This window comes from Pipistrellus kuhlii, unplaced genomic scaffold, assembly GCF_014108245.1.
Source record: "Pipistrellus kuhlii isolate mPipKuh1 unplaced genomic scaffold, mPipKuh1.p scaffold_m20_p_10, whole genome shotgun sequence".
NCBI classification, from domain to species: domain Eukaryota; kingdom Metazoa; phylum Chordata; class Mammalia; order Chiroptera; family Vespertilionidae; genus Pipistrellus; species Pipistrellus kuhlii.
This window is the reverse complement of record NW_023425405.1, coordinates 37,261,135-37,549,492: the sequence shown is the minus strand read 5'-3', so window position 1 is coordinate 37,549,492 and position 288,358 is coordinate 37,261,135. Positions and strand designations below refer to the sequence as shown.

The following is a 288,358-nucleotide window of genomic DNA, read 5'->3' as shown; positions in this document are numbered from 1 at the left end:
GACTTCATCAGCCCTGAGTTGTAATCATTGGGGCAATAACACTTAGCTTTCTCAAAGAGTTTATGTATAACCTTCAGAACACATTTTCCACTGTAAGCTTAAATAGAGTTTGAGTCAACAAAAAGGAATGAAAATTGTCTTTCTTTGCTGTTATAAATACTGTAAATAAAGAACAATTAATAGTCTTTCAGAATGTTCTCTTGAACCAAGGAGAATCAAGAAAAGAAGCAATGAGTTAACATACATATTACAGAGAGAGCAAAAAAGGATTTGAAGGGTTTGGGGTTTGTTTTTTGTTTGTTTTTTTGTTTGTTTATTTGTTTTTCGATAAAAGAAGAATAAAGAAAAGGAGTTATTATTTTCTTAACTGGCCTCTCCCACTTTTTTCATCTTGTCCTGCTCACATTTCTTCTCCATGATGTTAAGTTTAGATAGATCTCAGGTTTACCCGTTTCTCAGTACTAAATCACCTGGAAGACTATTAAAACACAGATTGCTACGAACCCAAAGAGTTTCACATTCAGTAGATCTGAGAAGGGCATGTGATTTGTATTTTTAACAGGTTCAAAGGTGATGCTGGTATCACTGGTCCAGGGACCACACATTGAGAACTGAACCACTCACCTAGAAGAAACTATTAACTTTTCTGAGCCTAAATTTCTCCACTATAAAATATAACTAATATTCAGGCTGTTATAAAGATTAAATATTGTAAAATATTCCAGACAAATGCTTAATGCCATTTTAATGTAAAGAAAAGAGCAAGAGACTGGGAATCAGGAGTTGCCAGGTATATCATAAGCTACTTTATTACCTCTCTAGGCATGTTGACTCATTTATGAAATGTATTACTTCATGCAACTAAAACTGAGTACCTGCTATGTGCCTGACACTGGCCAGAATTCAGAAATATGATAGGAAAACAAACTCAGATTCCACACATTTCTAATTATGATTTGGATGACATCTAAATGGTCTTCTAACTCTAAAATTTTGTGACTTAAAATTAATAAAATTAGCATTTTTTAATTCTTCAATCATTTCATTCTTCATAACTCTGACTCAATTAAATAAAATCTTTATGTGATATCAAAAAAGAATTATTCTATATTGGGTGAGTTGGATAAAATATGTTCACATATTATTCAAGTAAACTTCATTTGTTAATTGCCACTCTCACCTATCAATCAAAAGAAAAATTTAAGTCTGTGGGTTAAAGGGTAAACCATCAATGAAAAAAATATCCAGAATTTACAGTTAAGTTCTATAGTCTCCAGTTGTGTCATCCCAAATCAATATTCATTTATTGAGTAGATACTTGTTAAATATCTACTACTCAGCAGGCACTATGCCCAGATCTAGGGTTGGAAGTGTGAATAACGTAGGCATAGTCTCTGCTGTTAAAGACCTCACATTCAATTGAAGTCAGTCAATGAGCAATTAGCTCCTTTAATTAATTCATCAATTATCATGTGATAGATCCTAGATATTAGGAGTACAAGGTACTTTGAAAATGTACAATAGGTGAACTTGTCCCATTCTAGGAAGCCTAGGAAGCCTCAGACAAATCACTTCATCTCTCAAAGCCTCAGGCTTTTGCTTATAAAATTGGGGAAAATAAAATAAAATAATAAAGTCTAGATAATTGTTGGAGGTTTGAGGTAATTTATGTAAAATTTTTGGCACAGTGCTCAGTACGCTATATAATAGGTAGTTATGATGTCACATTAACTAACTAAAGGATTGTTCATGCAAGTAGAGAATGCCAAAGGTCAAAATCAAATTTTAAATCCTAAAGAATTCATCAGTAATACCATTAACTTAATTTTCTAAGTTTTTTTAAAAAGATGAAATATAAATTATATAATTCTAAATACGGTATCACATACAATTAGATCTTTATAATTCTTCTTCTATAATAATTAATGTAGGAACCAAAGAGTATGTTTCTTGATTCAATTTAATAAATGAGTCCATCAATAACTAACACCCAGAATCTTTTTTGCAACTGAGGTAAAGTCTTCTTATGTCTTCAAGTCACTTGAAAAGAATTGAAAAAATATGAGCCTGGAAACCAAGCCAACCAACCTTCTAATAAGTCAGAATGAACTTTGGAATGCATCCGCATTCCATTGCTTAAAAATTTAAGGATGGGTTTGGAACAAGCTGAAGAAATGTAATCAGCATCTTCTCAAATAAAAAGGTGCACTTAATTTAAAGCTGGAATTTGTGTACCCTCATAGATTCCCTCTGAAATATGGACAATTGACTATGGAATAGTCAATAACAAGATACCACAAAACAATTATAGCCATCTATTCAGTGTGAGTACAAGAATACTCAAGTGGTTATTTCATATTTCTAAACTTGAAAAATGGGGCACTAAATCCCAAATTAATTCTCCCAGATTCAACTGGGATCCATAAGCTATTAGATAAGTAGATTCTGGACCTCCAAAAAAAAAATTTGATCATTCACTACCAAGTTAAAAGAAAAGGTTGCAAGCACTTAAGTGTTCCTTGTTTCAATACTTAAAAGCAAATGAGGAGGAGAATATCGAAGGAAACCTCAAGGTGAACATTTCAATGGAAGTCTTTAAAATGGGGTATGATTAAACATCTGCTTTCAATTATCTCATTTAACAGGCAAAATTCTCTTCCTTATTAACCTCAACATCATCCTTACATGATACCCCAGCTTTTTCTTGACTTCTGTTATACAGTCGTGTGCCAGAAACCAAAGTGTTGGCCCACCACTGATGGTATGCACAATGGTGGTCCCATAAGATTACAATGAAAACTAGATCTGGGGTGATAAGCACACAACGGAGTATATTGATATTGAATAATATTGGTAAACATTTGAAATTTATATATCATTAACCAATGTTACCTGAATAAGTTCTATTTTTTTATAAAAAGGCTATAATGGAGCTAAAAATTCCTATCACCTTGTGATGTACAATAGCTGTTACAACACTGTAGTGCAATGCATGACTTAGCGAGTTTATGGTGATGTGTGTGTAAACAAACCGATTGTGCTTCCAGTTGTATAAAAGTATAGCACCTGCAATTACAGTGGCGCTGTACCACCTACTAGTAGATTTGCATAAGTGCACTCTATGATGTTCACACAACCATGAAATCACCTACGGCATTTCTCAGATGTGTTTATTACCTCGCTTCTCCACTTCCTCTCAGCTGAATTCCATCCCATCGAAACCATCCTCATTAGGGTCACCAGTGACCTCCACAGTGCTAATTTATGTAACCTTTTTAGCCTTCTCTGAAACACAAACTTTTCAGCGCCCAAAAAACTATGCTCTCCTTCCACAGACAACCTTTATCTTGCCCTAATAATGGAGACACTGGTTTCCTTCCATGCTCATGTCACTGTTGCTTCTTAGGCACCTTTATATTTTCTTCTTCTGTTCATAGATGACTTGATGGAGCATTTCAAGGTTTTATTCTGGGTTTCAGTATTGTCCATTTCCATACACACATACAACCTGAAATGTTTCCTCCACTCCAATGACTTCAGTTATCTGATGACTTCTTATCCATAAATCTAGGCCAAGTATATTCATTTTGGGCTTCAAGCTTAAATATCTAATCATCTGCAAAACTTGTCCATTTAATGGTCTACCGACACCCCAGACTCAACATACCCAGATTTGACTTTATTTTCCTCCTCTCTTGTACTCCCTCAAATGTTTCCCACCTTGATGGACAATAACACCTGCGGGCAGCCGGTTGCTATGGCCAGAAACCTGGCGATGCTCCTCAAGTCTTCTTTCTCCCTCAGTCGCCACAAACAAACTTCAGAGTCTTTTTCTTCTACTTCTGAAATATTTCTAAAGCCCACCAATGTCTTTCCAACCCCACCAAACACTACCCCACTTCAGACCACCATGCCATCATTGTTTTCCTTCAGAATTACTGCTCCTAACTGGTTTCTGTCTCTGCTGTGTTCCCCTTCTAATTATTTCTCGACACTGAAGCCACAGTCATCTTTCTAAAAGCACTCTTTCATTACATAATTTCTGTGCTTAACATCATGCAAACACTCCCCATAACATAGTTAAGAAAACACAGGCCCAGAATATAGTTTAAAAGGTGCTATTTGATTTAATCCCTGCTAAACCCACCAAGCTCATTTCTAGTTCCTTCCTCTGTTCTCCCCCTTCCCTCCACAATCTCCCGTGCTGAGACTTTCATTCCTAAGACCTGCCAAATAGTTTCATACCTCTGTTCCTGGATTTGTCTCCATCTCTTCTAAATCCTGTTCACATGTAAGGCTTGAGCTTGTGGCACCTTCCAGGAAGCCCTCCTTGATCCCAGCCACCTAAATCTAGATTAGCTGTTCATCTTAAATTCTCTCATGAATACATAAGCTCCCTGTACTCCCATCGTAGTACTCCCCACACTTTTTTTCTACCCTCCAACAGAGTAGAAGCCTTGTGAGGGCAATGATCACATCTTTCTGTTCCACAGTCATACACCCAGTAATTGGCACACTAAATATTATTTAAATGGACCATATTTACATAAAGAAATATAATATGGTCTCAGTTAAATAATCAGCAAGAACTGAATAACCCAACTGCCATGATGTAGGAATTTCCATGTGGTTTTTTTTTTAAGAAATATCACACAGCCCTCAAAACTTTTCAGATACCATCTTAATTGCTAATATCTACTCAGCAATTGTTTGACAACCAAATTAGCTAAGAGCTGGAACTAGAATGAGATAGTGTGTGGTATTAATGCTTTCCACAGAGTGGATCCTTAATGAGTGTTTGAAAGGAGACGTCAGTCAGATGCGTACTTTGATCAAAGAAAGGAACGGAAGTATAAAACAATATGGCTTTTGCAGGCTGTTCTGCATTCCTTTAGTAGTCAAGTTCCCAGCCATTCTCTTGTCATACTTTAAGGTGTGCCCCAGTTTGTCATCTTAGGTCCTAGAGAGCTGAAGAGGCCATCTTTTCTGCAACAGAGAATCACCTGGCAATAGGAACCCAGGTGTGAACTGTCTAGCAGCTTCCCTTCTTCCATCCCCCCCTCTCAATCTCTATCCTCCTCTATCCACTGTCCTTACTGCTTGCTTCTCCTACTCAGTCTCCAACCTCCCTGTGCCCCAACACTCTCACCCCTGCCCCTAATCACCAAGCTTCCCCTATGCTCACACACACCATCACAGCCATCTCTAGGACACTCACTTTAGGCATGGGGGTCAGCTCTCTTCCCAGATCCACCCCTAGCCATCCAAAAGCCCCTGGCTGTTTGGAGACAGGCAGTATTAAAGGGATCTGAAATTAAGCATTAAAGAATTCCTCCTAGAGCACAAACACTTGATTAACTATCTTTCCCATTGACTGATGAGGAAGAGAAAGTACGGGTCAAAATAACATGTGGAAACTACTAGAAGTGGAATCTGCCTCCCACTTTAAAAGGAAAAATTCCCCTTCAGTTTTCTCCATTTTCATTGTTCCTTTTAGAGCAAGCGCCTCCCACCAATCACGGAGGACCCGCCTGCTTCAAGCCCTGCCACATCAGCAGGGAGGGAGCCGGCACATTTGGTGTTTGCATCAGTTTCCAGGAATGCTTTTCCAGTTCTCAGTTTACTGTGCAGAGGCGGCGGTTTTCCTTTACGTTTATAACTTGTGTGCTTGAATTCCTAGTTCTCCTAGGCTCAAAAACTGAGCATTTTTATTCTACCCGGGAAATCACAATTCCACTTCCCAAAACTATTCTAAAATGTAAATGTTCCGATTGAGTGTGGCTTCTTTCTACGCTGCCATCACCTTCCTAGAAGGGACCTGACACCCTTTCAAATTCCTTTACTCCAAGTTATTTCAAAAAGTCTTCCATGCTTGTCTCCCAAGTCACTGCCCTTGCTTAGAAGAAAAGAAGAATGCATTCTAGTTTTCAGTTGTTCTCTTTTATTTGCTTATTCTCTTTTTTGCTTGTGAGTTTTTAAGTTTAGAGGAAGCAACCCATTTAAGAATATTCAGTCGCCTGTTTTATAATAGCTGCTGATGAGTTAAACAGAAATTCTTCCTTAGAGTCCCTCCCCCTCAAAAAAAAAAAAAAAGCGTGGGGAGAGGGAAGAGATGGGGAGGGGAAGAAAGGAAGAAAGATTAATAAAGAACTATGATTTCTCTTTGATAGAGATGGAATTGACCTAAAGATGCCCCTTGAGCATTGACTCCTGGGGAGACAATGGCACTGTAAGCCAGGGCTGCCTCCCAGGGGTGCTGGGCCAGCAGAGCACAGCCCCAGATGTATGGCCTATCCTCTGGGCCTGAAATGACAGGTCAAGAGGGCAGGGAACGCGACAGCCATGGAAGTTGACTGCACTCAGCATTTCACAGTTCTCAGGAGCTCCGGCCTCCCATCCCCAGTGTCTCAAGGTCAAGGCCCCAGCTCCTCCTCTCCCTGGTGGAGAATGTAGAGTGGGAAGGGAATAGAGTTAACATCCATGTTGCTGGGTCACTGCTGAGGGTGTTATCAGAGAAAACTGCCCATATCTCAAACTCGAATTAGAAGCCCCTCAAGATGGGCTAGGTGGTTTCCTCGTCCCTGGAAGGAGCTGGGAAGAAGGCAGGAAGATGCTTGGGGTCCGTGAATGGGCAGCGAGGTCAAGAGGGATTGGGGGGCTCACTAGAGGGTTATCCGAGTCCAGGCTCAGGATGAGGCTAGTGAGTGCACACACAGAGTCTGTGAAGAAGAGGAGGTGGGGGTTCTACTGAAGAGAGGTGTCCTAGCCCATCTGTGGCAGTCACGTGCAGGCCAGACTCCCTAAGTCAGCAGGGGGAAGCGAGGGGGAACGATCCCCCAAAAACTCGTCTAGTCTGGTGTGCGCAAAGCATGTGCACAAAGCATAATCTCCCCAGATGCTGGGTGCCACGCTGCCGCCCTAACCTGCTCCCCACCCCCCAACAGTGGGCATCCTGGGACTCCTGCCTAACTCTCCAGAGACAGAACCCCCCTATCACCACCCTCTCTTCCTCTCCGGAGCCAGGAGAGAGAGAGAGAGAGAGAGAGAGAGAGAGAGAGAGAGAGAGAGAGAGAGAGAGAGAGAGAGAGAGAGAGAGAGAGAGAGAGAGGCTGACTGCTGGAAAAGTGGGCGCACACCCTCCAGAGTGGGAGAAAAGCTAGGCGGGGGCTGGGGAGGGGCGGGGGGCAGGCTGGGGAGGAGGGTGGGGCGGGGGAGGGGGGAGAAGGAGGGTGGCCAGGGCTGCGCCACGTCGTCGGGTCCTGACTCCCCTCTCCCCTGCCCCCAAGGCGCCCGCCAGCGCGCCCTCTCCACTCCGCCGGTGGCCCGCAGGGCACAAGGTGAGGCCCGGCTAGACAGCTCCTGCTTTGATCTGCCCGCTCCCGTCCCCTCCACCGCCACCCCGCTGCCCCCGAGGTCTGCACACCCTGCCCACGTCTGCCGAGCGCTCCTCCGACGTGTCCACCAGAGTTTCCAAACTTGGAAAAGGCGGGGGAGGGCGGGGGGATGGGGAGGGAGGGAGGGAGGGAGGGAGGGCGGAGGTATGCAGACAGCGAGTCAGAGTTTCCCCTTGCAAGCCTCAAAAGTGTCCACGTCCTCAAAAAGAATGGAACCAATTTAAGAAGCCAGCCCCTTGGCCACGTCCCTCCCCCCCGCCCCCCCCCCTCTGCACCCCCGCAGTCAGTCTCCTCCCCGCGGTGGCTGCCCGGGCCCCCAGCCCCAGCCCTCCCATTGGTGGAAGCGCGTTCGGAGGCACCCTCGGGCCAGGGAAAGTTGGGCCGTATAAATAGGGCAGATCCGGGCTTTATTATTTTAGCACCCAGGCGGCAGGAGGTTTGGGCTCCGTTGGAGGTACAGGCCACGACTGCATGCCTGCGCCCGCCAGGTGATCCCTCCGCCGCCGCCGGTGACCCAGGGCTCTGCGACCCAAGGAGTCTGCATGTCTGAGTGGTAGACATGCTCAGCTTTGTGGATACGCGGACTTTGTTGCTGCTTGCAGTAACGTCGTGCCTAGCAACATGCCAATGTAAGTGCCTTCAGCTTGTTTGGGTCAGCAGCCGGGGGAGAGAGAGAGAGTTTAGACGGTTGGGGCAGAAAGGAAGAAGGAAAGTCGTCTTAAGGTCGCGGTGCAGCTTGGAGGGGAAGGGCGCTCTGGCATGTCCACAGGACACATGTAACTTGTCTGAGAAATGAAACCATAGAAGCCCTGACTCGCCCAAACGTGAGGGAACTTTTCTCTGAGCTCTTGATCTGTTCAGGCTAGTCTAGGATTGGATTATAACAATTGATGGGAGGAAGGCCCTACCAGGCCCCATAACTGCCCTGATGCCCACCGTGTAGAACTGGAGACCTGCTGTGGAAACCCCTCTGGTTTTGTAATATGAAACTAACCCTCCCCCCGCCCCCCCAAGGGTTTTTCTCTTCTGCGTGATTTAAGACTTGTCTGGATGGTGGTGGTGGTGGTGGTGATGATGATGATGATGATGATGATGATGATGATGCGCCCTCTGCAGGAAGGACCATGAAAGTGCAGGGGACCAGGCCTTAAGCTAATGGAAGACTCAGGTTTACACAGAGAGGTGGTCTGCCTGTCTGAGGAAAGCAATTCTCAGTAGCTGGTCAGCGTATTCTGGGGAGGGAAATGGATGCTACTTGGAATGGACATAATTATGAAAAGTAATATTAGCTTCTCAATTCATTACCTGATCATGGAAATAGTAACATTTTTTTAACCACTATCTTCCCTGTCTTTTGTTGAGCCTGAGAGTTCAAGCCTGAGTTTCCAACAACAGCAGATATTCTGAACACAATAAGTTAGGACATATCAACATTGATCTGAGACCCAAGAGATTGTTTTTTTTTTTTCTCATGACTTTGCCACTAATTCAGCATGTGACCTTGGGCAAATCAAGCTGACCCTTTCCTAAAATGCAGGATAGAGATTAGGTGGACCCCAAGGCCTCTTCCCAGCCATAGGTTTTATGACCAGACTGCCACATCAAGATACTGTGAAGAAAACCAGTCCGCTTTTGTGTTGAAAATGGCTGCCTAATTACCAGACAAAGATAGTGGTTTGATGGAGTTGGAGCTCTGTCTGGCCACACCCAACACTCCAAAACGTTTGCTCCACCCACATACCACAGTGTCTACAATTGCATCATTACCATTGCAGTTTTTTGTGTGTGTGTGTGTGTGTGTTTTCTTCCTTCATCCACTTAGAGCATACATACTGTGGATACTAAGGAGTAACGGCATCGAACAAATTCACATTGCCAAGTTCTTTCTTTATGAGATCAGAGGGTGGAAGGAAAGAGCTGGCTCCCAGAGAAAAGATGAAACAGACCTACGAAAGTTTGAAGGCAACTAACTCACCTTCTGATCCGCAGCCAGTTATGGTCTGGAATGAATATTACCAAATACACATTCTTTAAAATGGCTCAGTTCTGAGTAACTAAAAGTCAAATATCCAAAATCATAAGGACTTCCGTTAATCAAGTCCATGCCCAATTATTTTTTTCCTGCTGGTGGACAAAATGAAGTAAACATATCATTTTCTTAATTTAAAAGTAATTTTCATAAATTGCCCTTAAATGTCAGTGCTGGATGTGGTCCACCCTCCTGAATTGTGACTATTGCAACAGATGTTCTCACTCCTAATGACACACTTCTTGGCCACCTAATGAAAGGAATTTTGGAGGAGATTCATCTTATTGCCAGCTTGGCCACACTTATATCCTGTGTTAACCTATAATTTTTATACCATAGGAGAGGAATTCAGTCTTAAGGAGGGGATATAGCAAAGGAGGGGATATTACTTTAGTGTATTTTCCCCGTTATTTTTCAAGATTTTTAATCCAGTTTTTCCATTTATACAGAGCAATTCCTTCTAAGGGGAAAAAGTAATACATATTAAAATAAGCTAACCTATTTAAGTGAACCAATTTAAAGCAAAATTTCAGATGTCTAAATGAATCCATTTTCATAGTGACTAATTTGCCAATTAGACTTTTTGTGGGGGAAAATAACATTAAGATTGGTACAAACTCAGTGAAGTACTAAGTAACTTTAAGGCTTTATAAAAAAAACAAAGTCTACTTTAGGTAACATACTTTCCTAAATTTTCCCTTTTTTCATAGTTAGATTAAAAATTATCTAAACCATAAGTTTTTTCTTCATCAACCTACTGGTCTTGATAGCTGTATACTTTACCAGCTTCATTTCTAATCATTCAAAATATCCTCCAGACATATTAATATTTCACAGATTTATAAAATAATAAATAATTAACTATTCAAATCAAAATAGTTCCATGTTAATATTTCATGCAAATCACCTTGCTGATTCCCTGCCATACTTTTGACCTTCATAATTTCCAAGTCATTAGAATATCCTTAATTTAAAAAAAGCAATTGGTTCTTTAATTAGGTAAGTTAATTTATAGACTAATATATCTATTTGATAATCACTGATATTGGTCACTGAAATAATACTAATAACTATTTTCTATTTTCCCATTTCTTCTACAGCTTTAAAACAGGTGAGTAAAATTATTTTGATAATTTTTTAATATACTTCGATTGCCTTGTTCACAGTAATGTCCTCTTTGGGGAAGGCTACCTTGGTTTTGACCAAACTGGATTCCCAAGAAAATCATCAAGAGTTATGTTTCTGGCTGCCTTAGAGAGTACCCACCCCCATTTCTAAAATGGGCGGGGCTACTGAGTAAAACCAATCTCATAAGAACACCCATAAGAAATTGAGAGTAAATAAACCAGTGGGTTTTAGCATCAGCTACCATAGAGCAGAAGACCTCACAGCTAGAGAATCTTGTCATTCCCCTGGAATTATTTGCAAGTATTATGAACACTTAGTCCCTGAATTGAATTTGAGGCATAATTACAGATAAGTATATATTTTGGTTCTATACATATTTTATTTTATTTATTTATGTAACTTAAACTTATATTTTGAAATGTAAAGGTAATATTAATGCACAGTATATATACTTTGTAACTATATTTGTATACTACATGAAAATGAGATTCATTTAAAGATACATGTATACAATTTTCCTCATAATAATCTTTCACTTATTCTTTTCTAGGAAACTGCAAGAAAGGTAAGAGTCTAATACTTCACCATAGTAACTGAAATTATCAGCGATGACTTTTAATTCTACTAAATTTATAGTAGACTATAGAAGAAAAAGACTTTGCCAAGATTTGCCCACAAAACTATGCATTAGCTACCCCATAAGATAAAGTAGCTTTGATATTTAAGATAAAGTTTTATCTTCCAGAATCATCTCTAATTATACTTATAAAAAGTGGTGATCTACCTAAAGACAAAAAGAAAGACTCATTTTTATTCTGAAGATGAAATGACTATTATGTTAATTATACGTAATAGATGGAAGATTATTTTAAAGGGCTTTGACTATATAAATATGATGTTAACGATGTAACAAAATGGTAATTTTACCCACAGACACCATCTTTCTAAAAATAGTAGTTATAAAGTAGCCTAATGACTGGGGACTAGAGTCTCCAATCTCCCAGTTTAAAAATATTACATGTAATTATAATAAAAACAATGCACTCTTGTACTCTGTTATTTTTTATAGCTGTTATCTAATAACATTGTAGATAAATCAGTCTCACCAACTAATTTCTATTAAGAATGCTGTGCTTGTTCACTGGAAATCGCTTAGACGTTTAGAAGTGTGCTGTTTGTATCTTCCTCGTAGGGCCCAACTGGAGATAGAGGACCACGTGGAGAAAGGGTATGTAATTTTTGAACTATCAGAGGGCTTTGGCCCATAATTGAATAATTACACACTAGAAACTACCGAAGACTGACAATTTATAGGAATATTATATATCCAGGTAATTGTGCCACTTTTAAGCAGATAATGCCCTACTACAGAAGAAGCAAATGAGCATTATTATATATAATCAATATTCTTTTCAAGTTAAGATTAGCCTTCAAAAAGAGCAAAACTATTACAGTGAGCCATATTCTTTGCATGGTCTTTCTTTCTTTGTTTTTGGATGACCTGTCCAACGCATACATAATGGAAATCTATCTATCTCCCTACCACCACATAGTCCTTATCTTTTTAGTACATTTGTTTGCTTTTCAATTGAGATGTCTTATGTAGCTGGGAATAATAGTGAAATTTCAGTCAACCTGTCATAAATGTGCAAATTAGGCTTTCATTATTCATAATATACTTAGATTCTGTGCTATGTTTATTTGGCATATATGGTTTTGCATTATATGATGCTTTTGCCAATACATAAATACCTGTATCTTACATCTTTTGGAAAGTGCAGACTTAAACGTATTCTGCTCAAATGAACCATTAGAGGTGGCATTATGTCGGTAAATTACTTTAACGACATAAGTAGTGTTAATGGTAGGAAATCTGCAGGGTTTTCTACCCTGTGATAAAACTGCTTTATTAATTATCACATTAATTAATCCGCTATTCATACATAACATACCAAAACAATGGAATAAGTTCATCATAGTTGGAAACTGACAATCAATATGCATAGCTCATCACTTTGAACTGTTACTCACATGAAGTTTATGGTATCATACATTTTAGCTATAATTTCTGCCTTTATTTGATTGCTGGAGCTCCATTATGAATTAATATTCAATGGCTGAAATAGCCCTGCTCACAGAGAAACTACCTTGCCTTGTGTCTTCTTCATATATCAGTTACTCCTTCTAAAATAGACTCTTGTCATAAGTCAGTTTTAATCAGAGACAACTATGGATATTAAATTTCCATACCACTTGCACATTGAAAGGTCTAAACAACTAATTTTACCACATGTATTCTTTTTCTTGTATTCTTTTACCACAGATATTCTTTTTCTTGTATAAATCCCTATGGGATCTGTCTAACCCTGACCTAAGTTGCTTTTTACATGACAGGGTCCACCAGGCCCACCAGGCAAAGATGGTGTTGATGGTATCCCAGGCCTTCCTGGCCCACCTGGTCCTCCTGGCCCCCCTGGTCTTGGCGGGGTAAGTGTCTTCTGTATTTTTAACATTTATCTAACTTCAGCTTCTTATACCTCTATTGGAAGAAGACTCATTGTACAATTTATTTTTAGCATTTAAGTTTGCTATGTGAATATTAGTATATTTTATTTCATTTATTTGCCCATCTCCTTATGAGCTCTTGCCAGTGACAGGACTGGTCTTTGTATGCACTGAAGGTGGCTGCAGCCCTCACGACCATTTTTTAATTTGAGACTTTAATATCTTTCATCAGTAGGGCACAAAGAAGAGGTGTTGCATTATTAAAGAGTTTGATTAGGTTGAATTATAACTGAAATCCTTGCTCTTCAGCAATTGCGCAAACATTCTACGCTTTTTGTTCTCCTTGGCTTGAAGTCTGCTGAACCAACATTCAAGCAGTTTAGTTTTAATTTGCTTGAAACTAATTTGAGAAAAGTACATTTCCCTTTTTCATTAATATCTTCTTTCTCGCTTTATGTCCTTAACAATGGCATGAGTGCCAAATGGCCTCACTGCAGGAAGGAAAACATATTTGTTTAATTGGTTAGCACTATGAATCAGAAGTCTCCTTCCAATACTCAACTGTATGCCAGTCAAATAAAACCTTTCTCCCCTGAAGATCTTATTATGATTGCTTATCTACTGGTTGCATTAAAAGGCACCTTCTTTAATAGATCTACCCCTATAAGAGAGATCTTTAACGATCAAGTTATTACTGTGAACTATTTTTTAAAAATTTAATCTTCTAAGGCGCATTTTAATTTAATTTCCCTCTAAACTTGAAAACTCCTTATATCTTTTTTTAAACTCCTGCAAGAAAAAGGCCTCTTGGTCATTTTGTATAGTTCTGGAGGAGTGAGGCAACAGGTGGACATGCAGAGTTGGTCTCAGCTTAATTATCAGAGGCCTTCAGTGACTTTTAAAGTTTAGAAAACTCCCTTTCCTCAGTGGAGCAGTCAGGAATGGGAGTGGAAGGAGAGGATGAACATTGCATGAAAGGGCTTGAAAATTAAGGCAGGGAAGCTCCCCACTTCCAATCAGGGATGGATTAAATTTAAAATGTGTGTATTTCCCTGACTTTTTAGGAATTTAGCTTGATATGGAATTCTAACGTAATATTTATATCAAAAGCATTGCTCCCTTTTAAAGAACAACAGAAATATCTTTACAAGTAGCATAAGAAAATGAACTACATGGCTGGTAATTATTATACTTAAGTTTAATATATACATATGCTTGTTTATTTTATCCTCCTCTAGAACTTCGCTGCCCAGTTCGATGGAAAAGGAGTTGGACTTGGCCCTGGACCAATGGTATGCTTATCTCTTTTTACCGTAGCCAAAAAAATTACTGAACAGAGAATCTCTTTTATGTTAAATTTCACATTGCCATTTATTTTGATAGACTTCAATACTTGGATCAGATAAAAGCGGCAACTTTTTTTTTTTTTTTTTGGTATTCAAATACATTTTAAAAAATCTAAGCCTAGTTTAAGGGAGTTCAATTTTCTCTACAAACATGCCTCCTTAGAATAAATCAGATGTTTATATCAAAGAAATAATCTCTGGACACAGTAATCATAACTTAGATAAATCAATTTGGTTCAAAAGAGTGACTACTCTGATTAAATTTTTTACACCCTTTGATATTGTTTCAAATGTTAAGCATCGTTAGAGACACAGAAGTATTTCGTTTTATAAACTTGTTGGAAAGGATCAGCAAGTTCTAGTCCAGACCATTCATTTTATAACTAGAGAGTTTAAGCCCTTTCCCGAGGTCATGCAGGTGGCTGATGAAAGACTAGATATCTGATATTGGATGGCATTGTGCATCTAGTGCTTGAATAAAATACTAATTTATTCAGCAAGTATTTCTCAGGTCTTCAATGAACCCCAAATTGTAATATGCATTGGGGATATAATAGTAAATATGATAGATTCTCAACCTCCCTCAAAAAGTTGGAAATGTAGGAAATGTTTCTTTTTATTCATTTTGATTAAAATTCTTTTTTTAGTCTGTTAACTACAAATTAATAGAAGAGAATGTGAGTAAAATTTAGCACTTATGTTGCTCAGCACAAATATTCATCAATATATGCTATAATTTGAGTGACATTTAGAAAAGTTTTCTATATGATTATGACAATGATGATATATCTTTAATAAGTGAATCTCTTAACATGCATTAGTGAGAGCTGTTAAGGAAAAAAAAACAGATATGAGCATGCAATAGTATATATTATGTATAAAATAGAGGGGAAATAAGTTGAAGTTAAAACTTTAAGTTGATTAATGCACACATAAAATTTAGGGATTTTAATTAATTGTTTCCAAACAAAGGCATTTATCTGCCCAAAGCTAACATGGTCCTTGGAAAATAAATTTCACCTGGATAATGTATTCAGTACTCTATCTTCAAAAGAAGATGTTTGGCTGGAGTTAATGGACCACAATAAACTAATACACTATAAGGGCAAGATAATATTTCCTGTAAATTAAAACTCTCATTTGAAAGTTATGTGCCTTTAATTGATGATTTGCAATTTCCTGACTTTTCCTGGTAATTTAAAACCTTCATGTAGGAATTAAGAATTAGAGATTTCTTTTTGGCTTTGTTTACATTGGATATTTGAAGTTAGCCATTTCAACTAAAAGCTAATTTCAACTAAGCAGTACTTATATTTCAAGAAGTTAAAGGAGAAAAAAACAAATCACTAAAAAAAAAAAAAAAAAAAAAAAAAAAAAAAAAAACTTACATAACCCCAGAAAATTAATATGGATTTCAGATTCCCCTGACTTTGAAACACTTCTCTGGGGGGCCTTGACAGAGTGCTTTACTTTTAAATATCAATAAAGTATTATTTAAGCTTGCACATCCACACACATTCACGGACATATGTAATCAACAGCTATATGTTTCACAAATAGGAAATAAAGGCAGCAATAAAGCATTAAAATAATTTTCCATGTTCAAAAATCAATAACTATAAAACCCTAGAGGGTTCTTCCCTGAATTAATGAGTAATCATTGTCTCACAGCCTCCACAAAATAAACTCCTTTTTATGTAAATGAACATGTGGCAAATACATGGAAAAATGAATAAATATAATTAAAAATTCATGCTGTCAACGGAAATTATTTCTTAATGTAACCTAAAAAGATATTTGGATTGAAAAGTGACAGTTTCTTTGAATGTCGAGGCAATTTCCAAGACCAAATAAATAATTCTTATAATTAAGTTGATGTGCCTTTTCATAAAATTCATATTATTTCACTCTTGGCATTAACACAGTGGGGCAGGCTTGACAGCAGAGTCCCTGTGTGTCATGAACAAATTACCGGAGACTTGTCTGTGTGATATTTTCAGCAATAGCGGAATGGCCCCTTGCATGGGCATTGATTAATGCAAAGGGGAATCAAGAATGGATGTTTACCTTGCAAACTAGTAGCACTGTTTTACTCTACTTAGGCGCTACAGAATAAAGAACAAAGGGAAGAGCCATCGGTTTCCTATCAGGCCATATTTTCAATAATAATATTATACAATAAACTCATCCAGTCCAATGTTTCAATAATATTTTACTTCTCCTTTTCCCCTCATTACATCCAATTTTGTGTGACATTTTCATCAGTCACCGACAGCCCTTGGAGGAGCTATTAGGTTATAACAAACCTCCCTCTAGTCATTAAGAAGGATTCTTTTATCCTTTTTAATGTATGCCCCTGGGGCAATAAAAATATCCATTTCTTAGCGAGGGATGACATGGGAGATGACGTATGATCAAGGGAATCCAAATGAAAATGCTTCGTCAGCTGCATAGAAGGCAGGCACATATTCTGAACTATGCAAGACTGATCTCAGCATGTCCACTGTGCACAATTTTAAGGGCCCTGTGGCCCTCCCATCTAATTTGCATTGAGTTCTACTGACTTGGGTTAGCAAAGAAGGAAAGGCAAAGGCAGAGTGATAGTGGAGGAAACTTGGGTCCTTAAATGCTTCTTTGGAGAAGGGCAAAAACAATGACATAAAACCATGGCCATTCTGATCAGCTGTCCATTACAAAACATCTATGGTAATGGCTTTAACCCTACCCAAAGCCATGACCACTGCCAGTGCTAACTCTGTCTGTCCTGTTTCCAGGGTCTGATGGGACCCAGAGGCCCTCCTGGAGCAGCTGGAGCCCCTGTAAGTACAAAAAGCCAGTGGAAGAGAGGGGGCGGGGGGAAGCCTTTATGTAAAAAGCTCTTATGGAAAATTCTTTCCATAGAATTAAATAAAGGCTTGAAGTATGGCGTATTGTTTTCTCTTAGGGCCCTCAAGGTTTCCAAGGACCTGCTGGTGAGCCTGGTGAACCTGGTCAAACTGTAAGTACACTCATCTCCTTTGTGATAAATACCTTTTTTTTCTTTTTTCTTTTTTAAGAAATGTATTAATATATCCTAACACCATGATGGGTCTCCCATTCTCTAGGGTCCTGCGGGTTCTCGTGGTCCAGCTGGCCCTCCTGGCAAGGCCGGTGAGGATGTAAGTATTTACCCTTAAGCATTTCCAAGTGCCATTTAAATCCTCCTGCCTCAATGAGAGTTCCTAGCTTCAAATGAAGTATTCTGCCAAGAACCAACTATGCCCAATAGAACTGTCCCCATATGGAAAGGAGTATGTTAATGAAATATTCATTAATTGGATTGTATTTAAGAAAATATAATTGTTAATTAAATATATACTTAATTTTTATGTGATGCCATTTTTTCCCTATTGTGAACACCAAGATCCCCCACTTCCACTGGAGAGTTTGCCAGGGAAAGGTTAACCCTATACCGCTTTTGTGTTTCAGGGTCACCCTGGAAAACCCGGCCGACCTGGTGAGAGAGGAGTTGTTGGGCCACAGGTAAGGCTTTGTACAGCAGTGGATGGTCCCAACATCGGAAGCATCTCACATATAAGATTGTTGCTAAAACTAAAGTCTAAATAACAACCTAGAGGTCTGCATACGTATTGTATAACTCTTACTGAAGGCATCTGACAAACAAGAATGTGGACCCAGTTTTTATTAATGCAAATAATGTAATATCGATTACAGCAAACATACTATGAACAGCCAACACAGTGTTTTCTACAAACACCACAGTAGTTGTTACTCAAATAGAGCAAGTTAATGTACCATTCTGTGCTTAAAATATATTAGTCTTTGATTCCAAGCTGGAATTTTGATAAGAAGAAATTTTTTGGAGAGAATAAATAATTGACCTTTTTTTTTGGAACAAAAACTTCATGTGTCTTCTTGTGTGTGTGTGTTTTAGGGTGCTCGTGGTTTCCCTGGGACTCCTGGACTTCCTGGCTTCAAGGGCATTAGGGTGAGCACATTATTTTCCCCATGAGAAAAAAATGTTGATTATTTTTAGGAAAAAAATCTCAACTATATTTAAAATTCTCGGTGGTATATTTGCATCCAAAGTCCTGGAGTTTGCCAGAGTGAAGAGAGTCAAGGAGGGAAGGATTGCTGGGAAGTAGCTTCTTTCCATCTGTTCCTAGTTGCCAAGGAGCAGGAATCTCTACGGAGAAAATTGTATAAATGGCTCAAGAGGTATTTACAGCTTCTAAAGATAGGAAGATGATTAACGTTGGAGAGGACTAAAGAGAGCAACTAGTCTATATCCTTCCATTTCCCGCGCAGGGAGCTTGCCTAGGGAAAGGGGGGGAGGGGTGGCTCGCGTTTGCCAGGTGCTGAAGCTCTGGGGGTGCATTCTACCAAAGCCTTCACAGGAATTAGCCAGGAGAGAGTAAGGGCAGAGACAGATGTTTGATTTGACCGAGCGCTGGGATGGCACAACCTTTTAATAATAAGGATTTGCCTTTCAGGGACACAATGGTCTGGATGGATTGAAGGGACAACCTGGTGCTCCAGGTATTAAGGTAAAATACTGAATCAGAAACGTTCTTTTTAAAACAATTGCTGTCATTTCCCATCGCCACCAGAAAGTGTATTTTGACCAAAAGCTACTCATAGTCTAAAGAGTGTCTTATTCTCTCTTCCATACTTCAAATCCCTCAATGGTGGGAGCCATGGGGTTCTGTGACAAAAGGCCAATTCATAATAATATTTATTTAATTCAGTGTCTGTTATACAGTTGAGATTCAATGTCAATAATTTTTTTCCCTTCATCTCCTTTCTTCCTATAATTTCAGTTGATCTCTGCAGCCAAAATAAAAATAAACAGACACAGTCATATTTTAGGCCACTATATGTTATTTTAAACTGTAATTCTTCTTTGCTTTGCACTAATTAGATAGATACATTCATGTCACAATACACTTTTCAGCCTCTTTACTGTGATTTATCTATTCACACTCAAAAAAAATTTTTAATTAGGTAATTAAAGTCTCAGAAGTGTGTTATCTCTTGGCTAGGCTCTTCTCTGACAGCGTTTTCAACTCTAAAATGTTCTCTCTTCTATTAAGGAGATAATGTGATATTAAAGCGAATACCAACGTAATTACAAATTAATGAGTAACGAATACTAGCGGGACCAGAAATGAACATGAATATGGAGAATCTGTCCTAACTTTCCAGCTGCCACACAAATGGATAAGGTCAAACACGTTCTCTCTAGAGCCTAATGTAATAGCTCAGACTACTAATCAAAGCATCATGAAATGGTAAAGCTTGTAAGAAGCTCTGGGGACTTCCTCTTTTTTGCATCTGAGGGAAACTGAGGCTTAAAGAGAACGAGTGACTTGTCCAAAGTCACACTTAGTGGTTAGAAGCACACAGGCTAGAATTCCTTTCTCCCATTCTAGTGCCTGTTCCCAAAAACTACACATCATATAGAATCCTACTGATGAAGGCTCCTTAACTGATCTCTCAAATCCTGTGTCTTCTATGCCTAAGTCAGATTATCTTGAAGGAAAGTTCTTTTTACCTGTGCCATGGCATCAAATTAAACCACCACTACCCTCACCAGCATGTTTTTTACTCAAGCATATAGATTGGAAATAAAGAACGGCTCCAAACATTATTACTAAGTTCAAATGTTCATGTATATTTTACAAAAATAAAAATAACAAGTGTTAAAATAAAGAAGGTAAAATATGTTAATATTAAAAGCAAATTTATCTTCTGTTTTTTTCTTTTTCTGTGATCATTTCTAATATATAAGCCTAGTCTGAGTGATAGCCAAAGAAAAGGGGGGAATTGGAGTGGGGGTACCATTCAACCACATCTCTCTAGTGCTGTGAAAGTTGGTATTATCCAAATAAAATCCGTATTTTAGAACATTTTAAAATATATGTATCATAATTAACAGTCTATATGTGTAAGAAATATTACAAAATATATGAATGGTTCAAATGGAAATAATAGGGCAAAAATTACCCAATCAGAAAAAAGTGTGAGTGTGCGTGTGTGTGTGTGTGTGTGTGTGTGTGTGTGTGAGAGAGAGAGAGAGAGAGAGAGAGAGAGAGAGAGAGAGAGAATAACAAAACCTCAATTGTTTTCCATGTAGGGTGAACCTGGTGCCCCTGGTGAAAATGGAACTCCTGGTCAAACAGTAAGTAATAATTACTTTATTGCAAACCTACATGTGTACACTCCTTGCAAGCTGGAACTTCTTTCATGATTTTTGCTCATTAATATTTCCCTCAGCATTGTATTCTTTGGTATCTTTCTAATGGCCTTCTGCATACTTCATTGAAATCTATTACCTTTTAGTTGGAATTCGAATAAGACCCATTTGCTTCTAGTGGATTCTCATGCATGTTAGAAAATGGACAGAGTAGCCAAAACTGGTTTGGCTCAGTTGTAGAGCGTTGGTCTGCGGACCTGAAAGGTCCCAGGTTCGATTCCGGTCAAGGGCATGTACCTTGGTTGGGGGCACATCCCTTGTAGGGGGTGTGCAAGAGGCAGCTGGTCGATGTTTCTCTCTCATCAACATTTCTAGCTCTCTATCTCCCTCCTTTCTTCTCTCTGTAAAAAATCAATAAAATATACTTTAAAAAAAGAAAGAAAATGGATAGAGTAAATGATGCCTGTGACTTTTTTAAAGTTTGCGTTCTGCGTTTCACTGAAAATATTTCTGCTTTTAGGGAGCCCGTGGGCTGCCTGGTGAGCGGGGACGCGTTGGTGCCCCTGGCCCAGCTGTGAGTGCTTCTGTTTTTTATTCATTTTTTCATCCTTTTGGGAGATCCCCTAGTCACTGCTATTGAACTTCCCACTTGACGTTTCCTCTCTATGTTCTCCGCAGGGTGCCCGAGGCAGTGATGGCAGCGTGGGTCCTGTGGGTCCTGCTGTAAGTGTTGACCCTGAAGAGAGGGTGGTGGGAGCGATCTCCTTTATTAACTTCCTATGAAATAGCCCCATGTTAGACAGCAGTGGGGCCTTTTGAAGGGTCTAATCATACGTACTACCCCTGGGGCTTTTGAATGATGGATTAAGTAAAATCTACTCTACCTTGGATACCCTGAATGTCTCCCCTTTGCTAAGATACCAATGGCAGCAGACCAGCTGTTGGTTTCTTCTCTGTCAATATTAAATAAGACCAAGCCCCTCTAAGCCTTGCAATATTCTGTGGTTATTATGTTGCTGATTTACTGGGAGGAAATGTCTCACCATGTTCTTTTTTGATTTCAGGGTCCCCTTGGGTCTGCTGGCCCTCCAGGCTTCCCAGGTGCCCCTGGTCCCAAGGTAAAAACCCGGTGACAACTGTCATCATATTGGTAAACTTCTATGGGGATGAGAAAGATAGAGACTGAGTTTGCAGGTAGATAATTTCAGAACAGATACCTTGGTGAGTACAGGATGTCCAGTTTTCCCTCTCCAAGCTTGAAATACTTCACCTCTCTGCACTCGGGCACTATGAGTATAGATAGAGATGGCAACATAGAAATGATCCTGTGGGTATCCTCCCAAACTAGTGGGGATTGGCTAGCTGAGAACCATAGGGACACAGAGAGAGATGAAGCTAGCAGTGGTAGCCAGGACAGTAGGATGAGGATGGTAGCTAGGAAAATAAGATCCCAAAACCAAATCTTGTGGTACCAGACTAGATAAGGGAAATGACTGCAATTCTGAAGAAATTTCATAAAATCGGTGTCCTGCCGAAACCGGTTTGGCTCAATGGATAGAGCGTGGGCTTGGGGACTGAAAGGTCCCGAGTTCGATTCCGGTCAAGGGCATGTACCTTGGTTGCAGGCATATCCCCAGTAGGGGGTGTGCAAGAGGCAGCTGATCGATGACTCTCTCATCGATGTTTCTAACTCTCTATCTCTCTTCTTTCCTCTCTGTACAAAATCAATAAAACTATATTTAAAAATAATAATAATAAAATCGGTGTCCTAAAAATGGAGCTATGCTATTTCATTACTTGCTGCCTAATGCCCCAGGGCCATTCCCTCTTTTAGGGTGAAATTGGACCTGTTGGTAACCCTGGTCCTTCTGGTCCTGCCGGTCCCCGTGGTGAAGTGGGTCTTCCTGGTCTCTCTGGCCCCGTCGGACCGCCTGTAAGTAGCCACTGTCATTAACCCCACTTTGTGGAAGGAGGAAAGAAAGAGCGAAGCTGGTGTCAAGGAAGAAGACAAATATTTCTATTACCTGATATCTTTCTCCCTTCCTTTTTTTTCTGTAGGGAAACCCTGGAGCCAATGGCCTGGCTGGTGCTAAGGGTGCTGCTGTGAGTATGCGCTGGGGATGGAGGCAGGGAGGATGTCGGAAGGGGGCCATAGCTCAGATTTGCTGCTGTGGTTTTAATGGCACTGAATGAGTGCTGCCTCTGGGTCCGTGGCTTCAGGATTGACCACACTGCATTCTCCTTCACAGGGCCTGCCCGGCGTTGCTGGGGCCCCTGGCCTCCCTGGACCCCGAGGCATTCCCGGCCCTCCTGGTGCTGCTGGTGCCGCTGGTCCCAGAGGACTCGTTGTGAGTGTCAGGGCTGTAACTTCCATCATCCAGAAACCCCGCCTCTACCACCCTTTCATTACCATCTAGACTTCCTCTGGAAGTTTCAAGATTATCACTTTTTCCTTCCTTAGCATTTTGACTGGTATTTCTTCTATAAGTGCATGTATATGTACATGTAGGTACAGTCTCTCCCCCTTGCTATCCCAGACTATCATCCAGAGGTCAGCGAGGCACATGTCAACACTACCAGTCTTGTCCTTTCCACCAACACTATTCCCCTGTGAGACGTTTCCACGTGAACTGGGCACATTTCTTAGAGAACTTGAGTTTCTCTCTACCTTGATCTATAAACATTCCAAAGTGTACATCTGCAAGAAAGTTGTGACAAATGTCTGTCATTTGACCACTGTGTTGTCTTCAACCCTAGGGTGAGCCTGGTCCAGCTGGTTCCAAAGGAGAGACTGGAAACAAGGGTGAGCCTGTAAGTAGTTCTATTATCATAATTTTATGAAGTTATTACCTTTTTAATCCCAAAAGTAATGCTTTAACTTTTTTTTTTTTTTAAGTTATCACTTTTTCTGCACCCGGATATGACATCGAAATGATTTTTTCTATTCCCTCTTCTTCTAATTCTTCTTTTTTTTTTTTTTTAATTAAACAGGGCTCTGCTGGAGCTCAAGGTCCTCCTGGTCCCAGTGGGGAAGAAGGAAAGAGAGGCTCCGCTGGTGAAGCTGGCCCCGCTGGGCCCCCAGGACCTGCTGGGCTGAGAGTAGGTTCCAAACGCTCTTGACCAGACACACCAGAGACAGATGATAACACCCTCTCCCTGGGTGTTAATTGGTCGGAATTATTGAGTGCATTTTCTAGACGGAGGAAGCATCTGCTTTCCATCTGCTTTATTAAATCGGTGACTCACGTTTCGGCATGCTATAAAATAGATCTGGAAACGATGATGACCCACTTTTGCAAAATGCTTCCTCCAAACATTCCTTTGGTGTCCGGGTAAAAGCTTGCAACTCGATTTGCGTTCGTATCTCCCCCTTAAGGGAATCAAGATTGCTTGCATCATGCCGTGTTTCAATAAACTCTGCCCCACCTGGTTCAAGGGCCATCTCCAATGCTCTTCATGTACTTTCTTACAGGGAAATCCTGGCTCTCGTGGTCTTCCTGGAGCTGATGGCAGAGCTGGTGTCATGGTAGGTTGCCTATTACTCATCTCCTGGGAAGGAGCTTGAGGCTTCTGGTGGTTGCTGTGTCATTCACTCCAGCCCTGCCCCTCCCCGTCTCTTTAACAGGGCCCCGCTGGTCCACGTGGTGCCACTGGTCCTGCTGGTGCTCGAGGTCCCCATGGAGATGCTGGTCGCCCTGGAGAGCCTGGTCTCATGGGACCCCGAGTAAGTTTCCGATTGATTCTGAGCAAGTAACACATGTCACTGTTCCCTTTTTTTAAAAAGATGAATATTATTTGAAGGCAACAATATAATAACTAAAAGTAAATGTGTTAGCAGGCTTGATGATGGTTGCCTTTTTAAATTTAGCTTCATCAAAGCCTAGTAGAGATTTCTTACCCATTTGGTTAGTTCATAAATTTCCTATTTATTACTTGATACAATGGCTATGAGGTTTGGGGAAGAATGGATTTATTTTCATATGTCCAAATTAGGTTAGTTCTATCAGCATGAATCTTTTATCACAATTGGTGAGTTTTATATAAGGTATTCGTGAATCGTATTAGGGCTATACATTATCAGTTTATTAGATTCATAGTGAAATCATTTTTCCAGCAATCACAAAGTGCTGTAATGTATTCAGCATCACACTTGCTATGGAGAAATGACCTTGAGGCCCACAGACACCCTATTCCACAGCAATAGAGTAATTTGTTTTTGCCTCTGTTATCTCTTATGGGTGGATATCAACTGTAACTGTACCATAAACAACTGATAAAGACATGAAACATAGCAATAAAAAAAATCCACTTTGGAAAATTGCTTGCTAAAAGTATTTGTTTTCCTATGATGAGTAAATAACATGATATATTTTGCCCATATAGCATGTTGCTCAACAGTTTCTTGAGATAACTATAAACAGACCAGCTGTAAAAGGAAAAGCACAAAGCAAATAGAAAAGATTTCAGGATTCTGGCTAATACTCCCGATGATTTACCCCAGGCAATGAACAAAAAAAGTAGGGGAGAGTGCTTTTGTGAGATTTCAATTAATTGGTGCCTCGTGAACATACTAATTGCAGTATGTGCATGAAAGTGCCAATATGAAAGCATCTTCATTTGCTTTATAGGGTTTTCCCGGTTCCCCTGGAAATGTTGGCCCAGCTGGTAAAGAAGGTCCCGTGGTAAGTATTGTTCCTTTTCCATTATATTTTCAAGGACACTTATTGCACCCTTATCAAGTCTATTTTGTGGCTTATTTATACATGAACACATTGGAAATAAATATCAGCCATGTACATCATCTAGAAATGCAAAATAATGGGTTGCAATTATGGAGTCCAAAAGAATACAGGACTGAAAGGAGAAAAGGGAAAAGAAAGAGAAAAAAAAAGAAAAAAAAAAACCTGACAGGGAACCTTGGAGAGGGTGACAGGGTATGAAAAGAGAGGGAGAGAGGGGATTGTGTACCTATGAAATGGTGAAATGGCCTGGCTGTGTGTGTAACAACATGCTCCTTAGAAAAGGAAAATGGATTCATGATTCATAATGGAGATGCTGGACCACAAGCCTGAGGTCGTGAGACCGCGTGGATGCTAGGTAACGTTTCAATCAACTCTGGTTTCAGGGTCTCCCTGGGATTGACGGCCGGCCCGGACCCATCGGCCCCGCCGGAGCAAGAGGAGAGCCTGGCAACATCGGATTCCCTGGGCCCAAAGGCCCCACTGTAAGAATCACCTCAACCTCCTTTCCCTTAGCACTTTCATTTTTTGGCCACATTTCACCAAAACTCTGGCATTTCTCTCTTGCCTCAGTTTGCCCTATTTCAAAGGTGCTCCTCTCAACATGGAAAAATTGCAAGTCACTTACCATATTATAAATTGGAGTCCAGGGTGTCACCTGCTGAAAATCCACCTCCTGAGTCTTGCTTCTGCAGACACAGGTGAACCTTGTTGTATATAGAACTGCAGGGCGATGGATCAAACCTTCGAGTCTAAGGCTTAGATAACCAAATTCAAAGACTGGGAATCTAAAAACAGAAGCAGGAAATGAACATTTCAAAATTGTGATGGCTAATTTGCCATTGAATGTGTAACATTTTTTAATGTTTATTATAGGGTGATGCTGGCAAACCTGGGGAAAAAGGTCACGCTGGTCTTGCTGGTGCCAGGGTAGGTGCTAATTTCTGTGTAGATCTATCTGCATGGTATTCATCCAGGACACACTTCCTGTGAGGTCACCTGACATCATTCCATCATGTTCTTTCCAAGATGACATCCCCTGGGGTTCTTTTACTATTAAAAATGTTCTGTTTGTTTTTGTTGTTTTTTTTTAAACCACACTTATCAGGAAGTGAGCTGTAACCAAACAGAATATATGTCAAGTTAGAATGATTTATGGATGCATTCGGATTTTATTTAATTCATTCTCTGACCTTCATTAATTGCCTTCTATCAATGGACTTCCAGTGAACCATATCAAAAGTTGGTAGATGGTATTTGGGCCTTAGCAGGAGACCCAGAATGAGTTTAATTCATGCCAAAATGACAAGCTTTGTTTTTGAGCAAGTAATGCCTGACTCTCGGTGACCCTGAGATTTTTCTGTTAAACATCTTAGGGTGCCCCAGGTCCTGATGGAAACAATGGTGCTCAGGGACCTCCTGGACCCCAGGTGAGTATTTCTCCCACTCTTGTTCTTTTCCGCCCTAAAATAAATGTAGTTCAGCGAAATGACCATCTTTTTTTTTTTCCTGTCCAAAAGTGATGTCACTAGATAGTAATGGTGCCATCTACCATTCCTTATGCTGTCTTTTCTATCACTTTCAGGGTGTCCAAGGTGGAAAAGGTGAACAAGGTCCCGCTGGACCTCCAGGCTTCCAGGTAAGTCGTGTAAAATAAACAGAATAGTGCCTTTGGGCAGACTACTCATCTGCAAATCACCATACCACTCATCACCACCATAGAGAACAGACTTTCAGAACTGAAGCAAAGAAGGTGCATTTTTTTCAAGACAAACTTTTGTGTAATGCTTCACTAACACACAATAGTTAGTGATCATGTTGACATTAGAGAGTTCCCCCAAAAACCCAATTATTAGCAAACTGCCTGAGTATAGCCATAAGATTGAGATTGGTATTTTCTTTCATCTAGGGACTGCCTGGCCCCGCAGGTACAGCTGGTGAAGCTGGCAAACCAGGAGAAAGGGTGAGTGAAACAAATTATAATAAACTCACCTAAACTTGAGACTTTCCTTGTTTAATACTCTACTGCAGTGTAATGATAACATGCTAAAGGAAACTTCATGTTTAATATGTTAATGTTAGTGTTCTATAAAATGTTGGTACTGATGGAGAGAATGAGCCAAGTTACCCCATTTTATTTAAATTACTTTGTTTTGAGAGTTGAATGAAACATCACACCATGGAAGTAAAATAAATCAATGAGCATTCCACTTAGCCTTATTTTTTGTATTGCTCTTGATAATGTTAAAACATAAATCATGTTCTTCTTCGTAGTGAAAAAAGTAAATGCACTGATTCTTCATCAAACTAGACCATGAAAAATTAGTTTTAATGTTTTTCTTGGCATTCATACATGATACTGTGGTCCACAATCAGAGCATGAGTTCTGAGTCATTTTCTCTGTAATTGTGATGAATGTTTCTCAATTCAGTTACATTATGTGGCCCGGTCTCCTCTGTCAACAGACAGACATATTGAGGAGACAGCTGGTCAGTAATAAAGGAGATATAGTTGGGTAGACATTTTAACTAGGTAATGTGCATAATATGATCATTTCTATTTTAAAAAATAGTCTGTTAATGTAACTAAAAATAAGTAATGTCCAATAGTGTTCATCATTTTTTATCATATTATCAAAGGAGATAGTCTGTTTGGTCACTTTTCAAAAAACAATACACTAAATAATAGGAAACTTACATTTCCTGATAACAGGTTCTAGGATAGATAAAGCATGGTTCAAAAGGATTCTCAAATCTTGTATCTTTCCATACACCAATAAAAGTTCTCTTGTTCCTAATATCCCCTGTAAGGAGGGCCTATCTGACTTTATTTATCTCTTTTAAAGCTTTTCTAAACATGAATTTGTAAGTAGATTTAAAGAACATACATAAATTTCATGCTTCATTTATATGATGTTTTGCTTAGGGTCTCCCTGGTGAATTCGGTCTCCCTGGTCCCGCTGGTCCAAGAGTAAGTGTTACTTAACTAACTTTCATAAACTTCTTATATACTCTGGTTTCTCTTCAGATCGCATAAATCTTTCGCCTTTTTAACTTTCATAAACTTCTGTGTATGTGTTTTTAAAACAAGGAATGTTTCCTCCCAAAACTCTTTGTTTTTTAAATAGATTTTTACTGATTTCAGAGAGGAAGGGAGATGGAGAGAGAGATAGAAACATCAGTGATGAGAGAGAGTCATTGATTGCCTGCCTCCTACACGACCCCTACAGGGGATCGAGCCTGAAACCCAGGCATGTGCCCTGACTGGGAATTGAACCATGGCCTCCTGGTTCATAGGTCACCTCTCAACCCCTGAGCCATGCTGGCCAGGTTCTCCTAAAAACTCTTGATAACCTTGTGACAAGTTCCTGACATTCTTCTGTAGTCAAACATCATCTGTAGAGAGCATTTGAATTTCTAATTAATAATAAACTTACTTATTTGCTCATATTTCTTATTTAAAAATCATATGGTTATAAGAAACATAAATATTTTTATTATATTTGTGATTTATATAGACAAGCATGATATACTTATGGCAGTGACTCAACCTTAGTCAAGAAAAATTAATATCTTTCTAAGTTTTAAAGTTAATTTTTGCAATGTATGCTGATGAATTTTTAAAGTCTAAATCCAAAATCAAGCATCTACTCATAGGAAAAATAAATGAATATATATATTTAGTTTGTCTGTAGTCATTAGAATAGCTAGGGTGATTCGCTTACCCCTAAAGTGTCCTATTCTGTGGCTAGTTATCATATTTCTAAGATGCCCAAGCAAATTTAGTATCACCAAACTGCAGTATCATAGGACCAAGTTAAAACAAGGGACTTTGAAACAGTAGCAATGTGGACTTATTTGTTAAATATTCTGGGCCATAGAATGTTATGGCAAAATATTTACATGCAAATTGGAAGGTATTTTAATAGACACAAAAATACATATAATATAGACATATAGATATATTTCCTCTGGTAAATATTGTCACTGTTGCATAATTATTGCATGCAATTATGAAATGGAAACATAGAAATGATATCTAATCTTATTATCACCTGTCATTGCTATCTACCTAAAATGACACACTATTTCCCTTTCAAAAACTAGAATCTCTTTTTACCTGTGAATCTATCATCAAAAAAAAGGAAATTAATTCCAAAGGCTGAATATTATACTCTAGGAGCAACAAATTTTGGAGTTGTAGCCATAGGATATTAGAGCTGAATGAGATTTTAGAGATCATCTCATCCCACCCCTTCACCTTACTGGTAGAGAATTAAGAAACAATAATTATAATTTGCTAATTGGTAGCAGAACCAGGATTCAAAAGCTTAACAAATATGAACTCTGATGTGTAAAACAGTATCTCTGAAAGTCATGAACACTGTAACCCTTCTGCCAATCCCTTTCTTACAGGGGGAGCGTGGTCCCCCAGGTGAAAGTGGTGCTGTTGGTCCGTCTGGTCCTATTGGAAGCCGAGGTCCCTCTGGACCCCCCGGGCCTGATGGAAACAAGGTAAAATTTCATGTGATACATGCTGGTTTGGCTCATTAGCCTCTAAAATATGTAGATCCTTGACAATAGTGAATTCATTGTTTTTCATATTATGTATTTATTTCCAGTTCTATGATGGTGGCCATCTCAGTAAATAATAATCCAATTCCAATTAACCTGAATTATTTCCAAAAAGGGGGAATCCCAGTCTTCTACACACATAAAAAAATTAGTATGGGTTTTCACTATTTTCTCATCATACTGGTCTCTTTCTGATCCTGTCTGGGTTAAGAGTCTGTTTTAATCTCCAGGTATATTTAGATACTATATTTAGAGAACATACTTTTATCTTCTCAATATGCTCCTTCATAGGGTAAAATTTCAAATAAGTAGTCTAAATTTTAATAAGAGACTTTTTAATGATAAAAAATTTAACTGGATAGTACCTTCACCCCAAAAACATAAGCCTGAAAATCTTATTTCAAAATGGAATCTAGGGCTTCCAATTTTAAAATAAGTAAAATTATTTCTGAAAAACTTTAATGAAAATAAAGAGAAGACACCTGATAATACTTTTGATTCTTATCTTTAAGAGAAAAAAGGTAAAGATTAGCTGCAGAAAGCTATTCTAGCACTAGCATGTGGAAGAATATTGGGGGGAGTGATAAAAACAAGATAAGAGAGAAAGTGGGGAGGGGTATAGGATGGGAATGGGGGAATAGGACAAATATGTGATATCTTAATCAATAAAGAAATTTAAAGAAAATGAGGGTTGAAAGCAGATTTTTTTTTACAAAAAAAAAAAGAGAAAGTGGAAATCAGAAAGTAAATAAGGCTCATCTCAGAAGCTAGTAGACAGGTGTCAAGTATGTGGAACTGTAGAGCTTGATATAGAAATGGAAGCTATAATCCCCGCTCTTAAGGAGATTAAGGTGTAAACATTGCCTCAATCAGTAAGGTCTCTTTCTGTTCCTGTCTGAGCTAAGAGCCTTATTCTTGAGAAATGTTGTTTGGCAAGTCTTTTTCACTCTCTGCCTCCTATTATCCAATCCTATCCTTTTCTTTCCCTGCCTGCCTCTCTCTGAGGAGGATGGGGAGCAGGTTATAGAAAAATCACAGCACCAATCCCCACTCCCCTCTTCTCTTCAGTCACTGTCATAATAGCATCTTCCTCCATTTCATTCTCCCTCCTTTCATAGCCCTCCTTTGTGACTCTAAGTAGGCAAGGATGCTCTCCATTAAATGTTTCAATTGGATTCCTTCAAGAGTTTGAATTTTCTTTTCTTTTTTTTCTTTTTTTTCTTTTTTTGTCACTGAAATAATTGATTTCACGTATGTTTGATCCAAGGGTGAACCTGGAAACGTTGGTGCTCCAGGCAGTGCTGGTGCTAATGGTCCTGGCGGACTCCCTGGAGAGAGGGGTGCTGCTGGCATCCCCGGAGGCAAGGGAGACAAGGTACCCGCTTAGTGCTGAACTTGAAAACATATTGGTGGTGAACTCTAGCGAGAAGGCTGCACGAGGTTGCCCAGTTTTTTACAATTCTTGGCAGGTGGTCTTAGTAGCATTTTGATATCTACGCATGTATGTTTCCCCCAGCCACCTAGCACCTAAGCATTTCTAAACTCACTAATCTGGCAAAATTCCTTGCTACCATGGAATTTCACACAAACAGATGGTGTTGAGTAATACATGAGGCTCATTTTAATGCCACTAACAATAATGCCTCATCCTGCCCTAATTAATGGCAAAAAGCTATATTGAACAGCTGTCAACCGTGCTGCTGCATTAGTTATGCCATAGGAGGGATCGGGCACTGAAGCCTGCTGTGACGTTACCTTATAATTCTGTCCACATGAGTTATGCTTGATTATGCTTCAGGAGGGTCATGGAAATTAGAAAAGACTATTTAGCAATCATCTGGAAAGGTCTTTGATTATTTTCCTTTAAAAAAAAAAACCCTCCTTCCATACAGGTAGAATGGTAGGGAATCAAGGCATGACTAAGATTTTTCAATGACTGGGATATTCTCGTTTGTTCTGTGAAAACACTTCAGCATTATCTTGATTAAAAACTTCGGTCAGAAAACAAAACACGGCTCCTGCTTTATATTTCAGGGTGAACCTGGCCTCCGAGGTGAAATGGGTACCACAGGCAGAGATGGTGCTCGGGTGAGTAAGATTTTGCCTGTTGTTTGTGCTTAGATTATGTTTGGGGTGAAAAGCTCACTCAGTTTGGGGTGAGAAGCTTTCCAAAAAGAGAACTGACAAATGAAGATTTGAGTTTAATCTAGTAGTCTCCTATCCCTTCCTGGGTCCACGGCTAATGATACCATATTATACGTTCCAAAAGCAAAAGTCAGGAGGACTCACCACTTTGAAAATCACAGCCTGAATTGTCTACCTTCCTCATTGTTAACTGAACAAAAGTGAAAACTACTAAACCAAAAGGGTTACTGGAACTTTAAAGGATTGCTGAAGTCATTAGAGGGCTTTAGAAAACAAACAAACAAACAACAACAAAAAAAAAACACACTAACTCCTACATTTTAAGAAGCCAGAACCTCCTAACCAAATCCTGTTAATGCCATGGAGATGCCAAAGATAATCTCATAATAGCCATACCACAGCTCTTCAAAGCCACAAATGACCTTGGTTTCCTCTTCTCATCTCTCTCTTGGAGCTGATATCTCCCTATGGCACATTCATAGTACCTAGTCCTTTCTCTGAATCACAAAGTCCTTTCAGTTCCAAACAAGGCCACCCATGAGCTATTCTCCAGGGAATTGGATAAGATCAGGGAGGCCAGATCTCCCCGATTCCTAACCTGCCCTTGACTTACACAGTTCCAAAGCACTCTCCTCCTGAAAGTGGCTTCCAACAGTATTGATAATTAGAACTGAAATGCATCAAAGGCTTTCTTGATGTCCACCTAGAGCGTGCAGTGAAAGTGGTCTTTCTGTCCCTGGATCAGCACAGTGGGGGAAGCGGGGAGGAGGGGGGAGGGGATGTCAGGGGTCACTGTGGATGGTATGGGAGGTTATTATAAGATCTGTTTCCTTTTTGGTACTAGGGCGCTCCTGGTGCCATGGGTGCCCCTGGTCCTTCTGGAGCCTCTGGTGACCGGGTAAGCATGCATTTTCTCTGAGTTGCACCTTTCCCCGCCAATAGCAGTAGCTAAAATGTCCTGCTTGCCTTAGCTCCCAGAAGCCACAGTAATTCATTTTTACAGGTTGGTTTTAAACCCACTTATTTAAAAACCTGTGTTTTGTGATGGGGTGGCAGAAACCAAACACTGTGTGTTTGAAGTTCTCTTCCCCTTCCTACATCTATGCCAGCTATGTAATCTACACTTCAATCCTTGTCACTTGTTTTAAAGTCTTACTCTGCTGCTCATTAAAAATATCCTAATGCACTGAATCTTCTTAAAGCCTCCAATTGTAGAAAAAGAAAAAAGAAAGAAAGAAATCAATAAAATACATAGTGTGCTCATTTCACACTGAACACTGAAAATAGGCCTCATTTATTGTACTGCACAGATTGCAGGAAATAGATCAGCCCTGTATTCATCTAAAAATTAGAATGTCCTCTTGCCGGTATTGTAGGCATTGGTTTATAGAGTTTTTGCAAGTGTATGGCCAATACCACTTCAGCCCCCAAATTGAATACAAACATTAAGCAGAGTCAGAACCACTTTATTTTACTCTATAGATGGGCATTAGTTATCTCTCCCAATGCATCTGCAAACTATGACAGGGGACAACTGTCTAGCACTGTTACCTCTCCTTCCAATGCTATGAGCATTTGTGTACGGCACATTAATAAGCTCATCTTTGGCCCCATCTTAGGGTGAAGCTGGTGCTGCTGGCCCTGCTGGTCCCGCTGGTCCTCGTGGTAGCCCTGTAAGTAGGAGCCTGGGTCATTGTGGACACTCATAACTTTTAGACATTGATGAACCTAAGATGCTAAGACATAAAAATCCCTTCTCTCACCTAGGGCGAACGTGGTGAAGTTGGTCCCGCTGGTCCCAATGGATTTGCTGGTCCTGCCGTGAGTATCATGTAATGAAGGTTAATCTGAAAACATCCCCAAGTTGGTAAGTGAGTCAATTTGGACTACCTGAACCATAAAACTGTTTCTTTCCAATAGGGTGCCGCTGGTCAACCTGGTGCTAAAGGAGAGAAAGGAACCAGAGGGCCCAAGGGTGAAAATGGTGTTGTTGGTCCTGCAGGCCCTGTAGGAGCTGCTGGACCATCTGTAAGTTGAATGCACTGGTGCTCAACAGCTACCTATGAAATCTTAGAACTACACATCAATTAAATTCTTACTATACACACAGAGAATATGCCAGATAGAAGATTCTTTTTTAAAATAAGAATTAATATTTGCATCCTGCTTTATGATTTGTAAAAGTCTCATTTATATTGCCTTACTTTTTCAATAATCTCATAGGGTGGTAATATTGAAGTATTGAAGTAAGAACATTTATTTTATTTTGTATGACACAGATAATTTTCTAATTTTTATATTTGCTTCTAAGAGATATGAGAATGATTCCTTTGAATAAAAGAATAACAACGGAAAGAATTATTTTGTAATTTGATCCCATCTTCTTTTGTTTCCATTTAGGGTCCCAATGGCCCCCCAGGTCCTGCTGGAACTCGTGGTGATGGCGGTCCCCCTGTGAGTATTTAAAATGGACTCATAACTTTTCTTTCTCTAAAATCTAAGAGGAACATATTTACACCATAGAATTCTATGCAGCTGCAAAAAAGAAGGAGCTCTTACACTTAGAGACTGCATGAAGGGACCTGGAGAGTATGATGCTAAGTTAAATAAGCCATTCAGAGAAAGACAAGTATCACATGATCTCCCTTATATGTGGAATCTAATGAACAAAACAAACTGATCAACAAAAGAAATCCAAAGACATGGAAGCATGGGACATGATTAATCTTAGAGGGAAGGGGAAGAGAGGAACCAAAGAATTTATATTCATTATCCATGAACACAGATAATAGTGTGGTAGATATGGGTGGTGGTGGCAGGTGCAGGGTAGAGGTAGATAGTTATTAAGGTATACACAACAAGGTGTAATAATGGTATAGTGTCTTATCTTCTTGCTCTTACAACCTCCAGTAATATGTTAACATTTCTAAAAGGACCATCAGAGTTTTAATGCAAAATATGGGTGTTACGAGTGGAGGAATGCTGGTGAGGAAGATGGTAGAGATGGAGGATCTTGATGATAGAGATGGGATCCTGATTTCATAATACTCTATATGAGGCTGCCAGTACCTACTCTTTGGTTCAACCCTTTGTCACATAGTATTGAGGATTTTGTTAGAATTTTCCATTTTATCTGAATCTTTGAAGTTGGTGCTGATTGTAGAATTTTAATATAAAATTTTATTGTGCTTGCTTCTAGGGCATGACTGGATTCCCTGGTGCTGCTGGACGTACTGGTCCTCCTGGACCCAGTGTAAGTACATCACTACAAAAATATGTCTTCATACACTCTAGCCAAAAGACCTGGCCTCTGGTGAGAAACTGGTAAGAAACTCTGAGAAAATATGCTACTAATATTTAGCTATCACTTTCCTAGTCTGAAATCAGTTTTTCTGAACCGTTAAGGCAAATGCATCACAAATTATATCTTATAATATCAATTTAAGAGGATTTTATTCATGTGAACACAAGTTCCCTTTTAGGGGCATCGTCTTTTTGTTCAAAATAAAAAACAGAACCGTTTTAGTCACATATCAGATATTTCTATATCTAATTGCCCTTTATAGCCAACATTCTGTCCCGTTGTTAAGGTATAATTGTTCCTGAATGTAAAGGTAGTTCGGCCTCTAATTTAATTCTGATTCAGACTCTTCTGTCAGGACTCAAGAGAATTTAATTAATTACAAAGGATTAAGTCTTTTGGTTAAGGTTTCAGGGGGGGGGGGAAATAGCAAAGTTGTTGATTTCTTGGAATCCTTTTACAGGTTCATAACAGAAAAATCTTCATTCCCTGTAGGCATTTAATTAAAGCTAGTTGAGAGCATATGTGATTCCTCCTTTATGAACAAAATGCCAGTATTGGCTTTCTTCAAAAAATAAATGACTAGAGTCCCCCAAAACCCACTCACTTATAACCAACTTTATAACTTTGCCTAGTTCCAATATGCCAGGTTACTAGTACGACAGCATTGCTTCCCCTCACAGATATTTGCCGTAGCTTCTACCGCCGTTCACTTTATTACAGCCTCCAGAGAAGGAAGATGGGAGTTGCTTCTTTCTATAAGAAAGAATGTTTAAAAAGCTAAACGTTTCTCCCAAATGGCCAGGGTACTATTTTGTCATTTTCCCTGCATCTTAATATCAAATACCTCAGCTGCTCTCTTCCAGGTCCATGATGACTAACAGAAAGTAAACAACCTTGTACATTTGCCCACAGGGTATCACTGGCCCTCCTGGTCCCCCTGGTGCTTCTGGCAAAGAAGGAATCCGTGGGCCTCGTGGTGACCAAGGTCCAGTTGGTCGAACTGGAGAAACAGGTGCCAGCGGGCCTCCTGGCTTTGTTGGTGAAAAGGGTCCGAATGGAGAGCCTGGTACTGCTGTAAGTGATTTCAAACTCCTCTTTCCTAATCCCTTGTGTGGAATCAAAATCAACCCCTTACACAGATCTTCCAATGCTGTGTGATTGTTGATGAGCATTGCAGGCTCTTGAGTAGAGCTCAGTTTAGCCAGGAAATCTGTCAAATGGATATTGAGGGTCATCCCTTCGGCGGATGCTCAAAAGGCACTCGATGGGAATAACAATGAATGAGAAAACTCACTGTTTTACCAAGACAGCCCTTGAAGTTCTTGAGGGCACCTTACTGATACTGGGATTAGAACAAAATCCCAGTGCAGTGGTCATCCTACCATCTATTAGTTGATCTCAGTGAGCTACCAATTCCTTAAACGCGCATTGTCCAATGTGATTCCTACTCTGAAATGTGCTTTTGTTAGACCTGGTTCCATTAGAGGGCAAGGTCAAGATTTGCTTGCCGGCATAGATTCTATAAAAACTCTACTCCATAACCTGGATAAGCTAAACTCGTTCATTTCAACCACATTATTTTTAATGTTGTTCCACTGGTTTCAAGAAGGGACCAGGTACAAAAATATACATGCCAAGATGGAAACTCATTGTCATCACTAAACAAAAGACATCCAAGGATATGTCCTGCTAACTGCACTGTTTCTAAACTGAGGATAGCTCATTCTCATCACCCTCAAGCCAACCTGTCATCAGCTATGTTTTTACAGTAACACTCAGTATTCTTCATCTTGTTCAGGGACCTCCTGGCACCCCGGGTCCTCAGGGTCTTCTTGGTGCTCCTGGCATTCTGGGTCTCCCAGGCTCCAGAGGTGAACGTGGTCTGCCAGGTGTTTCCGGATCTGTGGTGAGTGTTTGACACCGTTCTTATTCTCATTAACATAATAAAAGATTTTTTTAAAGCTGCCACTTCACATGTGACAGGTTGATCACTGAATAACTCCACTTAAGATATTTTATTCATGGCATTTCCTTTATTCAGATCACATGTCACTTCTCCAAGAAGCTTTAATACCACCTTACTTAGACACATGCAATAAAGACACAGCTTAACATTATGCAGAATGATTTTTGTTCTTTTTTACATGCTAAAGAATGACATAAGCTCTAATTGCATTCACTCCCCCTGCAATATGAAATGCTAGCATCATTTATCCTGTGGGAAGAATGAAACTCTGAAAGTTCTGAATCATCCCATTAAACCTTAGACGTTGACAGCAACTAGCAACCATCTCATCTCCATAAACTCTCTCAACTTTATGAATTCACTTCATCTGGGCTAGCAGATGAAATGAGGCTCACCATATACAGTGGACATTCCAAAACTACACAGAGCAGGGCAGCTTAAGTGTGTAGAGGAATGGGGAGGGTGACAGTTCTGACCATTTTGTAGCCTATTCATTTTCATTCTTTCTTCAAGCTGAAAACTCCTGGCTAGGGTTGTTCTGGGAAGGTGAGATTGGCACTCTGTTCAGTGAGAGAAATGCTGTTTTGTCTCCTCTGCCTTTTTAGGGTGAGCCTGGTCCTCTTGGCATTGCCGGTCCCCCTGGGGCCCGTGGTCCCCCTGGTGCTGTGGGTAATCCTGGAGTTAACGGTGCTCCTGGAGAAGCCGGCCGTGATGTGAGTCCAACACTTGGTTTGTAAAGTAAAACCTGGCAATATTTCATTGTGTGCAGCTTTATAACCTGCGGTGAGGTTCACTTGTTCCAAGTGTCTAAACATGGGGTCAATAATACCTCCATATACTGACCATTCCTAGTATTGAAAATAAGAAGAATTACTTGGGATGCTGGGTAGGTCTTTAGTATACTTCAAAGCTGACCAAAGTATTAAGAAACACTTCTAAAAAAAATCTAGGTTGGCAAGGTGTTGTTCTTATTTTTAACAGTCTGAAGGGGGTCTCACTATTGAGTTCTGCAAGTGATGAAGGCAGAACAGCGGAACTAAAGGGGCTGGTGGGTTACAAAGCTCATTAAGTGCCTGTGTTGGTGTGGTGTCTTCACAGGGCAACCCTGGGAGTGATGGTCCCCCAGGCCGTGATGGTCAACCTGGACACAAGGTTGGTATACCTGTTCATCTTCCTCTAATTTAAAAGATACTAAGCTACAGGCAAGATGCTAAGCTTCATTTTGCCTTTGGTAGGGAGACCGTGGTTACCCTGGCAACGCTGGTCCTGTTGGCACTGTGGGTGCACCTGGACCTCATGGCCCTGTGGGTCCCACTGGAAAGCACGGAAACCGTGGTGAACCTGTAAGTTGTGAATACCAGTTCCTTAATGCTGTCATCCTCATCCTGACTGCCCCACACTTGGGAACCTGTGAGGGCCTGGGAGGACAACCTTGGGCATGCGGATAACTTGTGTTTTTCTTTTCCAATTCACAGGGTCCTGCTGGTGTTGTTGGTCCCACCGGTGCTGCTGGTCCAAGAGGTCCTAGTGTATGTACATGGTGAAGATTTCTTTACATATGAACATTTAGGAGAAACCTAGACTGTCCATTAAGAAAGATAAATCATATATAGGCTAGACTCTATTGTTGTTGTTTTAATTTAGTCCCTGTTGAGAACTGTTACAAATAGCTTCCCAATCACAATTTCAAATCTCTTCTGCTTATTGGTATTAAGTAATCATGAAGATCGAGCCAACATTATGGACAGCTCAACTAAAGCAGATTGAGATGGGAGGAGCATGCACATGGCTCTTAGACCTTTGTGTGTCTTGAATTGCCTTTGTAAAGAAATTTAACAACAATTGTTGAGAAGTGAGTGTCATTTTTCTAAGAAGGTAAATGTCCTATATGCCCTACTATTTCTCTGCAGGGCGCACAAGGTATTCGAGGTGATAAGGGAGAGCCTGGTGAGAAGGGGCCCAGAGGTCTGCCTGGCTTAAAGGGACACAATGGATTGCAAGGTCTTCCCGGTCTTGCTGTAAGTAAAATGAGGACATCCAGCATATATGCAGATTTTTAAAGGCCTTCAACCTAAAATGGTCTTCCTTAGATTTTCACTGGTATTATTCTAAAATGTCCTGCCTCATATTCATTTACCATTCTCTGGCTAACTTCATCTCTCAGAGATAATACTGTTTCATCCCACCATGAAGAGGTGAGGGTTAAGGGAGATAAAAATACACATATATTAAAATCTCCTGGCAACAATGTCCTTCAACCTCACTTAAAGTAAATGTAATTAGAGGAATGACTAATATTGCACTGCTGAAATAGCTTGCAGGGGGAAAAAAATTGAATATAATAGACATAATGGGAGAAAAGAGCCCTATTTTACATTTTCAATTTTCTCCATCCAGAGTTCATTTGAACTAAAGTTTTCCATTCAGTTTTTAAAAATCTATTTATTGACATGGGTTCTGAAAATGTGATTTTCCTGTTCTCTCTTTAAAGGGTCATCATGGTGATCAAGGTGCTCCTGGCACTGTGGGTCCTGCTGGCCCTCGGGTAGGTCACTCTAAGAGACATCTGTCTCTGAAATAGAGCCTACAGAAGGTAGGGGGCCCCAGGCCTTTGCTCCCTTAGGGGGTTTACACTGGCTCACAAAGTCCTTCTTCCCTAGGGCCCTGCCGGTCCTTCTGGCCCTCCTGGCAAAGATGGTCGCAATGGACATCCTGGTGTGGTCGGACCTGCTGGCCTTCGCGGCACTCAGGGTAGCCAAGGTCCTGCTGTAAGTATTATTTGGGAAAAGAGTAAAGAGCCTCACTGGCCTAAAGAGTAAACCAAGATAATTATGTCAACACATTAAAGTAGTCCCCCAGTTCCATGTTTTCTAAAACATCTAAAAGTTGTCTATATGTAATGAGTGTTTAAGTCCATCCCTGCATGTATGCACAAGAGCAGGTTGTTTATTTACATAAACTTGATTTTTTTTATTTTATTTTTTCTTATTAAAACACGCTTTTGTGTGATGCCTATCTGAAAACCTGCCATCATTGATGTCTCTCAGTGTAGCCAAATACCAAGCCTCTTCTTTCTCACTTTCACCTTTGCAGGGTCCTCCTGGTCCCCCTGGCCCTCCCGGGCCTCCCGGCATAAGCGGTGGTGGTTATGACTTTGGTTTTGATGGAGACTTCTACAGGGCTGACCAGCCTCGTTCACCACCTTCTCTCAGACCCAAGGATTATGAAGTTGATGCCACTCTGAAATCTCTCAACAACCAGATTGAGACCCTTCTTACTCCCGAAGGCTCTAGGAAGAACCCAGCTCGCACATGCCGTGACTTGAGACTCAGTCACCCAGAGTGGAGCAGTGGTAGGTCAAGATGCCCAAGGCAGAATGTCCCTTCTCACAAGCTGGGCTTTTCAAAATCAGTTCCCACTGATACTTAGAATGAAAAGTAAAACCCCAGTGAGAGGTTTTATGGCCCGGATCTTTTCTTAAAGGTTACTACTGGATTGACCCTAACCAGGGATGTACTATGGATGCTATCAAAGTATACTGCGATTTCTCTACTGGTGAAACCTGTATCCGGGCTCAACCTGAGAACATCCCAGTCAAGAATGAGTACAGAAGTCCCAAGGCCAAGAAGCACGTCTGGTTAGGAGAAACTATCAATGGTGGAACCCAGGTGAGGAGTCCCACAAACATTCCTTCCCTTGCCAAACAACATTTTGTTAGGGTTGTTTGTTTTATAATCCTTTACTGGAATGGGCTTACCAAAAGAACATGCTCTTTTGGGGATTCCAGTTCTATCTTGAGTTACACATTAAAGACATATTGATTGAACATACAAATCAAAGTTATTACTCAAATTTGACTTAACAGATAATCACTGGAGAAACTAATGTCATTTAATATGAAGGTGTAGTGACCATGCATATGTATTTTCAGCATATGTGCTTATCTAAATTTTTAATTAACCTTTTCACTGATTTTATTGAATGCTTACTGGTGGGAATCACAGAAAAAAAAAAAATCCAAATATCGATCTCTGCTCTTTTATTCTAAATAAGAAACATACACAAAAAGGCTTGTCTGAAAGAGGTACCTTTCTGAGCTGACCTAACTTCAGCTTGGTTATTCCCAAGGCCCTTCTAGGTAACTAATACTTCAAAGATAAGTGCATTCTGTTTCCTTTAATGCCAGTGGGAGAAAAGAGGGGACATATGTAACTCTTTCAACAATAAATATTTTTTAAATGATAAAGTAAAATTTCCTTATTCTTAAAGTTCAAATCTGACTTCCTTGTTTTTCCCTATACCAGACTATTTTTCCCCCAAATCAACTCTTAGTATCTGAGACCTTCTCCACTTAATTGGAATTTCCATCTTATTCTCTGTAGTTTGAATACAATGTTGAAGGAGTGACTACCAAGGAAATGGCTACCCAGCTTGCCTTCATGCGCCTGCTGGCCAACCATGCCTCTCAAAACATCACCTACCACTGCAAGAACAGCATTGCATACATGGATGATGAGACTGGCAACCTGAAGAAGTCTGTCATTCTGCAAGGCTCCAATGATGTTGAACTTGTTTCCGAGGGCAACAGCAGGTTCACTTACACTGTTCTTGTAGACGGCTGCTCTGTAAGTAAAAGTGAAATATGGGAATAGTGAATAGCACTTACCTGAGGGGCTGGGGGGTCCTAGTTTAGAAATATTCACAAAATGAACAGATAAGTGAGTGGCCTAACTTATTTAACCATTTTACATGAATTTATTTATTTAAATTCAGATGTTAAATCCAGAATATTCTTATCAGATCTTTCTTGCTCCTTCTAAAATTCTCTGAAATAACTGAAATTTATACTATGTCCATATATTAGTTGTTTTTCTTTTGTATTAGTTTCTTCTTTCCTTAAATGATAATTTATGCCCATAACTTAAAATTACTTGAGGTTTAAAGGACCCAAGCTATAATTTATAGTTACATGTATGTTATTTTACTTGCTAGCATGGCCTACATTTAAATTTTTTTTATGCTTTCTCTACAATCCTAAATAATAAAAGGCTAATATGCAAATCAACCAAACAGCAGAATGACCAGTTGCTATGACACACACTGATCACCAGGGGCAGACACTCTATATAGAAGCTGTCCCCTGGTGGTGCGCTCCCACAGGGGAACAGTGCTCAGCCAGAAGCTGTGGCAAGCGCAGTGGAGATGGTGGGAGCCTCTCCTGCCTTCGTGGCAGCACTAAAGATGTCCAACTGCTGGCTTAATCAGTCAGACATCCTCCAAGGGTTCCCAGACTGCTAGAAGGCACAGGCCAGGCTGAGGAATGCCCCCTTCCCTGGTGCACAAATTTTGTGCACAGGGCCTCTAGTATACTATAAATGGAAGAAAAATTTAAATATACGGATAGCAATACTCCGCAACTCCCCATTTCCCCCCCGCAGACACACACACATCCTAAAAATGATGATGTAGACATAAATCACTTGGAATATATATTGCAATGTTGTTGTTGTTTTAATTAGACTAGTAGGAAGTCTCTCCCCCTAAAGACACCCCCTGATGCTTCTGTTTCAAAGATGAATGTGTTGATCTGAGACACATGTCTTTAGAATGACACAAGTGAAAATGCAGTTCTTTTATCTAAGAGTTAGATGATATTAGATTCCAAAATATTGCTGCTTTATGTATATATTTTCTTCTCTCTCTCTCTCTCTTTTTTTTTTAACAGAAAAAGACAAACGAATGGGGAAAGACAATCATTGAATACAAAACAAATAAGCCATCTCGCCTGCCTTTCCTTGATATTGCAATTTTGGACATCGGAGGTGCTGGCCAAGAAATCAGTTTGGACATTGGCCCAGTCTGTTTCAAATAGTTGGACTCAACCTAAATTAAAAGAAAGGAAATCTAAAATAACAACTTTCTCTCTTTGCCACTTCTTTTTCTTCCTTTTTCTCTAAAAGCTGAATCCTTCCATTTCCTCTGCACATCTACTTGCTTAAATTGTGGGCAAAAGAGAAGGAGGATTGATCAGAGCATTGTGCAATACGATTTCATTAATCCCCTCTCCCTCTCCACTCCCCAAAAGATTTGGATTTTTTTTTTTTCTCAACACTCTTACACCTGTTGTGGACAATGTCAATCTTTGTAAGAAAACCAAAATAAAAATTGAAAAATAAAAACCATGAACATGTGCACCACTTGTGGCTTTTGAATATCTTCCACAGAGGGAAGTTTAAAACCCAAACTTCCGATGGTTTAAACTACCTCAAAACACTTTCCTGTGAGTGTGATCCATACCATTAGGTGCTGGCCCAGACAGAGATGAGCTGAGGTACTTGTTTTGTTTTGTTCAAAAACACAAAGGTGCTAATTAATAGTATTTCAGATACTTGAAAAATGTTGATGGTGCTAGAAGAATTTCAGAAAATACTCCTCTGTACTGAGTTGTATTGTGTTTCTTTCCATTTGATTTTGCATCACTAATTTACATCTTATCCCTGAATAAAAGTATGCAGATCATTTGCCCAACATTGTCCTCTTCTTTAAATTCAGCATTTGTTCTTTGCCAGTCTCGTTTTCATCCTCTCCCATGGTTCCAAAGAAGCCTTGCTTCTCAGACAAACAGAAAAAATTAAATTGTACCTATTTTGTATATGTGAGATGTTTAAATAAATTGTGAAAAAAAATGAAATAAAGCATGTTTGGTTTTCCAAAAGAAAACATTGAGTAAAATTCCTTGCTTCAATGCTCTTTGCAATATAAGTAGGGATTCTGACATCTCTATCAGCCATTAGACCGAGTGTTTCTTGCTGGATAGAAACTATGCAGAAGGGCAGTTTGGTTTGGTAGAAAGAGCAGAGAACAAGGGCCCAGGGGATCTGAGCCCCAGTTCTGGCTGATTGGCCTTGAGCACTTCACCTTTTTGCGTTTCAGTTTCTATATCTATAATATGGGGAAGATTCCTTCTCTGGATGATTATGCATTTGTCCTACTCAAAATTCATGATACCATGGCATTGTTGACCTAAGTTTATTCTAAGCAGAGGACCACAGAACCTTTTGGGGTATTATCCATTAAGCATTTTGAAACAGTAGCTGAAAGTTGGTCTATGCACAATTAATTCTATCAACTAAAATAGTTTCACATATTCATAAAAAAAAAAGCCATATAGTTCAATCTGATGCAACTGAATACAATGCCTGTTAAGAGGCAATGTGTGTGCTGTCAATCAACATAGACAATTGTGGATAACAGTACCATGAACACCTACCTGCCAAATCAAATTCATTTTTCTTCCCTGAACCTTTCAATGACATCTTAAATACACTTAAATATAGGAATGTGTCAAGTAAAATGTTAAAATTCATTTAGTGCTTATTTCCTGTTGCAGAACATAATTGCGATTATAATATTTGCCTCCTGTTATAAGTCATCTCAAGATTCAATTAGTTTTTAAAGCAACTGAACTTTATGGAAATCTAACATTAACTCTAAAAACTTAGCAAAGTCTACTAACTAAATTGTAACTTCAAATCATGGTCCTTCTGCTACCTGAATCAAATACTGGAATGTACAGTACAAAGCAGGTTCGCAGTCCTTAATCCACCAAATTAAGACTCATAAGGAATCAGTATTCTGAAAGCACCTTGCAAATTCTTATGTGCACTAATTGGGAAACCTTTGGCTAAGGTGATTTCCAAAATTCTTTATAGCTATAATATTTTATGTCTAGCAGAATGAATCAATATACCTGGCCAGACAATATAAAGAAAGCTAAACCTCTGGGTCACAATACTAGTAACTCCCCACAAATTAGTAATTGCAAATAGTCAAGCAAACTTTCATGATAATCAGTTAGAAATCTCTGGATTAAACATATGCTATGTCCCCAGGCTTACAATACAAGATATAACAATAAGGATAGTATAAAGAGTGGAGAGAGATAAGAAGGAAGAAAGCCAACTTTTATTGAGTACCAACTATGAGCCAAATACTATGCTAAATGATAAGAATAATGGTATTTGTTGAATTGACTCCAACTAGGTAGATATCTTAAGCCAACAGTTACCTAGCAATTATTTAATCACTGGTTGAGACTACAAGAAAATAGTTAAATAAACAATGGTATTTCTGATAGATAACAAAGAGGAAACAAGTGATAGTATACCTGATAAGTATTATATACCAATTATGAATAAATAATGATATATCTAATAGATAACAGGAAAAGAGTGAAATACATTTTGGTATCCCAATAACATTTATGCAAAAGAAAAACATTTATAATGGAATGTTATCATCTTTAAAATGTAATATTCAAGTACACTTTCAGAAACAATTAAAATACATATAAAATGCCAAAGAGTAGGTGCATTCAACTAGTAATGATAAGAATAATTTTTATCCCTAAATTTTCCAAATAAGCTATAATACAATTATTTTAATAATTTACAACAAACTTTCTCTTAAAATGTTATGAAAAGAAATAAGCAGTCAACAAATGAAAAAAATCCTGGTTGGGGAATAGCTCCAGGTAATGGCTCATCACCCTCCCACCCACCTGTTTTCTAAAAGGAAATGAAATATTGCAATTGATTAAGAGTCATCATTACCATGTCCCAGCCACTCGGGGGACCCTGGGGAGAGGGGGCACAAAGCCATACCACCTCAGGGGCAGCAGCATCCTCAGGGATCTCGCAGTTCAGAGATCCCTGAGAGAGAGAATAAAATAATGTGTGCACACAATTTTAAACCAAGTGTTCTCTGAAGATAGCAGTGGACACTGTTAATGAATGAGAGGAAATCTCAGGAAATTAACCTGAGCATCATGCAGTAACAGTGATATTTGGATTGAGCTGGCCAGTTCTTGCCAGATATCTTGTTTTACCTTCAAGCCCTCTGTCTGTCTAAACGCCTTTCCTCTGGAAGCCATATGGTAAAAATCTGGTGCTTACCAAGCCAGGAGGTCCACTGTAAGTATTCTCAGGGCCTGGGCCAGATGCTGAAGGCTTGGCCCTTGCATAGCCTCTTTAGAGGGACCCTCCTCACCTCTTCCTGACCTTTGGTCCTGTGAAGGTCAGCTGTCTCTAGCTTGTGCCCATGTGAAGTGGAAGAACATCACACGTGAGAGAGGGAAGGAGCAAGGTAGCCAAAATGAAAGAAGGCGATATTAATCAAGTCTGGTAAAAGGGTCACTTAAAATTCTAAAATCAATATAGCTAATGCACTGGCAAAGAGCAAAGACACCTGAGCAAGGCCGAACACATTTATTATCTTTAATGCCAAAAGCCTTTTTTATGCTATTCCACTTAATATCGCCGAAAAGGAAGTTCAGAAATTGGATTATGTATAAGGAAAGTTGGAAATGTCGTTTTGGGTCAGCACAACAATCCATCTGGATGAGTGCTGCGCCTTTGACAGTGGCACCAGGGGAAATTTGGGAGAAAGCAGTGGTTGGCACTTCCCGGGAAGTCAGCCTCAAAACTCCCATTTAATAGCCCATTATAAATCTTTTCTGTACATAGATGTATCTAAACCCTTCCAGACCTTTCTATCTGTTTTGAAATATATCTGGTATTACAGTACCAACAGCAGCGAGTAAATGCTGAATTGTTAGCTCAGCCTCCTGGCCCTCTGCTCACGTAGGGAAAATATGTGTTCTGTCCTTGTGCCTAGATCAGCCAGGAGGGATTCAACAACTCAGTGTCTTCGGGGAGCACCAGTAACTGCAGCAAAGGGGCCACAGACAGCCCATCGTGATTGACTCCCCCCGTGGTTCAGTGGAATGAGCACATCATGTGTGGTCAGCAGCCAAGGGTATGAGCACGAGCTCCACCCCGAGCTCCACCCCTGGCTAGCCAAAGACCCTTGGGAAAGTGTCTTAAGTTGTCTGAGAATTTGGTTAACATACCATTGCCATTAGCACACCTACCCCACGTATCTCACAGGGGGAGGATTAAATGGGGCAGGTGTTAAAGTGCCTTGTGAGGTGTGGTTGAATGTTGCCTGTCATCATTAGGTCAAAAACTCTGTCAACGGGCTGAAACCGGTTTGGCTCAGGGGCAGAGCGTTGGTCTGCGGACTGTAAGGTCCTGGTTTGATTCTGGTCAGGGGCATGTACATTGGTTGCGGGCACATCCCCGGTAGGGGGTGTGCAAGAGGCAGCTGGTCGTTGTTTCTCTCTCATCGACGTTTCTAGCTCTCTATCTCTCTCCCTTCTGTAAAAAATCAATAAAATATATTTTTTTAAAGAAAGAAAGAAAAGAAAAAAAACCTCTGTCAACAAGAGTCATCTCTTTTTTTAAAATATATTCTTTTTAAAAAATATATTTTATCAATTTTTTTTTACAGAGAGGAAGAGAGAGGGATAGAGAGCTAGAAACATCGATGAGAGAGAATCATCGACCAGCTGCCTCTTGCACACCCCCCACTGGGGATGTGCCCACAACCAGGGTACATGCCCTTGACCGGAATTGAACCCGGGACCTTTCAGTCCGCAGGCCGACGCTCTATCTACTGAGTCAAACGGGTTCCGGCAAGGGAATCATCTCTTAATGAACTCTCCTGTCCTTGGCCCACCAACTTAGGAGGAGAAGAGACTATCATTTAAATTTAATTAGCATCACTCTCTTTAATTAGTATTCTATCAATATTTTCATGCTGCCCAATCAGTAAAAACGTGAGCTCTTACAAGTAGTTTTGTTGAACTATTTACATACAAATGTTATAGGTATACTATGGTACTAATATACTATGTGCTATATAAAACCTATGTGGAATAAAAAAAAACTTCACAGAAGTAAATAAAAAGAGAAAATTCCATACTCCGCTGGATCATTTTGCACCCACCTTGGGGTGCATACACCTCCCCACCCCACATTTTAGAGATTATTGCTTTAAACAAGGATTCGTGAGGGACTTCTGCACAGGGCGTCTTGAAATAGAGTGCCAAGTTCTTGTTTATGTGCATTTTTCTTGAAATACGTTATGAACTGATAACCTAAAGAAGTATGTCACTCACTTCATTAAACTCTGGACCTTTCTGAAATATTGACTTTCATATCTCATCTGAACGGCTGTTTCTCCGGCTCTGAGACCTGAGAGAACAAGCCAGCACTGGCTCAAATTATAATAAAATAATAAAATAGAGGTTAGTCTTTCATTCTTTCGCATCCCTGCTGTGGGTCCTCTGTCCCAATCTTTACCAAGGCTTGGCAGATGCTTTATAAACCAGTCTGTACTTTGCAAAATCAAAATGCACCTGTTCATTGACCTTTTCCAAATAAGAAAAAGCAATTGTGGAGATCGACTAATGAGTTGGTCCTTTAAGGTAAAATTTGCATATTTTAGTTGTTTGTTGTTGTTGTTTTGTTTTGTTTTGTTTTGTTTTGTCTTGTCTTGTTTTGTCTTTAAGAAGCCCTAACCTAAAGGATTGCAATTCCTGGCACCATATAAGTGTCTAAGGACAAACATGGAACGTGTTTTTCAGGGGCCCTCAAACTACCCCATAGAACCAAATGTCTCCTCCTCATCTAACTGCCTCTGAGCAGAGCCCAAGAATTAACCATTCTAATGGATTCTAGAAAGATATCCTTAAAACTGCAATTCACTACATATTTAAATAAATTCATAAACACAGAGTGTATTTTACCACTAACGTGAATAATTTTTCCTAGTGCAGCGTTGCTCTTGGCGTTCAATGTCTTAATTGACCATAAACAGAATGAAAAAAGAGAAATAATTTTTAATGGAATTTATTAATGCCAGGCAGGACAAGAACACCGCACTCATAAACCACTGTGCTGAGTGGATAGCCTTTCTCTCCTTAGGGGATGTCGCTTCAAGTTCACTGCTCCCCCTGCTGACTGGATAATAGAACACCCCAGACCTTCAAAAGGGCCACATGCACCCGTCAGAGAATGGAAGTTCAATGTTAGGAGGAGAAAATAGAACAACAGCTTCCTATGCTTATTGCCTGTCTGCCCCAGACACACAGCCTTCTCTTCAGCTTCCATGGTGGCCTACCTTCACGTCGCCAATGCTCCCTGTTGTTCTTACCCTCTCTAATCTAGCCTGGATATCTTTCTAGTAAGTAGAAGTCACAAGGAGGCAAACATAAATCCAAAAGGAGAATGGACTTTAGGGTGGGTAGAGCTGCCCAATGCTACAAATGTTGCCCCAAAATTCTGAGAGTTGCCCCTCAGGATTTAAGCAAGGGGTTTTAGGGATTATAAGAAACAGAGACAACAGATGACAGAAAGAACAGAGGCTTAGGGATCAGAGCTATCTGGATTTGAATCCTGCATCCACTGTTTCCTCATCTATAAAAATGGGGATGATGATGTCAAGACCCACAGGATTGTCAGGATCAGAATTTGGCAGAGAGTAGGTACCCAGCACCATTGCTATCATTATCCTCACAAGGCTAGATCGCCTCTGACAGCCATTAACTCCACAGCTAAGGAAAGCTTTCACCTTTCTAGGAGAACTACTACATTCTCTGACAACAGTGACCTACCATTCCATTCCATTTCATTTCAATTCCATTATACTTCAATTTCTCCCACAACAAATAGGATCCAGCAAAGGTCCACATTTTGGTGAGTCTTCCATAATCCAATAAAAAGGCTCTGAGCTTTTATTAAAAGTTTGAAAACCTTTTCTTTTTTTTCTTTCTTTTTTTACAAAAATAATGTCCAACAATTTCACTTTAACAGTTAAAAAAAAATAATAATAAAGTAAAGCTTCTGACCAAAAAGAAAAAATTTACATTTAACTGGTCTCTGCCCTGTGCCATGGGGTGCATCCAATTTTGGAGAGAAATCTTTCTGAGCTTAGAAACGGTCCTTTTGCTTATTTGGAAGCCAGTTCTACACAAATAGACCGTAACTCATACATATTAAATTAGCCAAACTTCTGACACTTAATGTTCACAATTTGATTTTCTAAAACTTTGTCTCTGGTAGTGAAAATCCTCACCCAAGAATTATCAGCACAAGAAATGATCATAATTATTAAATTCATGTCCTCTGGGAAATGTCTCGGCCTATTATATTTACTCAGGGTTTTAAATATCATTAAATAACCTCTTATTGGCAGTGCTTTGAATGTCTATATGAATAATATTATAAATGAATCCACTTCAAAGAGACATGGAAGAAGGTTTGATTATAGTTATTTCCAACATAGTTTTTCTGTTACTGATTATCGGTTTCCTTCTCCCTCTAATATAGAAGTCTAAAATAATTTCAAAAACTTTTATCAATATGATGTAAAGTTTCCATGTTCTATTTTGCACATTATGATATATATGTTCCTAATCAAAAGATTAAAAAAAAAAAACCTCAGATAACATCTATAAAATTGCCCAGGTAACCATTTCTCTATATTATCCATAATGAATATTTACTTTCGGTTATTGTTCAGCATGCTACTATAATACAGGGAACTTATGGTCAATTTGAAGCTCCCCAGGTTTTCTTAGATTTTCTTCAACTAAAATGTCATAATAAACACTCACCTTGCCACCATAAATTATAAAGAGAGCATTGCTTTTCTGCTCTCAAGCTTGAGAGAGCTATCTAGCAAGCAGAGTACAAAGTCCATGAAATCCTTTGAACCTTTGCATAGAGAAAGACAAATCAATGCCAAAAATTATGTGCCTTCTCACCAATACATAACTTAAACCGTGTATGTTAAAGGAGTTATAGGGTAACTGGACTTCTTTTTTATTATCACTTTGGCTAGGTTTCTGCCAAGTGAGTCTAATTCAGTAAAATGGGGAAAATCTCTAGTCTCCATTCTGGGTTGGGGAGAATAACACCCAAACAGATTAGTCACCCTCTACCACATATATTATGGTTTAATTGGTCTGAAGTATTGTTTCAGAACTCCCTTGTGATTGTAATATGACTGCAGTCAGTCTTGAATAAAATTGTACTAGGCTGAAGCCATAGGTTATGAAATCCTCCCTTAAAGCTGGAAGTATAGATGCTTCTTCTAGGCAGACAGTGTGCAATACTTCTTCAAGTTTCCAAGACCCTACACCATGTCTACCTAAACAGGATTGCTGAGGATGAAGAATACTCTGAGGTGATTCTTATGTACTCCCAAAGTTGGGGAACTCTCACTTACTGCTGTGATCCTCTTATTTGCATATTCTTGGATGATTCTGTGCTCTTCTCCCCAAAATGTTTAGGACTACAGCTCTAAAATCCTGGGTTCTCTAAGCTGCTTAAATAAAACATGTAATGGCTCATTGATCACGTAAGCAATTAATTTGGGAACAGTTTCAGTATTATAAATGTGATTACTTATTGCAAACCTAATTAATCCAGTCAGGAGGAATGTTAATTACAAAGGAATATGAAAATTAGCATGAGTGCATGACTAAATGCCTAAATTCTAACCTATTATGTTATCTTTCTGGTAATTTAATTTTAAAATACTTCCGTGGAAAGTCTCATGTAAGATGTGTGTGTGTGAGTAATAAGATAACATGAGTCCACACTTGAGGGCTGATTAAGTAATCCTGGAAATATGCCTTAAAGGTATTTAAAGAGCATTAAATTGAAATCTATAGGAGAGGATATGTTAATTAGCATAAAATATGCTAAAAATAAAATTTTATTGTTGAAACTATGGTCTTGAAGATATATTACTAGCCAATAAGTATTTGATATTAACAAAACTTAGGCTAAACCTTACTCTACTTTGTAGATACCACTTAATAGTAAAATTGACTATAAGAAACATATAGTCCAATCTATTTTCAATCACCAGAGGCTAGCTATTGACCTAAAACTCTTGACTCACTAAATTGGCTTAGATCAATTCACAAAATGACTCCAAAAAAAATTTTTTTTGAGAAATGTCAGAAGATGGCCAAAAAAAAAATGACATACAAAGTAAAACTATATTTAATTGATTTTTTAAAAGACATGGAATAATGCTGAAAACAATAACTGCATTACTTTTCTGAGCAATGGACTACCTATCAAACAAATCCAGATATAGTGAAAAACAGTTAAGGTTTTCAAAGCTCCTAAGAATCTCTCCTAATTTGGGAACAGGCAAGATTTATGAGGTCTGTGCATTCATGATCCTTCCTTGTTGGGAATCATGAAAAACTAGAGGCAGAGAGAATTTAAAAGTTGGAGTGGAGAATGACAGAGACTAGGATCCACTGAACTTGCAATGACACTCTTGAAACCACTCTCAATTTCTGATAAGATCCCAGAAGAGTACTATGTTTTTGGTTGTTCTTTGAATTATGTAATAATCCAATATTTTTCCATTAACTTTCTTTTTTTGCTTAAGTTAGATGAAGTTGGTTTCTGTTACACAAAACAAAACAAACAAAAAAAAGCTTTTAACTATACCTCTATAAACAGGATAGGGCAAAAATAAAGGAATATGGGTACATCTTAGAGTAAGTAGGTACTTAGGGTTGGCAGAAATAAGAACCAAAAGGTTGAATGGTTCAACAAAAAGTACCCAGAGAAAGAATATTGTGGGACACAATTCTCCATGGGTCTTTGGCTTTCTGAAAAATCTCCTGCAAATAAAGGCACTGAAGACCTTTGCTTTGGACTGCCTTTTTGAGGATGTTCATAGTGATAGTGAAGAGAAGCCTTGAGAGAGAGAGTAGGTGTATGTGTCGCTGCAGAGTGGAGGGCAGGTTACTGCCCAGTATAATAAAGTTAGTTTCCTGACAGGACAAATGTCAAGCAGGTTTTCCTTTAGACCACTGTAAAAGACCTGGGCTCCCTTTGCTTGGGGCTCCTTTGTTATGACATGTCCACCTGAGATGCTCTGCATTGCCACCATGGGCAAGGGTATCAGAAGCAAACATAAAACTTACGTTGCTTGCCTCGTTGTGAGTAATAACACCCTTTGTCTCTGATTCAGAAGTCACATGTCTTCTGCCAGCATCTATTAAATTTTGACAGGCTAACAGCTTTAGAGAAAATTTCAGACCCTTCACAGTCCTTGACAAACATTTCAAAGAATTCATATCAGAATGAAGCTGCATCCGTTCTGTATTCTTGTCTTTCAAGTTGCCTAGCAACTGGTTGGTCACCATTGATCTGACAATCTGCAGTAATGAAAGACCATGCTATGTAGAAAAAGTGTGTTTGAACTATACGCGTCTAAGATGACAGAGATTGTCTGATTCATCACCGATTTCCTTTACCGCCCTAGCCCAATTCCTAATATAGACTGTACGCTCAATAATTTTATGTTGAAGAAATTGCTAAAAGAAAGAATTAACGATAAATATGACTGATGGGAAATGTATAGAATCGTAATAACTCAGATAGTTTTAAATATGAATCACAGGTATTTTTTTTTCAGAGTCATCCTTTTAAAATGTGAATAACAGAGACACACTCAAGGGAGCTCAAGAAACAGGGATATTCATAGAGGAAGAAGAGTGGGAAAGGCAAACAGCTTTGCTGAAATGGAGCTGGAATGTGGCTCTCTATTGAAGGTGGTTTTAGAGTTCTCAGGAGCAGGAATTTGGGATGCTTTTTACTCTATAGTTCCACCACAAATCTGATTCATTCATATTCTGTATGTTTGTCCTTTCAGATCTGATATTAATTGGCAATCGTTTTTTTTTCTACTTACTATTCTAATTCTTCAGGGAGAGATCTGATGTAGTCCATCAATTCCTTGGCAGCCTATTAACTGGTGATCTTTGAGTAGATATCCCATCAACTATGATCATTAAAGTCATGTGGTATAACACGTGGCCATCTAGGCACCACAAACCATGAGTAGGGCAATTTTGAAAGGGGTAAAGGTGGGAAAGGCCATGAATAACATCTTTACCTAAATGTCTGCTGTCTATCTGTCCTTCTCACACTATTCCTATTCCTACTTGCTCTTGAAAATTGTGCATCTTATTACACATGGTTTGAGTATTTTGTCTTTAGATAAGAACACAAAATACAAAGAGTTCTCAGACATAAATTAAAACAAAAATGCCTATAAACAAAAATTGTGGGAGGTGAGGATGAAGAACATAAATAAAAACACAAAAGACAACACCAAAACCAGTTTGGCTCAGTGGACAGAGCATCGGCCTTTGGACTGAAGGGTCCCGGGTTTGATCCTGGTCAGGGGCATGTACCTTGGTTGCGGGCACATCCCTGCTGGGAGGTGTGCAGGAGGCAGCTGATCAATGTTTCTCTCTCATTGATGTTTCTCCCTCTCTCTCTCTCTCCCTTCTTCTCTAAAATAAATAAAAATATATTTAAAAAAAAAAACAAAAACAAAAAACTGAGACTGATTGGAAAAAAAGCAAATTCCAATCCTCCATCTCATGCTTATTGCAGGATATATCCTCATGAACACATTGAAGGGGAAATTTTAAAAATCTATTTAAATTGTTGTCTCTCTCACACAGAGAATAAATTCATGTCTGTTAAATATATGTGGTGATTTTCTGTATAAATCATTAAATATATATAATATCAATCCAATTTTCTTTAAAGTTTTTCATTTTATGCAAGATACATTTAAAAAATCCAGAAAGAGCTGAAACTGGTTTGGCTCAGTGGTAGAGCGTGAGTCTGCGGACTGAAAGGTCCCAGATTCGATTCCGGTCAAGGGCATGTATTATTACATTGGTTGCGGACACATCCCCGGTTAGGGGGTGTGCAAGAGGCAGCTGGTTGATGTTTCTCTCTCATTGACATTTCTAGCTCTCTATGTCTCTCCCTTCCTCTCTGTAAAAAATCAATAAAATATATATATTTTTTTAAATCCAGAAAGAATGTATGCAAAAATTTCCATAACCATCATCTCTAATGAGAGTATGGGTATTAATTTTTCTTTTTAATCTTTTTGTACTTTTCAAAATTTTTAAATGAACTTTTTTATTTTAATTATCAGGAAAAAAATGCAATTATTTTTACAATAAATAGCATTCACAATACATAGAATATATCTTTAAAATGAAGCCTTATTTGATGACAAATGTCTTACAATTATAGTCTTGGTATGCAACTTCTGTATTAAAAAATAAGCATTTGGTTAAACTACTGGTAAACAAGACAGAAACATGAGAACATATCTACAATGCAGGAAGTTTCAAACAACTTCCTGCATTATAGAAATCCATTACTCTACTTTGCTACAAGCAGTGCTATTAGGGACTGTTGGACATGGAAACAGCCTCATTCTACCGAAACTGTACATTAAAAAGTACTTTTCAAAAGAAAAATAATAAGGTTCTATCTAGATGTGTATTATACACACATGCAAAGTCTATAGTAAATTACCTTAGAAGGTGCCTTCTGAGCTTCCATGAATTCCTACACTATATGCACTTTCCTAAAATATTATTAAAACACCTATTATGGCAGTACTTCTCCATTTCATTCATAAAAGGTGCATAGACATATTCATGCAATAAAGGTAATTTCGTACTGAAAGACATATATCCCTCTAGCAAGTGTTTTAGTGATTGAAAAAAAAGAAATGTCTCATATGAGAATGATTTAAAAGACAGGTCAGTTAAAATAGTTCTTCGATTATGTAAAAAAAAATTACTGTTGGTTGAGCCACTGTGTCAGATGTGAAATGAGATAAAACTGTCAGAACAACTTTTAAATTCTCAGCATTAAACTGAATTAATAAATTGAGCAAAGACATGGTTCAAGTAGGATTGAAAGGTTCTGCTAAAACCAGAGTATTTAGATCCATTAGCAACACAGCTACAAGAAAGACTATCTTGTCAAAAAGAAGCATAGGCTGTGGAAAATTAATAAAAAAATGCTAGACCCAATCTTGGGGTAGAATTACATGGAAGGGATTAGGAAGTGAGGGGAAGGTAATTAAGTAGAAAGAACAGCCGGAAAGAACTGAAAAGCAAAAGATCAGATGGTCTGAGGTTGAGCCCCTCACCATCTGTTGGCAATCATCAAAAATTTATTTGATCTTATTGTGTAGTTACTTTGTAAGAAGAAAAAAAGACCCTCATTCTAATGACTGAGTAGGTAAGACACAAGGTGAATGCCCATTATTAACAGGGCTTATTATTTTGGCAAGTAAAATCACTCCCATTGCAACATAACAAATACAATTAATGCAATCTAATTGTTCCATCTTCCTAAAAAGGTTCTTGGGTTTTCTGGCCTTTCGTGATTTAGCTGGAGGGCTTTGTAATTTTCTTGTCATTGTTTGTTGTGTACCAGCCCATATAATTTGCTCTTGTAAAAATTTCTGAATGATAAAATAGAAACAGACTCATAAATACAGAGAACAGACTGACAGCTATCGGAGGGGTTGGGGGTGAGTGGGTTGGGGCACTGGGTGGAAAAGGTGAAGGAAGTAAGAAAAATGAATAAATAAAATAAAACAAAACTCATAGCCACAGACAACAGTATAGTAATTACCAGAGGGAAAGGGGCTAGAGTTGGGAGGTAGAAAAGGATAAAGGGGGGAAATGACTTGGGGTGGTGAGCATACTATACAATATATAGATGATGTATTGTAATATTATAGAATCACACACCCGAAACCTATATAATCCTATTAATAATATCATCCCAATAAAGTCAATAAAAATTTTTTTAAACTTCTTAGTGACTGCTTGTCTCCATTAGGAAAGTAGGTCAACCAGCCTCTTATGTATCCCCTTCCGATGGCCATCAGCACCCGTGATTTCATTATCAGTTAAGAGTGCTACTATCTACCCAGCTGTATAATGAAGAGAACTCAATTCCTCCCTCTGGCACCCATAATTCACTCAACTGTCAAATCCTTCTAGATGTTTTTCTTACATGTTTTACCTTTTATTTTATTTTATTTTTGAATTTTAATAATACATATTTTTACCTTTATAGTTGAAAGTATTACATATGTCCCTTCCCTCTCTCCCCCGCAGGGAAGCAGGGAAGGGTGGGTGAGAGACCAACCAAAGAACTTGTATGCATCTATGTATAACCCACGGACAGATAATAGGTGGTGAAGGTCTGGGGTCTGTGTGGGGCAGGGGGCTAGAATAGGTCAATGGGGGAATAAAAGGGACATATGTTTTACCTTTTACATACTTTAGTCCTTCCTTCCCCCTTTTTCCCTTGTACTGCAACTTTTCACTTCGGGCTTTCATAGTCTTTCACCTTCACTACTATCTGCCTCTTGTCCCATTCCCCTCAAACCCACCTTCCATCACACAGAGAAAATACAAATCTGGCCTTTCCATCTCCTGTGACAAGATCTCTGTTTTCACAGCACTGACAAGGATACAGTCGAATGGCATCTGCGTCGTGTGTGAAACCCTTAACCACAATGTCCCCTGACAATTTCACCTCTTTAGCTCTTCTCTCCCATCTCACAGCTTATGTCCTTCAGCAAAACCAGAGTAATTTATAAAGTAACTATTAATAAATAATTAAGCAAATTCTATTATAACCAACTCAAGACATGCCTCGGGGAGGAGCGTACTCACTCGTTCTTCAGGCCTGTGCCATGCATTACTATGTTTGAATTAGCTGCTTGGGTTTTGGTGTGCCACTCTAGAGAGTTGGGCAGAGCAGACTACACAGCCAGCTGTCACACAGCAGCCTTTGCACAAAAGGTCTCGACACATACAGCTCAAGACTAACAGAGAGATCATCGTACCTCTGGATATGTATTAGCATTGCCTGCCAGTCAGGCAGGGTGAAGCTACACAGGAGAGCAATATATTTATCTTTATTAAATATGATTAAGACAGTGTCATCCTTTGCCTGCTACCATCACTCACATAGCCAGCCACATACTTTTAATATACTGGCCATTTAAAAGCTTCATCAGGAAATGCTGCCTGCCTCAAATCTGGGATTTTATTTAATTTAGCTCTGAAGTTGCTTGAGGAAAATAAATTGATGTCACTTTTTTTTTCATTTTAAAGTCACATTTGCATTGCACATGTACTATTTAACAGTTCACATGATCAGTAAAACGACTGCCGAAGCCAAGGATGTGTTAATGAGAGATTCTACTATCCGAGTAAGTGGTTTCCTTCTGAAAAGCTGGATTGTGTTGGCTTGTTTATGTTTTTTATCATAAGAAGTCATCTTTTTTTGATTAAAAAAAAAATAGCTGAATGTTTTCACAAAGTAGTAGGCTCATTGTACATGATGCTAAATTCCTTTTAGGAACTAACATATCTTCATAAGTGGGAATATTCTGCACCACTCCTTCCACCTTCCTACTCCAAACTCGTATAAACTGGCTTGAAGTGCTGATTCATTACTGTGCCAAATGCCAGTGATGAAATATTTTTAAATGTTTTCCACATATCTACAAATGGAATAAAATAACATTGAGGTAGTAAAAAATTCAGACTGCATTTTTCATCGATTTTTAGAGAAAGGGAGGGAGAAAAACAGTGATTGGTTACCTCCTTCACGCACCCCAACCAGGGACCGAACCTGCAACCTGGGTATGTGTCCTGACCAGGCTCAAAACCGCCATCTTTTGGTGCATAGGACAATGCCCCAACCAACTGAGCCACACCAGCCAGTGCCATGCTGCATGTTTAAATATTTATGTTTCCTTTTAGAAAGCAAAGATGAGATTTTTTTGTTTGTCTATTTGATAGCACACTTTTATACTATATATTTTAATAGCTTTATTGATGAAATAATCAACACAAAATAAGTTGCTTGTATTTAAAGCATACTTGATGTAAATATTTGATATATATATACATTCTAATATATATATATATATATATATATATATATATATATATACACACATACACACACACACACACACACACACACACACACTAGAAGCTGGTTCATGAAATTCATGCACAAGGGGTGTGTCCCTCAGCCCAGTCTGCACCCTCTCTAATCTGGGACCTCTTGGGGGATATCTGGCTGCCTGCAGTCAGACATCCCTCTCACAATCCTGGACCACTGGCTCCTAATTGCTCATCTTCCTACCGGTCAGGTCACTCCTAACTGCCCCCCCCCCCCCGCCAGCCTGATTGCCCCTCACAGCCCCCCATTGCCAGCCAGGTCACACCCAACTGCCCCCTCCCTGTCATCCTGGTCGCCCCCAACTGCCCTCTCTGCCAGCCTAATCACCCCCAACTACCCCATTGCTGACCTGGTCACCCCTAACTGCCCCCCCTGCTAGCCTGGTCACTCCATGCAGCCTGTTTGTTCAGTCATTTGATTGTCCCTCACTAACCCCCCTGCTGGCCTGGTCATAGGCAGTCATCTTATAAGGGTTGTGAGGGTTAATTTGTATATAACATCTTAATTATGCAGGATATGGACTTCACTGTTTCTAATTAAAAACTTCAAAATGAATAAAGAAGGAAAATATCAGCTATATCCATAGTACTACAGGTAATCACAATGAAAACTTTTGAGCATGCCCTTCCAAATTTTTTAAATCATGTATGAATAAAATAGATATATGCATTCACTCTGATCAAATTGTGAACAAACTGCATAGCACTGCACATATTTTCCCTTTTTTTAAATTAGTTTTCATAAATAATTTTCCACCGCATTATCTTTCTAAAGATAATTTTAATATATATCATGTAAATTTTTACTTATCATTAGTAAAATTATTTTAAAATGAATGTGGAAGAAGATATCTATAACCATAGAAATAACCATACAAAACCACTATTAAAATTCTAAAATAATTTAATCTACATATATGAATTATAAATATAGATAAGTGTATACACATATGCTTTTATTTACAGTATAGTAAAATAATAATCAAACTATATGTATTATTATATACCCTCATTTTAAAATATTTTAAGGAGTACTTAAGTTTCTGCTTTCCAAAGGTTAAAAAATACAGAAGTGAATGCAGAGGGAAATTTATCACCAATAATTCTAGTTACACAGATAATCACTATTAACACTTTAGAAGAATATCCTTCTGGAGTGACAAATATAGATAAAAATATATTGTTACTTAAATCCTATTTGTAATCTAACTTTGATATGAGCATTTTCCATGTTCTTCTAAAGAAATAATTTCAAATAACAGAATAGTTCTATTAATATAATATGGAGTACTTTTGACATTGAGTATAATAAAGTTTTATGAATCGTGGCCAACCTTATAGCTGAATTTTTTGTTGTTTTTTTAAAATGTATAATCCTTTGGTTAGTAATAGGTTAAGCCTTTCTAGTTTCTCAAATGCTTACAGGCTTCTTTAAAAAGTGTTTTATTTATTTCATCATTTCTGTGTGCTATACGTATTTTTTCCAGCTTATTATTTGCTGTTTGGTGATATTCATACTCAGAAGTTTCCAATATACCTTTTCTTTAGCAATTTTGCTTAGCCTAAATATCCGCAGATATATTTTTAATTCATTTCATTTTGTACTTTTAATTTTTCACATCTGGAGTTTATTTGGTAAATGATGTGAGGTAACCAAGCATCCTTGCACGTGAATTTGAAGTGGCATCTTTATCACATAATAAATTCTTATGTATGCATTTGAATTTAAAATCTGTGCGAGCAGAGTGATGAAAGCTGCAGTTCAATCTCTGGGCTTTTGTTCCTTTTGTGTCTGTTTAGTTAAATATGGCATTGATTTGGGACGGTGCTTTGTTTTAGCACTCCATAAAATGCTGGTATTGAAGACTTACATTTCAATTATATACACACATATAGTTATTGTTCCTCTTCAGACTTATGTTTTCTTTTAAAGCAATACAAGCTTTCAATTCAAAAAAGTAACTAAATAGAAAATATAAAGAAGCAACAAAAATCATTTTAATCCCTCTTAACTTTTAGTACTCAACAGCAACCACTGATCACACTTTGGCATATTTAATTCCAAGATTTTTTTTTTTAATCCCTTCTCCCCTTCAAAGAAGCACCAAGAGATAAAAGTAAAGGTTTTTCAAGGGTTTCATAATAATGATTTAAAAAAAATTTCAGTGCAGCTTTTACTATTTCATAATAATGGAATTATTTATTCTTTTAAGGAGGTTAGAAATATATATTTTTGAAGCTAAACATATCAATTCATACTCAAACATATACATTCAAACAGAAAACAAGCATGTTTTTTTTAAGGACTCATTAACATGGAAATTCTCTATCTTACCAGCGGGTGGCAATCTCAACATATACACAGCCTGGTATTTTCAACAGACCTCGTTCATACAAAAAGGAAAACGACCTAAAATGTCTGACAACCGTTACTCAGCAGCTGTTAGTTGCCCTTTGGTTGCTGTGATTTAAAAGAAAGAAAGGAAGGAAGGAAGGTAGGAAGAAAACAGGAAACCTGCAGGAATAATCGCAATTGAAAATATTTCACCACATGGGACAAAATTACCATGGCTTAATGTGAGCTCTGTGAACAGAAAGCTATGTGGTAAAATATTATTCCTCGTGTGCTCCCAGAGAACAACACAGTGTCTTAAACATTTCCAGAAAGGACTGAGTTCACCTCAACCCAATGTCATATTGTTACATGACAGACACTTATTGCTAAACAAAACATTGAACAAAAAAAAGTAACGGTGGATATAATTGTGATGGGAAAATGGCAAGTTTGGATTGTTAGCAAGACATCCAAAACACATAGCTGAGCCACCATGACAGTGAAAGGCAGGCAGGATAGCAGAAGGCTTGTAAGGGCAGAAGAATCCACATGGAGAATCCACTTGCAAATAATAGTCTGCAATTGCACTTAGCTCCAATTTCTAATTTTAGAAACAAACAAAAAAAGAATAGCTTTTTAAGGGCAAATTTTCATATATATATATATATATATATTAATTGGTTTCGTAGAGGAAGGGAGAAGGAGAGAGAAATAGAAGCATCAATAATAGGAGAGAATCATCGATCAGCTGCCTCCTGCACAACCCTCTATGGATCAAGCCCGAAACCCAGGCATGTGCCCTGACTGGGAATCAAATCATAACTTCCTGGTTCATAGTTTGAGGCTCAACCATGAGCCACACCAGCCGAGCTAGTGCAATTTTCAATAATCCCAAACATCAGGTCATGAAAGAGAGCAGTCTGGAAGCCTTCATGGATAGGTTGGCCTACACATTTATATAGTATCTTGCAACCAAAGATACTATATGTGTGGCAATTCTTTTTATTTTGTAGAAAAAACGTACACCTTTTCGCACTGGGAATTTTAAAGAAACTAAATAGCAAAATCCCTTGAGAGAGAGAGAACAAAGCCTCAAAGTATTACACAGTATAAAATTGAGATGAGGGGGGGAGGCATTGGTTCATACCCTGTTTCCCCAAAAATAAGACAGTGTCTTATATTAATTTTTGCTCCCAAGGATGCGCTAGGTCTTATTTTCAGGGGATGTCTTATTTTTCCATGAAGAAGAATACGGTACACATTTATTTGTTAAATGAAAATAAAGGAAATTTATTACCTATATATGGTACGGTAGTACGGTAGTTGTCAATACAAACCAGACAAACTGGGAATCCTACAGTATCAAGAATTTACTCATTTATTCAGTGACAATCGTGTAATTATCTTCTGGAACATCATCATAACAAACCAATTTCTGAATTTCCTGGTGAATTTCTTATGACTCCATTTCTTTCAGAATCAGTGGACCAAATCTCTCATGTTTAGCCTAGGGGGGGGCCTTATTTTCAGGGGGATGCCTTATATGTCACTCAGAAGGAAACCTGTAAGTAGGTCTTATTTTCGGAGAATGTCTTATTTTCGGGGAAACACGGTAGAAACAAAGTTGTGGAATTTCTTCAAACCAAGTGCAGCTCTGAGACAGAGAGAGTTCTCAGGTACTGACCACGAACCCTGGGCCCTTGGCTATCTACAGTTGGTTAGTTCCAATTTCTGACCTATTCCTGTTCCACTGGTCAAGCACCTACTGAGCCCACAGGATCAGGGCATAATGAGAGTTTGATTTAGGATTCAACAATGCTGAGAGCTTCTTGGAAACCGGTAGGCACTCCCTCAAGAAATTCGTAAAGATTGAAGAGGCTATAGCCAAAACTGGTTTGGCCCAGTGGATAGAGCATCGGCCTATGGACTGAAAGGTCCCAGGTTTGATTCCGGTCAAGGGCATGTACCTTGGTTGCGGGCACATCCCCAGTAGGGGGTGTGCAGGAGGCAGCTGATTGATGTTTCTCTCTCATCAATGTTTCTAACTTTCTATATCTCTCCCTTCCTAGAGAGAGAAAGAGAGGAAGGATGAAAGGAAAGAAGGAAGGAAGGAAGGAAAATAAATGGCAAGGACAAGACAGCATACTTAGAAACAAAGCCAAAGTAGCTGCAAGAGTAAGGGCTTCCAAAGTAAATATGATGACTCTTGATGGTGAGTATCCCAGGTTCAGCCTTAAGGACTGCTATTACGAATAGAGTGTGAATGTAAATAGAAACCTAAACACTGCAAGCTTCCCCAACAGCAATAGCACCGAAGGAAGAGACCTTCTCAGCACCACCCAGACCTCTGAGCCATGTCTCAGATAGAGCGAGGTTTCTGGAAACCTCCTCCACTTGCTTCTTTTCAGTGGTATTCTCAGGGTGTAGGTGCGCATAATTAAGCCCAATAATTCTAGCAATGAGAAATAAAACCGCTGCTCTAAGCTAGACACCTTTTCTCCATTAACAGAGCACGGCAGTCCTTCAGCTTTTTTTTTTTTTTAGTATTGAACTGGAGCTTTGAGTAAATATTTATCGGAGGTCAGTTTCATGTAAACAGCACTAAAATAAGCAATCTGTTGTCCTAACCACCCTGTGAGCCACATTCAGCCATCTGAGGAGGATTAAAACCACCTCAGGTAGATGGCACTGGATGAATTAATGCAGGAGTGAATGCCAGTACGAGCACTGCAGATTCCAAGAGCTTTAATAGTTCAGAGCCAAGGAGAAGTCGTGGCAGGCAGGACTTCACAGCTTACCCTCACTGTGTTCATTTGGTGCCAGGCTCTGTCCCATGTCCCCTTAGTAGCATGATTTCATTTAATCCTCACACCAACCATGTGAGTTAGATACTACCATGTTTCCCCAAAAATAAGGCCTACTTACAGGTTTCCTTCTGAGTGAAATATAAGGCATCCCCCGAAAATAAGCCCCGCCCCCCTAGGCTAAACATGAGAGATTTGGTCCACTGATTCTGAAAGAAATGGAGTCACAAGAAATTCACAAGGAAATTCAGGAATTGGATTGTTATGATGATGTTCCAGAAGATGATGACATGGTTGTCATTGAATAAATGAGTAAATTCTTGATACTGTAGGATTCCCAGTTTGTCTGGTTTGTGTTGACAACTACCGTACTGCTGTACCGTATACAGGTAATAAATTTCCTTTATTTTCATTTAACAATAAATGTGTACCGTATTCTTCTTCATGGAAAAATAAGACATCCCCTGAAAATAAGACCTAGAGCATCTTTGGGAACAAAAATTAATATAACACACTGTCTTATTTTCGGGAAAATGGTATTCTTTTTTTTTTTTTTTTTTTTAAATATATTTTATTGATTTTGTACAGAGAGGAAGGGAGAGAGATAGAAAGCCAGAAACATCGATGAGAGAGAGTCATCAATCAGCTGCCTCTTGCACATCCCCTACTGGGGATATGCCCGCAACCAAGGTACATGCCCTTGACCGGAATCGAACCCGGGTCCCTTCAGTCCCCAAGCCGACGCTCTATCCATTGAGCCAAACCGGTCTCGGCAAGGGAAAATGGTATTCTTACCTCCCTTTTCTAAGCAGGGAAACGGAGGCTGAGAGTTGCTAAATCACTTCTCCGAAGTTAGCAATTGGGAAGCTCTGGTTTTGAATCTAGAGAGCCCGACTCCTTCTGCTCTGCATTCTCCCTACACAGCTGTGGCACCGTTGCTTCTCAGTCACGCCCGCGAAAACCAGAGGTGTCTCGTTTAGCTTAGTTCACAGCGGCTGCTTTCTAATCTTCAGGGACTGCCACTTCTGGGCTCTCCTTGTTATGTGAAACCAGGCAAAATGGCCATAATGAAATGGCCTGAAGCTTTGTCACATCGGAGTCTGCTGCATTCATAGGGATCCAGCCCACATTGGCAGGTTAGGGCTCCGTAGAAAATGAGCAGCATAAACATCCAAATAACCCATAATAGAAGAGGTAGGGAAAGAGTTGACATTTTTGATTCAGAGGACAGCAGCACAGATTCAAAACTATTTACATCTTATTCACTCAAAGAACAAGCAAGGCAATACATATTGTGTGCAAGGTCCTGCAACACATACTATTGGTATTCACTGCAGGGCTTGGGGAGTGTTAATGGATCTTCAGATATGTTTCTTGTGATTTTTCTTTGTAACTTGAGTTTTTCATGCTAAGCACATAAAGTTACAGTGAGCATGGAAAGCACTACATAATACCAAAAGGAGATATGCCAAAAGAATAAAGCCTCTCCGGAAAATTAGTTGAGACTATTAATATTAATTGAAAAACCAAGAGTTGCGATCATATCAAGCCTCAAGAAAACAGTGCTATGAATAATCACAAGGTAGAAAGAATCCCTTCCACAGTCACACAGTACTTGGCCTTTTCATATGGTTCTTGGTAAGGCAGCAAAACAACAAAAATGCCAACCAACATATGAATAATCCCTATCAGACTAATGAAAGGGGGTGGGGGGAGAGAGACCAAAATAAAGTAATTTTATGTCCTTTGTGAAACAACTTAAACATTTTTCTAAACAAGTATTATATTTGAGGAGCCAAATTGTGCCTCAAAGGGAACCAGCTGGCCATGAAATATAATCTCCTCTGCTGGGCGAAGGATAAACAAAGTTTAGTCCTTCGTGCAGAACATGCAGTGAAGATGGAAAGCACGTTGCCCTGGGATTTGTCCGGAGCAGGTGTCAGCAGCCTCTGTGAGATGGCTGTCAAGTCTTTATTTATTTGCTCTCTCAAGAACTGGAAGAGGGAGAGAGTCTAGTGTCTTTAGGTCACTCACAAAACACATGCCGGAGTGGATGCACTCTGAGGCAGGTAGGTTAAATCTTTAAGCAGAAACACTGAGAGAAACACCTGGTTCCCATTTGCTGCTCCACTGAAAAGGTCAGGGGAGGGCATCACCCCCGGTGAACCTCTCTTCCCACAATTCCAGGCACGGCGACCTGGGCCTCTTTCAAGTCCCCAGGAATTTCTTCTTATCGTGCAAATATTCTTTGGATAGACCACATCTCATTCTTAGTATTGCAAAAGCCTCATGAAGCCGAAACACAGATAACACTTGAGCGTCATTGCAATCTTACGATCAGAGAGGAGGACAGTTTGGCTCCGGGTGTCTCTCTGGTCTCAGTGGGGAGGGGGTGGGAGGCAGCGACAGGAAAAGGCGATGAGGGCTGTTGGTTAAGAAATGGAGTTGCTGTTTATTTTGCTGCTGTTCTATTTCCATCTGTGTTAGGATCTCAAAGGAAGGTGAGATGGATCAGCTTTGCGGCTAGAATACAATCATATTTTACATATATTTGTGCTACCAGATGGGTTAGTAAACAAGAATAATTGAGTTCTGACCTGAAGCAGCACACTGTATCTGGGATTTGGTGGAACAGCAAACACTACAGCTTGTTTTACCCCTAGATTGCTAGCAAACAGATTTTTTTTTTTTTTTTTTTTTTTTTTACTGCTGTTTATCTATGCACCAGAACCAATGGAGCAATGCGATGAAAGTCTTCCAGGTCATCGCAATAAATACATAAAGAGAATTGTACATACAGTTGGTTCAGTTAAGAAAGCATTTGCTTTTTCCATTTAATCCTATGTATTTCTTTTTGAAAAGTTTGACCCTAAGTCAATTTTCTTTAGTCTATACATAAGAATAGAAATGCTCTGTAAGATGGATGATGGAATATTAATTAAAGACTTTTACAAATCTTTATAATTTGATAAATTCTGTAATGAAGTGGAAACTTGTGGCCACCTCCAGATTCTCTGCACTGGGTGGTTTTTAGCCTGTTTTCTCCGTATCTTCCACATGTAACCATTATCTGTAAGACATTGTGTTGTTCTTCTTGATTACCAATATTCATCTCCTGCTTTTTTCAATTAAATTGCATAGTTTTCCTTGACAATCTATTTCCCTGCCTCCTAACTCTCAATCTGTGTATTTTACACCATGCTAGCCTGGCCAGTCAGAGCAACAGAACCAGTAGAATGGGTCAGGAACCACATGACCCAAGTTATCCCCATCGCAGTGGCTTTAAAGATTTGTGTGGCAACTGCCAGAAAGACACTTTCTCCCTGTTCTTCTGTACTTAAACGTTGGAGAAGCCAGGCCTCGTGCTTGCCTGAGAATGAAGCCAACACAGGAGATAGCAAAGTAAGGAGAAATGTTATTTGAGTCCCGTATCAAACCCTAGATGTTCTGCTACATGGGACAATATGTTCTTTTCCTTAAGCTATTTGGAGTTAACATCCCTTCCTCAAGCAACCAAGGGAGACCTATGTAATACAGAGGCCAATTTAATTGCTTCTTTTGAACCTTCTGACTACTATGTCCTTTCCGTTTCTATTCTTTAATTCATTATAATAGCTATTTAACAAAACACCTTATTTCCTTAACTAAATCATACTTTTCTTTCACACTTTGGGCCCAAAGAAACTTTGGGAGTAAGCTGTGATATAACTGGCATTGCCCACATGTAGACAAACTTACCAAAGTAAAACTAGAAGTCAAGCAATGCAATTAAGAACAATAGATTCCAGGAGATGGCAGTGGACCCAGAAGCGGAATATCCTATGAACAAAATGGCCTGTATTTTTTTAAATTCTTAAGATGATAAAAGATAGAGACAAACCCTAGTCAGGTTAGCTCAGTGTATAGAGTGTCAGCTTGTAGACTCAAAGGTCTAGGGTTCGATTCTGATCAAGTGCACATGCTCAGGTTGCGTGCTCAGTCCCCAGTGGAGTGCATGCAGGAGGCAGCCAATCAATGATTACCCTCATCATTAATGTTTCTATCTCTCTCTCCCTCTCCCTTTCTCTCTGAAATTAATAAAAATATATTTTTTAAAAAGATAAACACAATGAGAACTGCTCCAGATTGAAGGGGACTAAAATCACATGGCAAGTAAATACATTCAATCCTGGACAAGAAAGGGAAAAAAATGCAAACACATATACATACCTCTGGGCCATTTGGCAAAATTTTAATAAAATCTGTGCAGTAGAGTGTAATCTCTATGCCAGTTTCTGCTTTGGATTATGATATTGTCATTATGTTAAAGGGTGTATTTGTTTTGAGTAAATATACATTTACATATTTAGATGTGATGGAACATCATGTCTGTAAATTGGTTTCAAATTATATAGACAAAATAATGACAATGAATACTTGATAAAAAGAGATAGAGAGAAAACAAATATTAACAATGGAGAATCTGGGTAAATAAGCTATGAAACTTCCTTGTACCATTTCCACAACACCTCTGTAATTTGAAAAATTATTACAAAGTAAATTTTTTAAAAAAGAAAAAAATTCTAAAAACCACAAATGAAAAAGATAGGAAAAAAACATAATTTACAAAGGAAGAAGAATCAGATTAGTATTGGGCTTTTCATCAACAATAAAAGAACATAATGAATTAACATAAGGATGTTAAAGGAATATAACTTTGAGAACAGAAGTATATATAAAATGTTTAAGATGCCTGTCTCAGATAGCAACAAATTAAACAGATTCAATATATTGCCGGGACCGGTTTGGCTCAGTAGATAGAGCGTCGGCCTGCGGACTGAAAGGTCTCGGCTTTGATTCCAGTCAAGGGCATGTACCTTGGTTGCAAGCACATCCCCAGTGGGGGGTGTGCAAGAGGCAGCTGGTCGGTGTTTCTTTCTCATCAACGTTTCTAACTCTTTGTCCCTCTCAATTCCTCTCTGTATAAAATCAATAAAAATATATTTAAAAAATACAAAAATAAACAGATTCAATATAAGTATGAACAATGTCTGAATAACAACATTTGCTAATATATCTAACTATATGTGTGTCTGTGTATAAATAAGAGTAAATAGAACATTTATTTTTGGCTCTCAAAATTGTCACTATGTGGACAGTTTCTTTTTATAATCCACTAGAGGCCCGGTACACAAAATTCATGCATGGGGGGGTGTGTCCCTCAGCCCAGCCTGCACCCTCTCCAGTCTGGGATCCCTCTCACAATCCAAGACTGCTGGCTCCCAACTGCTTGCCTGCCTGTCTTCCTGATTGCCCCTAACTTCTTCTGCCTGCCAGCCTGATCACCCCTAAACACTCTCCTGCCAGCCTGATTGATACCTAACTGCTCCTCTGTCAGCCTGATTGCCTCTAACTGCCCTCCCCTGTGGGCCTGGTCACCTTAACTGCCCTCCTTTGCAGGCTTGGGTGCCCCCCAGCTGACCTTTCCTACAGGCCCAGTTGCCCCCAACTTCCCTCATCTATTGGCCTGGTCACCCCTAACTGCCCTCCCCTGCTGGCCTGATCACCCCCAACTTCCCTCCCTTGCAGGCCTGGTCCCTCCCAACTGCCCTCCCCTGCTGGCCACCTTTTGGAGGCCATTTTGTGTCCACATGGGGGCATCCATCTTTGACCACGTGGGGGCAGCCATCTTTTGTGTTAGAGTGAAGGTAAATTTGCATATTACTCTTTTATTAGATAGGATGGCATTTTAAAATTGAATAAGTATAAGCCCATATTTCTTATCTGAAATTGAAAAATTCAGAAAGCTCTGAAAATCTTAAAGTAATTTTTAAGGCTTTTTTTTTTTTTTTTTTTTTTTAGGAAAATATAATCTGATCTGAAATAATCTGGTAGCAAAAGCTGGTCTTAATTGACAAGAGGCCATTTCATTTAAAGACTTAATTTATTCTAGAATGTGAATATTCATATGTTGGTGGCAAAAAAAATAAATATTTCTGGGTAAGCAGTGCTGCCCCAACCCCTCTGAAAGAAGTTATATAATAAATCCATATACTATATAAGAATTTATAAAACCATTACACAATCCAATCCATTTTAAACTCTGTAAACACAAATCATATCTCAGGTGGTTTTCCATAGGGATTATACTGGTAAGTGTTTCCTCTGCATTCTGACCTAAGGAAAAAAGAGCAATGAGGGGAGTCTTTCAGCTCCGGTATCTATTTTCCCCTCCTTAAATCTTCCCAAACAAGTATTTTCTTGTGGCAAGACTTCAGTTTTATGACTATAATAACATGTAAACTTAAACTGTTTAAGTTTTTTTTTTTTTTTTCCATGTAGAGAATAATGAAATGCAAATATTTTCCCTTGCCCAGAGGCAGGATTTGAATATTGGGGGAGGGGGGGGGCACACTAATATTTTGATTGTTAATGATTCAACATGTAAGGGTAATGAACCACCAAAGTTTATTGTAGGAAAAAAAAATAAATAAAAATAAAAAAAAACACACACAGAAATAAACTTGAGGGAAGAGAACGTACCTCTGAGGGAAGTCCAAATAGAGTGAAATTCCCACCACCTTTCCCATCTTTGGCCAAAAGGAAGTTGGAAGGAGATGAGTTAATGAAAGGGGGTACCAGAAGCAGCCCCAGGGGCTGTGGAGCCCAAGGAGAGAGCTTGCTGTCTGGGAAGAAACCAGAGGGTGGCCCGAGTTAATTTAAGGACACTGCCAGCAGCAGGGCCCACAGAGTGCATGCAAGTTGAGTAAGCAGGAGCTTTCCCTTGAGTGAGAATGTCACTGCTCCAGCTGATCCTCTTTATCCACAAGAAAGCACTCAATAGAACCCACTGCTTCACCTATTGACTTGGAGCATGGATGATGCCTCTGAGTTACAGAATAACCCACAGAGAAAATCTCCCTCCTGATTATGATAATCTGGGATCTTTCTAAACCCAAGATAGGGGAGTTGAAATTCTAGAAAACTGGTGTAGCCGTAATGATGGGAAAATCTCTCCTTATATTGCTGCTGCAGGAGGAAGGGTACAGAACTAAACAAGATGTTATTTTGTAAGTGACTTGAGAGACAGTCCTACATCTAAATGATTTGTAAATGTACAATAGTTCACACTCCTAGCTGTTCCAACATCTTCTTATCAATAGTTGTTATCAGAGGTGTGGGCAGTTTTAGTTACGGAACTAATCCACAGATCTTAAAAAAAAAAAGTATGAAAAGGAATCATATTAAAAATAATTGCAGTGTATGTAACAGATTTAATGCAAAAATAATTTTGTATACTAGGCACTACTAAAGGAAACAAAATATAACAGCAAAACCCTGAGCAAGTTCTATACACCTGTTTCTTATGTTGAATAGGTCTGTATCTGAGTCTTGGAGAAGGGAGCAAGTTCATGTCTTTCATACTTTCACATACCATCATTCCACCATTCAAGCCTGCCTAAGTTGCATCCACACCTGAATTCACCTCTTTCTTAAAAGTTTCTATAAATAACCAACCCAAAGAAGCATTATGTTAAATGATAATTATCAAGGAAAGATAAAATCATTACTCTCATACAAATATGGAATTAATGCATGTCAAAAATATTTAGCCCATTAATTAAATGAGGGGCTCAATACAAGGGATTCTAAAGAAGTCCTCAAAGGAGACACATTTATGAATTCACAATATTGAGATGAATTTGCAAAACTGGCTTTTCCACAGGGGGGGAAATGTGTTCCTTCCATCAGACATAATTTCTTTGCATGTGTATAGACAAGAATTATTTGCATTATCTATTTTTCCTACAATTTAGCTTCACTTTGTACAGAGTTTTAAAATAGCTTAGCTAGAGACAGAGTTGCATTCCCTCTAAATTCAGATAATCCCCAAAGACTCTAATATTTCATTGAATATATAGACAGTAATCTCCTCTGCTCATTCTAAAGTATTAAATTTCCCCTTACAAATATTACTTGAATACAATTTTCAAACTGTCACAACTATTTCTGCAATTCTATAAGTCAAGCTAAAGATTCTGTTTTAAAGGAAATGCTCATCACTCATGTGGATTATAAGAAAATGTCAAGGCTTTTGATAATTGTCAAAGTATCAATGACAGGGAGTAGGCAGAAATGATTAATTTTCCTGTTCTGATATTTAGATAGATTTACAGTTTGTAAAAACTGAGGAAAGAAAAATAGTCTGTCAATCATCACTTTAAAAATAATGTTGAGTAGAAGAAACATCTTGGTAATCATCAACAGCAATAAAAATGCCAATAAATATTTTTACATGTGCTGCAATATTTCTGGGTAGATCTAACTTTAAGGATTCTCTTAATTCTCAAGAAAGAAATGTACCAAGTAGTTCAAACTTTATTGAAGCCATTTTAAAAAGACTTGGGCCACCCAAATTGTCATTTCTGAAATATTTTTTACATTATAAAGCAAACAAAAACATTGTGAATTAAATGCTAATGGTAGCTGATATATTAACTATGGATCCAAATATTGGTACAATATAGCTTTTTTCTTTCATATATATGTATCATATATGCACACAACAAATATCTACATCATATGTAGCACAAAGCAAGCTTTTATAATTTTAAATTTCATAACTTTGTATAAATATTATAGTATTGTTATATAATTTGGGTTGGGGGGCTCTCCTTAGTGCTTATTGGATGCCAAGTCTTTTGGTCATAAATAAAACCCTAAATTATAACACCAAAGGAGTTGCGGGTAGCCAGTGGGGTTAAGACTTGATGAAGAAGAGAACACATAAAAGTGAGCCTGAACATCTGCAAGCAATTTCCCTGTATAGCATTCCCTCCAACGCTACACACACAGAAAGCAGGACTCCCATAACCCTAGTCATAAGTACTAGTATGCTAAAGAGCCAGGCAAAGATTTTATCAGTGTGGCAGTACTGAGGATGCGTACATTATAATACAGGGCTCACAAAAGTAAAGGGGACCCAGGAAACACCCCTATGATTGCACCTGAGACCACAGGAAGGCTGTATCTTAGAAAAAAGGGGCTAAGCTAAAGAAATGAAGGAAAATTAGAACTGAGGCAGTCCCATCAAACTGGAGAATCCACTCTCTACTAGATTAAGGTGGTCAGCTATTACTTTATCTTCCTATCAAAATGAAATTAAATTGTCTTTGGGGAGATATATCATCATCTAGGATGTTCATTCAGATGCCCAATATTCCATCAAATATCACTAGAGAAAACAAGAAATTGGAATATATAACAAAAAAATAGAAAAAAAATAAGACTAGAAATAGAACTAAAGATGACCCAGATTTATCATTAGAGACTTTAAAATAACAATGTTTGGTATATTCATGAAAATAGAGAAAATAATGGAGGATTTGTAAGAAAATGGGAATCTACTGAAAAGGGTTAAGTGGAAATTGTATTGATATAACTAAAAAGATATTAATTGAAATTAAAAATCTAATACATGAACAGATAAGATATAAGTAAAGATTAATAAACTGGGAGAAAATAACTAGAAATCACCCACATGGGAAGTAAAAATAAAATTCAATGGGGAAAATTCAGTGGAGAAAGAATAGTCCTTTTAAAAATGACATTGAGACAACTTCATATCCATATGCAAAACAGTAAAGTTGAACCTTTAACTCAAAATGGATTATAACCATAAATGTAAAGCTAAAGCCTAGGTGTAAATCTTCAAGACCTTAGATTTGGCAGTGATCTCTTAGATATGTCACCAAAAGCACAAGCAGCAAAAGGAAAATGATAAATTAGATTTTATCAAATTAAAATGTTTGCACTTCAAAAACACAAGAAAATTAAAAAATACAACTCACAGAATGTAAGAAAATATTAGTAAATTGTATATCTGACAAGGGACACATTTAGTACAAAGAACTCTTATAACTCAACAATAAAAAGATAACACAATTTAAAAATGGGCAAAGAATTTCAATAGCTGTTTCTCCAAAAAAAATATACAAATTACCAAAAATCATTAGTCAAATGCCAATTAAAATTACAATGAGAAAGCATCTCTAAGCTATTAAGATCACTCAAATGAAAAGACAATAAAAATATGTTAGTGAGTATGTGAAGAAATTGGAAACTTCCTACATTTCTTGTGAAATTATAAAATTTTGCAAGCACTTGGGGGGGAAAAAGTTTGACAGTTCCTCAAAAAGTTAAAGATATTGTAGTATAAATATATGACCCAAAAATTCTACTCCCATGTCTATATCCATGAGAATTGAAAACATATGTCAACACCAAAATGTATATACATGAATGTTCATAGCAGCATTATTCATAATAGCCAAAGAGTATAAAAAATCCAAATGTCACTGATAATCAATATAAAGTGTGGTATATATCCATACAATTGGACGATATTTGGTCCTAAAGACAAAAAAAGTACTTTACACACATGCTACACATTGATAAACCTTGAAAATATCATGCTAAGTGAAAGAAGCCACACAAAGGTCATATTTTTGTAATTCCACTTATGTGAAAAGTCCAAAATAGGCAAATTTATAGTGAAAGAAAATAGATTATTAGTTGCCAAGGGCTGGGAAGAAAGTGGAATATGAAGTGACTGATAATGGGCACAAGATTTCTTGTATAAGGTTTCTATTCAGAGGTAACAAAAATATTCTAATATTAGATGGTATTATTATAACAACTCCGTAAACATAATAAAACTAGATAATATATTGATAACTCTGTAAACATAATAAAAACCACTATGTTTTTATTATATGTACATTTAAACCACTGAGTTTTTATTATATTTACATTTGTCATACTTTAACAGGGTGACTTTTATGGTATGTGAATTATATATCAATAAAATGGTTATAAATTTAATTACATTATAAAACAAAAACAAAACTGAGAAAATTCAATGTACATATATGCAGAAAAAAAATACTACCAAGAGTTCTTAGGTTAGAAGGAAAATGACCCAGTGCTAGTTTTGTTATACAGGAATTAAGGAAAATCATCAAAAGTTCAGAAATAAAATGGATTAACTCCTAGAAAGGATGAACATAAATTAACATTAAAATAAATTTAAGAAATGAACATCATTGAATGTTTTACAGTTATTCAAAATATAAGAGGTTTTTATGAATAGTTTTATGCTACAAAATTTGAGCAATGGGATGAAATGGAAAAAAATCCGTTGTAAAAGACACCTTCTCATTACTTACATAAAAAAGATATAGAAAATTAAAACAGTCCCATACCTGTTTAACAAAATTACATCTGTAATGAAAATAACCTTCCCTCAAAGATGGAACCACTGGTGAACTATTGCTAACATAAAGAATAATAATAACCATACTAACTTTTCTAAGATAAAGAGAGGGAAAAGTTCTACCTTGTTTTGTATGACCAACATAATCTAATACCCATATCTGTCAAGAATATTACAAGGAAAATTATAAGCCAATATATCTTACAAAGATAGGTACAAAGACCTTAAATAAAATAGTAGTATATTGAATCCAGCAAAGTATAAAATTTTAAAGACAAAAAAAAAATCTTTGGGGACTATTCCAAAACTTTACTTAATTGTCCTATATAGAACCCTACTTCCAGAATAACAGAATACATATTCTTTCCGGTGGTTGAGCATCAACCTATGAACCAGGAAGTCATAGCTGGATTTCCAATCAGGGCATATACCCACGTTTTGGGCTAGATCCCCAGTGTGGGGCGTGTAGGAGGCAGCTGATCAATGATTCTCTCTCATCATTGATGTTTCTATTTCTCTCTTTCTCTCCTTTCTTCTCTGAAATCAATAGAAATTAAGAAAATAAAAATATAATGTATATAGAAATGCAAACAACCAACAATAGTTAAGAATATATATCTGACAAATGACGCATATCCAAAACATATAATAATTAAAACTCTATAATAAGACTCCATTCTTTAAGTGAGTGAAAGATTTGATAGTGCATGAAAAGATGTTCAACATTATTAGTTATGAGGGAAAGGCAAATTAAACTACAATGAAATACCAATACACATCTGCTAGGATGGCTGACATCAGAAAGACTACAATAAAAAGTATCAATGAAGATGTGAAGACAATTAGACCCTGTTATATTGCTAGAGGCAATGTAAAAAGATAGAACTTTTAAAAGCACTTCAGCAGTTTCTTGAATGGTTAAAATTACTATATGACCTACAAATTTCATCTCTAGGTATCTACTCATAAGTAATAAAAGCATATGCCCACACAAAGACTTGTACACAAATGTTCATAGCAGCAATATTCAAAAATGCCCCAAACTAGACACATCCTAATGCCCATTAACTCATGAGTGGATGAACACAATATGGTGTATCCATATAACGAAATACTATTTAGTATCAAAAAGAAACTACTGGTATCTGCAACAACATAAGTGTACTTCAAAAATATGATGCTAAGAGAAAAAGACAGCAACTAATGTTTATATAATATATGATTCCATTTATGTGAAATTTCTAAAAAAGGCAGAACTATAGAGACAAAAAGCAGGTCAATGGTCACCTGGGACAATGGGTGCAAATGTGGACTGACTACAAATGGGCAAAAATAATAGATGATGGAAATGTTCTAAAATAGGACTGTGCTGATGCTGCACAAATTCATAAATTCACGGAAATTTAGCAAACTGTGCACTTATTGTTGTGTTAATTTATGCTATAAAAATTGTAAATTAAATTCAATATATATGTTTATTTGCTAACTGACTCCCAAGTCATGGGAGTTTCAGGAAAAAAAAAAAAAAAAAAAAAACCACAGAAAAAGATGAAAGAACTTCATTGTCATTTTAGCAGCCACACAACAGACAGAGTTTGAAGTCTGAGTCCAACTAAGTTTATTTCCCTCTGAAATAAATAAAAAAATCTGAACTTTTGGAATACTATAACCGAATCCATAGCACAACACTGACAATGTCTAAGACACATTCCAAAGTTTCTGAACATATAAAACAACAACATGAAAATGTTACCCATTCTCAAGGGAAAAGACAACTAAGTCTATATATATATCCATCCAGAAGCAGCAAAATTAACACCACCAAACCAATAATTAGTATTTAATAAGAGCTTATGAAACATATAAAACAGTTCAAAAAATGGAAGATTTCAAATTTAAAATGGACATAAAGCTCAGGGGCATGGCATTACAAGATGTCTGTTCAACTTTTACAATAATTGTTATCACAAAGGGTTTTTCCAGATAGCAAGGTATTGGTTGGTTAAAAGTGATTCGTACACAATTTTTAGCCTAAAATGACATAGGTTTCTCTTATGATTTACAGGAAACAGCCCAGGTTTTACTTGTTTTGCTAAGTTGTGAGGCTTATCTGATTTTTTCTGTTCAGGGAATTTTCAAGTCTAACTCTACTCAGTGAGATAAGGAAAACTATTCTGGTAATACATGAAATATCAGGAAATCTCAGTAAAGATATAAAAACTATACAAAAGAAACAAATTCTAAAACTGAAATATGAAATTTCTGAAATTAAAAACAAAACAAAATCTTGTTTAGACATAGCAACAAAATAGAGATAATAGAGGAAACAGTGAAACTGATTACACAAGAATAGGAATTATTGAACTGGGGGGAAAAAAGACCCCAAAATTAGAAGAAAATGAACAGATTTCAGAACTTCTTGTATTTATTTGTTTGCTTGCTTTGTGTGTGGTTTTTAAATTTATCTTTATTGTTGAAAGTGTTGTATATTGTATATGTTCCATTTTCCCCCCATTGACCCTGTGTTTTTTTAATTGTCACCAAAGAACATGTTCATTGATTTTAGAGAGAGGAAAGAAAGGAGGGAGAAAGAGAAAGAGAGAGAGAGAGAGAGAGAGAGAGAGAGAGAGAGAGAGAGAGAGAGAGAGAGAGAGAGAAAGAGAGGAATCAACCAGCAGACTCTCATATGTGCACCCATCGGGGACTGAATGTACAACCTAGATATGTGCCCTGAATGAGAATCTAACTCGCAACCTTTGTATGTATGTGACGATGCTCCAACACCGGCCAGGGCAGGAAAGTTGTTGATATCTTATATAACAACTTCAGGGTGGTTGTTCTTAATCATGTACATTAATAATTCTTTAATCATACATATGAATATTCACAAAAAGTAGAATAAAATATATAAATTGATATATAAATTGTCAGATCTTATCACTTGTTTGCTGCAATATACCTTTTCCCCCAGCTTTTTTTACTTTAGAATTGCAAATAAAAAATTGTGAACCTATGATAGCAAACACTAAAATTACATTTTTCAGGAGCTAGGCATGTTCTAAAAGCTTCACATATCAATATATTTGACTCACAACCAGCTTAACAGGTAGACACTCAGATTAGCCTCATTTTACAAATGAGGAAACTGAGGTACAAAGAGGTTACATAACTTACCCCAAATTACATACCTAATAAGATGTAAGATCAGGATTCCATTCCAGAGTTTAATCCTTATCCACCTAGTTATGCTGGTTCTCTGAAATCTAATTTAAGTCGCAATTATCGGTAAAGCAACACTTTTAAAGGTCATCCTAAACAACAATTTCTAACTGCAGCAGGATGCCTGTCAGTTTCTGGCCAAAGGGACCATTAGGACTATAGAAAAAACGCCCCTGTTCCGCTCTACGTGCATTCTTGTGCTGTGCACAGAAATAGAAAACCTTGTTCAAATCCCCAATATGTACAATATCCACCAGTATGTACCCATAACCACACTTTTCTTTCCTCTGCTATGCTGGCACGAAAGAAATGGTAGAGTGTGAGAAACGGGGAGGGGAGGCAAGCAGAAGGGAAAATAACATGTGAAAATCAATGGAATCCCCCTGGGCAGTCTTTTGCCGTTCCATGTGTTCGTCCTTTTCCTTGAGAGAACAGGGTGGCGAGCTGTCTGGGCTTGACTAGAAGTCACACTGCATTGGGTCCCCGTTTCCCAATGCAGGAATTATAAGAGTCTCGTGTTAGATGGCTGGCCATTGATTTTGAACAGTTCTCAACCACTCATCTATTCACTATATTAAAGACAGCTTGAAAAGCTTTAGCAGTATTTTCTATAACATAAGTTCAACTGCAAAGACTTCTTTGACATCCCTCTAGTGACCGTAGCAAATTATTAGCTTTTCTTTGAAAATCAAGCGATGAGCTTTTCCAAATTAGATCTCTTCATACCCGTGTTTCCCCGAAAATAAGACCTAGCGCATGGAAAGATAAGACATCCCCTGAAAATAAGACCTAGCGCAACTTTGGGAGAAAAAAATTAATATAAGACACTGTCTTATTTTCAGGGAAACAGGGTAGATATATATCAATAATAATCATTCTCTGTCCCGATATCTTCTATTTAGGTGATTGGCTTCGCTATCTAAAACATTAGTGTTGAAATGTATTTTTTTAAATAAGATGTTTCGATAAGTGAAAGAAACAAGGTATTCATTGTGTCCCTTACCATCTTGCATACAGTCAAATCTAGGCAGTGCCTGTAGGTCGAAAATCATTTTAATTATATGTCTATATTCCTCTTAGAAAACAATCTGCCTTATTTTGTACTCTTGCTTTCCTATCCTGATTCCAATGCCTTGGAGGGCTCAGGTAATAACAGTGTTGACTCCTAGATTTGAAAAACAATTTTAGTGAGATTAGATTTGGTGAAAATGCTGGTCTACTGTAATTTTGTATTTATGGTATTCAGAGAACAGAGAGAAGATAAAGAAGTCCAAGAATCAAAGAGTTTACAAAGTTACTTAGTTCTAAAAACATGAAAAGCTAAGTTAGCTGAACTCATCTCGAAAGATCTAAAAAAGTAAATGAGAATAAATAATAAATGAACAACCACCAGACCACAACCTTGCCATAAGTACTATTTTTTTCCTAAATGAAAAATGATGTATTTTACTGAGAAACTTAATTCATAACATTTAGTTAATGTTATTACTGTCTCAAATAGAATCTCCCAAATTATTTTTTTTTTAGTTCAATGAAATGTTTAAGTTGTACAATATAATCACCACCCAAAACTAAATATAGGTTTTTTTTCTCTCAATCCAAAACCATGGCTCTGCATAGTTTCAGTCAATTCCCTCTTAGGTAGTATTTAAAAAAAACAAACAAAAACTTGAGATCAAATGGGCAAATGTGGGAAAAGACCAAACTATATAGATGAAACTTTCAAATGACTCTGTTGCCTCTATTATCTCTCCCCCAAGGGCAGAAGGGCCATTACTGCTGCATTTGGGAGAGTGAAATATTCTTCTCATTGTGGAACTGAACCCATCGCCTCTCTTCTGGGTGATCACAGCCAGGGTAAGTACACTAAGTGAATCAAGAAAAGAGGTTGCCAGTGGGCATGTCTGCAGACAGGCCGTGAAAGAGCTCTGCTTTGAGTTTTCCCAGGGCAAAAAAATCGCATTCAGGGAAAAGAAACTTTCAATCAAGTCGGATGAAGAGGTTAATACTTCAGAAGTCCTCTTTTTCACCTGGTTATAACTAAACACCATGGGTCAGGAAGGAGGACACTAGCATTTGAACATCACAGTGCTCTAGGCACCTTGATGGGGACTTTGTCCATGGACCGCATTTGATAGTATAATAAATGCTGTGACCCAGATGTCTTTTTCCCTCGTTATACTGATGAGCCTAACACAGAGAAGCCGGGTAACTTGTTCACCGTTTGTCTTATTCGTAAATAAAATGGGATTCAAACATAGGTCTGTGTGACTCCAAAGCATTCGCTCTTCCCACTGGGTTTGGAAAACTGCCTCCCAGCAAACATGCTCCCTCCTTCTTGCCTCACGTCTCAGAAATATAAGCTCCTTCCTTTCTCTCTTGTCTGAGGCAGGAATTGGCCTTCAACATGGACTGTCCTTCCTTCCCCTCAAACAGAGATTCCTCTTTAGTCAACTGTTTTCCCTCGAACATCTTCAGGGAATCCCCTCTACAGAAACACTTGGGGACTGGGAACCAGCCACGTCAGGACAAAAGGACGAAATCTTTTTAAAATGCACTCTTTGAAAGGGAGGGAACGGGCAGTTTTTGTTTATAGCGCAAGTAAATCCTGGCAGTGTGGGTTTAGGTCTGTTCTCGATCACCCCTCATAATGGAACCTGTGTACCCTGGGCATCAGGGTTGGCCCGCATGCCTCGCCTGCAGGCCTCCTCAGGGGTCACTGCTTCTTGAGGACCTCTGTATCTGGGATGGGGAAGGTGGAAATGAGCACTGAGCAATCCTTTGCTTTCTTCATTTGTCTTCACACGAGACTTTGCTGGACAGGTGAGGGGACACTGAAATGAGTGTGGGGAAAGGAATTTAAAGTTACATATTTCTAACAGTTCAGAAGCCAACCGGACATGACTTACAGCAGAGTTTTTTACCTACACAATAGTTCCATCATAGTTTGTATGAGTCAGGATACCTCCTTTGCTGCTACTAAGATATATTGGGGAGGGGCGGGGGGGGGGGAGAAATGGTTGACTCCAAGGAAATTACATGGACATTGTTTATGGACATTTTGTCCGGGTTATATAGAAGCATAAGTTATTCTCACCACTGAACACTTCTTTTCTTGAAACAATGTATTTTTATTGATTTCAGAGAGGATGGGAGAGGGAGAGAGATAGAAACATCAACGATGAGAATCATTGATCAGCTGCCTCCTGCACGCCCCCTACTGGGGATCGAGCTAGGGCATGTGCCCTGACCAAGAATTGAACCATGACTTCCTGGTTCATATGTCTCAACAATTGAGCCACACTGGCTGGGCTGAACACTTCTTTTTAGATCAGAGTTTTTATGTCCTTCAGATTTGGTATCTCTCTTATGGCCTGACATTCTTCCTAGCCAAATCATATTTTGTTTCTGAAATTCATTACTCAACTTTATTAAACCCTCAGCCTTCTGAAAATATTTAGGACTCCTATGTGTTGCCTATATATACATTTTAAAACAGCAATTGTAACCTTAATTTATACTTTACTTTATATATGATAACCTGTGAGAGTAAACATTAAAAATAAAATTCTCCTGAAGTCAGTACGTGAAGTTTTCCGTAAGGAGAGGAGAGAAGATAGACCTTTAAGGGTTAAGCTAGCACCCCATGGCTAAGAACAGAAGAAAGAAGAAAAGCTCTCAGGCCAGTCCTAAATGCATTCACAGTTAAAGAACGTTTACTTAACCCATTCCCTTTGTTCTGATCTCTCCTTCAAGTAAGTTTCAGATTGTAATTTGACATCTCATGTTCAATTATCTACAGAAAGAGAATGGACTAGTCATGGATTATAGTTCTCGGGTTAGTGTGACAACTGCATTTTCCATTAAAAAACAAATTGGCACTCAATTTTGAATATCAACCTTGTTTTCTTGGTTTACATGAAACTGTCACTGAGAAATACATCCATTCTTATGAGTTGACTGAACCTTGAGGGCTTCAAGCCTCGACAGGCTCAGGGCCAGATCATGCGCTGTGCTAAATTCACCAAAATAAAGGCCCCTCGCAGTGTTCTGTGAGGAGCCTAGAAAGCCAGCTGCTGGCTTGGCTCTGACAACACACCTCTCAGATGGGTTCTGTCTTCACATTTCTATTACTTCTGTGCACCATTGTTAACCATAGCAGCTCATTAATTGTTGGCAACCTCGTCAGCCTTATGCGCCAGGGTTTACCACAGACAGAATATATTCTTCACATCAAACTGGAGGTGAATGCAACTTTTGTTGTGTTCTCTCATCCACTTACGTCAGTATTCAATTGTCACTTTTGGCAAGAAAAACAAAATTAAAGGAGAGACTGTCAATATCCCTGTCCTCTCCCCACCACCAAGACTACCAAGCTACACTTTAAAAAAAAAATGTATTCTAGACTCACAGGCTTTCCCCCCAATTTACTCTACATGTTTACTTTTACTAGTTTTGATAAAGAAGTTCACGTTTCTTTTCCTGTGCAATTTTTCTCTGTCTTGAACATCTGAGAGCGGACAGATTTGCAAATCCATCATCAAGGTAGGTAACTACAGATATATTCTATTCATGGTCACCCATGTTATCTGGAGAGTTGTTTGCTTTTCCCACTGTTTCTGTTCCCGAGACTCTACTTCATAGGATGCCCACAAACAATAGTCATCCCATGACAGGCAACACGAAAAAGCACTTCTCTGTTTGTCTCCAGATGTACTCTGAATTAAATCAACCAAGAGGAATCCCCATTATATTCATGAAAATGTTTTATTGCGATAGGTTTTACGTATTTATTTGAAATTGTGTTGAGGCAGGGACAGATCAGGGTGGGCTTCCTTTGTTCTCACGTCACTGCCATAAAAAGTCTTTTCTGCAAAAAATGAAATGAGATCAATAAGCCCCAGTTATAACTATATTATGGGCAGAGGAAAATTAAAATTTAGCTTGCACATCTCAGTCATGGGAGTCTGCAGTGTAGTCCTATTGATCACAAATAGCCTTTGAAGCTAGGTGATCGAAGACGGCTGCTGCCATATGCTGCTGGGGCTGGAAATTATAGGCAATATCACAACATAACCAACCTAGTCCAATTCATCAATAGGTTCTGGGTGAAAGGGAGAGGAAGAAATGTTTCTCTAATAATAAAAAATATCCATGACAAAAGTATGATTTCTTACCTCCTGTATTAGCTCTTTTTGAATATTTGCTTGTGCTTGCTGTTTTTATAACAAGCTGGAGAAACTGTGGGACCATAAATTCTTCCATGTTCTGGGGAATGTGACTATGCATTTTTCAGGATGCCTTTGGAAAAAAGAGTGAGCAATCTTGGATAAGATGATACAGTTTGCTCAGTTTCAAGAATAAACTGTGCCAGAAATTATCTCTCCCAGGAATGGCCAAAAAGCCCTTCTGAGAAATAAAAGAGGCAGAGTAACCCATTAGAAATAATATTGAAAGTCCCACAGATTGAATTTTGGTGGTTTACATATATTTTCCTTTACCACAAACATGTATTTCCTTTACCATATGAATATGTGTATTTCCTTCTTTCTTTGATGTAGCATTGTTAATCTCCCTTCTTTGACCTTATCTCAACCTCTATTTATTCAGCATTTTTCATTGTCTTTCAATAGTTCCGGTGAAAACTTAACAAGGCCCTCTAGTCTCTGTGATCTGCTATATAGTGGGCATTTGTCATTAGCCATTCTACATATTAATACTGCTCTAACGTCCTTTTAGGGAACTATTTTGCCCTTTTGTGTATGATGGTAGTTGGAAAGTAATTGTAGGTGCCTGCATGGAAGCTGGGTAAGTACAGCCAAATTGAATGTATTCATCCTACACCTTGAATCTGAGCAAGTGAAGCAAGAACAAAACAAACAATTGACAGTCATATACAGCAGTGTCAACGAAACAGCATCCCGGCCAGACTGTCCAGCCATGCTATGGAGTCTGTACTTGCTGTAACCAATATCCCTTACCAACATATTACATAAGTCAGTACAGATGTTCTTCGATCTACTATGGGGTTATGTCCTAAAACCCTATGAAAATACCCTAAATTGAAAGTGCATTTAACACACCTAATCTACTGAACGAGCATCATGGCTTAACTTAGCCTACCTTTAACTTGCTCAGAACACTTATTGTACATTAGCCTACAATTGGGCAAAGCCATCTAACACAAAGCCTATTTTATTATGGTGTGTTGAATACCTCGTGTAATTTGTGGAATACCATCCTGAAAGTGAAAAGCAGAATGATCATGTGGGTAATCACCATTAATGCCCACAGATAAAAGTGCACTCACTGGGCCTGAAGAATGTTTGAGACTTTGAACTATTATACAATTAATTGCTGGATGATGTGGATGATACAAGCAACAGGATTATCAATTTCTCTCTCTTCTGATGAGGCTTGAGAATAGCTGATAGAAAGCACTGGGGCATCATCAACACATGTTGATCCTTTAGCAGACATAGTGTTCTCCAGCGGATTGCTTTTACACCATGGTAAAATCAAAAAATCCTAAATCAAACCATCATAGGTCAGGAACCATCTGTACTTAATTATGCATGAGTTCATAATTTTAGTACTTCAATTTTGCCTTCCCAAAAGCATTTTAAGTTAAAGAGTTGATGTTTACTATATGCTGAAAATCTTAGGAAAATAGAAAACATAAACTGAGGAGGTTTTAAAAATAAGGTACACAAACTAGAAACAGACTCATATATACAGAGAACAGATTGACAGTTGCCAGAGGGGAGGAAGTTTGGGGGACTGGGTGAAAGAGGCGAAGGGATTTAACTAGTACAGATAGGTAATTACAGAACAATCTCAGAGATGTATATTACAACAGAGGGAATATAGTCAATAATATCCTAATAACCAGATATGGGGCCAGTGGGTACTTGAAATATCGAGGAGACCACTCTGTAACGTGCATATTGTCTAAACACGACACTGTACATCTGAAACTAATACAGAATAATACTGAATATGAACTGTAAAAAAGATTATATTTACAGTACTCATGAAGACATGTTCAAATATGTGTATATAGACACATATTTTAGAAGTAATTATAAAATGTTAATAAAAGAAATAAATGACTTAAATAAATAACACACATAAAAAAAGAAAAAGTTCAGGATGAAGAGACAAACACTACAGCTAAAGTAACCTGCCACAGGGCTCATGCTAAGCAGTGGAATCAGGATTAGAGCCCAGATTGCCTACTCTGCTGTTTATTACTCTCTCCACTACAATAAGTTTCCTTCCTGTTCATTAAGTGTTGTTTTTTTTTAAACATCAAGACTAAACTATGAATCATATTCTCAGATAATATTCAAAGAGAACGTCCTATGCATTCCAACAAGAAGCCTACCAGCAGTTATAGAACACTCACAAAACAATAGAACCGCATCCGTCATTTTAGGATGTCATTCCGCAGAGCTAATGGAGCACAGAAACTAATTCCCAAGAATGTGCCAAAGAAAGTAATTTCCCACAAGAACCCAAAGAAATACACTGATCTGATAATGACAGTGATAACTGATATACTGCTCATAAGCCTTCGTTTATCATGGGCTTTGTAGAGTTATTCCCGTAATGCACAGACATCTTTCTCCTGGTTTCTTCCCTGAGACAGCTACAATGGTTAATGTCCCAGGGTTAACCGGAAGGTATCTTGTTGGATTCAGAGTGACTATTTGCATAAGTGTAGCAGAGAGCAGTTTAAGGATTGTGCTGAGTGGTCCTGATCCACATTAGAGAAGAAGCCAGAAACATGGCTGCAGAGGACGGAGCACACGTCCCTCACAGTCTGTGCATTCCTTAACATGGTTACGGGAGCACCGCTCTAATGAGAGACACTGCCTATTGCTCTCACCAGAGATTTCTGTCTCTGGAGTTGAAATCTAAATCCAAGAGGAAATGTTTCCTGTTCTGGGTTTACATCATAAATATTAAAGAGCAGGACTTTTAGCTGCCATGCTTTCATTATTTTCCACACATTTTCTATATTTTCCACATAATTTCTATAGCAAATTAATGGCTCGTGTTTCTCTCTTTTGGCATGATTAATGTGAACTATTTACAACAAATCTACAACCCATCATCATTTCAATCTTATAGCAAACAGATATAACATCTAGATACTAAATGTCAATTATAACTACTTAAGTATATACACCCCCACGAGAGGCAAGTATTTAATCCTCAAGTATGAAGAGTTGAGTGAGATTAAAAATGGTATAGCATACCATGTGTACAAGTTAATAATGCAAATTTTGGAATAAAGAATACATGATAATTTCAAAATAAACATCAAAAGTGCTTTATTCAAAGTAATGTCCATAGCTAGCTCCATCTTTCAAGTAATTTGTGCATACCATCACATCTCCATCTTTCAAGTAATTTGTGCATACCATCCCAACAGAACTTTTCTTTTTCTGAGGCAGATCATTCAGAGACCAAATTTTCCACTTCATATGTTTTGAAGGTGCTGCTCAGAAAGTGCGTGTGTCATTGATCAGAACAAGTGGGAATCTGAAGGAGCAAGGTCTTGGTGAATAAGGCAAGTGGGTTAATACTTCCCAGGCAAGATCTTTAACGTGTCTTTAACTGGTTTTGAAGTGTCTGATGGTGCATTATCATGAAGCAAAATTACTTTGCTGTGTTTTCTGGATAATTCTGATCATTTTATGATCAAAGCATGGTTCAAATTGATTGTTGTCGGTAGAAATCAGTATTTACTGTTTCACCTGGTTTTAGAAGCTCATAATCCACCAAGCCTTCCTGATCCCACCAAACACAGAACATTGTCTTCTTTCCAAAGCAATTTGGCCTTGCAGTCGATGTTGATGGTTGACCTGGATCAACCCATGATTTTGTGCATTTGGGATTCTCAAAATAAATCCACTTTTCATTGCCAGTCATAATTTGGTGCAAAAAAATACTTTCATGCTGTTGAAGTAACATTTTTTCTGATGACTTTTCAGTTTTCCATTTGTCTTTCATTGATGTGGCACCATTTTTCTTTCTTTAAAATCTTTCCTATTGTTTGTAAATGATCAGAAATTGTTTGCTGAGCAACATTTAATCTTTCTGCAAGTTATTTTTTAGTCTGACATGCATCTTCATCCAATAATGCTTGTAATTATTGGTCTTCAAACTTTTTCGGTTGACTTGGAAGTTCTTTGTCTTTCATATCAAAATCATCACTTTTAAAGTACTTAAACAAGTATCTTGAGATGGAGCATGTTCAACATAAGCTTCCTGAAGTATATGATAACTTTCAGCAGCACTTTTCTTCAAAATAAAGTAATGAATTAAAACTTACCACAAATGCTCTTTTTTTTTTTGGCGTGAAATTTGACATTTTTAAATGTAAAAATATCTATGATGATAACACCTTCAGAAAATGTGACATGTGAAGTTTTGAAGCTTTCTGTCAATACAACAAAATATCATACACATCAAATCACATATATATCAACATATGTGTGTAACTCCATCTACTTTAATGATTGAAAAAATCCGCATTATTAACCAGTACACCTGGAAAATGAATTTTTTATAACTATCTTTATATAGTAGTAGCCTTGAGGTCATCAAAGAGCAAATGTAAGATATCATAGTAGTTTCTTACCTCTGAGACCAGGATTCTTTAGAATTGTATGCTATGTGTGATCCATTAAATAAAGTTAGTTTAATAAATCCAGAGTCTTCTACCAGCAGACTAGGGCCAAGAAAATGCTACATTTGGGGAAGGGAAGGAAAGTTGTCATCAACACATTTTACCACGGCCTACAAGGCCTTCTGCTTCTTGGGCTCTGCCTACTTTGCTATATTGTCTTCTATCACCATCTGCCTCACTAACCAAACTCCATCCACTTTACCTTCTTTTTTCAACTTACCTAGGGGCATTTTACTCTTTTGCCCCAGAGTGTGGAATGAGTGGCTCTTTTTCTCAGCTTCCTATCTGCCCACTGCCATCTTCATAGATACTTTCAACTTGTTACTCTATTTGCTTCACAGCATTCAACACCAAACAAAATTACCCAACTTATTTGTAATCAGTTTACTTACAGTTTGAACTCTATGGAAAAACAAACATAAAGCAGTTTTCTTTTTTTCCAGTCACAGCCTTCAACCTTGTAATGCTCAATTTTCCTTTTCTGCCTCTTAACAATAGTTCTGGCAGCTCTCAAAGCTGTTGGATCACTTTCAATTACGAAAAATTCAGTCTATTTGAATTTTAAACCTGTCTTATTTTCTTTCTCAGGATATGTCTTCCCAGAAGCCTCCTGTACACCTTATCTCTATTCTATCCAATAGTAGGGCTTCTGAGTGGCAAAAAGGAAAAATGGCTGGTTGTGGGTGTGCCTCTTTAGTTCATAGAGGTTTCTCTGGGCAACCCCACTTGGCTTTTGAAGTTCTACTTGTTGCAAGCCTCCAACTTCGGGGTTTTCAGAAAACTCTGAGGGATCCCTGACATAGAGATCTAGCACTCTAGCTCACTCTTTCCAACCTTTCACAGCAGCTGCTCCAGGGGTATACCACCATGCTCTTTGTATTAAGAGCTCAAATGAGGTACCAGGAGGTCATCTACACTTCATAATGTCTATTGGAACTGGGGAAGTCTCACATTTTTGCCATGCAAAGATTCGAGGACAGGCCATTTCCTCTGTTCTGCTGTCTATTTCTGATTTTTCCCTTCTTTTTTTTAAAATATATTTTATTGATTTTGTACAGAGAGGAAGGGAGAGAGATATAAAGTTAGAAACATCGATGAGAGAGAGTCATCGATCAGCTGCCTCTTGCACAACCCCTACTGACACACCCCCTACTGAGGATGTGCCCGCAACCAAGGTACATGCCCTTGACCGGAATTGAACCCGGGACCTTTCAGTCCCCAAGCCGACGCTCTATCCATTGAGCCAAACCATCAACATGATAATGCTGATTTTTCCCTATGTTAAGATGGCATAGAGGCAACTAACCCTAGCCTTAGTCCTAATCTTATCCCTAACACAAACCTGGGCCCTAGCCCTAACCCTAGCCCTTAAACAAAATAATAATAATAGATGCCATAGAGGCAGCTGGGAAAGTAGAGCATGAGCAGGTGATCCCTTAGTAAATAAGTTGCAATCTAACTTTCTTGCAGATACCCCCCATCTCTAGAGTGGCTCTCTTGCAGCTCCCTTCACTTAGCTTTAGAGAAGAAACTGCCAAGCACTCTCAGGATGGTTGTTGCTCTCTCTATCCCCTCTCTGATTTCCTCTAAGAGAAACTGAATGGTAATGAAGTACTGGGAAATGGCTTGAAGCTTGGAAGAATTGGTTAAAAACCCACAAGCCTCGAGGGGGTGACTGTTTCCAAATCTTCTCTGTTGTCTTTAGAATCTGCACCAGTCAACATATTTTTTAAACTCCAGCTTTGGCTTCTAGTCATGAATTTAGGAGAAATGAAAAAGGGTCTCTTTTACGCATCATCCTGTATTAAGTTTTATTTTATTTGTGTGTGTGTGTGTGTGTGTGTGTTTTAGCACATCCCTCCAGAGCAAAAATTAAAAGAGGTCAAGGATACCCAATTTCACTACCCCACCCTGGCCTATAGCGTAAGGCTTGGCACCTATGAGGTGCTAAATAATATTTACTGATGGATGGTATTCTTTGTTTTTCTAATCCTCACCCAAAGATATGTTTATTGACTTTTTTTTAAGAGAGAGAGAGGGACATAAATTGATATGAGAGAGAAATATTATTTGGTTGTCTCCACTATGTGCCCAGACCAGGGATCAAACCCACAACCTAGGTATGTGCCCTGACCGAGAATCGAACCTGCTACCTTTTGGTGTTCAGGACAACACTCCAACCAACAGAGCCACCTGACCAAGGCTGATGGTATTCCACAACAAGGAAAGCTGCAGTTGGAGTATTTTACTACTACCAAGTGTTCAGAAGAAAAGGGGACCTCAGGTCTACAGAAGTGACCAGACTAACTTTTATAACAAGATAGTTCCAATTAAGTTGAATTAGAATCAGGACTCCCCATACACACTCTTTCCTTTTCTTTCTCTCTACCTTCCCTTCTTCCTCCATTCCTCCCTTTCCTTTCCCCCTTCCTTCCTCCATTCCTCCCTTTCCTTCCTCACTTCCCTCTCCTTCTTTATTGCATTCTTTCCCTCTTTTATTACAATACTTAAACAAGGAACAAAAAAATATAGAACCTTATAAGCATATAAGGCTAAACAGAGGAGATTATACCAGTTAAGATGAAATTGTGAAATGCTGGGAAACTAGAACTGCAAGTTGACTAGTTTAGAATACATCTTTGATATAAAACTGAGTTTCAAAGAAACTTATGTGAAGCAAAGAGTATTATAGCTATAACCAAAATACTCAGTCTTCTTCATTTCTTTAATATGAAAAATATCCCTGGTCATATAATTTACTTTTCATCCAAACTTTTAAAAGAGAGAATATTTCTTCAGTTTCTCCTCTTTTTTAATTCAGATTATTCTCATCAAATTTACACAGGGGAAGAAAAGTACTGTGCAATGTCTCCCTTGGTTCTCTGCACAACTTTCCTAAATTCCCTCCTGAATTTTTTCTGTAGGTCCACAAGTAATTCCTGATTAGGTGCATAAAAAAGGTGATATATTCTAAGCCAATTTTAAAAAGGAGAGCCAAAGGACTTACCCAGGAGCTGCCAAGCAGAGCGAGCACACTCTTTTCACTTAGACTGCCTGAGGGGGCTTTAAAACGGAGGTTCTAAAGATACTGGAGTAGAAGGCAGCTGTGCCCCCAAAGGACATATTTTTACTGTCAAAGAACTCAAGTTTCTAAAATGAACCCTTCTTATAAACCCTTGCCTTTCCCTTTATTGCTTCTGACACCATGCAGGTCATTATTTGGGCCACATGAAGCAACCACTATACACATCGGCAATTGCCACACTTGTAACGAATGATCTTTAGAATCTCTTTCCCACTTAACACATCTAGGCAACTACCAAATTATGTAGTTCCTACCCATAAAGAAGTTCTCAATTATGTCCTACCAGTTTCTCATCATCGAGCCAGTCAAGTACATTGTAAGGAAAAATTATGCACCAATGTAAAAAAAAAAAAAAGTACCTAGCATTTAGATCATACCCTTCCAGGTATCTGATTCTAGCCTTTCATTGTCCTTCAGTTATAACTCCATAAATTTTAGATGCCTGATAGCAATGCACAAATAGTTATTGTCTATAACCGTGTACATTCCTACTGGATGTACCCTCTCCAATGAGCTCATTTTTATCTCTATTTGCACATTTATTTCAATATCCCAATGAATAAATATGTCTTTTTAAAATTCTCTTTTGAACTTGTTGTAATACCTCACCAGTTCCTCATTAATGAGTTAAATAAAATCTTTAACGTCTATTCATTGTTATAGCTGCATAAAAGTTACAATTTAACCTTTTTTTTTAAAGAAGTATATTTTAACATATTCAACAATGATAGACTGTCATATCTTTACTTTCAAGGTCATCAGTAACATGTCCTTTGGACATTCTACTCCCCATGTAAAGTCTTTGATACTAAAATAGTTTAAGTCACTATTCTCTGAGTAAACCATGGAAGTTTTTATTTCTCTTTTTCTGGTTCTTGACCAAGACTAATTATCTGTTCCTGTCTTATCTAACTCCAAAGCAGGACCCATGGACCAGTGGGTACATTGGACCACTGAATAGTCTTAATTTCATAGCCAAGAAAGCACCCTACATATAAATTTGGTTATGCCCAGCCAAACAGTCATTCCTCACTGGTGATAGCAGTATTTGAGAATCTGGTTTTATTATTTTATCACTAGGTGATCTCTGTCAGGATATAATGAGAATCAGGTGAGAGATGATAAAGAAATTTGGTTTGTTAGCCTTTTTATTATTTGTCTGACTATATGTGATCTCAACTCAGTCAAGAAAATATTTTATGTTCACTGAAAGTAGAACATCCCTTTGCAATCTGCTCTAGTGAGTTGTTATGGTTCTGAATTTACTGTTAACCTGTGATTAAGGTTATAGAGTTAAAGCCACAAGCTCTCAGCAAGCTTGTACATCTGTAATTAAGAAAAACCTTTACTTCTCAATGTGTGCATGATGTTTTCCTAACTCTAGAATATATAAATGAATTATGAAGTATCTCAAATCCATATAGCTCTATTCTAATTCATTCTTAAAGAAAAATAAGTATTTATATAACTAATATTCTCAAATTTCCTAAGAAACAAAGAAATTAGATATGTAAAACTAGGCTTGAAATTTTCTTACAAAAACCTCAAGGTCAGATAGAAGCAGATTTGTATAAAAACTTAAGCACACATAATAAAGTTGAATCTTTTACAAACTAGGCTAGTTCGATAACTGTTGGTTTGAAAGCAACTATATGATTCTTCCCTGGTTTTATTGATGTGGTTGTATTGGTTTGCTAATGTTATGTAACAATATTACCACAAATTTCTCAGCTTAAAGCAACACACATTAACTCACAGTTATGTTGATCAATCAAAGCTAAGTTTAAGCCTAGTGCAATCAGAAAGACCACCACCATAGAAGATCCTAGTAGTATCTCAAAATGGAGAGGTTTGAGAGCATAATTATAAAGCTTGGGGATAAGTGGTTGAAGGCAGTTTGTCAGTAAAGAAAACTGAGACAGGGGACAGTCTTTGACATTATAATTTAGGATTGAGGGACAAATGAGTAATCTATTATCCCGATATGAGAAAAAGCTGTTTGGCCACTTGAATAAACTATATGGATAATTGCTTTTCAGGAATTTCCTGAAGCAAATAGTGAAATCATTTGTTGGTTTATAGCTTTATATTCCTGAGCAAGAATTTCCTGGAACAAATATTAAGTTAAATTGATACAAGGGATCTTAGTTCTCGGTCCCAATCATTAACATATGTGAATACAAATTATCTAAATTCTTAAGTTATAATTCTCATAAATGATTTTCTAAGTTACAATATGTTAACTTAACCAAGATCTTTATTTAACTTTAAAACTATAGGCTTTACTTAAAACCATTTAATGTGTAATGTTGGACACTAGATAATTTCTAAGCAAAATATAACACTGAAATATGGTCACCCAACGTATTTTTAATATATATTATTTTATCTCTCATAGTGGATATATTTGTTGGTCTGTAAATGATTGTCTTCATTTTTCTAATTTAAAAGGAGAAAATGGGTTGTGTGACTCTTGAGGGCTTTATGTGTGTATCCATGAATTACTTAATTTGATAGGAAGTTATAATTCATATAGGTAATCAAAGGCAATACTAAAGCAATAGTAGTAGAAAAGTACTACTGAGAATGCAATGGAATGGAATGTGTTTCATTTTTAAGGAAAGGAGAGTGGTTTTACTTGAAAGTAACAAATCTAATTCTTCCACAGTGTGAAAGGATTGTGCAAGATAAAAAAAAAAAAAAAGGATATAGAAAACCGTAGATTTGTAGAAAAAATTGTATTTGTGTCAAACTGCAAATAATGAGTGAAAAGAAGCAATAAGCTATATTCAAATTTTGACAAAGTTCACTCATTTTCAAAGGTTTATTTGTAATATAATTTTAAAAGGGAGGAAGCTCATGAACCTTTAACTGCTAAATATGATATCAATGCAAAACTAGAATTTAGTGTTCTATATATTAAAATGACAGTTTATCTTAAATCATTTGATCTTCTCTTAAGAGGTAGTGAAGTGGGTCAAAATATGCCCTTCCAATATAGACCACTTTGGCATATTGATTATTTTGAATTAAAGTTATTTAAAAGCAAACAAACACAGAGCCAGTTCAAGAAAGTCACTCTGACCCCTCTTTGTTACCCTGAAGCTGGAAATACATCTCCCATGAGAAAGGTACCCTTCCTGTACCAAGAGGGTACAGGGCACCATTAGCATCAGAAATAGGAAAGTCATGGCTGAGAACGCTGCATAAACGAACCTGTTACTTCCTCTCTACTACCACAATCCAAACTATTTTCTTGTCAGTTTTTCACAAATTTATTGTTTTTTTATCTAAAAGGTCCAAAAATTGCCCGCTTTGGTCACTTCTTGGACTCGAATATTTTAATTTCCTATATGTATGAAATTAAATTCATTTTCTCCTGTTAATGTGACTATATCAATTTAACTATTAGACCGGGGGGGGGGGGGGGGAGGACTAGAAAAGGGTTTGATCTGTCAGCATGATAGAAATTCCATATCCCATCAAAATAGTTTTCTGTGCTTTGTGCAGACTTTTTTAAGCCCTTGATTAAGTGTCCACTTTTAAAAAGTCTAAACCTGTAAAGAATTTTTATAAGAGCTTATTTGAGTCTAAACTGACAATAATTGCTGGAAAACAAGATCTCAAATGCTCCGGAGAATAGCAATTCTGCAGTTTCATTTATGCATTTGGGATTAAGAAGAGGACATAAGGAAGATTACTTAAGACTATGGGCTCTCTAGAGGGTGGTTATGCTTCTGAAAAGAGGCATTTCAGAGGTGTGTTAGCCTACATGCACAGAAACAGTGGACGGGGCTTATTTAAGGCAAAGATAAATCTCACTAAAAAACGTCACATACCTGACTACCCACGTGACATGCCCATTTAGAAATTTATGGTCAGAACACCTTGTGAGCTTCCTTTACAACTAGAACACTTTTTTTCATCAGTATAAGCAACAAAAACATAAAGTTCCTCATTTCTGAGAGAGCTAAGATTCCTTTCAAGTGTGCTACCTTCTTATTTAGAATATTGTATTGTCCCTTTGATGAATAGGTAGCTAATTTATTGTTTCCAAGTCTCACCTGAAAACTTTTTTGATTTTGCTTTTCTGCAATCATATCCTAGAATTAGAAAAATAAAATTTTCAGGGTTTTTTTGTTTGTTTGTTTTTTGTTGTTGTTTTACATATAAAGCTTCTTTGAAATTTCCTATAAGGTTCCCTTCATGAATTAATTCATAAAGATTTTTTCTTTTGCTGTATAAAAAAAAAGTGGTAACTAAAAAATCTGTTTCTTGACATCTGCATTTCTTAATTAGCTCAACACTACTGTAAGAACTAATCAAGAGCTGTTAAATTGATTGGTACATTTTATATAGTAGATGAAATATTACTTGTATATATGTTTCTGAAATTGTATACATTACAGAATGAATTTGAAGGCCTGTGGGTTTGTCAATGCTCTCACCATCCATAATACAGTAGTCTCCCATTATCCATGAGAGGTACATTCTGAGACCCTCCAGATGCCTGAAACTTCAGATAGTACCTAAGCCTTTACATACTGTATTTTTCCTATACACACCTACCTATGGTAAAGTTTAGCTTATAGATTAGGCACAGTAAGATATTAATAATAACTAATATTAAAAGAGAATAATTGTAATAATGTACTGTAATAAAATTATGTGAATGGCTTTGGGCCATTATTAAGTAAAATAAGATTACTTGAACATAAGAATTGTGATAGTATAACAGTTGATCTGATAACCAAGACAGCTAAGTGACTGGTGGGTGGGTGGCATATATGAATATGCTGGACAAAGGGATAATTCATGTCTTAGGCAGGATGGCACAAGATTTCATCACACTCAGAACAATGTGCAATTCAATTCTTAGGATTTGTTTATTTCTGGAATTTTCCATTTAATATTTTTGGACCACAGGTAACTGAAACCACAGAAGGCAAAACCTCAAATAAAACTGGACTATTGTATGTTTTTCCTCCCAACGGAAAAACATTGGCAAGTTCTTACCAAAAACTATATACTGCACTCAACAGAAAATGTCGTTTTCAATTTTAACAATGTTGGTTACCACAGTAAATTAACCAAAATCACTTAGTCTCATTGACAGAGGATTTCTGTTATCTTCTGATGCTCATCAAAAGGCCCACAAGTTAAAATTTTGGGTCCTGTCCAGGTAGCTCAGTTGGTTAGATCATCATCCTGATATGCTAAGGTTGTGTGTTCGAACCCTGGTCAGGGTACATACAATAAACCAATGAATGCATAAGTAAGTGGAATAACAAATTGATGTTTCTCTTTCCCCCCACAAAATCAATTAATCAATAAAAATTAAAAATTGGCCGAACCTGGTTTGGCTCAATGGATAGAGTGTCAGCCTGTGGACTGAAGGGTCCCAGGTTGATTCTCTTCAAGGGCATGTACCTTGATTGCAGGCACATCTCCAGTAGGGGGTGTGTAGGAAGCAGCTGATCAAATTTTCTCTCTCGTCGATGTTTCTAATTCTTATCTCTCTCCCTTTCTCTCTTAATAAAAAAAAAATAATAATAATTTTATTATTTAAAAAATCAATAACATAGTTTTTTAAAAAATTAAAAATTGTATTTTCAATAAAAAGAAGGGCAATCTCAGAATGTCGTGAAAAGGACTATACCATGTACTTTGTTGATATTTCAATGAACAGGCTCATGTTTAACAACTTTGGAACATAAGACAGCATTGCCTGCACAATTGTCAGATATATGTGGAAACCAGTTGGGATTTCCAGGATTCTTTTTAGTTCGGAAGCAGATGACTTCACGAAAACAGCCCAGTGAGCCAAGATGCAGCAGAACAAGAAATAAATACATAAAACTAAATGAGCTAATAAGGGAAATTTAATTATAACTATTTGGTTTGGAATACTGATGGCATCTATTTATTAACTCGCTGTTTTCTGATGCTTGTATGAAAAAGCCTTTTCTTTTACTTGGTAATCTATCTCTAACTCTCAACATCAAGTGGAACACTTAAAAAAATCACTTCTCACTATCAGTGCCTTCTTCAAAATTTAAAACCAGATACCTTTATTAAGTCTCCATTTCTTACATGAAAATAAAGTTACTCACATGAGGTAAGAAGCTATCTTACTTTCACCAGATAGCAAATTATTTTTTAAAAGTATGTATTGTACCCCAACAGAGAATTTTACCATCTTAAATTCTGACATTATACAAGGTCATACCTGAGTGTCATATTTGAAAATATATGACATTTAATTAGATATGGAAATATCATCATTAAAGAGCAAGTGTTGTATTTTATGTGTAAAAACAATGCTTATAAATCCCATCCAAGAAAACTAGCCTGGTAATTGTTTTATGGTTAAAGCCTCACAGGTCATAAGCATATTTGGGACTTCAAATATAAATGAATTCATCAGAATCTAAAAGCAATGAAGGTGAAATATTGGTGGGTAGATTTTCTTGGGCTTGGCTTTCTAATCTCCAGATAGAAAAAGAACAACAACCATGATGCTTTTAAGTTATTGAGTCCTTTATTACTTAATGAAATTATGTAGCAGAATTAAATTATTTGGCCTATCTAGTTACTCAACACCGAATGCTCAAGGAGGCATATATGGTTACTTGATACTTCTTGCTGAACTAACTTAACCATCTGGCCAAAACATAATGAAACCAGCGTCTGAACCTGTGTGATTGAAAATAATCTCCAGGGGTAATTTATGATCACAAGAGTGAACTATTAAACTAAGTTATTTGAAACTTGGAATAAGGCAAGATGGTGGATGGCAGGACTTTTCAATATCAAAATGTAACTGTACAAGCAATGGTCCAGGCTGCCTGTCACTACTTGAGTCAATTAAGCAGAGACAGGGTTGAAACACATATGAGCTTGTAGTCAAATACTGCCGTCAGTATGGGAGAGCAGCAAGCCATCCACAAAAATCTGCTCTACATCTCATCATAAGCCAGCTGCCTATATTGCATGGAAGGACAAAGATTACATGGGAAGTTGGCAACGGGTATAACAAATGAGCAGTTTACAGGTAATGCAGGCTGGAAATTTGCAAAAGTCTATGGGTATGCAAAGGTTGGGGGGGGGGAGGTCTTCAAAGAGCTGGCAATATGCAAAGGGCAGGTGGCTCTGTTGTCTGCAATAAGGTTGTTAATCCTTCCATGATAATGGGAAGCTCCTGTGATAGGGAGAATAGGCCACATTTCCAGGTGCAACTCCCAGCCAGGTTAGAATGTGCCTTCTTTAATCAGAACAAAACAATCATGGTTAACAGAGCATGATTGATATTTCTTACAATTATAGCTGGTCGCCAATATCCTATTTCTGGCCCCGTAAATACTGGAGTATTGTTTAACAGATTGAAACAAGGGTTATTTCAAAGGAATGTATCTGTGCTTGATTAGGCTACTTTCTATTAAACACCCAGTCTCGCGGAAACCAGTTTGGCTCAGTGGATAGAGTGTCAGCCTGCGGACTGAAAGGTTCTGGGTTCGATTCTGGTCAAGGGCATGTACCTTGGTTGCTGGCACATCCCCAGTAGGGGGTGTGCAAGAGGTGGCTGATCGATGATTCTCTCTCATCGATGTTTCTAACTCTCTATCCCTCTCCCTTCCTCTCTGTAAAAAATCAATAAAATATATATTTTTAAAAATTTTAAAAAACAAACACCCAGTCTCTAAGTCATAAATGTTAACTTTGTAGATACGGACTGGCAGAGAACAAATTTAAGAACTGCTGGTGAATTTACTAGTGACAAGGAACTTTGAAGGATGAAAGAATCTCTGATTGAGCAATCACCCAAGTATCAAAAACTGTACATTATTCACATAGTCATGAAAACAACCTTGAGTGTTGATAGATGTTATTATCTTCATTTTACAAGTAAGAAAGTTGAAGTTCAACAAGTAAAACGATTTGGTATATTATTTAGCTGGTAAATGCTGGAGCCTGTGACAAACCCTGTTCACTGTTCTTTCAAAACTTACGCTCTTTTTGCTACATTATTCTACCCCCATAGTATAAACTTTTTTCATAAGGACCACAAAGTTATACCTGCCACTCTGCAAACTGAAAATGATATCTCAATGTCATACCCCCATCTCGCCCCCTCCCCCACCACACACACAAATAGAAAGATAGAATCACATGATGGAGAAGGTAAGTATATGTTGTATGTGCATAGAGTAAGGTCTATGAGTCATCTCCTGAAACCCACTAATTGTTGAGCTGAAGATTGCTCTTTATCATCTAGCTAGATGGTTATTAGAAGGGTTAGAGACAAACTACCCCTTAGGGAAAACTGGCTAAAGAATAAATCATTTCAAGTGCCTTACAGACATCACCTAACATTTTCACACATCCCTGTGAACGACACAGCCCTACACAAAAGCATCATGATTTGTTTACACACATTCAAATGTGATACAGTGTAAAGTGGAAGGCCAAGATGCTGCTAACAACATTAGACTTACCTGAGGCCTAGGGCAGTTTCAGGCCATGTCAGCTGCATCACCACTAAATTAATTAACCGCTATTGCTTTCCTTAGCCTGCTTGATGAAAATGTCAGTACCATTTGGGCCAGAAGGCTTAAAACCAGGCAAGTCATTTAGGATTTCTTTTTCCCATTCTAGCTGCCCCACTCTAATCTGATCAATGCTTAACACCTTTCACCTTAGAAGTGATGGGATATATTCATATTTGCCTTCTCTAAATGACAGAATATCTTTTAAAAAGCAATAAACTGCAAATTTCCAGCTAATTTAGAACAACTGTTCTACCCTGGCCAGTGTGGTTCAAAGCATCACTAGGTGCACTGAAAGGTCACTAGTTTGATTCCCAGTCAAGGCACATGCCCAGGGTGCAGTTTGGTCCCCAGTCAGGGGTGTATGGGAGGCAACCAGTGTTTCATTCTCTCTCTCTCTCTCTCTCTCTCTCTCTCTCTCTCTCTCTCTCTCTCTCTCTCTCTCTCCCTCCCTCCCTCTCTCTCTCTCTCTCTTTCCATCCTTCTCTTTTCCCTCCCTCCTTGCCTCTGTCTCTCAAACCAATAAAAACTTTTAAAATAATAATAATAAAACAACTATCCTACAGAAAGGAGAATTTATCTTAACCCTTAAGGAAGACCCAGGGCAAAATAATTGTTATACTACCATCCCTCTCTCCCTCTCTCTCCCTTTATTTCTTTAACTGGCAAAACATGTTGATTTCACCTAAAAAGAGAAATATGCAACTTGGAGCAGGAAGTGCAACTTTCTGTCCTACAAGAGGGTATTGGAGCACAATGGAAAACTCTGCACTATAAAAAAAGGGGGCATCTTACCCTTTGATGCAGAATGGATGTACCTAGAGATTATTATGCTAAATAAAATAAGCCAGTTAGAGAAAGACAAATATCACAAAATCTCACTTATATGTGGAATCTAATGAAAAAAATAATAAACTGACAAACAAAGTAAGTCCAGAGGCATGGAAGCATGAACAGATGGAAGGTGTGTGGGGGGAGGAGGGAGATGGGAAGACATTAAAGAAGGTATAGACATATAAGCATAACCTATAGACAGAGAGAATAGTCCAGTGAAGGCCTCAGGTGGGGCTGAAGCCGGCTGGAGGGGGCAGATTAAGAACATCTGTAATGCTCTCAACAATAAAATAAATGTTTTAAAAAGTTGGTGGTTAGAGGGATGGGTATTGAAGATAGTGAGGTGGGGCCAAATTTTACACGTGAAAATGCAATAGGTATTATATTTTCTGGGTTTTAATTTTTAAACATACTTCAGTGTAAACAAAAGGAGACTGTCTCCAATCCAGTCTTTCCCATGGAAGTAAGGGGTCCTTGAAGCCACCAGTTGTTCAAGCCAGAAACAGAAGTCACTCTTGATTCTCCCTCTCCCTTATCTTCCACATGCAATCCATCAAATTGCATTGATTTTACTTCTGAAATCTGTCTCCAATCTGTCCAATTATTTCTCATTTCCTCTTCTCTTACCTTTGTCCAAATCAGTAAAGTGAATGAGGCTAAAACCAGGGTGAGAGTAAAACACTTTCTCAAAAGTACAGACATCTGGGAAAACACCACGACTGTTAACAGAAGGAAAGAAGATAGAAGCTGAAAAGGTGGGAGAAACAGAATTTAAAGAGAGAGAATTAGAGACCCAGGGTTGACTTTCAAGTATTTCCCAGTCTGAAGACAAGAAGGACAGGTGTGAATATAAGGTGAATTCAGAATATTGTTTTTAAGACTTATTATATATGAAATGTTTACTTTATACAAATTCCAAAAGGGAAGATTTCTTTTTTTTTTTTCTTCAAGATGAAATCGTCCAGATTAAAAAACAAAACAAAAAAACTAAAAACATATAATAAAATAACTAAATGCAACTTTAGAATTTCTTATTCTTTTGATTTAGTTTTTGAATATTTGAGTAAATAAAAATTGGGCATTTGGTTTTTGTCTTGTTTTGTGTACACTTAACATGATCAAAGAATCCAAAAGCTAATGTTTAATTTCATTGTGATAATAATAAGTTTTCAATCTTCGACAGGAAATTGTTCACTTGTTCAGACAAGCCAAAATTCAACTTGGAAAATATTTCTCTACTCCCTAATCATAAAAATTCTAAGATGAAAGTGTCTCAATTTCTTCCAGTGTTCCTTATTAAGTGATATTTAACCTGAATTGAAGAAATATTAATATTTTTTAAGTTCAAGGCATATTCATGTATCAGAAGATAATTTTAGAAGAAGATATACCATGACTTTCATATATTGATAGATATAAAATGAACATGTGTCAAAGCTTTTATTTAATTCATTAGTGTGGGGACTAGTAAGATAATAATTGGTTCAAAGGAGAATTCAAAGAACTACACATAAATGAACATTAAGAATGGTGAAATAAATTTGCTAAACAAACATAAAACTTCAAAACTGCTCACTATCCACAGGGCAATAATCAAATGAATCCCAACAAGATACAATTTGCATTTCTATGGACAAAAATAATTTGCATTAGTCTACATGTTATATAATTTAGAACAATGTAAAATAATTCAAAGACAATAAAAGATCCAGGGACACTACAGAATCAGATAATCTGGACAATGCCCAGTTTCCCATTGAGGACAATCATAATATCTTGATCCATTTCCAAGTCATTCACAATTTTCCCCTACAAATAATACAAAAAGTACTCACTCCCTGTGGCCCAGTGCATAAAATCTGAAGGAAGGAGACTAAAGAAGAGAAAGATAAACATAATAACTGAATAGACTATAAGGCACATTGGCATTTATCCCAAAAGATAAAACTGATAATTTCCCAGTACACACAATGTTCACAAGGAAGATCCCTGTTCCAACTGGCTGGCACCTGTGCTGAATACACACTTAAGCATAGATAGGAACAAAGAACTATGATAAATCAGAGGAGGAAAGGAGTTATACTGTATTCTGATAACAAGCCCTGGGGCTAACTTCATGGAAGAGGCAAAATAGAGCAGGTCTTTAAAGGGGGGGAGGGGGGGTAAATTTTCTGATTGTGGTTATTATTTCACAAATTATGTGTATATCAAATCACCACATTGTATACTGTCATATAAACAATTTTACTTGTCAATTTTATTTCAATAAAGCTGGAGAGGAAAAGAAAGAAGAAAGATTTTTAAATAAGCAGAATATGAGTAAAGGGAAAAAGGATTTCAAGTGAAGGGAATGGTAAGAGAAAAGTGCCATATACTAATGTTCCTGGCTTGTGGTTTAGCATGTGTAGATAGAATGAGAGCTAATCAGAAGAAAGGGAGAGTTAGGCTAAATCATGTCAGGAGGCTGGGGATTCATTTTGTTCCAATAGGGAGCCAACCAAGTGTTTAAGCAGGGAAATGACAAGATCACTATAAGCCCAAGACAAATAATTCCAGCAGCAATCGGGAGGGGGGGAGGGAAAGAGATTTGGGAGTGAAAAGTTAGAGATAAGGAAGCCAGTAGAAACCTGTTGCAAGGGTCAGGTTGGAGCCTAAACCACAGCATTGTGGGGAGAAATAAGCCTTGAGGAAGGTGAAATGAACCGGGTATAGTGACTAAGTGATTTTCACTTCTGACCATGCATTCATACCAGTTGAAAATTTGAGCACACACCCCTTCAACTATGCACATATGTATTTAGTTATAAAATATGTACTCCTCTACTAACAGACTAATACCCTGTTTTCCCTGAAAATAAGACAGTGTCTTATATTAATTTTTGCTCTCAAAGATGTGCTAGGTCTTATTTTCAGGGATGTCTTATTTTTCCATGAAGAAAAATACGGTACACATTTATTGTTAAATGAAAATAAAGGAAATTTATTTCCTGTATACGGTATGGTAGTACAGTAGTTGTCAATACAAACCAAACTAACTGTGAATCCTACAATATCGAGAATTTACTCATTTATTCAATGACAATCATGTCATCATCTTCTGGAACATCATCATAACAATCCAATTCCTGAATTTCCTGGTGAATTTCTTGTGACTCCATTTTTTTCAGAATCAGTGGACCAAATCTCTCATGTTTAACAATAGCATTCTGAGACAGAGCCTAGGGGGGAAGGGGGGGCCTTATTTTCGGGGATGCCTTATATTTCACTCAGAAGGAAACCTGTAAGTAGGTCTTATTTTCGGAGGGTGTCTTATTTTTGGGGAAACACGGTATAAATGCATGTGATTTAAAACATTCATTTGTGTGTGTGTGTGGGGGGGGGGGTCCCCTTTCCCTTCTCTGGTTCTTTTGGCTGGTCAAATAAACCAACAAGAGGCGGATTTAGTATCATGCACGAATGACCCTCACCCACATGAGAGTCAGAAACACAAAGAGGGACTGAGATATGTGTATAAGGCATCCTTAGCTAGGGATGAGGGAAGGTGCCTGGGGGGCTTCCAACAGTCATTCCAAGATGCTAAGCGCAGACCTTTAATAAAAATTTTTCTCTGCTTTATAGATAAGTTAAAAGAAGTTATCTTATGGGCAAGATCTCAACTCAAATTCTTCTAGATAGTTAAGGGGCGGTGGGGAGGAGAGATGAGTTTCTCTGGAGCCTGAAACCGAAATTGCCTTTAGCTAAAAATAATCTGCATACCGCTGAGGCACATCTGGACCTTTGCACACACATGCTCACAAACTTCTTTTTGCTTTCAAAGGGAGAGCTTTAATTCATGTTTGGATGCTTAATTTGTCCATTTTGATGGCTTCATATCAGTAGTAACTCTCATCTCCAAGTATCATAAACTTACAGCAAGAGCCATGGTTTATAATGAGTGGATGTAAATTCTTATTTCAAATAATTTGATAATTTCAAAATGTTTTAGGATTTTTTTGCAGAAGTTATATATATGTATATAAATAAATATATATATATAATGTGTTTATATATAATACTATATGTAATATATATCTGATATATTGACATAACTTTAAAAAATCTTTATTGTTGAAAGTATTACAGGTGTCCCCCTCCCTCTCTCATTAACATCACCCCCTTTACTCCACTCCCACCCCCTACCCCGGTCTTCACCACACTATTGTCTGTGTCCATGGGTTATGCATATATCTATTTTAAACTATGTAATGTAGCTGATGAAGAGTTTGTTTTAGGAGATCCCATTCTGTATATTACTCTTGTTTACTAGGGCTTGCTAATTAAAATCATCTTCAATTCACATACCCCACAGGGATATTAAAAGTCACCTTCTATTTTGTGAGTTTAAGTGGAAATAGATAATATAACCTGTGAATCCACTTGATAGGCTCCTAGGCACAATATGCTTCGCCCTGAGGATTCCTTTCCAAGTACACTTGGCATGGTTCTACAGAAATACTAAATCAGAGGACCAGGGGAAGTCCTTCTATGGAATATTAATTAAGCCTTATTTTATTATACTTAGAAATGTTGAAATAACTTTCTAGGCGCAAGATGAAGCTTCTCCTGCCCCAGGGTGCCACATCAGAAAACCAAAACTTAGTTAACTTTCCTGTCCCTGTAAATTCTAGTACTCTGCTTAAGCAAAATGCAGTATATCCAGTCAGCCAAGCCCAAATGCCAAGCAAACTCTGGGCTCTGTACTTATTTCCCTGTTTCTTTGCATCCCAGACAAGTTTGACTATGTGGCCACAGCCAATCAGCTATTTTCTATTTTTTCTCTTCCTTTTCTTTATTCTTTATCCAATAAAAGCTTTCTACCCTATTTTGTAGTTCTCCAAAAAGTGATACAAACGAACTTTATTTTCTTTAATCATTTTTAACAGGAGTTAACTATAAGTTTTAGTATTATACTTAGTTCTGACTACCCAGTAGCTCATCTTGTGAACACACCCCATCCCCATTAAAAACCATACTTTAAATAAGGCAGAGGAGAAAGAAGATGAGGCAAAGATTAGCAGGAATAACTTGAAGGACATTGGTATAAATGAACTAAATGATAAGCATAACAGGATGAATGGGTTTAGAAGGAAAACAAAGTCAATTTCCAACACACTGAGTCTGAGGTATTATGAAATACACAACAAAGCTGTCCCTATGTGAGAGAATTGTGGAGCAAATGAGAGGAACCCAGGTTACATGCTTGGATAATTGAGGCCAATCACTTTCATATAGGGCCGTGCAAACTGCGGCTCGGAAGCCACATGCAGCTATTTGGCCCCTTGATTGTGTCTCTTCCACAAAATACCACAGCCTGGGTGAGTCTATTTTGAAGAAGTGGTGTTAGAAGTTTTAATTTAAAAAAAAAAAAAATGGCTCTCAAAAAGAAGTTTAAGTTTTTAAAAAAAAAATTGCTCTTAAAAGAAATTTCAATCGTTGTACTGTTGATATTTGGTTCTGTTGGCTAATGAGTTTACTCACCACTGATAATAGGAGGTTTGAAAAAGCAAGAGAGCTCTTCTTGGCGATGCCTGGGAAAGGACAGAAGAGAGCCAGAAGGATGCAGTAGCATGGAAGCCACAAAGAGAAGATTTTAAGATAGCAAATATTTCAACTATGCTACGTAGTCAGGAAAGATAAAGCTAAGATAAAGACATTGGATGTGGTCACTCAGGTTTCGGCAGACATTTGAAAGAGTGCTTTAAATAAAATAATAGGAGCAGAAGTCAATTTTCAAGTGTTTAAAGAACCAATAAGTAGTCGGAAAAAATAGGAACAGTAATCATAGTCTGAACCTCCAGAAGTTTGATGGTTAAGGAGAAGAGAATGTAGTGAATTAAGGAAGGTTCTTTACCTGGGAAGCATTTGAATATACACATACATACAGTGAAGAGGAATAAAGAAGGAATCTTAAGAGACCAGGTTCTCAAATGAATAGTATTGGTATAGTCAAGGACACAGATGAAAGAGATAGCTTGGGAAGAGGGAAGAGAAATTTTTCAAGTCAGAGGGAACTAGCTAATAATACTGTATTGCTTTTTTAAAAATATATATATATTTTATTGATTTTTTTACAGAGAGGAAGGGAGAGAGATAGAGAGCTAGAAACGTCGATGAGAGAGTTTTCTTTGAAGAGCCAGTTTCGGCATGTATGGCACTTTTAAAAGTTGCTAAGAGAGTAGATTTAAAAACTTCTAATCAGCCGAAACCGGTTTGGCTCAGTGGTGGAGCGTCGGTCTGTGGACTGAAAAGTCCCAGGTTCGATTCTGGTCAAGGGCATGTATGTTGGTTGTGGGCACATTCCCGGTGGGGGGTGTGCAAGAGGCAGCTGGTCGATGTTTCTCTCTCATCCACTTTTCTAGCTCTCTATCTCTCTCCCTTCCTCCTTTCTGTAAAATATCAATAAAATATATTAAATAAAAAAAAACTTCTAATCATAAGAAAAAATCAGTAACTGTATGATAATGAATATATTAACTATATTAATTGGACTCATTGTGTTTATCATTTTGCAATATATAAAAAATCATTGTATTATACATCTGAAACTAATGTTATCAGTTATACTTGGTTAAACAAAATCACATTGGTATAAACAGCAATAAATGATCACAGTATAGCAGGAACTGTTTGTTCCAAAAGATTCTCACTTCAAAACTGCGCTCCTCTTATTGAACTGGCTGCTCTATTTGTGTCCTTATCCTTTCCCATCTTGTCCGCATGGCTTCCTGTAGTACAATGGGAAATAAATATGTGGCTTACAAATAAATAAAAGGAAGATAAAGTGTGACAGGGTTTTTTGGTTGTGTTTTTTTTTTGTTGTTGTTGTTTTGTTTTTTTGGGGGAAAGGGGTTTGGTTTTTTTGGTTTTGTTTTTTGAAATAATGCACATTGAGAAAATAGGTTGACAGTGTTCCTATCAGATGGCTTCTCTTTTATCAGACCACTGGGAGGTGAGGTAACCTGCTGAGCATTAATAAACATTCTGTACCATGTAAGGGCAGACAAATAAATGTGGAGCCACTAACTATTGTAGTTTTTAGCATCATCCACATTTTAGCTGAAGGAAGTTCAGTCTGATCAGAAGAATGTCAGAAAGGCAGTAAGAGGAAGATGACGTACTGAGGAAGACATGAGGAAGATGAGTTGCAATTATAAGAAAGTCAGGCAAGAAAACATGACTTGCCCGAGGCAACAGCAACAATCAAATGAGAAGAGGCAACATATTTGAGAGTTATGTAGAAGAGGGAATGGGAGTGGGAGCAAGTAGATACCACAAAGTCAACACTATTCTTTCTAGATACTTGTCAGAGAAGGAAAGAAAGATGCAGAGGTAAACACACAAAAACACAGTTTATGGATGTGTTTCACTAAAAAGAGAAAACTAATTGGTGCGAAGGAAGCAGCCAGGAGCAAGGGAGAGTTTTTAAGAGACCAACAGGAGATAATTGACATAGGGATGACTGATGAAATCACCAACACTCCCCCAAAGGGGGACAGGAAGAGCTTCAGAGCAGAGGCAGAGGGAAGGAGGAGGTCCACCCGCTATTTACAATATTTCAGAAAGCCTTCTGGAAATTACCATTAAACAAAATGTCAAGTTTCTTTACTTTTGGCAGACGTTCCATCAACTCTTGTGGGTTAACACTGGTTATCACACACTTATCAGAAATTCTAATTTGCTGTTGATGACATCATAGCAATTTCTGGGAATGTGACTGGCAGACCGTATATTGTTAGCGAAGTTATTTATCTGAGTTTAGCAATATCTGATTTAATTCCTCAGCATGTGATTACCCTTGGATTAGAAGAGTGACAGCCAAAATTAAGCTGAGCACTTGCAGGGAACAGAGCCCTAGTGTTTGTACTCTTATTTTAACTTTATTGCTTTATTAGCATTGCACCCACGACAGTGATGTATGTGATTTCATTTAAGTGACAAAATCTTTCAAGATATGGGGTCCTTGGATGAAAACATAATAAAAAAGAGTCCGTGGATTGAAAAGGCTTGGGGTGACGAGATCTCTATTGTCCCTTCATATCTAACGCTCCATGATTTTAAGAGGGGCCTATGAACACCAGTTCAGGAACAGCTACGTGGGAAAGTTGGGGGCCAAGAATCCTTGAAGACACCCCCACTGACCAAGGGCCCATGCTACACCAGGCAAGGAGAAAGGGAAGCAATGTCAGAAAGCATGCCCGCATGGAAGGCTGCACAGGCCACACCAAGAAGAAAAACAGAAAAACAGGATAGGATGAAAGGAGGGCAAAGGACAGAAAACAGTGGTGGAACAGGGCCAAGGGGAGCTTCTCTCTCTCTCTCTCTCTCCCTCTCTCTCTCTCTCTCTCTCTCTCTCTCAATATGTTTTATTGATTTTTTACAGAGAGGAAGAGAGAGGGACAGAGAGCTAGAAGCATTGATCAGCTGCCTCCTGGACAACCCCCCACCGGGGTTGTGCCTGCCACCAAGGTACATGCCCTTGACCGGAATCGAACCCGGGACCTTTCAGTCCGCAGACCGAGGTTCTATCCACTGAGCCAAACCGGTTTCGGTTTCGGCAAGGGATGCTTCTCTTTATGCAGAACCACAAACCATGAACCACCTGTGGCAGCGGGGATGGCCGCCCCATGCACACACACACACCCCTTGGCTGGCACATCCACCCTGTGTAAACGCCAATAAAGAGGGAGGCTCCGCGCTAGGCTCCCTCTGCACACTGGCTTATCTTCGCCCCCCTGGAACTGGGCCAAACAGACCTTCAAATACAAAAAAATAAAATAAAATAAAAAAATAAAAGTTACAGGAGAAACGGGCCCAGGCTGTGTGACTTGAGAGTGGAGACTGGTCGCACCCCAGGCCTCCCACCCCAGGCCAGCATCTGGGGGCTGCAGGGCGGGCGGGCGCCCTGCGGCCTGGAGGCGGCCCAGGTGGTGGCGGCCCAGGTGGTGGCGTCGGGGCGGGCTCGGGGGCAGAACGTCCCGGGACACCCGGTGCCCTGGTGCCAGGAGGAAGTGGGACGGTGTGTGATGTGTCCTTTCCTTCCGGAACTGTGGTTCTAGTGCCCCAACCTGGGCTCAGGTGGCGGGCGGGCGGGCGGCCGGGGAGCCGGGGAGCCGGGGAGCCAGGGGCAGCTGCGGAGTGCGCCTTCCGGCCCCGTCGGGCCCCGTCCCCCCTCCCTCCCCCCATGTCTGTGCCGCCGCCGCCGCCGGCCGCCGCCGCAGCCCGTGACCCGGTGACCCCGGAGGGCCGTCGGGGGCCCCTGACCCCGGAGCCCCGGGCATCCGGACCCCCCTCGGAGGAGACGCAGCCGCTATTAAGGCAGGAGGCTAAAAGGGAGGCGCAGGAGGAAGGGGAGGAGACAGGCGTCCGGGGCGCCTGGGCTACCGGCACGGCGGAGCAGCGGAGACGGGGCTGGGGGGAGGCGGCCGAGGCCGGGGCCGAGGAGGGGCCGGAGGCCGGGGTCGCGGCGGCCGCGGGGCCGGGCGGGCCGGCGGGCGGCGCGGGGGGCGGCCGCGGGGCCGGGCGGCGGCTGCTGGCCTGGCTGCGGCGGCCGCGGCAGCCCCAGCGCGGCCCCTGCGCGGCGCCCCTTCCCCGCTCCGCCGCGCGCTGTTGTCATGGAGGAACCAAGATGGCGGCTCTGGCCTACACCCTGGGCAAGCGGGAGATCAACCACTACTTCAGCGTGAGGAGCGCCAAGGTGCTGGCGCTGGCGGCCGTGCTGCTGCTCGCGGGGTGCCACCTCGCCTCCCGCCGCTACCGAGGTGAGGGGCCCTCCCCCTGCCCGGCCGGGGGAGGAGACGGCGGCGGCGCCGAGGCCGCCCCCCGCGCCCACACACGCCCACGCTCCGCGGCCGCCCGCCCGCGCCCGGCCCGGGGAGGCGCGGCCCCGCGTGCCCCCGGGTGTCCCGGCCGACGGGGACCCCGGCGCGGGCCGCCCGGGGGTGGGGGGGAGGCCCCGCGGTTCGGCTCCCCCGGCCGCCCGCGCTGGGGTCGGGGCGCCTCCTCGGGCCGAGGGGCTGCGGGGGTCCCGGAGCCGACGGGGGAGCCCGAGGGGACGCGCCTCCCGCCCGCCTGCCCGTGGGGAGCGGGCAGGCGGCCGGGGCGCCCAGCCCGGGGTGCCCGGAGGCAGAGGCCGCCTGCCAGGGCCCCTCCGCCTGCAGTGGGGTCGCCGCGCCCCTGGCTGGGGGTCCGGCTCTGCAGCCTTTTGTTCCCGGCGGCCTCTGCCCCCCGAACCGCCCGCGGGCCGAGAGCTGTGTTGTTTGTTGGACAGCGACGGGGGCCGCCCCCTGGTCCTGGGCCCCCCGGGCGCCGCGACAGCTGGCCCCGATGCCCGGCCAAGTGGAGGAGGTGTCACAGCCTCTGCCACTCAGACACGTGCACGGGACTCTGTTGTGGTTGCACACTACCCCCCCCCCCCCCCCCAGTCCAGGCGCTGCCCGGGGCACATGGGCCCCGGGGAAGTTTTGAGCGGCCAGGGGGGCCAGTGAGGGCGAGCTGGAGGCCGGTGGGTGCTTACATGATTGTCAAGGCAGCCACCTCCTTGCTTCAGAAGGAGTGACCTTGCAGTCATCAAGGGATGCTGACTTTGTCCTTGTGGGTTCTTGTGTGTGTGTGTGTGTTTGCTTTCTCTCTCTTTCTCAAATTGCCACTAGGAGAGAGACTGGCAGGCCGAGGGAAATTAATAATGATGGGATCTCTTCTTTGGGGCTCTTCGTATTATGGGAACCGTTATCAGGGCAGCTCTGGGTGGCTGTGAGATAAAACTGGCCAAGACGCACTGTGCAATAGACAGGTGGGCATGGAACGCTCTTGCCATTTAATTTCGCACCCACTCTGGCAAGACGTCCACCAAGTGCGCTGTTCTGGAATCCGAGCTCTTCTCATCCCGGGAAGTCTTTCCAAGGGCAGAACGTCTTGGTGCATTTTGCTGCTTTGTTTTCTCCAAATGCTTGAGGATACAAAACCTTAAGATTCCAGTGCTATACAGATGGGTCGCTTTTTGCATAAACGCACTAAATTGATTTTAAAAGATTAAAAAAAAATTGTTATACCCTTTTGGCCTTTCTCCTCCAGTCTCCTGTCGATCAGAGCCATATGACCTGGGAGGGCTTCGGTGCACCTGAAATGGCTGTAACAGAGCACATGCAACAGTAAAACTGGCAATCTTGATGCATGAATCTATGGTACTTTGGAAGAAAACTTTCTAACTACTGTTAATCACATGCTGCTTTGGTATAAGATGACAGTAATCGAACTCAATTATGTGTAACTTTGGTGCTGTGTTCCTAAAAGTAAAAAGAATCTGTCTTCCCACTTCTCTCCCTCCCCTCCCAGTTTTTCATTGTGCATCTTTTGATAAGCTTGGATACCAATGATTATATTTAGATTATTGCATCCTTTTCGGGGTCTGTCATCAGCAGGGGAAATAGAATGTCAGATGGAATTTATGAGTCAGTGTAGCAATCTGGGGTTGTTTATAAAGCCTCCTCCAGAAGCTCCTCACCAGCTTCCCTAGGTGCTTCAGTTCCTTGAGTGTGAAGCGGGACACCTGGTGTGTGTACTTGCCCAAACTGAATGTCAGGAACTTGAGCCAGACTCTGTTTGGGAAAAATAATCTTACCAGGAACTTTTTAGCCATCCTTATGCTTTGGCAGTGTAAAATTGAGTCAAGTGCAGTTCCCTTTACACAAAGATAACTATGCGCTTGAATTACAATATCATAAGTCTCTAGAATAAAAAAGGACCTTATATTAGATATAGAGGTTTAGGCCAATGTGTGGGTATGAGTTTGCCTCAGGCAAGGGAGAGTGGATGCAGTAGAAGACACATATTTGGTATCTCTTGCTTTATTTATAAACAGAAAGTAGAAGAATTACATACTGCACAAAGTAAAGCTTGGTAAACACAACGTGCTATTCCAACAGGTTTTACCCGTTTTAATTCATTTTGTATTTATAAGCATTCTGTGAGGAAGATGCAATTTACCACCTTTGATTCTCCTCCTCTGCCCCATCTGTAACGTTTCTATAATCAGGATGACTTTTTAAATCTTTGATTGCATGTCAAAGTTTAATTGATAAAATTTTCCTACTGTTACATAAAATAATAATGTGTCTTATAATCAATGTTCTTGGATTCTTCAAGTTGCAAGTTGAGGTATTATTTACATTTTAAAGATGAGTCATGAGAGGTTAAGTTGCCTAAGGACATTCGGTTAGTGACTGAGGTAGGAGTTACAACCAGTTAGTCAGCCTCAAGCCATTATGCTCTAGTCTGCCTTCCTGCAGCTTCTTACACTGTGGTGATTATAGCAGATGGAGTGGGAAGGCATTTCCAGAGGGACCTGGACTAAACATTTAAAAATATTAAAGCAGCCTGTACGGCACCAGCGAGAAACTTCCTATTCTTTTTCCAGTAAAGTGACTTTTTAAAAGTTGCATATGTAGAACTTCAAAATCTGACCAGCCTACTTTTTATTACCTGTTTTCTTCTTCCTAAACTCCAGGCTCACAGTCTAAGCATGCTTTACCCTTTATGTATCTCACAAATAGTTTATTTTCTGTGACTTCGATGGTCTTTTTCTCCTGCAAAGAAAGAACAGATTTTTTTCTTCAAGGCCTGGTTCAAATGTCACCACCACAGAGGGCAGAATTAGGAGTTCAATGTTTTTACAGCAATTAGTACAACTTACCATGTTGTATTATAATAATTTTTATCTGTCTTCCCCCACACAAAACATCCTTGAGCTTCCATGAGTGTTTTGTTTATCTTTAAATCATCAAAACTTAACACACAAAGCTTAACTTCATAAATATGAGATCATTAGATTTTTAGAGTCCTTTTTCCTACTGTTTTTCTTCTTGCATTTGGTTCTTCTGCTTTTAATTGAATTTTATGTTCTGATCTCAATTTTAGAAAGTAGGGTGGTTTTTTTTTTGCATTATTAATATTACTATTACATAATATACTAGAATGACATTTTTAAAATAATTAAACTTTTAACTATATTTTTTTCAAAATGTTATCAAACTCTAATATTACTGGATCACAAAATGTCTATTAATATTATAATTACAAATTCCAAATAATGTTTCTATGACAAAAGGCCAGTATTTATTGCTCTAAGAGTAGTTCCAATCTGGATATAGTTCAGTATTTTAATTGATAAAGTTAACTTGCTACAAATGCTTTAATTTTGTTGAAATCTGAATTCCTTCCATCAATAGGCATACTAAATGCAAATATTAGATAGCACATGTTTTGGAGAAAAGTAAGCTCAAGGCTTCAGAAATTAAAGCAAGAAAGAAGTAGCCTCGGTCTCTTAACCTTTTCTTCCTTTGACTGCTAGGAAAACCCTGATCCCTGTGACACCACTGTAATGAGGCTCTCCTCGCTTATCTAAAGAAAAATGTAAATGGTGATTTTTCAGCACAAACTAAAATATAACTTGCTGAATTTTAGGCAAACAAAGTATACTACAGATCATACTGGAAACTTTATGATCTGAGATTTACATGGTTAGTGGTAAGAAACACAGCTTTGGTAGCTGATTCCTCTAAATAGGATGCAGTGTGCCAGAGGTATTCTATTCAAAAGAAAGTATCAACTATGCTTTACTTAGCACAGCAGATGTTTTCTTCAGGAGTTAGATATTGCTTTTCAGCTTTTTCAAAACATGTTTGTCTTTTTACTTACTTTGCTTGCTTTTAGTGTCTTCCTATTATAGAAAAATTGTGCATAAAAACCTGCAATTTGAGATTGACAAACCAGAATGCTTATGCTTAAGATAACAGAATGAAGAGTGAGACAACCATTCAAGAAGATAATCTTAGTATTAGACATAGATGAAGTAGATAATTCTGTCCCTTTAGTTGCTCTGTGTTGGTGTGTGTGGGTGTGAATATGTGTGTAGCTTGATTTATCTGAGCAACTTTCATCTCACGCTTGTTGTATTATAAAGTAGCTATCAGAATTATATGAGGCAATTGAAAATAATGACTGGTTTTGTTGTGTTCTTTTGTTTGGGATTTTTCTGGGTAAATTTTGAAAGGAAAATATGCCACCAGTGTGTGTGTGTGTGTGTGTGTGTGTGTGTGTGTGTGTATGATTTAAAAAGTCAAATTAACTTATTTTATATCTATATTTATATTTACTGATTTGATCCCCAAACATTTTTTCCCCAGAAAAAGCACTTTTACAGTATGGAATTTTGTAAAGTTTTCCTTTCTAGAGCAGGTTAATTTATTCTGCTGACAAATATAAAAAGCAGTCTCATCTTTTCACTTGTCCAGTTAGCAGTTCTTTTACTTTTCTAACAATTCTTCATGTTACATTACATTATCTATCAATGCAGCTTATATATTGTAATTTCTGTCTTTGACAGAACCTTAACTTATATGCAGAGACTATTAAGTTCAGATACAGGCTTGTAAAAACAACTTTGCATCATAAAATATTATAAGAAGAGTCATCATCAACTAGCATTCATTAACAAACTAAGAATTTCTTCCCTACTGGACCAGTGTGGCTCAATGGTTGAGAACAAACCTATGAATCAGGAGGTCAGGGCACTTGCCCAGGTTGCTGGCCCCATCCCCAGTGGAGGGCATGCAGGAGGCAGACAATCAGTGATTCTCATTGTTGATGTTTCTATCTCTTTCTCCCTCTCCCTTCCTCTCTGAAACCAGTAAAAACATATTTTTATAAAAGAAAGAACTTCTCTGGAAAGACCAGTAGTCTCAAAATTCTGAGTTTACAGTGCTTTTTGTTTAGTGACAACTTCACTTTGTTTTCTGTGGAGCTTTTCTGATATGGGTGCATCAAATTAGAGCCATTATTTCCTATTAACTGAACTACTGAAAAAGAATGTGTGAGTAGTAGTTTTGAAGAGAAAACCAGGAACTTAACATTTTAAAACACAATTTCTGCTGTAGGTAAAGACTGGTTATGGTAAATCTGTCTTCAGAAAATCATATTGATGATTAACAAATAACATAATTCCATAAAGTGAATATTGATCAAGGTGTATTTCTGTTTAGGCTTCTATTAAAAAATCAAAACCAAATAACAACTTTATAAGAAGGAGGAAGAAAGAAAAACCCCACAGAATTAATACCTTTATTTGCAACTTCTTATAATTTTCTAAGAAATTAAATGTGTTGCTAACATCTTACTTGGTTTAATAGGTGTATTTGAAGAGGTAGAAATGCTATAAATACGGAATTTTCATCCTAATTTTAAACATTTAATATGATTTTTCTATATGACTATTATAAAAGAATGCTATTTTTAGGAAAATAATTGTGTGTTACTAAAGTCCTTTCTTTACTCCTGGATTATTTATATACTTAATTTTGTTTTTTGGAACTATAACTTGTTTTTAATAATTGGAAAGAATTAAGAACTGATTATAGTTTCCTTAAAGAGGTGTTATTAAAAAATCTTTGAAATAAAGAAAACATGCACAGACTACATATATAATTGCAAAAATTTAATAATTGATATTCTGCTTTCCTTTTCTATTGTTATTGATATAGTAGTGCAGTATTTTCACTTTTCCTTCCTGTTCTATTTTAAAATTTATGACACTGAATTGGCAACACTTTCATTATTTATATATACATATCTTGAATTTGTATTTCTTTTTATCTACATGTTGGCCAGATAAATAGGTAACTGGATTGAGAGAAAAAAGATGTGTTCTTTTTTAAATATCTTTTGGTCTTTCTTATCTCCAGTCTGAATGGTTCAGTACAATTCTTGTTCTGTAATATTCCTCTTATCATATGTTTTGTCCTGACCTTACCTATTTGTAAAACAGTGTGCTGTTGACTATTTAATAAAGAACTCAAAATTAAATTAAGTAATACATATATTTTATTAGAACCCCACATTTAATCTAAACATCTTTTTTCCCCTCATCCATTTGACATATTTGAACTTTTTAAATGCCTCCAACCCCCTTACTAACTCCTTCACTCATTTAAGCTAATGTACAGTAAAATGGCGAAAGGAAGAAGAGTGCTGCCTGTCCCCGTTTACTGAGGACTGCCCAGTTGTGGAACTTTCTGTATAAAACTCACAGTCCAAACCATCCTGGGAGGAGTTGCTTGGTTATCCTAAAGGAAGGCAAAAGATGTCAAGAGAAGTAGAGAGGCTGAATGTTGTAACTGTTAAGTCTGCATGGTGTTACTGATACTGATGTGGCCAGTTTTAAGTCTTATCTTTGTAAGACTGTAAAAGGATGACGTTTTAGTAAGCTTATTAAGAGGTTCCTGAATAAGTCTCTTCCTCTGTTCACACGTTTACAGAAAGGGGTAGAATACTCATGGGGAAGTTGTGAAAATCAGAGTAGATTGATAAAATGTCTCAGGATTAACTAGTAGGTTTCCAAATATGCTAATGCACAATGTGTTAGTAGAGTAGTAGAAAGTCATTTCTAAAGTCTCCTCTTTTATTTCTTAAACCTTTCTTTCCCTACTAGAAGGAGGAGTGATAAACGGATACAAAGGCTGTTTGTGACTGAGATGATGTTCCCACAAAGAAAACCTGAAGCAGAGGGAACTGCCAAAGCAGTGAATGTAGCATTTAGGAGTTAAGGAGTCTCAATGTGTATTATATTTCTGTAGATAAGTAATATGTACCTAGAAGGTATAGCGAAGCATAAAGACTTGTAGTTTCTCATCTCAAAGAGCTTACATGGGGTCAGATAACCAACATATAAAAATTTAACTATTGTTTCCAACACTGTTGTGTTTCATAGGTAATGACTCATGTGAGTACCTTCTTTCAAGTGGCAGATTTCTTGGAGAGAAAGTTTGGCAACCTCACAGTTGTATGATGCATAAATACAAAAACAAGTAAGATTTCTCCATTTTGTTGCTTGTATTTCCTATGATGTGTTATAATATCTAATGGACAAGGGTTGATGAAACAAAGAAAGTACTATATGGTACTTCTATATATGATGGTAAGAATTGCTGAAGGAAGGTAGGAGTGGAAGTGAGTCCAAATGAAGATTCCTCCCCAACAAAGAGCTTTTTTAGCCAAGCTGCTTTAACTCAGGTGAGAGATAAGCAGGCCCTTGAGTAAAGGACTTTTGGTTTGGGAGTTGGATAGCTAAGTCTACCGCATAGACTTATTCTGAAATAATGGATATAAAATGCTTAATATGGTTAGAGTTCATCTTAAACGCTTAATAAATTGGAGCTGTTATTATTGAGAGTTAGTTGATCATACAGGAACTGGTAGGTTAAACAAACATGGCCACCTATTTTAAAAGCCAAGTTGTAATTATATGTATAACAATCCTGTACTACTTTCTTCATAAACTATGTGCTTTGAAGTGCCAATAAGCTGATTTTATTTAATTAATGTTTCTTTGTTGATTTCAGTGAAGCAAAGAACTGCCTTGTAGATAAACATATTGCATTTATTGGAGATTCCAGAATACGCCAATTGTTTTATTCATTTGTAAAAATAATTAATCCTCATTTCAAAGAAGAAGGCAATAAGGTAAAAATTGTTCTCTTCATTAGGGTATTGTGTTAGAAGTTAACTAACTGAATAGTTTTAGGAGGAATGTGCCTCTCCACGTTAATGCAAGGAACCTTAAAAGCTTTACTTTGGTTTTGGAAAGGTAAAGGAAAAAGAAAGGATGATTTGCTATAATGGACTGCATAAGAAAAAGAAGTGGTAGGTATTGGCAAGCCTTCCATTAACTTATATGTTTAATTTTCAGAAATAAATTCTTACAATGGAAAAAAAATTTTTTAATTTCTTAGAAGGAAAACCAAGAAAATAACCATATTCTCCTTTTAATATTTGCCATATTTCTTTCCATCTTTTTTTTTTAAAACCCATGTCTTTATTGTTGGAAGTATTATATTTGTCCCCCTTTGTTCCCCATTGACTACTTCTAGCCCTTACAGCCCCCACCCAGGTCTTCATCACACTATTACCTGTGTCCATGGGTTATGTATATAATGTAGACAAGTTATTTGGCTGATCTCATCCCACCCACCCCCCCTTCCCTCTGAGATTCAGTCTCTTTTTTAAAACATAATTGTAATCTTTTAGCATGTACAGTTTTGTATCTCGCTTCTTTCCCCACCACTTGTCATAATTCATATTATTATATAATCAATGTAAGTATCTTCATAGTGTGAACAAATTATTGAGTGGATATAATGCATATTTATATAATTATCCCTTTTTAAAACTTTTTTGTAGTTTTCTATTTTTTCGCAATTTTAAAAAATGACTTTTTAAATAAAACCTTTATGTGAAAACATTATGATGAAAATCTGTCTATATACATCTACTTGCCCTGTGTTAAGGAGTTGAAAAATTAGGGACTTCACAATTAGGACTTCACAAGTAGCTAGACACATAGTGATGATGGTAGTGGATACTAAATTTTAGGAACAATTTATTGTGAGAAGAAGCCTTAGGCTATTAGAGGTTTTGTCTACCAAAAAAGACTAGTAGAGATTTTAAAGCTGAATAACAGAAAACCATAAAGTCAACTTTTCCTTTTATTTGCTATTTATAAATGTAGCCTCCTTTTGTATTTATACACACAGAATTATACAGAAGAATTGAAACTATTTAATGCCATGAGATTATCACAGTTTAAACTAAAACACTTCGGTAAACTTAAAAAAAGTAGAGAGATTTTGCTTGGCCAGTGTGGTTCAGTGATTGAGGGCCAACCCATGAATCAGGAGGTCAGGGTTTGATTCCTGGTCAGGGTTACTGACTCAATCCCCAGTAGGGGGCTTGCAGGAGGCAACTAATCCATGATTCTCTCTCATCATTGATGTTTCTATCTCTCCTCCCCTCCTCTCTGAAATCAATAAAAAATATTTTTTAAAAAGTAGAATTCTGATTTCAGAGAAAGTTTTAATATTTCTAGACAGCATATTGTGGCTTTCTGAAAACTAGAATAATGGATTTGTCAACAGTTAATTGAAAAATGCTCAAATGGCTTAATGACCACCGGTTGGCAACCACTGCTTCAAAGGTTTCCTTAAACCAGCAGTTACCAACCTTGCTGATCTCAAGGACCACCAGTGGTCCACGGACCACTGTTGGCAGCCGCTGGATAGCCAAAAGTACATTTCTTCTGAGCCCCAGTTATAACACCTAGGTTTCCAATTTTTATTTTCTAGAGGTTCATTGTTATTTCACAATTCTCAAGCAAGATATATTTAAATTTATATGCATTTTTCTAAAAAAAGAAACAAACACAGTTTGTCACAGTCTTAAAGAGACAACTATTAAGAAACTATTTAGTTCAAACTGCTAGTGGAGCATTTGCCAAATTGCATTTCACTTAGTTCTCTTGTTTCTGAACAACTTGAAGACAGAGATCATTATTTTTTAAAGTTCTTGTGCCTAACACATCCTGGCATATTATAAAAGCTTATTATCATCATCATCATCATCATCATCATCATTATTTTAGCTTTGGTATGGGTTTGTGTAGAATAGGATTGTTGAAGATAATTCTTTGAATATGTTTCTTTTCTGTGTTGAGAAAAATACATTTTTTAAATGAAGCTTTAGAGCAGGACTTTTATCAAATTATATTTTGTGGAAGATTAGTTCTTTAAGGCTCTCTGGTCAAATGAGTTTGGACAGAGTTGGGTATCATATTCCCCTCTTATATGGTTTTAATTTAGGTGAGGATATTAAAAACTTGAGAAGTCTTAAAGAAAACTATTTGCATTGCTTCCAGCTGGCAGCTAGATACTGGGGGCCCCTTCCACCTCAAACCAACTAAATCTTAGATTAAAACAAACAAACAAAACAAAAAAACCCACCGGTGTTGTATTTCTATATTTGAAGAAATGGAAGACACTCCCCAAAAAGGAACACCTATGAGGCAGAACCAGAGATGGGAACTATAATAGTAGGCACTCAGTAGAGAGTTGGATTGCCCTGAAGACAGATGGCAGTAGCTGCAATGCCCACTGTGAGAACACTAAGTTTTGGGCCAACATATTTCTCAGTATTAATATTGGAAGCCAGGGAACAGTAGAATAATAGCTTTAATATTCTGAGAGAAAATAAATTTCAGTGTGGAATTATATACCTACCATACAGATTTATCCGTTGTTGAACTATAGGATATTATCAGATACATAAAAACTGTGAGGGTTTGTCCAAAATTTTCTAAAGGATAAACTTCTGGGAGGATGGAAATATTTTTTTTAAGTGATGTGAAATATAAGAAACAGCACTTAAAAAAAAAAAGAATAAACATGCGTGTAAGCCTATTCAAATAGTGCCTGTTTAAAATAATAATGTCTATAAAAAGAAAGTACTAAAGAACTGGCCAATAATCGCTTGTAAGCCAGAGGGAGATATCACAAGCAAAGTATTCTAATGTCCTCTTTTTAAGGTATTATCTTATGGTAGAACTTCATTTAAAGATACATAGTAAAACATTAAGGACAAGGACTAAAAGGATAGAATTAGGATGTATAAGAAAAAAACTAAACCAAATCTAATATCTAATATTTCCATAGTGGATGAATCTTAATTTTTATTATAGCAAATAAATGAAAATTACTTACACGCTCTATTTAGCTGAAGGACTTTTTAAGAACTTACTTAAGAATAGAAATACAGCATCCTGGCTGGTGTGGCTTAGTTTCATGGGTGTCATCCATGTACTAAGAGGTCGCTGGTTGGAATCCTGGTATATATACAGCTTCCCTCACTACCCGACTGTCTCTGGCATAGATAATACTAGGACTAAATTGGAATTATGGCAAGCTTGGCAAAAAAAATAATTTATATAAGCATGTTCATATACATGTTGCTTGTTTGTAGTTGAAGTTTTATCTTTGAACTACATCTTTGATGTGGAAAAGCACATATAAACAATTTAGTGTCACTTACTTTTCTGTTATTCTATGAGATCTTTTCCACTTCAGGATGAATATAGAGAATTGAGATGTGATGCATAAGTTAGTCAACAAAAACAGCTAAAGGGAGGATTATTTACATAAAATTTCTACATTAGTATTGCTCTGTTGTCTCCTTTTTTTCATGGCAGCATGAAAACATTCCTTTTGAAGACAAGATTGCATCAGTTAAAGTGGTAAGTTCATATAATAATAAGCTAAATCTTATAATGTCAAAACTATATTCATTGGTTAATTTATTTATAGCAGCTAATACTTTGTACATACTAAATATATTTCATTCTATTGAGAGTAGATAGCATAATTGAGTAAATGTTTATGTGTATTATTTTGTGTAATAAAATAGAAAATTTGCTCTCTCGGATTTTTATCCAGGAAAAAAATAATCTTGTACATTAATTTGAAATTAGTATGTGTTCAAGATTAATGTCCATCAAAGAATATATGTGAATTTTCTGAATTCCCAGTCACCGTGACTCCTGGATATTGAGAATATAATGAAGATTAAGAATACAGCATCCTAGACCAATGGGACTTGCAAATCATTGTAATTCTTTACATATAAATAAATGTGGGATAAGGGTGGCAAAAAGGAAAAAATGGGACATTAGTAATGTAGAAAGCAAGAAGTTAAAAGTAGTTTTTCTTTTTGAGGAAGTGATGTTTTAACTAAGGCCTCAAAGATTAGTAAGAGCACGTCGAACTCAGTGGAAGAGTTTATGCACCTTTTAGGCAGAAGGAACAGTATGTGCCTAGAGAAACACAGTGAGCATTCCAGGAGCTGAATGAGAACTGAAAGGGCATACAGAACCAGGGGGATAGTGGCAGGAGAAAAGGCACAATGTGTAGGCAGAGGCCAGATTTTGTACTTTCTTACCTACTTTAAGGACTTAAATTTATTCTCAAGCCAATTGAAATTCCTGGAGGATTTAAGCAGGAATGGGGCAAGATCAGATTTTAAATTTTCAAAAGATTACTCTCACTAAAATATGGAAAATAGTTTAGAGAAAAATAACGGTGAATACAAGGAAATCTTGTGAAACTTTTGCCAAATTGAGATAGGAGATGAAGATGTCATAGACAAGGTGGTGTTTTGTTGTTTTGTTTTGTTTTTGTTTTTGTAGCTCAAGATAGATTTAATAGAAAATAAATTATATGTGTTGTAAATATCTTTTAAAGTTCATTTGGCTTTAGTTTTTGAACTTTGTCTTATGGTACATTTATTTTAAGAGGTTTTTAGTAATTATTGTTTTTTCTATTATAGTTTATAGTCAAGATTATTTTGGGTTGATTTCAGGTATACAACATAGTGGTTAGGCAATCATATACTTTACAATGTGTTCTCCCAATATTCCCAATACCCACCTAACAGTATACATAATTATAATATTACAATATTATTGCCTATGTTTCATATGTTGTATTTATATCCATGACTATTTGGTACTTCTTAAACCAACAAGGTGGTGTTTTACTTTTAAATACTTTGTAAGAGATATGTTAATTCTTATTTTGAATGGTGTATATAACATTTCTTTAAGTTTCTCTTTTCTTACATTTCTCTTAGGATTTTCTGTGGCATCCGGAAGTTAATGGTTCTATGAAGCAGTGTATCAAAGTGTGGACTGAGGTCTGTATTTGAAAATGCAGCTCTTTCTAGTTCTGAACAACAATATTTTATTTTTTTTATTTTTAAAAGAATAGTTTATAAAGAAAGGAGAGAGAGAGAAGAATGGATGTGAGGGCTCAACATCAATCAGCTTGCACAACCAAATTTTTGAAGTTCATGAGCATCCATTGTTTTCTCTCCTTATTCAGCTGTCCCACTCTTCTGCACTTTATACATCCTTCTTGATAGCAACTAAGCTGTGCTGGATTGCTTCTCTTACTCAACTGAGAAAGAAAGTATTTTGATCTAGTATCTCTTCTATCGCCATTCTAACCCTAAGGCGATAACTGCTATAGCTCAGTTAATTCAAATCCCGGTAATCTTTTTATCACAATGCACATCCCTGTGAGTGTTTTTCCACTTTTTCTTTTAAACTCATGCCCAAATATGACACACACACACAAAAAAAAACTTTTTGTAATAGCCTATTTTCTTCCCTTTTATCATTACATTTGTGACCTAAAAGTAAAGCCTAGAATGTTTTGGCTCATAATGTTCAGAGGTGAGTTAGATGTAAAGGCAGGCATGGAAATATAGTGGGGTAGCAGTGGGAAATTAGAATAAATTGTGAAGAAACCAGCAATTTAAATTGAATTCTCTAGGTGAATGGTAGTCACGAAGAAGTCTGAGATATTTAGGTCGATTTGGGGAGTTTTGCTCTAGAGTGGGGTGTTATTTGAAGTTACTTGAATGGAAGAAATTTAATAGGTAGAGAATTTAGAAATTAACAAAGAGTTTAAGAACAGAACTATACAAAAGATTCTGAGAAGGGGGAGTGAAACGGGTAAGGAAAAGCGGGAAAAGAATAACTGTCATGTAATATAGAAAAGAGTTTTAAAGAAGTGGCTAGTCAGTGGTGTCACTTTAGGACTTGGCAATCCTAAGTTCATTAATGGACTTTGAGGGCAGTTTTAATGGATGGTGAAGCCCCAAATCAAAACATGATAAATTAAATGATAAATGAGAGAGAGAAAAATAGGCATAGTGAAGGTGTAATGCTCTTTCAAGTAATTTGATGGTTAAGGATGTGAGGGGGAAGAATTTGAGAATGTGATAAGGTTGAAGGAAAAATCTTTTCTGAGAGTGATAATTGAACACTTTGTAGATTGAGAGAAGGCAGAAACGTGGAGAAAGGGGATGGAATTTATAATAGGAGAGTTAAAGGAAATAATGCATGGATACAGCCCCAGCAGTAAAAAGGAAGGGGATATGGACACAGAATAAAGGTTAGCCATTAGAAGGAATGGACATATTTTCTTTACTCTCCTGTCAGAGGAAGATAGGCTGCGTGAGTATATGGATGAAGTTGTAAGAATGGAGGAAGGCAAGAACATACAGCTAGGTGAAGTCGTCTTTTCTCTTCTAAATTTGAGAATTTGACTTTATTTGGAAAATAAGAGGATAAGAGGGACCTGTATAAGGTGAATAAGATTTGGGACTACCATTGTGAACAATGAGAAAAGGAATAAAAGGGGTAAAGGATGAGGGAAAAGTTTCAGTAAAATAACACGGTATGTTCGTTTCTCTAAGTTAGCACAATGTAATATAATATAGATTCTTGCCACCAGTGAGGTAGGCTGGAAGATATTACACATCTCTTGTAAAACAAAGGCACTTACTCAGCAAGGTTGGTTAAGGATGCTAGACTAGAAACAAAAATATCTCTGAAGGGAAATAGGTTAATTTTGTTATTTTTCTCTGCTTTCATAGTTTTCTATGCAAGTATGTATTACCTTTTTAATGAGCCCTAACTCATTTTTATATTTGGGTCAGATGTTTTTCTAATTTCTTATTTTTAATTGTTTCTTGGGCACATGGTTATAATATCAATCTTTTATATTTTGGAAGTGCCTTGAACTCAGAATCAAAAGACTTAAGTTCTGGCTTTGTCCTGCCAAGCTTCAGCAGTACCCTAATAAACCTTTCTGAGTCAGTACTCTTGTTTTATAAGATCTGTATAATATCTTCCTGCATTATCTCACAGGTAGTAAGAATCTATATTAAAAAGAACTAATTTAAAAGAAAGTACTACATAATTGGTAGTTTCATTAAGAGTACAATTTGCATTTGATGAAGATTTCTACCCAATTTCTCCCCCCTCCCCCACATTGTGGTCTATAATAATTATCAGCTTCTTTTGTTAAATATTTATTGGATTTGGCTTCCCCAAAATATTGTTTCTTTAGGACACTGATCTTATTTTACTTAAGATTTAAACTGTATTTCATGAATATTTTTTAATTGGCTGGCATAATATACTAGAGATTTACTCTTAAGCAATTTACTCACTGTTCAGAATAATATTAGGCCATATTAGATACTATTGAAGATTCCTGCAATAGGGCTTCCTGTTGTGGTCACTGCCCCACCTGCTTTCCTCCCTTCTCCCTGCCCAGCCCCTCCTGTTTTCCTCCCTTCTCCTCTGCCCAGCTTGCTTCTCCAAAGTTTCACTCCCTTCTGCAGGCTTGGCTTCTTTCTATGCTGTCTTGATATGCAAATTAACCACCATCTTAGTTGGGTTAATTTGCATACTCACCCTGATTGGTTGGTGGGTGTGTCTTGTGTAGCAGAGTGATGGTTAATTTGCAGTAACGATTTTATTCTTTTTGTAAGGGACACCAAAGAATTATCTATAAAAGCCTCATGTCATCCTGCATAAAAGGCATTGGTTATCCATCCTATATAATAAAACCCTAATATGCAAATTGACCAAACGTCAGGAACGACCTGTTGCTATGATATGCACAGACCACCAGGGAGCAGATGCTCAAGGCAGGAGCTACCCCTGGTAGTCAGTGCACTCCCACAGAGGGAATGCTGCTCAGCCAGAAGCCAGGCTCACGGCTGATGAGCACAGTGGCAGTGGCAAGAGCCTCTCCCGCCTCTGCTGCAGGCAAGCAGTAAGGAGCAGGGGTCCCACACTGTGAGAGCCTGGACTGTGATGGACTGTGAGAGTGCACAGGTGCACCAGGCCTTTAATCTTGTTATAACAAGAATTCAGGAAGAAACTCTAGAAAATTAAAATGCATTTAGAAGAAAGAAGAACTTAAATTTAAGGAAAAGAATTAAATGATGTTTTATTAATTCTCTGAACTAAGTATAGTACTATTATAAAGGGGTTTTTTTTCTTTCTTTAGGATCCTGTTGCAAAGCCCCATGTGATTGTAGCAGGAGCTGCCACAGTAAGTTATTATCTATGTTCTTATATAATGATTTTCATTTCATACTTAAGGACATGCTAAGAAAAAGTTAACTTATATTAAATAGAATTCTTGATTGTACTTATATTTTAATTCCTATTTTTATTCTAATTAATGAGACTGGTGAATTTTAATTAAAAGATATGGATGAACTTAGAAAATTTAGTGTTAAATGTCAATATTATTTTATATCTAAAATTATATTCTTCTTGAATGTTATACATTGAAACTCTAATTTTATGTCTGCTTTTTCTAACTTCATATATTTCATGAAATAATGTGACCATAATTTATTCTGATATTGAATAAAAATGGAAATTATCTTAAAATGATAACCTTTGTTACAATAGAGCAAAAAATTATATACTTTAATTTTTCAGTGATAAGTAATGAATTAATGCTTAATTTTTACTTCATTTTAGTGGTCTATCAAGATTCACAACGGCAGCAACGAAGCACTGTCTCAATATAAAATGAACATTACCTCCATAGCACCACTTCTAGAAAAATTGGCAAAGACTAGTGATGTTTATTGGGTCTTACAAGGTAAGAGATGAATAATGAAAAAATGTCATTTTATATATATTTTGAGTCATGGGTTTTTATTATCTCCTATTTCGAGAAGCAAAATTATTGCTTTATGAGAATAAAGTTTGAAATAAGGTTTGCAAAATCAGAATAAACTTGAGTTATTTGCTTTCCCCTTTTGAAATTAAGGAACAGACAGACTAATAAACAGAAGTAAAAAAATAAATAATAAATAAGTAAAAATACTCCCCAAGGAGCCACAGTAGGCAGAATGGTTGTGAATGTAACAAAGAGAATACATTCTAAAGCAAATGAGAAGTTTACCTCTGATTTTTTACTTCTTACAAAGTATATTTACTGTGATTGGGAAATATAAGAAAAAATTTACTAAGTCTGTTTCATAATTTTGAGTCATTGTAAGTAAATACTCTTTGGAACTGACAGAATATATTTAAATTCATACCATCTAGGTTATGCTTGGTAATGAAATTCTTTTAGAAAAAATTGACATTACATCAACTCATTTCAGGAGTTTATTGAATGTCCATTATTTAATGCCTAGCACAATATGAAATGCCTTGGGTTTTTTAGCAATTCAAGTTGTTTGTCAGAAACTCTTACGATTATTTCCAAATTGAATGTCAAGCTGAAAAAAATAAAAGGGATGGTGATCATCTGTTTCACAATCTTTATTTACAGACTCATTGCTAACCTTTCCCTCACCAAAATGAGAAAAAGTTAAATTTAAATTATTTATGAGACCTGATCTTCAATAATATAACCTCTTAATTGTGTGAACAAAATTTATAAATTAAGCAGTGACAGAAGAAATAAAAGACTGGGTGCTATTTTTCATTAGGCAGTTTTCTGCAATCCAGTTTTAAATTCCCATTACCCAGTATAACCCAGTATTCCAAAATTTTAAACTCCTCTAAGACATGCCAAAACATAAAATGAGAAAGATATTGACTGATTAATTTAAAAATTGAATGTAAGATAAGTCTATTGCAAATCTTGGCCAGCTTTATTTTAAAATAAATTACTAGATGCCTGGAATCCTCTGAACTTAAACAACAAAATATGAAATACAATCAACTAACTTGCATGATCACAATTTCTACAAGAATTTTTTTAGTGCATGCTTTTTTTTCTTTTTTATTGAATTTATTGGGATGACACTGGTTAACAAAATTATACAGGTTTCAGGAGCACAATTCTATAGCACATCATCTGTACACTCTATTGTATATTCACCATACCCAGTCAAGTCTCCTCCATCATCATTTATTTATCCCCCCTACACTCTCTTCCACTCCCCACTACCCTTTCCCCCAGCATTCACCACATTGCTGTCTGTGGCCATGACTTTTTTTTCTTTTTCTTTTTTGCTCAATCCTTCCAGTCCCCAGCACCTCCCTCCCTGACACCTGTCAGCCTGCTCTCTTGCTTGTTAGTTCATTTTGTTCATGAGATTCACACATCTGAGTGAAATCATATAGTACTTGTCTTTCTCTGACTGGCTTATTTCACTTACCATAATGCTCTCCAGGTCCATCCCTGTTGTTGCAAAGGGTAAGATTTCCTTTGTTACAGCCAAGTAGCATTCTGTTGTGTAAATGTACCACAGGTTTTTTTATCCTCTCATCTACTGATGAATAATTGGTCTGCTTTCAAATCTTGGCTATTGTAAACAATGCTGCTATGAATATAGGGGTGCCTATATTCTTTTGAATTAATGTCTCGGGTTTATTCAGATAAATTCCCAGAAGTAGAACCACTGGGCATAAGGCAGTTCCATTTTTAAGTTTTTCAGGTAACTTTATACTGCTTTCCTCAGTGGCTGCCCCAATCTGCATTCCCAACAACACTGCACGAGGGTTCCCTTTCTCTACATCCTTGCCAGCACTTATTGTTTGTTGATTTATTGATAGCCATTCTGACTGGTGTGAGGTGGTACCTCATTTCAGTTTTAATTTGCATTTTTCTGATGATTAGTGATGTTGAGCATCTTTTCATATGTCTACTAGCCATCTGTAAGTCTTCTGGAGAAGTGTCTACTCATGTTCCCTGCCTATTTTTAATTGTATTGTTTATTTGTTTGGTATTAAATTTAACTTCTTTATAAATTTTGGATATTAAACCCTTATCTGATATATCATTGCAAATATGTTCTCCCATGAAGTGTTTTGTCTTTCATTTGTTTGATGGTTTCCTTTACTGTGCAGAAACTTTTTAGTTTGATGTAGTCCCATGTGTGTTTTTTTCCTTTTGTTTCCCTTGCCTAAGGCAATAGATTAGAAAAAATACTGTTATGAGAATGTCTGAGATTTTTCCTGCCTATGTTTTCTTGTAGGATTTTTATGGTTTTAAGTTTATCATTTAAGTATTTGATCCATTTTGAGTTTATTCTATGTATGGTATAAGAAGGTATAAGAAGGTGGTTTAATTTCATTTGCACGTACATGTCCTATATTCCCAACATTTGTGTATTTAATAATGTGTTTCATGTGCAGATCCTGTTTATGAAGATCTATTAAGTGAAAATAGGAAAATGATCACTAACGAGAAGATAGATGCTTACAATGAAGCTGCAGTCAGTGTTTTGAATAGTAGCACCAGAAATTCTAAATCACATGTTAAGATGTTCAGTGTTTCCAAATTAATTGCTCAAGAAACTATCATGGAATCTTTGGATGGCTTACATCTTCCAGAATCAAGCAGAGAAACTGTAAGAATTCTTGTATCTGTCAGATAGAGACTATAATATCTAATTGTATAGTAACTATATGTCACTATATATGGTAATAAATAATTTTATTGCAGTCTCAATTATTTGTAGTTATTTTTAAACATCTAGAAATAAATTTTACTTCATCACCTAGCTGTGTATAAAGTGAGAGTTTTTGTGTACTCTGAAAGGGAAAGAAGCTATGGAAAGGAGGAAATAAAACTTCATTTATTGAGTGCTAGTCACTCTTATTATACTTTGTCTAATCAAGAAGCTTATAAGTTCACAGAAAACTCATGTTTGAAAAATACAGCTTAGTGGTCCTGCCTTAAACAAGATTAAGCCTCTATGAAGAGTACATTTTTAATATGTAGAATAGTTTTATTTTCTTATAAATAAATCAGATTTCCTTTGATGCCCTAAAGACTATTCAATGCACATAGTAAACTCTGAAGAAAATCCAGCTTGACAGATGTAAAAGGTTGCTAAGTTCAATATGAAAGAGAACTGATAATTATGAATTTTCATACATAGTACAACAGATATTTTTTAGTTATTCTTTTCTTATAAAGCGGTGATCCTTGACCTTTTTGAAGATCACATAACCTCTTTGAGTGTTCAGTAAAAAGCAACAGTTTACTTTCCTCTCCTGCAGAAAAATGCATGTTTGTGTACATACTTTACGGGGCTTTTGAACCCCCTGGAACTGGTTAAGAACTTGGGGGTGGAGTTCGTAGGCTAGTATCTGCAGGAGTACTAGGCACAGAACCCAGGGCTAAAATGGTGAGATTTCCTGTATAGTTGAGTATTTTGAATGTTTAGGTTTAAATAATATAATCATCTTAGAGTTCCGATGATATCTAAACTATAAAGTTTTTTAAAAACTAGATTTGACTGAACCTTCAACTAGACAGAATCTTGATAGCTTGCCTAGAATATTTTTATTATAATGCAACCATGTTCAAGATGCCACATTAGAAATCTTTATTTAACATTAGAAATCTTAAAACTAAATCCTAAGTGGTCCATTAACTGTAATCAAATGAAGGGCATATTATAAATATTATTTGCTAAGAATTAAAATAATGAGTTATTTTACTTTTTTTTTTTTTTTTTTTTTTTTTTTTTTACATCTAAAAACTGGAACTCTATCTTAAGTGTCCTGGTATCTTCTATATTGAAAAGCTGATAATTAAAATTCTTTGATCTTTGACATTAGTCGTTTTTTTTAATCTTTATTGTTGAAAGTATTACATATGTCCCTTTTTCCCCATTGCCCCTTCTAGCCCACCTCAGGCCTTCAACACACTATTGTAAAGGCCACAGCCCATTAGCACCCATGAAATTAGGGTTTTTTTCCCATAAAAAAAAAACAACACACACACACACAAAAATGTAAGAGTGCATTATAAGTAGTAAGGGTAGGTATTGTTTCCCATATATGTGTCTGGGTCACATTATAAAAATGAATTTTTCATTACAGATGATAGCCCAAGAAGTTTGAAAAGTCCTAGACTAGCTATTACAGATTGAAGGAATAGCATTATTTGCATGAGTGGTTGGGAAATGGTAGTAAAAAGTACAAAGGCATTTTGGTTTCAGTGCTGAAAAATCAATAGTATTCACAAGAGAAAATCTAATGTGAAATATATTACTGACAGGATAATAACCAAATAACTTGATTTGTTCACAGAGTGCAATGATTCTTATGAACGTGTATTGCAATAAGATACTGAAGCCTGTAGATGGTTCCTGTTGTCAGCCTCGGCCTCCTCTGACTCTCATGCAGAAGCTAGCTGCTTGTTTTTTCACTTTATCTATTGTTGGATATTTAGTTTTTTATATAATTCATCGTAATGCTCATCGGAAGAATAAGCCATGTACTGATTTGGAAAGTGGAGAGGAAAAGAAAAATATTATCAATACCCCCATGTCTCCATTAGAAATACTTTTACAATCTTTGTGCAAACTTGGCCTGATTATGGCTTATTTCTATATGTGTGACCGTGCAGATCTATTTATGAAGGAAAACAAATTTTATACACATTCAACTTTTTTTATTCCAATTATCTATATCTTGGTTTTGGGAGTATTTTACAATGAAAATACTAAAGAGGTAAGAATTCTTTTCTTTTTATCCTTATTTCATTATAAACTCTAGATTTTAAAAAATAATATCATTTATCATGCCAAAATATATAAGCATGTATATTAGAGAGGATAAATGAATGTTGTGGTTATACTTAACTTTTTTGAAACATTTTGGAGGAAGTTCAAAGAGTTCCGTGAAGATTGTTAGAAAGTTGAAAATAATGACCTGTGAAAAAGATGTCATGGTTTTGTATTATTTTGCATTCATGGGGATGGAGAAAGTGCAGTGACTTCCAATTTTATTATGTATACATAATTTTATTAATGCCTATATGCATAAACATTTTATATTTATATAATCAGACATGTACACACAAATTAGAATTTACATAATGTGGGCAAATGTTTATAATACCTGAAGTTCCTATTTTAGCATTTCTGTAGTTGCTCAGAATGTTAGTATAATTCCATTATAAGATATGACTTATTTATTTAATAAATTCTATTGTAAGAAATAACTCATATGAGAATGATTAATCTATTCTTCATATCTGGTGAGAATATTCTAAGGAAATATTCCTTTTTTTTTTTTTAACAATAAAGTATAAGAACTGTAAGATCTTTTTTAACTGAAATCTTAACTTTCTTAAAATTAGAAAATGCCTTTTTTTTAGATTTATAAACCATTGTCATAGTTTAAATGTACTCTTAATATAAAACCATAGGTATCAACTTAAATGCTATTTAAAATCTGTTAGTTCATATTAGTTCTCAAATTAATATTATATCTTTTATCAAGAAATAAAATCACTATTTTTAATTCCCCCCTGTCGAAAATTCTTTTAACAAAAGCCTATAGGAATAATTTTAACATACTTAGTATAAATTGTCCAAATAATAGTTTCATGGTGAATTTTGAAACAGATTTTGGTTCTTTTCACAGACTAAAGTATTAAATAGAGAACAAACAGATGAATGGAAAGGCTGGATGCAACTTGTGATTTTGATTTATCATATCTCTGGAGCAAGTACTGTAAGTATATTGAAATTTAGAAAATACCTTCTATCTAAAAAGCAAAGTGTCCCTTCGGAGTTCAACCGGGAGACTGGGAGTTCAATCACTCTCTATAATGTATGCTGAACACCAAGGGTGGGCGCAGAATGAAGGAAGGCCCCAGCCAGCAGCCAGAAGGTTCTGATTGCCAGCCAGACCTAGGGACCCCACCCATGAACAAATTTCGTGCACTGGCCCTCTAGTAGGAAATAATATCACTATGTTTTTTTTTAAGGGCATGCCATTTATTTTCTGCTCAATCTTTCTTCTTCTCATACCACTTGACTTTGAGGATGTGTAGTTTTAAAAGCAGAATCAGTTGTTCTAAAAAGAGAGGGCAATAATTTATTTGTATTTTCTTGGCCCTAATTTTAATGCAGTAGAAGCAGCTGATAATCTAAGGGCATTATTTCATGTCATCCTATTGAACAACTAATTTAAAGTAATCACAACTCTTTGTAGATGACACTTAATTGTAAAAGATTTGGAGTAGGCAAGTGACTATCAAAGATAATCAAATTAGATGCTTATATTTTATATTCTATCCTTCACTGTATTTTAGGAAGTTTGACCAACTATTTTTACACTTTTAAAGTTTGAAAAACTGGAAACTCTTGCCTCAGTGTTCAGAGCTCAAGTACTAATGGACTGCCATTGTAGACCATGCCATACTTCCTAAATTTTACTGTCTCTGTGAGATGGGGACTCTTCCTTTGCTCACTCAGTGCCTCTTCTACCTGGACAAAATCATTTTTCCCTTCTCTCGAGGATTCTTGTGGTCTGGCGACATATTGGTTTTGACAAGGATAGAAAAAATATATCAGTTATAACACTTTAGCTACATTACAGTTAAAACAAACTTTTGAGGGTAAACTTAGGTGTCTGTCACTTTTCACATAAGTTTATACTGAAGATACAAACTGACTTCTCTAAAATACGTTTTAAAAATTTAAGAAATATTCAAAATTTGGGAACTATTGAACTGTTTTTCTAAGTGTGTTGTTTATATAAAGTACACTTCTTTAAACAGTATTTGAATCAATGATAAATTAAGATGATAGGAGACTGTTGCTCAGGAAGGAGTATTATAAAAATTTCATAGTAGTTAAGATAAATAATACTGGGGGTTTTCAGATATCTCTAACATTTTGAAAATAATGTTATTCTTCATAAAGTCTATTATATTTTTCAAAATTGGTAATTTCATGGATGGTTTGTTTGAAGAATAAAAGGCAGATGAATGAAGTATTATTTTTGTTGAAGTTATATGACTCTGAAAGGTTTATTTGTGGCAGCAGTGAAATTCCTGTGACCTTGCAGCTGAAGGGACCAATTGAAATCATGCAGCTGTGGGAAAGCCAGGATGGTCAGAAATGCGAGCAAGAAGAGACAAGGATAGTTAAACTTAGTTTATAAGCCCAGTTCAGAATTTATAGGATGAATTTAGCAAATTCTATAAAAATGAAATTGGAGATGCATATTGAATCTTAAAAATATCTCTGACATGAAAAAAGATTAAATTAATTTGAGGGGGAAAAATGGTTTTAAGAAAATGCCACTTAGGGACATAATTAATTGCTGACATATTAAAGGGTGATAATAGTGTAAAAAAAAGACAAAACAAAACAAAATTAATGGCAGATTAAGTTCCTCAATTTAGTGATTCCAGAAAGGACTTGGATCATAAATGGATGCAGGCAATTTGGCATTCTGTTATAATCATTTGCCAAGCTAGCATTCTAATACATCTTAGACTACATTCCAGTACATCCTAAACAACAATAATTTGATATCATATATTTAGTTCTAACTGGAAGAAATATGCAAAGTGCTTTTATATTAATTATGCATTCCTCACAAAAACACTTTGCAGTTTAGAAGACTCAGACTTAAGTCGTATAACTAGTAAGTGGCAAAACCAGAATTTGACTCTAGGTCTATTTGATTCTAAAGTCTACATTTTTTAACTCTTGCTATAATGCCTAACTTTTGAGAATAAATCTTTTTATTGAGATAATACCAAATTATAACTGTGATCCATTATCTTGGTTAAAAGTGCTAATTATGGAAATTCAAGGTATAGTTAGTGCCAACATATATTTGACATGTCTGTTTTTGTCAACAGTTTTTGCCTGTGTACATGCACGTTCGGGTTCTGGTTGCCGCATATCTATTTCAGACGGGCTACGGGCATTTCTCATATTTTTGGATCAAGGGAGACTTTGGAGTCCATAGAGTATGTCAGGTAGGAATGTATTCGGTTATTTTTTTTTCTTCAGTTCAATATGCTTTTGTGCCTGTCTGTTGATAAAATATAAATATTGTCATTATAAGGCCATGAATAATTTGAGTTTTGAAATGGCACTTAAAATTGTGTTATTTCTGTGTTCTGTGGTTAATAATTAAGAGATAAATAATTTATTACTGAGAAAAGGGAAAATATAATTTAGATGTATGTATAATAGAAGCACTGGTACACAAGGGAAAACATTGCTGATTTACTTTAGTTTTGTAGAAATGTACAGTTACCTGGAATTATTATTATAGCCTATGCCTTCTCTCTCTCTAAGAAGAGGATTAATATTTAAGTTTCTACCTTATTTTAGGAAATTTCTGAACATTACTTATCTTTCATTACAAACCTGAGTTGCGATCTTCTCATGTACAGACAAGGACACTGAGGCTCAGAGAGGTTAAATAATTTGCCAGTGGTAACATAGTAAGTGGTGCAGCGCTGATATCAACCTTCAAATTCTTTGTTCTTGGAATGACATCACACTGTCTGAAATGACTGTTATATAAGTCCCAAAGATACTTTTTAATTTGAGTAATATCATTTTGTATCTATGACAACTCTCAATTTAATCCCAAATGGGGTAAATCAACATCAAATAGAGATGAAATGGATACTTTTTCTTGAGGTAATCTAATCTCCACTTATAAATGAGCTCTAAGATGAGATTTATGATTTTTCCCCCCTAACATTTAACACGATGGCAGTTGCAGCCAGAGGACACCTCAGGCTTGTGCTTTGCTGGGATTTAGTTAATATAACGATGCAGAAATATTTTATATTGAACTCTTTACAATGACTGTAAAACAAATATAATTTTAGGGATTAGTAAAATAGGCTTGTACGTTGGTTATTCTAGTGTCAAACATTTATACTTTGTCAGAAATCTGTCTTTGCTGTTCATGAATTACCTGGAATGAAAACCATTTTCTTCTCCTCTTTAATAGGTCTTATTTCGTCTCAATTTCCTGGTAGTGGTGTTATGTATAGTAATGGATCGGCCTTATCAATTCTATTACTTTGTCCCCTTGGTCACAGTATGGTTCATGGTCATATATGTTACTTTGGCACTGTGGCCTCAAATAATCCAAAAAAAAGCAAACGGTAAATATACTCTCTTACTTATTTTAATAAATATGTTCATGTACTAAATTTCCTTTTAGTTGCTAAAGGCTATTTATTGAGACATGAAACAATTAAAATTTATGTGTAGTATTGACATTTTGAAAGTTTGTTCTTAAAAACTGTTTCTAAAATGGTGCAGATAACTAATTGAAATAATATTAATAGTATAGAATAATAGTTTTTATCTATATTATGTCTTTTTTAAATTTAAATTTTCAAAGCCATTTTATCTATTAACTAATGCAGCAGTTTCAAACAGTACAGAGCCAGAATGGAGAGAACTATGAGAGAGAAAGGAAAGCCAAATAGGGCTCTTTGCTCCTTACATCCTGCTTCAGCCTTGACAACTCTGCTTTATTTGATTTTTTATATATATTGAGATTTTTAATAAACATTCATTTGCAAAAAAGCCTTTCTATGTCAAACAATTTTAAAAAGCACTAATATAATTTATCTTTAAGCAGTTATTGTCAACTTGTTTTTCATATAAGGAAACCTAAGTGTCCAAAAGGTTGTCATCTTCAAATTTCACATAGCCAGTCACTTGTAGTGTTCAAAGTGAGGCCACAGTCATTAACTTAATGCTTCCCCTCCTCCTTAAGATCATATAATTAAAATACTTTTCCTTTATGGAAAAAAAATTTAAAATCTTTGATAATGTATTTAACTTAACCCAGTATATATATCAAAAATATTTTCTGTTGCCTTTCATTTTAATACCAAATGATTTTTCAGGGAAAGAGTTGAATTCCAGCCTTTCATAAAGTCCATTAGTGTCTTTTGACAGCCTCTGTGGTTTAACTGCTTGACATAAACTCAAAATATTAATCAAATGAATAATCAATGTGTATAAACTGGGAGCATATAACTTAAAACATGTATATGTTAAAATATATCTTATGGTTAAATCCTAGTCCATTAGAGAGTTCTTAAGCTTTCTCTTTAGAAACTGAATATTTAAGCAGTCTTAGGTTGGATTCAACACAATTATTAAAATTACATTAACGTATTGTTCCAAATTTTGTTGTAACTTTCAATAATGAACAGGTACAACTGAATTCAGGAGTTGTTTTTAAATATATTTATAGTGGATGAAAAGTGAGTATATGGGATATCAGATGTATGTTGTAGCCTCATTCCTAGCAAGGACCCTCTCTACCTTTTTTCCTTTTTGTCCTACTTGTAACTTACATTGCTTAGATGTATTTTGTGTAACTTATTAGAAGCCTTAAGTTATGTTAAGAACTATGCAACGTATTAATACATTAAATAGTATTGAATGTTTTCTTATGTAAATTAACAACTTTTAATAAATTAAATATTTTCTCTCTTAGGAAGTTGTTTCTGGCATTTTGGTTTACTGTTGAAACTAGCCTTCTTGCTGTTATGTATATGTTTTTTGGCATATTCTCAGGTTTGTATAGCCTTTAGTTTATATTTTGTTCTATTTTACTTTGGAGTTCAAATCTATTAAAGTATGTGAGAAGACTCAGAGCTTTTCTTTAGCTTCATTTTTTTAATGACTGTAATAAAAGTGTCACTCCATAGTTGACTACTCAATGTAGATCTTTTGAGACCCACTTTTGTTACCCCTGTTTTGTTGTAAGAGCAATTTAAAGCTCTTCCTCTGGCAGTTGTTCAGAACCCATTTTACTTGATCAATCAACGTTTATTGAATGCCTTTTTAAGACACTACTCTAAGTGGAGATCAAAATTCTCTTGACAGAATTTGCAACTTGATTTGTGCATTATTCATTGCATCGAAATGTTACTTGATTTTTCCATAACTGCAGAATAAAATTTTGACAGTTAGTAAAACCAACTTAGGAGCAACGGGATTTGTACATATGTAGTATATTTAATTTAATTAGTTTGGTCATTTTCTCTCAGCTACTTCAGCAGGGTGGCAAACTGCTACCTGCTGCTCAGTCCATGACACGGACATAACGTTTAGGCAGCACAATAAACAAAATATTTTAATTTGAATGCCTGTAGTTGTGACATATTCTGCACAACTTACTCCTGTCTCCCTAACTCTGTCTTGTACCTAGTTGCATCAGGTACAAATGCCATATAAGGGGTGTGTGTGTGTGTGTGTGTGTGTGTGTGTGTTTCTATAAAGCTGGTTTTTTGCTTGTTTATTTTGTAGGCTTTCATACTTATTTTCATACTTAGAAATAAAGCATTTATATTTCTGCTCCACCTCTAAGGTTTTTTTGCAGAAGATCTATGAAATAATAAACAAATGTGTAAAGAAATAAGCCAAGTAATTACAACAACTACTTAATAGTCATTCATTAAAATTCCCAACATTCTCGTGGTACATCTGAGGAAGAGAAAGGAAGGTGGACCAGAGGTTCAATAGAGGAATTAAGAAGGCTTCCCCTACCCTGGATTAGTGTTTACTCCGCACAAGAAGAAAAGTACATAGTTCAAAATAGCCCGGGTCTTTCACATAATGAATGCTCATAAATACTTCTTTGTTGATTATATAAGAAACAAAATTTTAATCAGAAATAAAGTTGTACATTATATATATATATATATATATATATATATATATATATATGATACATGTGATCATACTAATAGCTATATACCTGTTAAGTCGAATTTCTGTATTTCATATAGTTTGCATATATGATATATAAGTACTTTATATTGAAAATTTTGTTAAGAACTATCCTAAATATACTGAGGCACAGATAGGACCCATTTTTAACAATCTATAAGCATTTTGAAATCTGTCATTAAAGGGAGATTATTATATTTTATTAAGATAATGAAGTTTTTCTGACTTAAGCATTCAGCATTACCTGTTTTCATATTTTTCTTAATTTTTATTAGTCTTTTAAAAAATTGTAATGTTAGACATTTTTATGCTGTGGAATTAGGTCTAATAATGGAGTTTTCCTTAATAGAGTTTGTCGTCATTCTTAAGTCTGGAAATTGAGGTTTTTGTTCCTTCTTTGAAAAACTTCATTAATGTGCAGGAATGTACCCAAGACTTCTGCCTCTACATTCTCAGATTTTCAAGGCTGTCAGGTTAATATAGGGGCACAATTCACTAACTTCACTAGAGTAAAATTGTAAACTTTGTTTCAAAAACTAGTAATGGCACTTGCCAGTTGATTAAGGTGACTAATTCAGAGGATTCTTTGAACTCAAATGGTTAATTATAGATTATTAAGGACATTTAGAGAAAGAAAAACTATATTTTAACCTTAACTATCATTTCTTAGGTTATTTATGGCATATTGGCTGAAGCTTTTTGTATTTTTTGTGTTTTGATCAGTAAATATTAGCTGTTTTGTGTACTAGATTTAAATTTTTAAATGGAATAATTTTCCAATTACCAGCTTGTTCTTTTCAAAATTTTCAGTCTCAGTATCCTTTCATACTCAGTAAAAGTAAATTAACAAAAATGTTTTGTCGTCTTTATTAGCCATCAGTAAAATAAACTTCTTTTTAATTGAATTTCAAATGAAGTGATATTTTTAGGTTAAATAAAGAAAACCTAAAAACTGTGAGTGATCCTTATATAATTCTAACTTTAGAAAATTGTTATTTATAATGATTTGCAAAACAAGTATTAACTTGTACCATTTTAATTTATTTCCTGGATTCCTTTTTTCAGGGTGCATTTGAGAAGATCTTTTCTCTTTGGCCATTGTCTAAGTGTTTTGAACTAAAAGGAAATGTATATGAATGGTGGTTCAGATGGAGATTAGACCGTTACGTATGTATTTACCATTTCATATTGTACTCTTAAAAAATTATTTGGAATTTTTTTTAATTTTAGTTTTAGAATAAGGAAACATGTTGATATGCTAAGTCAAAACAGCTCTCTTTCTCTACTTTTTTAAAGCAGAGAAAGGGTATGCATGTATATTAGCAGAAAAATACAGTAAAAATGTCTATAAAGTGGCCTTTGAGTTATAATTTTGACTTACAGGTGATCCATCATATACTTTTATGCTTCAGCCATTCACAATATGTGTTGAGTCCCAATATATGCTCTAGTGTTGGTATGATAAAGGCTATATTAGAGAAAGAAGACATACCTCCAGGCTCTTAAATCTTAAAATCTAGTTTAAAACCCAAGATTACTACTTATAATTGGGTATTAGGTATGTAGTATGAAATTAGAGGTAGAAATTTGAAAAGAAGAAAGAGTGGTATCATGGGTGATTTCATGAATTTAATCTTGGAAGGATGGTTAAGATTCATTCAGTTGACCAACAAAATATAAAACATCCAGCACAGTGTTTGTTAAATAATAGGCACTGGATACATATTAAATACCCTTTATTTACTCTTTCCCCTTTTCCTCCCTTCTTTCACTTATCCCATTTTTCATTCAACAAATGTTTTCTTGGTGCCTATTTCTGGCCCATTGCTTGGTTCCCATTACTGTGCATTTTCCAATAAACTGCATTGCATTTCAAAACCATGTATTAATCCTATCTAATAAAAGAGTAATATGAAAATTAGCCATCACTCTGCTACACCCACAAGCCATGCCCACCAGCCAATCAGGAGTGAATATGCAAATAAACCCAACCAAGATGGCAATGGCCACAGGGAGCAGGAGAGAGGCTTGGAGGCTTGGGTTTCCCCGGCAATAGAGGAAGCCAAGCTTTCCACCTGCCCTTGCCAGCCTAGGCCTCCACTCAAGGCTACAAAATTTCAATGATAGAAGATACATAAATCCGAACAGAAATGGCAGCAGTCACGGAGCTGTAAAGAGCAGGAGGCTAGGGTTGCCCTCAGCAATGGAGGAAACCAAGCTTTCTGCACATCCTGGCCAGCCCAGGCCTCCACTTAAGGCTACAAAGTTTCAATTATAGAAGATAAATAAATCCCAACAGAAGTGGTGGCTGCCACAGAGTGAGCAGAAAGAAGGCTTGGCTCCGCTCCAGGCTACAAAGTTTCAATTGTAGAAGATAAATAAACCCCAGATAGCAGGGCCTCCACTTGGGTCACCAGGGGGCTTGGCTGGCCTGCAATCCACCACAGGCCCCTCGCCCAGGCTGCCCCAGGCCCCAAGGGAACCCCCACCCTGATCCGGGACATACTTCAGGGCAAACCAGCCAGCCCCCACCCATGCACCAGGCCTCTGTCCTAACTAATAAAAGAGACATATGCAGATTGACCATCACTCCAACACAAGATGGCTGCACCTATGTGGACACAAGATGACCGCCACAAAATGGCCAGCAGGGGAGGGCAGTTGGGAGGGTGATCAAGCCTGCAGGGAAGGGCAGTTAGGGGTGACCAAGCCGGCAGAGGAGGGAAGTTGGGGGCGACCAAACCTGCAGGGAAGGGCAGTTGGCAGGAACCCAGGCCTGCAGGGGAGAGCAGTGGGGGGACCAGGTCTTCAGGGGAGGGCAGTTAGGAGTGACCAGGCCTACAGGGGAGGGCAGTTAGGGGCAAACAGGCTGGCAGTGGGGCAGTTAGGCATCAATTAGGCTGTCAGGGGAATGGTTAGGGAGTTATCAGGCTGGCAGGCAAAAGCAGTTAGGGGCAGTCAGGAAGGCAGGCAGACAAGCAGTTGGGAACCAGCAGTCCTGGATTATCAGAGGGATGTCCGACTGCCCGTTTAGTCCCACTAACCAGGCAATCGGTCATCCCTCGAGGAGTCCCAGATTGGAGAGGGCTGGGCTGAGGGACACTCGCCCCATCCCCCATGCACAAATTTCATGCACCAGGCCTCTAGTTATTAATAAAAAGCTTTGCAAAGGTCTTTTCATTAAATATAATTTTAAATTCTCAACTTCCTCACTAGAGCAGTCTACTATGATATGGTAGTTCACATCAAGTCTTTATTTAAAAAGAAAGCTCTCTGATTCACCATGTTTTCACCACTCTTATGTGCATATTCTCCTATTTGAACATATGAACTTGGTAGTTTTATTGTCCTGTGCCTTATTCTGTTGAAAGAAGTACCAATATAAAATGCTTTATCTTGGATGAATACAATTAAATTTTATCATATGCATTCAGAATAGTTTTATATTAACATTTTTAAATTTTTATTATTTCTTCACTTGCATTATTTCTTCAGTTCGAGCCAGTTTGTCTCATTACAAGAGATTTGGCTTTTCCTTTGCTGATAGTTTGTAGCAATCATAGGCTTTATCTCATTGCTTGAAGTTTTTTACTCTTGAAGTTTAAGATCTAGAAACTCTGAAAATAAACTTTTAACTTAATTACTTTTATACATATTTTTATAATTTACCACATTTTTTGCTACTTATTGGAAAGTAGCTGTTTAAAACAAATTTTTCTCTCTTTACTTTTCAGGTAGTCTTTCATGGAATGTTGTTTGCTTTCACTTATCTGACTTTACAGAAGCGTCAAATACTTTCTGAAGGAAAGGGTGAACCTCTTTTTTCAAACAAAATTTCAAATGTTCTATTGTTTATTTCAGTAGTTTCTTTCTTGGTAAGTTTCAAAATTTAATATTCTAATTTTCCAACATCCTAATTGGTTTACAAAATTTTCTTTAAGAGATAGGAATTGAACCTATAAATAAATAAAATATTTAAAAATTCTTTTTATTTTTGTTTTCCAATTGAACATAAATTCTGTTAAATTGAAGAATAACTGAAAACTAAGAGAAATAGGAATTTTTAAAATGGTAATAAATTTGGGAAGAAATATAACGTAAGGTGTTTGACACGAAGAGCCACCACTGCCTAGGAATCACTGTTCCCAGAACAGCATAGACCAAAGCCCCTCTCTGAGCTTTATGTCTGGGCAGTGGAGACACCAAACCAGTGATGAGAACACCTGGGGGAAGTTTTACTGAAGCTTTTACTTCACATATAATATGAAGCATAATGTGATAAAGAAAACGTCAGCATTTCCTGAGAATGCTGCCTCTTTAAGGCCTAACTGCGTTTGTGAACCTATTCGCGTATTTTTTTGTTTTGTCTTAGACCTATTCCATCTGGGCTAGCAGTTGTAAGAACAAAGCCGAGTGCAATGAGCTCCACCCATCTGTTTCTGTGGTACAGGTAATTATCTTGATTTGAAGAAATTGTTTCTTAATTCTTGTTAAGGACACCATCTTTAGCGGCAAAGAAATTTGAGATCAAACTATTTAAAATGTAGTTATATTACTTAAACTTTCTAAGCTCTAGTTTCCTTTATTGTAACAGGGATATTAAAATCTTTTAAAGGGGTTGTTTTATTAAATGTATGGAAATGATCAGTATTTGTCACTTAAGAGGCACTTAGGAAATGTTAATTTTACTTATCGTATTTGCTTTTAACAAATTTTTAATCATTTAACAAATATTTGATTCCAATATGTACTAGATATTATGGTGAAGGATATAGTGATTACCAAATCAGACTTACTTTATGTCCTTATCAAGCCTACATTCTTCAATTACAGATAATAATCATATAATTATAAAGAGAAGTACATGATGCAATAATAGACCATCATGAGGGGATATTACCTAGGTGGGGTTGGAGTGTAGGTCAGGGATGATTTCCCTGAGAAATCTCAGCTGATTTGGAGGGAGGAAGGCACAGCAGGCAGCAGGAAGGAGCATATACCACATTCGTCAGTGTGTGCTGGAGACTGGGAGGTGGGTAGAGGCTAGAGACAATTCCGATCAGATTTACATGTTTGCAGACACCTCTGCTGGCAGGTATTCATGGACATTGCGGTAGTGTAGTGATTAACTGGGTGCTTTGGAAACCATGGGACTTCTTCCTAACCCATCTTGATGTCACAGCAAGGTTCTCGGAGAAAACAATGTCTAAGCCAAGGCCTGAAAAACGAGTAGCCCAGCAAAGAGCCCCAGGGAGAGTATCTAGGATTATTATGGAAGAAGCAAAACTATATCATGAGCTTTTGTAAATTTTGCCACATAAATATATCATCTCCCTCTTCACAAAGAGCCTCCGAGTGGGTTCATTTTTTTTTTTTAATAAGCATAAAATAAACTGCTCAACCATGTACTACCTAGTATCTGCACTGGTATGCAGTATCAGACCACATGCTTAAAAAATCGAGTTTGTATACATTCTAGAACAAAAATAACTTGCTAATCAATTGGGGGGAGAGCATTTTGTATGTATCAAGTTTAAGAATATAAAGAATATATTAAGACTTGAAGGAAAGCAAAAATTCTTTTAATAAACAGATTATTTACCTTTGTGGTTTTTTTATTTCAGATTTTAGCCTTTATTCTAATAAGGAATATTCCTGGATATGCCCGTTCTGTTTACAGTTCATTTTTTGCTTGGTTTGGAAAAATTTCATTAGAGGTTGGTACATTAATATTTTGCTCTATCTTACACAGCCAAGTGTTAAATATATATGTTTATGTGCATATGTGTGTGTGTGTGTGTGTGTGTATATGTTTGTATATGTGTGTATGTGTAAATCTAACATGCTTTTATTTTTATTTTTTAATTTTCACCCAAGTATATGTTTTTAGTAATTTTTATAGAGAGGAAGGGGTCGAGGAGGGGAGAAACATCGATATGAGAGAGAAACATCATTCAGTTGCCTCCTATACACACCCTTATCGAGAATCAAACCTTCAGCCTTTTTGGTGTACTGGAGGATATTCCAACCCAGTCAGGACAACCTGACATTTTTTCAATCAAAGCTATGTTACTTATGGAATTATAGGGAGGAAATTGAGTACTTTCAAAAGCAGTAACATATGTAATGTTTTACAGCTTTATTTAAATGACTAGACGTAGATGATTTTCACAGTGTTCTTTATACTGTCTTGAGCTTTTAAGTACAACCAAGATGCTGAGATCAGGAGAGAAAAAAGTGAAATAGATATAAATGAAATCAGCTAAGAGGATTTTAATTTGTTCATCTCCGTTATTAAGTATGGTTATAATTCTTAGCATAATAAAATGCATCCTTATAATTGGAAATTTTGGTGAAATTTTAAAACTCATTACATTCTGTGTATAAAACCTAATGTGAAATTAATCTACAAAATCAGTTTAAAGTAGGTTTTGAAATACATTCTGACTATTCTGAGCTGTATTTGAAACAGAATATTTTAAAACAGAATTTATATTGTGATCATAAAAGATAAATTTTAGAGCATATGATTATTTAAAAGGTACATTTTTTAGTATAAGACTTATTTAGTTGTCGTCTTTATAATAGGGAAATAAGCCCTGGCCCATGTGCTAAGAGGTTAGAGCACCAGCCCCAAGCACTTGAGGGTCGAGAGCTCGATTCCTGGTCAAGGACATGTACCTGGGTTGCAGGTTTGATCCCCCTGCCCCAATCAGAATACGTGTGGGAGGCAACCAATCAATTTGTCTTTCTCATATCTCTCCCTCTGTCTCTCTCTCTCTCTCTCTCACATCCTTCTCCTCCTCCCTCCCTTCCAATCTGTAAAAATCAATATAAAAAATACCCTCCTGTGAGGATTAACTAAAATAAAATAGGGAAATGAATGTCCCTTTTGAGTTCTTGAATAAATGTTCTATTATTTTTTAAGTATCAGATTTCATAGAATTTAAAAATCTTGATCATGCGAGACTTACCAAGTCATTCAGTGGACTGTAGAATATTTATTTTGTATGCTCCTTAATATTTAAAACATGAGAGTTTTATAAACTTTAATTGAATTAATTTACTATTTAGTGTTTCTTTTAAAATATAGAAATGTCATAGTCTTCATATTTGTTGAAGTATCTTAAGCATATTTCTACTCTGATATTTTGAAGCAATGTGATGAAAGAACCACATTTGTAATCACAATAAAAATAAATAGTGGTGTCGTCTAATATATATACTCATGGAACTTAAAATACACTTCAGAAACATATGAAAGTGATCTATTATGAATGTGATCCATACATAGCAAACATGGGAACATCTTAAACACTATGCTATTTCCAATGAAAATCTATACCTACATAAACATTCATAAATATATACATATATGGACACACAAAGGTTTGTAGTTAGGTACACACACACACACACACACACACACACACGGGAGTCATTCTTTACTTGAGGTCTGACTGAATACAGGAGTCCAGACAACTGTCTTGCAAAGACAGATGCCATACAAAGAATTTTGTAAATTAGCAGGTCCCTGTGGTTCATTTCTTCGGGACTTTGAGACTCTGCAGTAGGCTTTTCAGAACCAGCAGTGAAACAGAATTGAAAGGTTTTGGAGAAGTCTGCTAACGTGATAATGCTATCAGATGTTTAAGTTAGGAAAAACTGTGTTATATTCATGGACCTTCTGTACGTATCTAACTTGAAATGTTTTTCCTCCTAGCTATTTACTTGCCAATATCACATATGGCTGGCAGCAGACACGAGGGGCATCTTAGTACTCATACCTGGAAACCCCATGCTCAACATCATCGTCAGCACTTTCATATTCGTTTGTGTGGCGCATGAAATTTCTCAGATCACTAATGATCTTGCACAGATCATTATTCCTAAAGATAACTCATCTCTATTGAAGAGGTTGGCATGTACAGCTGCATTTTTTTGTGGACTCCTCATCTTATCATCCATTCAAGATAAATCAAGATATTAAGTTGCTAAAATTTTAAAATACTCAAACTCTTCAAGCTAACTGTTGCCTGCTTAGAGGAGAAAATCATTCATCTTGAGATATAATTGTATAGGTAAATGAAAATGTGTGCAGTAAGAGGACAGCTCAGTGATGTCTGTTGAATGTGTATGGTTGAATATATAGAAAATGTACATATTCAATGTGAAATACTGAGAAAAAAAAATTGATGAAGCAGAATGCATTGTAGAAGATTGCATGTGAAAAGTTTTTTCTACTGGATCTATATTTCCATTTATAAGTGATTTTAAGTTAACATGTGAAGGCAGGGAAATAATTGCCTTTCCAGTAAAAAAAAAAAAAAAAAATAGAGATAATTAGTTTAGTGTCACACTGTTTTGATATTTACTAAATTTGTGATAAGATTGTCTACACTGATATTCATCGTGGTAATTCCTACTTCATTGAAAACTTTCTCAAGAATGACTACAGTGTTGTTTTCTTGCCATATTGCAATGAAGTGGAGTGATGAATAGTAAGCCGTTAATTTATATGTTCTTGTTCTGTTGCTGTTTCCTGACATGGTTTTTTTCTAACTGTGGTTCTCAGATATACAAGCCTAAATATTTGTACACTTGGTCTCACAGTTATTCTAGGCTCCATTAAAGGGTTTTGTCATTGTTGATGCTATTACTTCTTTTTATAAAAAGGCCAAATTTTCTTTCCAACTCAAACATTCACCTGTTTCTTTTCTTTAAGCTATATCAGTGTAATACTAGTTACCCTGTGGATCCATTTAATATGTTTTCCCCTAATTTTGTATATTATTTCCAATGTTTGGAAAGTTCTTTATAATCTTTTTTTTTTCTTATTACTCCCTCCTATTTTTAAAAAATATTTATCAATCTAAACTTGTGCAGTCTAGTAAAGATTCAAGTTGTTACGATTGAGATAATGACCTTCAGTAGAATTTTAAGTAAACCAGTGACTTTGGACAATATATGTTTTGGTTTGGGTTAGCTTGGTTTGGTGTTGTTACAGCTGTTTGAGGTATGAGTTTATTTATCTGTTGTACAGATTTTATTCCGACTTTTAATGTTTGAAAGGTTGCACTTGTTTGCTCTTATCATGTGTGGGGTAAAACATATTTTCTGTTCATTGTATATGAAATATGGAGTAATTTAAACAGTAAATAAACGTTCTGTGGATGCTTATTTTTGTATGGCAAAGTATCAATTAAACTGTGTGTTCTTTTTTAAAAAGCTGGATCCATTAATGATTGATTTAAATGTCTAATTCATTTTCTCAATTTAAATTTGCTTTCTCAAACTCAGTGTAGATCAGTGTGATAGTTAAAAAAGGAATAACTGAGTTATCAGAGCTTTGGAGAATAATCTGTTCAGGAAGTTTAAGCATTATGATATATTAGTAGTTTTACTTGAAGATTTTAAAAATTTAACATTTTTTTAGCACTGGATTTATGTGCTAGTGATATCTTCTCATTAACTGAGGACTATTTCTAAGACAGAAATGTGTGTTCTTTTCTTTTCTCTCTTCTTCTGCCCTTACTTAATCTTTGACATTTCCCAGATAGACAATTGTAATGATTCATTGTTCTGCCTCCTAGACCGCAGCCTTATAAGTAGAGAATAGTATAGTTATAAATCAAAAACTTCCAAGTACTGTGATCACATTATTCTTGCTGGTGTGGCTTGCCAATGAGTAGAGTGCATTTTAATTTAGCTTGTAAGTTTTGTCACCTGAAAAAGATTCTTCCTGATGAAACAATTGAAGAAGAAAGATGATCAGTATTTCTGGTTTTGGAAGCACTTTTGTCTCCAACAGTGATACCTAAGAGTGAATAGGTTTCTCTCCTTTTTGAACTCGAGCCTAAAACTTAACTGGTAAACCCTGCTTCTTCATCACATGCTCTTATTTAATATCCCCCACTGCTTCATTTTATATATAGTTATATAAAATTGTTAAAATATAATGCAGTTGTAATTAAAATATGTTCTATTCATTTTCTTTATGAGTTTTTATGGATAAGAGATAAATACGGTGGAAGTTGCCACAATGATAATATCTGTATATAGTATAGGTTTTCATATTTTTTCTGCTCTGACTCAGATACTAACTAGATGCTTTCCTCAGTCATACCATTCTTTAGGAAAAGATGTTTAACAATATTTAGATATGCTGAAATTGAGATAAAGCACAGAGGTTCTCTAAACTCAGATTTTCTATAATATAAATCACATTGAAAACTCTACTGTTGGCCCTAAAAGGTACTCACCTGCCTCAAATTTACCCCAATCCTTCCCTGTTTCCTTTGACAAACCTTCCCATTTTTATGGATAGGCAACAAAGCATTAAAAACCCAGAGCCTTCACCTAAAACCATTCACTATACCTACAAACTAGATCCTACTGTTTGCTTGAGGTGCTGGTATAAAATAACTTTTATGCCCTACCATTTTGTTGTGAAACAAGTTGACCAGTTAAAACTTTAAAGATGGGAGATTTATTTCCCTCCACAAGTAAGCTTAATCATTTCAAATGTTAGCATAGGGCTTTTAAGGCTGGTAAAATTTTTAATGATAAGTACATCTATTTGTACTCATATCTTTACTAGATTGTGAACCATTAAGGCTAAATAAAACCATAGGACCTACGATAGAACCTCCATGTAATAGATACTTAATAAAAGCCAATTTGTCAAAGAATGTGCACATTCCTAGGAGAATGCCACTTCCTTTAGATTGTCCCTCCCCCTATAGATATGAACTTTCACCAATCTAGAAAACCTTGGGAGAGCCCAGTTGGAATTTTTATGTTGAACAGTAGTAAATCGCTAATACACTACCATGTTTTACGTACACATGATAGAAATTTTGGCAGGCTCAGATGGCTCCACCAAATAGCTTTTCTTGTTGGAGAAAAACACTTGGTTAGTTACCTGCAGGATTAATCTTGATAACTTTAAAAATTCTAAATAATAAGTTTGGTAATATTTAGGATGATTTTGAGGATTGGTGAAAGCTTTTTAAGATAACTCATAGTTGAAAAGCACTTTAAATTTATATTTGCCTTTCATGAAATTTCTTCTAGTGTCATGATATGAATTAGAAATATCATAAAACTTCCTTAAAAGTTACAACCATAAAGTAGTGTAATTTTTCCAAAATTAAGAGTTGGGGATATTATGAGCTATAAAATATATAATAGATTAGTTTTAAGTCTTACATTTTATTTATAAAATACCATTCCAGAGATGGGATACAATCAACACTTTAAAAAGAAATTTGTGGTTCTTAAGTGTTTCTATCATGTGTAGAGTAACTTTTTTCCCCCCATGCTTCATAGTAACTATTTAAATCATCTAGTTGTTTTAGCTTTAACTTCACTAATACCTACTGGTGCTTATTAAGAAGACATTTGAGAGAATTTTCTAGTTAAAAATTGCTAAAAATAATCATAAAGTTATTAACAAGATTTTAATTGTTAATTCTAGGGCTACCAGAGATGGGATTATTTAACTTTTTTTATCTTCATCGCCAAAATAATAAAGGCAGAACTTAGCTCTCCAGGTCTTTCACCCATCTCTTTTTAATTTGAATTTCATCCAGGCCAATCTTGCTCAAATGTCATACTGGGGGTTTTTTTCCTTCCTCCCCCCCCCCCCCGCCCCCCTTTGCTCCATTTCTTTTCATCTACCTAAAGTCAACTTATATTTTTAAGTAGAATTTAAACTCATCTTCTCTGGGAAACCAATACTTTATAATCCTCTTAAACTATTCTAATGTCAATTACCTGGTCTCACTATTTTGTTATTTTTGTTTTATTTCAATCTCCTCAGTAAGATTGCAACCCCAGGATCAAGACCATCAGTTAAGAGGTTCTGGCTTTATTTCTCCCATCTTAAAAACAAAATTCCCTTATCTCTTGCCTTCCCAAAGCTGCTGCCTCCTTTATCTTCTTCTACATACCTGAACTGCTCTTGTCAAGATCAGCAAGCATCTCCAGATTGCTAAATCTAATGACAGGTTCTCAGTCCTCAGTCTTCACCTTACTTGACCTGTGAGCAGTCTTTGACACAATTGATTCACTACCTCCTTTCTCAACCATCCTCCTTCGCTGTGCTTTCAGACCACCATCTCCTGTTTTCTCCCTACCTCTGTAGCCATTTCTTCAAGGTCTTGTTTCCTGGGTCATTTTCCCACCCTCGGCCTCTAAACTGCAAATCCCAAAGCTCAGTCTGAAGACTTGCCTTCTCCACACTTGCACTTACATGGTATCACCTAGTCACATGACTTCATGCTGATGACTACCAGATTTATATCTTCAGCCTGAGCCCCTTCCCTGAAGTTCAAACTCCAATAACCACCTGCCTACTTTACATCACCATTTGACTATCTAAAAGACAACTCAAATTTAACAGGAATAAACGAAAACTAAGCTTTTCTTACTACTGACCAAAACAAATGAGAACACCCACAATCTCTCCTCCATAAATGGCAATTTCATCCTTCACGTTGCTCAGACTTTAAAAATTTGACTATTCTCTCACACTAACATCTTATGTTTTAGTAAATCTTGTCAGCTTCAACTTCAAAATATAGCCATAATTCAATAATTCAACCACTTTTACAGCTCCAATGTGGTCACCCTGTTCCAAAAGACTACCAGCTCTTTCCTGCATCACTGTAATAGCTTTATTTGTCTCCATAGTTCTGACATACTTTTACTTATGTGCCTTTTATTTTTCATCTTCTCCCTCATTGGAACAGAATCTTTCTAAGGACAGCGATTTTTTCTGTTTTATTCACTATGGTATCCCCAGCTTCTAGAACAATGCCTCACTTACTTGCTGTAATGAATGAATTAATGATTACTGCACAAAATATTGTCAAATACCAACACCATTCAAGGCAGTTTAGCAGCCCTGCAGATGAGAGGGCAGTTGGGAAAATACTTTTTCTTTTCTTTAGCCATTTGGACGAGAGGCTAAAGATATACTTTATTTGGTATTTAGGATTTTAATTTATATGATGTTATTTAAAATTTTTTAACCCACTTATGTAGCCAGGTAAATGAATAGTGGCTCTCAGCAGGGTGATGGTCTTGCTCTCTTGATAGTAACTGCCAGCAGAGCTTAGCTCCAGCTTACCAAGTAGAGCATAAGTCTTTAACTCACTGTGGGTCCTGTAATTACTTATTTTCTTGCTCTATTCAAGAAAGTGCCATTGCATTTACACTATTATTTTTATTATAGTAGAAAATTACTTTTTTGGACTCATGTCACCATCAAAAGTAGGAAGATAAAAAGATAAAACAAGAAAGACATGTATATTAAAAAAGAAAGATTGTACTTTTAGTGGAAATCAAAAGTACTCCCGTGTTTAACAGACAAAGTGTGACTATGTCAAAGAATACTACTTTGAAAAGAGATATTGTGAAATAAGCACTAGAAACAATTGCCAGTAAACACACAGAAATGAATATGTGAGTGCCAGTATATGTAAATTCATATTAATGTATTAAATGAAAGCCTGAAATTTCAATAAGACTTGAATTTAAATATTTTTTTAATTCATGCTGTGAAATTCAGATATATATTTTAGTGGAAAAATGCATGAAAACATTTAACAGATGGTAAGTTTTAAAAGCATATCCATTGACTGTAGCAAAAATTACATGCCAAAAATAAATAATCTTTTTAAAATAGAAGGCTAATTGGGAAAACTGTTATCTCCCTTAGTATATGGAGATAGGGTTGAGAACTTTAAAAGTATAATTTGTGGGAGCCCAGATATTAACAATAATTCTTGTTAAATTTATTTGGGCTTTTAGTGAGAATTCTAATGTAACTCAGAAACGCACCTATGTCAGGTTCATTATAAGGAAATGGTTTAATGATTGATTGGATTGAGAAAAATCTTAAAGTTTGATAGAGGCTAATAATATCAATAAAGTTAATAACTAATAAATATAACAGAAAGCACTATTATGATGATTCCTGGACTTATAAAGTGAAACTAAAATTAGTGATTTTTCACAAGAAACTCAGGTCTACTCATTTCATTCCCTAGGAATGACTTTACTCTATATAAAACTTTAAAAGTAGAATGCATTCTGGATATAGTCATTGATACAAGCTGAATGTGTTCTATGGCATGAATTACAGACAGTTCAATGTTTTGCATGATGATTTAGATATGTCACATGGGAGCCTGCTATACGATAGGAGATTAGGTGGCACCATACCTAGAGACTTTTGAAACTAAAGAGAAAGATTGAATTTTTCACATCATTTAAGAGAAAATGACCTTGTTAGCTTAATTGCAAAGACTGAAATAAAGTTGATTTTGATTGAAAATACACCCATCTTACCAGTTTGAATATTTATCTGTAAAGACATTCAAAGTGACTGAATAAAATATATGACCTAATTTGTTCTTCATTCTTAGTATAATTGTTATTTGGGAAAACTTACTTGGCAAAGTGTATTCTGGTTCATTTTTCTCATGGAAAAAATGGTATCCAGAAAAGGAAGTGATGTCAATTACATTTCAAAATTGTGGGGTTGAAGACTGAATTCTAGAAAAGTTTTTTGGTTTTAATTCTTGTAAAAAATTAATAACACTCTTTTATCTTTTCATGAAAATGAGACTCAAGTGGCAGTTATGGAAATGCCATAGATAATAATACCAGACTCTGAATATGACAAAAGTTGGAACACCTGAATTTTACATATATGTTAAGAATAGTTGTCTTAAAATATTTTTTTAAAATGTTATTCTGGTATTTTATCAAGGTTCAAAAGTAATAATTATGAAGAATTTTGGGGACTATGAAACAAATCAAATACCCCTTGTTTTTAAAGGATTCAAAGATTAAATTGTACTGAACATCTCAATGAAAAATCTTCCATTTTATTATACTTCTTAATAAAAAAAGCTTGTATTAAGACATTTATTCCAAATTTAAGATAAACCAAGAAGAAAAAATGTCATAACTAGATTTATTTCCCTTTGTTTTTTATTTTCAATTTAAGATATCTCCAATAGTATAAATGCTTATGTTGTCCAATAGTATAATATAAATGCTTATGTTGTATTAAAGGCTTATCCCATCATACAATAAAAATGAAGTTTGATTCTATATCTAAAACTTTTTAAAATATTTAGCCCTCTTTGTTTTGCTTCCTATCTACTCACAGTAAATAATTGATTTTTTTATTGTACGTTTTCGTCATAAGTAGGCCAGTCTGGTTTTTTGTTTTGTTTGATAATTTATAGGGTCAAAGTCCTGCTAATAAAAGAAATAGCCTCTCCTCTGTGACACTAGATAGGCTGAGTGGCAAGATGTTTTCCCAGGTAAACCAGGAATTAAATGGTGACAGCATCTCTGGTGTGGAGAGAGCAGACTAGAACTAAGAACCCACCTTCCCCTCTCCTTGCCTCCTTCCATGTCACCCCTGCTTTAGGACACTATCACTCAGAAGATAAAAAGTGATTAAAAACATTTTGTTGAAGTCTGAGGGGTCTAGTACTTGGTGCACTTTCTCAGAGACTACACAACTTAAAGTGGAGCCCGTTTGGGTGGCTCAGTGATTGAGTGTCAGCCTGTGAACCAGGAGGTCATGGTTTGATTCCCAATCAGGCACAGACATGGGCTGCAGTAGGGGGGCATGCAGGAGGCAACCGATGGATACTTTTTCATCATGGATGTTTCTATCCTTTCTCTCTGAAATCAATAAAAATAAATTTAAAGTGAAAAACTATAAAGAAACAATACCTGGCAAGATTATCCAAGGAAAAATTTAAATAGAATAATGTAAGGGGTAGGACTTGTCCAATTAGATATTTTACACACTGTTAACAGTGTGTATAAGTGTCTAATTATAACTGTGAAATAATAGATTCAAAAATATATAGGTTAATAGAATAGGAAACAGAAACATTTTAATTAAAAGAAGATTTGATTTCACATTACTAGTGAAAGACAGAGATATTCTTTAGTTCAGAGACATTTTGCCTAACAATGGAGGTAGGGGCAGTAAATTCCTTTCCTACTCTATATACCAAAAGACATTTAAGATGATTAATGGGTTTAAAGTTGTCAAATACAAAATAGAAAATGTATGTGACTATCTCCAAATGAGGAAAGACTCATTAGGGATAAAGCAAAAGGTAAAACCAGAACTGCTACATTCCATTGCATAAAAATGTAAGACCAATATGCCAAAAGATATAGAGAAAAAATACAAGTGAAAAAAAATTTTAGCATGAATATTTGACAAAAATTTAATATGCTGAGTATATATAGAGCTCTTAAGAGTTTGGGGGAGGGGGGAGACACAATATACTAATATTTTCCAAATTTCAGTTAGCTTTCGATTAATTCTATACAGAAAGTCACTTCATTCAGATACTTTGATGTTCATTATGAATGCAAATACTTTAACTTGGAAGAACATCAGGAAATCACTGTACTCAGAGCTGAGCTTTCTATGGATGCTTTTCAGGAGCTGGGGGAGGAGATTTTTTTAATGGCCCCTATGTTTAGTTATGCCTTCCTTACACATTTTCCAGACTAATATTAATTAACACTCAGTTACACCGAGCAGAAATTTGGAAACTAAATGGCCCATCTGTCTAAGTGTTCATATTCATTTTTTTTTTTTTTTATTCCTAGAGAAAAATCTTGGCCGAGCTCTAGAGTATTCCCTCAGAAACTACTGATCATTGGACCCTTAAACTTCTCCCAAAAGATGTCCCTTATATACTGGTTCAATGTCCTATGAAGACCACTTTTTTCCTAGGTCCCTGGAATACTGAACTCAAGATGTAGGCTATTCAGTATTGTACTCCAAGCTACCTCATGTCTATCAGCCGTAGCAAACAGTATGTATAAAGGAACAGTAAGGATTTTCTGTGTCCTTTTTATCGTTTCCTCGGATCCTTTAAAATGTACCCTATAATTAAGCCAGGCTAACAGCTAGCAAAGTCCATCTGTAGGTTTATCTTCAGTACAGAATCCTAGAATTCCTCTTTGGTTTGCAGCCATCGGTCAGCATCAAGGGCACGCTACAAAGCCGTTTTATGAAATTCGTTATTATGTCAACTCGAAGAATGCGGATTACATTGCACAATGGCCTCTTTATATGACTCTCAAGGATAATGTCATGTTGGACTTTGTATCGGCATATTTGTCTTTCTCCCGCACAGTTCATTTGCTACTATCTTATGGACACTGTGTTGGCTTTTCATGTTTGCTGATAAAAAGCTAGACCTAAAGTCGTGCTCCATCCCCGAGAACAGGCACTTTGGTCTGGGGTATTTACTCATTCTTGGCCCCTTTATCCATTTCATTTACTTCAGAGGATATTATCTGGCTGTATTTTGACCAGCTCACTATCTGTGAGCTGTCTCACGTCGTTTGTTGGAACAAGGCCGTGTGGTGGTCATAAGTGTTTTTTCAGACCGCACCAGTCAGGAGGAGCCAGAGGGGCCTACCCCGAGTAGCTCGTAAATGCCCCTCGAGCAAATGTTCACCGTTCATCACAGTTCATAAAAAACGAGGCTGAGAGTTCTCCTCCTGTTCCCACGACATTATCTTCTTTCTCCTCCGCCCATGCTCTTCTCTAGAAACAATGCTTTTGTTGCTAAGATTCCCAACCATTCTAGTGGTATCTGTGGATGCCTTCCCTCACGGTCAACTTTGTTTCCATTCTGGAGCTTACTGCTCCGAGGATCAGATGCCAGGTCACAGCCTCAAGATGTTGGCACACATTTGCCCTGAGGGCAGGGCAGTGCCCTCTTCTGTGGATACTTGCTTCTCCCTGCCATGGCGTTGGCTATTGCCCTGAGAGCAGCTGGCCTGGACAAGTGCCTTCCTTTTGGACCAGGAATCAAATGTGCACTAGACTGTGGTGTCAATGCCCCATTGTTCCTGGAGGGCTCAGGAAAATGCCTGTTTCCTGTGCCTTCAGTGTTCCTAGCCCTTCAGAAATAACCTGATAAGGAAGAGGGAAAGCTGCCGATGCTCAATCCCCAACCCATCCCTACACACAGAAGCAGGAGGCTCTACCTGTGTGTGAGCTTCCAATCTGCAGCCCGGGGCAAAGCAGGGAGCCTGGGCAGAGAGGGAGTGGCAAGATGGAACTTGGAGGAGCTTTGAGTAGATGCTCAAGATAGGAGGTTACACTACTTCCCTCCTGCCCCCTTTGCATATTCCCTAAGAGAAGGCAGTGCTAAAGAGGCCTCTTCAATGCAAAGGCCAGAAAAGGTCTCTCTGAGCAGACAGTACAGGGTGGGGCAAAAGTAGGTTTACAGTTGTTAGTAGAGAAAATAATACAATAATTAATAAACTAGAATACAAGAATAAATTCTGTTTCATCTATTCACAACTGTAAACCTACTTTTGCCTCACCTTATATTTTTGTTTTTTCAATCTTTATTGTTGAAAGTGTTATATATGTCCCCTCTCCCCTCCGCACCCCTTCTAGCCTGTCCTCGCCCCCTACCCCAGGCCTTCACCACTCTATTGTCTGTGTCCGTGGGTTATGCACAGGTGCGTACAAGTTCTTTGGTTGATCTCTTCCCACCTACTCACCCTCACCTTCCCTCTGCTATTCAACAGTCTGTTCCATGTTTCTATATCTCTGGGTCTATTTAGTTTATCAGTTTATTTTATCCCACTCTATAATATATTTTAAGAAAATTGTTCACAAAGCAAAAGCACCATAAGCAAAGCAAAGACAGACTGCAAAACATGATTTGCCTATCTCATATCATAGACAAAGAGCTCATCTCCCAAACATTTAAAGAATTCCTCTAACTCGGTGAGAAAGGAGCCACCCATGGGCGGATGGGCAAGCAATACAAGTACACTGTTCACAAAAATAAAGATATTCATTCCTTTAAGTACATGGCAAGAAGCAAACGCCTAACACATGTTGGGCTTGTGGGGCTGCAGCACACAAGCATGGGCGCATGGCTGCTTGAAAGTAGAAATTGCTGGGGTCCCTAAAGGAGGGCGATCTTATTGTAAATATCAAAATTAAAATGCACATACCCTAGGGCCCAGTAGTCCCACATCTGAGAACTTACACAGATACTCCTATTGGTAGAAAATGACATAAATAAGGCTATTCACTGTAGTGATATTAGTCATAGTAAATGGTTGGAACGCGTTAATAAGGAAATGGTGGATTTCCTCATTAATGAGGAAATGGTGGATCAATACGGAAACTAATAAGAGAGTGGGATGTTGATGACATTGCCTTCATGCCATGTAACACCATGCTGTGGTGACAAAGAACACGGAAATGACTCATCGAAAGGGAAAGATCTCCGAGGAACATTGCTAAGTCTGTTAAAAAGTACAGAAACCTGGATAGCCTGGTGTATTTTAGGTTAAGAGGGGGATTAAGAACATACATGGTTATTTCTTTGCATTGTGTGTGGGAATTTTGGAGGAATACATAAAAACTAGTGAACGTGGCTACAGGTAGTAGGGGAGCAGGCATGGCAATGAGGCGGATGAGGGGCTGTGCAGGAAAATAAAACTTTTCTGAATCTTTTAAGCTCTTTCTGAATCTTTGGATATTAAGCCACCGGAATATATTCCCTTCTCAGAAACAAATGCACAGAAAGCAATAATGGAGGAGGGTGACCTTGAAGAAGGGCGCCACAGGACCCGGCCTGGCGCCAGCACACATTCCCGTTCCTGCTATCGCCACATCTCCCCCCTGGTATGTTAAAGAGGACCAGCATGTTGAGAGAGAGGCTTACCAGCCCTCCGGTGTCTCCTCTTCTAACTCCGCTGGTATTTTCGAGGCCAGTACCTTGCCAAAAATGGAGTGTACACGCCCCATGCGGGAAGCAAAGGGCAATTTTCATTTTTTTGTTCCCATCCCCTGCCTGCTCCTTCTGCACGTCCCATTCCGATAATATGAGAGCCCTCAGGGGAGAAGGAAAGATAAGGTCTGAAAGGGCAGAGGCAGGGTCTAAAAGGTCTACCTCAGGAGAAGAGAAATAAAACCTGGATGACTGCTAGCATGTCAGGAAAGAGGAAAATAAATCATCACACTAAGTGATCACAAAAAAACACATAAAATAGGATGGACGTAGGAACCTTCAGTATTATAGTTGGCAGAACACACGTGGAAGGGTAAAGCCAAGGCGGTGAGGTGTGGCGTTGAGCTAGCTATTCTGCTTGGTTGATTGAATATGCAAACTTAAACGCTCACTGACGGGGGGCTACCGAAGCGTGTTCTTGGCAGAGGGGGAACCTGAGGGCCACGCTGCTGCCCGCCACACCAGGAGGAGCCGTGCAGGCGGAGCGGCCTGGCCAAGCAGCTCAGGAGGAAAGACTTGGAATGTGCTCTTAATCACAGACAGATGGGACATTGATGGCCCAGATTTCTCCTCCCTGTAGCACAGACTCAATCATTTTATTCCAAAACATGTTTAAGGAAGGTGTAACCAAAAACCCACTGTGGCATGTTACATGAAGAAAAAAGGAAAAAAAAAAAAAAACCTCAATCAAGTTCCCATAGAATGACCGGCTTTGAGCAGTGTTGCTTCCTGATGTGCCCTCCAAGTTAAACTATTTACAGAAAAGAGCCCAAAGTAACAGAACGGAAGCTATGTTCTATAGGGAATCATAAATTATAAACTGGCCATAAGTTGGAGAAAATCTTGGCCTTTTTAAATAAAAATAAATAAGATTATGAGATTTTTATTTAAGACTATTAAAAGTAGGTTTATTTTTTTATTTTTTTATTCACCCGTTAACTTATGGCATTTCTCTTAATCAAGAAAAATATATTTTAATAAATGAGTATTATAATTGTATGAATTTTGCTTTCTTGTTTCAATATCTGTTTAAGCTCTTTCTGTATCAGAGATTAGATAAAAATTAGATTGTATTTTCCCTCCTTTCCTTGCTTAAAACTCTTTATTTTATTATCAATTCTCATAAAACTATATTGCCAGTTTTTTTCTTCTGGTCCTTTGCTATAGGATGCAAATTTAACTCTAAATTGCTAATCAGAGAGGAAAGGAGAGGGAGAGATATAGAAACATCAATAATGAGAGAGAATCACTGATCGACTGGCTGCCTCCTGCATACCTACTAGGAACCATGCCCGCAACCCTGGGCATGTGCCCTGACTGGGACTCCAACTGTGACCTCCTGGTTCATAGGTCAACACTCAACCCCTGACCCACACTGGCAGGGAGATTCTGGGTTTCTTTATCATCATTGAGTACAAACACTTCCCTCATTGTCTTTTGTGGTGGCTAGGGAGGTGAGCTGCTCAGATCTCCTTTCGAAAACCTCGAGGACCCTCCTGGAAGAAGGGGCCCCATTTGGAAAGGGGTAAGGGATCCTGGAGGGGCTGCGTTTACACATTGGCGGATGGGGAGAGTGTGTGTGGAACTGAGCTAATCCACTGGGCTCTCCTCAGTCCTCTCTTGTCCTGTAGTCACTGCAAAGGACAAGGGATTACCAAGAGCTCAGACCCTTCCGGAAGGAGAATCTGGATCAGAACTCCAGATGAGCCTGCGGAGCTAAGTGCAGAAAGAGTTCGTAGTCAGTTAGTAAGGGAACTAACTGCATTGAGAGGGTCTGTGGTCTGCCCATGAACCTCTCTTTTTAAGATTCACGTTCAGAAAGAGTGGCCCATGGAAATCAGGTGGAACAAATTCCCTGAAAACATGTGGAGAGGGGTTTGTGTCCAACACCAGGGGTGCATGTGATGGCCATGGGGAGGCCCCGTTCACGTGGCCCTTCAAGAGAACCCCACGTGAAGAAGGAAACAGCAGATGTGCTCCGGGCCCTGCACTTTACATCAACCTCCTTGCTCCTCTTACCCACATTCCCAGCCTTTCTGCTCTCCTCTCAGAGATGCCTTGTGGTTGGAGGGAATGACTAAGGAATTTTGAGCTTGAACATCTTTATCTAAAAGATTATAATCAGTCAAAACAGAAGACAAGTGGCAACTGGGGAAAGTATTTGCGAAATGCGACAAAAGGTCATCATCTTTGCTATACAACGAGCACTTACAGATTACCAAGAAAAAGACAAGCTTTAAGTTACGTTCATCGTTAAAGAAAAAGAAAAATCAGCATTTTATTAAGAGAACATTTGAAAATGATTAATTATGGCTTCATTCTCCTATTGACTCAATCACCAAAACATTATTTCCCCTCAAAGAATTCTTAGCTATGTATGAGGGTTTCCCAGAGCTTAGACACAGGGCAGGGCACAAGTAGAGTACGTGAACAGAGTTTATTCTTGTATTATTTATGAATTACTGTATTATTTTCCACATGAACAACTATAAACCTACTGTTGTCCATCCCTGCACTATTTTTTCCTTATACATACCTATGATAAAGTTTAATTTTTACATGAGGTACAGTAAGATATTAACAACAATAACTAAGAATACAATAGAACAATGGTAACAATGTACTATAATAGAAGTTATATGAATGTGGTCTCTCTCTCAACTTAGCTTATTATACTGAACTCACCTTCTCACTTTATAGCTCTTCTCTGGCCTCTCTGAATTGCCAACATCACTACCCTGGTGCTTTGGAGCCGTTATTAAGGATTACTTGACACAAGCACTGATACCACCACAGTCAACCTAATAGCCCAGATGGCTACCAAGTGACCAGCAGACAAGTATTGCCTACAACGTGGATTCCCTAGACAAAGGGATGACTCCCACTCCACGCCGGATGAAGAAGGATGATATAAGATTTCATTATAATTCTCAGAATGGCATACATTTAAAAAACCTGTGAATTGTTTATTTCTGAAATTGACCATTTAATATTTTCAGACCACAACTGACCTTGGGTAACTGAGACTACGGGGAAGTGAAAGAGCAGACAGGAGGAACCACTGCACCATGTCACAAACAACAAACAGTGTAGGGGACAAACTACATGGCAAGGAACTGAGGTTGTCCTCAACCTATAACCACTAAGACAGCAAGCACTTCAGTACTACAACCACAAGGGACTGAATTCCTCCACCAATCCGTGATCTTGGAAGAGCATTCCGCGTCTCCAGTAAGACCACAGCCCAGACCAACATCTTGATTTCATCCTGGTGAGACCCTGAGCAGAGGACTCACCAAATCCATACCCAGACACCAGGCTCAGGGAATCCATAAGACAATTCATTTGTATCGGTATTGTTCTAAGCTGCTGAATTTGTGAAAATTTCTGTACAGCAATGGAAAACAAATCAATGACTGTGATGTGTCCCCTAAGCCTTTTTCTTTTTTTTAAGAAAGCATCCATCGTCTTTATCAAGTCCCTATCCCACCATTCTGTGCTGGGTTCCGGGACTGGGGCATATTACTCACAGTTTTAGTATACGTCTCCATATCAAGAGGAGTCACATCCCAGGAGAACCATCTGCGCCTGACATAGATCATAAAATTCTGTACTTTGTAAGCTTGTTGCCATGTTTGGATGTGAATTTGGAGTCCTGAAAAGGCTTTAGTGTGTTTTGCCTGTGGAAGGAACATAAATAATCAGGGCTCGTGTGCAGACTATGGTAGATTGATTGCATCAATGTTCTCCGTGAATAGCCACCACATATTCACAGTCAACCCTGTAATCTTATATTCTTATACTGCTCAGATTTAGGGCTCAGCCAGTTTTGACCAATGGGATATTAGCAAATGCATCACAAAGAGTGGCTTGAAAGATGAGGTTCATTTCCTGCTAATCCTTTGTATGATTTAGTTACTCTTGTCTGTGTTTCTGCCATGCCATGAGATCATCTCCTTGCCAGTCCAATTAAATGCGATAAATTGGGAAGAAGGCAATTTATCTATCATCCTGGCTGAAGCCATCTTAGAGGGGCCAGTAGTCAGCCAACACCAGGACATACGAGGAAATCCAACTTAGACTTGAAGAAACTTGCCATGAGATCTAGCCTAAATAATTGACCCACGGTGACCTAAAATACAATGCTTATTGCTTTTTGGAGTGGTTTGTTACCCAGCAGAATTGTAGCAGTAAATGACACATCAAAAAAAATAATAATAATATACATAGCATAACCTAGTTAAAGGCTCCATCTCCTGTCCCACTTTTTATTTTTAGGCCCTTGGCATTTCTCACAAAGTAGACTTTGCAGGCTTGTGAGTCACTCTGATGCCTAGTTGGTGGACATGATAGATCGGAACTCTCTTAAGAAAGACCGTAAGCTTCTAATCCACGACTACCATCTATCAAAATGTGGCATTGGTGTGCACTGCTGTGTACTGCTAGGAATTCCATGGACAGTCAATAAAGAATTCTTCTGTCTAAAGGACTCTGACTACTTGGCTTGGCCTAGAATCATATGATCTCAAGTTCAGATCCCCAAACACATTGAGGGATTGATTGTAAGTATTCATTTCAATTTTTCAATAATGTTCTCACATGAGGAATCACCACAGATACATTAGGCCATTCCCCCTACTATTTACTTTTGAGATGTGTTTGCTCTCCTTTAGGTTTGTCTAAGATAGCCCCTTGTTACACATTCACCTAAAACAAGACCCCTGGACTCCATTATCTTTAAACGTGACAGAACCTTTGAACACTCTGCACAGATATAGATATTACCCTCCATTTGTATACATACCTAGTTAACATTTTACTAAGACTATCTGTTGTAGCCTATTACACTGGTCTCAGAGACTTACCACAAACTTATATACACAAACATTTGGCAGATGGCATTGACATTTCTGAGATGGCACAGCTACCTTGCTCTTTACTTTAGTGAGAATTGGCCTTTAACCAGAAAAAAAAATGTTCAAAATGAAACCCTTGATTTTGTCCTTGGTAATTATTCTTTACTCAGCCTTCTCAAGCTCAGTAAATATATCAAAAGTACATGCAGGAGGGAAGGCCATACTCTGGAAGTCAGCTTTTTACCTCCTTTCCCACATTTCTACTATATCAGCAAATCCTATCAATTCTATGTACAAAATGATTCTCAAAAACAAACACTTCTACCCATTTTTTATCCTCCATTCTACTCCTGGACAGTTCCTTTTCCTTCCTCTGCATTAACTTTTTGCCCTTCTAGCCATCCTTTATATTTTAGTTAGGGTATATTTGTAAGAACTTTTCTTTTCAGATAATTTTATTTTGAGCTAATTTCATGTAAAAAGTTACTATTCCCCCCCCCCCCATGGAATTGCTAAAATATATTGATAAAGTAGGATCTTAGAGAGGTATTTGCACACCAGTGCTCACTATAACATTATTTACAATAGCCAAGAGGTGGGAGCAACACGAATGCACATCAGCAGATGAATGGTAAAGAATGCGTGCTATCGATATGCAATGAAATATTAGCCACCTTAAAAAAGATGAAACTACTGTCACGTGCTTCAGTATAGAAGAACCTTAAGGACATTACCCTAAGTGAAATAAAACCAGACAAATACTACATGATCTCACTTATAAAAGCACAGGGTAGAATGGTGGTTGCCAAGGGGAACAATGTAAGGAGAGATTTTGAGACTATGTAAATATTCTACTGTACTATAGACATAGAAGGTATGTGCATGCATATATACATTATATATTGTCTATCTCTGTCCATTGGGAGTCTAGTCTCCAGATCTTGGTTTCCATACAATTATATATTTATGGTTCTGTTGTTAAACAGGTATTTCTATGGTGCTTGCAAAAATCATGATTTTATAGTTCCATCATATCTTCCACATTACTTGGCATCCTGCTCTCAGAGAGCATTCATTCATTCATTCATTCATTCATAACAGTATAGATTCAGGGACTCTTATAATACACTAGAGGCCTAGTGCACGAAATTCATGCATGAGAGTGTGTGTCCCTCAGCCCAGCCTGTAACTCTCTCCAATCTGGGACCCCTCGAGGGATGTCCGACTGCCCGTTCAGGCCTAAATGGGTAGTCAGACATCCCTCTCACAATCCAGGACTGCTGGCTCCCAATTGCTCACCTGCCTACCTTCCTGATTGCCCCTAACCATTTCTGCCTGCCAGCCTGATCACCCCCTAACCACTCCCCTGCCAGCCTGATCTATGCCTAACTGCTCCACTGCCAGCCTGATTGTCCCCAACTGTCCTCTTCTGCTGGCCTGGTCACCCCTAACTGCCCTCCCCTGCAGGCTTGATCACCCCCAACTGCCCTTCCTTGCAGGCCTGGTTACTCCCAACTGCCATCCCCTGATGGCCATCTTGTGATGGCCATCTTGTGTCCACATGGGGGCAAGATCTTTGACCACATAGGGGCAGCCATCTTGTGTGTTGGAGTGATGGTCAATTTGCATATTACTCTTTTAATAGATAGGATTATTTATAATACAGTACTACATTTATTTTGTTAACCAAATTGTCTCATTTTTGGCCAGTATGAGCCCCTTCTAGCCAGCTCCTCTATTATTTTAATAAACTTCCATTATTTTTTGAGCATTTTAAGAAGAGGTCTGAGTTGCTGTAGTATTTTCCCTGCTCCAGCCCAGAAATCAGCCATTCCCTCAGAGCCCTGGCTCCCAGAAACCAAGATCTAGCTGACAGGTGATGTGGGGCTTTGCTGCTCCTATGCTCTCTCAGTAGATCGAACTAGAAAATATGCAGTTGCATGTATGCACACACACATGTCTTCTATCTTCTGTTTATTAAAATGGACTCATACCAATCCCTCTGATTCCATTCCCTCACTACAGAGTTCATTTGTGCCTTTCCTCTCTCCAGTTTCTAAGTCCCTTCTCCAAAGGTGACAAGCACAGCTTCCATTATCCACAAAATCTTTACTCATTTGCACTTAAAAGACAAACTGCTTTTCAGAATTGTGAACGGTGCCACAGTAAAAGCAAAAACAAAACAAAACACCCTAACTTACTGGAGTACACTATTTATTTATAGTTGTTGTTTTTACCTTCAAAGAGATAGTCAAAACCCTATAATCCAATTACATGAGTTCTTCCTGCACCACTTGGATATGTATTCATCTTGCATACAGCTGGATTCATTTTTTTAAGTTCTTTTTTTCAATGCAATTAACATTCAATATACAGGGTGTCCCCTACAACATGCATACACACTTTAACAGCTGATAGCTCAACTTTAAAATAAATTTTAATTTAATAAACACTGCCTTTATAATTACTCCAAGTGTGTGTATCCACTTTGGGGGTATTAGTTTATATCATATATGTTGGTTTCAGGCATACAGCATAGTGGTTAGACATGAAGATGGTTCTAAGAGTTAGAATCATCCCAAAAATACTCAGAGCAGAATCACTCCTCTGCTCCCATCCCTCCTCCCAACTGTTATTCAGCACCTCAGATTGGGAAGATCATCATTTGCCTCTAATGGTTTTCACCAAATGCCCCAGGTTTTTCTTACTGAGTGAGCTCTGAGTTAAAAACAGCCTTCCAGGGAACCACCACGCAGGTACCATAATGACAATTGCCCAGGAAAGAGATTTTGAAGGCATCCCAAACTCATTCTGTTTCTTTCATTGACTATCATACTGCGGGTTTTTATCATTACTGTGGATGTTTACAAAGCTACCTTGGAGCAGGACAGGGGAGGATGAGTTGAGTTTAAAATGCCAGGAAGCTTGGTGTTGTTAACTAGACTCAATTGTAGGTCAATTGTCCCCAGGTGCTCTAAGCCTTTCGTTAACTACCAGAGTGTTGGGAATGTTAATTTTGACCATTTTAAACAGTATTCTCATTTATGGAGGAGATAATTTTCAGCTGTATTTACTTCACCATTTTTGCTGACCCAGAATGATTTAAAAAATATAAAATTAAGAATAGGCCCTGGCCAGGCAGCACAGTTGGTTAGAGCATTTTACTGATATTCCAAGATTGCAGATTTGATCCCTGATCAGGGCACATGCAAGAATCAACCAATGAATGCACAAATAAATGGAACAACAAATCCCTGTCTCCAAAATCAATAAATAAAATAAAAAGGTATATATAAAATAAAAATATATATATATATATATATTGGATTATGTTAGCTTTCTACTTCAAATGTTTAATTTCCAATGCTCCAAACTCCTTGATAAAACTCTGCAAGACTAAAAGGAATCTGTTTCCATCTCCAGAATCACCTTTTCTAAAACACATTTTTTAAAAAGCTATTGGCTTTTTTTTTTTTTTGCATTTCCAATACAACTTAATTTTTCTTAATTGCTACTTTGATTGAGATATAATTGGCACATAATGATGTGGAAGTTTAAGGTGTATGCTGTGTTAGTTTGATACATTTGTACCTGAATTATCCTTAATCCCACTTCCCTCTCACTCAAAATGCTCCAGCTACATAAGAGTCCCTTCACCTTGTTGAGAGTTGAGCGTCAGAAAATATATCTCCACCGCCTACAGCACAAAAAGAACTGGTTTCTGGTCATTCTGTTGGTTCCCTCTTTCATGCTCTGCTGGCCTTGAATCAAGTCCATCAGGAAAGAGCACATTCCTCTCTCTCAGCAGCCTCAGGAGAATCCACAGATCTCCCAGGCTCTCCTGGGTCAGAAGAAGACTGACGTAAATGCACATGATGTAAATGTGAGGGATTCAGTGTGATTAGCCAGACCTGATACCTTGCACTGGGAATGCCTCCAATTCAAGTGGAAGCACCTGGATTGAAAGCATGGCAGGGAAGGCTTGCCCAGAGGAACATACGGAAGGTTGCCAGGAAAAAGACAAATAGATGCTGGACAGAGGCTACAACCATTGTGTTCCATTCCATTGCTTTTGGGTCCATTCACTCTCTTGCTTTTTCATCTGACCAGATTGTTAAGCGTGACTGACTCGTGATCATTCTCTCAATTTTATCTTAAATGTTTTCTCTCAAAATAGATCTATTTCGACCATTTAATAAGTAGCTGCTTTCCCCACTCTCTATTACAACACTTCTTTAACTTTCTCAACTTTTAGTAACTGACACGAGATTGATTTTTCTCAGCAAATATTTATTTAGCACCAACTAGTGCCAGTGCACTAAACTTTGTTTATTCTTTCATAACACATTCTCTTTTACTTCCTAAGCATAATTCAATGCCTAGAACATAGTAAGTCCTAAATAATATTCAATGAATAAATGAATGAAATGACCTTGATACTTCAATAAGGCTATTTTTATAAGTTTTGGGAGAGGGGAAGAAACAGAGATGTATTATTTTGTGAAACAAGTTTATCTCAGTCTAACCTCATTGTTTGACCACTAAATTTGTTTTTAGGCACACACAGAGACTCCAAATTAGGTGATAAAAAAGAAACTTATCATATAAAATTTTATACAAATTAAACACAGTATTTATAAAATTAGTAACTGAAGTCCCCAATACATTACTGGAATCTCTAGGGACCAAGTATATTTCATTATTCAACTGTGTTCAGATTTTATAAATGTAAGTTAGGTTTCTTATACTATATAACATATTCAGTGGAATAAAGACAATAGGTTAAAATTTCCATATCAAAACATCACACCAAGAAGAATTAAGAAAGACAAAATAAGTATCTTCATTTTTGGTTAGGTCAGGTTCTACTATTAAATGGATTTGTTATGAACTTATAAAAGCATTAAGATCTTTGGATTTGGGAACTGCAGATAAAGGATTGTGAACTTGTCATCACATATTTTTCTACAAGAAGTCAATGCAATATTGTTCCAGAATTAGTTTCTGTACCTTGATTATTATATCTAGGCAGTTTCTTTGCTGTTGTTGCTTTTATTTCCACTGAATTAAAAGCTCTAACTCACATTTTAGGTCATCAGGGATGATAGAACTACTTACTCACATAATTATATTTTCCGTCATTATATACAGGGTGGGGCAAAGGAGGGTTAAACTTGTGAACATACAGAACACAGAGTTTACGCTTGTGTTATTATTTATTAATTATTGTATTATTTTTTATACAAACAACTCTAAATCTACCTTTGGCCTACCCTGTACAGCTGTTAGTCCATAAGCACTTATCACACATTTTGCCCAGTCCACACGGCTATGTTGACCATACCATTTCCTGAGTGCATAGGAAGCTTACGTTTCATAGCATCAGTAGCAGTTATGTTTGGTGAACACGACTTTCCCAGTCAACGGATGTATGGACGCAAGTAACAGAAGCCATTTGAAGCCCAGCTCCTACAAACATTCAACATGACCTTTCTCTCAGCTCTCACTGTGCTTCCTATGGAATCTCAGATGCCATGTGTGTCAGGTGTATAGCAAACAAGATAGAAGAAGACTGACGTAAATGCACAGAGCTATAAGTAAACTTTTACTGTGTTAAGCCACTGTGAATTCGGGGGTATATTTGTCCTATCCACATAGCTCACAAATAATTTTCTCCCAAACGAAAAATCAATCCTCTCATGGTATAAGTTTTCCATGAGAGAGCAAAAAAACTCATCAAGAGATCCTTCTTTATATAGTAATCTCACGTATATCACAAGATGTATTTATCCCATGGCAGAGTGAAATGCCAACTAACACGTACTAGCAATACAGTAACTGCCTTTTTAATATGGGATGTCAATGATACTGCACAAAATCCATCAAGGGATCAAGACGTTTTGCTGATAACTTCTTGAGTTTTCTTTCTGAGTTTTTCAACCCAAGTCTCCATAGCACCTCCCAACTTCCCCAGGGCACTGGGATCTTGCTCAGCCTGCTCCCAACCAAAGTCCAAAAGTACAAGGGAATTCATGCTCCCTGGAGCAACTTTCAACTCTAGGATGGTGAGTCAGTGGGTGAAAGTCTAATTCTCCTATTACTTGGAAGGGAAATTCTGAGCTGCTTTCCACACAATTAGAGGACCTCTAGTAGGACTGAGTTCTGCTTTCTATAATAAGAACCAGATCAATGACATACTTTTTGTTGGCTTTCCTTCGGAACCTCCTAACCTCCTCACTCTGCTTCCACACTCTGGCTTCCTGGGATCACTTCCTAAATAAACAACATTGAGTGTGTATTTGAAACAACCAAACTAATTCAATATGTATGTTGAATTGAGCATTTTGTGAATTTACCTATAAAAGCAATCAATTTCATTCCTAATTGGTTAGAAAGCCCTAGCTGGTTTAGCTCAGTGGATAGAGCATTGGCCTGCGGACCACAGGTTCCCTGGTTCAATCCTGGTCAAGGGCACATACCTTGGTTGCAGGCTCCTTTATAGCCTGGCCCCTGGTCGGAGCTTGTGCAGGAGGCAACCAATTGATGTGTTTCTCTCACACCGATATTTCTCTTTTTCTCTCTCTAAAAATCAATGGGAAAATATCTTTGGGTGATGATTTTTTTTTAAAAAAAAATGGTACAAAAAAGTCAGATTAGTTACTAGGGTGGCACTAATGAAAAATTTCTTGACCCAATACAATCTACTTTTAAGTTTGCCACTTCTCTTTCACAGCTACATTCCCAATGTCTATAGTAGGGGTGTCGAACTCAATCAGAGAAGGGGCCAAAATCTAAAATCCAGCCTAAATCGCGGGCCGTATGGTTTACTGAACAGTCATAAACAGTCATTGTGATGGAAACGCAGCGGAGTGCAGTGATGACAGCACGGTGCGGGCCATATTGCAAGGCCTGGCAGGACGGATTTGGCCCGCGGGCCTTGTGTTTGACACATGGGGTCTATAGCAATCTTTGGTATATCTCAGTGCTCAATAAGTATTGTGAATTAGATAATGGAATTCTATTCAGTCATAACATAGGAAATTCTGCCATCTGCCACAACGTGGACAGACTATGAGGGCATTATGCTAAGTGAAGTAAGTCAAACAGAGAAAGACAAGTACTGTAAGATCGTATATGTGGAATCTAAAAACATCAAACTCTTAGAAACAGATCAGATTTGTGGCTGCCAGATGCAAGGCACAGGGGGTGGAAGAAATGAGTGAAGGTTGTCAAAAGGTACAAATTTCTAGTTACAAGATAAATCAGTTCTGGGATGTTAAATGCAGCATGGTGACTAATTGCTAAGAGAGTAGAGCTTAAATGTTCTCACAAGAAAAAAAAAAATTGGTAACTATGTGATGTGATGGCTATTATCTAAATTTGTGATAATCATTTCACAATATATAAATGTATCAAATCATTATATTGTACATGTTAAACTTACACAATGTTATATGTAAATTATATCTCAATAAAAGTGAGGGAAATATTTTTTAAAAGATCAGCTCTTATCTGTTTTGGCTTCTTCTATGTAAAATCCTCACATAAGATCATGTATTCTAGTATCTTCTATTTCAATGGATTGCATCATTTGACATCCCCCCCCAACACACACACACATTGGAATTAGCCCCTTTCTTTACTTTAACAACATTTCTAAGTCTGAGTGTACCATTTTTATCACATTAATTGCTCTTGAATCTATCTATTCTCTCCCTCTCTTCCACCACAATTCTTATAAAAAAAACTTATTATTTCTCCAAATTGTGTCTACAACAGCCTCCTAACTAATGTATCCATACCCATTCTTCCCACCTACTTTCTTCTCTATATTAGAGCTGGATTGATTTTATTAAAATGTAAAATATGGCCACATCAGCATCCTTCACTGTTCAAATGCTTTAGCCTCTTTCTACCTTTAAAATCATACATGGTTTGGTGTCACCTTACTTCTCCACATTCCAAACATTCCCTCTGTCCAACTTATATTCTGATTTCACTGTGCTTTCTAAGATAACCTTATATTCACTAGGATTTCCTCTCCCCAAAGAACTCAAGATATGTTCTCTCTGCTTCAAACATCCTTCCTTACTTCACTTTATCTTATGATATCATCCTTTTGATATCAGCACAAACTTTTTCAGGAAATCTCAGACCTGCTGACTAGGTCAAGTCCCATTGTGATCAGGTTGTATAGCACCAATTGCAATTGGACATTTATTCGTATGACCATTTGATTAACATCTGTCTTTCCCACTAGAATGTAAACTCCTTGATGGCAGAGCCTGAATATTTTTTTATTTTTTATTTTGGCTCACCACATTATCCTCAGAACATGACTTGACTCCTATTTACATATTGGACGTGCAATACATAAGCAGCTAGTAGGATATTCCATGGGAAATTTCAAAATGCAAATTTGTGAAACAGCTTCATCTCCAAATAACTTGCTTGAAAGTTTTTATTCATCCCCTCAATTGGGTATGGTCAGGGACATAGGAATAATAGCTCAAATCTTAGACCACTGATCCCAGAGGTCAGACAGACCCTGCCTATTTGCTATATCTGTACTTGGAGGTTCTGACCTTGCCATTGTTTTGTACTTTATTATCTTTTAAGTATTCTCTTAGCCTCAAATTCAGTCTTAACGTTTTTATCTAATGCTCTTTTCTATCATCTCAGTCTGAGCTTACAAATGTGAATGTTCCCAAAGAGAAGTCATAATTTATTGGGTGACTAGACTATACCTTGGAGGAAGGAAAAGTCACAAGCTTTTCAGGGATATTTTGAATCTAGATCTGAGTTTCGTGAATTCCTGTAAGTGCAAAGAAGAACCATAGTTGTTTTTTTAGAGCAAAACATTACTGTAGCCAACTGGAAAAAAAAAATTCTAATTTAAGTTCACCACAGGGACTCCAAACTCACCATGAACTCATTTGCCCAATATGAGGATGTTTAGTTGGGATAGAAATCCTCAACATGTGGCAGGGTCTTCACATTCTTTTTGACCCATCAAGTAAGGCCCATTCGGGTAGCAACAACTAGTGAGAAACTATTTGGACTCTGCCTGTCAAAATATAAAGTCAGAGGTAAGATCGCCTTTTCAGAGGAAATTGCAGAGAGTAAGGCACTTATCAAAGATTTGGAAGATGCTGGCCAGTGATTCTTCGTACCCCCATTTAATTCCTCAATAGGGTCAGTGCAAAAACTGATGCTATTTCCAACCGCATGTTTTAATCCTACAGTGGCCTCTTTCCCAGTGCAGATGAATAAACTTCCTGATCCCTAATCTGCAGTTCCTGATTTATGGATCATACATTACTTTGCTCCTGTTCACTTGGACTACCAGGAACAGTTTGCTATCACTTGGCAGGAATAACAGTTCACGAATTCTCTTCCGCTGTGCCAATATCTAGTCATCTATACCCATAGCGACCTTCCCTTCCTTCTAGTACATGAGCCCGACCCAATATATTTACAACCTTGGGATAATCAGTCCTGAAGAGCAGCAAGTAGCAGGGTCCTAGTTGCCTTAGAAAGAAATAAGAATAGGAGATATACTTTTCAGGAAATCCAATAACCTATATCCTCCATTAAATCCCAGGAAGTGGAGTATGGACAGGATTTCCAATGTCAAGGACATGATGGAATATTGTTCCTAAGTGGAGGGCAAGTAGTTACATGCATTACTCACATGGAATCTTTTCGGATTTTGGGATCAGATCTAGGAAGCATCTGGGCTTCCTCTGAGCAGTTAACAGGGAACACAGAACCCCCCCCCCCCCCCCCCCCCCCCAGAGCAGAGGAAGGAAAGGCTTTCTGGCTGGCCTGGTCTGTTTGTTGCAGCCCTGCTAGATGGCCTGACAGCAACGTGAACTGAACATGCATGAAGCGGACTGTCTCAGTATAAGGAAACGCTGCTAAGCCTTGAAAGTACTGTTATCACAGGGGAGCCTGGGGTTTTGGAGCTCATTCAGGTCACCGTCAATAGGTAACCCTTCTCTTTTGGAGCAATTGCTCCTCTGATCATTGTGCACCCTGGGCTGTCTTCCACAACCTGGGTGCCTTCAGAGCCACACTCCATAAAACCACACCTACCCTATCAGACACTCCAAGAAGTGATGTATAAGACAACAGGCTTTCTGGGCCACACAGATAAAAGTGAAAAGTGTTATTTAAATGGGTTGCTCACTTAGAACAAAGAGCATGGACATTTTATATATGTATAGGAAATGCTTAATAAAATCTCATTGAACGAAGAATGAGCACATGAACCTATCCCTTAGCAACAACAGCTTCTTACTATAATAGGAGGCAATCGACTACTTTCTGAAGTAAATCTCAACTACTTTCTGAAGTAAATTTCACCAGACGTTAGATAGGCTTCATTAATAATATTTATTTTAAAGATCACTTTTTATTGTAACAAATATAAAGTCATTGATGTTTTACAAACTGTCAAAAATGCTTTAAGTACAAAAGAAATACATTAGTAAAATGAAAGCTATATTGAATTATTTGGTATATACTTAATACTGTCAACATGCATACCATATGCCAGAAAAAGCTCATGCATTATGGAAGAGAGAAGAAATAAGCTATAACGGCTATATTGTCTGATTACAAATTCATTGCTTCGGTCAGTTTTCTTTCTTCAGGGATACCATTTACCTGCAATGCGTAAGAGTGAATATGGGCATGCGTTAGTCAGGGCATGGACACTCGTAGATTTTGAGCAAAATATATTATGGCAAGGGGTGATTTCCTATCCTCTTAACATAATTTAAAATAATTTCTCTGCGTTTGGTTTTAAAAAAATTTAAAGAGGAAAAATTCTCATTCAGTCCTCTCCTTCTAGGGCCAGAGCTATAATGTTCTGTGTCTGCCAGAAGGCACAAGCCTGAAAATTCCTCCCACAATGAACAAAAGGAATGCGGGGTTGACTGTGGGGTATAGGACTGTACCTTTTAATCATGGCTTTTTAGAAAATATCAGGTGGGTTGGAAGGGCTGAGAAAAATGCAAAAAACGAAGGGCATCCATCCTAATGGCCTGGGCCTGGTTCAGAAGCAAGGGTTATTTATTGTCTGCTTGTCACTGCTCTATTACCCTCGCTAGCTAGCACGTAAGCCTAGGATTACGCACCACAGCTAGTTCATTTCCTCAACTTCCGACGGTCGTTTAAAAAGAAAGCAATCAACTAAATAAAACAAACTTCAAAATATACTCTTCCCTCACCAATTTCCTATAGGCAGGTACAAATAAAATGACGTGGGATCCAAGAGACAGACTCTGAGCTTACATGACCTTCACCAAGAAAACTGTATACTGTTACCACTATCACCCAACACATTTAATTAAAAAAAAAAGACAAGAAAACTGACACATCACATAGTGCAGTGAGGTGCTGGAGAAAAGCAATGATTCCTTCCTGATACTCTTGCACAAAACTTGCTGCCTCTCGGTGGTACTAGGATCGGGAGGGAGGAACAGAAAAGGGCTTGTACCCACGAAAGTGCATTAACGGCACCGGATCCATGCACGTCAGACAGAACAGACCAACTGAGAGACTGAGTAACAGACTCTGTCATTCAAATGAATAGAATGCGAATAAAGAATATAACCTGTCCACTAGCCCTTCTCTCCAGGAGACATGACTCTATTTGATTTCACATGTATCAGAAGCAGACACGCAACAATCTATCACAATTATTTTTTTAACATGCCTAGGATAGCCTCTCTCTCTCTCTTTCTCTCTCTCTCAGTATTGAGGCACTTTAGAGACTCACTGAAAATCAGATGAAGAAAGAAAACAACCATGATAAAATAGCCCACTTTAGTCAATAATATGCTCGAAATTATAGAAAAAATGTAAGAAAACAAGAAGGTAATAGGCTATCGTATTAACTGAAAAGGAGATCAAAGCTTTCCTGATTTGAACATGTCTGCTCCCCAAAACCTGCTTTAGAAAAATAATTGTAAAAAATAACTGAACAACCTAAAATCCCCCTTGGGAAATTCTTTGGCTCTTACCACATTTATTTAGGCACAAATTGTTCTTGTATTTGGAAACACTGCCTATTACTAAAACGAAGCATGCTAACAGGTCTACTTGCTAAAAATCTATATAACTATGAAGTAAATCTTTCTAATATCTATTCATATTTCCTTATGTCCCCTAAAATACTCAATATTTCTATTTTGCCAGAAATTATCTTCCTTCTATTCATTCCTTGCCTGGAATAATTAAGAATCAGAGTAAAGTCCATGAGGTGACAGAAAAATAAGTGTTAGCATTTCCATTGTAGAAATATTCTTTAAAATTTTTCCTCTTTAAAAAAAAAAAAGCCATGTAATTAGATGTAGTGGAAATTCATTTATTTCTTTGCTCTTTAGATAACCTATTTATAACAAAGTTTGTTCCTTCATCAATCTCCTGAATGCTTACATCGATATATTGAACAATCTTGTTGAAACATATTAGCATTTAATTAAAACAAGTAACCAAAATTGTAAGGGGAAATTCTGATAAATGTTATCTCATAATTAGAATCTGATGAACAACTGCATTATACTTGCCTCAAATCTTTGAAAAGTTGTCAAACGAAAATCTCCTTAAATTCCCGAAAGCAGTAATAGAGAAGATAATTTTTGAATGAAAATATCCAATACATTTCTATATGGGCCTAAAGTTTTCAAGAGACATACTTCATAGCGCCCCTAACCACAACACCACTATTCATACTCAGAATTCCACATCCAACTTACATTTTTAAAACTTCTCTTGCTTTTCCAAAAGCACTAAAAAGGCATTACTGGTTGCCTGGCAATTAGAACTAGAGATTCAACCACTAACTAGAAGTCAATCCTGAATAAGTTACCTACTCAGTACCGAGATGCATGAAATAATTGGCTGTGGAAATGTTATATGAACAGTTGAAAGAAATAAAGGTAAAGAAAGCAAATCTTAGAGACATAGAACAGTCCCAGGAGAATTGCCCGCCATCTTGTTGTCATGGGTCATGTCATCACAGATTTTAAAAGTGGTATCCGAACAGGCCAGCCATTTCTCCTTTATCCCTCTGAAGCCTCAGTGATTAGTCATGATGGTTTCCTTTTGTAAGAGTCAGTTTCAAGCTGCTCACTTACTGAGACAAATCCTGGATGCATCTAAGCCAAGAATCTTACACACCAAGGGGAAGAATGGGGTGCTTTGCTGAAGGAAGGGGGTTCCATTGGTCTTCCTTAATTAGACAGGATCTCCATGGATGCTTTTTCTCTTAGAGCATTTACCCTGTGTTCATCACTCTGATGCCAACCCATGTAATAATCTAGGCTATTATGCTGAAGTACTAACTCTGATTAAGGAATGACACAATTATTTTGCCTTATTTGGTAAAGCTAAAATTTTGTAAATTTCATTACGTAGTGTTATTATTTTTTAATCTATTAACTTCACCCATAAACATCAATTTATTCGCACATCAATTCATCGAGCACTCACCTGTAGTCTGCTGTTGGGGAATCTGAGTCTGATGTGGCAAATTCCTAGAAATGATAAACATTTTTTTAGTAAAACTGTTTGCTTACACACATGTAAACAAAGGGCAGACATTAGAATGAAAACCTTTATAGCAAGAAAGAACCCAGAAATAATCTAATCTAGTATTTCCCCCTTCCCCCCCCTCCCTGCCATGAGTTGATAGATGAGGAAACTGAGGTCTGAGGAAGACAAATAATAACAATACTAAGAATATTCACGGAGTTGCTATTGCATGCTACATTCTACCTCATAACAAAGCCTAGGAGGTAGGTATTATTTTCCCCAGTCTACAGATTAAAACACAAAAACAAGCTTAGTGGTCCTAGGCTATATAACTAGGAAGTGGTGGGTAAAGATGTGCACAGAGGGGCTCCAGGGCTTATGTTTGTAACCTATACATTCAGATCCAGGTCTAGAACACATTTAATTACACACTCATACTCTCACAGAGAAATATCCATATCCATTTTCATTCACTGTGTGAAACCTGTGCTCCTCTATCCCCAATCTAGGAAGTGACAGCTGCCATCCGCCCACTGCACCAGTCCAAATGTAGAAGTCAACCCTGACCTGTCCTTCTTCTTTAGCCTCACATCCCGTCACTTGGAAACTCTTGACTATTCTCCTCGGTCTGTTTGAACCTGTCCCCTTCTTTCCCAGCTTCATTGCTACTTGGTTGAAGCTATCATCATTGCTCACGGGATCTTTGCAACTGATCTGAATTGCTTCCTCATGCTCACTCTTGCTCCCTTATAACCACTGGGCATGTTGCTGTCAGACAATCTTCTAAGACAGTGGTCGGCAAATATCAACAGTTCAACGATTAAAATTTCTTTTGAGAGCCAAATTTTTTAAACTTAAACTTCTTCTAATGGCCCTTCTTCAAAACAGACTCGTCTAGGCCATGGTATTTTGTGGAAGAGCCACACTCAAGGGTTCAAGAGCTGAATGTGGCTCTCGAGCCACAGTTTTGCCGACCACGGTTCTAAGACACAAATCTGCATTAGTCATTCAAATATCATGCACTTCATTGTATTCTTACACCTACCTGCAAACTAAATTTTGGGTTTTTTAGTGAGCCCTAGCGGCCACCAGTATATCTGGACCCTGCACGGAGGCCTCCCTGACTGCCTGTAACAGCCATCAGCACCATGGCCCACTCCCATTTCTTGCACCCTTCCAGATCATCTGTCCTTGCAACGTCAACTCAAAATTTGTTACTCTTAGAATTTTAAAATATCCCACAGGAATGCTAACAAAATTTTAATTGGTTATTACTTTTAATTAAAAAACAGCTTCTCAACTATTGCCTCCTCTATGCCTCCCCACTCTCTAAGCACCACCCCAAATAGGCTACCATTTAGCCTGCTTTCCATGCGGACTGTCATTGTGTTTCCTTCCCATGTTTAATTGCCCCAAAGTGCCTTAATAGTAAGAGCCATCCTCAACAATAAGCATGAGATAAATACAGCTTGAATGAATACATGCAAAAGTGAATATACAAAGATTCACATAATACACATTTGCTTATTAACGCTCACAAATATCCACTTAGTTTCAAATTTTGATACTAAAATACGTTTTAAAAATGTACAATTTATATTTGGGATGGAATAAATTCTAGGAGTTAGCTCTGCAACAGAGTCTGATTCAAGTTAGGAATTTTCAATGTTTTTTTTTGTTGTTTATTTGTTTGTTTGTTCGTTTGTTTCTCTTCAGCAATGGAATTGCTTTTGTTGAAATCCTAAGCAGAACTCTTGATGTACAAAAGAGAGAAACGTGAGGTTGCCCTGGTTGAAACAAGGGAGCTGGAAATCCCTCCTGCCTCACATGCTGGCCCCTCTGGCATTTCTGAGAAACCTCCAAGAAGCAAAGTTTGAAAACCACTGATCTAAAATCATTTCAGCCAGGCAAATATTATGTTCCAAATATAAAAGTCTAAAATGGAAAACAGTACATACTAGTTAAATGGTGTTTAAACTCTTAAATTAATGGACAGGAATGTTAATGACTCTGAGTGATTTAAAAAAAAATCAGTTCCATTTTAATATATTGTTAAGGAAATAACAAAATCAATTCTAATTCAATTTGAGGAGGTTACTTAATAACGCATCTCAATAATTACATTCCTTTTGGTTATTACCTATCAGCCCTACTTATCCTTGGGTGGTCTCAGGGAGGTGTTTCTGACTTTTTCTTTTGGTTTGTTTATTCTTTCCATCTCACACAATGTGTCTCTCGTGGTTTGGATGATGAAAGTAAGATTAATTTATAAAGCACAAGAGGAAATAAGTTTTAGATTTAAGGTAGAGAAGACAAACATCTTTACTACAAAAGTAAAAATGCAATTTCATGGGCACTTGGGGGTGGAAATATGAGTTTTGTTTTTATTTCTCAGGTAAAACTAATTAGAGCTTTTTCTACGTTAGAAACTAATGCAGTTCTCCCTTTTCCCCCCTCCAAACACACACCCTTCCTCATTTCCTATCACCTGTAACTCTACCTAACCTATTCACTAAGTCAATAAATTTGGACAAAATAAAAATACCAAAGAAGATAGAGAAAACCCTTCAGAAGATGTAGATCAAGGATACAAAAATTCAAAATCAATATTTCAGTGAAATCTTTGGAACCCCTTCTCCCATTGGTCAGCCCAACTTACCTTTCTATGGCAAGAACATATTTGAAAAACACAGATCAAAATTAATCTAGGCCCTGTCATTTCTTCTCTAGACTCCATATTTTCCTATTGTTACACTACTAAACTTCCTGCATAGCAATGGACTTCAAGGTTTGAAGATAAATGGTTGACTGAGAAAGTGCCATATGTATACAAACTTACAAGACAGCTTAAGGAGATATATAAGAAAGCAACTCTGTGTATCACACTGGCTTGGGAATTTAAAAGGATCTTGAGTCCCATGTGGTTAAGTTTCAACAATGTACATGCATTCCTTGCAACTTCAACTGAAGCTCAGATGAGTTATCTGAAAGTGCTTATATGTGTAAAACAGTGCTCAACAAAAATATGTGGAGATTCAACTTCCCAGAGTCTCCTGGGTGTGCACACAAGAGCTCTATTTTTGTGGTCACCCAACTTGAGACTACATGTGAACCTGTGAGTGTTAAGTGTTAATATTATCTCTGATGGGCATATCTGAAGACTGTATTCCATTTGAGACTTGAAGAGAGATAAGAGCACTATCTATGACATAATGCCTATGACAAACTCTGCTATAGTTAAGAAGCGGGAGAACTCAGAAAATGGAACCGTTTCCATCTTTGGTGAAAGCAGGCTTGACTTCAAAGAAAATTCCTATAATCCTTCAAAGAAAGGACATTTATTTTATATAGGCATAAAAATATTTAAAGTAATTAAGTTATTAATGGGCTAACTGAACAATTATTATGTGTAAACTGCATTATGTAGGAAAAAAACTTAAGGAAACTGTAACTCTCTAAATTACTAGTATTAATTATTTTTTAATTTCGCTGCCATTAATTACATGCATTTAAATAGAAAATTATGTAAATTAGCCATTGCACATACTTCATTCTTTAAGAAGGTAAAGGTAGTAACTTGAAAAATAATAAATAAGTGATTTGGGGGGAGTATGCAATTATTTATTATTTGCACAACCATTTTAAGGTAATTTAACATTCTTGGATATCCTGCAGAGTATTCTATGAGTAAGGTTGATGATTATCAGCCTATTATATTTTTATTTACTTGAAGACTCAAAAGCAAAGAAAGGTTAGGTGATTTGTATAAAAGTCATATAATCTGTGCCAGTGTTGAAAGTAAGTGATAGTTTAGATATGTGGAATACAAAACATTTCTCTTTTTTGAGTTAGCATGGAGTCACTTAACAATAAGACCTAGTAATATATTTTTGAAATTTCCCAATTATTTCAGCAAAATTGGCATGGTCCAAACCTTGCTGATTTGGACCCTATAAATTTTACTAAGGGACCAGGCCATTATGTGGATTAAAGAAGGAGGACACAAGGAAATTGGAATCACCACAAAAGTTAACTTTCAAAACCTAATTTTAACTAAAATCAATGCATAAAAAAGAAAGGAGACAGTCAATAATTTAATTTTCCCCCTACCTGTAGAAAGCCAAAAGTAAGCATACCATAGCTTTAAAATGATGAAGAACAAACCTATACAAGCAAAACCCATCAAAGAGATAATCCATTTATTGCTTTCAGTGTTTACTCTTTGACTACAAAAAAATAGTGGCTTCTTGTCAACAGGAAATCTAGTTTAGTTCTATCTCTTATTTTGGTGCCATGAAGATTCTCTTCAAATGATATTAACTTTTATTGAAACCTAACTCTTTATTTATGGAATTTTATCATTAAGTTAGTTTTTATTTTTCCACAAGGAAAGACAAATGGAAAAAATATTCAGATAAAAGCTAAAATAATTTGTTTCAAAATATATTTAATTAGACCTATTTCTACTTTTATACATGCTAATTTGCAGGAGATTAAGCATAACCTGCCTCCTGTTATGAGTGGGACCCAATTACTCTGGATTAGGTATGTTTTGTATAATGAATAAGGAAAATTTTTGTTTAGCCAATTAAAAATCTTCCTAGAAAATGTCTGGACAATTTCCCCTACTATGCATAGCATTCAATGCTGTGTGAAGATGCCTCCCACTCAGGAAAAATTGATGGACATTGATGTTGGTTTAAGTAAAGAATAATGAGAAGGCAGAGTTACCCCTGAAAGACCACATAATAAAACATTACAACTTTAAGAATAAGTTCTTTTTCAGAAAATTGATTATCTGGCATCCTCCAATCAATGCCTGCCATAAAATTGCAAAATGAGTACAATGTCCCAGTGGTTAGTAGCTTTTCAAGGCTTAGCATTTCTCTGCACCATTCAGGCATTGTTTTCTAATCAGCTCTCTTCCTCTCACCTCTCCACACCATTCTACTCAGGCAGCTTAAGGAGGTGTGAAAGTCTAGAGGCTGATTAGCACAAACCCACAAACAGCCCCAACACTCTAAATAAATGTGCCAGATTGCCCCTTTCACACCTTTCTTTTGCACGTGCCCCTCAGGAAGAATTAGGACATGATGTAAGACCCCTTCTCCACCTCCACCCCCAACAGAAATATCAGGAACACCAATCTTAGCTTTCTGAATCCCAAAACCTGGGTCCTTGACGTATTCAAATCAAGGATTTTCAACTGTTTTTCCTGCTCCATCATAACACATGTCCACCAGATTCCAAATCCCTAATGAATTATATTAACCAGGCAGCATTCCAAATCCCTACAAGGAGGGTCCTGCACTAATAAGAGCTCCACATGTGAGTGTGACCTTCAACTTGGTTTGGGACAACCAGGCTAGACTTTTCTAGTACCTTGAAAATCATTGCAAAATAGTAAGTTATTAAATAATAACATTTGCAAAGATCATATTAAATTTGCCTTACATTTTCTCTATTCTGTGATATTTTTAACCAGCTGTTTTGCATTGCTTCTGTCATCTGAGAAGGAGAGGACCTCTGCATAAATAAGATCCCTCCTTTCTCAGCATGTGTTCCATCTCCAGTTGCTTTCCACTGTCTGGTCAGTCACCTTGCCTGTAACCTGGATCAGAGAATCTTCTGACTTTCTCAGGTCAAGGACCACATATCTATACCTGACTTGACCAAGACAAGTAAATAATCTAATCTCAGTTTTTACCCAATTTAATTCTGTTTCTTATCCATGTCAACTGCAAATAATGAAACACTTGTCACTGTCTAATTTGTGAAGCATTTGAAGAAGAAGAAGAAGAAGAAGAAGAAGAAGAAGAAGAAGAAGAAAAAACAAAAACAAAAATAACCCATACACCCTAAAGCAATCCTATATAATCCTATATAATAAAAGGCTAATATGCAAATTGTCCCCTTGACCAGGAGTTCAACTGGGAGTTCAACCAGGGGGCAGGGCCCCTCATCCTTCCCACCCCTACCAGCCTGTGCCTAATTGGCGCCCCCACCCCAATTGGGGAAAGCCAGTGGACTCCATCTGTGCACAAATTTGTGCACTGGGCCTTTAGTGAAACAAACTGTATAATTGATAAGCAACTGTGTCAGCTCCTCATTACACTGGTATAGAGTTCTCTATACCTCATGGATTAACTTGTTTAAAAGATTCAAATAAGTTTCTATGCAGCGTTTAATACATTAAGCACCCAGTCAATCATACTTTCCATCTGGAAGACAAAACAGGCTGAGCACTTAACATGTTCAACATTCTTGAGTCTTGCCTAGAAGGCACTCTCTTATGCTTAAATATTTCTGGTAGTGAGTCTGAAGAATAAACACAAAATCTGGTATCTAGCCAACTTATTTATGAGTGATAGATACAAGTTAATATGAATATGTGAAAGTGAAATGCATGCTCTTTTAGTACTCAATTATCAAGTACTGCAATTCCTCATCAAATATCTCACTTTTGTGCTTAGAATTCAGTTAGATTCAAATGAACAAATATTTACTAGTACATGTGTGTACTTGGTACCAAAACAGAACTTTAGAGACAGGGCTATACTTTTAAGATAATGGGTAAAAGATGAATTTGCATAAAGGACAGCTGTGATGGACCTGATAAAAATAAATTTCTTATTATCTGGCTTGGTTGGAAAATGAGGCTAATCACATATTCTAGCTTATAGGGAGTTACCATAGAGACCATGCACATTTTATCCATCTCCAAGAGTAAAAGATAATATACATTCAACACTGAAACTACACGGAATGTAATTTAATTTCCCTCTGATGAGTCAGATGCACTTGATGACCTCGCAGTGTCTCAGAGTAATCATTGTGAATATCATCAATTACCTACGTATCCTACTTATATAGAAGTACTAGTTAATGGAGGTCTGCCATTAACAGAATTCTGAATAATATGAATATTTTCTGGACTTAAAAATACATATAGGTTCAAATTGCTGCAAGTTCAATAAAATAACCTATTGCATTTACAGATAAAGAGATCTGATCAACATAATGACAATCTTCATGGGCTTAGAGAGAGACCAGGAAGATCCATTTGTTGTAAACTAGATAGAAATTTTTATTTTGCTTGTATATAAGTAGAAACATTGCAAAACCCTAATCAAAAGAAATCAAAATCATTTTTAAGCAACTATTCTTATTCTTTGGTTAGAAAGGATATCTAAAAAATAGTACAACCTTTCCCCTCCTTTAAACTTCACCAGCAATAGAGTTTTACTGATTTACAAACATATTTAAATTTCCCTACTTATCACCAATAGTTCTCTATTCTAAAATCTAATAGTACTGTTATATTGTCAATAGAAGAATATCCCATACTGTCTTCTTTAAAGAGTTCCATCTTCTGGCCTTTCCCCATGGAGTCTTAAAACATATCAAGACATTAAAGGCTCTAAGAACTCCTCTGATTTAAAAATCTAAACACAAATCTCTCCCTCAGGTGTATTTGATCATTTCAGTTTTTAGGATATATATATATATCCCAAGTCTTGGGTTGGGGAAAGAATATAAGAAATTATAGCCTTAAAGAATTCTTTTCATTTTGAAAAATAACTGATAAGGCTTTTTATAATGTTCACCTAAAAAATGCAGGAAAGATGGTTAAAATTATACACTATTACAATAATACTAAAATTTTCTCATTAGTATCTAATCCTAGAAAAGTGGGTACTGCGATAACTCACTAACCTTCAGAGAACATAGAAATCCATCCCCTCTATTCAGTAGAACCAAACTTTGTAAGACTCCAGTATTTGCATTCCTAATAAAATATTAACATTTCCAAAACTTGAACTTTTAAATCACATGATTTTCCCCACTGTTAATAGGACGTGAGTCAGTTTTCATGCATACATGCAGATACGCACCCTGGCCTATTCAACACTAAGTAAATGATCATTGAATTCAGAAAAATACAATACTTTTAGATTTATAAAGTATTTTTGGACAAATGTATTGAGTTTGACTGGCCATACCACTCATAGTAATTACCATCTAATCTTCAAATTATTCAATGCATTTTACATGGTTGCAAAATAACCATCCCAATGGGAAAATGTCTGCATCAAGCACAGATAAATCTTTAACCTGTAAGAAGTTATTTTTGTATATCCTATGGTTTATGTATATGTGAGAAAGGAAATTTTCCTGTATATCCATTCTATCTACAAAAAAAAAAAGAAAAAGGGGGGGGACCTCAAAATCAAAATTGTGACTTGGGGACATGGAATTTAATCCTTTTTAACATATAGTTTTAAAAAAGGAAAGAAAAAAAAAGAGCCATCTTCTTAAAAATAAATGACAGTTTTACCTACAATTCACTTACATAAAAAAATGATCTAGGCATGTAACACGGTGTTCTAAAGAGCAATGGGATAATTTCCTCACTCCTTCTTCCCCCTACCACTCTGTCCAGGCTTTCTGACTATGTTCTAACACAACAGAGAAGGTTTGCACTAACCCACTGTATTTTTTAGCCAAAATTGGAACTACTTGTTCTGACATACAAGCAGATCACAAAGAACAATTTAGATTAAATCGGTTTGTGATAATAACTTTAAAGTAATAGGTTAACAGAACCAAATAATTCTAATAATAGCACTGAAAAATAATTTGTCATGTTTTGGATATGTTTCTCTTTTCACAATTAACTCATCTCTGAACAAACATATGTTAGTTTATTATCTGTGTCAATTTCTTAAAAACTAAGGTAAATGTGAACTTGTTTGGATTGTTCCTCTTAAAGAAAAAAGAAAGCATTCCTTGAAAGTAATTCTATTAATTTTGGTCAGCACAGTAGAGTTGGGATCTACACTATCTATGTCCTTTGGTATTTTATCTTCATTGTAAACAAACAAACAAACAAAAAATGCTCCGATAATAAAAAGCTCTGGTCTTTATAGAGATTAGCTAGACACCTTCACACATATGCATAATCACTGTGCCAAGTGGATACTTACTGCTGTGTTTGCATCAGTGGCATGTTAGTGCTCTCATAGCTGTCTGCGTGGAGAGGAGGTATGATTTCCCCTGTCACAGGGTGGAACACAGGAAGCGTTGACAGGGGCCAGGCTATCTCTCTATTCTTGGACATGTCACGAAGTTCTTTGGTAGATTTCTGAATAGCACTATGATGGACCAGTTGGATGCTAGGTCAAAAAGAAATAAAGCAACATATATTTAATATCAGCTAGTATCTCAATGGGTCATCAATTTGAAAAAAAAATTAATTTTTTTTTAACTTTTAAAAGAGGAGGACATTATTGCACTTTGGGTTTTCTACACATTACCTATGAAAAAGATACATTTTGTATATTTCTAACATAGCAAAATTGAAAATTATATATTAATTTTTAGTTAAATGTGTCTTTCATTAAACTAAGCTATAAAGCACTGTGTTAATATTACAGCCCTAAGTAACAAGCTAGCAGTCTATTTAAGATTAAACTATCTACAGTTAAGATTAAACTACCAGAGCTTTTATATTGTTGCTTCTGATGGGGCATTTATAAATACTCACAGAAATTTCATTTTATGGTAGGCTATTATTGTAGAGTCAGGAAAACGTGTATGAAAGGTCTTTTCCTCTGTTCTCTGCTTTATAGAAATGCAGATTGGGAAATCACATAATATCAATGGCAAGTTAATATTCTGAATCTGAAATATTTTAAGTTTAGTTTTTATCGGTATAATCTTAAGTTTTCAAAAACCTTTTTTAAAATGTTTAGTTTCTACCCCTCCTAAATATCTCTATTTAGAAAGCAGCTTTCACATTTATGAAATAAACCATGAAAGATGAAAAATGGGGGGACAAAAGCATGACACACATGTAAAGAAGCATGATGAGCAACTGAGAAGTGGAAAAAAAATGATACAGAAAATAACAGGAAAGAAGACACTTACTCTGGTGTTTGCATGTTTCTCTTTTCCCTAGAAACAAAACAAAATTTATGAATTAAATAATAGCATTGATATTTGGAACATTAAGACTATATGCTCATGGGATCTTGCATGACGTGGAAATGCTGACACTGTCACTATTAAATGCCACCAGGCAGCATTTGCCACCAGGGTCATGACGTTACTTGGATGAGTACACACACAAAGATGGAATACCGATGAGAAACATACAGAAACATGAAGAAGAAAAAAAAAAAAGGAGATTGGAATCAAGCTCTTGGAAATCAATTCTATGACATGATGAAATCAGGCTACATGTGAAAATGTAAGTTTGTTACTTGCTGCTTTATTAATTTTTTTATCCTTGGTTTTGTTGCTCTGACTTCTGAATAATCTTGGGAGATTATTTTAATTGGCATAGATGTTCTGAAAGTACTAACTGTTCATGAACTGAATACTCATTACTCAAATGATAGCCTTATTTTCATTAATTTACTCTTACATTTATATGTGTGTGTGTGTGTGTGTGTGTGTGTGTGTGTAAGAGTTAAATATTTAGATTGACACCGTTTAATAACAGAACAATTTCAAGAAGAATGTTGACCATCATTCCTGATCAAACTGAGACAATTTAGTTTAAGTGCAATTACCATGGCAATAGAGTCCTAAGTCTCTGCTTACACAAAGGTGGTTTCTATAACCAAACTAGGCAGCCTCCATTATTGTTGGGACTGTTTTTGCCAGCATGAATTTACATCTAGCCTTAATAATTTGTGGATAAAGTAATTATATCCCCTAATTTGATTAGACTCCAAACTATTTTAATTCATTTTTAAAGGGATGAAGGACTATAGTTTGACTTGAAACATAACTTCAATTCATTTATAAAGTGTTTGAGGAATTAAATGAAACTTGGCTTTTAATGGAATCTTATATGTAGTTACCCTAGCAGGCTCTATAATTTTTATTAGTCTTTAAAGTACTCACACGCCTTCCCGTCGGCAGCACATGATATAAGCAAGTATTAGAAAAAGGACCAGTGCTACTGCCGAGGGCACAGCCAATGTAATTAGGAAATCCGTGTAATAGTCTCTGCTTTTCAAAGAATCAGAAGGGGGTTTGTACTCTCCACCATCAGGTAAAATCCCCTCTCCGCGAATCACTTCCTGAAAGGTGGACACTTGCTTTGTTTTATCAACCTGATACAAAAGAAGACAATTACAAATCAAGTTAATAGCTGCAAACATTATGAGATTTTAAGATCTAGACATACCAAACATTCTTTGACAGATATCTACAGTCTTTTCTAATTGCATTATCCCCTTGAACTTGCAATTTTTTAGGAGAGCTGGGAAGAAGTAGTGAATAAAAGTAATACATAGAAGGCCTTATGTTGGCCTACTTTCCATGTCCTGCTCATTATCTATACACACATACATACATACATACATACATATGCATGTATGTGCATGTGTCCTTCACACTACTATGTAATCTTATTTCCTAATGACAAACCTCTAGTGCAGATATTAACAAACCATAAGCTTGCTGATAACCAGGTATGTGGGTATGGTTTCCATGGTTAGCAAAAGAGAAAAGAACAAAATGAAAGGCAATTTCTCAATGATTACAACCTTGATCTTTCTGGCATCCAGTTTACAGAATAGCTTTTTGCAAAGGTAGTCTAAAACAGTGTTTTTCAACCTTTTTTGGGCAAAGGCACACTTGTTTCATGAAAAAAATCACGAGGCACACCACCATTAGAAAATGTTAAAAAATTTAACTCTGTGCCTATATTGACTATATATAAAGTAATTCTCTTGAATAGGAATCAAATAAACACAAAGAAAGTATTTTATAATTACTTTATTACAAAATATTAAGTAAACAAAATAGTGAAAAATTATAAAATTCTTGTCTTGTCTGCACCTATGGCACACCAGGCAACATCTCGCGGCACACTAGTGTGCCGCGGAACAGTGGTTGAAAAACGCTGGTCTAAAATACACATGACCCACCCAACGCAATCGTCTTACTAAATTTTATACCAGAATCAAAGAATGCACATGGTGCTCTGTTCATTTATCTCCACATTAATGGGACCACTTTCACTGAGTCGCATTTAATTATGTCAAGGGCTTCTTTAAACCACAACAGAATAAGCCACGTAAAATGTGTTACTCCATTTGCTCCCCTCCCTGCCACAAAAAGGCTGGGAGGAATTATTTGTGGCATTTCTCGGTATCCTCTTCCAAAAAAACCCCATTGAAGAATTTTGTTAACAATATAGTGCTTGTAAAAACTTTATTTCCTGCCAAGGAATTCATGCTTTGCCTCCTTTCAGAATGAAAATGAAATAACTAATGAATTTCCTTTTTTAATCCTAGACACTAGCAGGCTTGTTATCAAACATGACCTTGGGCTTACTTTAAAAATATATATATATATTTTTAATTGATTTTAAAAAGAGAGGAAGGGAAAGAGATAGAGAGATGGAAACATCTATGAAAGAGAGACAGGGATGGACTGCCTCTTGCACGCCCCTTACTGGATGTCAACCCCAAAACCTGGGCATGTGCCCTTACGGGGAATGGAACCTCTTGGTTCATGGGTCAACACTCAACCATGGAACCAGACCGGTCATAGAGGCTTACTTTTTGGGGGGTAAAATTTAGGCTAATTTTCCATTTCTCTTATATTTCATTTATTCTGCTAATTTAGTGATTCTTTCACTTAAACCTCCTGAAGTCTTCTATGGTAAGATATAACACAACCTTTGTATTTATACAGTCTTACCATAAAAATTAAAAGCTTCAAAGAATATCACTGTTAAACCTTTAGAAATTAGATAATGTTCCTAAACATAAACTTTTTGCAGCATAAGCACAAGAAAAATGGCCCTGTTAGAGACCACTTTTTGTTTACTGATTCTGGTTAGAGGCTTGTACTTAAATTAAGAATGCAGCCACTCAGTCTTCCGTAGCTGTTTAGAAAGAAGGATTTGATTTTTAAGGGGGTGTGGGTAAAATTCTAACTTTCCTCACTTGGAATGTTTTTCCTTATCCCTTGAACTCCCCCTATAATGTGAGTTTCTAGGACACTGGATCATAGCACAATGTTGCTTTATTTTCAGGTCCATTCTGGACTCTGATCTCTCTTTCCAGACTGGGGTTGTGGCAGCACGGTTGAGGCCTTCTACACATGCCACACTAACTCCATAATTTATCCTGATGTAGCAACCACCTGGATGTCCAGGGTGCGCACTGAGACCACCTGCCGAGCTAATCCAGCTCAGCAACTAATCAAGGGTAGACTGAGAACAAAAGTGGAGATACTCTTTCCTAAATGGATACCACTGCCAATGAGCTTGCCAACTACTAATTTTGGTTAACAAAGTAAACCTAGGATTTGTTCCTAAAAGCAATTCAGGCTTTAGTCAAATGTTATCTTCCTGACACATCACTTCTAATTACATTTGCAAAAAATAAAAAATAAAAAAAATAAAAAAAATAATTAAAACTCACCAGCGAAATTTTGCACCAGTCAATGTAAAATTGAGAACGAAATTTTTTATCACAGGTGATTACAGGCTCCATTTCTTGACTGCATCTCAACTGGTTCTGTGGGTTTTCCACTTCCCGTAAACAAGAAGAAAACGGGACATCTGCACCAACCATGACATACACACTGCAAAAATGTGAAACTCTCAGGTTATCCTTTAAGGAAATTGAAAACACTGAAGAAAAAAAGAAGAAGAAAAAAACCAATCTACCCTGAAAGCAGGATTTACCCCTTTGAATTGAGGGATTAACTAGAGTCATCCCAAGGTAGGGACTTCATGTAGGGGTTTCCTTTCATCCTTTCCTTTTATTCAACCCATAGTTACTGAGTGCTTTGGTGCACCAGACACCCTTTCAATTCTATTTTAATTTCTTTAAAAGTTTTTTCATCCTGCTTATTTTAATTCAAAATAATTATGTTTGGTAGATAACTTATATTTAAAAACTATTCTTAAATAAATTGTTTAGAAAATAATGGAATGGCTAAAATAATAAATGATTATTGGTAATATATCTTCCCTTGAAGCATTTTAATAAGATTGCAAAATTACACCCTGGAGATAATGGAGCTTTAGGAAGTATTAGCTGTTTGCCCAAGAGTCCAGTCATCCTGTCTACTTCATAGAGCCCTGCCTGTTAGATCTCTCATTACATGATCTCTCCAAGTTTTATCTGAGAAGTTAATATAAATAAGATAAAATTACTGTTTGTTAAACACAAATTAGGCAAATAAAATTTAATTTCCTGGTGTGTATCTTGGCAATTAGGAAAAACAATTCTACTTAACTGACCAATAGGTGACTCACAATAAAAAGAGATATTAGCATTTAAATAATCTTAGGGCAGCAGGAGAAGATAGAAATATCATACAGGTCTTTCAAAAGAAAAGAGAAAAATGGAAAATTATTCTAAATTAAATATTAATTCTTTTCCTAGTGACAATATTATAGGTATTCATGAAGTAAGACCAGTAAAATTCAGCTGACTTCCTTGCAGAAATTGACAAACTGATCCTAAAATCCATACAGAAATTCAAGTGACCCAAAATAGCCACCCACAAAAGAAAAATCTTGAAAGAAAAAGTTGCAACACTCACAATTACCAATTTCAAATCAACAATTATCAAGACCATGTGGTACTAGCAAAAGGATAGACATGTAGATCAATGGAACAGAATTAAAGTCCAGAAATAAACTCTTACATTTAGTAAACTAAATTTGTCACAGGTACCATGACAATTCAATGGGGGAAGGAATGGTCTTTACAACATACGATGCTGGGACAATCGGATTTTCACATGTCAAAAAATGAAGTCGGACCCCTACCTCAGACATATAAAAAATAACTCAAGATAGGTTAAAGATGTAAATGCAGAAGCTAAAACTATTACATTCTGAAAAGAAAACAGGCATAAATTGTCATGACCTTGGATTAGGTAATGGTTTCTTAGATATGACACCAACAGTTCCAGCAATAATTGAAAAAAAAATAAACTGGACTTATCAACATTAAAAACGTTGGCTTCAAAGGATACACTTCAAGAAAATGAAAAGGAAACCCATGAAACGGGAGAAAAATTTTGCAAATCACAGATCTAGTAAAGGAACTTGCACCCCCAATACATAAAGGACTTACAACTCAAATCCAATATAATTTGATTTTACATTGGCAAAGAATCTGAATAGAAATTTCCCCAAATAAAATATACAAATGTACAATAAGAACATGAAAAGATGCTCAACATCTTTTAGCCATTAGCAAAAGAGAAACCAAAACCACGAGACACTACTTCACACCCATTCTAATAAAAAAGACAGATAATACAATAGGAAGTGCTGGTGAAGATATGAAGAAATTGAACTCTGCTAGAGTGCTGATGCTAATGTAAAACTGGTTTGGAAAATAGCCTAGCATGACTCAAAAGTTTAAATACAGAGTCACTACGCAACCGGTAATTCCACTAAGTAAAACGAAAATATGTGTCTACACAAATTTGTACATGAGTGTTTATAGAGCATTGTTCTTAACAGTCGAAAACTGAAAACAATACAAATGCTCATCAACTGAATGGATAAAAGATAGAATATAAAATAGAATATTAGCCATAAAAATGAAGTGCTGATACATGCTACATCGTAGATAAACCTTAAAAACAGTATGATAAGTTAAAAAAAAAAAAAAAAAGTAACAAATTCCATCCATTTGAAATTCCCAGAACAGGAAAAATTAGAGAGTCAGCAAGTAAGTAGTGGTTGCCTGGGGCTGGAGGGTGTGGTGGTGAGTGAGTGCTAAATGGATGTGGAAGGCGGTTGTTGGGATGATGAAAATTTTCTAAAATTGACTCTGATAATGATTGCACAACTTTAGAAATAAACTAAAACCCATTGAGTTATTTTTTTTTCTTTATTGAAAAGGGGGAAAAAATTCTTTTCAATAAAAGAAAATTTTTTCTTTTCAATAAGGACACATTATATATGTGTCCTTATTACCCCAGTTGTGTATTTTAAATAAGTGAATTGTGTGATATGTGAATTGCATCTCAATAAAGCTTTTATTTTAAAAAATTAAATTGAAGTACAGCACAAAAATTCAAAGCTATGTCAATGTAAATATGAAGTCACACCCTGAGTGGACAACTGTGCCCCAAAGTATAATTACACAAGCTCATTTGATTGTTCTTATGTGAATTGTATAGTTGGACTTAAAATTCTTTTGAAAAAACATACAACAAAAGCCACGATGCCTTTGGGAGGCAAACAGTATATACCATACAGAAACTAAAGATAAAATTAAAAATTGAGAACAAATGTCAATGTGAGAAACCATTGGTAAGATATGTAGATGATCAGTGAATCTAATTGTAGTTCATACAAGCATGGAGCAGATGGTTGAATCTCAGAGGGAAGGCAGGAGTGAGTGGGTGGGTGGGAAGAGATCAACCAAAGAACAGGTATACATATATGCATAACCCATGGACACAGACAATAGTATGGTGAAGGCCTGGGGCAGGGCTGGCCAGAAGGGGTCAATGGGGGAAAAAGGGAGGACATATGTAAGACTTTCACAGTAAAGATTTAAACACAGTTCATTTGAAACAAATTACTTTTAAGCTTCCTTATTAACTACCTAGCAAAGATCATATTTTTCCTTGATATTGTGAAATATATTTGTATATACAGAACTAAAATGATTATTTCTTATAACGGTCCTCTTTAACATGACACTGATTTGCATTCATGATTGATATTTTTTAAATTAATACACTTCAAGATAATATAAGTGGGCATAAACATATGTTTTTGGTGCTTTGAAAAGCTTATTTTTTTCTCAAATTAAAAAGCAACATAAAACATTACATAAAACTTGGGATATAAAAACAGAATTAATTAATATTATCAAGATAACTATTTTCATTTTCCAATTTACTATGCAGCATATTTTTCAAATGCATATATTTTAACCTAATTACAATTGTCTATAAAATATAATTTTGTATCTTTTTTCACTTAATGTATCATAAACGTTTTCCATATTGCATACTCTTTGTAATTATAGATGTCAGGCAACATAATTTTTAAGTGCACATGAGTTATTTGGCAATTATTTCAGAGTTGGACATGTAAGTTGCTTCCAATTTTTTGATGTTATAAATAATATTGCAAAGACTATCTCTGTGCAAACTCTTTAGTGTTACTATCTTAGAAGAGATGCCTAGAAGTGGAAACATTTTTATGACAGTTGATGCATACTGCCAACTTACTTTCATCTGCACTTGGATGGTCCATAAGTTTCACAAACTTAATATGTTCCCAACTGAGCTCATCATCACCCCACCCCACCTCCACCTGTTCCTCCTCCTCTCTTCCTCGCTCTCAGTGATTGGCATGACCAGATGCTCAAGCACCATCACCTTTGATTCCTGTCCTTCTTCCCACATATTCCATCCATCATCAGTCTCTGATATTCACCCTGAAAGAACTCACACACATGCCTGTCCACTTTGTTCCTTCCCACTGCTGTAACTCTAGTCCTAGTCACCACCACTTTCCTCAGGGAATGGAGCAACAGTCCCTTCATAATTCTCCTTTACCCAGCCTTTTTCCCTGTCCTCAGGGAACCTATTTGCAGAATAAATACATGAATGAAAAGCATCCTATCAGTTTAAAAACACAAGCAGTTGAATATTTGACAGGTGCTAAGAAAGTAAATCCTTAAAATTCTTATCGCAAGAAAAAAGGGTATAGCTATGTGTGGTGATGGATAGTAACTAAACTTATGATGGTGATTGTTTTGCTTTATATAAAGTCATTATGCTGTACACCTTAAACTTATACAACATGCAAAGTATATCTCAATAAAGCTGGGAAATAAGTTAACAAATAAAACGCATATAGACTATAAATAATATGCTCAAGAAAAGTAGATATTGAAATTGCCTTGTAGGTAAAAAAATTGTTGTGTGTGTGTGTGTGTGTGTGTGTGTGTGTGTGTGTATTGTTTCTTTTGTAGAACCAGTAAGTTTCAACATGTTGGTTTTAAAAAATAATGTTGCACAAGGCTATGTAACAATAACTCTATATTATGCATGCTAAAATTACATTTCCATAAGCTCTTGTTTTCCTTTCAGCTGGCTTTTTGATATATAGAAGTCAAAATCTTTTATGAAGATTATTTTTACCTTTATGACTTTAGCAATCTATTTCCCAACGTTCATATGTGTGTCAACATATGACATTGTCAAGTACAAGGCTCTCAAGTAGTGTTATCAAAACATGGTTCCTCATATCTGATCTCAGGAATCGGTAAACACAAGATAGAACTTGTTCCTTACGAAGGTTTTTCTTCTTCCAATTTGAGCAACTCAATTTCCCTTGAGGTAAAATGCATTTGCCGAGGCATTTACACAGACAATGTGAAGAAATGAGAAATGGGTAAAAAATGTAAGTTAAAAGTCTGCCTTTTTCAGCAATAGCCAGATAAATGGATCCAATGATTGTGCTTTTTACATAACTGTCCAAGCACTGAATGTATTTTATACTTCATTTTGTGTATATGGGAGATAAAGACAGCCCAGAGTAGAATGTGTCTACATAAATAACACATCACCAGGGCACTCCTGAGCTCTTACATGCACCTCCATTCCTTCCTCTGTCCCCTACCCACTTCTTTGTTCTGTCCATAACTGCAACCAACCAATCACCATAAAACTAAACAAATAACCTAAATCAGAATAGAAACAAAATAAAGGACACTTCAAGGGTGTAGTCCCACTGCTTGCTCAATCCTCTCCCTGGAGGAGGAATGGGTTCTCAGAAGAGGCCACAGGCACACAGGCCCAGACCTTCCTGGCTTCCTGGGGTCTCCTGTTTGCAGAGAGGAGACGCTGGGGTCTGCCCTGCTCTCTCATGGGGTAGGCTGAGCACGCCCACCCGCTAAAACGAAAACTTTAATAGCAGCCATTTGCTGCAAAGGTCCCTAATGCTTCAGGATAAAATCCACACACTTTTCCTGGTGCACAGGCCTTATGTGGCCTGGTAACTATCACTTTTGGATCCCTGTCCTCCATTTCCAAATGCACTACGCGTTCTTCTCCCTCAGGGCCCAAGCCATTCCCTCTGCCTAGAATCCCCCACTGCCTCGTTTTTTGAGCAGGCTGATTTGTGTTCACATTTTAAACTCGGGTCAGGCTCCCGTTCTCCTCCTCCATGGACCCTTTTTAGGCATCCGCCTGACGTGGGAGGAGCACTGTTCACTATGACAGCCTCATCTGTAGCATGTGCCACACTTTGGTGTGATGTTCTGACTACTGTCTGCACCCTAATGGACTGTGAACATAGACTGTAATTTTTTAAAAAAAATATTGTTGTTGTTTTTTTTAGAGTGGGAGAGAGAGAGAGTAAGGGAGAGGAATAGAGGGATAGAAACATTGGCTGCCTCCTCCATGCCTCCCACAGGGGATTGAGCCTGCAACCTGGGAATTGAACCAGTAACCACTTGGTTCCTGGGTCAACGCTCAACTCCTGAGCTACACCAGTCGGGCCATAGACTGTAATTTTAAAATCACTGTACCCCCAGACTAATATACTATTCACCCCTAAAAAATACTAAATACTAAACTATGAAAGAAAAGCATGAATGTATGTGTAGAACTTAGAAGACTAGATATGATATTAAATATCTAGTTGCATAGATTTCATTTATTTATTTTTATACTTATAAAAACAGATTCATAAGGGTCTTCATATATATATGTGTGTGTGTGTGTGTGTGTGTGTGTGTGTGTGTGTATATATATATATATATATATATATATATATATACATACACACACACACTGTAATTTTTAAAAATTCCTATCTGATATCACCATCGTTCCTTAAATGAAAGGATATCAAAGGCACATTATTTGAAAATAATGCACCCAAAATAGCAAAGGCTTGTTATTTGAGAGTAAAAGACAATCTTGTAAATTACCAAACATGGGGCCAATCCAGCAGAGCACCAGAGACTGGCCCAGGCTCGTGACCTTGCATCAGAGCGGTATTTGGCAGCCACTGACTTACATTTTCTCCCTGAGGCCTTGGTAGGGGGGAAAGCAAACCATTAATCACAGGGAGCACTCCGCGAGAGAATCAACCAGGATTCTCGATTGCTGATTGGGGCTAGCTCCACACGCTTTGGGAACCAGAGGAAACAGTGGTATGTTTGACAATCTCTTATAAAAAGTGAGCGTATTCTTTAATCCTCACACCCCATCATTCCCTTCCTGGCCACCATTTACACCACACCACTCACCCCAGGTTGGCAGCTATGCCATGCCTAGAATGAAATATGAACCTGCTGCTCTCTCCACGAGCTTTATCCCAGGCTAAATGCATCCACAGAGTACTCAGCCTCTGGCTCCACCTCAGGGGCAAAAGTGGGACCAAGACCACACACTGGGAGAGAGCCCAGTTGCCCTGGGGTTGCAGGTCTGGCGAGTGAGAGGGAATCTTTCCAGGAGGCTCCAGTGTTCCTTTGCAGGAGCTTACTCACTCTGACGTATGTATCTTTGTATTATAATTGTTTCCTGGTAGATGGAGGAGAAGTCTGAAGGCTGTCAGTGAGTTCTGCGGGGATGAAAAATACACCTCAAGAAGAGGAGCCAAAATCAGTTTGGCTCAGTGGATAGAGCATCGGCCTGTGGACTGAAAGGTCCCAGGTTCAATTCCTGTCAAGGGCATGTACCTTGGTTGTGGCACATCCCCAGTAAGGGTAGTGCAAGAGATAGCTGATCAATGATTCTCTCTCATCAATGTTTCTAACTCTCTATCCCTCTCTTCCTCTCTGTAAAAAAAAAAAAAAAAAAAAAAAAATCAATGAAATATATATTTGTTAAAAAGATGAAGAAAGAGGAGCTGGGGTTCTGGGGAATGGACTCTTGATGATTGACATTTAATGGTGCTTGGGCTCTGCAGGGACTGGCTGTGAGCTCACTCTGAGGCTCTACCGTGTGAGTTTCTCTTCCTCATTGACCATATAGAGCAAATACGGAAACACCTGCAATTAGTGGATTATGGCTGCCATGAGAAATAGAAAAAACATTTCAAGAATGTTGTTAAAAAAAAAAAATATCAGAGACTGAGGCTTATGCTAATTACATATCTTTAGGTACTTCATGAGTACTTCTGAAATGTATGAATATATTTTTAAACAAAATTTTAGAAAAAGAAGGGATTTTTTCCTTGCTTTCTCTGACCTATCTCTTGATCTTTTCACTATTTCATTTTAAAAAGGGATTTGAAGCCCATGTTCAAAATTTTTCTATTTTCAAAAAAAGTGCAGAGGCAAAAGTTTATTCAATGAATTGGTAATTATGATATACACCATTAAGAAAAGAAATGAAGGCACAAGAGATGAGTTAAGCATTGGATTTATTTCTAAATTTAATGCAACGAGGGTTAAAAAAAAAAAAAATCGTTACTACAACATGAGGTAACAACTGAAGAAAATATGCAAAATCATTCCCAGAGACAAGTTTTCTTCTGGAATTAAACTCATGGAGGATTTTAATTAATTAGCGCTTGTAGAGGGATACTGTAGTGATAGAGTTGGCTTTGGGTATAATTTATAGAAACACTATTTTGAAAGACTTTTTGAATACTTTGTAAAGGTTATGGCTTAACATTAAATTAAAACTCGTGGAAAGCATTTCAAGTTGGGAAGGGATCTGAGACAAGGTCCAAATAAATGTCATGGGACTGACTCTCTCAATGTCTGATAGCACATGCCACCCTCTAGCAGGTGTTGGGGGTCAGTCAGCTAATGACTGAATTCTCTAACAAGTACTTGAGGGACAAAAATTCCGTTCTTAATTTAGAGTCACATGCTCAGCCCCAGCCCCAGACTCAAAGATTCAGAATCCCTAAGAGGAGTGAGAGGTCGGAACCTAGCTGTATTTTTATTAAAGTGCCTACTGACAAGTCTCAGGCTAGCCATGGCTGGGAAGCACTGTTTTAGTTCGGAGTTTGGTTTAGAGAGTTACTTAGTTCAATTTAGTTTAGTTTCCAAAAGTGCCTCAACTACTGAGGGGAGAAGGGCTGCACCCAGAAGAGAGTACCCCTATGGGAACCTCTCCCAATGCCTGGCTCTCCTGGGGTGCCCTCCAGCATCTCTGCTCGCTGTGTGGACAATCAGCACAGAACACGTGGCTTTAACAAATGTTGAAAAGATTCCCCATCTGGAGAAGGCGTTCTGGGGAGATAATCTCTGTGCATTTCTTTCTCTTTATTTCTTTAAATATATTTTATTGATTTTTTTTACAGAGAGGAAGGAAGAGGGAGGAATTAGGGATAGAAAGTTAGAAACATTGATGAGAGTAAAACATCAATCAGCTGCCTCCTGCACACCCGCTACGGGCCATGTGCCAGAAACCAAGGCACATGCCCTTGACCAGAATCAAACCTGGGACCTCACAGTCCACAGGCTGACGCTCTACCCACTGAGCCAAACCGGTAAGGGCTATTCATTTATCTTTCCACGATTCTCTCTTAATTACTTAGAGAATCATGTTGTAAACATGTGAATTCTAGAATTATGTTTTCACATTAAAAAACTGCCCAACAAACAAGAGCTAAAGCAGCACTTCTAAGTGTGCTTGGCTGGCTTCAGGACACAGTGCTGTCACACAGCAGGTACGGTTTCATTCTGAAATGGGTAAGTTGGATTTGACAGCTCACTGCTTAGCCCTTACCCCGCTTATGCCTGCTCCCTCATACATTAGTTACGTCTACTTGTGATATTTATTCTCCCTTATTTCCAACAACGTCCTCCTTGTTAGCTGCCCTTAAATTTAATTCTGATTAATCCAGGCATTCTAGGTAGTTCCAGATATCATTTGTGTAGAAATGTCATCAGGAATATGAATGAAGGAGTTGGAAAGAGAATATGCTACCCAAAATATAACTCATTCCATATCTATTTATAGGATCTGCCTCAACCTACAGATTAAAAATTAAAGATCAAAGTCTAGTTGACACTGACTTTTCCATTTGCCCAGCTATAAGAGTGTTTCTGAACCTCTACGAGGGGCTGAGTCATACTCTATAAGACTAGAGAACAGATAAATCGCTTTCAGAAGCACTGTTTCACTTCACCATCGTGACAAACTCGAGGGAGCGTAAACTCCCCATTGGAGCAAATGAGGAGGTTGAGGCACAGAGGAAGGCAGCATTTCGCCAACATCATCCAGCTTGTGAATGGCCAAGCCCGGCTTTAGGAATGGGCCTCAGATCCGCTTCGGCCAGTCACTGACACATGGTGGAAAGAATGTTAAAGGCAAAGAAATAGTTTCCTAGAATAAAGTCCGCATGTCCTTCTGCAGCTGATAACTGGGGCATCGATATCCTTTGAAATCACGGGGGTCCTAAATAATCAGTTTCTCTACGGAAGGTACAAAAGACTTCACGCTGTAATTTATGATTGCTGATCCTGATCTGCAATTAGATGCCACGGGACCTGGCACATCAGCTATAAAGAACAATTAACGTAACCTCTTTATCAATACAGAAAATTGCTAGTATTTTCGTATCTTTACAATACCACATCTTATTTTTTAAAAATGCAGTAGACTGTCTTCCATCTGTAATAACTATGATAAGATCACCCTATTTTAAAACTCACGTGCGAGGAGACAAGATAAAGGTCTACTCACCCCTCCTTCATGTCGTTGATAGGGAGCGGAACCCTGCCGCCCCTGTCCAGAGCCGACGTGATGTTGATGGCATTCAGACGCTCCGGCTGCCACACATTTTTCACTGCCCCCAGGAAGTCTCCGAGGACCTCGCTGGCCAGCATTTCTTCCACGTTCATATTTTTAATGAAGAACTCTGCTTGATATGGTAACGGGAAATCTAGTTTTGGCAGAAAGGGGTATGCATAGTTTCAGTGAAGTGGTCTTTGGAGAGGGAAACAAAAGAACCATTCTACACTTGTTTATTTCTGTCACAGTGCTGCCTTTGGAAAATGATATTAATCCTGACTTTAAAGGCTTTCTGTGTAACAGGGATGTATATCTAAAAATATGTATATATAACATATAGGTGACACAGATTTTTATCTACCATGCATTCAAATTCAAGGGCACAAAAGGACAATTAATAATGATAGGATTTAGTGAAAAGGAATGAAAAAAAGGCCAAATCAACTTCCAACTAGCCAACGACCTGCTGGCCTCCTCCCTTGCATCACGCAGGCAGAAGGGGCACTTCCAAAACACAACATGGGTAGGGATATTTTGTATTAATAGTGTTTTAAAATTAACAGATCATTTTCAAATATATCATCTCCTTTAATCATTACAACCCTAAGCAGTGCTGTTCCCATTTGAACAGAGGAAGAAGTTGAGATACAAAGCAACATTCTTTCCCAGTAGAGAGAACATCATGAACTATCAGTACTTGATTGTGGCTCGCTGGTATATGATTTGAAATAACACGTTTTTAATGTGCGGTATAGTCAAGCATTGCTTAACCACAGGAATATGCTCAGAGAGATGCATTGTGCAAACATCCCAGAGCGCCCTTCACGGCCCTGGGTGGCACAGCCTGCTGCTACACACCTAGGCCGAATGGCATAGCCATTGCTCCTAGACTACAAGCTTGTACAGCAAGTCGCTGCACTAGACACCGCAGGCAATTGTAACACAATGGAAAGTATCTGTATGTCAAAACGTCCAGTAAAAATATAGATATATTGTACCTGGAACTATAATAGTATAAAATAAGATTTGATGTAAAGCAAAATTGACAAAAAAATTTAAAAATATGGTATAAAAGATAAAAACTGTTGAACCTGTATAGGGCCCTTACCATGAAGGGACCTCACAGGACTGGAAGTTGCTCTGGGTGGGTCATTGGGTGAGGGGTGAGTGAAGGTGAAGGCCTAGGTCCGTGGTCGGCAAACTGCGGCTCATAAGCCACATGCGGCTCTTTGGCCCCTTCAGTGTGGCTCTTCCACAAAATACCACAGCCGGGGCGAGCCTATTTTGAAGTGGCGTTAGAAGTTTAAATTTTTAAAAATTGGCTCTCAAAAGAAATTTCAATCGTTGTACTGTTGATATTTGGCTCTGTTGACTAATGAATTTGCCAACCACTGGCCTAGGACATTACTGTCCACCACTGTAGTCTTTATAACAACTGTACACTCAGGCTACCCTCAATTTATTTAAAACAAGAGCTTAGCATTGTGCTACCTTGTCACAATGGCTACAGTATCACCAGATGATAAGAATTTTTCAGCTCCATTATAATCTTATGGGGCCAGCTCCTCTCTGCAGTCCAAAATGTGGTTATGTGATGTATGACTGTATTTTGGAGCATGCTAAAATATTATTTTCTACTAAAATAAATATTGATTATATTTTCAATAAAAATTCTTAAATTATAACAATATTACTATTTTGATCACTCCATAATTACATATTCTAGAAAAATTACATTTTAAAGTTCTCATTAAATTCCCTAGCTCATACACATTTAGTTTTCCTCTTCCCTAATAGCTCATCAATATTTCTCTCCAAAGATTTCAAAATTAATATTTTAAAACAATTGAATGTCCAATTTCATACTCTCAATAAAGGGTAAATATAATTTATTTCATTTTATCAAATTTATTGTGAATTATAAATCATCATTCCCCTTATTCTAATTGTTATGTTAAGATAAAAAGTGGCTTTCTTTTTGTTTAATAATATTTCTGTAATAATAAAAGCTCCTTTTCTTAATACTTACAAACTAATGGATTGAGGTGAATCGTCACATTTATTACTCACAATCAGAGGGTGATTAGGTCTTTGTGGTGTTCTCCATTCTTTCAGAAGGGGAATCTGATCCTTGAGGTCCAAAAATGTACCATCATTTGAATTTATATAATTTTTATCTAAGCTAAGGGAGACTGTATACCAAGTGCTTCTCTTTAGCAATTACTATAATAATATAAACTTTAGCAATCACTTTAATAATATAAATAGGTTGGTTATCTGAATTCTTCCCTTAAAAAGAAAAGTCAAAATGTTTCTGGACTATACACAGATTAATCTATACTTGTATACACCTTCTGACTTATTTCATTAAAACTCATATATATAAAGTTTTCCATACTTACTTAATAATAAAATAAAAAATAAAAACTACACAATAAACAACTGAAATCATGATGACCTCATTTCTTATGAAGCCGCTTGCATATGCAAGGGTATGAATGCCTGTGGTGATGTCAGGGTAGGCCATTCTGGTTTTAAAGTTTTCTTTTTATATATATATATTTTTATTGATTTTGTACAGAGAGGAAGGGAGAGAGATAGAGAGTTAGAAACATCGATGAGAGAGAGTCATCGATCAGCCGCCTCTTGCACACCCCTCACCGGGGACATGCCCGCAACCAAGGTACATGCCCTTGACCGGAATCGAACCCGGGACCCTTCAGTCCCCAAGCCGACGCTCTATCCATTGAGCCAAACCGGTCTCAGCTCAAAAGAGTTTTCTAAAGTGTGGCATCTCTTCCTAAAGACTGAGTTTTTCAAGGCCCTAATCACAGAAGATTCTTTACTCATTTCTGACTCTGTCATTTATTCTGCTTATGGTTTTATTAGATTTGCTTGATGTACAGGCCATCTGCAATCTTCTAAAAGGTGATATATATATATATATATATATGTATATATATATATATATACACATACATACACACACACACACATATATATATATATGGCCTCTTTTATATAGATAAGTTTCCTGTTTTATATAGAAACATTTACAGTTTCTTATAGATAAACAGTAGCTTAATCATACTACATTCTTCCCCATACCAAGAAATGCTTGTGCAGAAATATGCCATGAAGAACTGTTTCTTGGCAATGAATGGCATTTTTAAATAATGCCAAGTAACATTTCTGAGTCTGTCAGAAGTCTATCCTCTACTAACTTCATTCAGTGTTTTTCCACCCACTGTTCAAAACTTGTTTCTTATGTATGACCCATGTTACTTTTTGGAGAACTGTTTCTTGGCTTTTCCTAATCCATGTGACCCCACTTGGTCGTTCCTTTATGAGACCGGGTGCCGCCACACCCCTCAGAGGCTCCAGGCTGCGCAGCTGCCTGCTGTCTACCCGGCCAAGTGTGGCTGCCAGCACTCCCAGAGATGAGTCACTCGAGCTTTCTAACTTTGGGAAAATCCCAGGCCTGCTATATTTGGACATCAGAGAGGCCAAGGGAGCAGTAGGCCAACAGATTGGTGGCAAGCCTCTGAGGTACTGAACCCAATTTGGAGAGTCACTCTGCGTGCTCTCCTTGAGCTCCAGGCTGTGTGCGTCTACAGGACTCATTTCCCATTAGGCCTCACCAAGCAAGAGACAGCTGGGCAAGGAGTCAGACTAAGCATGATTATTCTGATAGGCAACTCTGACTTCTTTCCCCAACTTTATCTGGAAGAAATGGCATGTGTGGAGGTCGGGCTCAAATATGCACATCCATGAACCCATATAGATGCCATCTATACCAGCAAGGACAAACACATGCCACTTGGTCCCCTGGTTTTCATACTCTGTGGCCCCAGAATTCTCTGTAAAAAGCAGTAAATAAAAACTCCATCGGAAGTAAAAACCCCAAACCCCTCTACTCTTTCTCATCAACACACTTCAACATGCCTATTTTTAATTCTACAGTTGTGTAGAGGTTTTCCAATAGTGTCTGCTTGGACATGGCTCCCCACACATCTATGGCACCTATGAGGAAAGCGTAATCCATAGGACGGAGAGGAGACCTGAGAGAGAAGAGGTTCCAACTACAGACCAATAGGGACTCCCATATCTGACAAAGGGCTTTGAGCCACTCTGAGAGCCTCATGGTGAGGTTAGTGGCCCAAGCCCATGTAGCTAACTGTACTGTTGAAGTCCTTAGGAAAAGAAAACTTTGCAATTATTCTGTTCATGAAGGGCATTTTAATTCTACAGGGACCGATTAGACTGGATGCAAGCATCCGAATAAAACTGGAGTCAAGTACAAGTCTCGCTGATCCCAATGTCAATACCTACCAAAGCCCTCGAGAAGTGAAAAAGTGGACAGGGAATTTTCTGTCTAAGCCTACAGAACCAGCATTGGGACTTGTTTTGCATAGATAAAAGTCACTCAAAATTTTAAACCAGCAGATTTGTTGTCTGAAACTGATATTGCTAAAACCCCTGGGGGGGGGGGGGGATCATGTAAAAGGGTTCAAAGTCTTCAAGCAATTTCCTCAACTTTGGATCGCATTATCAAATCTTCAGAAATTGTTCTCTTTTATATAGTATAAAAGCAACTTTTAACCTCGCCTTTGCTGGTTATCACACAATCCAAATTAGTAGGTTCTGATGCAGTTTTTTTTTGTGTGTGGGGGGGGGTTTGCTCGTTTGTTTTTAATTATACTGATAAACAGAAAAATTCCCCTTCCCAGGGTACACACAGTTTTTCCTGCTTTCAGGAGGGAAAATGTCCGTTCTCCTCCTGTTACCCTCATTCATAAATGATATCGGGTATAGAGGGGAGTCTCCCATAACATACATTTTAACCGCCAACTTTTTAGTGGTATGTATTTTTCCCAATCAAGTGCCAAATTAGGGTCAGAGTATTTGAAAGCGTAATTCTTGGAGTAGGTATTCCCTTGGTCTTTCCAAATCCTTGGGAATCACTTACAATTTGAGCATATGTAACTCTAAATTGCTGATGGACTCTGGCAATTACTGATCCATGATTAGCTATTAGGAAGGAGTGTGTGACCCAAATTACAGTTTACTTCTGTCCATCAGTAACTTCTTAACTTCACGAAAAAAAAACAACAAAAAAAAAAACACTACTATAAATTTTAAAGAAAAATAATGAAATTAACTAATAATTACTGTTAGTGCACTCTGTGCTCAGTGCTGTGAGAAGCACATTTCATGCCTAATTCATGGAATCTGTATACCAGACTGAAAAGAGCAATTTTATTCTTAGTTTTATTTTACCGATGATGAAACCGAGGCCTGGAGAAATAAGTGGCATCCTAACACATCATGATATTTATAACAAATTAAATATTGCCTAGTTTTCTTTTCTACATTTTACTATTTCATTAGTTATTTTAGATATCGGTACTTAAAAATCCTTAACATTATTTTTACACAGACATAAGACATAATAAAATACTTCTTGTAAACAAGGAAGTAATCAGCAACATATTTTTTCATACCTACCTTCTGCTGACATTATATTAATTATCAGATTATGCCTTGCAGTCTCAAAGGTACGCCTATTGTAGGCAGTTATCTATCAGAAAATGAAAATCATATTAAAAAAGTGAAATGTTATTTGGAAAATAAAATTCATTAAGGACAAAATGAAAACATGCCGCCCTTCTTTCCATTTTCATGATTTGTTTATATACTTACAAAATATTCCTTCTCTATGCAATAAGAACTCAGAGCTTTTAGCAATATTATGGGAAGAGAAATCATTAGTCAGGTCTATTTAACATGCTGAAATGAGTTAAAATCAGTGTCTCTTTCACGGAAGACCGTTAAGTGCTCATCACAGTGCAGAGGTACCATTAGTAAATGGGTTAACCATTATGAATTACTTACCAGTGCCATTGTAAAATTTCAAAAGCACCAAAAACAACTTTTATTTTTGTATTTTTAAATGAAACTTAAGGATTTGTACTGGAAAGGACACATTAAAGCAAGCACATCTCTGTGTTGTTTGCACACCAACCAGAAAAAAAAAAAAAATGTCATGAATAACCCTTGGGATATCGTATCTCCACTTCCGACGAGAGTAAAGCAGTAAGGGTCATGGTCTATCAAGCTTATGGCTCATGCTCAAAAACACAGATCAATCCCTTTGTACAGTCAAATATTAGTAAACATTTGCAGAGCCAATGACCTCACATCAAAGTCAACTCAGAAACAGCCACTGCAAACAACAAACAAAGCGAAGGCCAAAATCACGATAATACTTCAAAAATCAAGGAATAATTAACTTTAAAACAGATAGGAAATCATTCAGATAGGTCTGCAGTACCTCAAAACCCCCCAAAACTAATAGATTGTGCAAAGTCTTAGCATCCCGGCACCAGCCTTCTGGCAGTGATATCAGCTGTGGTTGACACTGAGAATAAAAAGTAGAACAAACTGACTCATAAAAGAAATATCTTGCTCATTTAAAAATGGATACCAAAGAACTTACATGCATATATGCATAACCCATGATCAGAGACAATTGTGTAGTGAAGGCCTGGGGAGGGGGTTGGAGTGGGATGGAGAGGCTCAATGGAGGGGAAAAGGGGACATATGTAATACTTTCAACAATAAAGATAAATTAAAAAAATAAAAACAAATATCAAAGGTTTTCATAGCATCATAAAGCTTTAAATAAAATAAATTACACTCAGATATATTTAAGAATACAGTAAAAATCAAAATTTTGGAGTAACTCCAAACCTTTAATAATATTTAAAAGTATATATTTTGAAAACCAGACTATTATTCAAAGGTAAAAGAACTCTCCCAGACAATCTTTCTGATTTCTGTTGAATTAAATAACTTCCTAACTATATTTTTTGGACACATGATTAATTAGATTAACAATGAAAAAAAGCCTAGTTATTAAAATAAACTAGGAACTCTGTTCAAAAAGAAGCAAATGAAAAAATGTAATAAAGATTTCATTTGGGAATTTTCATGCTTTTAAAAGTTCACCCTGCAAAAAACTTAATCAAATTCTTACTGAGAAAAAAAGCATCAGTCTTCTAATATTTGTTTTAATATCTCAAAGCTAAAGCTCAGAAAGAAATATTAGACATTTGCAAATGAGTGGCAATATTTTTATGGGTAGCCTTTCCATAATTATCACAAATCTCAATATTGTAAATTTCATGAACTGTAATGTTATTGTTTTTTAAAAAAATTACAGCTACTACAGGGAGTGAAAAACATTTCACGAATTAGGAGGAATAACTTTATTATCTGAATTTATATATAATGTTTAACTTTAACAGTCATAATAGAATACAGTCCTCCTATTATTTCTAATGAGATATATTAATACTGTAATGACCTCAATCAAATTTTACTGAGGTATATGTGTGTACATGCTTTTGTGATGTGAGACAGATGTGATTGTTAATGTCTTCAATATTTTAATGCACTTTCTTCTAAGATTGCCTTCCTTCTATTTTGTGAAGTGAATTCCTATTTACCTTCTTACAACTCTTCATCAAACAGCACCTTTTTATTATCACAGTTTTGTCATGTTGGCTAAGTATGTGTTTCCACTTCAGTGCGCCAACTCCTGGACTCACCTGTTATTCATCCTTCTATCACCAGCACCTATCATAATGTTCATTACATGGTAGAGGTTCACAAAATGTCTGCATAATGACTGTATTTTGGTGAACATGAAATTTGGAATTAAAATAAGAAGCAGATAAGTTTGCACTTATTTTCTTAAGTATAATTCATATTATAGTAACCTATTTCTTTTAAATGTTTTAATTTTTTCCACTAATTTGGACTGCCCCTTTTTTATATAAAAGTTGAAAGAAAAAAAAAAACTGTGAAATGACAACACACCAAAGGAACAGGATTAAGAACCCCCAAACCACATGTGTATAGGCAAACAATTTTTGACAAAGGATCCAAAAATGTGCCGTGAAGAAAATAAAGCCTTTTCAACAAATGGTCCTGGAAAAATTGGAAAGCCAGATGCAAAAGAATGAAACTGGACTTTAATTTGTCACCATGTACAAAAATTATTTGAAATGGAGCAAAGACCTAAATACGAGATCTGAAACAGTAAATTACATTGAAGAAACATAGGTACTAAACTTATGGACCTTGGTCTTAGAGAAGATTTTATTAATTTGATCCAAAGACAAGGGAAGTAAAAGCAAAAATAAATGAATGGGACTCTATCAAATTAAAATGCTTGTGCACAGCAAAAAAAAAAAAAAAAAAAAAAAAAAAACACCAACAAAACAAAAAGACAATCAACCTAATGGGAGAAGATAGTTGAACACAACAGCTCTGACAAGGGGATTAATAACCAAAATATATAACAAACTCATATAATTCAACACCAAACACACCCTCCCACTTAAAAATGAGCAAAGGATTTAGACAGACACTTCTTCCAAAAAGATATACAAATGGCCAATGGATATATGAAAAGATGTTCAGCTTCACTAGCTATTAGAGAAATGCAAATCAAAACTTTAATATGTACCACCTCACACTTATTAGAATGGCTATTATCAACAAGACAAGTAATAAATGTTGAAGAGGTTGAAAAGAAAAAGGAACTCTCATTCACTGTTGGTGGGAATGTAAACTGGTATAGCTACTGTGAAAAATAGTATGGAGGTTCCTAAAAAATAATAATAATAATAAAATTAAATTAAAATAAAAAGAGAGTTGTCATATGATCAAGCAATCTCTCTTTTCTGCTTCCACCCCCGAAATTTGAAAACATTTATTCAAAAATATATATGTGCTCCTTTGATCAATGCAGCATTATTCACCGTGCCCAAGACATGGAAACAACCAGAATGTCCTTCGATAGACGATTGAATCAAGAAGATGTAGTACATATATACTAGTTCAATGAAATACTACTGAGTCATAAGAAAAGATGAAATATTGCCATTTGCAACAACATGGATGGATCCTGAAAATGTTATGCTTAGCAAAATAAGTCAGTCAAAAAAAGTATATGTGGGATATACAACTGAAACTCATAGACACAGACAACAGTATGGTGGTTACCAGAGGGAAGAGGTGTTGGGGGCCAAATATATGGTGGGTACACAATGCAATATAGCGATCCTATATCACAGAAATGTACACTTGAAACCAATCTAATCTTATTAACTAATGCCACCCCAATAAATTTAATTTAAAAGACTGCAAGTTCTCAGAAAGGACTGGTACATTTCCAAATGCTATCTACATTGTTTCCATGCATAAAATGCTAAAAACCATTGCCATGTAATTTTAATTCCAAAATTTGAAACTCAGATTACAAAAAACAAACAAACAAAAAAAAAAAAACAATTTTGCTCATTCTAAGAAATTACCTCAATGATTGTTGGTTTCCCCACATTTTCAGCTGTTGGAGACCCATACAGGACTCCATCACTATACGGTGTCCTTTGGATATATCGAAGCCATCCAGGTCGGTCTGGATAACCCATTAAATTTGTGTTAAATGTTATGGGATCATTACTAATCTCTCCTAGATAAGAAACACAGAATTAAAATACAAGTCAGTTATTTTCACACATGTTGTTTTGGTAGTTTCAATCAAAATATTTCTGTCTTAAAAAAATTTTTTTTTTTTTTTACATTTGTAACAAACTAAATACACACACATAAAACCAAATCCATCTGGGAATTCAGATTAGGGCCTCATGTAAAGAAAAAATCCTTTTGGTTGTTAAGTTTGCCTAGAAATCTAATGTAACAAAGAAAGCAGATTCATTCAACTTCAGAGGAATTTTTCTTTTTTTTTTTCTTCTTTTGGTCACCGAGGAGTGGGAAAGCTTTACCAATAAGACAACTGTCTTTCAGAAAAATCTCCCAATCGTGTGGAGATATTCATTTTCTTGTGAAGCCTTCATTTCATAAAACTCTGGACACTATCAAAGTAATCTTAAGGAATATCTCAAAGTTATAAAAATACCATTAAAACAAAAATGATGTAATTTTAAAACAATGGAGGATGAGTTGAAAAAAAGTGTTACAAATCCAAAGGAATTGTAATAATGACAACATTTGTTAATGATAAATAATAATAATGGCATCATTTATTAGCAGGTACCTGGCCCTGGCACTGTGCCTAGATTTTTACAGGCACAACAGTATCTCATCTGATTTTGAAACATACCTATAAAAGCAGTACTATCATTAGCCCTTATCTTGCTGATGAAATGTATAATTTTCCATGTTACGTAACTGCTCTGTGGTCATGTTATGTGGTAAAACTAGAATCTAATCTTGGCTGGCTCCAGAAACTATGCTTTTAACTACATGTTTTCTTCTCAAATATTAGAGTTTGCTCAAAAGGTTTAGTTAAGTAGTTTTGCAAACACAGAATACCACATTTAAAAAAATTTTTAAAGAACTGATAAAAAAAAGACTACCTTTTATTCTAGAATGTTGTTGATAACATGGTGAACTATATTTTATGAGTGTTTTTTGGTATGCTATTTATCATATAGTCTACAAAAGTAATGTTTACATTAGTTGTAATGCTCTAATTTTTAGGAAATTCATTTTTATTTGTTACTTAAGAATTATAATAATTTAATATATTGTTTTTGCCAGTCCTTCTATGTCTTTATTGATTTCATAACATTTGTCACACAAACGTAATCCAATAGTGAATTAAATAAGACTTTTCAATTGGTGTTACTTTAAGGGAAAAATTAAACTTCATTATGTTATTATCAAGTTATATAAAATTATTTCATATTATAAAAGCTTTTTTGAGAACTTTCTTAATACTATATATCATGCTCTTCTATACATATGTATAGATCCCTAAAAATCAATGTACTATATAAGATTCAAAGTTGTAATATGAAAGTCATAATTATAAAACTATAATTATTTCTATGAAAATATAGGTACATCATTTGTCAGAAGCACAAAGCTCAAGACTGGGAAGCCAAAAATATGCTTTCTTCAAAATAAAAAATGAATTATTTCCTTCTGCAATTAAATTTATAATCTTATGATGGAAAATAGCCTAGAATGACCAATTTATCATGCACCCAAACCATTTCAAATGTTAACAATATTTTATCATCTGTCACCTAGATTATACACAATGAACAAAAAGAAAAATTTAGTAAATCAATCACTTTTTTCCCCCATCAAGGACATACCAGGTTTGGGGTAAGGTGGAAATTCTCCCTTAAAAGACTCTCTCTCCAAAACATGAACAAAGAGGACACCAGCAGATGGGTACACATCGCGATCAGAGTGCACCTTCGAGAAGATGGTGTACACTGAAAACGGAGAGGGGAGAAAGGAGATTGACAGTGAGATCTGCTCTTGACAATTCACTTGTCCTGCAAGGAAGGGAAAACTGAAGCAACATGCAACATATTGTTAAGAAGTTTGTTTTAAAAGGAAGTGATTTTAGAACAAAACATCAAACAACTCTTCCAACTTGGCATGTTTAGAGACTTTTAAAATACCATGTAAACAAAGTTAGGCACATTTTAATGTTTTAAATTGTTATTAAACAATGAAAACATAACATCTTTTGGGTGATTTCATTGAAATTATTACCAGCAAAATTCATCATAAGAATTGACCAACTACATAACTGTTACATTTTTTTTCAAAGCAAAATATAAAGTGTAATTTTTAAATGGTCAGAATCTATGTTGTATTAATTGTTTGCTAGACAAAGCACATCAGAGTGTATAATACCATCGATCTATGTAAGGCAACTTTCATATATACTGATTAAAAAATACATTGATACTTTTTTCTATGCATGTTATTTCTAATATCTCTCCTAGAAATGATTTATTTCATTTTACCTGATCTTGACATTTAATAACTCACGCAATATAAATCTACATCCTAAATAAGCTATATCAATTACATAATAAAATTCAGTGCCAATAATTGCTTTAAGTGAAATGGGGTAGATTTCATGATTCACTGGTTACTTAAGATATATGATGGGAGTACATTAAAATGGCCAAATTGGGTTGATTAGTTTTCCACCTATTGTTTTTCCTCTGATATCAGCATCTCCACCAACACATTACTGCCATTACCCTTGTCACCTCTACAATCTCTTTTGGTTTTCTATCTTCCTGCCTGGCTAGTGGCTGCAATTTTTAAACAGATAAACTCTATCAGGCCAGTTCTTTCTCTTACTCACTGATGGATTTGTAAATGGAGTAATTAACCTTAAGAACCCCAATGCTGCTTACTTCAGGCTCACAACTAACTAAAAGCCCTGGATAGCGAGATCGCTGACAGTAAATTTTTCAGCGTAAAAACAGGAACTCCCACAAAAATGTTTCTTTATCTGTGAAAACTTGTCCCTGCAGTCCTGTGGGTGGCTGCCAAAAATGTAAAACTACACTAAACTATGTGGCTTGTAGCATCACGTAGACTCATAGCTTTACTACTAAACACACAACTTCAAAGGCCAAGTAACAGAGGGAAGGAAGCTGCAGGTTGGGTGCAAGCTAGGTCTTCGGGGAGATTCGTCCCTTCCTGCCTTGTTTTGTGCTGAGTATTCACAAGTAGCCTTCCCAGGGCCTCCAGAATGGCCAGCTTCTCCCCAAGAACAACTTACTCACCAGTGGGCATGGTCCCATTCTCAAAAACGTTAGTGTAAGAATCACAGAACTGTGAGGATAAGAATTTGAGCTTTTTCAGCCGATGAATCCCACAACACCCCTGGGAGACAAGGGGCCGTGGAGAATGCAACGATGAATGAAACCCAGGCTCTGCCTTCCAGGAGTTCACTACCTGGTTCGGGAGACCAGTGCCCAGCTAACTCGGTCTGATCCCAGAGGAGCAGGCTGCTCTGGCGATACCTGGGAGCATGATGAGCAGCCACAGAGGCTAAAAAGACTTGGAAAAGATTTCTGGGAAATGTAGGATTCAATATGGCTTTTAGAGGACTAGCAAGATTCTGAAACTCAGAGATGGGGAATTCAGACATGGCAGCATCACACACACATACACGCTACAATTGTGAGGTTCCGTGGGGTTCGGTTAAGGAAGGGAATTAAACCGGGGATGCTAGATCTTGGAGTATATTTAAGGTAGGGGGCGAAAAACTGGGAGACAAATGATGGAGAGTTGTGAACTACTGCTGAGCAGCTATTTCATTCTATGTGTAAAAGGGAGTTTATATCCAAAGCACAGAAATGTTTTGAATAATCTAAAGGAATCTCTTCAGAACGTATCTAATTTATTCTCTCTGGAGATTAAAAACACCTTGAAGTTCAGCTCTGAATTTTATTTACCTTCATTATTTTCTTGGCACCCAGAAGGTGTCGGGCATATTTAAATAACGTTACCAGTGCCTAGTGAACAGATGAATATATTCTAATACAAAACACTGTAGAGGTAAACACAGGTCTCATGTTTATGGATTCCATATACATAATATTCCATTTACATTTCAATTGTGTCACAAATTCTCATGGGCGTGTAGCAGTTTATATATTACCCTCCTCCATTTACATGACTAATTACTAACAGTTTCCTGTAGTTTTGGCTGTCCTAAGGTGGCAAAAGCAAGCTTACAAGCAAAAGGGAGGGTTCTTAAGTAATACTGAAACGATTCTATTTCCTATATAGCTCTTGGCAGGTTCTGAAGTGGGTCCACGAAAGGGTACCTGCTCCAGCATCACGCCTCAGTTCAAGGACAAGGATAGACCATGTACCTCAGCCTGTTTCCATGACAGGCATTTCTGCCATCTCCAGAGCCAGGCTACCATCGAGCATGGGCCTCCTGGGCTTCAAGATGACAAGGGCTTTTCTTTATTCATGTGTGCGCTAATGCAATCTGCTCAACGGCTTGCTGGTCAGTTACCTTGGCAACTCTGCAGTAAAGCCTCTTCACGTTAAATATATAGTCCGTCACTGACTTGGAGAAAAAAAACACAACACATATACAGATGTGTGACACTTTCATCACTCAGAAATGGAAAATGATTAAGCCGGTGTGTTTTGCTTGTGAACGTAAGACTTGCTTTCTGCAGCAACAGTTGAAATTCTGAGCGCCCTTTCCAACATTTGAGAGAGGTACCCCATCCCTTATCCTTTTCTGCTTTGTTAACTTGCAAAACAAATAGCTCTTCCACCGAGGCTGTTTGGGCAGCAGTTACACCTCACTCACTTTTAAAAACAACAAGTGACAGAGACTTCAGAGTTATGGGCTCTTATTCTAAACACGAACGCCATGGGGTGTGCACCAACCCCCTCCAAAGCTGTTATTAACTGCTGCACTCTCGTCTGTCTGGGTACCACTCACAAACAGTAAGCTCGAAGCATGTTGTTTTCCTTAAAAGCTAGTCTTGGAAATCAAATGTAAACACCCAAAGACTCCACGGGCGGAAATAAAATAATCTCTCCGATAGATGTGTACAGTACCCTGGCAATCAAGCGGAGGCTGTAGGTCGCGGCCTCCTCTTTGGGGAGCACATAGCTTTGCAACGGGCTCCAGCCGCAGATCCATTACTTTTGCAAACACATGCCACTGGATACAAATGACACTGGAAACCACTGTGTGGCTCAATCCGTGCAAATCCATCACCATTAATGGGGAAAACAATTAAACCAAAAGTCCAGCTCACAGGGAGGTCCAACACATCATCTTCAAACGGCAAGGGTAGCTAGATTTGCCAAGATTAAAAACTGAACATGAAAGTCATAAATAACAGATTTTTTTTTTCCAAAGGAAAAATTATGTATCTGGGTTGAAAAGAGCAAAGGGGTATTCGGGCATGGCCAGAGTAATTGTTTCACCCACCCTACATGTCCCTTGTTACCATGCCGGCAACATCTTTTCACAAAACTGTTTTCCCAGTATTCATCCTAAGGTGTAGAAACTGTGGACCCTATCCACCATATAGATTATATTACGACAGAGAGCCAAGAACCAAATAACAGACAATAATGGCAATAGCAATAAACTGGGATCTCATTCTAGCTAAATAGCAGCCTGTCTTCTTTGGTTAGTCCATTTGACGTTTTCTCCCTATGGGAGCCACAGCCTACTAAAAATATGAAAGTGTGCTTATTTGCAATGCCTTAAAAGCAAAAGCAAATGTGGATGTGTTCAGTACATATTAGCTTTTGAAGGGATTATGGTTGTTCATTGCTAAGGAATCTATATAGCACATAACTCCACAACTATTACATGATTATGTTTAATGGCATACAGGCAAGTGCAGAGTCCCTCCTCTACAAAGCCCCTAGGACACTTAACCTCTTTTTCTGTATCACCAAGAACAAGCGTTTGGCTATGAAGATAAACTAGCTGGTGACTGTAAGACCCGACAAGCCCCAGTTCCATTTAGATCTTAAAGCCATCTCTCCTCTGAAATCTTTGGGAAGAAAGTCATAAAGTCATGTTCACATTCACGTCCAGGTGACCTTTATTAGTAACCTATTATGTGTATCTCTCTCTCTCTCACACTGATACTTTGTCAACAGATTAATCACTTCAAAGGGTCCATTAATATAATCAATTACTAATTTGTATAATTTAGGAGAATATTTTACAATCTTAATCACCAGGAACTCCGGGAGTGAAACCTGTCGGACGGCTGAGTTTTCTAACAAACCCAGCGGTCGATCCTCTTTCCCGGTGGGCCAAGAGCGTCCTTTGGCACATCAATTATCGCACTCGGTTCTATTATTCAGTGACGCCCTGATGGACTGCTTGGTGGCTCTGTCATTTACTGATCACACTAGCACTAGCGGGTCCCAGTCCGGCCAATGCTTTTGAAAGGCTGTGTGTTTTATAGATTTTCTGTTTTCTCATGAGAGGACACGTTGTCAGCTGTCATTTCTCATCGCATCGGTATGGTTCCTGTATCAGCTTCTCGAGCCCCTCTAATCTGCCACTGTTTTACCTGCTGCAGTTTAGAAAGCAGACTTCCAAATGAGGTGGGCTTGCATGTTAAGGTAGGAATAAATCTGTACCTGCCTCAGCACACGTTCTGCTAGATGTGAAAAAACGGGAGCCTGCATCTGCAGCATCTATTGTGGCCTCTCTCCTGGTTCTTAGTGGACGCAGTCGACTTCTGAATAAACGATCTTGCTGCAGTCGGATACAGGCATTACATGTGCAGATGGCAACGTAAACTCCACGTATTAAATGCATTCAGAAGTAAGCATACCTAGAAAGTCTCAACTCAATCCATCTGTTCCGTAAACACGAACTGTCAGATCGGAGGGAATGAATTTAATGCATCTTGTAAAATAATTTCTTACATATTTGATGTGTGGGAAACATACTGCATAACTGAAACAAAAGAGATCTATTGATTAAGTGATTTATGGCCCTTTAGCAATACCTAAATCAGCCTACAAATATGATCACATTCTAATTAATAAGAAATTAAAGTCTGTTTCTAAAAGCATTTCAATTTTGTTCATTTGTCTCTCATGTTCAGAGAGTTTTAAGATATAAGCTAATCACTGGAAAGCATGACAACGGTGCTTTATGAAAACAAGTTACTTACATAATATAGTGGAAATGTCCAACTGTTTATAGGATATACTGCCTGAATTGTAAGTATTATTTTGGGGGGAAATTTGGATAAGAATAAAGAAGAATATTTTTAATATGTTTAATATATAAAGATAATACTGAAAAGCCACTTACCTGATAAGACTTTAAAAATTAACTTTTGCCTGAGCAACAAGACATCTTAAATCCTTAAAATCCTTTTCACAGAAGATTGCAAATGTTAAGAATTATAATATTTTTTAGAAAGAAAGTTACACCCAAAATGCAATTGCTAAACTTATTTAACTATACGATCATCTCTGATAATTAAAAATTGTAAGTACCAGCAGGAAAAATAAGGCTTGTCTTATATTTTATAGTTTTAATGGCAAAATGCTCTGTATGAGTCCCCGAGCCCCTGTACCCACGAGCGCTCCTAGAAGCTGCCAGCGATTCATCAGAATTTATTATGAGAGATGAATCCATTTGCTATCTCTGCATCAACAACTCATTTCAGGGTTTGCAGAAGCTGGTGTTTAAGGTTTCCTCCCTAATTTATTTTTTAATGTGTTATTTCTATAGTCAAATTGAAACATAATTACTAAATCAAATAATTGCTGTAGGAAAGTATTGTGAGGCACAGCAATACCCAGCCAGGTACACAACCTGTTTTGCTTTGTTTGTTTGTTTTCCTCTAAGATTTACCTTGTGTTTTATCAATCCAGCTTTAAAAACCTTGGCTTTGAAACAAGCTTTTCTCAGCAATCTGCTTTTCACCTATGAGTTTACTCAACATCAAAGTGCTACAGGTCACTCATTTGGGGGGGGGGGGGGTCAGCTAATGTTTTCTTTTTTACTGTTGACACTATTACAGATGTTCCCCACTTCCACCCCTTACTGACCTCCACCCAGCCCCTCTCCCTTAGTCACAGATAGCCCATGCCTCGGCTGTAGAATTAATCACAGGGAAGGCATTAGACTGCCTTTTTAAATTTCCTTCTTCTAAGAGATATGGCCACTTTTCTTTACATGAGGTAGAAGAGAAACCACCACTTTTTCTACAAAAAGCAGAGGGTTTCTTCATCACACACACACACACATACACACACACACACACACACACTCTCACCTCCAACTGAAGCCCCTTACTGAAACCATTTCTCTACACTAGAGTTAAATATCTTGATTTTTCACATTAATAACAACATATTTGTTTTGCTGTGGTTTTTTTTTGTTTGTTTTGTTTTTTTTCCTTAAATGTCATTTGGAAAGTGGCTGCAAACCATTATGAATTGGTGATCAATAAACTCAGTCTCGGAGAACGCTGCAGTGGAGAGGGCTTTACATGTCATCCTGCCCGGCCATGCTAACCATCTCTCCTACAAAGCTAGGCAGATCTTAGCGTTACTTACTATTGGGATATGGCCGCAGCTTCTGCTTAACTGAGAACTCCCGACAGATACCACCAGTTGGAGTTGGCATGCTTTGCTCTCCCGGAGAGTTTACTCTTTCATTTTATACATAACAAAACTGAAGCCAGCAAGATAGACAGATTCAAGGCTATTGAACTAGTAAGAGGAAGAACCAGAACTTGAATTAAGGATTCATTATTTTGTTTGAAAACATAAATTAATACATTTGGTGGCTGTGTTTTATATTATTACAATCTACCACAGTAAGCTAATTATGTTGGATAACTTTCTTAATTATCTCTCTTCTTTTGTTTTTTTTTTGTTGTTGTTGTTTTTTTGAGGAGTCAGAATTTGACTAGATAATCAAAGATCATTCCATTATTTCATGAAGTTATAATTACACTGCACCATTGGAAAAAGTGAGTTGACAATAACAATTTCAAGAAACAAACCTAAAGTTTCTTTTGTTTAAAGAAAGAAAAAAATGAGACATTTCAGCCCTCAATCGCTAAGAGTCTAGAAAGAAAAACTCACATCTCTGGATGATGGTCTTTTGAAGTACTAACATGGTGATCCTTCCTCCTGGCTTTGCCACCTTTCTGAGGCAAAGAAGAATCCATCTTAAGTCCTAAGAGCACTTCCTATTCCTCTCCAATGAAAGAGGGGTAAAAAGTCATCCAGAGAGATATTCCTGTCTTTGAGCCATGCAATCCCTGGACTGTCAATAGCTAAGAAGGAGCCTCCTTTAAGATGCCAACAGAGAATCCTACCCAATTATTTGACTCACATATAACTTCACTCCCATGAATGTCTAATTAAAGTTTAACATTTAAGTTGAAAATAATTAGAAAGTCAGCACAAGACCATTTTGATTTTCTCTTTCTTAGGGAAGAAAGCAATGGGAGTTTATCAGTAAACCTAAGACTAACCCATTTCAGAACATGAGTTGCCCTAAGTAAGAAAGTAGAATTTGAAAATGTTTGTCTAAGTGAAGCATATAAATGAGCAAAGGCTTATTCCTTTTTATTTAAATTGTTCCAGGGGTAAATTTTAAGTTCCTCTACCCTTACCCCAGGAAAAATAAAGATAAAATTCCATACTTAGAGTGTTCATTCTGATTTTTGCAACCACTTCATGTGTATCATGGTAGAATAATACCAGAACTATTGGTTTGAGACATTTAAATTCCTCAAAATCCTATTTACTGATAAGGCATGACCCATTGCTAAAATTAATAATTGAAAGAAAGTTATACAAAAAATATAATTGCTAAACTTATTTCCCTATTTAAGTTCTCTTATAATCTTTTGTGCTCTCTTGAAATTGTAAAAAACATTTCACAGAATATTTGATAGATCTGAGATACCATTTAAAATACCCTTGCTAGCCCTAACTGGTTTGGCTCAGTGGATTAAGCGTCAGCCTGCAGACTGAATGGTTCTAGTCAAGGGCATGTACCTTGGTTGCGGGCATATCCCCAGTAGGGGGTGAGGCAGCTGAATCGATGTTTCTCTCTCATTGATGTTTCTAACTCTCTATCCTTCTCCCTTTCTCTCTGTAAAAAATCAATAAAATATATTAAAAAAAATAAAATACCCTTGCTATATAAGATACTAGAAAAAATTCTGTTCACATGGTTGATGAATCTTATTATTCTCTGTATAATTTATTTGATAATCAGAACCACAATAACAGAATTTAAATTGGACAAGGAGACCAGAAAAGGAGAAGAAGCTAAAGGATGAGTTTAAGAGAAACTAAAGAAGTAAACATAATGTGGTAACCTGAACTGGTTGCCTCAATAGGTTCAAGATGTATTGCTCATTTCTATTTTGAAAAGTACAATTATCTTTCAAGTCTCAATGAGAAAATCAGTTTGAGGTCAAATAGCAGCATGAAGTTTGAAAGAGGAAGAGATAATACCTCTATTAAAGGTCTTGGAATAGTGAATTTCCCTAAGAACAGCACCATAGTAGACAACTCAACTGGGTTTAATAGCTAGTTAGAGAGTTCCTTTCCAGCAAATGAACTAGGAAATGAAGAGACATACTCAAAGAGGACAGAAATTCTAAGGATCAAAGTTAAGGAAAGAAACTGAAGAAAAGGGAAATGATAAATGCAATTTAGGACAAAATAGTTTCAAGTCAAGGGAAAGAGTCTTCGGGAATCTTGAGTGGGTCACCAGAAACAGGCAAGTCCCAAGTCTTTGGGAGAGAGCAGAGGAGAGGAGCACCTCGCAGAGGGCAACACTAAAGGCCACCTGATGAGCAGGACTGGAAAGTTTAGAAAACAGGAGGAGTGGATGTGCCAAAGAAGCCGAAGGCCCTCAGCTAGATCGAGGAACCAGCCAGATAAGGGTGGTCAGGGGTGATTTCCTTAAAGAGGCCAAGGAGAATTCCATGAGAATATATAAGGAGGGTCTGGGGAGCAGACTCTGACACGATGGGTTTAGGTCCTAGAACAAGTACATCGAGTGTTTTATAAAACAAATTTTTGTGATCTTTTCATGGGAAGTTCTTACCATAAAACTGTATTTTCTGATCGATACTAGCAATGGAAATTACTTAAAAATGAAAAGATGTTTATTGGTTTCAAAGAAGCTGGGTAGGAAAACAATGGGATCTTTTGTCTTACTCTGAAATCTGGAAATAGAAGATTCCAGCTGTGGAATAATTTGGTGCTATCTGGGGGGAAAAGTTAGTGACCCCCCCAACTTGAAGAATGTATTAATAAAAAGAGGTAAGCCAGGAATCACTCCTACAAGGTAGCCAGGTTTTATTTGGCAGTAAGGCCATTTGAACACATGAAATAGCTATGTTTTTCAAAATATTTTAAAATTATTATTTTTATAGACACTTTAGTTGCCCCAAAGTTATGAAAACCAGGCTACTATTCTACTAATGTTCATGACCACATATAGTCAAAATTGTGTGTGTGGTGGTAGTGGCGAGGAATGGGGTGCAAGAGGGATCATAAAGGTAAATAATCAAGTAATACAATATTAACTGAAAACTTATAATTTATATTTTTTAAAACAACTAATATTTGGCTATTAATATTTTTCTCCCTGATGAAATGCAGTATTTCAAAGGTCTTGGCATATTGCTAATGGACATATTTATCCATATAAAAGAAAAAATGAAAAGAAACAATAAATCATTCAAGGGTCAGGTCATCTTTCAAAACAAAACAATTGGCATCAAATTATTTAATTGCAAAACACATCAATATGGTTTTGCACAAAAATCATTCAAAAAATCATCCACAATTAACCAAAACATTTTATGACCATTTTTCTAAGGTTATATAAATACTGCCTTAAAATGATTTATGTTAAATGTACTTCTTAATGTTTTTCAATGTTAATTGTTATAATAACCACACTGGGACAATTTTTATAAGTGGCAAGTCAGTGACTGGATAAGGGGCAACAATAGGTTATAAACATAATTATTTTTAGTTTTCTAAAAAAGCATATAATTATCGCAAAGGAAAAACACTTGGGAAATAATGGATTAACACGGAGAATCAGAAGTTTTAGAAGATTAGAAAAACAAATTTTAATCTTTTTCAGACTGATTTTTAAAAAAATCCACACATGACTAAAAAGAGGAGAAGGGATATTGGAAGCAGACATTTAACTGACTCCCCAAAAGGGATTCAGATTTGCAACCTAAACTCACCATGTTTCTTCCCAGCAGCCATTTTTCTGCTGATAATAAAATTGTTGGCCTGTTTGATCTTCCAGTTAACTGTTCCACCACTTATGCCATCAGCAGAGCTTACTAAAAAAGCTTTTCAGATAAAACAAATGCACAAAAAATGAAATTATTGTTAAATTAAAATGACTCATAGATTACCTACTATTCATTGGGATTAGAATCCTTCTAGCCCAGCCAGTTGTTAAATTCCATTCAATGCACATTTGTTGCAAGTCAATGCAAGGAATATGGTGGCATCGGGTAAATAAGAGACAGTTCCTGCCCCTCAGGGAGCTTACAATCTATAGGGATTTATAATTCATGTCTAGAAATACATACATAACATGTAATATATACATATAAAATCACGCTAAATACACAATGGTAGAAAACATAGGTGCTCCAAAAACACTGAGGGGGAAGCAAGTATCTCTGGCTAGGAATGTCGAGATAAGTTTAAAGTGTCTTCTAGCCCAGCTGGTGTCACTCAGTGGTTGAGCATCAAGCCATGAACCAGGAGATCACAGTTCCCTTTCATGTCAGGGCACATGCCAAGGTTGCCACTTCCATCCCCAGTAGGGGGCGTGCAAGAGGCAGATTGATGATTATCTCTCATCACTGATGTTTCTCTCTCTCCCTGTCTCTTCCTCTCTGAAATCAATAGCAAAACATTTTTTAAGTGTCTTCTAAATTCACAGTTGCATTTTGGAAACATTAGATTGGCAGCAATTAAAAGAATAGGGGTCAGAGGATACTAAAAAGGGGACTATCTCTGGAGTGTTGAGTAGCAGCCAGCCCATAAATCAGCAGCTGAAACAAAAGGAAGTAAAGGTAGGGCCAATTCTAAGACATCATGGAGATAATACTGACAATACTTTTCAAATAGCTAGATGTGGGCTAAAAGGAGAATCAAAGATGGCTTTGGATTTTTGATCCAGAATGACAGAATAGTGATCTATTAGGAACCTCTCCCCCTAAAAAAAAAAGTTGGCTTCAAGATAAAGAAAATAAATTTAATTTGGAATGTTAAATTTGGGGTACCAGTTAAATATCCCGGAGAAACAATCTAGGAGGAAGATTGAAATATAATACTAGTATAACTCTGGTTCATAGGAGAATTTAATGGGGATTCAGATGCAGACTTGAAGTTCATCACCTGAGAAATGATTGTTGAAGCCAAAGCCCCCGCAATTCCTTCAAGAGATCATGCGCCCAGGTAATACACATTGGGCTCTCGTGTACAAAGTGATTGGAGAAGATATACCTTCATGCTCTTGTCCCATCTGTCTATTTGCCATCATACAAACTACTACTATTACTGCTTAATTTCCCATTTTTCATCCTTACCTTTCAGACTTAATATTTGGGCACCATTTCCTAACCACAATATTGGGTCTCTCTGCTGGCATCTCAGATATGTTTCCTCCGGATTCAGTCTAAGAGTCCCTCAGGACGTACCCCATAGTTTTGTCCTAGCTCCTGGAGCTAAAATCCAGCAAAAAGGAATGTACAGAAGTGGGAGGAACAGCAAAGGCAGAAGAACATGTTAATGAATACATTTGCATAGCAAAAGCAGAGAATGATTCAGCAAAGAAACAAGATGCAGGCAATCACAGAGGTTGGACACCGGAGGCTGAAGTGTCTTGTATGTCCACGGAATTGATGTCAAGAAGGAAACTGTGATCAGCATCCTCAAATATTGCAAAAAGGTCAGAGGATGAGAGCTTAGAAAAGACGGCTAGATGTGGAAAATAAGAAGTTATTAGTGACTCTGTTAAAATGGAGTTCCAATAAAGTGGTAAGCATAGAAGCCAAACTGCGAAAGGTCAAGATGTAGAGGCAGCAAATAAAGTTAATATTTCAAGAACACTGGCCGGAATAGAGAAGCAAAGAGATAAAATGACATGGTAGATTGAAGCGCAGCAAGGTAGAAAGAGGGTTGGTTATTTTCATGTGGGGATACAGATTTTGTGCATAGGCTGGGGAAAAAACAGAAAGGGAGGATAAAGAAAAGGAACATAACTAAAGAGAAACAATCTAAGAAATGCTGGAATAGGTGGGACCAAGCATACACACAAATAAAATATACCTCATGCATCAGACAGTAAGGATGAGTGGAGATAGAAGCATTTGCTGGGATAGAGGAAACTTAGTGTTGGATCAGAGAAGAAACGTACATTTCCTTTTCAAACTGAACTTCAAGTAAAATTCTGAATTATGATAAATACCAAGTTACCTTCCAAAATGAAAATGAAAATGCAATTCAAAACCTAAGCTGTTAAAGACAAGCAAACAAAAACTCTGGTTGATCATTTCAGCGATACCTGGGAGTTGAAATCAAAGGCCCCAGCACCCCAAGCAGATAAACGACTTGATTGGTATTCAATTTTTTAAATATGCAAACCTAAGTGTACCAATTTTACATCTACCGAAAGGTCAATCTTATGGCTGATTCGGCTAATAAGTGGTTGATTCACTTCAGAACTGAAATTATGTCCTTTAAAGCCTTCATAAAAATACAGTAGTTATTTCCTAAATAATTTAACCTGAAATAGGCTCATAAATGTTCAAAGACTCTTGTGGCAAAATATATTACTCCCCAGGGTTATGCTGCTTACATAAGAGTCACCTGGGCAGTTCTTGAAAAATACATATTCGAACATACTCCCAAAAATGCGTAGTTAAATAAAAATAAAAAAATTAGAAACACATAGTCGTCGAAACCGGTTTGGCTCAGTGGATAGAGCGTCAGGCTGACTGAAAGGTCCCAGGTTCAATTCTGGTCTAGGGCATGTACCTTGGTTATGGGCACATCCCCAGTGCGGGTGTGCAAGAGGCAGCTGATCGATCATTCTCTCCGATGTTTCTAACTCTCTATCCCTCTCTCTTCTTCTCTATAAAAAATTCAATTATATATATATATATATATATATATATATATATATATATATATAAAAACAACAACAACAACACATAGTCATGACTTCGCCACGAAAAGTCTAGGTAGGCGGTTTACACAATTTCATCAGGTGATTCTCACATAGAAATCTGAACTCCGGAAGACCAAGAGAAGACCTACAGATCCCAAGGGTTATGTATGATATTCAACTGAGTCACATCACATCCACCAACTGTAGGGCCTGACCTTAGAACTGAAAACCTCACCCACTCCTACCTCCAACGGGCCCATAGAGGCAGCCAAAGTGTAAGAACGTGCAAGTCACCGCTAGACAGTGAGAAGTCCCAATCTAGAAAAAACAGGAGGCAGCTGGCCAAACTCTTCTCCACAAGTTTCCAAAGAACAAGGACAGCAGCACTGAGATTTAAACCTAGCACGCCAACCTGGTCCCGAGCAAGGTGCATTCGTGCTTCCTGTCTAACCTAATCCCTACATTACCAAACGAACCTATTAACATGTCTTAAGATTACAGAGGCTGGGTCTCAAAGGGGTGTGGGGTAAACTCTGCGGCGTGCAGGAATCTTTAGAATTCTCCGCTTTTCCATGGATTGGGGAGCTACCACAAAGAAATAATAGTTTGAGTGTCTTTTGTTCCTTCCTTTATTCTAGCTCAGTGGTTCTCAGACTCTGTTGTGCATAAAAACTACTCTTTGGAGATATATACACTAAACTGCACAGATTGTACTTGAAGAGCAACCTATAGAAATGACTAGAATAACTCTATAAGGTTTTTTTTTTTTGCACCCTGGCTTTTAGAGCCTGACTAAGCCAGTGTATGATGGAACGCTACTCCGGGTCCCTGCCAGCGGAAGCTATCATTGCTTATACTTTCCAGGTCCTATGTAAGGGCAGTCCAGTTGCCTTCCTCAGGATTAAAAATACAAACCTGATTGGGGCCTCAATGGTTATCAAACAGAGGCAGGGTAAAATAGTTTAAACACACCTCACAGATATTGCTCTAATGGAAGGCCAACATTGCTTTGAGCATATTCATTTTTTTAAAAGTTCCTATTGATCCATCAAAATTCCTACTTTAACCACAGAAGACCACAGCCCAATAAATCTCAATAAAAAGACAACTTTTTGTGACTCTATTCACAAGACAATGTCACAAAAGGCAAGACGGATTGTCACAAATGGGATGTCTACTTAGATATTCAAGACTCACAGCTTGAGGGGGAAAATCTCAATAACATGAAAATAACCATTTGTTTTTAATGGTGTGGATCCACTCGACTAACTTCCTGTATAAAAAAGTTACTGCAATCTGCACCCTGACAAATGCAGAATCCTCCCGGAAACAGGCTAGTGCTTTAAAATTTGATTTTTCATTAGAAAAGGCCCAACAATTTTTTTTTTTCTGTGAGCACAAATTTCCTTACTTAGGATAGGAAAATATGCCTTAATTTTTTAAATATTCCCCCTATAACTTTCAAGATTAATTCTAATGAGGGAGAGAGAAAAAGCCAGCATGTACAAATTGGTGGATTCTTTTCAAATATGATTGACCATCCTCAGAAATATTGAAAGGAACTCCACTGTGCTCACGCGTTCAGGCTAATATATGCTATAATTGTACCTGGATGTGTTTTTGCTCTAATTCAGAAACACAAAAGCAAAGAATTACATGCATGCTGCGCTTACACAGCCCCGACTAAAAAGGCAGTCACAAAATTAGCTAGCATATCAAGTTATACAATTTATTCAGTTCCTCAGTGCTCCCTCTGAAAAATCATCAAAGTCAGAATTAATCCAAAGGAGTCTGGTATGCCCTTATATTCCCTAGAAACCATCCAATACTTAAAGTTTGTCTTAAAATTCCATGATTCATTCGAGTCTTGTAGCGGCATGACTACCTTTCATCTGGCCTGGAGCAAGCACTCTCAAGAGACAGAACTCTTTCCTAAATGTGAATAATTTGCTGACGGGGGGAGGAGGGGTGGCTACTTAATAAAAGCAATTGAAGAGTGAATAGTGACTGATTGCTGATGAGCTAATCAGAATGTCAAGAGATAGACATGATAAAAAATAATAACTTACTCCAACATCACTGTCGAAGTAAACAGCAGGATATGTCAAATGGAATTTAATGTGATTAACACACTTGCCTTACCAGCAAGGTGAGTCCACTACTTCCTCGCTATTCATATTTCCCGGGAAGGGTTACAGACCTTGTTTTCATAAATCGGATGTATAGCTGACATCCCCTGCATCGCTCCCCTGCTCTCACCGATCCCTATGTCACCGTGCTGCTCCCTTACTCTCTGCATTTCCTCTTCTTTTCCTCTATGCAGCTGCCCATACTACTTTTTAAATGGTCTCACATTGTTCTTACATTTCTCTCTCACACAAAACGTTAGCTGACGTTATTATTAGCTACCATGTTTTGAGTGCTAAGTGTGAGGCACTCCACTAAGGAACACATACATGTTAACTAGTGTAATGCTTATGGTAACGGCTTTGTGATGTACTTATTAGTTCCATTTTGCAATGATAAGAAGTCTTAGGAAATGATGTAGCTTATCCTGGGTCATACCTTTAGTGAGTGGCAGAGTTGGATTTTTAACCCATTTTTTGACTGGCTCCAAAGTTCATCAATAGAACTTCCCAAGCCCCCATGTTAAATGCAAAAACAAGTTCAAACTATATATTTTAATGTCATTTGAGATATGACTATTATTAGTAGTAAGTTATCTTCAATTTATTTTTCTTTCCAGAAAAAAAAAAAAAAAAGGCTTTCTCTGACTGCTGGATTAGAATAGCTAGCAAAGAGGCAATAGTAGTAGAAATTAACCCCATATTCACACAGACACACACACACACACACACACACACACACACACACACCTCATTAAGAGAAGGTTAACATGTTATATGTCATCAGGTATTTGCTGATGAGAACTCCCCACCTCCATCTCTGTAAGGAGTGAGGAAAAGCGCAACAGCAAGAACGCCAGAGTAAGAAGCCTCCAAAGTTTGTGAAAACAGAAGAGCGTGGCAAGGCATGACATGAGCAATTATTTAATACAACTAAGTTACTAGATATTTAATATTCGCACAAACTAGGTAAGACATTCGCTGAGAGTGAAATGAGATTGGAGTACAGCAAAGCAGTGTATAGTATCAGAGTATAGATATACTGGCGACAGAGAGCCTGGGTTCAACACCAATTTTTGTCTGTTGGGCAAGTTATTCCATTTTTCCGCCTGGTGGGAAGCTGGGGTACAGCGCCCACTTCATAGGGACGTTGTGAGTGTTAAACGAAATAATGCATTTAAAACCCTGAGGAGACTGCTTAGCACATAACTCAAACCCTGAGTCATTATGACCTCTAGTCTTCAGCTGATATGAAGAACATTTTAGATTTCTTTATATGTGATCTTAAAAAAAAAATAGATGTTCAAATAAAAAATCTTATTGGGTGTTACTATAGTTGGTGTTATAAAATATAACACCTACTTTTGTTTTTCTCCAGGACATAAGACACATGAAAAATGATTATATTTCTAAGGCACCCTGGAGTAAACGCTCCAAGCATTTACCTCTACTCGGAGCAAAGCAACAGCCCATGGGCTCCAACCCTCCCAAACGCCTCAGGACCTCTTGCAAGGCTACGAGGATGGCATTCTAGCAAGCCCTCATTCAGCGCTGGCCACAGCGTACCTGTTGAGAGCTGCAGTTTAACCCTTCTGAGGAAAGCCAGATACAATAAGAAGCGAGTTAAATACTGATATTCATCCCCTCTGACTCTCATCGACTCGGGTTTATGCTGAGGAAAGAATGCAACAAAATCAAAACCGAATGAGCACGAGATTCACCTTTGCTTTACTCATATGAGAACTGAAGGGGGGAATCAGTCAATAAAAGAGTGTTGGCTTAATAGAAGAGTTAATGGCAAGGGAAGGGTTATCCACTTCTTGGTAGTTTTACTCTTTTGTTCAAATAACCCGACCAAGGCATATAACAGTATTACCGGTTTCCCCTGCCCGGAAATAGAACTACCTGTATTTTCTCTCAAAAAAAGTTAGATGAGTAAGGCGCACCAGTGGGACCCATCACGAAAGGGATGCCTAGGACATGCGGTGATGACATGAACCATCACTATTTAATATCCTCCTCTGCAAAATGTTGGACTGTTCTGAAATTAATAAAATGAGTGAAAGGCAGACTACACAACAGTATATTAGACTATATAAAATCTAGACTATATGATAGTGCAGTCTAGTGGAAGATTAAGAGGTACAGTGTAAAAACTACTGGGTTAGGGAAGTAAAACTGTAGGGGGAACATCTCTTCAAAATAAAACATAATCATGCTTACAAGGTTTTCCAATTAAGAAAACTGTGAAAGGAAAAGACTCTCATCTTAGCTGTTTACATGCAATTGTCATTAATTTTCTTTTCTATAAAAGCCACACGTTCTCGTTGTAAGTCATTCCTGTCAAATAGCACAACCAGGGTGGGGGTATAAAATACGGAAGTTCCCTTTCATGAATCTGTTGCCATCCCTCTGATGCCACTCTCCATAGTCTTTGCATCTTCTCATATTCCCTGTAAACATGTCTGCATGCATGTACACATAAACACTTGTATGCTTTCTTACATAATGCGATCCCACTTTTTCACTTAGCCTATCTCATGAACATGTTTGCAGGATATTGCTTATAAAGTTGCATGGCTTTATGTTGCGTGGCTCAGTCATATTTTTTTTTTCTTTTTAACCAGCATCTCAAATCCAGCCTCTCCAACAAGGACCCCAGATCGGTCCCTTACAGCCTGGTCCTCCCGTATGCCTCATCCTCATGAAGAGGAACAGAAATCTAGAAATCATTCTTGACATCGCTTCCTGCCCAAATTCAATCCATGACCCCCTCCTGAAGCTGTTTACTCTTTAAAAATGTCCCTCCTATCTCATCGCCCCCAACCCCCCAGCCCAGGAGGTCATCGCTTGCAGCCCGGATTGCGAAAAGCATAGCCTTGGAGCTCATCTGCTGCAATCTCTTCTGACCCTTTCAACCCTCCCTGCACAAAGCCGCCGGGGCACGCTTTTTGAAATGTGCAGCCGATCACGCCCCGTTCAGACCTTCCAACTAGTTTCTATAGGTTTTAGGGGGGAAAGGTTACGCTCTTTGAAGTGGTCTAACGGGTTCTGCAAAATTTGCTCCCTCACCTCCCGTCTCCCCTCCTGGCACACTGTGCTCCCCTTTCCCTCCAGGCTCCAACCTCACTGGCCTTTGTCCAGCGCCTTCTATCAGTCAAGCCAGCGTGCCCCCGGGGGCCCCCAGAGATCTTTCTCTCCTGTCAAATGTACCTCTTCTTTTCACCTCAATAATATTTACTCATCCTTGAGCTCTGAGTGCTTCCTCAGAGAAGCCTCCTTTGATCCCCCTGTCTAAGTCCACGACTTAGAAATTCTAGCGGTGTTCGTAGCATGTACAGTATCACAGGTCCAGGGGCACATACATGTGGGTGATTATTTAATTAATTTTTGTCATCCCCAACAGGGTAAAAGTTCCATAATGACTGGGAACTCGGATTCCCTGGACACACAGGGGGGTCTCAAAACCCGTCGCCATCAAAAACACAAATGAATAAAAAGAACGATCGCTTAGTAAAGATGACCACTATTTTTCTAGCTTTCCCATGATTACTATCAATGCTCCAATAAGCATCCTTATACTTTTATCTTTGAGCACTTTCACAAACACATCTGTGAGCTAAACCCTCAGAAGTAAACTGGCTAGGCAAAAAATAACATACATTTGTCATTGCAATGCGCACATGTAGCAACCTGCCTGGTTCCCGCTTCTGCAGCACTGGCCTGTGATTAGAACCCACTCTATTAACGATAGATAATGAGAGATGCTAAAGATGCTGCTGTAATGATGAACTATTTCATAGGGGAGAAAAGCCAATGTCATTTTACCGCTAAGTGAGAAACACCAATTTCCCAAGGAGAGGAAAATTAAATAGCCTTGGGTTATTTATTTTTCTCTGTGCGTCTGCATTCCGAGGTATAAGAGCAACTTTTCCTGAAGACATGGGGAACTGAAATGCAGCCACCACAGGAAAATAAACTGGGATCTTTTCTTTCAGACGCGCAGAGAGCCCCGCATCTCCATGATAATCCAAGAGGTGACCAGATGAATGAGTGCAAAGCTGAAGAATGGGAAAGAATGTATACCAGGGCTGCCTAACTCCTAGACATTTCTGAAATGAGCGGCTCCGTTTGTCCGGAGAGAAAAAGTCTGCCTTCCATGTCACCACAGATGCCGTGGAGATTCCCGGGGTCCGGAATGCTGGGGATCCATTCTAAAGTCTGATTAGTCCGAGGCAATTAAGCAGAAAGTGAGACTTGCTAAAGAATGGCGCTTTTTAAGGAACAAAACACATGGCAACCGCTATTGCATCAATACTGCATAAAAATCCTTAGAGGAAGACACAAAAAGATAAAAATTCTACCCAAGTGACTCAAGAAAAGAGCACTTGAGCTTTTTACTAACAGATTGGTGTTTTCTGAGGTTTTTTTGTTGGTTGGTTTGTTGGTTTGTGTTTTTTTTGAGAATACAGCATTAAGAATCATGCCAGCAACCCCTGTTTTGAGGCTTCCTATTCATTTCTGAAATAAGTTCTCAGAATTTCAGTATGTAAGCATGGGGGGGCCCTCCACCGCCCTCCCCGGAAAGCAGGAGCGCACGGGGCCCTTGGGGATGCTGGCCAGCAGCCGGCCGCGGGCAGGTGCACCAGCCGTGCCAAGCCAGCCGCTCCGCGTGGAGCGCTTCTCCCGGAAGCAGGAGCGCGGCCTGTGGCTTCCTCGGCAACAGCCCGGGAAGCCAGCCAGCAGGGGTGGCCCTGCGCGCGGCCGCAGTCCCACAGCCCTGCACGGCTCTTTGATAAACGATGGAATAAGGAGACACTTGATCAACACGAAAAATACACTAAACACACTGGCTGCGTTTCTGACCTGACCGTTGGGGGAAAGGATGAAAGTTCTGGGTATGGAGGGAAGAGGCAGGGGGAAAAAAAAAAAAAAAAAAAAAAGGCAGGGAACAGTGAGTAGAAAGAGATAACTGAAGAATGTCCTTGCTTCACATCTCTCCCTGGCGGTCCCTTCAGTTTTCAAGGCTCTGGTCTATAAAACATGGTTTCGGTGGGGCCAGACCCTGAGTTTACGGGCTATCTATCGCTCCTCACAAGTGGAGCCCTGCGTGCATACTTGCACCGAATTTTCAAAGTCAGATAGGGTAATCAAAACAAGCCATCAATGGGCAGATGGACAGAGAGTCTGCCCTGAGACATGTTTGAGACACGGAGAATGTCCCCCTGCGGCACTCCGAAACCAGGATGACCTGAGAGAGAGGGGGGTCGAGGGAGTACAGTTGCCAGAAACTACTTTTGATGGGAAGGTTTTATTTTTCTACTGAAAATAAAGCAAACATGTTAAGTATTGCAAGGACATATAAGGGGGGTACGGGGGGGGGGGTAGAAGGAAGAACTGCCCCACATGTCCTCCGGGGTAAGAGGCTCCACCAGCAGAGATCTGAGCTGTCCTGAACCAGAAGCCAGCAGCAACCCGCTCCCCTGAATCCTGAGTGCCCCCAGCATCTGTGGCCACTCTGCCCAAAAGCCTGATCCCAGGGAGCTGGAAACCCGAGGGAAGGAACAATTCTAGGGAGCAAGTAATGCTAGGACAACTTTGGGGGGCGGGGAGGGGGAGCAAGGGAAGAAAACTTTAATTCTCTTCTCGGGTTTTCAAGTTTGAAATGGAATGAGGGGGGGGGAAGGAACGCATTCAGTTGCCCTGTTTGCAGCAATTTTCAAGTTGTAAGAGATCAAATTGCAACACGCAGGACTATTTGTTTTAGACAGCTGATCAGGAAGAATAAAATGTTTCCATCACAAGTATCTTTGCTGTCTGTCCTACACCAAAACGTTATCATGGCCTTCAAGGGAAATGTTCCCTGCAAGAAAGGTGACTATTTTTCTGCTGTTTTAAAAGAACGGACCGAGTAAGGGTGTTAGGCTGATTCTCTTGCCGAGCTGCACTGTTAGGAGGGTCTCCGGGATGAAACACTGTCACCCACTGGCACTAATTCAGCTTTCTGAGACACACAGAAGACTTTATGTCTACTTTTAGTCGTCAAGCTAAACATTTCCCGGCTCTTTGAAGATAGCTCCTGTGGCAGGACTGCCAGACCTCTCACCATCCCCGCGGACTGCTCTGGAAGTTGTCTGATTTGTCAACATCTCTCTTTAAATGTGACAGCCAGAGATGGACACGATACTACAGATGTGGTTAATTAGAGCAGGGCACTATTAATTTTTGTGACATATGGGCACTATTCTATGACCAGAATCTAAATTTTATTTTTATTTTTATTTTATTTATTTTATTTATTTATTTTTTTTTTTTTGCAGCCACATCATGCTGCTGGTTCATATTAACCTTTTTTTCCCCCCTCAAAAAATCACCACCATGTAAAGCCACCTCCTTCCTCACACTTCAGTGAATTAGGATGCACTGACTAGTATAAAATATCTTTTTGCATAGCATGGCAACCTATTTAATCCATGTTAACTCTAAGCTCTGTTATCAAACACTAACAGTGATCCCTTTTTAAAGCAAGTGCCCTAGGTCTTCATCAAAGTTATTCATAAAAATTTTGAAGAAGAGAAGAACCGGTGCCGAAGCATGTGGGGTTCTTTGCGGACTGGGGACCACTGCTGGACCCGCGCTCAGTCACCCACACACCTGGCAGGTGCCGGTTCAGCCGGAGTCACGCTTCCAAAGCAATTGTCACACACAAGAGCATCCTAAATCCCTGACAAATGCTTTGTGGAATGCAAAATTCACTTATCTTTCAAAACAAAGTGTAAAAAATCTGCACCTATTAAAACGATAGTCATGCAAAAAAATATATATGCACATGCATCCGACTAGAAAATCAGCAGCATCCATGCACATGTTCCAATAGCAGACTGCGGGGATTGTTTTTACTCCATCTTGTCTTTGCTACAGTGACATTGTCTTAAAAGTTGAAGACCCCGGGAATTTTGCTTCCAGAACCTTTTGCTTAGAGGCAGTTCATGTGAAACAGCTTCAAGAGCATCTGATCCTAACAGTCTGAAAACCCCAAGCTGAAAAAATAGTCCTTTCAAAAGACTTGTTGATCCTTAGAAACACCAATTTCTCCTTTTTTTATGTTTAATTTTGCATTGCTACTTTTGGTTTAATATTTCTGGAAACCAGGAAGATAGCAGACTGAATCCTGAAGTTTAGAAAAAGACTGGATTTTTTTTTTTTTTCCGTCTATGTGTCCGAGATGTCTCTTTGTCTTTGCTCATTGGAAAGAATGGAAATAAACACAAAATCACCATGTTACTATTTCTGTGAAGCCCCTGACTGAAACAGAGCTCCAGCCAAAAATCTCTCACAGACGAGTACACCCATAGCATCTATTCACCGAGAGCCCCTTTCAAAACACTAAGAGTAGAATCAGCAATAGAATTTGCACTGCTATTTAGAACGGAGGTAAGGATGAGTTTTAAGAAAAGGGGACTGATGGAGTAAGCGTGGTCAATTAGTTAAAAAGAAAAAGGAACATGGTAACTAGTTATACTGGAGAAAACGTGATCTGTAAATATGGCACATATTAGAATCCCACCCAATTTGAATATTTGATTGGGAAATGTTAACATGCCAGGTTTTCTTCACTGTTGCCGCATTTTGGTTTGAACGTGGTTTTCATCCATGGGAAGCCGGTGTTAGAGAAACTGGATACCTATTATCTTTATCTCTTTGAGGTTGTCTCTCACCAGTACTTTTTCATTACAGTAAGTGAAAATTCCATTTTGCTTAGAAATACAATTTGTCAACAGTACTAGATTAAAGCTAAATATATTAGGTAAATCAACAGCTTTTAAATTTATAGCAAACTCTTACAAGAAATGGATAAAATGATCAAATACCAAGTCCAGTTATTATCTGACCACTGAAAATTTTACTTTGCTTAGAAATAAATTTTCCATACTAAAGCTTCAGCCATTTAAAATAGATAAAATGACCAACTAGAAAGTCCACTTTTAATTTGACAAATGAAAATTCCACATTGTTTTTGAAATACAATTTTCCCACCATTGGAGAAATTCAGCTAATTTCATGAAGTAAATCAACAGCTTCACAAATAAGTGGCAAATGGTCATTAAATAGGAAAGATGCCCAAATAGAAGTCTAGTTATTATATGACAAGTGAATATTACACTTTGTTTTGAAATACAATTTCCCCACTAAACTAGCAGTTAAATGTTGGTGGTAAGTCAACAGCTTCCTAGATTCAGAGAAAATTTTCATTAAGATGGATTAAAATGTCCAAATACAATGCCCAGTTCTCATTTGGTAAAATAGATAATGCACATTAGCAATGAAATGTAGTCTGGCATTACATTTTGCTTTACATGTAATCTTGTGCAAAATAGGTAAGAAATAGTCAACACCAGGAACAAATACCTGAAAAAATCTAAAATTCACTTAGGATTCTAAATGTCAAAAAGGTATTAAAGTCTTTGTTAATATTGGGGGGTAGTTTTCAATGTTGTTTTGTTGCTTTAGGTAATGCAAAAATGTTATCTAAAGTATTGTCTATTAACCCTGTATTTTGTTTTTATTTTTAACATTTTATTGTTTTAGATAAGAAAGGTTAATCAGAACTAGTTATCTACTGATTTCTTCTCTAGAAAAACTGTATTTCTAAGGCAAAGTAAAAATTATTTCATATGTAGAATAAATAACATAAGAAAATACAGCAAAATGGTCACTATGTGTATGTTAGAATAGTGAAATCAGAGAAAATTCTCACTTCTCTAGGTATAGATCTTTATGTACTGCATGGTCATTTAAAATTCTACTTAGAAAAAATAATCAACATTTCATTTTTTAAAAGTCTGAAAATGTCATGTTATTTGACAATTAAGTATCCTGGGGGGAAAAATGGAGAAAATTCATTTGATCCCTTTTTTGATTTTAGAAATTATATACATACAACTCTCACAAAAATAGGTATTAGTTAGAATAAGTCTGAAAAAGCAAATTCCTTAATGCTTCCCGGGGTAATCTTAGAATGAAGAGGTTACAGGTGATTTTGATTGTCTTCATTTTTTTTTCAATTTTCTGGAATATTTTTCCCTTACTTTTTGTACAATGAATAGAAATTAATTTTTTTGTGCAATGAATAGAAATTATGGTAAAACTAATACTAAACCTTTTTTTAAAACAACAACAAAAATCCCGGTTAACAATTTGAAATGAAAAAAAATATCAATTGATTCAAACTTGTTGAAACTTTAAAAATCTTGGGGAAATGTATAAACTTGAATTTCCCCTGCCATCTACACTGATTTTTCACCTGACCTTATGGAAAAGACTATCGGTTAACAATTAGATGAAGTAAATTTTCTGGATTAAAAAAAAGCTAAATATTTGACAGTCCCGCACAACGGTACTCCAGCAAACAAAAGCAATCCTGATATTGTTCCATCTTGCAGGAAAAACGTGCGCATCCTAAAGATGAAAAGGCGCTTCTAAAAAGAAAACTGTGATTCCCCCCAAGTTCCTAGATAAATATCTCCCATTGTTGGAAATCTGCACTTCATTCATTCATCTACCTAATGGTCAATATTCTATTTCTCCGCAAAGATGCTACAATTTTATTTCTAAGAAGCCTCGCTTTACACAGGAGCCTGCCACCCAGCCGGCTACGGATAACGGGTCAGATTCTTCTTTATCCTCTCTCCGTACAAAACCATCTGTGGCAATGTTACTACACTACGCTGGATTTTAGCCTTCAAATACAAATGTCTGTTTAAGGAAACTTGTTCAGCTGCAGACACTTTGTTTTCCCATTTCAACTTAAACTTGTTTTGCTCCGATTATCAACAGATTGTCCGTTTTCTCTCTGGGCGCCTCACACTTTGGGGGGCTTACATGGAAACCCGCGCGAAGGCTTTTCTTTGGGGGGGGAAAAGCCTCCTTCCCCAACCTTTCATGAGTCTTGGAGGCCACTGCCATGTCCTCTGCTGTAAAAACATACATGTTTGTATGTGGGGACGAAATCTCGGCATCCATCGCAGCCGAAAGGCTTGACACGAGGTGGCTGTGACTAACATGTGGCCATGCTCCCTACCAGATTTACAGAAATGTGCCGTGGCGGGGAGGCTAAATCTCTGCGAAAACCTCGTAATCGCCACAAAAGGGCCGTGGCTGCGAGCCCCTGAGCCCGCCAAGCCCGGCGGAGGCATCCGCAGCTGTTTCTGATTGTCTCTGCTTCCTTGAAATAGAGCACTTGGTGGGGCAAATAGTGCGTTTTCGGCGTCTCTATCCCCCAGCCGGGGCCAACCCTGACCCCGAGGCCAGCTTGGACCCCGGATCTCATGATCCTGCTCCCCTGCTCAGTGAGAACTAAGAGAGAAACCGGGGATCCGCCGCCCAGAAATGCGCTCAGGAAGAAGGGTAAATCAGTTGTTTCAAATGGACATTTTTGTTTTTCTGTTCTCTCCCCATCAGATTCAAGAAAAGGGGGGAAAAAATGTGTTTTTGTAGAGAGGGGTGAAGCCTGACACCCCTTTCTTATGGCTCGCCTTTGTCCCGCCAAGACCCATCCGTGGGGTAACAACGAGCCCCCCATAAGAATGGGCAAGGACCCCCAGCCCTTTGTTGCCCCCCCCCCCACCTCCAACCCTTTGTTTCAGGGATCAGAGAGGTCCACCACCAGGGTTGGAGATGGGGGGGAGGGGGGAGAAACAGGTTTGGGAATGGAATTTGGAGATAAAATTTCTGCGCTTTCTGGGCAGGGAGGAGCCCAGGGGGGGGGGGGGGGGGGCAAGAAAAAGAAAAGGCCAAGGGTCAAGCCTGGGGAGCGACGCACAAGGCCCAAAAGTGGGGCGGGGGGCGTCCTGAAAGAGGGGTGCAGTGGGGACCCAAGGCAACAAAGAGGGGGCGACGCCCAGAGCACCCAAAGCCTCGGTGGGGGGATGGGAGGGCGGCGGCCAGCTGGCCTTGGCACCTCCCGTGGCGCGCGCGGGTCACTAACCTGTCAGCAAGAAGGTGCCCGTGGTCCAGGGGCTCATCCTGCGCGTCCCCCGAACCTGTCCTGCCCACGCACGAGGGTCTCCCGACTCCCACCGCGGGGGAAACTGCATGCTTGGCCTGCCTAGGCCCCGCCGTCCTCGATCTCCCCTCCCCTCCCTTTCTTCTTTCTTCCCAGCTTGGCCAGTTGAGCATCAGCGGCACCCCGCACCCCCTCCCGTGATCTCGTCCGCCCTCTAGCGGCGGGCCCGCGAAGCGAGCCGGCGCCCCCGCCCCCACCCCCCGCCCCCGCACCCCGTCCGCCCCCCCGAGCTCGCGGGGCACGCTGGGATGTGGCGCCCCCTCCTCTGCTCAGCCTATATAAGGCTGCCAGTCGGCGCTCCGGGTACACGCGCTTCAACTTCGGTTGGTGTGTGTCGAAGAAACCCGACTGCGACCTGGGAAGGAGAACATCGGAGAGCATCGGAGAGGGTCCACCGAGCCCCGCGGAAGGTCCGCTGAGCGGGCTTCGCAACCGGAGCCTCTCCGGGCTGCGGGGCAGCCAGCGGATCCCGCGCCCGGCACAGGTGTGGGACCCCGTCCTTCCCGCCCTCGCAGAGGAGTCCTCGCGTGGTGAGTATGCGGTGAGAACGTTTTTTGTTCTTTTTTTCCTTTTTTTTTTTCTTCCAGATCGCATCCCGTCTCCCCGTTCTTATCGGGGAGATGGAGATCTCCCCGTTCTTATCGGGGAGATGGAGAGTAGCGCCTCGGGATATCTCCACGAAAAACCTTGTCACGCCTTCACTGGCTTGAACCCCCCCAAAAAAAAAAACACGGAGTGGAGAAACGAAGCCTTCACGGCTTTGATTTTCTTAGAACCTAAATCCAGATGTGGGCTGTAGACGGACATGAGCTGCGGACGGACATGAGCTGCAGACGGACATGAGCTACAGTCCAATTTGGAATTTGCTCTGCAAATTGCGCTACTCAAGTGATACGCGCTGCAAACTAATTGGCGCTTCACGCGCCGCAGGATGATAAGCGCTTCAATTGCGCGAAAGGCTGATAAGCGCTTCATTGGCGCTACCAGCCAGGAGGCATTGCAGCGATGTAGGAGCTGCAGATTGACCTGCGCTTTAGATGCGCTGCAAAATCTGAGCTGCGAACGATGAGCGCTACGGGGAAAGAAAAAAAAGAAAATGATCGCACTATAGTGGTGCTTCGTGGAGCTACAAGCTACCACACACGGGAACTGCAGAGGTACATGAGCTGCAGAACAATTTATGCCCTCGAACGCGCTGCAAAGTAAGAACAGCTGCAGAGATATGCAAGCTGCATTGGCGCTATAAAGAAACCAGCTGTAGAGGGATGTAAGCCGCGGAGTAAAATTACTCCGGCTTCTTAGAGGGGGGGGACCCCACCCTTTGTCTCTAGCGTACCTTTTGGAATGGTTCCCACTACGTTTTTCTGCAGGTCGGGTCTCTGCGTGCTGGTGGTGGTGGTGGTGGTAGACAAAATGGAGCCCCGGGCAAAAAATTAGCGTTTAACGTTCTGCCCACACCATTCCTGCTCTATAGCAGTGGAGTGGAGTGGAGGGGCCCCGACTTGAGCGGAAAGGGGGATATTTTGGCGGTGGCGGCAGAGCGGGCTGCCTTGCCTAGTTGTGCTAGATGGAAGCGGCGGTCTAGGTGCGGTGATGGCGCGAATCCGCGGCCAGCAACAGTTTGTGGAAACTGTTGGTTTGCTTAGTCTCGGGGAGGGGTCGGATCCGGAGGGGATTGCTCTTGTTGCATGAAATGAATCTGGCTGTGGGAGACTTGGTCGGGAGGGGGGGTCCTGGGAGAGGCTTGCAGCCAGGCTCAGACCTGCCCCGCCCATTCTAGCGCGACTTCTCCGCAGTATCGGCTCAGAGCCGCTTAGCGCCACCTAGCGCCTACTGCGAGCGCGCCTCCCCGAGCGCGCCTCCCCGCAGCGCGCCTCCGCGAGCGCGCCTCCCGGAGCGCGCCTCGCGCCTCCCCGAAGCGCGCCTCCCCCGAGCGCGCCTCGCGCCTCCTCCGCCGCGCGCCTCCCCTTAGCGCGCCTGCTAGACCCTCCTCCCCCGACACGTCACTCTGAGCCCGCCTCCGCCTCCTCTGACGCGCTCACAAGACCCCCGCCTCTCAGAGCACCCTCCTTGGAGGTGGCTCCCCCAAACCCCGCCCCTCCAAGCCCGCCTCCTCTGAGGTGGTGGCGCCCCCCCAGGCCCTGCCTATCCAAAGCCCGGCCGCTCCCTGAGCCCGCCTCCTCTGACGCGGCTCACAAGACCCCCGCCTCTCAGAGCCCCCTCCTTGGAGGTGGCTCCCCCAAACCCCGCCCCTCCAAGCCCGCCTCCTCTGAGGTGGTGGCGCCCCCCAGGCCCTGCCTATCCAAAGCCCGGCCCCTCCCGGGCCCGCCTCCTATGAGCTGGCCTAGGGCCCCGCCTCCCCGGAGCCGCCTGCGCCTGCGCAGTGTGAGCTACCACCCACCCGCCCCCTCCGCCAAGCAGGCCCACCACTGCGCATGCGCGCCTTCACTACCTGAGCCTGGCTGCACAGCCCCGCCCTCCTGCGGTTTCTCTTCTGCGCCGTTTTTTGCTTTTTATCCACAGGTGTCTAATAAATATAAGAATAATCAAGAATAAAAATAATAAAGAACAGTTAATAATAATACCTGGAATTCATAAGCACTTTTTATAAGTGCTTTGCATATTAAGTAACATAAATCCCACAATTTAAATTCTCGATAGTGGGCTTCAAAGGATGCTTTTATGCTGACATGGCTGGCATGGCGCCTCTAAAGGCAATCCAGCTAAATGTTTTTATTACAAATGAAAAACAAAATATTTTAAATACTTCAACATTTAAGGTTGTTGGTTTTGTTTTTTGGTTTTCGTTTTGCGACATTATTGTGTTTTTGTGGCGGTACCTGCTGGAATCCCATGCCTTGGTGGATACAAAATAAACAACTTGTGGCTTATTGGTGCCTGGCCTCTGAGCGAGGATGGGGTGTTTAATTGCGTGCTTATGAAGCTGGATTTTTTTTCTCTTGGAACTCTAGGTTATTAGCTCTGGCTGACTTGTCTACATATTTATTAATTGTGCCTGGCATATGGTAGGCACTCATTAAGTATGTGTAAATTGACCAAAGTAAATTATTTTATTTGGTGTTTGCCTTGGTGTCTGCAGGGTTTTTTATTTTATTTTATTTGGTGCCTTGCGCCTGGCTCTTTCCTGTGATGGATTGCTTGCCTTATCTCTCTCACATTTAATAGGAATTTAAAGTATGCATCTTAAAACTCCAATGTAAGCTGTAATTATAACACAACACAACTAAATTAATTCAAAATACTCAAAATAATTAGCTATTTTTAAAGTCAAAAGCTAATTATTTAAATTCGGGGCAAATGGATTATTTAATGGTACATAATTGTCATTTAAAATTTTAAATTTGTGTAATGTAACAAAGTGGTTACATTACAAAATGTAGATTGAGGGTTTTAACTGGCATTATTAAACACCTTTAAAATAAATCCATACTTTATGGCCAGTCATATGTACCATGTTTATCTTTCTAATTAAATAAATTTAAAAACCTGGTTCTATATTATTATAAACCATGAGCCAGGACTTTGTTATGGGAGGAATTTGGGGGCTTTGGCTCACCCCCATCTGTCACATCCCACCCCGCCCCCAACAAGTATACAAACATGTAATTATCATAATTACAGCTTTCAGCGAGTCCCCTGGCCCCTGTGACCCCCCTTGGCACCCTAACCCCCCACCCCTCCCTTGGAAACTTGGTGTCTTCATTTTAAAGAGGTTCAAACCTGTGGTGAAAACATGTGCATATGAATGAGCTTGCATTTCACAAAAGTACACATAGTACTTTAAAAAAAAAATTGGACATTTGAAAACGTAAAACAATAAAGACTTGCTTAATGAAGTGTCATTTCCTAACAGAATGTTTAATGTACAGCGATCTTTGGTGTGTTCGGGGTATAGACATTTTTAGAGGTCATCCTGAAGAGGCCAGGATTAAACAAATGTATGTATTTAATTTCTAAAAAGACTAACACAAAATTCTTTCATATGTAATGACGTCACCTGTCCCAGGTGGCTTGGCTTTATGCTTGTGTCCTTCCAGGTTCAGCAGTGGGGCCTCTTGACCCCTGTCTCCCCAATCTGGCCCCCCTCTTAAGGGGGCGTTTAAGGAGCTGTAATTTAAATCCAGTCACAATGCTCCTGTTCCCTTATTAATCTGTCCTCCAGTTGCTGTTAAAACATTTTAAAACTTTTCCTGACACTGAAAATTAACCTACCTGCCCACTACCCTATCACCTTTCTTAAGACTTGGAGTCCCACTCCAAAGTTAGAGTTCCTGAGAGTGGGGGCTGAGGCCTGATATTAGTAAAGGTCAGGGGTCACAACTGGTGACCAAATAAAGCCCTGAATTTGTTTGACCAGCACTGGAGTTACATTTTTTTAAAAGATTTGAATGTATTTGGGAGGGGAGGCATGTATCCCCCAGTTACATAGATGCAGCCCCTCCCTCTTGTCCGAACTTCAGGCCTTTTCTCACTTTCCTGTTACCTTCCTGTCTACTAAAAACATACTAATTTTAAACCCTTATTGATCTTGTGTCCCTAAACAATTCGGTGATTATTGGCTAATTTCCTAATGCGTTGTTATTTCTGACCTATCATTGTGTTTTGCAGATGTTAAAACCATCAGACCTGGGCCTCAATAAAGCCAACTCACTCCAGTGACTGGGATTGATTGACATGTAGGTTAACCTTTCTGACCTGGTCAATCTGCGCCAGGCCTCTTCAGAATCTGTATTTTCAAACTCCTAAGATCTAGATGACAGAAATGGCACCTGAGTCACCTGACCTGTGCTTATTGGGGGTTTTTTTTTTTGGGGGGGGGGACAACAAAACTCTAATTTCTTAAATTTAATAAATAAAAATAATTACATTATTTGAGTGTCACCAATACAATTGTCTTTAAGGCATTGGAAATGAAATTAAATATCAAACTAAGGTGTATTAATTGCACCTTCTACTTTTTAAAAACAAGTATTTTATCTTGAAGGTCATTGATTGATTATTTTATAGCCTAAGTTATTAAAATAATTAAATATAAAGTTAAAACTATTAAAATGGCACATAGTAAACATGTCCTTTAAGGACTCTGCTTGCTGTATAGCCACTCCTTGGAGAGGACACACCAACAGCAAAGGGCAAAGGGCATATAGGATGTCAGTTTTCCAAATTTGACAACATGATGCTCATTAAAAAAAATTAAAATAATTTACTCTACATACATTTACCCCTGAACTCAGGAGGAATATGGGCACTATGTGATTGTCACCATATACATAATTAGGACCTTTAGTCTTTTCTCTCCCATATCCCCACCCCCACACCATTCAACCCAAGGAATTCAGCCCTATCCCACTAGAACCTAAAAACTTTCAAGTGGGGCTCCATTAATAACTCCTTTTTAAAAAGCAGGCATTGCAAACTGGTGACCTGCAAGTCAAATGAGGCCCTGGATTTGTTTGACCAACTCAATATTAAAAATAAATAAATAAAATAGTATCTTTAGGTGGGAAATGCAATGCCCAGATCGTCATAGTTGCAGCCCCTCCCTGTTTTAATCCCAACCTCTTTACACAGGAGGTTCTGTTTTCTTATTAGTTACCTGATTAATATCACATAACAGTTATTAAAAACTCACTATGTGCTTTTCCTGAACTATTTAATTCAACCCTTATTCTAAGTTTGAGGTGTACTATCATTGGGCTCTATGTATATAGCCCAGCTCCTCCTAGGAGGTAGCAACTGATATTTGTTAATTGCATACATAATGAGGAGGAAAATTGATATACACGTATTGCTGCTCAGTGCCATTTCTGTCCCATAGGAATTTCTTTTTGGGAAATCAAATTATGGTCAGAAAACTAGTCTAGACAATCCTATGTGTTTTCTGGCAGATTTTTTATTTATTTGCTATATTACCTGTAACTTCTTTAATAACTGTTTTAAAAAGTTATCATTTTGGCTTTCTCTTGTGTAATTTGGTAGCCATCTTACCTTGGACGTTTCTTGCTTGAATCTCTGGATTCAAAACAAGTTTGGAGTGTCTTGGCATTCTTTTATAGTCATAGTTAAGCAGTGTACTGTTGATACAGTTATGTATTATTGAATCATAATGAATAGGTGATTTTTGAGGAGAAAAACATCATTTGAACATTAAAAAGAAGTGTTTTCTTCCCATTACCTATTGTTTCTTTGTATGGGGTTTTGTTTATTAACTATTAATGTAAGCAAGAGATACTTTAAATACTCATGTATTTAAAGTACCTTATACTTTAAATACTCATGTATTTAAAGTATTCTTTAAGCTTTAAATACTCATGTATTTAAAGCACTTTACATGCTAAGTTTTTATTGTGCTGCTTTGACTGTACATGTTGAGTTATGCTTTCATCCTCATTTACAGAAACAAAAAGCATTTGAAAGCAAAAAGAAGAAAGGGTGGAAGAGGAGGCCAGGACCCAGGCCCTCATCCCCACAGAAGCGAAGCCACAGCTGGGAGGTCTCCTCCCACCCCAACTGCCACCCTGGGGCCCGCCGACTGCCCCCCGCCTCCCCCTCCTCCCCCCCCCAACGACCCCTCCTCCAACAACAACAACAACTGCCAGAAGGATCAGGGCAACCCCAACAGCCAGGAGCACCGCCAGCGTGAGAACCTCTCCCAAGAGATCAACGACCTCCGCGAGAAGGTCATGAGGCAGTCCGAGGAGAACAACAAGCTGCAGGACCAGGTGCAGAGGCTCACGCAGGAGAACTCGAACCTCCGCGAGCAAGTGGGGCCCAACCCCCCGGAGGAGGAAGAGGAGGAAGAGGAAGAGGAGGAAGAGGAAGACGATGAGCTGGAGCTGTGCGGCGCGGCGGCGGCTGCTGTCCCCCTGCCTCCCGAGGTGGACGAGGGCTCCGAAGACCTGCCCGAGAAGTTCGACGGCAACCCCGACATGCTGGTGCCTTTCATGGCGCAGTGCCAGATCTTCATGGAGAAGAGCAACCGGGACTTCTCCGTGGACCGCGTGCGCGTCTGCTTCGTGACCAGCATGATGACCGGCCGCGCGGCCCGCTGGGCCTCCGCCAAGCTCGAGCGGGCCCACTACCTGATGCACAACTACCGCGCCTTCATGTCCGAGATGAAGCACGTGTTCGAGGACCCGCAGAGGCGCGAGGCCGCCAAGCGCCAGATCCGGCGCCTGCGCCAGGGCACGGGCTCCGTGGTGGACTATTCCAACGCGTTCCAGATGATCGCCCAGGACCTGGACTGGAACGAGCCCGCGCTCATCGACCAGTACCACGAGGGCCTCAGCGAGCACATCCAGGCGGAGCTCGCGCACCTCGAGGTGGCCCGCTCGCTGCCCGCGCTCATCAGCCAGTGCATCCTCATCGAGAGGAGGCTGGCCCGGGCGGCCGCCGCGGCCCGCAAGCCGCCCACCTCCACCACCACCACCACCACCACCACCACCCGCGTGCTGGTGCTGGCCCGCACCACCCACCACCAGGTGGGCACCACCACCCAGCAGCAGCAGCAGCAGCAGCAGCAGCAGCAGGTGGACCCCACCGAGCCCGTGGGCGGCGCACGCATGCGCCTGACCCCGGAAGAGAAAGAGAGACGCCGGAAGCTCAACCTGTGCCTCTACTGTGGGAACGGAGGCCACTACGCCGACAACTGTCCTGCCAAGGCTGCCAAGGCTGCTGCTGCTGCCGCTGCCGCTGCTGCTGCCGCCGCCGCTGCTGCTGCCGCCGCCGCTGCTGCTTCGCCGGCGGGAAACTCCCCGGCCCCGCTGTAGAGGGACCTTCAGCGACCGGGCCGGAATTAATAAGGTCCCCACCGGATGATGCTTCATCTCACCTGCAAGTGATGCTCCAGATCCACATCCCGGGCAGACACACCCTGATTGTCCGGGCCATGATTGACTCTGGTGCCTCCGGCAACTTCATCGACTACGAGTACGTCGCCCGCCACGCCATTCCTCTGAGGATCAAGGACTGGCCGATACTGGTGGAAGCCATCGACGGGCGCCCCATAGCATCGGGCCCCGTCGTCCACGAGACGCACGAGCTGATCGTCGACCTGGGAAACCACCGGGAGGTGCTGTCCTTGGATGTGACTCAGTCCCCGTTCTTCCCCATCGTCCTGGGGGTGCGCTGGCTGAGCACCCACGACCCCAACATCACCTGGAGCACCCGATCCATCATCTTCGACTCCGACTACTGCCGATTCCACTGCCGCGTGTACACCCCCATCCCCGCCTTCCTCCCCCCTGCGCTGCCTCCCTTCTTCTTCGCCATCGAGGCTTTCCGAGTGTACCAGCCCGTGAGGTACTACTACGTGCAGAACGTGTACACCCCCGTCGACGAGAACGTCTACCCCGACAACCGCCTCGTGGACCCCAACATCGAGATGATCCCCGGAGCCCACAGCATCCCCAGCGGCCACATCTACTCGCTCACCGAGCCCGAGATGGCAGCTCTGCGGGAGTTCATCGCCAGGCACGTGAAGGATGGTCTGATCACCCCAACCATCGCGCCCAACGGTGCCCAGGTCCTTCAGGTGAAGAGGGGGTGGAAGCTGCAGGTTTCCTACCGCTGCCGCGCTCCCAACAGTGTCACCATCCAGAATCAGTACCCTCAGCTCTCTGTTCCAAATTGGGATGACCAGGCCCACCTGGCCACCTACGCTGAGTACGTCCCTCAGATTCCTGGATACCCCACCTACCCGGCCTACCCGGCCTACCCCGTCGGCTTCGCCTGGTACCCAGTAGGAAGAGATGGACATGGACGCCCGCTCTATGTCCCCGTGATGATCACCTGGAATCCCCACTGGTACCGCCAGCCTCCGGTACCCCAGTATCCTCCGCCGCAGCCGCCGCCGCCTCCGCCGCCGCCGCCGCCGCCGCCCTCCTTCAGCCTGTGAATTCTTTTCACGTCCTTAAGGATCTCTGCCCTCAGCGTGTGTCATGGGCAGCTTCTCCATCAGTGACTGTGTGCCAACCTGGGCCCCTGTATCTTCAGGCCAAACCTGTCACCTCTGAAGAGCCACAGAAGGTCAGGGCCACCCTGGACTTGGCGCCCGTCCTGAAATCACCAAAAAGACCTCTTGGGAGCAACAGACTATTTGACCAACAAATTAACTTTCTTAACTGCCAATTCTAACCTAAATTCGCAAGTTGACTTCCCAGGTAATCTTGGAAATATTTACAGAGAAGCTGATGCCAACACACGAAATGCTGTTTTCTCTAAAGAGGGGGAGACATGGAGGAGGAGGATAAAACTTTATTACAGTTTTGGTTCTCTTTAAAGAGAACCGCCGCCTTATTAAGGAAGCCACAATTGACTGGTGCAGTGTGAAACGGCTTCCGTGATCTTTCCGCTGCACCCCTAAAAGCTTCACCTTTGAACTTCTCTTTCGTGATTTTGTTACTTCTCAAGGAGCAGCAACGTGACCAGTTCTCCCGGGAGCAGGCACAGCACCTCGGGCTCCAGAAGGAAGTGCCCTTTTGGATGGACTCTTGCATGTTGAGTGTGCCTTCACATGTGTGCCCACACTCATTCCTGGGAAGGATGTCTTTGAGGAAGAGGAATTGGGGCACAGGACACTGTCTTGAGGGCATGGGCTTCTGTCCTGAGCTCCACATCCGGTTGCCAATGAATGAAAGGCCCCAGAAGACAAGTCTCAAAGCAACAGACAGCTCAGAGGTTGTGTTCAGCCCAGTGACATCATCTGGTGTCTCCCGGGGACTGCCTTGACTTCCTTTAGCCTGGTCCCTTGCTACTACCTTGACCTGTTTGTCTAACCTGTCTTTCTTTTAATTCTTTACTACTGCCATTACCCTGCTGCAGGATTTGCGTCATCCTTCCTGCCTGGTTGCCGAGGCTCCATTTTGCTGCCACGCGTGGAGAAGAAGGAAGCAGGACTCGAGGAACGTGTGTCAACACAGTTCCAATTGCCAAAATACCCCTTAAGCAGTAGAAAACAATGTGATATGTGTCTATGTATATATATGTGTATTTCTAATTGCCTATTAGAAAGAGGAGTTGAATGGTGAAGTTTCATTTTTTCATCAACCTCATCTTTTACTATTCATTATCATCCACCCTTATTCTTGCATGTTTAAATTCTTTAATGTTTTTTAACTGTAGATTAGTTAAGAACTTGAATTTTTTAACGACTCTAGAGTGGGACTGCTCATATTGTTAATTGTTGAACTGTAAAGTACTAGTCAATTTTTACTGTGTTTAGAGTTAAGCTAATTAAAACCGAGGAAGTAATGTAATGTAAAATACTGTGAACTTCTCTCAACAAACACTGTGAATTAGAGGCTCCTTGGAACTGGAGTTTTGTATAATAGTTCATCTTGTTCATCTTCAACTTTTATTTTAACATCGTGTGTAATTTTAGTTTTATCAATTAGGCCTCTAAAAACAATCACACGCTCACACAAATATGCAAATCCAAAGAAGATACCTAATTGGCTTTTTATTCCAAATCAGTTTTCATTTTCTTTTTCAGTGGAATCAGCCAACTTGTCCGTCACTCATGTGTTTTTAAAGTATGTCATTATTTTTTAAATGGTGCATTTGTGCTTCTGGACTATTTTGAAGCGTCACTTCACATTTTACCTCAGATATCAATATCAATCCATCCTCATTATCTTTGAATTCAAGTTGTGTTGTGTCAAATTTATAGTTGTCAATTGATCTTTAAGCTGCAGGGGGCCTAGAAATGGCTCATTTGTCTGCAGCCCCAACATGTGCACACGGACATTTGCCATAACTGCAAGCAGAAGTCTGGAGACTTTGGCCAGTGACGACAGTGGTCGTCACGGAGAGCACGGATGAAGCCGCTGACACACATCTGGCTGTTTAGTGAAGCTTGTGAAAGACTTTTGGCAGTGTGCACTATGTTGTTTTGCTATATATGCTATCTGTGAATGTAGATGTTAAAGATATGTGATCTCAAATTTGTTGTTCTGTAGCAGCAGAATTTTAATAAGTTTCCTTTCAGTCGATTGATTTAATTTGTTGCTGTTGCTGTTGCTGTTGCTGTTGATCAACTTATGTTAATTGGATACTTTAAATTTTGGGGGCATTTTCCAACAGAGATGCCTTTATTCTTAAGAAAGAAAAGACCAAAGTAATTAAATTTCTAAATAAACTAGGGAGCAGAATAAAAACATAAAGGAGATAAATAAAGCTATATCAATTATCAAACAAAGCCAATAGTCAATCCTTTGAAACAAATTGGCAAAATTGATTGACTTTTGGCCCAAATTCAGAGAGTTAATTAAGAAAATCAAGGAAGAAGTTATAGCTCCCATTTTCAGTCAAACTTGGAAAACTAGCAAAGTTCATCATGCTAGAATATGTAAGAAGTTTACATTTTTAATAGTCAATTCAGTTTGAGCAATTAGGTACTTGTAATGGATGCTGGAAAATGAAGAATTAGTTTGATTAAATCATGTGAGGTAGCACTAACAGGTGCACAAAATAAGGGGCACATCTATAGAGTGCAGTCTGAATTTCTGTTTAAGTTGGCAGGTACCTCTTAGACTCCTGAATTGACCCAGTTGTCATCTACCACAGACATCTAACATCAGATTGAATTTCAAGACTGGCAACAAAGAACACTGCTGGGAAAGACCTGGGCGGGAATGAGAGACCACCTGCAGAGATGAAAGCCAGTGGGAACCACTACATTTTCATCTCAGGAAGGGCACATCTTGTGGGAGAGTTCTTTGTTGTTTCAGATTGTGGAACGCTATCGAATTAGTCTGTGGAAAATAGCGTTCTTTGTGTAATCACTTTAATGCATAGGGGATATATATAATCATTAGTAATTTTAGGGTGGGAGGGATTAATAAGTAATCTTAAGTGGGTGGGATTAGTTACACAGCATGATTATATCTTAGATATCACTATAAGTAGACATGTGCACTTGTGATCCTTTATCCTGTGATTGCTACCTTTAATAATTTCAAATAAATTCGGAGGGAACTGCAGGGAGATGAACCTGTTTAGGGTGACTTGAACATGGAAGAAAAAAAAAAACCCTAGTGGGATAAAGTTCAAAGGTGATCAAACAGATCATTTAATAGATGGCTCTTTGCCTTGAGTATTAACTCCAGAGATAAAGATTGTGAGCAAAGTCTTTAGTGAGTTATAGGGTGGATAGATACCCTTTGAGAAATTGTTGCTGAGATGACATTGATGTGATGTATGGTGAATATTCATGGAAGTTATGCAAAAATGATGAATAAGAAATGGAAGTGATGAGTAAGAAATGTTGCTCCCATCAGTCGCCCTCCTTTTTACCTCTTCCCCATATCCCTATCCCTATCCTACACCCCTACCCTCCCTCATTATTATTGCTGTATTCTCTTTATTTCTCTCAATTACTAATACTGATGTTATAATAAATTCAATCAATAAAGATTTAGTGGTTAAGTGCAAATTGTGTCCTGATCATTTCAGCGCCTACCACTATCAAGGGAACAGGGTTGAGAAATGGAAGGGTGAGGGAGTGGGCAGGATGGAGGGAATGGGGGTGGAGAGTGAGGTGAGGGAGTGGATGGGGTGGAAAATTAGGTGGGGGAAAATGAACAAGGTGGCAGAGTGAAGGGATGAGGGAATAGATGACATGGGGAAGTTGGTGGGTGGAGAGTGTGAGGTGAGGGAGTGGATTGGGTGGGGGGAAATGAACAATGTTGGGGAGTGGAGGGGTTAGAGAGTGGACAGTATGGGGGTTTTGGGGTGGAGAATGTAAGGTGAGGTAAGGGAGTGGATTGGGTGAGGGGAAATGGACAGGATGGAGGAATGAACTGGGTGGGAGAGCAGACAGGGTAGGGAGTGGTGGAGGAAGAAAATGGAGGAAAGGAGGGTGGGGGATATGGGAAGAAGGGGGTGTAGAATTGAGGGTAAGTTTCCAAGTTGGGGAGGCTGGTGGGAAAGTGGGATAAAGAATACATTCATAAAAGAATATAAATAAATAATAAAAATACATTCATTAAGCAAGACACTATCAATTATCCACAATACTTCAGGAAATCAACTAAATTATTACAAAGCTGCAAAAGTATAAAATGAAGTCACAGTAGCAACTATTGACATAATATAAAGAATTAATGATGCAAAGCTTTAACACATAAAAAAGCCACACAATATTCTATTGATAATATATAAATTCATTTTTAATATTAACTTTACATGGAATACTTGAGATTTGTTAATTGCAAATTATAAAAACATAAGTGAGGACAAAAAGGAAGACATACCAAATGAAGTCATAGTGATGTGCAAGAAATTAACACAAATCTTTAACAATTAGTACAATATTAGAGTGACTATAAAAGTCATCTAAAGAAAAGTGACAAGTGATATTGTTGAAGTAATCATCCTATCAGATTTTCAATACATAATGACATTACTCAAAGTTGTAGAATAATAGGTTACATATAGAAACCTGAACTAATCATTTCAATGCATATAAGTTGAACCACCATTATGCTACACACCATAAATATTAGGTGGGAAAAATACAACAGATTGCCATCTCATCCCCATCCTTACCCCCATCAAAATAAACCTGAAAAGGAGACTCTTAATGAGGTATCAGTTTTGAAGAGTTGCTGGGTTCACATGACATGGTGGTCACATAAACACAGAGGTTTATTGAGAACAATACATGGAATACAGTGAGAAAGGGGGAAGATATGAGGTAATATAAAAACATAAGTAAAAACTCTCCTGGGAAGCAAGGTAACCTGAATAGTTGTCCATCTAGCCCAGAGGTCACAGACTTTCATGGAGTGCAATGCAGTGGATAGAAATGGAGAAATTGGGATAGAAATGGCACACAATCAAATGACTATCAAATGCCTAGCTGAGGTATTACTTGTTTAAACCACATATATAAAAGCCTAAGCAACCGTTACAACCAAATAACCAGAATTATTGGTCAACCAGTAACTATGACATGCACTGACCCCAGAGGGCAGGCACTCAATGCAGGAGCTGCCCCCCTGGTGGTCAGTGTACTCCCACAGCCAACCTCCCACAGCTAGCCAACTCCTGCAGCCCCTCCCCTGGCTGGCCAACCTCCTGTGGCCCCTTCTACTGGCCAGCCAACCTCCCAAAGCCCCACCACCCCACTGGCCACACTACTGTGGCCCCTCCCCCCACCAGCTGGCCAACCTCCTGCAGCCCCTCCTCCTTCGGCCAGCCAACCTTCCATGGCCCCTCCTCCCCACTGGCCACACTGCTGTGGCCCCTCCCCCCACCAGCTGGCCAACCTCCCATGACTCCTCCATCCCCCTAACCTTGATGGGCCTCAATGGAGAGGGGTCGAGGGAATTGGCCCCTCCCCCCAACTGGCCCTCCCATCAGCCCCTATTAGGGGGAGGAGGCCAGCTGGCCAAACTTCTGTGGTCCCTCCCCCTAGCCAGTTGGCCTTCCCCCTCCATAGGCCTTGATCCCTGGCCAGGCTGAGGGACCCCACCCATGCACAAATTCATACACCAGGCCTCTAGTGTGGTATAAAAACTAATAATCAAATAACTCTGAAAGGACATTGAAATGTCCCATTCATCCCTGTTTTTTCATACGTAGACTCCTCCACATCCTGACCCCTCCATCTCCCCATAAGTCATGATTAAACAAAACTTAGGTAAAACAATAAAAGTTGCTGAACCCCAAGATTGTATTACCTTTGATTATATAGCAGGATCACAAGTCTAGTCTAGAAAATTAAACTCACTGTACTCATCAATGGTAATATTTGTTAAAAGCCATGCCTGTTCTACGAAAAAATATTTAAAAAATGGCTTCCCAAAGTTATATCAACAAATCTATTTATAGCTGCAGAAATTGCTTAAAGAAACTCTCTAATGCAGTGTAGTCTATGCCAGTTATTAATCGAAAACAATTGTTTAAAATGAGGACCACACAATATAACGTAAAACACATAAATGTACATTTATTGGTCAATCTTGATAGAGACCTGTTTCACTTTATTGGAGCTCTGAGTTACCATTCTTGAATAAATTATATCAGTAACATTGGGAAAGTAAAGAACTCTAAAAAATATACAATGCAATTAAATATTAGTGTGGAGGAGAATTAGTTTTGATCTTTACCTCAAAAAATATACTAATGAATTCCAGATAAATCAATAACTACAGAAAGAAAGAAATGCTTATTGGTGAGGGTGGTAAATAAAATATTTAGGGACTAATAGTAGCAATCAAAATGTAGCTAAATGGTTTTGAATTCAATAAAGAACATGCACAGCAAGAATGAGGGAATATTTGGTTCATGCCTATAAGATATGTGATAACTAACTTATTACCCAAACACCAAATGCTTTCCTCAGAAAACATGAATACCCAACTCATACCCTTTACAATTTTTCTGGTTTCTTTGAATATTTGTAGAGAGAAATCTGGATGGATAAATAATAATTAAATAAATAGGTAGATGGATGGATAGATAAATTAATAAAGGTAAGTGTTCAATAATTGGTTTTTTTTTTTTTAATGTGCCAGAGATTAAGTAAATACTCAAATCCCTACCTTTACTCTTTTTCTAGCTTCTTTGAGTACATGTAGTGAAAAACCTGGATGAATAATTAATTAAATGAGTAAATAAATAGATGGATAGATGAATGGATCGGTAAATGAATAAGTGAATAAATGTGTTGAGTGTTCAATAATTATTGATTTCTTTTAATGTGCCAGACACTGGGTTAGGTTTTAGAGGACACAATGCTGGAAACTGACCTTATACTGAGATACCTAATGCAGTTGAAGGATGAACACCTAATGATTCTCCAGGCAAATACTCCAACTTCCTTAGGTACCATGGTTGCCCAAATCGTTTGGGGACAGGCACTATAATATTATATCATCATTTAGGGCAGATAAAGAATTTGTCTTTCCTAATTTTGGGCACTTGAGTTTTTTTCTAGAATATGCTCACTTTCTTAAATGTTTATTTTTATTAGTGTTTGAGAATTCAAAAAGAATAACAAGAGGAAGAGAGACTAGATGGTTTTTTCCTCCCTAATTAACCTCCCAAGAAATCCTTTTAGCACACAATAAAGCTTCCTAATTCTATTTGCAGATAATCCCCAGAGACAGGAATCTTGCTTCCTGGTAATTCAAAATAAGTTATAGAATGACATTTAACCCAAGACAAAACTCTAAAGAGAAAGTGACCCCCTGCAAGATCTTTAATTACTATTTTATATCTGACCTTATAGTCCTTACATAAGAAAACCCACTGAATTAAAATTAGCCAGCATGACCTGTGGTTGAGTGTTCACCTATGAACCAGGCCACAATTCAGTCCTCAGTCAGCATTCATGCTCAGATTGCAGTGCAAGAGGCAGCTGATCTATGATTCTCTCTCATCATTGATGTTTTTATCTCTCTTCCTCCCTTCCTCTCTGAAATCAATAATAATATTTTTAAACAATAAAATATAAAAATAATTAATTATCACCTACATAATTTGTATCATTGTCTAGTACTTCTCAAGGAGTCCATGTCATAAAACAAGAAAGAAATAGGTTGATGCTTTACCCTGACACAGCCCCTCATGAAAATTTATTATAGATAAAAGAAATTAAATAATAAAAACATATTCTTTCTATTCTATTTCTAAGAGTTTTCATCATTTTCATATCTCATTTACATCAACCTAAGGGTAGAATATGTCTAATAAAATACCACAACATCCTATCTTCTAGCCCTAAATTGATTTCAAGATTATGACTGGCTCATTTTTATAACCTGAGTATCACACAGATTTTATCATTGACTGGAGTCTTAAGGATAATTATAGTAAAGTGATGGTACTTCACTAACATTAGGGCCACAAAATTGGCATATCAAATTATCCTGTCAGTCCAACACTGACATAATGCCCAGTTCTGAAAACCAGGTGTAAGCCTTATTACTAGTATTAAAATCCAATGTTCACTCATCACTTCCCTTTTGATCCTACTTGAGAAGAAACATAGGAAGTTAGGTGTGAATTAAAGTGTGTTTTCTTGCTTTTTCTTAAATTAGTTTTAATTTATATATAATTGATATATAGCATTATATTAGTTTTAGGTATAATTCAATATATATAAATGATCACAATAAGTCTAGTAAGCATCCATCATCATATCTACTTACAAATTATTTTCTTATGATGACAACAATTAACTTAGAAACTTTTAAATATATAAGACAGTGCTATTAACTATAGATGCCATGTTGTACATTATACCAGAAGGACTTACTTATTTTACAACTGAAAGTCTAACTTTTGACCACATCCACCCATTTTGCTCAGTGCCCCAATGCCTTCATTTCTAGTAACCACCAATCTCTTCTCTGTATCTATGAGTTCTTTATGTCTCTCTTTCTCTTTAAGATTCCACAAGTCAGTGAGATCATATGGTATCTTTGTCTGTCTAATGTATAATGTCCTCAAAGTCCATCCATGTTGTCACAAATGGCAAGATTTCCTTCTTTCATATGGCTGAATAATATTCCATTGCATATACAGGGTGTCCCAAAAATGTATACATACTTTAACAGCTGACAGTTCAATTGATGTTCTTTTCTTTTCAAATTTAATCCATTGAATCTAGTGTAGATTATTCAAAGTGTATATTCGTTTTTAGGGACACCCTGTATATAACACATTTTCTTTATTCATTCATCCACTAATGGGCACTTACGTTGTTTCCATGTATTAGCTATTATAAATAATGCTACAATGAACATGGGGGTGCAGATATATTTCCCAATTAATGTTGTTGTTTCTTTTGGATAAGTACCCAGAAGAAGAATTGCTGAATCATATGGTAATCCCACTTTTAGCTTTTGAAGAACCTTTATACTGTTCTCCATAATGACTACACCAATTTATATCCCCACCAACAGTATACAAGAGTTCCCTTTCTTCACATCTTTGCCAACACTTGTTATCTCAAAGTTTTTTGATAATAGCCATTCTAGCAGGTATGAGGTAATATCTCATCATGGTTTTGATTTGCATTTCCCTGATGATTATTGATGTTGAGCATCTTTTCATGTACTGTTGGCCATCTGTATCTCTTCTGTCAAAAGAAGTCTTCAGATTATCTGAGCATTTTAAAATCATATTGTTATTTACTATTGAGTTGTATGAATCTTATAAATTTTGGTTATTAACACCATATCAGATATATGATTTGCAAATACTTTCTCCACTTGGTAGGCTGCATTTTTACATTGTTGATTGTTTCCTAAACCATACAGAAGCATTTTAGTTTGAAGTAGTCCCACTTGTTTATTTATGCCTTTGTTGCCTGTGCTTTTGATGTCATATCCAAAAATTCATTGCTATGACCATTGTCACAAAGCTTTCCCCCTATATTTTATTCTAGGCCTTTTATAGGTATTTTTTATCAAGTTGACTTGAGAAAGTTCCCTTCTAATTCTAGGTTGCTGAAAGTTTTTGTCATAATTGCATGTTGGAGCTTAACAAATGCATTTTCTGTATCTGTTGAGAAGATCATGTGATTTCTCCTTTTTAGTCTATTGATGTGATGGATTGGGTTAATGGATTTTAAAATTTTGAACAAGCCTTGCATAACTGGGATATTATATCATGATGTATAATTCCTTTTATACCTTTTTGTTGACCAATGTTCTTGGACATAGGCCTATCTTTATTATTTTTTAAAATGTTTTTTTATTGATTTCAGAGAGAAGAAGGGAGAGCCAGAGAGAGATTAAACATCAATGAGAGAGAATTATCAATCGGCTGCCTCCTGCACACCCCACACTGGGGAGTCAGGCTCATAACGCAAGCATGATGACCTGCTGGTGCATGGGACAACACTCAACCAATTGAGCCACACCAGCAGGGCTACTATATTACTTTTAAAATGTAAAGTGTTATTTGATGTTTGTACAACTCATTTCAGTACTTCTGAGAAATGTTTTCTTAGTTATCTGAACCATATATATGTTCATGAACATAAAAACATTTTAATAAACATATATTTTTCATATGTAAATATTTGTATGGCTATTTTGGAAGGTGAAATATTGAGTGATAGTTTTGCTTTTGATTTTATTTTCTAGGTTTTCTACACTAAATGTGTATAATTAAAAAGGGAGCATTTTGCTTGGCTGGCGTGGCTCAGTAGTTGAATGTAGACCTATGAACCAGGAGGTCACTGTTCAATTCCTGATCAGGGCACATCCCCGGGGTTGCAGGCTTGATTCCCAGAGACAATGATTCTCTCTCATCATTGATGTTTCCAGCTCTCTCTCTCTCTAACTCTTTTTTCATCTCTAAAATTAATAAAAATATTTATTTTTAAAAAAGGGAGCGTCTTTTAAAAGTGTATTTATTGGTTTTCTTTTAGTTTGCTATACAAATGTTACACCATGGCCACAGTTACAAAGAGAAGTAATCATGTTTTTGAGCAATAACTTCACAGTGTGGGAAATCTAAAAGCAAAAGCAGTCTTATGTTACTGGCTACATAGAAATTTTTTTGTGTGTGTAGTACTGTATGCACTTTAAAACGTAATGCATTACTTCTCTGCTTTTTCTTGCCAGCTGCTGACCTTCAAAAACAGCATATTATTGAGCTGACTCACAAGAATCAGTGTGAAACATAATGTGTTACTGCTGGAAGTTTTCCCTCCTTAGCCTGCTTAGTTCTGTTTGGCAGTATTGTAAAGGAAGAACAAGTTATAAAAACCAAGATTAGAAATTAGTCCTGTCAGCATTTCTTAAAAGCACTATAATTTTGTTAGGAATGTGCAACAAAAGAATCAATGTTAATGATTCATTAAACAATAACATTTATTATGCAGAAGAAATAATGCATTACCAGCATTATGAGATGAGCTCTCTCTCCTAAGGACTAACATGGCAAATACAAAGCTTTGTCAGCTCCATTGTAAGTTGGCTTAACAACACTTTATGTCTCTCAAATTTCTCCATAAATTACATGAAATTATAGGCACAAAAATTATTTTATTAAAATATTTTAGCATTAGCGTTTTTAAAATTTAATATTTGGGACTCATCTTATAAAAGTACTTAAGGAATAAGAGACAAAAGTGGCCCTAAATATAGAAGCAATGTTAGCAGGCATTTTCAAAATCTGAGAAAAATAAGAGTTCAAAGTGTTAACATTTTTATTTGCTGTGAAAAAATAGGCAAAATTTGAAAGTGAGGTGGAAAGTTAGCTACCATGTTTCTCCAATATCATATTGGGCAATAGCCACAGAGGAATTACCTGGGAACATGGTTCTCAAAATTCACTGTGCGTTTAGGATCACCTGAAGGGCTTACTAACTCACAGATTGAATGTAAATCCCATCCGGGTTTCTGCTTCTCTGGATCGGAGAATTTTTATTTCTAACCAATTCCAGGACATGCAGATGCTCCTGACCAAGGGACTACAAGTTCAGAAGTGCCTACTTATACCTACTATACACTATCAATTAAAGTTTTCAAATGTTAATTTATAGAATGTTAAATTAATTAAACAAGGAGGCCATTAGACTGATGTGGCTCTAATCCCTAGCAACCTGTCTAAGCAAACAAAAATCTAAGTCTGCAAATGCTTCAAGGATACAGAATCAATACCTGAGGACAACCAATCACAAACACCCTACTAGATTTAAAACTCTAGCCAAGAAATAATTTCCTTTCTTGGCTGCTGATAGCTGAGCCCTAATAACCACTTCCTATTTGGTGCTTTCTGATTTAAAAATATTTATTTTATTTTTGCTCAAGTAAGCTTTTAAAATTTCTCACATGCCTCAGTTTATCTTTTAACAAGAGTTTTGTTCAATATAAGTGGAAATAGGCTGTCCAGTGAGACAAATAACACTAATTATTATTGCCCTTCAAGACATATCTTTTTTGTATCTTACCTAAGCATCTTATAAATGCTCCTTGAATTTGTTTGAACATCTTACTGGTTTCCTCATGAATGAGTTCAATAACATTTTGACACAGGTTAATATATTGTATGAAAATCATGATTTTAATTTTATAAAATTACACTTTAATACATATAAATGAATCAATTGTAACTTAATTTTGTGCTTTTCTGGACTTTAGTATATAATTTTAACTAAGTATTGTACACAAACCATTAAAGTAAAATGTTCAAATTAAAAATTACATTGTTTAGAACATTAAATTACGTTGAAATTTCTTAATGTTATTTTCACAGGCTTTCTTTTCTTACCTCAGATTCATGTACCTTTACATTTTCTTTTTTTAAATGTTTTATTTTTTATTTTTTTTATTTATCTTTGCTGTTGAAAGTTACACAGATTTACCTTTTTTCTTCCCATTGGCCTCTTCCAGCCGACTCTCACTACCCGACCCAGGCCTTCATGAAACTATTACTGTCTGTGTTTATGGGTTATGCATATATGTATGTAAGTTCTTTCATTAATCTCTTCCCACCCACCCACTCCCACCTTCCCTCTGTGATTAATCAGAATTTCCATGTTTTTGCTCTGGGTCTATTTTATTAAATTTTATTTTGTTTTTTAGATTCCACATCTGAGGAAGATCGTGTGATACCTATCTTTCTGTGAATGGATTATTTTGCTTAGCATTGTACCCTCCAGGTTCCTCCATGCTGTCTCAAAGGGTAAGTGAATCTTCTTTTTTATTGCTTCATAGTATTCTATGGTATAAATGAAATACTTTTTTATCCACTCACTTAAAATTATATACTTTAGGCACTTGGGTTGTTTACAGATCTTAGCTCTGATAAATTGTGCTGCTATTTCTAGTTTCTATGTCACTTATTTATATTCTGATCTTTATTATTTCCTTCCTTCTACTTACTCTGGGCTTTTCTTGTTGTTGTCTTTCTAATTCTTTAAGTTGTAAAGTTTGATTGTTTATTAACAATTTTTCTTGTTTTTTGAAGTAGTGCAATGAACTTTCAGGACTGCTTTCACTGTATCCCATAGATTTGGGGTTGTTGCGTGTTCATTTTCATTTGTTTCTAGTAATTTTATTTCTTTCTTACCGTATTTTCTGGCATATAAGATGACCCCCTAATTTTACAGTTAAAACATAGGTTTAGGCCTATATTCGCTGTATAAGACTACCCCCCACTTCCGAGGCAACACCAGTTCTTTTTTTAATAGACTGCCTCTCTGACTCTGGCCAATCTGAGCAGGCTTTTTACTAGAACACAGTGTCGTCTTATACACCAGAAAATACAGTAAATTCACTGGTAGATTATTCATTATTTAGTAACATGTTGTTTAGCTGCCAAGTATTTGGATATTTTTGAGTGTTTTTACTATAATTGATCTCTAATTTCATGCCATTGTGATCCAATAAGACAGTTAATATGATTTCAATCTTCTTGAACTTGTGGAGATTTCTTTTGTGTCCTAACATTTGGTCTATCTTTGAGAATGACCCATGTACACTTGAGAAGAATGTATATCTTGCAACTTTGGGAAGATGTGTTCTGTAAATGTCAATTAAATCCATCTGATCCAATGTACTATTTAGAATCACTGCTTCCTTATTGACTTTTTCTCTGGAAGAGCTATCCAATGAAGTCAGTGGGATGTTAAAGTCCCCTACTATGACTTTATTGCTGTTGATCTCTTCCTTAAAGTTCTTTAGAATTTTTTTTTTTTCTTTACATATTTGGGTGCTCCTATATTGGGTGTATATATATTTACCAGGGTTATATCCTTTTGGTGGAGCTGTCTTTTTGGTATCATGTAGTGACCTTTACTGTCTCTTGTGATAACCTTTATTTTGAAGTCTATTTTTATCAGATATGATTATTGTTACCTCTGTTTTTTTTTTTTTTTTTTTTCATTTCTATTTGCATGGAAAAAATTTTTCCATCCCTTCGTTTACATCCTGTGTGAGTCTTTTGTTCTGAGGTGGGGCTCTTACAGACATCATATAATTGGGTCATGTTTTTGTATCCATTCAGCTACCCTATGCCTTTGTAGTGGAGCATTTAGCCCATTTACATTTAAGGTTATTATTGATAGGTACAGTATTTATTGCCATTTTAACTCTTTATGCCTATGTTTTTCTCTATATATATTCTTATTATTATAGCAGTTCCTTTAGCATTTCTTGCAATGCTGGTTTGGTGGTGATAAACTCATTTACTTGTAGGTTTTTTTTTGTTTTGTTTTTTGTTTGTTTTTTGTCTTGGAAGATTTTTATTTCACCATCTATTTTGAATGACAGCTTTGCTGGATATAGTAGTCTTAGTTTCAGATTCTTGCTTTTCATTATCTTAATACGTCATGACATTCCCTTCTGGCCTGTAGAGTTTTTTATGAAAAATCAGTTGATAGCCTTAAAGGAGTTCCTCTGTAGATAACAAATAGTTTTTTCTTTTTCTTTGTCTTTAATTTTTGGCATCTTCATTATAATGTGTCTGGTCATGGGCCTGTTTGGCTTCTTCTTGCTTAGGACTCTCTGTGTCTCTTGAACTTGTGTGACTTTGTCCTCCAGCAGGTTAATTATATTTTCTGCCATTATTTCTTCAAACACGTTCTCTATCCCTTGCTAACTTTTTCTCCTTCCTGGTACTCCTATAATGTGAATATTGTTACATTCCAGGTTGTCCCACAGCTCCTTAGCTGTTTTTAAATTGTGTTTTCTTTTCTTTTTGGTCCTCTGATTGAATTATTTTTTCCCACCCTGTCTTCTAATTCACTGATCCAATCCTTGGCTTCTCCTAATCTGTTGTGTATTTCTGTCAATGTGTTCTTTATTTGTGCTATGTATTTTTTAATTTCTGGTCATTTTTCATAGTTTCTATATCTTTTCTCATGTTGTTGAGCATACTTGAATTTATTATTATTATTTAGTTGTAATTCCAGTTTAGTCCTGGGAGAACATCAATGTAGTTTGTATTTAATCTGCCACACCATTTTGAAAAAGTCGTTTTTACATTTCTTAAAGCTATATCAGGAATTTGTATTATATTATGAGTATCAATCAGTAGTCTTTTCCTTTCCATTTTATTTAAGTAGCTTATAAATAGTTTTAAAAATACTACCATGGCTTTATGTTTGTTTTTCATAAAAAATTGGTGGCATCCTTATTAGATAGTAAAAAATATATATATATTTTGGCATAGAATATTGAGGCCAGATGTTTACATATGCTTCTGGGAGTTAAGTAAATGGCTGAGAGATTCATACTTACAAATTCAACTGCCAAGTTATCATTCATTTCCTGTTAGTCATGGGAAATCACTACATCTTTTATTTCTTTTGTGTATTTGCCAAGTATTGTAATATTTGCAGGTATATGATATAGTAATTAATGAAGTTGTAGACAATGTTTATAAAGTGAATGGTCTAGTGACAAAAAAAAATTTGTTATCCAAAAATATAAATCTTCAAAACCACCACAAGATAGTATTTCACATCCATTAAAATGGCTACTATTTAAAAAACACAACAAAAAATAACAAATGTTTACAAGGATGTGACAAGAAATTGGAGCCCCTGTGCTCTGTTGGTGGAAATGCAAAATAGTGTACTTGCTATGGAAAACAGTATGGAGGTTCCTCAAAATATTAAAAATAAAATTAACATGTGGTCCAGCAATACCACTGCTGGGTATATATGCAAAAGAATTGAAAGCAAGATGTTACAGAGATATTTGCACACCCATGTTCATAGTAACATTATTCAGAATAGCAGGGAGGTGGATGCAACCCAAACATATGTGGGATATACATACAATGGAAATTATATCACATGCTATAACATGGATAAGCCTTTCAGACATTATGCTGAGTGAAATGAGCCAATCACAAAAGGACAAACACTGACCTGAGGTATCAAAAGTAGTCAATTAATAGGATAATAGAAAAGTGGTTGCCAGAGGCTATGGTAAAGGAGATATAAGGAGGTGTTTAATGATTACAGAGTTTCAGTTTTGCAACCTGCAAAAATTTTAAAGATGCATTAAACAACCATGTGAATATACTTAACCCTCCAGAACTGTATACCTTAAAAAGCTTAAAATGGTAAACTTTATGTTTTTCTTTAAACCATATTTTCAATTAAATATAGAAAAAATTTAAATCTTTCTGCATAGAACTAACTTAATGATTTTATTAGAAGGCAAGTTACAAGAGTATACTTTAAGGTTTACCAAATGATTCTCTTTTCTCTAATCTGTCTTTATGTCTTAACTGTCACCCATGGAGCATCATAACTTGTGGTTATGAGCACATTCCCTAGTGTGAGTAAATACCTAACATAATGTCCTCTAATCAGTGTTCACACTGTAAGAACACTATGTCAGATTCTTAAGAGTCAGCTTTGATGGGATAAAGGAAGGAAAAGAGCAGCAGGGCAAAGGGTCCTTGGTGAAAAGAAAGTCGGAGCCTGGGGAAGCCTGATTGTTTACCCAGAAATTCACCCATTTAACCCCACCTCCCACCTGCAGAAATATTTTTCCTTCCTACTTCCTGTTGCCCTGGGGAAAATTGCCGTTACCATGGAAAAGGGAGTCTAAGCGTGTAACCTATGCATTCCTTTCTAGGGGCAGACAAAAGAAACTTTGTGAGGGAATTACTTTCACAGCCCCTCACCTCTAGTCCATTAAGTTAGCAAGCTCAGTTTTAGGCAGTCTTTTTTCCTGATTTTGAAGTTAATTTACTTATTGATTGTTTCTTCTCCTTGTCACATCTTTCTTAAGTTCAATTGAGGAACATAAGTGTATGATCCTTACAAAGAAACCAAAGCTGTTGATCTATTTTAAGGTCAATTTAAACACAGACTACTTACCCCTCAGCCTTGTACTATGGAACTTCTGGAAAAAACTTCATTTTTGATTTTGTGATTTTTACAAATATACTTCAAAGAAAAGTGGTTACAGTGTGGTAAAGGCCAGGGGAGGAGGGCAGGGGTTGGGTGGGGGTGAACAAAGTCGGGGAGGAGGGGGGGAGAGAATAGGGGACATCTATAATAGTGTCAACAATAAAAAATTTTAAAAAAGAAAAGTAGTTTCCATGGACTCTGGGGAATAAGTGACTCAGTAACTTTAACAGAAGTGCATACTTGCTATTGCCAAAGCTGGAATAACAATCGTGTATTTACCACGAAAACATAACTTTCTGTCATAAAGTTGGCTACATTTTTTGCCAGGTGTTCCATAACTCTTAAGGTATATTCCCAATTAGAAACAATATTTTCTCTATTAAAAACAAAGGAAATTTTGACATAGCAGTATGGTGGTTAGTGAAATAATATTAAATGAAGACTTGATTTATATTACAGAAGGGAGGATTTAAAAGAGCATTCGTGAAGGTTTTGTGAGTTTGGGTTCTTATTTTTAATTAAACATTAAAGTGATTCATTGTAATAAATTGAGGGAGCAGAATAAAATGTAAAGAAACCGGGGGGGGGGGGGGGGAAAGCCATAAACTCATCATCCTGAATCAATTTTACTTAATAATTTGATCTGTTCTTCCAGAATTTTTTCTTAAACATATATATATATATATATATATATATATATATATATATATATATATATATATTTTTTTTTTTTTTTTTAGCAAAGCTGACACTGAAGACTTTAATTGCAATTGCAAAAAAGAATTGCAGACTCCTTGCTTAAGTGGTTGGAATATATTTATAAAACTGCTTTGTTCAGTATTTCTTTACCTTTATTCTTCAGCAATAAGATTTACCCAAGTCATTTATTATTCAGCATTTCTTAATAGCATGTTCTCAATTTTGCTATACAAATTTTTTCCTCTTACATAAGGTTTATGTAATTTTAGATTTTTATTTGATTAAGTAATTCTTATTTGATTGATAAATACTTGCTATGGGGAAGAAGAAACCAAGCAATACTTTTGCTGCCAGAGTGTCAAAATCTGGATTCACCTGGAAAATGCTCACAGCCGAAGGGGAGTGTTATGGGATTTATGATGCCAAAGGGCTTAAGAGATGATGAGAAGAAATCTCCATGGCATTCCTATCACTTAAGAAAATGCCCCTAGCTGTGTCTTATGGAGTTGGCTTTTGAGGTTGTTTCTTATGAGGTGACGAAAACATGTGCAACTGAAAATGGGAGGAAACTAGCAAATGCTATCATTAGAAAAAGGGTGTCAGACTTTTATAGGCTTCCATCAAAATGTACTCTTTCTAAGAAGACTAGCAATGGTAATAGCCTCTCTCTCAGGATGCCGATAAAGAGCATGTACTGAGTGCTCACAATAGGTTGGACACATACATTTATTATCTCATGAATTCCTCTCGACAGTCCTAGAAATTAAATAGTATTATTTTCCCCATTGCAGCAACGAAGAAACTGAGCTATAGAGAAAATAAATAACTTTACCAAAGTCAATAGCTAGTTGGCAATGAAGTCAGATTTTACAGTTGGCCATCTACTTGAGAATTCACTTTGTTAACAGTGGTTTATTGTGCCCCATCTGAAATATTCAGATTAAAAAAAAAAAAAATCTTAAGAGCCTTGTAATCAGTCTTTTCTGAAAAAGTAACACCAATGACCAAATGTCAAATATAGGGAGCTTTTATCAATATTTATATTTAAATCTTGGACAAAACGCAAACTCAAAAAATTTTAAAATCATTACATTTTTTCTTTTAAAATGAACCAAAAAGTTTATTGGGTTATTTCAAAAGAAGCACTCTATAAGTACTATCTGATTTTATAGGTTCTCTGTACTTTTATTTTCTATATTTGAGCTATTTTACAATTCTTATACTTGTAGATGATCATTGTCCAGAATCATGCAAACGGATTTTGTCTAGCATAAATGCAATTGATTTCTCTTTATTGCTCAAGAAATAATTCAATTTTGTCACTATTTGTAAATTAATTTTAGCATTCTTAATCTTTACATATGTGTGATTCTCTAGTTCTCACTTTAATTAATTATAACATCTATGACTCCTCGATAATTAATGAGTTAACTAAAATCTTTGGCAGGTGTCCATTTTATGGTTGCATGGGAGTCATGAATATATTCCCTTTTGAAACCTCAAACTTCCTTTTGTCCTTTTACGTCATTCAGTCTCCATATCCTATACATCCCACCTTAAATACATTTTAAACCTGCCTTTTCTATTGTAATAAGTTAGCTTGATAGGGCTCTCGTCATCTCATCAATATACTGTATCAGAAGTCTAATAGATATATAAATATTTGTTGAATAAATGCATGAGCACCCAGGTTTGGGATTGGGAGTGTAGTTGTTCTTGTCAATTTGGGAACAGCTGCATTGCAAATAGCAACATACCACGACTCTTTCAAAAACGTTTCTGAAGTGTGGTTTCACTGATAGCTCTTTTTCTGATAAAATGTTCTGGTGCCATATTCACCTTCCTTACTTCAACAATCATATAATTGTTCTTGCACACAGTAATCCATTGGCTTTGCAATGGCTTAATGCTTGGTTACATTTCTTCTTCCATATCTTCAGGCATTGCTGGGTGACACCAACTAGTTTGTTCATCACCATCTTAGAGCATATACTATTGGGATATTCAAATGAACAGTAATTTATTTAGCTCTTTCTTTGTTTTATTTTGTTTTTAGGCTTGAACATCACCAACATATATACATTTCCTTTGCTATTCAGAGTATTCAATACTTTATGCTTCTCTTCCTCTAAAGAATACTCCTCAAAACATCCTTTGTCCAAAGTTATTTTTTGTTGTTTTTCTTGTTGCTCCAATTTCAGTGTCCATTCTTGTGTATTCTTGTGGTAACATAAGCAGCATAAACTGGAGCTCAGAAGTCACACACGTAATCTGAATATACTAATTAAGCAGGGAAAAAATGTACTTTGTCAAGCCTCAAACCTCAGGATAACATCTCAAACCCTATTTGGAATCTAGAAGTTACATTCAGGGGCAGGTAGATCAAGAGATTTCCACACATAAGTTCTGAAGCTTGATGAATTCCCAACAGTTACCTAAGATGATGCTAAAAGCATCTTCAAACAACCCTGTTTCCTGAGTTCTGTTGACTGCACACACAAATGATTCAAAATAATTCTCTTTGAAAGGCTCAGAATCCATCCCAGTACTTGCCTAAGTGTCATAAAGAAAAGGAAGCTTTAACATTCTTAAAAGCCTCAGGTATACAGAATTTGCCATTAGCAGAATGTTTGAATTTATGAGGACTAGAGGCTGGAGAAAAAGAAGGGGGCTTATCCTGTCCCTGTTTCAGTTGAAACTACAAATGCTGTATATGTATCTGTATTATCTGTCACATTGTTATTATGTAAACACTGTGAAGAGTGTTCAATTTATCTAGATGCCTTATAAAATGGATAAGATGTCAAAATACTCTAATGAAACAAAGAATTTTTAAATTCAGTAAAAGTTTAAAATTGAGCTGCAATATTTTCTAAAACATGGCACTTTCCATATATATGAATCTTATGAATGTCAAAACAAAGTTATAATCCTATCTAATAAAAGAGTGATATGCAAATTGACCATAACTCCAACACACAAGATGGCTGCCCCCATGTGGACACAAGATGGCTGCCACAAGATGGCCAGCAGGTGAGGGCAGTTGTGAGGGACCAGGTCTGCAAGGGAGAGCAGTTGGGGGCAATCAAGTCTGCAGAGGAGGGCAATTAGGGGCAATCAGGCTGGCAAAGGAGTGGTTAGGGGGTGATCCGGCTGGTAGGCAGAAACATTTAGGGGTAATCAGGAAGGCAGGCAAGCGAGTAGTTGGGAGCCAGTAGTCCTGGATTGTGAGAAGGATGTCTGACTGCCAATTTAGGCCTGATCCCAGCAGGTACCAGATTAGAGAAAGTGCAGACTGGGCTAAGGGAAACACTCCTCCCCCATGCACAAATTTTGTGCACCGGACCTCAAGTTAATATATATATTAACTTGAGGTCCGGTGCACAAAATTTTCCCTTTTTACTAAGAATTATTTTCTTATAAAATTATGGGTTATTTTTTCACTAATATAAACCTATTGTTAATTTTAATTAATAACATTACTTATAAACTAGTACATAATTATACAACCCAGCATTTTATTTCTTTTTTGAAAATAAATTTTTATTCTTGACAGTATTACAGATATCTCTCATTATCCCTTCCCCTTTACTTCCATCCTCCCAGCCCCTACTCATCCCCTCATGTCTTCACTATTCTATTGCCTGTGTCCATCGGCTATGCCTTATTAGTATATAAGTTCTTTGGTTTATCTCTTCTTATCCCTCCAACGTCACATCAAGGTATGTCAGCCTGTTGCATGCCACCACCCTTCTTATGTTGTCGGTCAATTTATTTTGATTATTAGACTCCACAAATAAGTGAGATCATGTTATATTTGTCTTTCTCAGATTGACTTATTTCACTTAGCATAATATTTTCCAGGTCCATCCATGCTCTCACAAAGGGTAAGAGATCCCTTTTTTTTATAGCTGCATAGTATTCCATTGTGCAAAGGTCCCACAGCTTTTTATCTATTCATCTACTGATGGGCACTTGAGCTGTTTCCAAATCTTAGCTATTGTAAATAGTTCTAACTGTTCTAAATGTTTATCTATAATAATAAAAGGGTAACATGCTAATTAGACCAGACGTCCTTCTGAATGACCTTCTGGATGAAGCCAGGGCTATAAGAGAAGCCCAGGTCCTGAGTGCCAGAGGGAAGCCAGTGCTGGCAGCTGGGGGGAAGGAAGACCTACTCGTGTATGAATTTCAGTCTCTAGTATTAGACATAAAGAAATACTTAACAATATTGATCTAAGGATTCTATCATAGGAACCTACAAGCAAAAAATAAGTTCAAGGAAAGAAACAATAAAGTTTAGAGGATAAATTAATAAAATTTAAAATGACCAACAAATAGCGAAAATTAACAAAGCAAAAATTTGTTCTTTGAAAATATGAATACAATTGATAAATCCTAGAATAGAAGACATGTTGTTTGTTTTCTTCTGGGACATAAGCACACTTACCAAAGAAATTTAGATATATCTGTCTTCAAGATAATAGTATTTTTTTTTTACCCTGAATAATACCAAAGCAACTATGGATATTAATCTTTACTAAAAGCATTAGGTAAGATTTTGAAGTGTGAACAGTTAAGGGGAGGGAAGGACATTCTCAGTTATCTATGCAAAGACATCAAATTATGAATAAGCATCTTATGGTCACAGTTTATGAAAAAATATCCAAAACTTGGAAATAAAGCCAATGTGATATTGGATGATTATTTGATGAAAACATCTGAGGATTACATAATTCTTTAAAAAAATTAAACAGGCATGTTTACCATTCTCTTCAGTATTTGATTAGAGCCCAGACACTGTGAAACTCATATTAGCTTCTGTGATAGCAAGTTAACTCCTAGAATTATGTTGGAGGATTTTTGTTTGTTTGTTTTATTATAAAGTAACCAGTTTTGTATCTAATCTAGCAATCTTATTCTAACATTATTTTACTTAAGTGCCTTCAAGTAGATAATTCCCCAAAATGGTTTTTGAGTGAACTTTTTCTTACTTGCGAATGTTAGGAGACAACTTTCCATGGATCTCTCACATTTATGTGTGTCTTATAAGCAGAAATTCTAATTGTCTTTGTTCTGAGTTATCTTGTCTCAGGAATGTTTGTGTAACAAACAACCTTGGAGGATACAGTATTTGCTTCCACAGCAAAGTTCAGGTCTGCCTTGGAGGATAAAGATGGGTCTCCCTCTTGAGGGTGGGGAGGATGGTGGTCAAGCATGCTTAGACTGTGTTACCTAAGCTAAGAGTTCCTCCCCGCTGTGTGTGCAGGCATCACCTCTCCTTTATAGCACTGTGTGCAAATTGTCATACGAAGAATGGGCAGGAAATATGCTTGTGCTCTTGCTGCTTGATGTGCCATGAATGATACGTTTCTTTTTGTCTCTGACCCAAGCATCTTATGTCTTCTGCCAGCATCCATCGGTCCTTGGCAAGTAACTTTTGAGCTTGCAAGTAGGGTAAAATCTTAGATCCTTCACAGATTCTTTATCATTAAAAAAAGGGGGGGGGGGGCAAAATGTTTCAGTTGTGTTCATTCTAAATGTATATGAGAGCTATGTGTCAATTCTTTGAAAACTGTACTTTATCATGTTGATAGGTCATTCCCTGAGATACTGGAGTGGACTTATCTGCTGCTTTCAATAGAATAGCAATGTACAATAAGTGAAATTTAATGAGCTGTTAAGCCAAGCATCTCTTTTCTTGGTTCATGTAGTAATTTCCAATCAACCATATTAATTTGCCTTTACTGATTGTTTCTCCAGTTTCTTCCCCTTCTTTTCTTTTCTTTTCTTTCTTTTTTTTTCTTTTTCTTTTTTCTCCTTCCTCCTGATTTTTATTTTCTTTCTTGGTTCTTGGCCAAGTCTTTTAGTTGGTTTATGTTTTGTCTGAAGTGTTTGGACTAAGTCGCTTTCTACAACCAAAGTAGGGACAATGGTCTAGGAGGGTGGTCTTGACAGCATAATCAGTTGAGCACCTTGTGTGATTTGTGTGTGGCTAACTGATTGCAATAATGACTGGTAATCTATTTGTACAGTCTTGCCACTCAGTAATCTCTGTAAGGGCGATGGGGATCTGTTCTTTATCATGTAAGACACAACAGAGAACCTGGATTGTTTTTCCTGTTTGACTATTTGTGAACACCTATCAACTAAGAAAATATTTGCCCATTGGAAAGGAGAATAGCCCTTTGATATCTGAACTGTGGAGTTTTGTGTTCCATGTTTACTTTTACTTGTGGCTGAGGTTGTAGAACTAAAGCCACAAGCTCTCTGTGGTTTTCTGTGATTGAGAAAAGTTTTAAGCTCCTTTTGGGTGATTTCAAATATTTTCCATCTCTCGAGAGTATTACTAAACTAGATGGTAAAGTCTTACAAAAGAAAAGAGCTCTGTTCTGATTGGTTTATGCAACTTAGACTATTACACAAACTATAATTCCCAGAATTTCTAAAATTAAAGAATAGATCTGAAGTTGGTTTTTAGAATCTTAGTTCAGAATCGTTTTAATTTAAGAACCCAAATTCACATTATCAAGATGAAAATCTTGGACAAGTCAAACTGGAATCATAATTTTGGTTTAAAATGGGGTTCTCTACTTTAACACTGTTGACATTTTGGGCCAGAAAATAAGAATTTAAAAGGTTAAACTTTTTTCAAAAGACATCTCTGATTACATTTTCGTTTAAAAACATCTTTTTTTTTTTTTATTTTACATTTTGGTGGAACAGAAATAACTTACTGGGTCCATGGAACTAATGTACAAAATCTTAAACATTTAAAATATAAAAATTTTAAACTCATTTGTATTAACAACATTATTTTGCTAAAAATTTTTACTTGTTAAAAAATTAGTAAAAAGACAGTGTTGATTTAAAGCTACAATTAAATTACTCTAGTTTGTCCGGAGTATTATCTATTTAAGAAGGATATCTTTTCTTGATTTCCAAATGTAAATAAATCTCTGTAATAAAATATCAAACATTTTAATTTGCCTTTACTGATTGTTTCTCTAGTTTTCTTCCTTCCTTTCTTTCTTTTTTTTTCTCTCCCTTCTGATTTTTATTTTCTTTCTTTGGAATTTTGCCAAAAGTTCTCAGTATTGAGATCTTCTTTCAAGTAGGAACCAAGTCCATTATTTAAACTCACAGTTAACTTTTCTTCTTCCAAGTTTTACTCTTGGCAAGGGAAAATAAACAAAAGAAGCATGAACAATTTAATATTTCCTCTGTCCCTTTTTTATCTTAGAAATTATTGACATTATATATGCACTAGAATCTCCTGGAATTTACACATAACGACAGAGCAATGTCCATGAAGAAAGTAATTTCCAAATTTCCCAAGAGAAGGAAATATAAAAAAGGAAAGAAAACAGGAAAGAAAAAGCAAGAGGAAGCCAGCTTAAGACAGATATGAAATTATCACTGTAAAAGGCTACTTGCCTAGATTCCAAAGGAGGAAAAGAGTTAGATGAAAGAAACACTATTTTTACACATACACATACTGGAAGAAAAACATTCCAGTTTAAGAAATGTAGAGGGCCTTTAAATTTTCTATCATACCTTACAATTAAAAAATTAGTACTTACTACTCACCAAAGTAGGAGAATTTGAGGGGTGAGCTCATGTTAAAAAGTAATCTATTTGAAAACATAAGTCTGAGAATCTCCTCCAAGGTTTTCTTCTCATTTGTTCTAATTTGTCCCTCAAATGATTCATTGTGTTCATTTTAGAAATAGCTCACAGTGGCCACCTTCATTCTAAATTCTCCCTGGTGAAATGAGGTCAGTTAGAGAAGTAGGTACATGAATGAAAGCATGAAGACCCAGAGTTTCAGAGAAGACCCCAAGAGAACTGAAACACTTGGTAAAAATTGACCCAATCAGCAAGTCTCACAGCCTGAGAGTTCCAGCCCCAAAAGAAATTAAATGAAGCACTTATCAAAGAAACAACAGAAAGACTAAGGAAAGGTGTTACTACCCTGTTCCCCCGAAAATAAGACAGTGTCTTATATTAATTTTTGCTCCCAAAGATGCGCTAGGTCTTATTTTCAGAGGATGTCTTATTTTTCCATGAAGAAGAATATGGTACACATTTATTGTTAAATGAAAATAAAGGAAATTTATTACCTGTATACGGTACGGTAGTACGGTAGTTGTCAACACAAACCAGACAAACTGTGAATCCTACAGTCTCAAGAATTTACTCATTTATTCAATGACAATCATGTCACATCTTCTGGAACATCATCATAACAATCCAATTCCTGAATTTCCTGGTGAATTTCTTGTGACTCCATTTCTTCCAGAATCAGTGGACCAAATCTCTCATGTTTAGCCTAAGGGGGCCTTATTTTCTGGGGGATGCCTTATATTTCACTCAGAAGGAAATCTGTACGTAGGTCTTATTTTCGGGGAAACACAGTAGTTAAATGGGTGGCCCAAGGCAGAATTCCTAAGATAAGGATGCTGGTCTGATGAGACCTGGATTTGTCAGTCCTTGTGGATGGACCTAGAAATAAATTGTTGAACCTAGACTAATCCTTTCCCCCTGAATTTTCTCTTATGGACTCACAACAAAAAAGTGACATTGTGTTATTAGTACCAAGCCAAGTTTCCTTCCAACTGTGAGAGTTTTCACATCCAACCAGATAACTAAAGGATTCCTAAGAGGACTCCTCATACCCAATACACAGTTTCAAAGGGCTTCCCATGAGTGTATTAGACCTGAGCACGAGTGCAGGACCTATCTCCCTGCTGCAGTGGGAGAGACCACTGAGTGTGAGGTTCTAGAAGCCTCAAGGGTATAGGTGATTTCAAAGCTGAGGGCCTTGAGCCCTGTCAACCAGGGGGTCTTGATCAGATCTTATGGCTTATAGTATTGTCACGGTCAGCTTACCAAAAATAAAAACATTTGTTGATCAAGCAAAGCTATGTTTACTAGACTTACTCTGATAAGGGAGAGCATCAACTTGAAAGTTTTAGTAGTGTCTTCAGAGGGAGATTTATGGACAACAGCAAAATGTTTTGATGAGTAAACTGTTGAAGGATCAGCTAGCTGTTTGCACAAGCCATCTATCTATTGCCCCAAGAAGAGAGATGGTTATCCAAATGAGCAAAATATTTGCCAAGAAAAAAAAAATTGGTTTTCAGAAATTCCCTGAATAAATGGTAAAATTTACTGATTTTTAGTCTCATGTTCTTGGACTAAAATTCTCTGGAATAAACAGTTGTGTCATGGCGGCACAGGTGGTCCGAGTTCTCAGAACCTTTCTAATCTGTGACCTCGACTACAGCTTGTCTAGGAGCGTGCCAGGGAAGTATGATGGTCTTAAGATGATGTCCCAGATAAAAATCAGCTAATACTTTTTAGAGGAAAATTTTTCTTCCATTTTCTTAGAATATAATATACTCTTTCTTTAGAGTGATATTATCCTTTTATTGATTTGGTAATATTTCTGTTTTCACTTTCTTTCAAACAATAGAGTTAAAATAGGTTTTACCAGGGTTTGACTCTCAGGTTCTTTTAGGCTTTCTGGGTGCACTTCCTTAACTTGTTCCAACTCTTATCTACTGTGTTTCCCCGAAAATAAGAGATCCCCTGAAAATAAGACCTAGCACAAGTTTGGGAGAAAAAATTAATATGAGACACTGTCTTATTTTCGGAGAAAAAGGGTAGCAAGACTTCATTAAACCTCTAAGGCTAATAACAATTTCTTTTGACCTTAGTAATTTACAGTTATTTCCATTTCAACCCTTTTGCAAAGCACACAAGATTTACATGTCTGGCCAAATAAAAATGAGATTACAGTTGACAAAATCACTCTGGTCACTTGATAATATGAGCTATTTCATTATTTTAGGCTAGAGCAAAAAATGTCTTTGTCAATGGTAATGCAACAAAGCAGTTGGAATAGAAGCCCAAAATGCATATTTTACAGCACACATTTATTGAAACAGAGAAACTAAAACCTAAATTTGACTCAGTAAATTTTATAAACATTTCTATAACCAACCCCAGAGTTTTTTAATTTGGCATGGTGGCTTTCAGAGGCAGACTTACAGGTAATATAGATACATAAAGAAAATGATCATACTGTGTGTATACTTGTCTTTAAAGTCAAGAGTGCAAAAACCAGACAAAGCCACGGGGATGCCTGGAATTTAATTAGGTATTTATAAAAATTACAGTCCTAGAAGATAGAAAGAACATTAACCAAATGCAAGATATGGTCAAGTCCAAAGTCTTTTGAAGACAAAGAGATATTTAAATATCTTAGGAGACAAAGAAGTGAAAATCTAACAGATGGCAAAGGAAGTGGCAAGATCCTGGTATGGCTGCACACTTCTTTCAGAAGACAAAGGCAGGCATTTCCTGATTAATGTCAATGAACTGTTCCTGACATCAGCAGTTACGCAAACAATTGTTAAGAGAAGCCTGTGTCAATTATTTTAAGTGACAAAACTTTTAATAGTTAACCCTTGTGGGGGCTAAAAAGGTGCTTTTACTCCCACCTCCTAAATTCTTTTAGCTGGTCTAATAATGGGATTAACAAAGAAAGATTAACAAGAGGGGGGAAAATCACACTTTTAATATATGCCCATGGGGAATTTACATAAGCATGAACAATTCCCAAGATGGCGAGGTAAAATTTGGTGTATGTATCAGCTTGGACAAAGGAGAAAAGGGGGCAAGGGGTCTGAGACTTAAAAGGAAGTAGGCAATTTACAGGCAGCTGAGGAAGAGCGGAACATGAAGTTTTGCTGGATAACCCATAAGCCCATGAGACACAGGAGTAATGTATAAACAGACCCGCCTGACCCCCTCCCATCCGCCATACATCCTAAGATTTCCTCTCTGGAGTAGGTCTTTCCTCTGAATCTCTAAGGCAGGAAAGGGGGGGGGGGGGGGGATCAAAGATTATTCCTGAGTCTTTTGTTTCTTAATACCCTGAAAGGCAGCTTTAGGGTGTCGAAACTTTGGTTCCTTTCGCCATCAATTCAATGCCTCCAACCAATTTCTTAAAGAAAACACTTGGATATGAGTAACAGACTCTAATGTTGGGATGTGATATTATAATTAAATATTGTATTGTTTGCAGTAATGCTGCATTGCCTCTCCATATACTATGGATATAATAAAAGTCACGTCTCTTTCTTAAAACAATACTTTTTTTATTCATCTTTGAGAGGAAGGGAGAGAGAGAGAGAAACAATGATGAGAATCATTGATCAGCTGCCTACTGCCCACCCCTGACTGAGGATCGAGCCTGCAACCCTGGCATGTGTCCTGACTGGGATCAAACTGTGACCTCCTGGTTCATTCAACTACTGAGCCACACCAGCCAGGCCACATTTCTTTTACCGAAGTTACAATATACTTGCCAAGGCTTCTACCTTGATTCTGTCATTCTGTCAATTATATTTGGATCACAACTCAAGGAAATTACCTTTTCATCATTCTGGTAAAAAATATTGCATTGAGCTTTTGGGACATAAATATACATTTCCTCCCATATAAACACCAACCTAAGATATTGTTTTGAGAAATAAATATGTTTTATGAAGTTAGGTGTATTAAAATCCAAGAGGTGTCCTAGTGGGAAAACCTTAACTGAGGAGAGGATCGGCAGTTTATGCCTATATTAGAAAATGTATAACTTATTTGTGACTTGAATTCATGAACACGAACTATGTGAAACCCTTCTCTACCCCCTCTTTAAAAGTATACTGATTATGGCAATGACTTAGTTTAAGACCCTCATTGTTGTCATTAAGAGTCATTTTAAAATCCTGTCTTAATAAGGAACAGATTTTGACACACTACAACATTAGGATATTATGCTATCGAATAAGTGAAATAAACAACCACATAAAGACCAACACTGTGTGATGCTACTTACACGAGAGTCTAGAGGAGTCAAATTCCTGGAAGGAAGAAGTAGATGGTGGCTTCCAGGAGCTGATGGGGAGGGAGAAATAAGGAATTGTTATTTAATGAATATTAGAGTTTCAACTTTTCAAGATGAAAAAGTTCTGGAGTGGAGACTATGTGAACAACAATGTGAATATACGTAATACTACTAAACTGTTCTCTTAGAAATGGTTAAATTTTATATGATGAATTTTTTACTACAATTAAAGAGGACCAAGAGGGCAAAAATCTAGAACCTCACCTTACTCAGCAACTGTTTTCAAAACAGTTTTTGGTATGATATAATTATTTCTTTAGTGATTAAGCATCTTTTCACCCAGGAAAATTAGGAGTATATATAAAAACCTTAAGAAAATGAAAAAACATAATGTTAACAGTTTGCATTAAGAAATCTTACATATTTACTACTATATTTTCTTATAATGTTTATTTGACTTATTAGCCTTGCAATTCCATTTTCTGAAGCATACTTTAGGTTTGTGATGTTAAATTCAGTTCTAACTAAATTTTTGTACATTCTTGAAAACATGATAATTGAGGTATTTATAAGTTTTGTTTCTAAGATTAGTAAAAGTCGTCAGGAAGACTAAGTTAGATAATTGTACTGCTGCAAAGAAAAGTAACTATTTTAACATAAAATGTTAAATGGAACAGGAAATTTAATAAGCTGAGACTTTTAAGGAATTTAAAAGCTAAACTCCCCCTTAAAAGCAACTGTAAAAATTTGCTAGATTTTTTAAAAAGAATCAAAAAAAACTATAAGGTAAGTTAAAAGCTTAAGAAAGTATCAAACAAATACAATTTTCATTTAAAAAGCAACCTTTGTAAACCTCAGTCTTTCCTACACATAAAAACTGTCCTTGAGGAAATAAAAAATCATTGCACACTGGCAATAATATTGCATGTAAAGAAGAGAATCAGAGTTGGGTGGTAGCAAGCTCACGGCCACAGAGATGGAGTGAGCACATCAGGTATCTAACAGAATAGAAATGGAATGAAATTCGAGAAGCGTAGAGAACCACAGCGAAAAACACAGATGAGAGGTATTTGCCTTCCTCTTTAAGTGATCGAACCCTTCTTGGTAATTTTTAACCTCAGTCTTTCCTCGGTTCTTTTATTCATTAACTCCCTCACCAGCAGGCAATTTGTGAGTTCTAGGGCTGGCCTGAACCTGTGGGGCCAAGACTACCCAAAGTCTTGGTAATGAGCAGCCTAATTTCTCTCTTCCTCCCCGGGACAGAGGAACTTCTAATTCTGCTCAGGTGCCAAAGCAGTTTGAAACTGATGATGTCTCCAGTTCTCAAAGATTTTTCTCCCCCTCAAAATCAAAAAATAGATTTCCTTCTCTTCATAAGTAATCGGCAAAGCACCCTGCTTGGTAACATGTACATTGAATAATTTGGGGGGAAGATAATAAGGATGACCTGTGTGATACCATTTTAATGAGCCAGGAAGCTCTGGGCTGCGTGAATCTAAGGTACATTTTTAAATGAGTCAGAATCAGTTATTGATCTCCCTGTGTGTGCAAATGACTGCGTTAGAATTACTGACGAGTTAAAAGAATAACAAAAGGAAAAGCTTTGGACTTCAAAGTGTTTCTGACAGCCTTTTGGGAATATGGAACTCTGGCAGGCAAGGCCAAGGCAACCTGCAGCAGACATATGTCAGCTTCAGGGCACCGGGTCATGCAGCAGGAGGCCAGGAAAGGAAATGAAAACTAGAAGTAGGCTATAAAAATGAAATTGCCTCCAAAGCAATCCTCAGACCCCGGTCCAATGGAACGTGTCTAGCAGGGACTAGAGAAAACCATCCAAAATTATACTCCTTACTAACCCAGAAGACTGGGCCCAACTATCAGTTCAATGGAGACTTTCAAATTAAAAAAAAAATATATATATATATAAAAATAAAAAATCACTGCTCTCCTAGAAAGATTGAAAATACAAACAGACAACTCCAGAATATATAGGATGATACATCTCAGTTTCACAACCTCTGCAGCTGCAAAGCAGCGGGACGTGGTCAATGATTGCCAGCTTCTTCTAGTTTTTACCCAGCTTCCAGCTCAGGACTAACCAGGGAAAGGCGAACATCTATTAACTAACTAGCCAATCTCCAGCCTCCCCGTGCCAACAACCTCCAATCAGAAAATACGCCAGGCCTACCTCCAACCGCCCACCCCATCCCTACTATAAAGCTTCCATGGTAGGCTTGGAGTCTCTGCTAGGATGAGGTAGTGGCTGCCTTTGAAAACTCTCATTTGGGTGATATTCATGTATTTGCCACAGTTTTACTGGAGCAAAGCCTAGCCTAGATATGGTCTGAGCTGCCTGTTGCCATGGACCCCAGGCTTCAACCAATTGCAGTAGTCTCTGAGGCCCTGTGCCTAGCGCCTGTGGAGTACTCTCCAATGCGGTAAGTCAGCCCTGGGTCTGCACTCAGCTCTGTTTCTGCAGTTTGATAAGCAGAATTGGTTATTGATTCCCTTTGGGTTTGGCATTGGTGGAATCAGTTCATTCCCTTTATGGAATCAGGTCATCTTTTTAAACCTCTCTTGCTGTGCTTTGTGCTTCTATTTGGGTTGCTGAAAGTGTTCTTTGCTGTAAAGAGAATCACAGGTGAAAGCACGGTAAAGACCCTGTAACCCGGTTGTTCCAGCTAACTCACACACTCCCAAATTGGTTGTTCTTACCAGAAAGACGTCTCTTTGGACAAACTCTGCCAAGAGTCACCAAAAACCATCTGAGTTTCTTCTTCTGTCTTGACTTTTTTACTTGAGAGCTTGGCTTTGATCTAGAAAGAGTGTTTGCACTGGTTTTCCGCCTGCCAGGTAGGGATCTGGGGGGCAGGGGAACAGATTATGGAGTCTGTATCAAAATGTGAGGTGCACAGTCATCATGTTTCTACTGACCAGTGCCATCTAAGCCTAAGTACTCTCCTCCCGAGGAAAAGTTCCTTCTTATAATACACTCTCATTACAATTCTAATTCTTGCATCTATCTTTCTAAATGGCATAACTTCAAAAAGGATGATTTGGGCCACCAGATGCTGCTCTGGGGAACAATTTACTTAACCAAAGTATCCATTTGAGGAGCACCTCAGAAAAGGGAATAAGATCTCTTAGTCCTAATGACTAGCATATTTTGTTTAATGTGCAGAGACCTCTAAATGAAATTCTGAATAAAAAATTGTTTTACTAAAAGAGTCTTGACTAGACCTGGCCTGATGGCTCAGTTGATTGGAGTGTAGGCCCATACACCAAAAGGTTGGAGGTTCAATTTGTAGTCAGGACACTACCTAGGTTTCCAGTTCCATCCCCAGTCTGGGTGAGTATGATTGGCAACTGATCAATGTTTCTCTCACATTGATGTTTCTCTCTCTCTCCTCCCCCACCCCCCGTTCTTCTTTAAAAAAAAAAAAAAAAAAAAAAAAAAGTCTTCAACCAATAACAAATTTAAGCAAAAATAAACTTAGTAAGCCCTCCCCCTCTTTTTCCTCCACTTGCCTCCTTATATCCAGCTCCTTCTTCTTCCCTGATCCTCTGATTTCACTCCTTCTGTACCTCTATGGACTCCTCCCTCTTCTTTCCCTGGTCCAGATACTCTTCCTTTTGCCAGTGACTCTCCAAAGACCTGGAAATAGCACTTTCCTCCAAAGATCCAGTCCTCTCATTAGTCAGTTATGCAAGCAACTGTAAAATTTAAACCTTTGACTCTAGGTTAATTAAAAAGTGTAATAAAGGATTTCCGTAAACCCAGACGAGACCAGCAACTATTCATAGATGAATTTAGAATTCTTCTGGGTGCATATGACCCAGGGTTACCTGGCCTCTGTCAACTTGTACAGAGGTTGGCCAGAACCTCAAATGCTAACTCCTTGATGGCAACAGTTGATTGGATCAACTCAGGAAGAAACCTGCAATAGCCCCTTGTTGACAGTGAATCTGGAAAAGGCTTAAAAAAGAGGTCAAAGTCTCTTAAAAGCCATGCTTGAAACATTTTCAATAAAAATTGATTGAACCATAATTGAATTAGAGAAACAGAAAAGATGAAACTACAGGAATAGGTCCTCAATCAAGATTTAAAACATCTAATTTCTCTTGTGATTCAATTCTGATATAATATGTAGAGGATACCACACTTTGTTCAGAGAACAAGGAAGTCTGTAGAAAAGATTACATTTATTTGTTCTCAGCCATAGCCAAAAGAGACATAAAGCTTCAAAAGGTATTACAATTTAGCCAAAATACCACCCACTATTTAGTGCATGACCTAGTTAGGAAGAGAAAAACACTCTTTCCTACTAGGTTAAGGACTATCGAAACTTACCCTGCACCAGTGACAAAATGACAATTGAGAGGATTCTTGAGTTTAACTGGATATTGCTAACATCTGGTGTCACGTCTTTATGAGTTTATAAACATAAATTAAACTAAAGATCTTACAGTGCAATTGACTATAGAGACGACTGAACAGTCCTCAAATAGTGGAGATCTGGTTCCCCAGCCTTCCCTGAATTGACCCATCGGGTGGGGTGGGGGACAAGAGACTACATATATAAACTGTTAAGGGTCAGACCATATGTATAATCCAACTCTGACATAAAACCTCTGCCCCAATTAGCCCAGAAGGAGCAGAACTTGATCAATGTCTGTGTTTCCCTAATTTCTTCCCTGGCTTCCAACTCAGGACGAACCAGAAAAAGATGAATAATCTCCCCCAAACCAATCACAGAGGATGCCCCCTTTCTAGTTAGCTCCCCCCCCCTCTTGCACTGGAAAGCCTTTGTATTCCCTGTCTGCCAAGGGCTAGTGATGGAGGCTGACTGGCTCTGAATAAATGAGCCCTGTCTGGCCTCATTTAGGCTGTCTTTGTTTATTTCCACATCTTCTACGTAGCCTTTTCCCATTTGGAAATTTTTGGTAGAAGTTCCTGAGCACCATTAATCCTACCCAGAGCCAGTGTAAGTAAAGATTTTGCTTCTTGACCCTGAATTCGAGTCACCATTCCTGAGTAAAAGTACCATTTTATCTTATTCTAAAGAAATATATAGACATATCATTTATCTGTGCCCAAAGTCTTGTTTATCACAAAACGATGGTGGTCTCCATTCAAAGGTTGTTGAAGTCAAGCTAACTCGTCCATGTTTGACTATCTCTTTAAGGAAATCAGGTTATGGTCATCTTACTCCCCAAACCAACCTCCGAAAATTTACCCTATAGCCATACATATGGATCCAGAGTAGTAAATTTCCAGTGACTTCAGCCATCTCCACTCGCAGAGATTTGGAGGGCTACTGGTCAGAAATTAAGTTTGGGGAACACATTTTTTTACTCATGTAGTTTTATAGAAATGTCTAAATTGTGCTCAGTAAAATGCCAGTCAGCCCTGCACAAAGCTAACATACATCTCCACTGTTGTGGTAGAAAAATTATCTGGAAATCAGAAATAGACAAAAGTGAGTACGGGGTATTCATTAAGCACAGTGCTGGGCTTGGAGCTTTGATTAATCTTCTGTTGCCTGCTTTGTTTTACAACTGTGTAGGGACAGAAGTCAATATGCAGATTTTTGTGACCAAGTGTGGCAAGTAACTTCTTTGTCTTATAAGATATCAACCTGTTTAGTATCTACCCCCAGAAATCTAATACTAAGATTCTTTTATTAAATTACCTACAGATTCCTAGCTCTTCAATGCTCTCTGGACTAGTTTGAACATTTTACTGATTCCCTCATTTGTTAATGAGTTGAATAAAATATTTGACACATGTTCATTTGATATTTTCATGGGATACATAATTTTACCTTTTTGAAAATTATACTTTAACCATTAAAAATTTGATCTCATAGCCTGGCTGGTGTGGCCAACTTGGTTGAGTGTCATCTCATGCACCAAGAGGTTGCTGGTTTGATGCCCAGTCAGGGCACATGCCTGGGTTGCAGACTAGATTGATGTTCTTTCTCATAGATGTTTCTCTCTCTCTCAAATCAGTTAAAAATATTAAAAATAAAAAAAGTTCATCTCTTAACAAAAGATAGCATATGATTGGTTTTCTTCTTAAATACTGCAATTTGATAATACTTACTAATAGCTACCCTAATATTGAATCATCCTTGCATTCCTGGGCTATAATATATATGATATTGTGGTACTATATTTGATTGGCCAATATTTGTATTTAGGATATTTGCATTTATAACTGTTATCAAATAATTGTCAGCAAAAGGGAGAATTATGCCATTTACATAAAAATAAACACATGTTAAAGAATTTATTTTATCCCTATCATATGAGGGAACCAAACAGATATCATAAACAGATCACAGGAAAAGTTAAAACAGACACAATTATATGGAGTAAGGGAATATTGTGAGGAATGCAAATGGGGACAAAACTGCTTTTTTCCAAAGAGGGAAGGAAATCAGTTAAAATCATTACCAGACAAGACAGCATTTGCATGGTTATCAGTTCCCTAAATATAAAAAAAGATGCAAAATAGCTCAAAGAGTGAACTGGGACTAGAATCTGATACAGATGATACATAGTTTCTATTAAAGCACAACATTTGTTTTTGATGATATTGGTCTGTGATTCAAAATTTTAATACAATTTTATTGTACTTTGATAAAGAATCTATTTCTCCAACCCTTCCATCAAAGAATTTCAAGACATTTGAACATTAGTGGAAATGGTGGAGTAAGAACATCCAGGGGCCTGCCTCTCCCAAGAAATATATATATAAAACAAATAAACAAACAAACAAACAAAAAAAACACTTTGCAAAAACTTTCAGAATTGACCTTATAGGAGGAACTCTGGAAAACAGTCAAAGGTTTGCAGCAGCCAGGAGAAAGGCCAGATAGGGGGTAACAGGATTTTGACAGTTACCTTAGCCTTGCCCTGCCCCGTCCCCAGAAAAACAGCAGACTTGAAGCGTGTAACCTGTGTTCCTGGAAACTGCGTTTTCTCTTTTGACCTGTCCATGGATTCCCTGAGGGCCTGCCTTTGTTTCTCCTAACTTGGAACTCTCCCAAGATGGAGAAGTAGCCACCTGGAGGATGTTCCCCTAAAACATCACATGTCAAAAGAATGAACTTTTGCCATCTGGAGCAAAAATAACTGTGGGGACAAAGGAAACACACACAGAAAGCTGAGAATAAAAAAAAAATGTGGAGAATGAGAATTGTTAGAAGATAAGAGCTTTGAAAAGTTCCTGCCTATGCCCAGGAACCTAAGGAGCCACGCATGCCCAGGGCATGATGCCTGCTCAGAAAAGACCCAAGGAGAACATGACCTTTGACTTCTGGCTGATCTTTAGGTTCAACGCAAGCAGAAAGGAAAGGCTCAGTGAGAGTTGTGAAGAAACTGGCTGAGCAATAAAGGAGTGCCAATCTTCAAAGACTTGGAGTATATTGTTTTTCTTTCTTTTCTTTCCTCTTTTTTTACTATTATTATTATTTGGGAAGGGGTTGGGTAGTTGGTGGAGGGGGGGTTCCAAGAGTTTAAATTTCTGTTAAGCATTTAACTAACAACTAAACTAAAGGAAAAGACCTCATAGACACACATGACAAATAATATAGTCTTCACAAAAATAGTGTAGAAAAATCATTAAAACCACTACAACCCACACAGCAAGCAAAACCAAAAAATCCTGGAGAGATGGGAGAATTTAAAGTTATGAGTTACCAAATCACAATTTTCAAAATGTATAGGTTTAAATATTTTTATATATATTTTTATTGATCTCAGAGAAGAACGGAGAGGGAGAGAGAGATAGAACCATCAATGATGAGAGAGAACCATTGATCAACTGCCTCCTGCATGCCCCACACTGGGGCTTGAGCCTGCATCCAGGCATGTGTCCTGACCAGGAATCAAACCATGACCTCCTATTCATTTTGTTCACTTTTCTAATATTTTTGTATATATATGGTGATTTCTAAAATAAAAACTGTTACTTTTAATATATTGTTAACCTTTTACTAAATTCTCAAACTATAATAGTTTTCAAAATTGAGTCTTTTGAGTTCTCTAGGTATCGATTCATGGTAATTCTAATTTTCTGATTTTAATAATTATGCTTATTCGTTGTACTTAATGCATTAGCTAGAATGTTTTAAAAAATGAATAATGGTAATGATATTCCTGACCTTCCTGTTTTGTTTTGTTTTCCCCCCCTCTGGTTTTGATGGCAATGCCTTTAGTGTTTTTCTATTATGTATGATTTTTGTTTTTAGTGGTGTCTTCTTATAAGAACTTTCATCTTTATGGAATTTCTTTCTGTTCCTATATGCTTAGAGTTGTCATCAAGAGAGTCTGGTGAATTTTACCAAAATCTCTAAATGTTATCACTTGATATCATCACATAGTATTGCTTTTTGTAATCGTAAATGTTACATTGATAGATCACCTAACTATAATGGCCTTCCTAGAGTAAATCTTACTGCTCTTTGAATAGAATCAGACTTCCCCCCAGGCTCTGCAGGATCTGGTTCTGACCTGCTTCCATAGTCTTTTCATACCAGTTTCCCTGTTGGCCCTTGCTTACTACTATTTCCCACCCCCAACCCCATCCGACCTTTTACTCCTCAAGATCAGTGAGCCTTTCCTTCTTACCTATTGTTATCTTCATCAGGAATGCTCTCTCCCTGGTTCCTCACACGTCAGACAGTCTCAAACTAGAGACCGCTGTTATCTCCTCAGACAAGCTCTCCCTGAGCAATCTAAAGATGATTCTCTTCCAGGTACTCTCCTTCTCACAAATCAGTTTATTTTCTTCCATCAACTTTTAAAACTATAATTATTGTTATAACTCCAAGGTGTATTTCAGTGATTTTTTTCCACAAAGAGCGAGGTAGTGACAATTTTAGACTTCGTGGTCCTTATGATCTCTATCACAACTACTCAATTCTGCCACAGTTGTGTAAAAGCAGTTACAGACAATACATAAATAGATGTGGTTATGTTTCAAATGAATCTGTGTTTCATTTTTAAATTCGTATTTCTTCTTTGCACCATATTGAAGTGTTTTCAATTATGAAGCAACTAAGTTTATGTATTTTTTGCTATTGATTTTAATTTTTCCACATTTTAATGAAAGAACATTACTTACTAACTCGATTTATATTTTTTCAATTTTTTATTTGCCCAATTTCAGATTACTTTTTATAATTGTTCATGAGTGTAATAAAATAAAAAACACATATAGTGACAGAGGTAGATACAAAATCACCTGTCAGTTGGTGACTGTTCTATTCAAAATCTCTATATTCGTTATTTGTTAAGTAAATATTAGTGATTGTCATCTCATTTTTATTGTATTTTTAATCATTATTAATATCCCTCATTTTGTGAAATTCTTTTATTTATTTATTTATTTATTTTTACATTCAAGTGAAATTCTTTTAAATACTACTATATCTGATTTTAATAATATAAACCATTAATTTTTTTGTATTTGTATTTGAGTAACATCTTTTCCCTATCCCTTTATTTTCATCCTTTATGTATATGGCTAGATTTTATTTTGCAAACCAATCTGAAAGTTTATCTTTTCATGGGGTAATTTAACCAAATCAATTATTCAGCTTAATTTTATTTTATTTTATATCTATTATATTTGCTCTTTAGTATATTTTGTTAGTCTTGTTTTCTCTTTCGATATGTTGTTTGCATTGATCTTTAAAAAAATTCTTTTTCTTCTGTTAGTAATTTAACCTGTTACATAGCTCTATTTTAATCAATTGTATTTAAGACTCTTAAGTTTCTCTACTGTTGTGCCAAAATGAAGTAATACTTATTGTATTGTTCTGCCCCAACTCTGCTGTCATTCTCTGCTTTTTCTGATTTGGCGGGATGGCTGGTCTCTGAGCTATTGTACAAAGCAAAGCTGTGGAGGCACAGTATCCACTCAGATAATTCTCAAGGTCTCTAAGCTCTTCTAAATGACCGTAGAAGGAATGAGCTAATGAGGAGGGGGAGTACAGGGAGAAGAATTTCCTCCCTTAGAAATTATCTGGAATGAGAAGGTGGCGTCCCCAGCCAATTTCCGTGCGTTGACCCTCTTCCTGCCAGAGGGCTGGGCCCCTTCCCTGCTGCATTGTTCCAGGGCAAAAGGTCAAATGTTCATTGGCTATGATTTAGACTTCTTTAAACCCTAACATCTGCTTGTAATTAGTATGAATCCTTCCAAGATTGTGATATATGATGAACTCTAATCCTGTGTTTCCAGAGCCATTGCACATGTTTTTCTAATGTGTGTTTTCATAGATATTACACGAAAAATTTGAGGATTTTTTGGTAGCTATTGTAAAAGTAACACACAATGTTGCCTTACATTTGGAAGGTGCAAAAAGTTTCCAAAAAGAAAATATCAATAATCCATTTATATAGATATAATATGTTTTCAGAAAGTTTTACAAATAATAATCCTGATCTTGTATCTATTTTTCTAATGTAAGAGTCTATATACTTACAAACTACTTTATATTTGTGAATTTATATATGAATTTTTTTTTATTTCATGTAGTGTTCTTTAGCATTTTTGCTATTACTTAGTATTCCATCTATAGCTTCCAGAGATTTATTTTCAAATTTATTAGTAAAATTGTCTAGTATTTTCTTTTTACCTTTTAGGATCCTCTAGATTCTACATATAGCTACTTTCTCATTCTTAAAGGTATTTATTTGTGTTTACCTGCTATTATTGTTATTAGATACTAGAGATGTTATTAAATTTATCTCTCCCCTTTTAAAAGATACATTTAAAAAAAATCTTTGCTAAAATTTTATTTTAATATTATTTCAAACTTGAATGAATAGGACAGGAAAGTCCCATATGCCCATAATTTACATTTTGTCCATTTGCTATATTATTTTATATGCATATGTATGTTTTATAACAAATGTATATAATATATGTATTTCTATTACTATTCTTTATTATACTATTTCTTCTGAACCCTTTGGGTATAAATTGAAGATAACCCCTTTTCCCCCTGAATACTTCCATATGTATTTTTTTTAATATATATTTTATTGATT

At 37.8% G+C, this 288,358-nt stretch overlaps 4 protein-coding genes across 19 annotated transcripts; 3 read left to right on the top strand and 1 right to left on the bottom strand.

Moving 5' to 3' along the window:
• The first annotated feature begins 7,459 nt into the window (after positions 1 to 7,459).
• COL1A2 (collagen type I alpha 2 chain) lies at positions 7,460 to 43,854 on the top strand. Of its 3 annotated transcripts, XM_036429401.2 has the most exons (52): positions 7,460 to 8,023; positions 10,524 to 10,534; positions 11,102 to 11,116; positions 11,744 to 11,779; positions 12,946 to 13,038; positions 14,295 to 14,348; positions 17,177 to 17,221; positions 17,347 to 17,400; positions 17,507 to 17,560; positions 17,871 to 17,924; positions 18,337 to 18,390; positions 18,896 to 18,949; positions 20,539 to 20,583; positions 21,119 to 21,172; positions 21,277 to 21,321; positions 21,663 to 21,716; positions 22,433 to 22,531; positions 22,657 to 22,701; positions 22,848 to 22,946; positions 23,356 to 23,409; positions 23,590 to 23,697; positions 24,071 to 24,124; positions 24,224 to 24,322; positions 25,227 to 25,280; positions 25,724 to 25,822; positions 26,214 to 26,267; positions 26,714 to 26,767; positions 26,923 to 26,976; positions 27,247 to 27,300; positions 28,263 to 28,307; positions 29,753 to 29,851; positions 31,179 to 31,286; positions 31,946 to 31,999; positions 32,901 to 32,954; positions 33,676 to 33,729; positions 33,824 to 33,877; positions 33,977 to 34,084; positions 34,457 to 34,510; positions 35,256 to 35,309; positions 36,273 to 36,434; positions 37,159 to 37,266; positions 37,932 to 38,039; positions 38,425 to 38,478; positions 38,562 to 38,669; positions 38,802 to 38,855; positions 39,237 to 39,344; positions 39,818 to 39,871; positions 39,987 to 40,094; positions 40,420 to 40,678; positions 40,810 to 40,994; positions 41,709 to 41,951; positions 43,052 to 43,854. In XM_036429401.2, the coding sequence occupies exons 1-52, from the start codon at positions 7,954 to 7,956 to the stop codon at positions 43,196 to 43,198; spliced, it is 4,101 nt and encodes a 1,366-aa protein (XP_036285294.1). In that variant the 5' UTR covers positions 7,460 to 7,953; the 3' UTR covers positions 43,199 to 43,854. The 3 variants fall into 3 exon arrangements, with proteins under 3 accessions (XP_036285294.1, XP_036285297.1, XP_036285296.1); XM_036429403.2 differs by lacking the exons at positions 26,214 to 26,267; positions 26,714 to 26,767; positions 26,923 to 26,976; ... (4 more) ...; positions 31,946 to 31,999; positions 32,901 to 32,954 and having other exon boundaries at positions 7,778 to 8,023; XM_036429404.2 differs by lacking the exons at positions 31,179 to 31,286; positions 31,946 to 31,999; positions 32,901 to 32,954; ... (5 more) ...; positions 36,273 to 36,434; positions 37,159 to 37,266 and having other exon boundaries at positions 7,775 to 8,023.
• A 66,553-nt stretch (positions 43,855 to 110,407) lies between these two features.
• On the top strand, positions 110,408 to 148,281 carry CASD1 (CAS1 domain containing 1). 4 transcript variants are annotated; one of them, XM_036429399.2, is made up of 19 exons: positions 110,529 to 110,666; positions 117,389 to 117,528; positions 117,655 to 117,764; positions 118,299 to 118,419; positions 121,973 to 122,017; positions 123,409 to 123,471; positions 126,648 to 126,692; positions 127,133 to 127,256; positions 129,752 to 129,966; positions 131,660 to 132,082; positions 133,001 to 133,090; positions 135,237 to 135,356; positions 136,352 to 136,508; positions 137,864 to 137,943; positions 140,167 to 140,268; positions 142,836 to 142,976; positions 143,474 to 143,551; positions 144,726 to 144,818; positions 146,825 to 148,281. In XM_036429399.2, the coding sequence occupies exons 3-19, from the start codon at positions 117,742 to 117,744 to the stop codon at positions 147,089 to 147,091; spliced, it is 2,187 nt and encodes a 728-aa protein (XP_036285292.1). In that variant the 5' UTR covers positions 110,529 to 110,666; positions 117,389 to 117,528; positions 117,655 to 117,741; the 3' UTR covers positions 147,092 to 148,281. The 4 variants fall into 4 exon arrangements, with proteins under 4 accessions (XP_036285293.1, XP_036285291.1, XP_036285289.1 ...); XM_036429398.2 differs by lacking the exon at positions 117,389 to 117,528 and having other exon boundaries at positions 110,409 to 110,666; positions 117,668 to 117,760; positions 118,295 to 118,419; XM_036429396.2 differs by lacking the exon at positions 117,389 to 117,528 and having other exon boundaries at positions 110,410 to 110,666; positions 117,668 to 117,764.
• Positions 148,282 to 161,078: 12,797 nt separating this feature from the next.
• On the bottom strand, positions 161,079 to 238,945 carry SGCE (sarcoglycan epsilon). 9 transcript variants are annotated; one of them, XM_036429386.2, is made up of 12 exons: positions 238,752 to 238,942; positions 212,260 to 212,382; positions 210,448 to 210,605; positions 206,570 to 206,642; positions 201,014 to 201,212; positions 190,786 to 190,948; positions 188,249 to 188,460; positions 187,265 to 187,291; positions 186,322 to 186,510; positions 177,293 to 177,336; positions 176,368 to 176,402; positions 174,169 to 174,460 (listed from the first exon to the last, which is right to left on the bottom strand). In XM_036429386.2, the coding sequence occupies exons 1-12, from the start codon at positions 238,858 to 238,860 to the stop codon at positions 174,410 to 174,412; spliced, it is 1,383 nt and encodes a 460-aa protein (XP_036285279.1). In that variant the 5' UTR covers positions 238,861 to 238,942; the 3' UTR covers positions 174,169 to 174,409. The 9 variants fall into 9 exon arrangements, with proteins under 9 accessions (XP_045434383.1, XP_036285279.1, XP_036285280.1 ...); XM_045578427.1 differs by lacking the exons at positions 174,169 to 174,460; positions 176,368 to 176,402 and adding an exon at positions 161,079 to 162,613 and having other exon boundaries at positions 238,752 to 238,898; XM_036429387.2 differs by lacking the exon at positions 187,265 to 187,291 and having other exon boundaries at positions 238,752 to 238,944.
• A 150-nt stretch (positions 238,946 to 239,095) lies between these two features.
• On the top strand, positions 239,096 to 251,283 carry PEG10 (paternally expressed 10). Of its 3 annotated transcripts, none has more exons than XM_045578425.1 (4): positions 239,096 to 239,370; positions 245,248 to 246,331; positions 246,380 to 246,520; positions 246,584 to 246,766. In XM_045578425.1, the coding sequence occupies exons 1-4, from the start codon at positions 239,366 to 239,368 to the stop codon at positions 246,617 to 246,619; spliced, it is 1,266 nt and encodes a 421-aa protein (XP_045434381.1). In that variant the 5' UTR covers positions 239,096 to 239,365; the 3' UTR covers positions 246,620 to 246,766. The 3 variants fall into 3 exon arrangements, 2 of the variants coding, with proteins under 2 accessions (XP_045434381.1, XP_045434382.1); XM_045578426.1 differs by having other exon boundaries at positions 239,102 to 239,370; positions 246,380 to 246,531; positions 246,594 to 251,283; XR_004986530.2 differs by lacking the exons at positions 246,380 to 246,520; positions 246,584 to 246,766 and adding an exon at positions 243,459 to 243,526 and having other exon boundaries at positions 239,101 to 239,359; positions 245,248 to 245,354.
• The last annotated feature ends 37,075 nt before the right edge of the window (positions 251,284 to 288,358 follow it).

Bases quoted from the DNA above. Each gene is read 5' to 3' on its own strand.
- COL1A2 (XM_036429401.2), top strand. From the start codon at position 7,954: ATGCTCAGCTTTGTGGATACGCGGACTTTGTTGCTGCTTGCAGTAACG. The intron at 21,173-21,276 runs GTGAGTGCTTCT...TGTTCTCCGCAG, and splicing joins TTGGTGCCCCTGGCCCAGCT to GGTGCCCGAGGCAGTGATGG. The intron at 38,479-38,561 runs GTTGGTATACCT...TGCCTTTGGTAG, and splicing joins ATGGTCAACCTGGACACAAG to GGAGACCGTGGTTACCCTGG.
- CASD1 (XM_036429398.2), top strand. From the start codon at position 110,534: ATGGCGGCTCTGGCCTACACCCTGGGCAAGCGGGAGATCAACCACTAC. The intron at 136,509-137,863 runs GTAAATATACTC...TTTCTCTCTTAG, and splicing joins AATCCAAAAAAAAGCAAACG to GAAGTTGTTTCTGGCATTTT. The intron at 144,819-146,824 runs GTTGGTACATTA...TTTTCCTCCTAG, and splicing joins TTGGAAAAATTTCATTAGAG to CTATTTACTTGCCAATATCA.
- SGCE (XM_036429386.2), bottom strand. From the start codon at position 238,860: ATGCAGTTTCCCCCGCGGTGGGAGTCGGGAGACCCTCGTGCGTGGGCA. The intron at 190,949-201,013 runs GTGAGTAGACCT...ACATTTTTGCAG, and splicing joins ATCAACGACATGAAGGAGGG to TGTGTATGTCATGGTTGGTG. The intron at 188,461-190,785 runs GTGAGTTTTAAT...CTTTTGTATCAG, and splicing joins ACTGGTGCAAAATTTCGCTG to GTTGATAAAACAAAGCAAGT.
- PEG10 (XM_045578426.1), top strand. The intron at 246,332-246,379 runs GTGGGCACCACC...CAGCAGCAGCAG, and splicing joins CCCGCACCACCCACCACCAG to GTGGACCCCACCGAGCCCGT. The intron at 246,532-246,593 runs TGCCGCTGCCGC...CTGCTTCGCCGG, and splicing joins GCTGCCAAGGCTGCTGCTGC to CGGGAAACTCCCCGGCCCCG.